Here is a 288,358-nt window from a genome sequence, read left to right on the forward strand (position 1 = left end):
GTATTAAAAGTGTGTAGCCTACCACATTTGCAACACAAGCTAAATAAAAACGTAAAGCAATTCCGACATGCACACCTAATAAAAGGAAAAGCTGGAATATGATTCCATTATTATTTCACGTGTTGCCCTTTAGGTGATGTGAGAAGTCAATAAGCCCCTTTGCAGAGATCTAATAAAAGCCGCTTTATACAAATGTGTGGTTAAGTATAATCTTGCAAACAGAAGAAAAGGTCACATATAAGAGACCAGCAGTGGTGGAAAAATTAGTGGGGCTGAAGAAACAAAAGGAGATTGATTCAGAACATGAGCAGCTTGATGAGAGTTGGAAACTGCAGACAGAGAACTCATTGTTCGTTGCAGCCTTTGGCCACTAGTCTCTGCTGTTGCATCAGGAATGAAGGGCTGCACGCCTTTGGCTTTAGACACCCCTTCTCTTGGCTTGTACCTCCAAAGCCCAAGGTCTCGCAGGTGTTGTTTGGTTCCTTTCTAACAAGCCATCCACCGTCTTCACTGACAGCTGTATTTGTGCACAGAAAATTCATTATCTCCTTGTCTCCATGCATTTCTTGTCATAAATCAAACTTTTTTTCAAATAAAGGTTGGAAGATTTTGTCTTGCATCAGTATTTAAATGTTAACTTTTTTCTTTAAATCACATTTTTCTTATCTTAGACACATACGGTGATTGCTCTAAGAGTCTGTCGTCTTATATTATCTAAAAGGCAGCGGATAAATGGGTCACAGCAGATTAGCAGCAGGGACAGACGCTGGATGTGGTACCAGCGAGAGTGAAAATGCAAAAATAAGATTTAAATAACACACAGTTGTCTTCTGCTTGGGGGTTCTTAACTGTCCTTCTTCGTCTTGTGAAACCTCCCTCTCAAATGGACTGTGTTCCTGTGTTAAACTGGAAGAATTCAAAAGATTATTGACAAATTTCACAGATTAATATTTGGAAGTTTGATCAGAGGAAGAAACTAATAGTTCAGCTCACCTTAGAGTAATGCTCCCATCACACAGATGGTGACTCAGTTTGCAGAGGTGGATTCAAGTAGCACTTAAGACATACAAACAAAGACTTGAGCCTGCATGTAAGCTCCACACCACAGCTTTGACAGGTGAAGAGCTCCGTGCACATATTTTACTGTGAAAGGATGCGCTTGATTTATTCGCCAGAGACGTTTGCGGCTCACAGGGTGTTAACTGTTCGTAACAATCTGTTCTTGTTAGCAGCAGCTTCATAATTATGACCAAATGAATGTTTTCCGGCTGCACTCTGGATTCAATGACTGGGTCATTTCAGAACAAAATAAGCTTATGAGCTCTGACATCTCACTCTTTTGCTGTTGAGCTAGCTGTATCGCTACAGACATTTCTTGTGAGATTCTCACTTGTTTACTTACTATGTTGCTCTTCACTTATGATTTTGGAATTTACAGCATACCTTCGAACATGTTTACTGAATATAATTGACAATAATGGTTTAAAAGTTATATTTAAATATGGTTTTCTAAAAGTCTCTGAAATACACTCAGATTGAAACAAAATACAAACCTATTAAAGTCATTAAGAAGTTCATGATTAAAACGTTTTAATCGCTTTCTAAAGTTTGTCTTTGCACATAAATGGGTATGTATATTTCTAATAAGACATTCCCTGCTTGGAGATTTGACGATCATAAATCTTATAAGGTTCAAAATCCTTTCAAACAGCTCAAACTACTTTTTTAAGTTTTACAAATTAAAATTTGTGCAGGATTAACTGATAATTGTTTAATGTTCATGTGGTAAAGACAGAGACAGGACATACAGGATTTAAAATCTTAATCTACAGTTATCCAATGATATGAACAGACTAAGTGTCATGTATTTGATGCAACGTGTCTATTTTTAGGACTTTTTGTATAGTCGCTTGACTTAGACTTGTCTCTCAAAGAATAAAGATGTGACTTGGACTTGGCAGGACTTATGAAAATCTCTGGTATGAAAATAAAAAACAAAAACTTTAAAAATAAAAATCAAAGCCTCATTATGTTCTATAACACATCTGACACTGTGTCAAATAAAGTTTGATCACCATCTAAACTAGGAAGACAAAATACATTTTGACTTTATAAAACTGTATATGAGCATCTCAATGCTGAAATGCCCAATGTATTGCATAATCTCATTACACTGTGCAGACAGTCTTAGCTAAAGAACATCCCAAATGCTAATTTGAAGATTTACGATACTCATTGCCATTTTGGATTCTGAAGTCTGGGTTGGTCAGAAATCCAATTCAGTCAATTCAGAGTTTTTAAATTAATTCTTCACAGAGCTTTCCATGCTTAGTGAATGCCATCAACACATTACACAATTTGAATATTTTCTAGTAGGTTTCTATGGCAGTCCTTTGAAATGTAAATCTGAAAAAAATGCTTAATCTTCTTTGGGATTTTGTACATATAATAGTCTGTTAATTTATGTTTTCGAGTACCTCTAGATCAGACATTGCTAGTTTTGATGGATAGCATATGCTATTGTTACTTCTACAAAGTTTTGTCTATCATCTTAAAATCCTGCAACTTAATTTTCACCCTGTATACAAAGACTTTGTATCATATAACAGTTTGTTTTAAACTCCTTATGAAAACATTTTGTTTTGACCTGAGAGTCAGATTCACTTATTTTTTAGTCAGAATATGTAAGAGTTAGCGAAACATCCAAAGCAAACTAAGAACACAGTCTCTACAGTAATTACTTGGTTGATGATTGGCAATACGACTAATTGTTGTAACTAGATCTCTGCTGTAGCCAATGTTACTTGTGTTATTTCTAGCTTCTTCATAAACCAGGACTGGAGATACATCTTCTTCTCTGCTATTTACATTTTTGTCCTCTTGTGACCACCCTTTTGTTTTCATTTCTACTACTGAGGAACATGATGATCTTTGCTGCTACATTTTGTATATATATAATGAACGATTATATATCATTATATATAGATCATTATTTCTATTATGTCTTTTTGTTGCTGTTTTGACTATTTTTGCTTTATACAAACCATACATGTGTGTGAATAAAAAGTTTTGATTGATTTTGTGGCATTAGCATTCTATATTGTACATAAGAAGCAAGACAGAGGAAGAGTAACGTAAGAAAAAGCTTTTGTACTTGGTGTCAAAATTAACAGGCAGTGCAAAAAAAGATAAAACATGCAGGTTGCACTAAAAAGATTGATGACAGAACTAAAGATGTTCTGATTTTGGGTGGAATGACAATCCTCACCTCTAAAGGGAGCAGAAAATTAGATTGTGAAAATTTGGTGGATGCTGAACCTTGGTGTGTGGGTTGGCTACCACAGGCCTTGTTCAGAGTTGTTTAAATCAAAGAAGCACATTACGCTAATAAAACACTAATACAAAATGATCATGAACCCAAATAACAGAACAACGCACTGAAATCCTTGCAGTCAAATCTTTTTCCTTTATGGAAATTGTATGTTGCTCTCTCAATTTTAGTTGACAGAACATTAAAAAACAATCCATGTCTCAGACATCATTGAAATAAAATTTGATGCAGAAAACCTGTCGTTTTTTACTTTTGATGCTACTATACTACTCTCTAATTACAGTCTAAATACAGAAGAATGTTTTTTTAAAGATTTTTTTTTTCATCTTTAGCAAGAATTGGGGCAGTAACTTTCATAATGATTTCATGTAACACATTTTGGGGGGAAAAAATGTGAATAATTCAGCGTTGCATCTTGCAAGTTAGGTTTTAGAGAATGGGTTTGCACAACTTGATGCTCTTTGGATTTTCCATCTGCCATGAGCTTGAAAGAAAAGACCAAACTGTGAGATGATAATCAGTACCTGCAAACATCCTTTTCACACCTCTACAGTCATATCTCGAGCAAAACACAAAAGCACCTTATTTAAAGATATGAGTCTCACCTGACATACAGAAATCTGACCCGAGAAGTTTATTTTAAAAGTTAACTTTCATTGGCTTTTGGAATGAGAATAAGGAAAAAGAAGAAGTCGTACAAGGCAAATATCACACTGCTCTGATTCACCATGTGACCAAATGCTGAGCCCAAGTTGGGCCTAATGAAGTCTTTAATTTGGTTATAGTTTATTAATGTCACAGACACTCCGCCATTAATCATATTATAACGCCCCGAGTGTGCGTGTGCTTGCAATAATGCTTTCATACCCTGCTTGTGTGCTATATGTGTCTGTGCTTGAGCATGTGCCTGTGTGCAAGGGGTCGTGCATATTCGCACACAAGTCAGTATGGGTGTGTGTGTGTGTGCGGGCATGGGCGTGGGTGTGTGAGTGTGGATGAGACACGTAACCATGAAGCACACCGCTCTGCACCAGCAATAATATCGCATACATTTTAAAGGACCGTCATTATCGCTGTGGGTTACCCCGCAGCCCCCCATCACAAACCCCACAAACCATTTTCATCCCAAACTCATTAATATGCAAACTTATTCAAATGAGATTGTAATTAAGCATCTACTGAGTGGGAACCCTTTTCATGATAATTTATGATAAACTCCTCGCCACCTTTGATTGAGATTGATTTTTGGTGCAGGCAAGCCGACCTGAATACAAAGCTACACCTGAGAGAGAATAACACTTTTAAAACAGCAAACTTATTTCATGGCTGATTGTGCCACAATCATCTTGGAGGAGTAACAAAGATCTATTTGAATAATGGATTCCCACTGTGCACAGCCTAAAAAAACAAGAAAAGAAAGACAGAATGGAAGAAAGAAAAAGAATAGGTGTATCTGTTTTTGGCATCAATAAGACAAAGTGAGTGTGTGCAATTGTCTGTTTTGTAATGGAGCCTAGCCAAGCATAACTCAGTTTAACCAGCTATTTATTAGAGGGGATTAGTCTTTTCTGGAAAATGCTCCTTAGAACAATATTGATCGTTTTGTTTTATTGTGGAAGGTCTTTTGTCTTAACAGTGATTATCAGAAGTTCGGGTTTTTACATGCGTCATCATATTGTTTACTTTATGAAAAGGCAAAGTTTTGCAGACCCAACATTCCTCTTTCCTTTAGGTTTTGCCATAAGGATGAAATCTTCACCTTTTGTCTCCTGAGGAGTGGAGCACTTGGGTGCTGGCTGCTATTTTTGCAGCCAGCACCATTCATACAGTGTCAACTAATATTAAAAATGGTTCTGGATTTTGACTGAAGTCAAGATTTCAAGTTTTTCACAGTCGCTTTCTATGTTTCCTATTGGATCGCATTGGATGCCACTAGAGTTGGTGCAGCATTAGAACAGAAAACTTTCCTGTCAGGAGTTTAATTCTCCTCTTTTGTTTGCTATCTAAAGAAAGTTAAAACTAGCAGTTTCAAATTTTTCTGTTACAGGTTGCTATAATTAGTTGGGTTTAATGACTTCCATATTAACCTTGTTGTTTAGTGCCATGAACCACCTGAATAGACTTGTAATAAACTCTTTGACAAGTACTTAAAAAGATAAAAATTGAGTTCAAATACAGTACAGACCAAAGGTTTGGACACACAGGAGTGTCCAAACTTTTGGTCTGTACTGTATGTCTTATGACAAATGAAAACTCTCCTAAAGGAGTGTGTCATAACTCAAGCATATATTCAACCAACTTTAGATCAATAATAAAGTTAAAGCATGCAAATTCATTGGAATGAGAGCTTTTCTGTGAGCCACTAACCATGCCAGATAACCCTAAACACATCATTTATAGAGTCCATTCTTACCCAAACTAACCTTTTCACATAATCAGCAGTAGAGAAGGACATTCTTGTTTATCACTTGGTATTGCTCCACACTTTCTACTTGAAGACAAGACTTTGGTAAAACTGTGTGTGACCCAAATCAGCATCCAATCCAGCATTTGGGAAGCAGTGGTTTGGATGCAGATGATAATTGCCTTGATAATTAACACTTTGCGAGTACCAGTGGGGGATGAAGAGAAGGGAGGCATTGTTGTTTGAGGAACAACATCAAAGACAAAAGGTAGTCTCCAGCAAATGATAGCTGTGTAATTGGCCTGCACTACCTGCAAACCATATGACCGTACTCTCCAAGCTAGTTAAGATCCCCAGGTGGGGAAACAGTGGGGCCGGATCTCTCCATACCCTGTAGTCTGTATGCACACACAAGCGCAACACACATACACATTCACATGCATGCTTAAATTGGGGAGAAACTTTGAGATCAACATCAGGGATTCTTTTGTATCAGAAGTTTATTGTTTATCGAGGTCTGAGCGATTTGGGGATGGAGGGTAGGTGGAACTTGGGACGAAACAAAAGAAAAGCAAAGCGTTATTTGTTTGTGAAGCTCTAGTTTGCATATGGAGCAGATCAATACCCTCTTATCTGCCAGAAGTGCTTCTTTGTTGTTGTTTTTCTCCTCAGAAAAGGTGGTGCATGTTGGACGCTTAGTGGAGGTAAAGTAGGTGAGTCTCGTTAGTGCGAATGGCTTGCAGGCCAGCAGCTCATCTCCTGAGTGAGGTGTTTGTGAAACTGGTTCAGGTGACGCAAAATATGTGAACAGGTTTCAAAACCTCCTTTTATTTGTCTGAAATGTTTTCTGTTTTCCAAAACTTAAAACAAAGTGCAATCCCACTCTGATGCCCTTTTTATTACAGCTTCATGCTGATATTCAGTCCCAAACACACAAAATCAAGTAAATCATGGAACTTTCACATCTAGAAAATGTATCTTTTTCTACACTCTTCAGGTTTGTATATGAAAGTACAGACTCTCAGTGTAAAGGCACTACCTAACCTGCAGCAACATCAATTTGATATGGTTAAAACAAAAAATGGCTGATGCTTGTGTAGCCACAGTTACCTGTAAAAAGTAATCCAACTACTGATTACTGATTAGTTCCTTAAAACGTAACTTAGTTACTTTACTGGTGACATGATTTCAGAAGTACTAAATTAGATTGCAAGTTATTTTATCAGTAATCTCCCCCATGCCATCACCATCTACCTAAAAATGAGAACAGGTCTTGAACACACTTTATTGGAAGTTCATTTTCAATAGTGAAGTCTATGTTTCTCCTGACATTTCAGGTTTAAGAATATAGTTTGAATATCTGACAAATTTACACAAATATGTTTTTTTTTATATCAGGCTAACTGGATGTCATTTATTACTGGGTCAAGAAATAAAATGTATTTACATTTTCTACCCCGTGTTGTGCTGAATAATTTCTGAATCATCAGCTAAACCCCCCCTCAGGAGCAATTAGAACATGAATCACGACACATTGTTACAATTAAAGACAAAATTAGTGTTGCTGGGTGTTTTGGTTGATTTATGACTGCTAAGGTCCCTATGGACCAATAAAGGAAAATGTTAAGTTGCATGAGGAACTCTGGCACTACAGAATTACATCCTGTTTTATGCCTACTATACTCCATCAGTAGTTCTGACTTTTAACATATGAAGCTCCTGTTTTGCTTGAAAGAAACCAACAGTGGGTATATGCATCAAACTAATGCTCTTGGAAGTTACTGATGTCATGTGTGGGTGCTTTATTGAGTGGAATGCTACAGTAAGCACACTATATGGGATATAAGACAGATCTATATAGAAAATAATTAATGAAGTCTTATGTAAAGTCAATGAAACCAATGTTTTATATCATATCAAATCAATAGTGCTCCAGGACAGCCAGGGCACATAAAATGGCCATATTATTAGGTACACTTTTCTATTACTGTATTGGGTCCCATTTGCCTTCAGAACTGCCTTACATTTTTAAGGCGTGGATTCAATTCAAGTGATTGCAGTGCACCCTATTACAGCAATTTGTCAGTGCAAATGCTGAATGCATATCCACAATTTGCTTTAAAAAAAAGTATTTGTAAATGCAGAGGATTTTGGAAAACCATGTATTCTTGTCTTTCCGTAGCATAGATATAGACCACTATTTGTATCACAACAAATCCCAGTTAAATTTTTCTAAGTTAGTGACCATGATGTAAAAAAAAATGTGAATAAATGCTGCCAGTATGTGCTTAAACATTTGAATTCACAGGGAAGAAGCTGCTAAGTGGATGCAGATTAACCGAAACGAACCGTCATAAATCCAGACATGCATGGAGTCCCTTTAGAGCGCGTCAATATTTGCATAAAAGAAAGCAAATCACAGTTAAACAGCAACATGTCTCCAATTTTCACTTTGCTGGGCCACATCAAGAAACGCAAGAACCAAATGATGTTTGGTTTGGGGTTTTACATTTCAATTTAGCCTCAGGCCTGGGAGCCGTTAAAGCCTAATCTGAATCCTGGTCAGTGCTTGCTCCCTGGAGCAGAAAGTATGGTTTTATTAGCATCAAATTGTACACAAAACACTTACACACACACATTGGAATAGACACAACCCACGCCCAATAACGGTGAAACAGCATCTCATTATTGGCCATTAGATTTGTAATACTTTCATTTGAACTGGCACTACATCTCATATTCATAAAGGGAACAAAGTCACAGCATGAAATAGTGACACAGCTGCTGATGGGAGCCAAGAGAGTCAAGGCAAGAAAAACAAATGATTCATAAAATGAAATAGCTTGAAAATGTCGTTTTTGATAAGGGTGCTAGACGTCCATAATTACTGCTAAAATGTAACGCCCACTAGTGTGCTAACAGGTATGGCTGTTGAGTGTAATTAAAAACATATACAGAATAAATGGATTCTGTTTTTATTGGGGTGAATATGTAAAATTTTAGAGTTTGCGTGACAGTTTGAGACAGAAAGAAATGGTATAAAGTGTTATAACTTGTCAATCTCTCTAGTATGTCATTCATACTGAGCATTTCCTCCGGATGGACACACCACATTAACCAGCTCATTATCAGCCTCCCACCATATGGACTCAGACCGGGTTGGGTCAGAGTCGCGACCGCCCGGATCGTCTCCCCCGTCCTAATTAGGACAATTATGCCATCTCCTTCACAAGGGCCAGTTACACCAAATGGTGTCGCGCCCTCGCTAAGATTGGTGTCAGAGATCCCAGTCTATGAGAGGTGGCGGAAGGACATGCTGCAGTGTCATTCGGCAAGAGCCGCCGAACCCGCTGAACAATTACCCTGTGTGAGAGGTGGCAGAATCAGAGCAACAAAAGAGAGATCTAAAAAGAGAAACTGGATGAGGGGAAGGTGAAAAATAGAAGGCGGTGAGGGTCAAAACCTGGATCAAAGTGACATCAAGGAGTCAATGAAGTTAACACGGTTGACTTCTGGATCTGTTTGGTGTACAGCAGTGTCCTACAGAAGAGCAAAGAGTTTATTCAGCCATTTAACACCTGCTGCTCCCAATAAAGTCAACAGCCTTTACTCTTTTTGAATCCAATTAGGCACATAGTTTACATCAAGCTATGTTTAGTTATTCAAAGACAGATGGTGTAAGTTGTATTTTGCAGCTGAGTAGAAAATATGGACCTCTTTTCGAAGGGATATCGTTAAACATTGTTGCTTTAAGATGGCAGAAATGGTTTATGTCTACATACACTTGGAATATATAGATGTGATCTCCACTTAAGATTTTTAGATTTAGACCCAATTATTGAGACCCTGAGATGCAGCAGTTTTGTTGTAAATATACTGTTTTGGTTCTTTGGATATGGCTGACATCACTTCCAACAGGAAGAAGTGGAGTTTTAAAAGTTTTTTTTTAACAAAGTTGCATGAGTTGTACTGAACTGTTCAAAGACAAAACAAATCACTAGATGGTCAAGCTAAAACCAGTACAGTGTCATGTAAATGTTTGCCTATTTGGAGATTTTTTCTGTTATTCTTTATTTTTGTCACATATAATACATCTCAAATGAGTCATATCTCCCAATATCTTCCAATAGGATGAGGGTATTTTCAATCATTTAAAAATTGTATTTTCTATTTACTTGGGTTACCTTGAAATTATATCACCAATTGTCCAAGATGTAACCATTAAAGTGTGACTAAAAAAACACAACAAAGGGAATAAATCTCTAAACATGCTGATTTGCCTGTTGCTTATGAAAACATTAGTTCCATCTAAATGTAAATCTTCCATCAATCCAGTAAATAATGGAACAAATGTCGATTAAAAGCCCAAACTGAAAACTCCCTCATGGTCAATGAATAAGGCTGAGATTTCAACCACAAGGCAAAAGATTTATTATCAAAAGTTACCCAGGTTGCTTTTTAAATGAAAAGCAACCTGAGCTAAGGCAAAAATGAAACCAGAGTAGAAATGAATTTAATTGAACTATTTGAAAATAGCTACATAATTAAAAGCATTCTGTAGTCACTGTATGCTGGCTCCGTTAATAGCAGGTATTAAGGTAAGATATTGGCTCTTTAGTGCAGTAATTAAGACACATTCATTGTAAGTGTTGCCCATTGATCTTCAGACAAAACGGTGCACATGACTCAGGGCTGATCTTCACTGAAAAGCAGTCCCAGTTCCACATAGTTTTTCCTGTACTTTTCTGATGTTCATCCAGTGATGCTTTATTTTCTTCCTTTCATAACTGAATCTGTGAGACTTAAATTAGGCCCTGAGAGTATCGGCAGTTCAACAGCCTCAAAGCAGGTGCATCCTGATGGGCATTTTTCTGTCTCCTTTCATCAGAATAAAACATTTCTGAGAGCTCAGAGTAAAGAGAGAGATGAGTGAGTTTGTGTCCATCGCTAGCTGGTTCCTGCATTACGTTCTGCTCCCCACCTGTGTCTATTACCCAGTCGAGGTATTGACCATGTTGTTCAGCAAAACGGAGATCAAACCGACTTACAACAAGGACGCCTGAGTTCCTGAAAACAAACTGGTATTGATCTGTGTGAGTAGCTTGAATAAGCAGTATACAAGAGGCTGCGTGGAAGGTCCAATCCAATGTCACAATCCTGCACTCCTGCCTGTTTCCACAAACACAAGCTGCCTGTTATTGACTAGTAGGATAATTTCTGTGAAAGGGAATTCCACTTTCTGTGTACAAAGAATATATTAACTTCTGTAAACTTAAACTTATACAGTGCTGTAAAAAGTACTTACATATGGATGTTTCCTTTTTTGTCACGCTTATGTTTCTAAACCAAATATACAGTAGTCGACCGCAGCAATTTTGTAAGTATAAAAAATCGTTTAATAAAAGAATGATTTCAGAGAAAACACATATCACTGAGTAGCCTAAAAAATAACACAGACTTTCTAAACTTGTATCTTCAGAATACAATTGGTAAATTTCAGCCACCTCAGAGTTTCTTCTGCAATGAACACTGTCAGAGTCCCCCGGCTTGATACCATTCATTTTGTATGAACAGAAAGAAAAAAACTTTTATTTTTATTTGTTTTACCTTTATATATATATATCACAATACAGGCATAGCGAAAAGAGTTGGTTTGATTTTACAGAAAACTGGTGGGCTCAGTAGATTTTTCAAAAAATAAATTTTACTTGCATAACTCCCGCCTCCTAGACCTCTACTAAAGCTATTGGTTATTGAGAAATGTCTAGTTATACGTGATTTGCTGAGCGGTGCCGTGGGAGGGACAACTTCCGGGAAGCGAATTGTTTTCATTTTCAGAATCTCTAAACGCCGTGACCTTAGTTTATGCCTCCCAAATAAGATTTCAAGACGTTTTGTTTCACCGAATTGTCGTTAGGATTGCTAAGCAATACGTAAAACTGACGCTGGTTGGGTTCTATAACCTTCGGAGGTGCAAACTTCAACAGGTAAATAGTTTTCCAGAGCTCTCTGTTTTCTAATCGACATAGTTTTGATTTTAATCTGTATCTCGAGAGTTTATTTGCCTGAACCATCATCTGACATCTGAGCTGATGGTGAATAGTAGTCGATATGATCACACTTTAAACTAATCTAATGGGGTTGTTTCATGTTGCTATTAACGGTCTCTGACCTAAACACTGACATGGAGACTGAAAATAAACGATATGGGCTTTTCTTCCTAATTTGCGTCATTGTGGGGAAATCATATGATGGACAGAAGTTTCGATTTTGTTCACCCCTATCATTAAACAGCTGGTACAAACACCTTTAGGAGCATTAACTCTCATTTTCTAAATAAATTCAGTGTCTAACATCGTTGTGGGTAAATGTTAGCCACCCACCTCCTCTTGACAATACTGCATTTCAATCACGATTAGGTCTGGTCTTTAAGTAGACCATTGATTTACCAATCCTGTTGTAGATCTGCAGTTTTTTGAATCATTGTCCTGTTGATGACACAGTTTGGCCTCAAGTTATCGGACAGAAGGCCTCACATTCGACTCTAATATACAGGAGTTTATATTTAACTCGGTGACTGCAAAATAAGTCCAAGTGATCACCTCTACAACTCCATGCTTGACATTTAGGCTTCGGAGTTCGTTCTGAATTGCTGTCAGAAAAGTCAACCAGGCTTCTTTTAATAAGTTATTACCAATTATTACCAATGATTGTAGCATAATTGATATATTTAGGATAGAATTTTTCAGAAACTACTTATATCTGTGTGACTTTATAGGGACTATTATAGCCAAAAATCTCAACTTTTGTATCAGCTGTGTGATACCAGAAATCGTCTGCTTCAATGCTACCATATTGTTTGTTCAGAGAGAAGAGGCTCTCTTCTCCATCCATTTCAAACTTGTCAGCCTTTTTTACACTTGACGGATTCAGGTGAAGTCAGATAGGCCTAATAACAACCATTCACTATCTCGCTTTAAAATCTGTCCTCAGGCATTAGATCAATTACTTACCCATTTGACAAGCAAATTCTCAGCTGAACAACAAAAACAAACTCAACTGTTCTACTGTTCTTTCTGAAGCATCACATGCTGACTCAATCACTTGCACCGCATTATTATTTAGAGCTAAACAAGCTTGAGAGTTACCTGAGTTACATTATTGTGGAGTTATTTTGACTACAAACTCTTTCTAAGCCAAACTGTGTAGTTAATAGATGTGATGTCAGGAAGGGAATAAGAAATAAATAATGTGAGAGACATGAACATTTTGACCAATAACAGCTCTACCGTAGTAAAATCATGTAACAGCACACTGACAACTCTTTACTGTTGCAAAATTAAAGTTTCAGGTGTTTATTAAAATCTATTTATTTATTGTAGATTATTAATAAGATGTTTAAATGTTTTAGATTAGCTGACATTGATGCAGATTGTGATACTTATGTATTTATTTATTTTTGTCAGTACCAACTGGGCAAGGGGTTGAGCAATTAACCACCCTGCACCCCAAATCTGGATGGCCCCCAACCCTGCCAGGCATCAAGAATATTGACACTCACTGTTTAAACCAATACTCAAAAGTTACCTGTTATACTTTGCGAGATTTTATTACATTTTACAGATATTTTTTGTCTTTTACTGTGAAGTGTCCTTGAGTAATCTGAAAGGTGCTTTTAAGTTAAGTGTATTATTAATAATATTTTTTAACTGGTTGCCTTCTGGGTAATAAATGACTTTTTGAAGCCTCCAGACTCTCAAATTAATGTGTCCCATAGCAGGTATCTGTCCTTTTGATTGCGTCTACTGCTGGACTTAGGATAAGAGTTTTGTGAGAAGCTTTTTTTTTGTCTAAGTGTTCTGTGACCAGCTTTAACATTCAGGATGCCTTCTTAAGGAAATGGAGTCTAAGATGTAGGACTTCTGAGAACTTCAATCTGAATTTGGGGTGAATTTGTAGGGATGTTGCTTATTTTTCTCAGGTCATTGATGATGTCTTTTGCCTACTTCAACACTGATCTGTGGTTTCATTTTTTAGGCAGTAGTTCTGCATTTTGATCTAGTTTTTATAAATAGATAATGTGTTTTTCAAAAGTGTATGCGACTCATCTAATTATAAAACTTTATTAGAACTCGTAGTTTTTTTTATTCTTTCCTGTCAAATAAAATCCTGCAAACTTACTTTTTGTTATGACTAAGATGTATTAAGCTTGTCTTAACTTTGAGAAATGTTGTTTGAAACTTTTTCAGCTGTAATGGCACCCCCAAAGAAGCGTGCCTTGCCCAAACCCCTCCCAGAAGACTTCATACTGACAGACACTGAGAAAAAGAAATGGAGGCTGGGGAAGATCATCGGTCAAGGAGGCTTTGGACTGATTTATCTGGGTAATAATTAAACTGTTTATTTGAAAACACTTTGTATATGCACACATAACTTCTTTCTTCAGTTTGGATGTATTTTCTAATGGTTTGTAACCATTTCTTTGCAATATTGATTAGCCTCCCAGGATATAAGCAGGCCTGTTCCATCTGACACAGACTTTGTCATAAAAGTGGTGAGTGCACAGAAAATCAGTACGATTCTTTGTTGAACTATAGCTCTCTGTGAATGCATCAAGAAATGAGTTTTTATGCAACATAGCACAGATAAACTGCAGCATATTAGTGCTCTTTTTTATTTTTATTTTTAGCCTCACAAAACACAGCCTGACTTGGTCACTTTCAGAACTCGCATAAGAAAAAAATTAAATCTTAAAAAAGAAAAAGAAAAACTGTGCCTGATTTTTATCCTTTCTTCTTTTTTTACTTGAAGGTGTGAAGAAAAACCTTAAAAAGTAGAAATGTTGGTGTTATTGTAATATTCTTACGTATATCAAAGCTGTGATGAAAAGACCCAAGGTACAAAATGGCAAAGAGGTGAAATGATAGGCATCCGGATCAAGCTAATTTATTTATTTAGTTCTGTTTTGTAATTGTCGAGGATGTATTTTTCAGGTCAAAATGTCATTCTATCTTTTATTAGTTTTTACAAACGAAAGTTATTGTCGCAGCTCTAGACTTTTATTTCAATAATCAAACAATGTCAACACGACTTCTGGAGGCAATTGGTTGTCCATTTAATCATCCCACTCACCAGACTTTATTTTTAAAGCCATGTGTCCTTTTTTCCCACTTTGCTGTCTTTCTATAACTTCTATGTTTATCACATGAAATTCCAGTGAAATGCATTCAGGTTTCTATTCGACAAAATTGAAAACAGTCAGGGGTTATGAATAATGAAAAATCAGAAACGAATAATTAATTTGTACTCATCTTACTAGAATGTTTCTTTTTTAAGATAAAATCAGTCACTTGAATTGGCCTATCTGAATAATGTAGTGTTTTAACTTTTAATGAAAAAAGGGCCAACACTGTGTTTGTGCTTGCAGGAGTATTGTGACAATGGCCCCTTGTTCTCTGAACTCAAGTTCTACCAGAGAGCAGCCAAACCAGAGAGCGGTGAGTAGCACAACCTGTCCCGCGTCCCGGCAGCCCGCCGGGGCGTGAGTGTGTTTGACTGATGAAGTGGCTGCAGACGCAGAGGTTTCTCTGCCTGGCACGCAGTAATTAATAACAAACCAAAGCAAACACGCACCCCAGTGGCAGTTGGGGCCTCCTCTCTACGCTTGTCTGAGTTCTCCAACGCCTTCGTTTGGAGAGGAGCAAAGGAGAGAAAACCACTCACTTGTAATGATGCCTGGGCCTCCACAGAGCCCCTGACCACCTGCCAGCCTGGTTGAGAGCCAGTCAGGCCAGCCGCCATCAAGCTTCTGAGCCGGGCCCACCACTTTGTCTGTGGCCTCTTTGTGTGTTAGCACCCTTCAGCCTGCTGCTTGTGTGCTCATTTCCTTAGACATGCAGGGTCAAATCCGTTGTTTGAGGAAAAATATTGTACTTTTATAGAGTTCGACATTTCTGTCAAACACTGTAAAAGACTGCATGGGTCATGACTGGTAGAAATAAGAGAAATAAGTGAATAAAAAGTTCTATTTGGCAGCTATTTCCTTTAGACTAACTCCAGGTAATTTAAGCAGGTCGCAGGGCCTCCTGCTATGATTTCAGATTTTCTATTGGCAAACTGTAAGAGTATTTTAACAGAAGTGTTCAGTTATACAAACTCATAATTACTTCTCTTTTGTTATTCTTTCAGTGCAAAAATGGAAGAAAGGAAAGAAGCTGAGCTTTCTGGGTATCCCGACGTACTGGGGATCAGGAGTGGCCGAATACAAGAACCTTCGGTAGATTAATGAGTCCTTTTGAAATCCAAACAACATCCACTAAATTAAACAACAGAATATACAGTACAGACCAAAAGTTTGGACACACAGTTGTGTCTAAACCTTTGGTCTGTACTGTATATATATCTTTTTTACAGTGCAATAAAAAGATGATTTTTAAAGAGGAAAAAACTTTCTGCAAAATGTCTGTCAAAAGAACAAATGTGTTGCGCAGTTAATTCAGAGGAAAGTTTCTAAATCTAAGCCATACTACTTTTCTTTTTACTATAAAATTAGCAACTCTAGATGTTTGGCAGCTCTTCCATGACAGTGTCTGTTGAGATCCAACACAGGCATGCATCATTCTACTTAGGGGAGGGAAGCCCCAGAGGTATTAAAACTGAGACTGAAAAATCAGGATTATTCCAAAATTGATTTCTGACTTTGATTACGTTTGTATTGCTTTTTAAAAAAATCAAATATGAACTTATTTTGACCACTTGTCAATAATTGTTTTGGAATTTGGAAAAACATTTTAGTATTGTGTGGAATAAAACAAAGATATATTCATTTTATTTAGATATGTAGGTATAAATAACAAAATAAGATATACTAAAAAAACTATTTTGTATGTAAAATTATTAAATAATAATAATAAGGGTGTAAATAGATCAGAAACACGGCTAGAGCAGCTTGAGTTTTGGTTAAACGTTTACATCCACTCATGAGCTCGATTGTCATTTAATTTTAAAATGTAATGATTTATTTGAATCATTTCAAGCCACTAGCTTTATTTGAAATAAGTTGAATAATCAATGCTGTTCCATTTTTATTACATTATTGTTGTGCAATGTTAATCAAGATGAAGCTTTTCAACGAGGAACACAATACCAGCAGCATTTTTGAAGGCTGAAAGATTGTCAAAAGCCTGTGTTTGTTTTTATTGGGTTCAAGCAGAACATATAGTTGGTATTAATAGTCAGTCTGGTTCCCCTCCCACTCAGGTACCGTTTCATGGCCATGGACCGGCTGGGTTGTGACCTTCAGAAAATCTGTGAGCACAACAGAGGTCGACTGAAGAAGAGCACCGTATTCCAGATTGGTAAAAGACTGGTGAGGGACTTATCATGATATCATGATATCCTCTTTTCTTTGGTGTTGCAGTAATTAAGCATGGGTCTTAAGTGCCACAATTTTGCTCTGTTTCCTAAGAGCAGTGCATGAAATTGATCGCAATGTAATGCTGCTGATTGTGTTTTGGTGTCTGTGTCAGGTGGATGTTCTGGAGTATATTCATGAAAACGAGTATGTCCACGCTGACATCAAAGCTTCTAACCTTATGTTGGGTTACAGAGACCAAGACCAGGTCAGTCACATAGCTGATTGGTGTTTGCTGAATAAAATCTAGGGTTAATTCATCCTGTTTTTCTTCAGGGCTCTGTTTAAACTTACCAAGCTGGAAGTGACATTTGCAACATTCAGGGCTGTTTCTTGTTGACTGCTCCAGGTTTACCTTGCAGACTATGGACTCGCCTATAGATATGCCCCTGATGGAGTCCATAAAGAATACAGGAAAAACCCAAAGAGGGCCCACAATGGAACAATTGAGTACACCAGCCTTGATGCCCACAATGGAGTTGGTAAGCCATACAATTAGTGTGAGGTGGGATGAAGACAGGAGTTGAGTGATAGACCTCTGTTCCACATTGATATCTTACCCTGTTGAAAGAGGGGTTCTGGATTAGAATTAAAATTTGTAGACACTCTGAAATATCATTTTAAACAAAAAATAAAGTAAAATCTTGTTTATTTTACAGGAGTAGTTTAATAATATTGAAGTTAAAAGTTACAATTTTCACTAATAATGCTATTGCAATAAATTATCAATTTAGTTTCTGACTTTTTACACTTTTTACCCAGATGTTTGTCAGTGTGAGGCCATATATCAAAGTTAACATCAGGCTTATTTATTTTATGGGACAATAAATGACTTGTTATTTCATGGTATCTTTACTGTAACCTGGTTTACTTACACTCTTTACTTCATCGCTCCAAATAAAATGGTCTTTTTGCCCTCTGCCTCCACCAGCTGATATAGGGAACACATTAACTGGCAAATTGCCTACATGCTCCCTTTTCTCATTGACCATTGATTTTCCCATCCATGCCCCCCACTGAATTCCCCAGCTCTGTCTCTGTTCAACAATTCCCTAATTAGCTGAAGTCATAACCTGCATCTTGTATTCATCCTCCCATTAATTAAGGGCTTTGATGTTTGGTTAGCGTGAGACCTGAGCTACTGATAACCTCTGTGCTCTCTACGTCGACCAGCTCCACTGCTCAGCAGTTCGATACTGTGGGTTTGTAACAACTCTGACCGAATAATTACCATTTTAAGGTTTCTATTAGTCATTCAGCTTTACAAAAACTCTAGTAAGGAAGATACATCAGGTGTAATACTGCACTGGGAAAGGAAAAAAGTGCCGCTTATCAGCAGTTTTACAATCTTTCCTTCTCAAATGTTCTTGCTTGTAACTTACTACAGGTGATTAGACCCTAAGTTACAATTGATGAAACATCAGGAAACCCTCCTGTAAGAACAGGAGTTTAGAGTGTAATCTCGGCTTTAGAAGCAATCTCTATTGAGTGCAGCCGACTTGTAATTCACCACAGTGGGGGATGATGGCTCGTAATTAAAAACTGTAATTTGATACACAAATTGTTAAAGCTTTCAGTTAGATGTTATTTGCACCAATTCTGACCAGCATTGTTACTCTGATGCTATGAACCAGCACTGCCATTTCTCTCAGAAACTGCATCACCAGAATACTTTTTACTAGGGAGCGATGTTGATGTTGTTTTGCAAGTCTCACTTTTCTACACACAGTCAGTCTGTGTTTTACTCATGATGATGTAACAGCGTGACACTTACATAGGTGTCGAGGTATTTCTCAATGACACTACCCGTCATTCTTCATAAACACTGGAGTCCGTATGCATTTAGTTTTTGCAGTTATTTTTAAGGTAATAGATGTTTTTAATGGAGAGATGAATTTCAGTAGCAGAGGAGAAATATGTCCTCACCACATTCATATCTTTTCAATTGGTCACCTCTTCACTGTTTTGAAACACAATAAAAAAGCCTGTTTTGTCCTTAAATCGTTCAGTGTTTAAGTTTTCTGGCTGTAAAATTATATTTGGTCTTTAAATTCCTTCTTTTGAGCCTTATAAGGAAATAAACCAATGCTCCATCTGGTTCAGTGTGTGCTTGTATTGTAGCTCTAAGAACAGTTAAAAATTGAGACTTTCAATGTACAGTGTCAGATTCTAGCTAATGAAAGCTTTATAATGTGCTTTGATATTTTCCTCTTTAAAAATATGCTAAGACACAGACAGAACATGCTCAAGAACCAGACTCATATCTGCCCCTCACCGACCCGGTGGCATTCATTCCCACAAAGATGTTGTCAGGTTGGTGATGATGAGCCTTGGCGAACACATCCTGCTAGTGGCAGACCTATGTACCCAGAGCTAAACGGTGTAATTAGTGCCATTTGGTGGGCGGACAGCGGACTGATGACCGTCTCCAAACAACAAGTCTGCAAGGCAGAGGGGTTAAGAGTGCGACACAGCATTGTGCTTAAGGGAATCTGAATAACAATAGGAGATAATTAGCAGCACGGCCAACGTTTTCTCAGCTCGCTGTCTAAAGCTGGATGGGAACACAGCCGGTTCGTTGGATGTATTTATGGATTGTTTGTGTCCAGGTTTCATAGGAAAGCTGTACATGCATACGCAGGCATGCTTCTTTTTGTTGTCCTTTGCCATTCTTCATACGAGGGCAAAGTATGTACATAAATATAGAATAGCAGACACATAAAGTGGCATAATGAGGAGCGTTATCGCGCCCAGAGCGAACGCAGAGGGCAGCAACGTTTAATGTAGCTGTTGATCTTTTTAATTGTTAATCCATTATGTTGCTCTGGGAATTGGACTCCGTTTTCCAGTGTCAGTATCGCGTGTATTTTTCATCTTTATTCTCCTCCAACAGGCTCTTGGAAGCATTAAGTCGCTCTGTAATCATTTACAACTATAGAGAGCCTCACTGTAATGCGGACATAATACATACTTTAAATTCACAAGGACAAACAGACCTGACCCTTATTATCAGCATTATTAAGATCAAGTAGAACAGATGATGACAGTATCACGTTTGGAGCTAATACATGTTGACTCTTTGTTTTTCTTTCAGAGCAGGTTTTCACAGTGCTGTAAAATAATTCCTACCTTACAGACTTCTTCTGTCTTTGCTCTTTTGTCATAGTTAAATGTTTCAAATAATTAAAAAAAATTATTACAGTCATAACAAACTGTAGTTTAAAAATTATGCTTTTTTTTAAAAGAAAAAAAGGCAGGGGGAGGCTATCTAACGGACCCTGGTCCTAAGTGAAAAAGTAATCTCCACCCACTCCCCTGTTTAATAATTAATTTACTGTGATCTACTATTCTTTTAAAAGCTGAGTTTATTTCACTGCCCACTTGAAGTTCCTTCATTCCTGATGAATGAAGGAACCAGTTATATAGAAGCTGACAGCTTGAACCAGGCTAAAAGTTTCTAAAAATCAAATGCATCATGCCCCATTGTAGAGAAATTCAACAACAGATGAGGAACAACATCATGAGCATTTATGAATACAAAGTCATTTTGAAGATGCTGGCAGTCCAGTGAACCACAATGCGAGCTGTTACCTCAAATGAAGAAAACATGGAACCTTTGGTGGTTTACCAAGATTGACTCATCCTGGAGGTCACAATTAAATGTACAACATCTAAGCTGCTGAAGTGACCTTCCTTCTTAGTCTTGGCGGACTGAGAAAAGAAGGGGCCAGTTCTTTTCTGCATGAAAGGAGCCAGTTAGGATGGTTTGAGGATCTTGAAAGGATGCCTTTCTTGGGAGGTGTGTCAGACATGCCCCATTGCAAAAAGGCTTTAGGGCAGACCAGGACTTAATTGAGATATTGTGTCTTTATATCTCATTCTAGGGATCTTTCAACCAAACTAGAGGATGTAGCTGGAATGTGGGAGGTCAGCTTAAACTGTTGCTCCAATGACTGAGTCTTGGAGACAACCATTTGAAATAACAGATATAAACATATATTCTGTCATCAACCATATTTAACCAGCATTTTTTAAAACTTTTAGCTTGTTTTATTGAATTTATGGTTTGGAGCTAACATACATGTTTGTGATTCAGGCACGTTTGTCCCGAACATGTGTCTGAAACACACTATTTCACTTGGAGTTGACAGTCATTATTCATGTTGAGGAAACAACTTGATTATGCCAAATCACAGTACTTTAATTTCACAAATACGTCAACTTAAAATCAGTTTACCGGCGTCATAATCTGATCCTCTGTGCGAGTGGCCACACTTCCTCTTTGGACCAGCCTGCTGGCTGACCGGGTGAGGATCAATGCTGGCAGCGGCTCAGGCAGGTGATTTCTCCTTTCTGTTGGAGTCAGTCGATAGGTAATTTCTCCCTAGACATGTGGCAGCCTTTACTGTATTGAGCTACTAAAACTCCCCAGGCTCAACCTTACTGGACATGGTCACCAAGTATTGACAGACCTCACACATAAGTGTAAATCCATGCAGTCATTTATATGCTCACCATAAGATGGGAAAAACACACTTATGATTAGTTGTAAGAGCTCCTAGTGCATAGGAACCTACAATGGCCTGATGTCAACAATTTATCTTGGCATTATGTTTAATTGTTTAAATCTTTGTTGTACACACCCAGTTTGGTTAGTAACTGTTGTCAGTCTCAATGTCACCATTAATTTAAAATGCAAATGCAAAGATAATTAAGTTAAGACACAAAGAGTTCAGAGTTGCCATATGCTCAGGATCTTCCTGTTGATGTGAAACTAGACTTTTTAATAAGTATCATCTGCATTTGATCATCAGTCAATCCATCAATAATTAAACTGTTGAAGTCTGGACTGGATATCCTACAGAATCTCTTTTCACCACAGGATTCTCTAAATTTAACATGCCGTTTGAGGTCCAAGAAACCTTTATTCTAGTTATGGAAAGAGAAAAAGAGCATTTTCAATGGTTTTTGGCTTTTCAACCTTACAAGGGTTCCTACTACAAATGTATGAAATTATCTTTATAATTTTCCATGTCTGGAAAAGTATGAATTTACAGACTATTGTTTTTTTTATCTTCTAAAAGAAGTCTTGAATAAATAAGTATTCCATTGGTATTAGATCAGTCATCTTTAAATTGCCACTTCTCAAACTCACTTTTTGTGAAAATATCGACTTGCATAGTTTTACAGGGCAACATGAAAGTTTTTCTCTGTTTTAAGAGGTGTTTTTCCCAGTTGACTTTACAAACAGAATAAGAAAAAAAAAAACATTTCAGTTTGTATTTAGTGGGAGATTGTTAAGTCCAGGTTTATCATAGATATTAAAATGAAACTGATTTAACATGACCCCTGCAAAAAGCAATTCAAATAAAAGAAAAAAAATTACCGTAACAGAACTCTGACTTTTTACTTCTGTCCAACATTTTCTGTAAAATCTTTGTCATCTGAGTCTTAAAGTGTAGAATTTTGAAATGAGTTAATCTTAGACATTAGAATTAGACAAGCATTAAATATGCAGTATATTAGTGGAGTACTTGTTCTTTTAAACACAGTTTGTAAACTTAATCTGTAAAGACAGGTAAAAATAAAAAATATGATAAAAAAGTAGCCAATATAAAAAAAAAAAAATTGCTGCTTTATTTCTACCCTCAAAGTTGCTAAAATCTCATCTTGCAAGTGGATTTATTGTTGCAACTCTATTAGTTAGCAACCTTTAGGTTGAAGACCTTTTCTTTTCGGTTTTATAGCGCCTTCAAGACGTGGTGACCTCCAGATCTTGGGGTTTTGTCTTCTTCACTGGTTATGTGGGTCACTACCCTGGGACAACGTCCTCAAAAACCCTACTCAGGTGCAAGAGGCCAAAATCGAGTAAGTTGTCACAAGTGCTTATTTTGGTATTTGGGTAGGTTTATGTTGTTTCCAGGATGCAGCAGCTTTATTTGTGTTAATTTTAAGTTTCTTAAGTAAAAGGTGAACAGGAAAATGGTAATAAGAACTATGTTTTTATTGTAAAAAAGCATTCCACCAGCATGATTCTGTCCCCACTATGTTTCATGGTGGGTATGATGTGTTCACATCTAAAATAAAATGTGCCTCTGTGTCACATCATATTTCTATCCATGGGAAACAAAAATCCTTGGATAACTATTTAGAACATTGTTGAATCAAATAAAAAAATATAAAAATTACAAAAATGCCTCACTTCCAATTTTCAAGAAAGATACAAACTGCTGTGCTTCTTGTATTTTTTGTTAAAGATCCTTTACACTGTTTTGTTTCCCTACTGAATGAATGTATTCAAAATGAAGGTTGGATTTTCTAAATTGTCTTTGTGAGATAATGATAAAAAAGATGGATTAACTTGGAATTCTTTTTGCACATCTTTACTGGATCAAATCCTAGAGGCTATCAGAGGTATTTTGATTTAAAACAGCTCATGGCTCCTTATGGCAGACGTTTGTGAAACTAGATATGTATATAAGTATTACATCTTACCATCCCTTTAAATTAACTCAGCTTCTGGTTCTGCGGTTTGTAATACTGATCTATTACAATGATTGCAGGCTAATATCTTGTGCTCTGCAGCAGAGCTGTGTAAATATTCATGGTCACTAATAATCCAGGGAGTGTAGTTGACCCCAGATAAGTGTTAACACTCTGTGTGACAGCTTGCTTTAGCTGGGATTTAGCTCCCCTTTCCTGCTGCCTTATTCTCATCCTGCTTTTTGCCCCTGAACTCTGTCTCTCGCGTCTTTGTGTCCTCATCTCCTCCTCATTTTATTTCCTCTCTTAGACTGATGGATAATCTGCCAGACTCGGTTCAGCAGCTGTCAGGGAGTGGAGCCAGCACAGGTAAGCCAAGGCTGCAGGGCTGCTTGAGGTTACAGGACATCATTTAGACTTCTCAGCTTAAACTGAGAATTTGGAAGTAAGACATGAAGCCAGCGGAAAGGAGGAAATTCATCTCTGTCTAATCTGGAGCTGATCTTATGGGATCTAAAGAAAAGGTCACGGTTGAGGACACTTCAGGTAGGGGGCAGGCATCGAGAGGACACATACTGCGCTGTGAAATCATGTTCAATCAACTGCATTTACCAATCAGGTAATAGAAACAACTGAATCATGATCAGTGAAAATAGGCTCAATTTTGAGTTTGGCAAATTGTAACTATGCTTTTATAGATGTAATTTTTAAATTCCATTCAAATTCAAAGATACTAATTCCAGAAAAAAAATGAAAGGCTGCCGTAACTCGTATCTTCAAAGAGCTGTGGATGGTGAGGCTGTGGGCATGAAGGATCTCCAGTACTGATGTGTCTGACTGACTTCTACCACAGTTTCATAACAGTTATGACATGCTAATAGCTCAAATTTTGGGCAGCAGAGACATAATTTAACATACAGAACACTGCTAATCCATCTCACTGTTTTTTTTTTTTTGCTCCTCTTTAGATTTCTGTCTGGCTGTGTGGATAGATAGTCAGGCAGAGAGATGTTGGGGATATGAACCTTGTCCATTATGATCAGTTGAGGAGACAGTTTGATCTTTCTCTTTCTCTCTCTGGTCTGCGTCCATGAAGTCTCCTTTTAATTGGGATTTGGCGTTGTGGTTCAGGTATTATTTGAGGTGCTCATCAGCTGCTCCCAGTTGTAAAAAACTAGACCTTGTTTGCACAGTTATGCATCATGGCTATCAGAAAATAAAAACGTAAGAGAAAACATCCTTCCAGCTGCACAGCATCTAAAACCAGAGGGAGAAACTGTCCAGACATGCAATGCCTCAACCAAAAACATGAAAGGAAAAAAAAAAGTCTCCAAAAAGAACAAACTTTTTGGAACTCATTTTAATTTTCCTTAAACATGATTTTTACCTCTGAAAATTCTCCCCTGAACCCACAACCCTCCTCGGTTCCCTGCGACCCCCTCGGCTTTCCCTTTGTACCAATTAAACGGACGGCTGTCTCATTGACATGCCTTTCAAAGTTAGTTGTATTTTATCTCCTGTTTATACGGAGAGGTCACACCTTAGTGATGGCTCGGCATGTGATGTATGGACAGAGCGGCACGCTCATCTACTGACAAAGCCAGGCTGCCCGCTGCAGATAAGAGCCAAAGGATGCATCAACCACCTGAGTGTGTGTGAGGGAGAGATACAAGTTCTACTGCAGTGTGTGTCATACACACCGCCTGGCCAGTGTGCGATCCATCGAGGCTGACAGTGTATGACACAATGCACCTCCATAGCTGTACGCTTGCCAGATGTGCTGTGTGTGCGGAGATACATGGCCCGCCTGTGTTTTATCTGCAGCGAGAGACCTTCAGGTTCATCCTATGTTTATTGCTCTCGCCTCACTTCTGAAAATGATTTCATACATAGGAAGAAACATCAGAGAATCAACATCCTGACTGCAGTGAAATTCTGTTAAATGACTTCATTGCTTTGCTCTGACTTGATCCAGAGTTATATTATTAACTAAATTATTTTTCCATTAATCTTGTTTTTGATGTTTTCTGCCATCATCAGATGAGCTAGCTGAGTTTCTGATTTACGTGAGAACTCTGGACTATGACGATAAGCCTGACTACAGGCTTCTTAAAGAGCTGTTGAACTGTCGTGCCAAAGGAGGACTTGACCTGTCTGTGCCTGAAGGTCACCAAAGGTCAGCCACCAAGGAGTCTTCTAAAAGAGAGAAGGTGAGAACAAAATGAGATGATTATCTTTATGTGAAGTGTCTCCTAAGTAGTCGTTGCGGCATTTTGATACATATCAGGATCAATACCGCAAGATTCATACATATCGCTAAACTCAAATTGTCATTACTGAAAACCATCAGAGTTTTCAGTAATGTTTCTTTTCCCACTTTTAGAGGATACAAAAATTCACCAAGAGCTTACTGATTAAATTCTCATTATGATCCCACCACGTCCAAGCCCAGGGCTTTCACCACTGTCTTTGAACATATCAGGATGCAGTTCTGTGCTAGTTTGTCTGCACCATCCTTCTCAATTCTAAATTAAAGAGTGGTGACACTTATAAACTAACCAAATATATTGACCGGCTTTTAAAAGAACATTAGGGACCAATATAGAGCTGCAAGCCTTTTATTTTTCTTCTTTCACAATCTCCTCCTTTGTGAGATGGAGAACAGGCACAAGAGGAGAGGAGCAGCAGAGTACATGTGCATTACTTATTTCACATGCAAATATTTAAGTTTCCAAAAGGCCTCACAGTTGCCGAATAAGACACTCTATTTGAAGTGAATAACAAAATGACTAGTCCGACTTTAAATGTTTTTCCACACATGTTGGAAATTATGATCCATATGTCAAAATCAAGTGGTATTTTTTTCTAGGGCAGGGTTGTTTTTCTTTTTTTTTTCAGATTTAATAGACTATTACTATTGTTGGAGAAGCTACTCTTCTAAAACATACAAGATGTCTGCTCTTGAGGAAAGAATTTGGCCACCCTGGGTCTAAGATTGTTTTTCCAATTTAAAATGAGTAACTCTGGGTTGCATTTAAAAATTGAATTCACAAGATCTGTCTCCCTTCACAGAGCTGTAAATCTGATCTCTGGTGGCAGGGCTTTTCTCCAATGGCCTGAAAGCTTCAAACTCAGTATTTTCTTTAGACATCAAGTGACTAGCAGAGTCAAGCAGGTGAACATAATCCCACCAAATGATTAGGCTGCCATTGCTACAACCTTACATCCTCCATATCCCAGTCCAAGACTCCAAAATACAACCATTACGATAACACACCAACAAGACAACAGTTTTGTTCTTGCCTAGTCACTCCCTATTTTTTTTATCAAATAATTACTTGCTGCTACATGAAATGTGTTGCTATTAAGTAGAAGTTAAGGTTTGGAGATCTGGTGAGGTCACCCTGCCTTCTGTTTAGTACACCCTTATACACACACTACAGACTTAAAGAAGGATGTGCTTAATGTTTCGCCATAATTAAATTTTTGTATTCATTCAACAACCTCACCGCTGGCCGTTGAAGGTTTTTTTTGCTGAGTCTCTTGACCTCAGAGTGCAGAAACGTGATGGCAGTGAAAGGCAGGTTTAACCTTCTGGTGACATTCCCCTCTCCACCTCTAAGAGGAGCACGTCAATGAAAGATGGTCAGACCTGATAGTGAAAGAAGACTACATCCCCCCTCCTCTGCATTCCCCAGAATCACTTCTTGACCCTGCGTGGCCCAGTGACCGCCCTCTCAACAGCCCAGTGAGAAGGAGCTGATGACACACACTTTACCTGGCAGAGGGTATCTCCAATTATGCTCCTAATTTCCTCTCCTCTCCTTGTGTCATTTCATTTCCATGCTAAAGTGCTGGCCAGTTTGATCCCTTGTTAAACACAAGTGGCCATTTACTGACGCTTTAGTGAGGAGAGGAAATGTCAGCGGAGATAAAGGCCACAGAATCGTCTGCCATTACTGTTGGATAAATATGATTCTTTTATGGGTGTTCACAGTTTGAAAGTGAAGGAGTGTTAATGAAAGCCAAGTTGAAGAAAGTTGCAAACTCCATTTGTATTAATATTTCAACTCTTCTTGAAGCAACAGAAAGGAGGAACAGCCAGAGGTTCCTGCAGAGCCAAGCTGGATGATGAGGAACTGGAAAGCCCAAAGTCCAAATCGGCGTCAGCGCGCCACTTATGGGGCCTATCCCTCTCTAGATCCAGTGAGGTAAGTTAGAAACAGACACCATAGTTTTTTGTAATCATTGATTTCATTGTGCCACAATTCAATTTATTTGTTAGGTTCTTAACAACACCCAGTGTTTATGTCAAGTTAAAAGTTCACCTGTTTCTTAACCGAAGTGGCAACTATGTTTTTCGCGTCTCCAAAATTTTATTATGTAGGAAAGTTGTTTAATTTTGAAAAATGAAAGAATTTTTTTAAAGTAAGAAAGAAGGTGAAGTTATGCAGTAAATGAAACTTAATCAAAATGGGGACAACTGCATTGAGGACAGTTGTGTCTGCATGTGGCAAAATTGACTGGCCAGTTTTAATGGTCATTGTCCATTTGGCTCAAGTACAGGTCAGATGTTCATGAACAGCATATAACTCACCTACAAATGTTTTCTACAGTTGCACAAATAATAATTACTCAATAATTACTTCAGTTTTTTGGCTTTTTGAGGGGAAACTGAACGAAAGCCATAGACACAACCGAACTCTACGTATTTATTTACACCAAAAACCAGTGATCACTTCACCAGCAGCATGTTTTTACTTCAACCTGCAGGGTGACTGGGGTACAACAGCAAGAATTAGTCTTTATTTCAGTCTTTAAGATTAAATTAGTTATTTTAACAAACAATATTTCAATCTTCTTTTTGTTCTCTTCAATTTTATATGCAGTACCTAAAACCAGTAAACCAAACCTATTCATCAAACCGTTTGCCGGCTGCTTTAACAAAGAATGAGTCGAGTGAAATGAATCTGCAGTCAGATTTTACATGTAAAATACTAAAAACCTGCTGTTTCTCCCCTTTCCTCCAAGAAAAAAGAGGTTTCTCCTCCTGGAAAATATTTACTGAGGCCGAGGCTCGCATGTATGTATGAAGAAAAAGAAAACAGTGAGGAGGAGGATGATGTGGAGAATGAGAAGGAAGAGGAGGAGGTGAAGGAGAAGAAGGATGTCAGACCCAAACGTATTCCTGCATGCTACCTGAGAGGTCCTCCCATTGGCCCAGCAGATCAGACCAAACAGGTGTGAGGCCTGAAGGCTCACCGCCAAACGGCTTTTTGAGACTTTCCTGAATCCTTTTTTAGACGACTGTTCCATGCTACATCTTTAAATGACCCTTGAACTCAGAGATACAAATTGATCCCAAAATCTATTTTTATTTTTGTTAGCTGTACAAAATATGTATACATATTCAACATTTTTTTAACAGAGAACTAACTCCAAAAGACCTGACAACAAAACAGACGAGCAGACCGGGAGCACGGCGAGACGAGAACATCAACGCAGCCTCCGTGGCGGGGCACGGTGTGACAGGGAGAGACAGATGCATGATGGGGATTACAGAGAATGTTGGGATAAAAGGCCGCATCAGAATGGAGGGCGGTACTGCCACATGTCAGAGTGCAAACCTGCCATCGTACAGAGAAACTCCTGGAAGTCCAGGTTTGTCTGTGTGGGATTCATCCTTCTGGTGGGAGCTGCTTTTTTGTTCGCTGAAGTTCAGTTCAATAGCATAAGTGACTTATTTAGCAGGTAGAAGGTCATTTTCTTTTCATGCTGCTCCTCAGGTCTTCTGGGGGGCCATTTTCACTGTAATAGGCTGAAATACAAAGATAAGCATCACATTGTTGTAATTAATGAATTATCTGTAAAATTGAAAGATGTGGAAAAAAAAAAAATTCATGCACAAATCACTAGAACTCTGACTCAGTTCTAGCTACTAAGCTGCATGTGAAGGCACTTTGAGAAGACAAAGCCAGATGATGAATGGATCCATATGAGTAGGTGCTGAATATGTATGCGGCGCTGAAGCCGGGCCTTTGTGTCAGCTGCCTGCGTCCACATACCTTACTGCAATAAGGACACTCTCCAAAAACAAGGCTGAAGCTCTGCCTGCTGGAGGGGAGCGCTCTCAGCCACTGGAGGAAAGAAAAAGACTCGTTGATCTCATCGTCACCTTGGACATGGTGACATTAGCGTGTTTCTACGTGCACAACTCTTTTATATAAATATCATTTTATATTCCTGTAGAATATAAGATGGTTTCGAGGGCTTTTCAGAGAACAAGGGCTCCTCCTGCCACCTTTCACCAGATCCTCAGATCAGAGAAGCAGAATTTGAGTAAATGCAGAGGAAATACAAGCGAGAGTTTATTCTTCTATGCTTTGAAATCGCACCACTCTACCCGAGTGATACCTCTTTACTTCTGAAGACTGAACTTCAGCATTAGGTGCCAAACTGACCAAAAGATGCTAAAAAAAACCCCAATTGCTGTGGTCCTCATCAGTTTATTAGATCTCATCTGGATTTGTTACACTGACCTTCTCTGCCTACAACTCCTGGTTATATTTAGAAACCTGGAATCATTGGTATATATTACTGGGTTGAACAATGACTATTAGCTGTTATTAGAGGTGTGCCGATCGATTGGCCACCGATCACACAAACTGATTGTTTGTATCTCAGTTCGCAGCCTGCCTGTGATTTCCTCTTTCCTTCACACTGCGAAAGCACACTGCATCAAATCCTAAGCAATGTCACGTGGAACTTCAACGCTCAGAGTGAATGGGGACGTTTACGTGTTGCAACGGAAAATTACGTCGGGGGTGAAGCATATCAAAATGCATCAACACAACAAATCTAATATGACATTTAAGACACTTGACCGGTGACTATCTAGGCTCACTGCAGAAAAAAAGACATCCAGAGCGATCAGACAGCAGGTAAAGCAGCACACAACTACCAACACTCACCCGGAAGAGCATGATGGTCAGAACACTAAAGAAATTACCAGAAAATAAGTTAAAGTCAACTGCGCCGCGCTACTGGTAGTAATATTTCTTAGACGTAGCGCTGTTCAACCTCCACCCTCAGTGAACTCTTGAACCAAACGTCTGCTTAAAGCTGCAGCATGTAACTTAGACAAACAAAAAATGATTTTACATATGTATTAAAGCTTACGCTATGTCCTAACATGAGACAGATCATCTCTGAAAGAAAAAATGAGGCTCTTTTGCCTCTTTTCTGTGTCCTGCAGAATTACTCCGCTCAGTCAGAAACAGCCAATCAGGACCAGCACTAAACAATTAGCCGTGCTCTCAGGAAGTTTTCATTTAGTAACTGCATTGTTTATTTTGATGCAACCTGCATTTAACTTTGAGTGAATGTCTGTTTTTACATTATTTGATATAGGCAGAGTTGTGACATTTATTTGACTAATAGCAATAATTTAGGGTACAGCTTTACTGTTAAATATTATTTTACTGATTGCAGGTTTTTCTGTTGTGCTTTTGACTTAACAGCTGATGTATTGTGCCTGCAAGTATTTTGCATGTTTATGTCAAAATTAGGTGAATGTATTACCAGATAGCTTTTTAATTTTGCCAAATGACGTAGTAGCCTTTATACCTGACGCAAAAAATTAACAGCCAATTCAGATGATCGGCAGCGATTGGGGATCGGCCCTCATAGGTGATTGGAATCGGCAGCAAAAAACCTGATCGGAGCATCCCTAGCTGTTATAGCTAGTGATGCCACTACTGTGGACTGAGTCATGTCCACAAAACCATACTGTTCCACTATGAGCATGAATTCATCACACAAATGGTTGTAGCATCCTCATTTTTTATCCAATTTCTACAAAGTGACTTAAATTATAGCTTAGAAAATAGCTGATGTTTTGATTATGAAATATGAACCCAGCTATAAGCCTTGATATTCTGAGTATTTTAGCAACACTTATTGAAAAATCCAACTGAATGTATCTCTATTTTTGTTTAAATACATAATAAATTGAAACTTGTGCAACCAAATATTGTTTTGAGCCATTGCATCCCAGTAAAATGCATTAAAGTTTGTGGCCATAATGGGACAAAATGCAGAAAGGTTTGGGTATGAAGATCTTTTGAAAGGTGTTCTAAATCCAGGAGTCTTGGTGACTGAGTCGATCTGTTTCCATACCTCATAGAGACAGGCCTGATGGAAGGGCTGGCCACAGCGGGGGTCATTACACACTTGATCTGGGATGGCGTCTTCAAGCCGATAGGAGTAACAGATGCCACACTCCACATTGAAGCTCTGCAAACACACACACACAAACCCAGAAACATCCAGTGGCACCTTCCAAAATGTTCTGGTCACTCATGGAGTCTCTGAGCACAAACATACTAAATCAACCTCCAAACATCACCTGCAACACCCACTCTGCACTCTGTTGCTGCTCCACTATCACACCCTCAGGGCACTCTCTCTTTGCATTTCTGCGTAATGAGAAGCTTCTGTTTTTGTTTTTTTCCCCTCTTCCCCTGGAGCCATCCATTAAGAGAGAGGATGGCAGGTTTAAAAAAAAAAAAATAAAAAAATCAACATCTGGTCAACCCAACTTTTTTGCACTCCTCTGAATGTTAATGAAGCTGAGGCATTAATCACCGTGGCGACAGCAGATAAACACAACGCCCTTTCAACCCATTCGCAGAGAAGGGAGGGAAAGGAAGGATTTTTTTTCTTTAAAAGAAAAGGAGAGATAAATGGTTTTGCGTGATTAAAGCGGTTTGATAGTGAACAGAATTCTGCCATCTTTGTTATTCTAATGATCTTATCTGTAAACAACCCAATTAAAGGAGCAGTTGTGCCCACCTCTAAAAGAAAATAAATAAATAAATAAAAAACACGGAGAGAAAAATATGGAAATGATGGAAAGAAAAAAGCAGTTGTGTACATCCGCCCGCTTAAAAGTTGAACATGCACAGCTCCTGGAGCTAATCCTGATGAGAACGGACATGTTTGAAATGGAAAAGGGTGCATCTGTGTGACATACAGATTTTTCGTGGGTGGCCGGTGACGGGAATTCGATCTCCAAAACATCCCGGAGGTTGTTCAAGACGCTGGAGTCCGGGTTCCTGCCAGCAAACCACAGACAGCTCCTTCACACACTAATTAACCACATGCAAATGAGCCTGCAAAGACACTGAGGGATGATTAGGACACTTTCACCACTGCTACACAACAAGGGGGAGAAAAAATGGAAAGGCTGCAGAGCATTGGTTTGTTCACACAGAGGGAGGGAGAACTTCCTGAGCTCTGGAGCAAATGCTGCAACCTGTGGTGAAATTAGAATTGAAATGAGGAGTAATCATCTTTTCTTTGCCTAAAACCCTGAGGGATGATCAGATTATCTCCAAGCAGCTGAACTGGTTCCCACTTCAGCAATGACATGGCTTCTGGAGCTCCACGCATCCAGCAAAGCACAGAATTGGCCCCATCTCACAGGGGCATCTCAAATGAAAATCTATAATTTATTTCAGTCAACCTCAGCAAAATAAGCAAAAATAAAGCTTGAAAAATCCTATGAGGACATTGGTTGATCAAGTCAACATTTATCTTTTTGGGTTTTTTTTTAATTCAAATTTAGATAAACTCAAATCAATAATACTTTTAAAAAAAATCTGTATTGACCTAAAATAAGTTTAAGTTTGATTAAAATTGTTATTTCAGTGCTTTGTTTGGCAGCTATGCTGAATCCAGAACACCTAAACAACCTGGGGTCCTGTTTGAGACCCACAGGATAACAAGGTGCTGTTTAGATTTTCAATTGAATGTGGGTTTATCAAAAAGATCGATAAGTTTTACAAAAACTCAAGCTTAGATGATCTTCTGTGAGTTTTTTCCATTAATTTATCAGACCTGGAAAAAAAATAAATTCAAACTACATAATTTTCAAGACTTCCTTAGAAATCTGGATATAATATATATAGGACTAAGCAATAAATCAATAAAAATACTGCAATGGGCATGTGATCAATATCAATAGCTAATATGTGAGATAGAATTCCTCTGAGTCAGAACTGCACAGCATTCTGGGACATGTAGGCAGAGGAAAGGCCTTAGCCACTTAACATCTCACAGCCAGGTAAGGAAGATTGGATCTCAATTTACTCACTCACTTTTTGGTTACCTAGCAACAATAACTTACCCTGTCATACCTAGCAATGAATAACTTACCACCTTGCCTCATAACTGCTTAAAAATAAGTAATTGCATGGAGTGAAAACTGTGGATAAAACAGGAAATGTCAGGAAAGTTTTGCAGTATTTCAGGTATTAAAAATAAAGAGCCAATCAATAATTATCAATTGACTAACATTAAACGCTAATAGTATAAGTGTGTCCAGCCCTAAGGAATATATATGTTAATATAGACAGCACACAACAACCTGGAGAACAAATGATTGTGTCGTCAAACTCACCACATGTGCATGTTGGCATTGAGTTTATTCCTCAGCGGCGTCACCACTGCAACAACAGAACAAAAGGTCGGACATGGTTCTGGACGTGAATTCTGATAACAGCTTTAAATTTAAACTGAAGTTTGTCATCACAGATTCAAAGCACCTGCAGATTCTCCAGGATTGTCTGGAAGCCCCCTGAGAAAAAAACAAAGTTAGTCTGTCTCAAAAGAGCAGCCCTTTGTCCCCCTTCCGTCTGACGGCGCCTCTACTGTCGCATGTGAACTCTCGCTGCTTCCAGCTCCGTGGGGAGCGCCGTCTCCGTTCACCACTCATCACTTTCATATTTGTTTTTCCTACATGCAAAAAAAGCAATATTTCTGGGTGACCTTCCGTATTTGAGGGTCGCCGCCCGCCTCTCGTCACGGCGGCTGAAGTGTGCGTGTGTTTAATATCTTTAGAGTTGCATTGCTAGGCAACAGGCGAGGAGTTGCACGACCTTGGGCTGACAGAAACAATGGTCGACAATTGACGTAGGCTTGAATAGAAAGCAGAGGCTCAAAGCTCGCCCCAGCCGGCTGTGGTGAGTGAGAGCGTGACATCCAGGAAGACAGGTGGAGATCAGAAAAAGAAGTTGTTTTTTTTTCTTCTTTTAAGCAGTAAAAAAAAAAAAAGAAAACAGTAGTCTACTCTCTGAAGTCATCCTTAATGGGTGATTAACAGCCATTAAAAGACATTGATTAAAATCATAAGGGTTAAAGGTAGCGTTCTTTTGTAAGATCAGTCATTTTACAAAACAACTTTCTGAAATACAGTTTAAGTGACATTAACTTGCTGACATCCATTACTTACAAAATAAATATAGTTTTATTAGAATCATAATTTTATTTTAGACAGTGTATTAATAACACTGAACACAAGGATGATTACAAATTCAAACCTCTGTCACCTGAAAAACATTTCCAGGATTAAAGGACTAAAGTTCTAACTAGATCTAGAGAAACTCATCACTGCGTTTATCTTTAGTTGCATTGATTACCGCAACAGCTGCAGCTGTTCCAGAATGCTGCAGCTTGCAACCTCATTAAAGCTAGGAAAATAAACACGTCATCCCAGTTCTAAAGTCCTTACACTAACTCCCTATAGCTCAGAGAATAGATTTTAAATATTTCTGTTAGTTTATAAATTGCTCAATTGTTTAGCAACATATGACAGATCTGCTGCTGTTGTATCAACCCTCCAGACCACTCAGGTCAAACATGGAGAAGCATCATTCAGATTCTATGCGCCACAAATCTGGAACAAACTTACAGAAAACTGTCAAAGTTTCTTTAATTCAAGGCTTAAAACCAATTTGCCTAGTCTGGATTGCAACTTTTCATTACTTCTCTTTATTCTCCCACCGTGATATAATGTTTCTTTTTTTGCATGTTCATTGCGTCATGTTTTCATCATGTGAAGAATTTTGAGCTACTTTGTGGTTGATAAGTGCTACAGAAATAAACTTGACTAATTATTTTAGCACCTCGCCTCACACAGGAAGCAAAAACCTGCAACCCAATTTTAGTGATTGAGCTTTTCGAATATTTATAACCAAGAAAAAGGTACAAAACAAAAATCACAAACAATAACCGGAGCAGATTAACATGACACTTACTGCTGCTAATTTTTATGACCGATTTTACTTTTGATGGTTTATATAGGCTGCCTCTTTCCTAAATCAAAAATATAAGTCAATTATTTATTCAATTATTTTGATGCTACAGGTTAAAATTGATATATTCAGAATTTTCATAAATATTTTCTATATACATCTAGACATTTTTTTGTTGTTTTTAAAATATAATTGCTGCAGAACCAGAAAAAAAATACTTCTGAAGACAAGAGTGTTATTAAACATGGCAGGTGTAACTAGACTCTTTTCTCTCTGAGTTTTGCTTATAAGGCACAGATTCCTCTGAAGGAAGGTGTAACGTTCGGTATGCTGCATGACCTCCAGGCAGCAGTAGTAACCTATTTATAGTTCCCTGCAAACTGAATCATAATGAGAGGATGATTCAAGCTTTAATACATTGTGTCAGTTGTTGGAGTGTAATGCAGTAGATAAACTTGAGTGCATACTGTGAATTCTTGACTTAGAAGTGAAACTGTGTCTGTGGGCTCCTACCCACCATGATCGGCTCCCAGCAGGCAGCACTCTGGCAGCATCTTCGGGTGCCGCGGATCCACCTCCACCTTGATGGAGACGTTGTTTCCTGCACACATTCACATTCAAAAATGCTTTATAGATCCCAAAGGGAAATTAAATAATAACTAGATGTGGGGCTGATGGGGACGGGTGTGTAATTCAGCTGCATGATCCCACTTAATGTGGGTTTAAAGAGTCAGCATCCTGTCCACTGACTGAAAAGTATGGAGCAAAGAAGAAGTTGCTTCTTATGACGTCACAACCAAATCAAAATCTTTCTAAGGAAGTCAGAGAAGTAAGATCCTAACTCTCTTTGATCTATTCATATTTGCAGCAAAAAAAATTCATTGCTTTTGCTTTCAGTTTCCATCAACAAAATATCTGCTGCGACGATGCAAACTTTACCTATGGCGATCCGCCTCATCGTGTCGGAACGGCTGGGTTTCTCCGGCTCTAGAACCCAGGTCTTCCTGTCGATCTCATCCAGGACATCCCAGAAGTCCGTCAGGGACTCCAGAACCAGCAGGAACTGGCTGTGGAGCTGCCCTAGAGTACTCTGCGAAGGCAGAAACAGCACATGGGTCAGCGACAAAGTGCTGCAATACTGAGAGACGTGCCATCAACTGAAACATTATCCACAACCAAACCGATCAAAGTAAACAAGAAAAACTGGACTAAATATGTACAAGTAAAGATTTAGTCAAAGTTAAACACAGAGGTGTAGGTTGGTGCAAAAAGCTTCTGCCGTGACATTTTCAGATTGAGAGGAAAGAGAGCGTTTAAAACCAATCGGTTAAAAACTGCAGCAACTCAAGCTGCAATAAACACGCTCACATAAACACGAGCTCTGAAAGCAAAGAAAGAGATGCTGATAGAGGTGCGGGAGAGCAATGCAGATGGAAGGAGAGGGAAAAAAAATTAGGGGAAAAAATGAACCAAAAATTATGGGTCATTGTGCCAGCACAGTGCACACAATTAAGCTTCGTCCAGGTGCTGAGAGCCTCAGCAATTACAGCCCAATTAATGCCAGCGCTATGATTACAGTTAGAGCCCAGGATAACTACTCGAGGCCCGGTTCAGCTGTTACTTAAATTCCTGCTCGATCAGAGAAGAACCTGAGTGAGAGCTGAAGGCTGCAGAGGATAAAAGGAGTTGAGTCGGAGCCGAGCGTTGCTCCTTGGCTGTCTCAATCAGTTCTCTTTATCTATGTATGATGTCTCTCCCTGACCTCCATTCAGCTCTGAGAGCAGAAATACTGAAGATGCAGTTACATCGCTCTGCTTTTAACCCGATTCAACTATTCATCTCCTCTCTGATGACCTCAGAAGCACAGCTTTGTGTTTTGTTTTTTGTTTTTTTTACAGAAAGTTATCTAATGTACTTAGAAACTAAAAATGAAACATAATAACTGTCAATTATTGCATTTAATTATTTTCACAAAAAAAGTACAACAAAGTGTTCATAGTATTGTCTGAATTTACTCTTTTCAGTCTAAAACTTTGTTTATGTCTTAAATCTTTCACCAGAGACAAGAAAACTTTAAAAAAATTTAAATTAAGACAAATTGAGAAATTTCATCACACCTGAATGTTTGGTTGAATGTAAATTGGTGGTTTAGATAATTTGGTGGTTCTTTTGAAAGAGAAGTAGGTCGACAACTGGACATGGAATAAAATATAGAATAACAAATTCTTTTCCATATTCGCTCTGAAGTCATCCAGACGTAATGAAATATTTAAACTCGACACTTCCAGATTTTCTAGAGTCAGACTGTCTTTGTTATCACATGTTTATACACCAACTCTATCTTCCAATATGCAGTTTCTGGTGGTTGACATATGGTAGAACCTGCAAGCACAAAGGACATGAACAACAAACACACACACACACACACACACGAGCACGCACGCAGGTTTATTTCTCTTCCACATCTTGTTCCTTACAAACGCACTGAGTGGCACAGCTTGGCCCTGTAACAGAGCAGGCAATAATTACTCATTCAAATGAACATGTCAGGGCTGCCGACAGACAGGCCCTTCCCCCTGCACACATAACACACAGAAAAAACACACACTTGGCAAAGTTAAGACCATGCACACACGCATATATGTATGCACACCCAAACACACGCACACACGCTTCATGTCGCAGAGTGGGAGAGATCCATCAACGGCCCAGCAGGCAGACAGACTCCATACGGTAGCGCTGTTCTAAGCTGCTCCTCACTGTACGCCTGCCATGTATCAGCTCTCACACACTCGCACGCACGCACACACACATTTAGCTTCTCTTTCCTCTAACCCACCAACTCTCTGCCTCTCTGACTTCTTTTAACAGCTCTTACTGACATATCTCAGCTCAGCTCTACACTCCTCACTCTGCAATCAGGTTCTTGACTTTATTACACGCCAGGAAGAACAGTGCAGTTCAGTGCTCCATTTGTGTGTGCCCGTGCGTGTGGGTGTGTGTGTAAGCGACACAGACTCGGAGGCAGTGACAGAGATGAAAGAAGAAGGACGACAAACAACAATAACGAGGGAAGCACAGGGACACAAAGAGCCCACAGCTGGTTCTACATCAAAGCACCTTTACGGCAATTATAGCGGACTAAATTTGAGGGGCTAAAAGGAAAAGTGTTAATCGAGCAGGTGGAGACCCGCTTCGTTACATTATGACTCACAATGATTCAAGGATTTCTGTGGAGCTCTTCATTTTCTCCTCCTCCTAAAGGCCTCAATGCATATAAAACTATGAGGGAGTAACGATGCATTCACCTCATCAGATTAAAAATTACACATTTTTGGATGGGAACAGCAGAAAAAAGAACATTTGTTGTTTCCATAAATAAATCTGAAAACACTTAGATCCGTTTCACACCTACATTTCATGATTAATACTCAAACCTGGGGCTTGAGATTTCCATTCAGATGTGAGAATGCGAGATATCCTTAACTGATCTGTTGAACATTTATGATGGTTAATTTGCTTTCACCATTCAGCTGCAAAGACCAAACCATGTAGAAATGGGTGTAAATTGTGTTTCTCTTAAAATTGGGCTGTTGAAAAAGCACACACCTCCAGATTGCACCCACACTCAGCTGTGCTGCTGCCTAGGAGCCCAAAGTATTTCAGAATAATTCAAGCATTTCTGTAGCAATACAGCTTACAAAACAAGACATTACATTCACAATGTTTAAGTAAAAAAAGGACAAATTCACTGCTAAATTTATAATTAAGACCAATACAGTAAAATTATTTAAAGATTTCATGGATCACAAACTAAAAAACACACATTTGTTCAGTTTTAACCCATCTAAGTATTATAAACTGTAAACTAGAGTTGACCTAATATCAGTTCAGGTTCAAACAGCTGCTCAATATACACTGAAAATATTTACCAGAAATCTTTTTCATACATGCATATGTTAGGTTTAATAAACTATCAAATATAAAAACCCTATAAAATCAGCCAATACCAGTTTTATTATGTATATTTCAGATTTTGAATAAAAAGTGGAAACCTTCAAACCAGACACTCTGCATCAGTCTCTAAGCCAGCTGTGATGTACAACAAAGTTTTTACAGTCAAGTTTTTCTGTTTTGCCTGTCACAGTTTAAAAGAGATAGACCTCCTCTACTCTGGATGAGAAACATTTGAATTTGAGGTTTTATTTACGGTTGTAGTCAGGACTGTTTGACCTGAAACCAGACAAAACCGAGATTTTGAAAATGTTGTTTCCAGGCTGGTTTCCAGTCCCATCAGCCAGTGGGATCTTGTGCTACGAGTTCATGTTCCCCTTTAGCAAAATGTTCCAACATTCTCAGATTGGCACAGTTAATTTTGACTCAGTTTTAGAGTATTAATAAGGTTTAGGAGGAATTTAGTCCACTGATTTTATTCAAAGTCAGGCTTTAAATACAAAATCTTCCAAAACTGAAGAGTGGATGAACAAACACTGGATGGACTGTTGAATAAAAGAATGATGATGCTTTTACAGATGGACGGTTGCTATGCTTAGAGAAGACAAGAAATATTTTTCCATACTCCATTTTCATTTAAATGGCCTGTTTCACTTTCCCATACAAGAATGTATCCAGACTGAAAAACAGATTTTGATCACATTCCATAATTTTCCAGACTTTAAAAAGCCAATTAAACTGTAAAAAATGTCTGGTTCTGAGATTTAAAGTTATGGTCAGGTCTACAGTATACTTCCTATATTTGCCCTCGCCTGAAGCAAAGAATGAGACTAATGAAACTTGTTCCTGCAGAGGAAGATGCGTCTGTCCGGTACAAGTCTTAAGAAAAATCTACATTTCTAAATCTAAAATTTCTTAGATTGTCAATTCCTAATAGAAAAAAACAAAACAAGTTTCAAACAAAATGGTTTTGGTGATGTAATCACACAAAGTCATAACTGATTTTAGTCTTAATGTGCACACTAGTAATACTTCTCCTGTTTAAATTCAAGACATATTAGAAAAGTCATTATTTCATTAATTAGAAATTTATTTACTCGCACAGATTCTCATCACCCTTTTTTTATTATAATGGAGTGGATTCAGTAGAACTAGCTTTGGCCTGGTTAACGTGATGGGATTCAGAAAAATGAATGTGTATTCAGAAAAAAATATCTGAATATTTTCAGATATAAAGGTGGTGCACCTTTTGGCAGCAATCTATACCTGTGGTGTCCAGGTGATGGTCAAAGGGACTGGCAGGTCAGCTGAACAGTCAGGAGCCTCCGCTGGATGCTGTGGACGCAGCAGATGGAGGTATCAGTCAGAGAAACAAGTGAAGAGTTTAAGTCAAAACATGTTAGGGAATTAGATTGGCCCAGTCAAAACTCAGATCTGATCTGATGCATAAAATTCTAATAAGGTATTGGAAAACTTTGGCAAATCCTGCTGGTTATTCTATTTGCTTAATCAGCTCTAAAGCTCAACAAACTTTCCAGATTTTAGATATGGAAACACATTGATATGTTATTGTTTTCAAATGGTTCAGTAAAATAAATGCTATTTCACCTTTTCTTTATTAACTTAGAGGAATACATCTTTCTGGCAGCCTTTATTCATTTTAAAGAACTAAGCAGAGTTATCTCAGATTTAACAAGCTGGTCAAACCAAAGTAGAATCTCACTAAGAAGCTTTGGTAAACTGTCTCAGTTCACCTTCAAAATTACGAAACTCTTTGTCCTTCCCCAGTCCTCCCTCACTCCCCAGTCATCCAAGCCTCCATGCGTCCATGCCAGTGCCGCCTCTTCCAGAGCTGTGTCTGGTGAGGAATGACCTGGCGCTGGATCTGGGGGAGGCAGCTGGAGGCCGGGAGGTGCCAGAGGGCTGAGGAGGGCCAGGTGGGCAGGTGGGCACAGTGTGGGGTCTCACAGTCCTCCCTTATCCCCGGTGGACGTCATCCCAGCTTAGGTAAGCACCACCTCACCATGACACCGTGCCCACACTTTGCAACTCTGAGCTCCTTCCACTCCTGCTGCCCAACAGATGCCTTCATTGACTTTCTGCATTAAGAAAACTTTTTAAAAACTATTGTACTTTAAGCTTTAACCTGTATTGTTATCCAAGTTAAATTTAGCTGAAATTCAAAGTAGGATGCCTAATGAATGATATGAGGACATCGAAACTCAAAACAAAGTCTAATTTTTAAAGTTTTGGAGGACTTTTAAAGTTTCTAAACAAGTCATAGAAAAAAAAAAAATCAAAGGGAGCAATACTGTTTTATCATTTAAAAAAAAAAAAGAATCAAAGGATTCTTTTAGATTCAAATTTTAAAATACTGATTAAATCAAACCAAAACAGACCTTTATGAAAAAAAACAGAGCTAAACGTGGATAATTCTTCAACTCAAAATCACAATCAGCCAGCAAATAAAACTCAACCAATATGGTATTTAAGAGCTAAATTATAGTTATCATAACTAATGTATATATATAATAATCTGGTTGCAATAGACTGCTTGGATGCAATATTTAGTAGTAAATTATGTTTCCCGTGCCATGCAGAACCAGCATGCCAATAATATATCTGGCCTGTTGGATGGGCTTTCACTGCACCTGAGGCCTACAATGGATGCAGGTCTTTAATGGCTGACAGGCAGGTAATGATACAAAACACAATATATAACATTATTTTCTAGAAATCTTCACAGAGCATACTTATGCTGCAAAACGGGCCTTATTCTGAATTTCATTGAATTTGAACAATGGTTGTTATGGTCATTCTTTCTACAAATTTCAGTGTCCGAGCGATTTGCAGTCCCTAGATATTGTTTGTTTTTATCTCTGTTGCCATTTATCGTTCCTACTGGCAACCCAAAATGGAGTCAAGCAGATGATGTAAGAGCAGTTGGGAAATCTTCTCTTACAACTTCATAAGGTGAAGCCCAGTTGACTGCAACTCACGAGACAGCGGTCACCTCAACAAGAAATATTGGGATGTTTCAATATCGTCTTATATGACGAGCTCTTGTTACACCCTTAGTGGCTGAGATACTAAAGTTTAAAAAAAAAGAAAAAAGGTCATAAATAAGTCAGAATATTCACAGTATTGCAATTACATGTTTTCTGAGTAGATCTGTGATCCTCTCCCATTCTGTCTGCATTCATTCACATTTACCTACTTTGGTTTGCATTTGTATTCCTCTTCTGATCCTCCTAAATAAAACCAACCAATTGCCTTCAGAAGTCAATATATTACTAAATAAAGTCTACTTGTGTGTAATTTCAAGGCTTATTTGGGGACAATTTGAGAACAAACAGAATCAAAAATATTAGAAACAACTATTTTGAATCAGGTTTGCATATCAAAATGCAAAGAGTATGACATAACGTTAAACATAAATATAAATGGCTGCCCACTTAAGCTGACAGACTGGACAAAGAGATGACAGGAGTGGCAACCAAGATGTAACTGTAGAAGAGCTACAGAAATACACAGCTTTGTTGATTGTTGACTGAACAAGCACTAGTCACTCATTCTACAACTCTAGCCTTTTTTGGAAAGCATGGCAAAATGGTAAAATTGTTGAACGAAAGCCAAAGAAATTCCTGGTGTATTTTGATAAAATGCTTGTAGGAGACACAACAAAAATGTGGAAGATAGTGATCTGGTCAGACACTAAAATCTGACCTTTTTTTAAATCAGCATCCAAAACTGTAACTGTGGTGGAAAAAAACTAATCCTCTCTTTTTTTTTTTTGGCCAATGACTAAAGTGCAAAAATAAACTGAAATGAGAAATGAAATGAAAGCATTGACTGACAGCAGCAGTTATGCAGATTAGTGTGAATTTATTGGTTTTCTCTGTGCACACAGGAAGGTTTCTCCATCCTGCTGAGGTTTGTGAAGAGATGCATTATCTGAGTTACATCTCAGTCACAGCAGGTTATCGTGTCTCTCCACATCCTCTCCAGTCTGACCTACATTTAGGGGCACAGATGTAAATCACAGATTCGCTATCATCTAAATGAATGTTTCCCAGTATGCAGTTTTGGAGAAGTTGGCCTGTTGTGATTTGGACTCACTGCAGGTCGCCTGATGATGAGCAATTTTTTTTGGAGTGACAGTGATCAAGTTGCTGTAAAGTTGCTGTGAGTGGCTCACCTTTGACTTGAGTTTAACAGTGAGAGTGTGCTTCCTTCCAGAGGAGTCGTCTGCCCTCAGCTTCAGTGTTTGGAAGTCCATGTCTATGAAAAGCATCCTGAGGAAGGACAGAGCTAATTAGACCTTCGCTGTTTTCAGTGCCCAGTCTTGATGTGCATTTTTAGAGGCAGAGGTCCTGAGGCTCACATGGAGACGTGGAGAAAGTGAGTCGTGAAACGTAGGTTTAACCATAAACGTAATTTAATAATAGAAAACTCAATTTCACTAAAAACAAAAAAAGCTACTCAAACTAACTGAGCTCTATGTGAAAGTAATACTCCCTTAAACCTAATAACCAGATGTGCAATCACTACTTCAATGACTCACATCCAGCTTTTCTTAGTTCATCAGTCTTTTACATCCTTCTGGAAGAATGTTGCCCCACTATTGTTTGCAGAACTGGTTTAATTCACCCACAATAATGAGGGTTTTCAAGCATTGTAAACCTGTTTAAGGTGGAACAGAAAGCAGAGCAGAATGTTATAAGTACAATGACGCCACCTTGACGGAACGCTACACATAAGACTGATTCCTAATGTGTTCTTGAGTTTGTTAAGATCAGGTAGGAAGTGTTTTTGCAGATCTTTTAGCCTACTCAGTGTTGTTGGAAAGTTTCTATTTAAGAGCTTCTTTGATTCTGCAGGTCAGGCAACAATGAGGCCTGGGTGCGGCTAATGTAACTGAACTCGGCTGTCTAGAAATGTGGTTATAGAAGTTAGTTTTTGGTCTAACAAGGGAGGTGATTATACTTGCACATAGATTTAGCTGTTTTGGATAGCTTTTTACTTTGATACAAGAAACCAATGCTGCTTTTTTGTATTTATTAGGAATAAGATTATCTGGAGGGAAAATGGGGACTTTGAATGGTTTTTTTCACATTCTGTTTTCTTTTTTGAAATTTAAACAAACCTAGAAAATAATTAAATTTCACACGCGAACAGGAAATAATTGAATAGGCCATTAGGACAGGCACTTTACTTAGAAATGAATTGTCATTATATTGCAGTGGCACTTACAGAAGTGGACTTAAACTGCCAGAAAATAATGTGTCTCTGGGTGACTTCAGATTTTGGAGTCATCCCATAAATCAGACTCTTCTTCATGTCCTAAATTAAATCTATTAACAGGACAAAATGCTGATGTGGCGCAACCATTCACCAACACCTCTGTCAGATTTACGACACCATGACCGTTTCAACGAGTGATAACCAATCAGACGTCCACCTCTGAGCTACTGAGGTCGGAAGAAAAAAAACTGATCTGAGACAAAGCATCTAAACAACCCTTGTCCAGATTTACAGTATATTACAATGGTGCTCTGTGATGAGGCTGGCAGAGTTGTATATCTAGCCAAGATTTACAGAGGGAAGTGAGAGATAAGTGATGTTCAGACACATACTTAGGGACATGATGGAACGACGGGAGACAATGTCCATTTGGGTTCAGCTCATAAAAATGATCAGGCCTCTCACATTGAAAGCCACAGAGAAGGACAACAACCTACGACAGCATCAACATTTCAAAGACAAACAGTAACATCTTCAGTAAGTCCTCCAAACAGCCACAAAGTATAAATTTATGTAACAGGCAACAAATCCACACCAGTCAAGTAGAGGAGGGCAAAATGGACTGAGAATTTTATTAAGATATTTTGTGGTACTATCATAATGATAAAAATAATGATGGAAATCTATTTATTACCGTACTTAATTTTTAGCCAACTGTATGGCTGCAACTGCATGGCACAGAAATCATAGTGTCAAACACAAAAAATGTTAAATTGGCTTCTTCAGGACCTAACTTAAGATGTTTGATTTGTATCACTAAACTGCCCACAGCAACAACTTTGAATCATATTTTTCAAAAATGGAGAAAATAATATTTTTTTTTTAGAATGTCAGTTTTGTTATTTTGTGTTTTAATAGCATTAATTCAAATTTGTTCAGACTACAACAAATCAAAATTCTTATAAGTAAAAAAAAATCATAATAAATGATGCAATAAATGCCCACCACTACTTTCAAGATCACTTAACAGATCAGAATAAAACTTTAAATGAAAACAATGTGATAATCAAATTTTTCTTTCTTAGTCCAGTGGTAGCATCATTCTGTGGCTCTGTTTCACTGTCAATATGACCAGTTCATTGAACAAAGCAAATATAAGTAGATAAATTAGGCTAGCATTAAGATTCTGAAATGACATTCCCAAAGCCGCTTTAAAAATTGGAAATGAGAGTTTAAAAACCTGGCCTTTGCCAGCAAACCAACTAATTAAAAATCAGAGCAAACTGGAGAAGAAAAGAAAATAATTATGTCAGTATTAAAGCCCCTGGATGAGTAGACGGCTGATTGCAGCTGCATCAAAAACATCCACATGTTCATTTCCATTGCTACAGGGTCTCACACCCCAGAGACCAGGGACAAGCTGCCACCCCGATGATGGAATCAGCATGATAGTCCGACCTCTTGCTGGGAAGACTGATGAGAGCTTCCCATTTGCAACTCCGCAGCAATGTGAGCTACTTCTAAACCATGCAAATTTGTGTGTGATTCTCTATTGTACTCTGTGCATGTTGACAGTGTGATTCATGAATAGTGCGATCAACACTTTCTGCATGTTTTATCACAAAACACACATGTAAAATGCAAACAGAGGGCCTTGGCATGTACAAATGGAGGGCACAAGAAGAGATATGTACTAATTTTATACTGGATTAAGACGTGGAGATTCACCAGTCTGGCTTGTGGTGTTATTGTGGTAACCGGGACACCATCATTACTTAGAAACTGTAACCTGGGAATTCCCAGAACTATTAGAAATCATGTTTGTATTACAGGATTAGGGGAGTAATTTATTAGCTGGCCTAATAATGTAGGAAAAACAAAGATGAAGGAAAAAGGCTTGTGTTAGTAGACCTAGAAGGCCCAGCAAAAAACACCAACACAGTGTGACGGAGTGATAACACCACAATCGGAAGACGTGAAGCCCTGCATGTTCTCCAACAGGTTGTGAACACGGAGCACCAGCTGTGCCCATAATGAGCCCACGAGCCATCAGGGTCAGGTTTCTGGTGGAATCAAGTGATAGCAGCTGACCTACTTGGCCCCATTTTCCATTAATTAGCACATTTTTCATCACAGGTTTGCCATTCACAGCCTAACAAGATGACCAAACTAGGAAATGCCAAATAAAGGCAAGTGGAGGGGAAGAGAAGACTCGCTTTACCTGGTCCAATCAGCAGGCAGAATTACAGCTGAAACCCCCAGTGGCTATTAGCACGGCACATACCAATTAAGACGCTAAGCAAATCTCGAGTGCTTTAGAGATTGAGGCCCGCTGTGTATAATGCTTTCTAACCGTAACACCGCACTGAAAATGATGTCAGTCCCATTTCTAGCATTAAACATACCTTCACCCCCCATCTCCTATTAAAACCTGAGAGTCTTCAATTAGAGCCATTTGCATTTTGCTAATATCATAATTGCAGTCGTGGTCATTAATAGGAAAGTGGAAAATGAGTGTGGTAGTCAAGGATTAATCCGAGCTGAGGGAGAACACATATCTTCCTGCTAACTGCCTTCTCCTGACGACGGTATTAGCTGGGCTCGTCAGCGCACGAGAGCTGAGCTTTATTAAAGGCGACCTGGATTTAACTGTAACTCAATAACTAAAAATAAGGAAGTCATTAAGAACCCCTCGTTAATGTGGGCGTGTGTTGTTGAAAGCTACAGGAGAGGGAGAAAAAACAAGAACGACTGCTCCATTTAGCCACATGAGGCAGGGAGGTTTTCATCACATCAACTTGATTCTACCTCTGGGGAATAAACAAGAAATTTGAAAAACAATGTTTGGAACTTTCCCATCCACTGTTGGTTTAGAGTCTTACTGTTGGTTTAGATTCTTAGCTGATATGAGGATCAGTTAACAGAATATGCTCCATCAGCAAGTAATTCCACTGACAAATTGCTTCCACAGTGTCCTGGGACCATGTTAGCGGGAAATGGAACCATGTTAACAAGCTGTTCATTAAGAAAAAAATTATTGTTTTGATATTAGCTGATTTCCTTTGCAAGCCAAAACAGTTATCTAAAGCAGAAATTAGGTACAAATTGATTCAGTGGAATTTCATAAGGTTGCTCTGAAATATATTTCTCTGAAGCTCCTGAAAACTAGAAAATTACATTTTAATTGTTTTATTTTACAAAGATATCCAAATGTAAATGTGTTTGGGTTAATACTTTAGTAATTTTAGAATTATTCTCTAATTATTATTCAAATTATTTTATATGATTGGTATTTGCATGGGTAAGGGGTTAGTGGGTATCGTCATGTTGTTGCTGTTCCCTACATATAAACTACTTCTGAATCAGTGCTTCTGTGTTTTTTGTGCATCTACTCTGTATTCTCAAACCCCCCAGTCAGTCATGGCAGACGGTTGTTCACACTGAGCCACGTTCTGCTAGAGGTTTCTTTCTGTTAAAGGGGAGTTTTTACTCTCCATTGTCGCTACATGCATTAGCGATTATCTACTGTCACCACAAGCTCCTTCAGGAGCAGTGAATGCTGCAAGTCAGTGACTCAATGCAATTTGCACTTTAACAAATACTTCTCATCTCAAATTATGTTTGCCCTAAATTGCTATCAAATGCTTCTGGTGAAAATAAAATGTCAGAGTATCATAATTATCCCCAATATTCCTGTTTGCAACATTTGTCTAAGTTGCTTTTCTTTTGCTTTTGTGTTTGTTTTAAATCTACCATTCAACAAAAGTGGACACTCATTTGTCTTGTAAAAAACACCTCATTTAATATCATCAGCACCTGAATAATAGAATTGTGATTGTTATATAATTTTAACTTTTTTGACTGTGTTGCCTGAACAACTTCAGCCTCCACTGAAACTGTTCAGTGGGAACATTTAATGCATCTGTTAAATGACTGTTAAAACTAAATGCTACGTTTGAGCATTTTGTTAACACTCCTTTAATAATTTTTCTATACTTACTTATCCCATCCGACAGTCTCCATCTCAGATATGAGCTGGGAGTAAAATCGAGGAGGCGGGACGGAGCGACTGTCTGGACATCGATTTAGAGCCACTTCCTGCAATAAACACGCAAAAAGAGCAAATCATACCGCTTCAAATTTATTGACCAAAATCATGTCACCACAAGCCAAACTGTGTTAGAGCCACTTTCCTCTAAACCACTTTAATCAATTGAATTCTCATAGGATCGTTTAATAACATAAAGAAACAATCTAAGGTCTACGTGTGCATCTTTTGCTTATAATTATACATATCACATGTCATCCTTGTCCTTACCAAAACGGTTTTCAACTCCAGAATGAAACCGCCAAGATCCACGGACTGCTGCAGCCTCTGTGAGAAAGACATCCTTGAATGAAGGTATAATGAAGTGACACTGTCTATTTTTGCTTTCCTTCAGCCAGCCGTTCAAATCAAACACAGTGTTTGTGATTAATGCGTGCTGCCACCCGTTTAAATAATTAATGATAGCTTAAAGGCTGTGAAAATAATGAACTTTGCAGCCCAGGGTGAAATATCAATCTCATCCAAATAACCCTGAGGGGCCCACGTAACAAATGCGGACATTTTCCAGGCAATGTTAATTAAACAGTGGGGGGAAGAAATAGAAGGGCACAAAGAAGGCAACATGACATGGCGATAAATACACAGGAAACGACAAGATATTAATCAGAGATGACAGACACAACGTTTCACTTGATACCGTGATGCCACAAGCAACTGATTATACATTTACCTGCTTCACTATGTGCTCATATTCACGCAACAGGTGCTTCAGCTGCCAACAGCAGTGCAGCCTGCAGAGACAAAAGTTAGGAGCAAATGCAGCTTCTGTGGTTAGAAAAACACTCCCTATGAAATCAAGCTGGGCTTTAATGCAATTAATAAAGCAAAGAGACGCTGTTAGTACCTGGCCCGCTTCAGTTGGAGATCCGGGGGGAGGAGTATTCTTATTCTGAAGTCTCTTTCCTAGAGAAAACATACTTTGAATGTAATGTGATGACAACACAAAGTTAATCATAAGTCTGGAGTGGAAGGAAAAAGGTTCCTGGCTTTCTTTTTTCACAAACTAAACAAAAATCTGAAATTGCAATTAGTTTAAAAAGAATTTATTTTGGGGAATCCAAGCAAAAGGCTTGAATATAGACTCCAACCGTTACAGATGAACTGTTTGTTTCAACATGGCCAAATAAAAGAGTAATGCAAACTTTAGGGGAACCTCACATCTTCCATCATATTCTGTTGCTTCCCTGTGATTTGACGAAATCAATAAAACAACTGCAACAGAAAAACCTGTCAAATTTCCTAGCATTCTGTTTACATTATTTCAGTGTCTTCTATGACGTAGATGCTTAAACAGGTTTGCTCTAACCGAGAAAATATTTTTATTTATTTTTTACGCGAGAATACCCACCTGTACGGTTATAAACCCATCATAGACTGTTTTCTTCTTGTTCAGGGGCAAAAGCAGCGGATTATCGCGTATTAAACTCTCCATTGTAGTTTATGCAACTTTCAGCTGTCGAAGAATATCAATGTCCAAGTGTTTCCACGCAAACGTCAGTAATCACACTCACGCATGATACGAGACAAACTTTCATTAACTGGGTGAACTACGACAGGCTAATTTGCTATGCTGCACGTAATGCTGTTAAAAATACAAGAAAAGCCAAACTGATAGCAAGATATCCGCTTCCCGCCACCAAAAGCAAAACAGTAAACGTCACCCAGTTGCCTTCGAGGGCCTTCGAAAAATAGCGGAATTTACACTTAGTCACAGTGTTACATTTCGAAAAAGTTGTATTGATATTAATACAACTTTTTCATATCGAAAGCTTGATCATGCCAGAGAAAGCAATGTGATGTTTCCATTTTATGTTAGTCCATGCCAAATATTTTGTTGCATTCGCGTTAATTCGTATATCTGAATTTAAGTTGAAGACGTTCTATCGTCCCTTTTCAAGGTCCAGTTCATGCCCTCGTTTCACCACTTTTTTAGTTCCTAACCTCCGTATTAAAAATAGCATGTCAGGTTTTTTTTAGAGTACTACTATTTGGAAGAATTAGGCAGGTAAGCATAGCAAATTCCTGATTTTGGATTCAATTTAAGCATATATTTTTTAAAACATTCAAAAACATGCACGATTTTTGAATTACAAAAAGCTGCTTCTGTAATGTTCCTCGATATGTCATCATGGTTATGCTAGCTTTTTCTTAGAAGACAGTCGGTCTGTATTTTTGAGGACATCGCTACAAAAACGCTAGCAGAACAAGGGTTTGCCAGTGGGGCAGGTGTCATTTAGGATTTGCAGCCAGAAGGGTTTTGGGTGTTAATCCCAGTCTGGAATCTTCCATGTTCTACATGTGTATTCTTTGGTTCTGCATTTACTCCGGCTTTCTTCCACAGTATAAAAAACATGACTGCTAAGTTAATTGGCCACTTTAAATTGTCCTTATATGACTGTGTGTGCATGGTTGTTTGTCCTATGATAGACTGACAACCTGTCTATCGTGTACCCCACGTCTTGCCCTCAGAGTGATAGAGATAGGCAGCAGCTCCCACATGACCCTGCGATGATAACCAGTACAATGGATGGATGGATGAGTTGCCAGGGATCACCAGCTTCCCAAGTAAGCACTGTGACTTCAGGCAATGCTCTATTTGACTTGGAGCTCATGTCTACAGTTTTCATGAGCAACTGTAGACATGAGCAGTTGCTACATGAGCAACTACCATTTCTAGGCTATGGCCACTAATATTGTTCTTAAAATGCTTTCAAATAGTAAAATTCTCACCATTGTAAGCATTTCAAGCCTAAGTGATTGTGGCAACCTGGGGGTGGATGGATTTTCTTTTTTTTTTTATGAAACCTAAATGTAAGATATTAAAGTTAATATGGGATACCGACAACGCCACCTGGAATAACTACAGGAAAATAGAATAGTAAGGACACAGGTAAGTTCTACTGGAAATGAGACAAGATTCAAATAGTTTTACAAAAGTTTATTAACTTCAATATTCTTCCTTTGTTTAAAAGTAATCACATGATGTTTGTGGTGAATTTATCAATGTACATTTTGTGAACTAATGTAGTAAAGATCTGACAAGAGCTTATTTTTACTGAAACGAAAACTGCGGGGAAAGAAAATGCAATTTCTGGATTTATTTTGTAGTCTCAAACACACATTCTCACATGCTGCATTCCTCCAACTGACTTTCATTACTATTCCCTGCAGCATATAAGTTCACCTGTCCCAGCTCCCCTTCACATGCTCCTACTCTTGTGGATCACAGTGTCATCAGCTGAATCTATAATCCACTCAGTCTTTTGGTTGATCTCTTGTGTCAGCATGTCCATCTCTAGAGCAAACAAGAAGGGACTCAAAGCTCACCGCAGGCTTAATTTCACCTCCACCTTCAACCCACCTGTCACTCCTACCTTTCCTCTCACTACTAACTCACCACAACTGGCTTAGAAAGCACGGTACAAGAAATTCAAAAACCCATGGATTTAGCAGCCATTTGAAAAAAAAAAAAACAGTAAAAGGAAGGAGACAAATCTGATAGCAACAAAAAAAAAATCCTTTTTCTTTCACAGTATAAAAAACTTCTGATATTTAGACATCTTATACCAGGCATAACATACTAACAGGCCAAATTTTGTTAAACTTTTTAAGTCTTGCTCATATCTTAGTACCCACAGCACATTTAAATATCATAAATAATTTCATAAGAAACACAGCTATTAAAAATACATTTAAATATGACTTTAACAAGGGTCAAAGGGACACTTTTTAGTTTTACATCCTTTTAAATTTGCTATATTGCCTGTGCTGCTTAAGTTTGATGCACTAATATTGGGATCATAGACATTGGACCTTCTAAACTCATATTCTATTTTGTGAGAAAGCTTATTGATAAACTAGTTTAACCAATATTAATCTACAAAAATATTCAGCTTCATAATCTATGGGGAAAAAACAAACCCTTTCCTCCATAGCGAGCAATCTTTTTCACACATTTAAATAAAAATATTTGTCTATATTTCTAAGAATTAACATTTATTTATTAACCAAATATAATTATATATCATCAGATATGTTTATTAGAAATAACTGTATGTTTTTATTGATTTTCTTTAGAAAAAAACAACAAAAGAAAACCCAAACAACATAGGCTTTTCAGAGGTTACTCCTCACAGAAATTGGACATTAAGCAGAAGAAAACGGCATTAAGTTTGAAATTGTTGACTGCTAATTTCAGCTAAAACCACACCAGTGGTAAATAACCTCTCTGTGATTTTACATCTTTCTACTCCAAGTAAGTGATCAACAGATCACATACACTTACATGGAGTGATCTTACTTGGAAAGAGTAAGAAATCAATAGTGATTTCACAGAACCCCTCTTCAAACAATTTGTACTATCAGCCTTGTATGAGCTGTTCATACAAGGCTGAATGGATCAGTCCGATTATACAATCTGAATGCCAAAGATTCAGATTGTATAATGCTTCTTCAATGTGTTTTGAATAGTGTGTGTGAATTGCAGTCTCAGGCTCTGGTTTACACGACAACACCAGGACTGTAAAATGCAAATGGTTTGTTGCATTTTGTCCTCTCATTTACACAGAAACCGGGTTTTGGCTGGACATAAGGCAAAGATTTGACAACAGGATCCAGAGTGAAACTTTTTAGAATGCTAATTATGTCCATATAAATACAAACCAGAAATGTTTGGAGACGATGACATCAATTGTGTCATCTTGCGCATTAAGGCCCAATTTTCATCTGCAAACTACACATCATCAATGGCGGACCTCCAGGTTCTGTCTTCACTGCGTCACCTCTTAAGATTATTTGCTTTGTCGAAGTAAAACCTGGCCTTTTTTGGAATATTTATGCCTTCAGCGAGAGACCGTATGTGACAAATGATACGTTCATCTCTATACATGGCAGTGTTCACCAAAACACGACTGTTGATCAGAAAGTTTTCAAAGCTTCCTTGCCTCTTGCTGGCCTGGAATGCACACTACATCATTTCATCTTCTCCTTGAGCGTTTCCATGCCTCTGTTGAGTAAGAGCAATTTCTTCTTTTCATTTACACAGCAGAAAACATTTTTGGAAACGTGAAACCAGGGCCTGTACTGTATGGCAGATAAAAGTGGCTCCCATTATGATCTTCTACAGCTGTAGCACATCTGCCTCAGGGTTCAACTAAATTCAGAGATTTTATTGTACATAGAGCTACTGTTGCCTTTCTATCTTATTCCATGACTGAAAAAAAAAAATATTCGATCTAGAAATGGTTTTGAGTGAAAAGAGCAGATTAAGAGTTTTTGAAATGCTCAGTCCACCCAAACAAATATGCATTCAGTCTCTTAGATCCTTTTCTGTATTTTGAACTTCATCAGGTTTCTCTCACCACATTCAGATACCGAAATGTGCTAGAAACTGCTGCCCTGTGATTGGCTGATTTTCAGCAAGTGATCTAAAGCACCTCCTGAAAGTAATTTCATAACCTGAACGCTGACGTTCAAAGCAAATGTCCTGCTCAACTTTTCCTTACATATGGCTAATTAAACTGCAGAAAATGCCTCTTCTCATGCAATGGAAATTTATTACAACAAAAAAACATTGCAGTATTGCACACTTGTCCTTCACTTTCCTTTTGAGCCGGTGTTCATTCCTGAAGCAGTGAGCGGGAGAACACAATGTGTGATTATACTCTATAGAGCTGGTGAGGGGAGTGTGTCAAGGCGTGCATGATGCCACACAATGTGCCTGGAGAGATTGATGTTTTTGTCATCCACCTGCTTCAAAGCTGTAAAGAGCCAGCTGATGCAAACAGAGAAAAAAAAACCTAGCAAGGCAGGCTCACAAACAAAAGAGGGAGAACCTCACTGCTCCTTCTTTGCACATCTGTTTTGGAGGAATATCTGATGTTTCTGACGCGCACAGGGCTCGAATGAGCACTGAATCTGGGTCTTTCGCCTGGGAGTGGGTAAGTGCCGACTGCCCTCTTTTCTTTTAGAAAATAGGTCTTTTTGTGATTATTGTTTTTTTTTTTTAAGGATTTATCTCTTTATGATGCATCGGCACAGCAGCAGCAGGGGGAATGCGGCTCCCTCACTTTTTTTTCTCTCTCCGTGGCTCGTCTTGTTCTTTCTCGCCACTGAGAGCAAAGCTGCAGCCGTGCAGATCGGCCGGCTTTAATGGCATTCCGGTTGTTAGAGAAAAAAAAAAGGGCGTCAAATTGAAGCGCGAGAAGCGAGCAGAGGGGCAGATGCTTGCAGTTGGTGAGCTCTCTGCCGTCCTCTCTCCTCGCTGCCTGCCTCTTTGTCTGACCCGTCGCTCTGCCTTCCGCCGCCTCCGGTGCCGGGCTCCGTCTGCGGGAGGAGTGATCTATGGTGCTTTGTTTATCACTGGCCATGGTCACTTCTCTGGAACGCAATTGGCTGGAACCACGCCGTGTGGGTCCTGCTCCCGTCGTCTCTTCCTCTCTCTCTCTTTTTCTCTCTCTCTCCCCCGCTCTCTCTATGAAGGAAGACACAAGCCAGGGTGCCTTGTCCGACGTGGGTTTTCTAAAAAAAATCTCGTTCTTTATTTCTTTTATTCACGCTGTTGTGTTTTTTTCTTTTTCTTTGCATGTGTCTGAGTAATAATAGGACACATTGTTCCCCTGCACTGCCGGTTGATTGACTGCCCTGACAGCAGAAGAATTTACGCATGTCTATCATCTTGTGTTTTGTTCTTTTATTTTGTTGATTTAAAAATCATATTTTAGTTTCTAAGCAAAGATATGAGGGCTTAGAGCTTTTATACTCATGCTACTTTAAAGACGTATTCTTTTACCAAGAAGAATTTTATTTTATTATCAGTTTGTAATTTTTGTGACTTTTTTCCTGCTTATTAAGCCAATTTTAGTTCTATAGTTGGACATAAGTGCTTTTCTGCATTTATGAGAAGTCTCCATTTAGGCACAAATTGGCTGAAGCTTTCCATCTTGTCCTTGTTTGGACAGATTGTGTGTTTCCGTGTGTTAGTGGGTCTCTTTATGAAGTCTTGGCCCTACAGGATTACAGGCCTCACATATAGGGTTGGCCTGCCTGCTGTATGACACGAGTTGATGGGATTACAGGATGGCGTGGTGTCTGTCCTGTCTGTCTCTATTAGTGAGGGTAGCTTCATTCTTCAGTTTACAAACAGCTTTACTTTAAGTCTCCTGCCTTAAAATTGTATTTGCACTACAACATAGTATGTGACCCTGGCTATTTTCTGAAATAGAGCAAAAAAAGCAGCTTTATTTTATATTTGAGGAGATCTTTTAGGGCTCATACCAGCTTCTGTCAGACAGTACGCCTCAAATACCTGAATCACCAAAGTATGTGTTCAGAATTTATATTTTCTGAACATAATTTGTTGACGTTTTCTTACCATTTATTTTATACTGTGTATAGTATTATTTGTATTTTATGTTTACGTAACATTTGATTTCTCATATTGGGCTTCATTCTTCTTATCTTAATCTTACTTTTGATTTGTTTATGTATGTTAATCTACTTATGTTTATGCCTCTGGGTTAATTTTATATTTATGCTCTGTGTTATATTTCCTTAATGTTGCATTTGTTTATATTGCACTTGTAGCTTTTAATTAAGGTTATATTTAATTCTTATATGTATATGTTACTTTTGTTTACATGACATTTAATTTATATGTGTTCTTTACAGTTGATTCTTACATTTAATTTTATTCTTTGTTTTGAATGTTGTCTGTGATGTAATATTAGATTTGTTTTTGTTTTTTTTGTTAGGTGTGAACTTTGACCTGTTGGTTGTTCGTAAGCTGAGAGCCCTTAAATCCAAATGAAATGACCAGATTCCTGATGATTTATGTTTTTTTTTTTTTTTTTTACATAATAATAACTCCAATGGTACCTCAGGAGAGACCATTTATGGCCCCAAATTTGAGAGGCAGGATAATTTGAGTGTATTATTTTGACTCTGCTGCCTTGTCAGGAGGAGCGGAGCCTCAAGCTTCCTGCAGGAAGATCAATACATGTAGTGAGTGTGTGTATGTTTATCTCTTCTGTTTCTTCTAACCTCCTCCTCGCATCCAGCACTTTATTTTAATCACCTCAGGAACCGTCCATGCAACACCTCTGTGTGCTCTTAGTTAAATCAGTGATGGCCAAATCTATTGATACCATGCAGGCAGTTTTCATGATCTAAGCCGGGAGGAAAACAAACGCAGAGATGCGGATGCAGCGCAAGTCTACTTGAGCTGATTAGTGTGTGAAGTGTGCTTGTTAGGCATACTGTGAAGTGTGCTCGTTATATATCCAGCCCTCACGCTTGATTACCGCCCGCACTTGACAAACCGACGGCTGCGTGCCGAGACACTGCTGGGATGAGATGTGTCCGGCGACTAATGGAAATATTAGTGGCTTCTGTTTTGAAAACATGATATTCAAAGGGAAATTAGTTGAAATTTAACTAAGCACACAAGCAGTTTTAAATACCACACTTGATACCTTCCAGTAATCTTTATGTGTTTTTAAAAAAATCTGTTTCATTTATTTCCATCTATTTTTCTTCACCCTTTTCCCACATTCTTGCATTTGGCAGTTAAAGTAGTGCCAGCTGAATATGTTTTTCCATATGCTGTATTATTGGACATGCTTCTTTGTCTTGCATTCGCTTCAACAGAAATCCCTCAGTAATTGTGTGATTGCATCTAACGCCGGATTGAAAATGCAATGTGAAAAATTTGGGGGAGGGTGAAAAAGCCTGCTGTGATTCTCCATCTGGTCTACGCAGCATTGGAATGGACCATCCTCCTTTTGCCTTTACCATGCCAGCGCTCGGAATAAAGCTTCACTTCAGAGGATCAATTCTTGTATTATTGAAGTCGGTCTCGGCAGCGCAGGCTAATATATTCCACATTGATCCCCACCAAACCTTCTACCCAAAAACCTTTATTACCATCCCTTCCAGGGAGGCTCATGTTTAAAAAGTCGTGTTGGGCAGAGAGAGAGAGCGAAAGAGAAAAAAAGATTTTACAAAGTGACTGTAGGACAAATAAGCCCATAAACTTAAGTATTCACATTTCAGTGGGAAGGAAAGAAAAGGGGAGAATAAGGAGTCGGAGTAGCCAGCAGGCGGTTTGAATATCATTAGCGGCTTTGCAGGGAAAAATTGAAATCATAAGCACACGGAAAGTAGCTGGTAATTAAAACTGTCTCGCAGAAGCAAGGTTTTTATACCTGCTCGGGGAAAGGGAATGCAAGTGTTTCTTCCAGGGACGTAGATCCTGAAGGTGCACAAATTTCTGCTGTTTGACATGAAGCAGATCATATGAGAGTGTTTTTTTTTTTTTTTAACCCTTATCATGAGTCTGCGTGTTGATTCGTTGCTTTGTTTGTGACTTGAGCTCTTTGGTCTGCAGGTGATGTTTGCTATGAATGCTCAAAATGCGAGTAATGTGTGTATTCATAAAGCCAAAAAACCCCATAAAAACAACAACACACAATCAAACACGTTTTCTGCTAAACATGTCTTGATTTATGCGGCTCGTGCACGAGCCACGCACACCTTGATTTAAAATCAAACCCTGAAGCCCGTGTGCCGGCCGCTTATTGAAGAAATTTGCGCCGGTGAAGCCAGTAGTTGAGGACATTAATGATCTGGAGCCACTGGGGTCTGGTGCTCTGCGCCCACAGGCGATCTGCTCGATCCCCAATCGATAGCTTTTTATTAAAATTGTTTGTGAGGCAACACAAATCCATATTGTTTTGCCTCGGACTAGGAGACCATGTGAAATACGCTGTAGGTATTTATATATTTTTTTCCAGATGAGAGCAGAAAATGATTGGTTGATATGCATGAAGTAAAAGAAAGGGGGGAAAAACTGCAGCGGTGGTTTGGCATTATTGGAATATCCATTTCAGCATTGATTTTCATAAGAGATGCATTTGTGATCATCTTATTTTCTCTTCCCTCAACAGCGTTGAATTACATATCATATTATCCCTGGTATTAAGGCAAAATTAATAACACAAGTAATTATAATACTTATGTCTAATGATACGCTGCAAGGGGCCCTATTGATTCAGTCGAGATGCATCGAGGGGAAATGGCTTGGAGCTTTGCCTGACGACAGGCGCTGCCAGCATGGAGCGGGAAAATAAAGATCTGCAGCAGCACGAGATGCACTCGCATCGTCACTTCAGGCTTTAAATCCAGAAGTTAGTAGAAGACAGAGGAGACTTTATAACTTTCACTGTTAATTTTTATTTTTTTTATTTTATTTTTTTATCAAACACACTCTTAAAACTTCCATATCATACTTTATTGCTGGTTCTCTCAAAAATCACAACACATGCATGGTGTCAGCTGATCACATCCTTGAACATGACAGATTTATGCAAATGACGCCTCTGGGGCAATGACAAGCTGATTTCTTTGCAATAGACTTGATCAGTTACCTGTCTTAGACACTTTAAAAAATGTACTTTAACAAAATATCAATCTAAATATTTAAATGGCATTGGTCATTTATACAATATTATAATGTGGTCAAGAGCCACAAATGTTAGATTCTAATGCTTACCCCAATGAGGAATTTTTGCATTTGTTATTTAACACAAATTAAATTAATAAATTTTCTAAAACTAATGATTTACTGACACATAAAATGTACTTGTATATTTTTTGCTGCATTACTTCATTTAATACTATTTTATTAGAAACACATTTGTTTGAAATTTCAATTTTTGTAACTTTTTTCTTGTTTCCGTTTAAAGACATATGAAAACTCTCTTCTCTAAAGCTTCCATCTTGGACTTTTTATTTTAAATAGCATGTGTCACCTGTAGTACTTAGACCTCCCATGTGAGGGCATAAAACAAGTACAGGATTCAATACAGCAGGTTTTTGTGGAAAGCATATCAAAATGCTTAGATTTATTCTATCTGCATCAGTTTTTGGCTGTTTTACAAAAGTTAACGTTAGGCATTACATTTTCTCAAATTTTGATCACATTTCTAACTTAAGCAATAAATGAAATTAAATAAGAAAAATTAATAAAGAAATTAACTGTAGTGCTCTTAAAACCTATAGCAAAAACAAAAGAGTAATGCTTTCATGTACATGAACATATTCATTGTAACCTATTGGGTGACTTTCTTTTCATTTTGTCATTACTTTCCTGTGTGATTATGCTTCTAGGTTTTCTTTGTTGCTTTTTCTTGTTAGTCTGTAAAGCTAAAGTTATTTTCTTTGTGTTTTTAGTACCATGACTAGCCTTATTAGTAATATAAAACAACAAGACATGATTTGAGCCCTGATCAAAGAATACAAAGTGAACCTGATTTGTTCTTGCAGGAAGATGCAAGAAAAAAAAATCATTCTGTTTTAAGTCACAGTCAAGACAGAGTTGGCCATTTTACCAGGGAACATGCGTCAGGATATATCTTCTGTGGCCCGGTAATGTTTCCAAATCAAATTTGCATAGTTGCAACAAAACTCGTAAAACTCCACGTTAACAGATTATAAAAAAAACCTGACTACCTGGAAAGAAATTAGAAAAGATTTAGTAAGGAGTTGTGCCCAGAACTGTTTGTACTTATTGAATTGCATTGTAAAGCCAGGTTTTTAGAAAAATACACTATTAACCTATTCATAGCAAAAATATCTATCTTAACTCTAAATGTGACTCAGATTTTAGAGATTATCCTTTAAACCGGGGATTTAGATTATAAATCCCGTTCAAAAACAGGTAAAATTTATTTTAGGTGTTTTGAACTTTTGCTTTAGATCTTGTCCCGGTGCAGCTTTATGCCTAAAACCGAGGTGAACTTTCCTTCAAGTTTACACCTTATTAGACTTAAAAAAAGAATTAATTTCCAGTATCTCTTTGCATTGCTTTGCCCATTAATCAACTGTTTGTTGCTTCATTGCACTTTGAAAGACATGCAGAGCTGTTGGCTTTGCATGTAAGGAATCATGGTGAGGTGAGAGGCCTGTGGCCTGCAGTGGCATGTTCTCACCAAAAGAGGGCAACATGGTGTCAGAATTGTCCATCCCCTCGCCCGCTTTACAGTATACCACCCTCACAGCGACTGCTGCTACCTCCCTCTGTTAGTCCAGGGCTCGATGTGTGTGTGTGACTGGGTGTGTGCGTCTGGTGTAAGTAACTGTACATTTTCTGTTACGCCGGCAACAGCTCTCGTGGCTCCGTCAATCACCAACCCCAAACTAAACAAAGATGACCACCAGGTGGAGGCCACTCAGTGGACAAAGTTCTTCACACTCAAAGTGTCATCAAACTTCAAAGGAGCAAAATTTTAAAATATAATGTTTGGGAGTGGGGGGGTGAAATTAAATAAGCCGCTTCTCGCCATTTGATCCCGTCCTGCAGACTTGGTTTGATGTTTGATGCTTTGGGCCTTCCGACAGGCGGAAAACCTCCCGCAGAGCTACGATTTTTACTTTTCTCCATCTTTTCATTCAGTCTGTAACTATTTTCTCTTTCTGTCTAGTGATAAACACGATGGCGGCTGTTTATTGAGATCATCAGGAGCAGTAATAGATCTCTCTCTGTGACACCTTTCGCCATCCCTTGTTTTTGGTCTGTGCAGCCCATTTGTTCTGTGACGTGACAGCGTTGATGGTAGGATGACAGATGTGTTACCATGCTCAAACTCAAACTCCCCCTCACCTCCTTCCCTATCCCCTTCCTCCTGCACCAAAACAGTTTGGGAGTCGAGCGCAGAGAGCACAGCTGCATTGCTCACCTCCCCTTCTGGAAGCCTTTTCTCCTGTCCTCCCCTCTGGAGGAAGGAGCAATAGGCCTCTTTGGCACACTGCTGCCTCTTTGTTCCCTGCCAGGTTGCCTGCATGGTCAGCTGTAGTATAAGCACCGTCCAGCAGAGGTCTACAAGTCCTGCTAGTCACCACGGTGTGGGGTGCATGGGGGGAGGTCACAAGGACTTTTACTTCACTAACAGTAGCAAGGTCTTATTACTAAAAATATAATTGGCTTTACATGCAGCTGCACTGTTGAGGCTAGGACTCTGGTACATATTACTTTAATACTGGCTGTAGACTTTAACTACACCAGACATGGCGCAGAAACCTGGATGTAAAATCTATTAAATTACCTTTATGTTTTAAAAAATATGGAATGTGCGGTTTAAATGTAGGAATGCTGCTGTTCTGACCAGAAGGTCAGACTGCACTCAAAGTCTGGTTCCAGGCTGTTGGGGGCCATAAACAGAATTTGATTTGGGGGCCCTCCAACTACCGTCAGTCGCCACTAAGAACAATCATCCATGTTCATAGACTACTATGATCCCACTGAGCAATAAACCACATTTTTATTTTGAGGCTGCAGATATTTCTCATTTTGTCATGAGTTAATGTAAATATGTTGTAAAGTCCTTATGTAGCCCAAATATTTCATTAATATTTAGGCCAAACCGTTTTACCCTTTTAAGCTGATTTAAGCATCTCACAAGATCAAGTACGTTTTCAAAAGAACCTTAAACAAATTCTGTTAATTATTGACAAATGGCAAGAAGCAGAAATCCAAACTAAGCTGGTTTTATCCTGTCTGTGATCACTTTGCTAGTTTAAAATACAGTACAGACCAAAAGTTTGGACACACTTTCTAACTGAATTCAATGAGAAGGTGTGTCCAAACTTTTGGTCTGTACTGTATGTCTAAACATGTATAAGTAGTTCACAGGCATCTAAACTAAACTTGGAATATGTTTGAAATGAAAGGGAAACATTTTTCAACTTATAAATTCACTGACAAACATATAAACAAGTAAAACAAGCAGAAATTGAACTGAATTTGTTTTTGAAACATTAGTGACTTTTTCTTGTAATGAATCCAAATAAAATTTTGTTTCACATTTGCCTCGGAGACATTCTGCCAGAGCTGTGTCATCTCAGTCATCTTAATTTGAAGTGACAGTTCTTACTAAAGAAATAATTAAATTCTTTCTCTTCTTAAATAGACAGAGTCCAATTTCAAGTCATATATCATGATCAAGGTGTAGATCATGATTTCTGCAGAATGTTAAATCGACTTTGTCCACACATCAATATTATTACTGGCTGCACTGTGGAAAAGTTGTTAGTTTCTTGGCAGCAAGAGAGTCCTTGGTGTGAATCGGTATTTATATAGAGTTTGTCTGCTTCTATCAGTGCATGGGTGGATTCTGTGTTCTCCAGCTGGTTTATTAAAAACCCCTTAAAGCGGTGGTATTGTATAAAACAGACTTTTGATCTTTATATCATGTTATGATGTTATTCACTCATGAAAAGCATATATACCGTGTTGCTTTGGTTCTTTTTGTGCATGTTTGAGGAATCCTTGAGTCTTCCATGGCAACCATTCAGGGCTCCCTAAACACTTGCTCTCATGTGCCGCCTATTTTCACAAAGCTTCTCCTCAAAGCTGCTGTGCCCAAGCCGTGCTTGTGCCTCACAGAGCCCCCCTGCCCCCCACAGCTCCTTCAGACTAGTGGCAGCAGCAATTAGCAAACAGCTAGTTGAACACCACATCTGCTAAGCACATCATAAGACAGACTTCTATTTTAAAATGACCCCCCAGCCCCAGGCTAAAATTTGTTAGGTATAGGATAGAAATGACCCAACAGAACAGAATGCATCTTTCTGTTAGAACTTTTTTTTATTTTATCAAAAAAGTTATAAAATCTTTTGATAAAAATTTTATAAATTATCAAAATCATTTTAGGAAAAGGGTGCACAGTGGCACAGTTGGTAGAGCTGTTGCCTTGCAGCAAGAAGGTCCTGGGTTCGATTCCCGGCCCGGGGTCTTTCTGCATGGAGTTTGCATGTTCTTCCTGTGCATGCGTGGGTTCTCTCCGGGTTCTCCGGCTTCCTCCCACAGTCCAAAAACATGACTGTCAGGTTAATTGGTCTCTCTAAATTCTCTCTAGGTGTGAGTGTGTGTGTGAATGGTTGTGTGTCTTGTATCTCTCTGTGTTGCCCTGCGACAGACTGGCGACCTGTCCAGGGTAAACCCGCCTCTTGCACAGAACGTAGCTGGAGATAGGCACCAGCAACCCTCCCGACCCCATTAGGGACAAGGGTGTTCAGAAAATGGATGGATGGATTTTAGGAAAAGCTCATATTTCTTCCCATTATTGACATAGTTTGAACCTTTTGTTTGCTGATGTAGGAAAGTAAGGTATACAAGGTATTATTTTTTAACAACAAAATATTCCACTCATAAAGGATTTTTGAATATAATATTCAAAAATCAATGATCACATAATTTGTTCTGCAAGAAATTCATATTTGAATTTCATGAGTGACACTTTCAGTGTTCTTGAAATAACTAGTGATGAATATCACTGATATTGCAGAGGTTCGGAAGCATTTCTTTCTGAAAACAGAAACAGCAACACTTTTTCACTAGTAAATAATGAGGGTCCTATATCTCACTTCAACAGTAACTAAAACTAAATCCTTCTTTGCACTCTCCCATTCCCATTCATTCTTATTGGTGCTGACTATCATTCACTGTTCTCGTTTGGAGCACACAGGACACAGAAACTGATCAGTTGTGGTGACTTAAATTTTGTGGCACTAGCTGTTTATGTATCACATGATTTAGCTCTTCTACCTGTTTCCAGGGTGATGCAGATACTTTGCTTTGGTCTAACTGTACAGTTTTGGGATTGCTGTTCTCTTCGAGATGGGATGTTGTATTGAACGAGGCACTGGTTCTGCAACTAACTTTGGATTGATGCAATTCTGCTCAATACAGAAAAAAAAAAATTTAACACTAGATCAGGTGGATTAATGTAAAAAAAAAATGTATTTGATAGAGGTTAACTGTAAGAAAGCACCTGGAACATTTGTGTAAATATCACACTCTTAAGTTGATCAACATTCAACAATTAGTCATTAATTGTTGCCCTGCAGGCATATTGCACAATAAAAAAAAAAACAAAACAACAAAAAACCCCTCTGATAACTTCACTGCAATATTTGGTGGAATAAAATCTAGTACTTTTATTTTTACATCACTGTCCGTCAAACACTTGTGTATTTTTCCTATATAGACGTAAACCAGAGGCATTTTGACCCAAAACAGACTCGTTAAAGATCGACTCCTGCTGTTATTTCTGATGTTTTGTCATACGGACATTTAGACGTGCTCAAGTCTTCATTCTGTCTGCCCATCAGGCACTACACATTGAGCTTGTATGCATATTTATTGCTGTTGCCTTTATTGTAGAGCATTTTGTTAATTGATTATCACATGCATTGGCCTTATCACCATACTGTTATTTTGTAAATGAATATTCAGGAGCGATTTCTCCCCTGCCTGCCTCTGTAGTGCGTTATTTGTGGACAAAATGTGCAAACACTGGGAACAACAAGGCGGATTACTTTTCTGCCTGACTGCCTAATTACATTTTTGTGCTCACACCTATACAGTACAGAGACGCAGCGTGTATTTATTCATACTGGAGGAATAAATTCACACAGTCTCTGCCGGCTGCGATCTCCTGCCAGGCATCTGTCTGTGAAGTGGTCCTGTCTCTGTTCTCCTCCTGCCTCCTCTACTGTGGAAGGCCAAAACCCTCATAATCAAGAATAAATGCAGAAAAACCTACATTTGTCAATACAGTAATTTCTGGGAAAAAATCATTTAAAAAGATAAGCTTACACAATTTTGCATAAATTGAATATTAGCATAAATTAATATTAATGTTTGAAAATCCTTTATTTTTGAAACATTTTGAGTTGTTTTATTGAATCAAGTACAATTTTGTCTCGTTTCTTGAAATACAAATTCTCCCTTTTCATTTTTATTATTTTAAACTTATCTAGAAATAATTACGTGCATTTATGACCAATAACAAAAAGATAAGTCAGTGAGAAGCATCAAGATCCGCCTCTCTCACATCTCCCCTCCCCGCTCCACTTTTGGGAATGCAAAATCTGGAGACAGGAATGGAAAAAGAAAGCATAGAAACAAAGGTACATGTGGAAATAAAGAGAAAAGAAACAAGAAAATGAGACGGGTAAAATAAATAAAAGGAGCAGTTAAATGAGCCCAAGACAGGAATAAAAATAATCACTAAAATAAGAAAACATATGTGTGAATCTTCTTTATCATTTAAAATAGGATCAATAAGTAAATCATATAGTTAATTGGCATGCAAAATTTGCATGCCAGAGTCTTGTAGCTCTAATTTAAAATAAAATAAAAAAAAAAAAAAATAAAATTGCATGCTTTAATATTAAAGTATATTGTTACAGTTAAAGATTAAAACATTGGTGTCAATTTTTGCCACATTCTATCAATCTAAAATTATTTAAAGTGATGATCTATGGTTTTTTTGTTGCAAAAAAATATATTACTTAGCTATTTATTAACTCTAGTATTTATTCTCAATTAGGTCCTCCGTATTCTACAGACAACTAGCTAGATGTAGAACGTTAAGAAAGGAGAGAAAGAAGTTTTAATTGTTCCCATTTCATGCATACACCCCTCCCTCCAAAAAATAAAAAAAAAATAAAATAAAAAATCCTCCACCCGGCGGCTCATCCTCTGTGTGATCAATTTGACTTGTTTACATTTATGCACTGCCGCCATGTTTGCGAGGAGACCTTGTCAGGAGGAGAAAGGGATGGAAGAGAGAAAAGAAGAAGATGGGCCAGCAGGTGGGGAGTGATGAGGGATGGAGAGACAGAAGAGGGTTGACAGACAGAGGATGGGGAGAGAGGTGATTTATCTGTGACATCCTGGTCTTCATGTATGTAGATGCCTTGTGAAGTTTGCAACGTGCTCACTTGGCTTGTAATGCACCGTGCACCCGTGACTCAGAGGAAAAAGAAAAACACCTCAACGTGCACAGTTAGTCTGCAGCAGATAATCGCGCTTGGCAGTACATGCTCCGCTTTAATTTTACCATAATGACAACGAGAGGGGGCAAAATGATACTTTAAAGAGCAGAGGGACAGTGGAGGCAAAAAAAGGAGGGTGGTGTAAAAAAGTGAAGAGAAGGGTAGAGAGAGAGAGAGAGAGAAGCTGTGAAGGTGATTAGTTGTACTGGCAGATCTTGGCGGTGGAGGAGGTTGGAACACTAATCCTTGCTTTGGTTGGAGACATTTTCGCGCAGTAGGTCCCTTCTTTCCGCCCCCTCTCAATTTTAAGCCCCGTGTCAAGCTCAAGCCCTTCTTTTCCAGCGCTCACTTGCTCTCATTTCCTCTGCCTTCTGGCAAGCCTTGCTATTTATAAGAAAAAATCATTTTTCTTCTTCTTTCCTCTCCCTCTCTCTTTCTCCTTTAATTCTTCTCTGGCGTGTTTGATTTTCTGCCCTGCTTAGAAAAGGTGCCCAGATGAGTGGCAGCCAGCCAGGGCTCGTTTCTTCTTTGCTCTCCCCGCTTCCACATGTGGCTTTTAGCAGAGGTCGTCTAAACCCCACATGCATGATTTACATAGAAAAACATGGGATAGTAGCTCTTTTTGTCAAAATATCTGATTAATAGCAATAGGAAAACAGTCAGAACAGAAGATTAGTCAAAAATTACTCCCAGTTGGCGTCAACTTGGCAAGCAAAGGCAATGCACAAAGAGCTACCCTAAATCTGCATTGATTTGATATTCTCCCTTGATGAAGCCACGTCACCAAATCAGTGTCCAGTGTTGCTGCTTCAGGACTTGGTGGGGGCGGTTTGTCCTCCCTCTGCCTTATACATGAAGCTGAATTTATCCCTGAGGCCAGACTTTTCTCACAACCACTTTTCTTCAAAACTCAACATGGCTGCCACACTCAGAAATATTTTTTGGACTTCTGGTAGTTTAATCTGTTAAACACATGGTGCTGTTTATTAAGATTTATGCCTCTTTGAAGAGGACCAGATCTTGTTGATCGAGGAAATAACCATTGACAGAAGTGGTAGAATACGTTTTGGATCAAAATTAGTTTCTTAAGTGATGATGCAAATTATTTCTAGACCCAGACTTCAATGAGAGATTTTTTTCTGAAAACTATTACATTTTACTTGACCATTTATGTTTTCAGAAATGTGCATGCAGATGCAGCTGCGTTTTTTTGAGGGGGCTGGGGGTTGGGGAGCGTTCAGACATTTTCTTGAGCATCCAGCCACTCATTTGAAATTAAGTGTTTTCCCTCAGACTACATTGTATGAGGCCATGTGCTGTTTGCATATCAAATAAGCTCAACATGCATTCTGCTGCGCTTCTCCCCTTGTGCTTGTTCTCAGTCTCGCTCAGTTGAGTAACATAGGAGGTGCTTGTCTGTAGATCTGCAAGAAAAAATGAAAATAAATAATCATTTTGAAGAGCCAATCAGTAAATTCGCTTATGAAATTCGCAAGGCCAACCTCTGTTGGCGAAACAGCTTCTACAGTGTCTGAAAGGACTTAAAATGAGTCCCACTGGTTTTCCAACTCGCAACTGAAACATGGATATGTGAGGCGTGATGTCAATTACAGATTTGAGTTCTGACATCTGTGGTTTATGAAAGACTCCAAAACACCAGCGCTAGAGAGGAATTTGACTTTTACTATTTCTTTCAAAGTACTTTGGACATAGTTGAGTTTTTATTCAAACAAATAATATATTTTATCTAAACATCTGATCAATAGTAATAGCAAGACTGTGTATATGCAGTCTGAATAGAGTGAAGGTAAGCTAAGAATGATTCCTAATAAAGGTCATGCCTTTGAGAAAAAGCAGTGTCCGAAGTATTTTCATAACCAATTGAAACAAGACACAATAGTTGGAAAATTTAGTTTAAAAAAAATAAAATCTCTTTGGAGCATTACCTGTACAAAAAAAATACCATTGTTTCCTCATAATTCATACATTGTTTGTTTTAATTATGTATTAGTTATATTTTCCTAATGAAAAAAGGATGTCATCCTTTCTCTTATCAAGAAGAAATGGACTGTTTTTCTTGTGCAAAGCAGGACAGCTGTGTGCTATACCAGATATTGCAGTTTCCTTAGCTAATAAAAGAAGTACCATTACAACTTCCTCCTCCAGAGGCCGGAAGACAAGTATAAAGACTAGATAAATCAGATTTTTCAGGAAAAGTTTATTAAAGATGTAGCGTTCTCATTTCTTTCCTGCCATTTGTTCTCACTGCAACAACAGATTTTAACTTCAGACAATTTCTGCCTGCACATTGATGCAACATTTCCATCAAAAAACAGAAGCTGACCATTTTGGTTGAATATTGACTTGCATCACAAGGGTTGCTGTGTAAATTGGCCCTCTGCCCAGACATTAAGCCATAGACTTTTTTACACGATGACACAATTTATCCAGTGCTTTATTTGATTGTTTTGACTGGATTACAATTGAAAGCATCTTATTCCACTCTCTTATTGTAAATAGCTTCCCTTCTTTCGTTTAATCTGTTCAGCTATCAAGGGAAAAGAAAATATACTGGACCCTGTTAATACAGCAGTGTGATGTAAATATATTGACACCAAGATAAATAATCATAGAACTTTTCTCACCTTTAATGTGATCTGTAGCCTGTAAAATGCAATTTGAAACATGTGCTTGCATAGGTGTCCACTTTTATGCACCTTTGTAAGCATCTCTGGAATTTATTACAGCATTCTTTGTGTTAGTCATGGCACATCTTAATAGCAATATTTGGGAACTATACAAAAATATGCACCAGATCTGTGCACACACAGCTGTCCTTAGATCACACCACAGACTGTTCATTTGGACTCTTGTGTGGGATCTTCTTCTTTTGTCAATCTGGATATGTACTTTGAGTCCTTGTCATACTAAAAAATAAGATTCTGTTATTTGATGAAACTTTGTATTTTATTCTCAACATTATAGAGACTTTTGATATGTTTTTTGTAAATATTTTGCATGGTGTGTATGTTTTTTATTATACGAAATTGCTTTTTTTGGGGAATTTTGGAATATTGATTTCACATAATAGGCAATGCTTACCAGAAACTCCTGTAGCTCCATAAATGTTGCTGTAAGCCTATTGCTGATCTAATATTTTCAGCATTTTTGCAGGGTGGTTCATTTCTTTGAAGTAAAACTGCACCATATTTTCTGTCCAGTTGTCTAATGCCTTGGAAATTCTTGTATATCCTTCTTCTGACTGGTCCGTTTTGAAAGTTCTGAAATTCTTTATTTTTTTTCATCTTGATTCTGTTTAAAAATAATAATAATAAATTATAAAACAATGCCAAAAAATTAAAAGTAGGCTTTTTATAGCCACTGTGCTTAGCTCACTCTGTTTAGCTTTAGTACTTTTGCAATGGTCTCAAATGCATGCAATAAGTAATGTTAATCAGGACTAAATACTGTATATTGTAGGTTTGGCCTGCTTTACTGCTTATGAAGAAAACTGCACTTTTCACATTTACATTTGTGCCAAACACTTCGGGGGCCTGTCAGTGCCGGAGGCCAGATATCATCCAAACTGCCATTGATTTGTTTGTCCTTTGGCTTTTTTCCATGGTTTGGGAAATGAATCATGGCTTTTTTTAATGCTGTTCGTCTTGGCATCGTCTTTTTAATCCATACAATCCTCGTTTTCCATAAATACTAGGGCCAAACTCGGCTTGGACGCACTTGTAATGCTGAGTGCTTTTGTTCTCCAAAGGATGACAGGCGCTCGAGGTGCTTCACGCAAACACACATACACACATCCTTAGCCTCTCTTTCAGAGGTAGATTAAATTTAGTGAATGCACTGAAAAGATATATGTCCGTATCTGCAGGGCTTCGAGTTCAGATTTCCCTGTGTATGCACAGCAATAATTAAGTTACACATAAATGTTTGAAAGTTGGAACTAACCCGTCAACGGTTTATTCCACAATTAAAAGTTTTATGTTATGGCTTTCAGTTGCTTTTTGTGTCATTTTTTTGTCTTTCCTCTGCAACAGAGTTTAAATAAATTTTTCTGACCTCTGAAAGGCCAAGATAACAAAGGGTCAAATTCTAATAGTCATAATAAAAACATTTTATTCCATGATAAAATATGTTCCACTGGATAACGAGAGCTTTGGGAAAACAAGTGCAGTTTTTTTTTTTTTGGTGTGTTTGTTTCACCATCCTGGGAGGAAAAAAGATGGATAAGAAGAAAAATAATTAAGGAAGATTAATGAGGCATCTGGTCAAATGGTGAAGTAAAAAATTAAACCTGAGCGACATAGAGGTGGGGTTCATGGAGTGCTGAGCACATACGTTGATCATTTGAGTTAATGCAATTTTCATAAAAAGCTCTCTCCTTGGGCAGTTCTTCTACTGTAAGTCTACATTATAGTGCATTTAATGTATATATACATTTTCTTTCATTGATTCACAGCGGACAGTGGTCAAACATAATTATAGAGTTGCACTTTATCAGCATAGGTTTAGTAGGAGATGTTCCAGGAATCGAAAATGGAGCTCTGGGGAACCAAATAAGATCTCAGACCAGTGCAGCACAAAACCAGGTCATCCCACCTTCTTTACCAAGCAAATGGTTTTATCAAGTGGGTCAAACGTAGAGAAAATTGAGTTTTTGGTGCATCAATGTCAAGACGTGCTACATTCAAAACCTTTTCTAGTGCAGTTTTAGTAAAATGCTGTGGTCATAAACCTGAATTAAAAGCATTAAAGAGATTATACATTTAAATGCCAGTTATGCTAGATTTTTGGCATGGATTAAGTATTGTGATCATTCAATAACTTCTGTGACCAGCAGAAGTCAATGTCAGGAATCTAGGTTTAATATATTCTCACACACAAAAGAAGACATAATGTTATATTCGCCAGCGCTAAACCTGCTATGAAAAAGAAACACAGCTGAATTGATTGGTATTTGGACTGTGGAGCTGGTTAAACAACAAATTTATGCAACTAATCTCCATGGATTAGAATCCATTTTTGGCTGCCCAGGCCTCAGCTGCCTACAAAGCTTTCTGAAAGAAGACCACTCATTATCTAGAAGATAATGTGTGATGACTTTACAGCTTTATGCAATGTTAGGAAGCACCCCTTAGTTTCAGATATGCCCATTGTAACTGTAGGATCCAAACTGTGGCAGGAAAGAATTTTCCACACTATTATGAAATCACAATGAAACATTGATGCAAATCTGGATGAATTCATGCCTATATGTTGCTTAGGCCAAATTCTGACCCTACATCTGAGCTTCACAGCTGAAATTGAGACTCTTTCAAACAGGTAATAATTTTCTCATCTATTATTTTACAGTTTCAGTGAGAAATTGCCAACTTAGGCCTTAGTTATATGTTCTTAGGTGAAATAAGTGGCACCTTGTGGAGTCTTCTGTTGCTCTAATCCAGGGGTGGGCACTCCTGGTCCTCGAGAGCCGGTGTCCTGCAACTTTTAGATGTATCTCTACTTCAACACACCTGAGTCAAATAATGAGGTCATTAGCAGGACTCTGGAGAACCTGACTGCACTTGGGAGGTGATTCAGCTGTTGGATTCAGGTGTGTTGGACCAGGGAGACATCTAAGAGTTGCAGGACACCGGGGCCCTCGAGGACCAGTAGTGCCCACCCCTGCTCTAATCTATCTGCTTCAAGGTTTCACACATTGTCAGTTCTGCCTTGCCTTCTTTTTGGGTTTATAACAAATCAGACCACTTTACCCATTCTCCACTGACTTCAACAAGATATTTTTGTCTACACGATGGCTGCTGACTAGATTTTTTTCTCTTTCTGACAATCCACTCTGTACCCTAGAAATGGTCTCTGCAGATTGGCCTTTTCTTTAATACTCGGACCACCTGATTTCAATGTCACTTTAATCTCCATTCTTTCCAAATTTGACATTAAAGGTAAGACAGCCAAAGGGACTTAAAGAATGAAAGGTTAAAAGTCCTGCAGAATGGTCACGAATGAAGGTTGGTAATGTAACATCTTTCTCAGATTTTTTTTTTGGACAAACAGTAATTAGCTTCTGATATTAAACAGCAAAGCAACTTTTAAGCAACTACCAGTTTTTAAATGGGTAGTGGACAAATCTTGTTATCATAATCTGTCAGATTTGACCTCATAGTGCCTCATACTGAGGCACAAAAATTATTACTTCAATTTAGTGGTGATTAATTTCTCCCACTTCACCGGTTTTATTCTTTCTCAAGGAACTTTAGAAATGCCACCACCCTCTAAATCAGGGGTGGGCACTCCTGGTCCTCGAGGGCCGGTGTCCTGCAACTTTTAGATGTATCTCTACTTCAACACACCTGAGTCAAATAATGAGGTCATTAGCAAGACTCTGGAGAACCTGACTGCACTTGGGAGGTGATTCAGCTGTTGAATTCAGGTGTGTTGGACCAGGGAGACATCTAAGAGTTGCAGGACACCGGGGCCCTCGAGGACCAGTAGTGCCCACCCCTGCTCTAAATGCATCCCATAACAGCAGAATGAGTAAAAATGTAGACTGTTCTATCATTTTCAAAAGGAAGCATTGTATTTGGAAATTTTGTTCCTGACTCTTACACCTCCTTTTCTGGCCCCCAAATGACCACATTGCTCCTTAAGTCTCCATCAGGCAATGTCAGCCGAAGCACCGTCCATCTATGGCCCGAAATGAGAGCTGGACGGTGAATGGAGTGAAACTTTTAGAGCTGTGTGTCAAAGGAGGTGAAAGAAGAAGGACGTATAGAGAGAAGGGAGAGGGGGGAGAACAGACTGGTTTAGGAAGAGTCAGTGCTTCATATTAATGGGAAGAATGAAGGGAGAGAACATCGAAGGAGGACTGTGGAGGAAACAGAGGGAGCATTTAGTTCTGATAGATATTGATAGAGATTGTAATGAATGTGGTGAGGGCATGGCACCCTAAAGCGCTGCTGTGGTAATGCAGGGTGACAGTGTATTTGTACTAATAACCCCTTAAAAGTGGTGATAAAATACTCCACTCCCCTACTGGAGCCTCTGATGGATGAGCTGGGAGTAATTAAACTCCATTAGACTGCAGGTCCACTTACCGTACATCTATGTGTGTGTGTGGCGGTGTGTGTGTGAATGTCTTAAAACACCTCTCTCTTTAGGGATCAGGCTAGTTGAGGTAGAAGGGCAAGTGCACAACCATTGTCTGTGTGTGAATGAGAACTCTGCGCTGGTGTGCAGCAAAACATATGCTTCTTTTGGAAAAACCTGCAATGTGACACATACCCCACATCACTCGGATCCATGACGCCAAGAGTACACGGGCTTCTCACTCCGGTGAATTCCCAAAGGTTGGGAGTGCACAGTAGGTGCAGTGTCAGTGTTGTTGTCATCCGACACGTCGCTGTGTTTTGCCGCTGACAGGGAGGCGCGCTCCGTTGCGCTGCCGCCGCTGTTGTTGTTGTTGTTTTGGTTTTTTTTTAATATACCATAGGAGATGTTTGACTCTACACTGAGCCAGGGGAGAAGCCTGCGGCAAGACCACCTTACCAGACTCTCTGGGAATAATGTTCCTGCCTCTAATGTCATGTTTTCACTTGGTACTCACCCACGCACAGTGCGTGCATCTGGAAAGACATACAAGTGCATCTCAAAAATTAGAATAAAATAAATAATAAATAATGATGTTGATGAATACCTAATCCCAATAAGAATATATATATATATATATATATATATATATATATATATATATATATATATATATATATCAATCTGGAGGACAGAGAAAGACAGCAATTAAAAAGGTTTATTGACATGCGTGAATTAAATTCCTTTGGCGTTCGGGCCCTGGTCGAGGACATCGAGCTGTAAATTGCATTAAGCTCGGATGAGCATTCCCGATGCTGATTAGGAATGTCATCCCCTGGAGTCGGTACACTGGTGGTGGAGGTCGGAGAAGGATGGGTGTCCAAAGAGCCAGGAGAGTGGAGGTGGAGGCGGGGCGGAGGTGGGTTGAGCGCAGCTGGAAAGCGGAAGATGCCATGGATGGAAGTTCTTATCAACTGGGGCTTGGTCGGTGATTGGCCGTGTTGTCACTTGGTCCAGCGTTGAGAGGTCCATGACCATGAGCGAGACGCGCCGATTGGATGATGCAGGTGGTGCTTGAGATTCTACAGTTTGAATTTGCGCCAAGGCTTCATCAACTAGTCATATATGAAGTTAATTTATTTCAGTAACTGAATTCACTAAGCGGAACATGTATTGTAGATTAATTACAGACTAATTACTCTCAAGCCTTTATTTCTGTTAATTATGATTTTCCTCTTACATTTAATCCAAATGACATTTAGGATTAAAATATTGCATCAAATCAACAAAAAAAAATATATATATATATAAATGAGGGCTGAATAAAAATATGGTTAATACCTGCTTTAAGATTGTTATTTCCAAATGTACTTTTAATCTAACAAACGAAACTCATCAGAAAATATATTTAATTTGTTGAATAAGATTATTTGCTTTTTGACTTGCTTTACTAAAAAATTTTTTGTGACATTCAAAGTAATTGAGATGCAAAATTAGTGTGACGTTAAACAAAAGAGTTGCAATGCAAAGCATCGAGTTGCATTAAAAATATTTAAGTTAATATAAAAAATTTAAAAAAATGCATGTGTGTCTGCAGTGCATTTAATTCAAGAGGCCCTGCATCACCATGGCCTGCACCCAGACAGGTCCTGCTGCTCACCAAGTCTCCGTATTTAATGACCCTCCTGGGATGCCTTACCTGATGGGCCAGCTCCGAGCCAGCGTGTCCAGGTGCTACAACATAAGCATTTCATTAAAAATTGAAGCCAACGTTTTGGACTAAAGCTCAGAGTAAAAGGAGAAAGCGAGGATAGACTGGATGTGTGAAAAAAAGAAAAAAAAGAAAAAAGGGCTGCACATTTCTTGGCATGACTCCAAAACTAAATGTATGTGAGCCGCCTTCTTACTGTTCTTCATGTCTGTATTGTTTCCTCCTTCCCTCGCTTCCCTTTCCTCTCTCCTCTTCCTAATCACACTGACTTTATTTGACCTTTCAGTGGCTAATTAGTTGGCTCGTGGAAAAGGATTGTGGGTAGTATGTCTCTCATGAAGATGACGATGGTGATGTCGCTGTGTGTTTTCGTATGACTCGCGGTTGTGCCTGTGATGAATTCAGTCTTTTTGGATCACTTTTCACACCACAAAAAAAAAAAAAATCTGCTTTGAATCAGATCAACTGTACCTGTGTGCCAGAAGCTAAATTTAACTAATGATAAGTTCATATTTCTTTCATTCTTGAATTTCAAGACTTAATTCTAAGATTATGCTGCCAGGACTTAGCAATAATTAAGCGAATGGGCATTATTTGTGTTATAATGGGGATAGTTGATGGTTTTAGTTGTAATGAAAAGCACACAAATTTATTTTCTTATTTCACTCAGTACAATGTAATTTGTTTGTATGTGTGCATGGTGAATTGGATGGAAAGGTTTTTTTTAAAAATATTGTTTTGGTGTGTGAATAGCCGAATATGACTCAAGTCTGTTCTTTATGTGTTGACGTGTGCCTTCACGTGCAATGTGTTCCCCATTTCATGCATAGAAGATTTAGGCTGCTCACACATATACACACACGCACTGGTGCTCGCACACACACACACACACACACACACACACATATGCACACAGTCGAGGGGAGTAGAGAAGTGGTAAATGCATGTGAAATATCCACCCACGTACGCAGACACTCTGGGAGGAAGAACCGGTAAAAGCAGGTGTGTATGTGTCGGATGCTCAGTGGGATACGGTCAGTCCATCAGTCTGCTGCCTCATTATTACAACAAACATATGTTGTTTCTGAGCAGAATAATTAGGTGAGGAAAGAAAGATTAATAACAGGTTTCTGCAAGAGCTTGTATAGCAAGTTGGTGATTGGAATCATAGAGGATGTTGTTAGAGAATATGAAATATTCTCGATGAGTACTGCTTTAGCTGTTTTAGAAATTTTAGACCTGTTAGGTTGAAATGAGTCAACAAAAGTAATGACAATATTAAATACTGAAAAAAAATAACAGAAAAGTACATCATAAAAATATTCATGTAAGAATAAATTATTATTTTTCAAATATTAATTTTCATGCTTTGAAAACCCTGTTATAAAATACATTATTGAGCCAGTTTTGTTTAGCACTAAAATTATTTAGGAAGATGTTCTCAATTTTATCTTTAATTTTTCCCCTCCCCTGCCTACTGCTGGAGACTGTTCATCAGAAAAAGCATATTTTTTTCTGATCAACAGTTATGAGGCAACTCACCTCATCCTCACATGCTGCTGTGTTCTTTATTTGTCTTGATTTCAGGGCCTGTTTTGAAATATTTCCAGTTGCAAAAATCTCTGGAAGTCGTGTGTTGAACCCTAGATTAATGGAGTCCACTTTTTTATTTTTTATTTATTTTTATTAGTAAACCTCATTGTAGCCCGGCTACCTTAGAAGTTCATTAGCTAACTTCTTCTTGGTAAACCTTTCTGTGTAATAGAATAGTAGCAACTAAATAAATGTCATTACATATGTTATACAACCAACAATAGATTTTACCATTAGTTCTTTTTTGTTTTTAGATTGTGTAACACATTTTTACATTTTAGTTTTAACTCTTGCTCTCTCTCATCCTGCGCCTGCTTCAGATGTTCAGATTTTTACCCCAACACCTCAGCTTCTTCTTTTTTTTTTCTTTTCACTTCAGACCCTCGCTCCTTTGTTGTTTTAGATGCTACAGTCCCTCATCACAAAGATTGATCACTTACCAAGCAAACGGCTTTGCATGAAGCACGTCTCACTTCAGCTGGTACAGAGCGCTCTGTTCCATCAAATCACAGTTCATCTCTCTGCAGCCAGTCAGATGCCTCAAACAACAACAACAAAAACAGAATACTTAGTTTCTTACCCCAACGCCTGAGAAATACCTGCTGCTCTCCATGCATCAATTAGGTGCTGATGTGAGGAGAAAGGACAATCTATAGTTCGGAGGATTTATTCAATTTGCATCCGTAATTGCGTGCAATTTACAAACTCATTATTTTACAATTTAGTACATTTAACAGCAGCTGGAGGGCAGATAATGGTGAGGCTATAGGGGGCCCCAGATGGGCATCCCAAACATGATGCAAAGCACAAAAATAATGATGTTCATCTGTTTGACTTTAAAAACTCAAATAGTTAGAAAAAAAAGAAGAAAAAAAAAAGAAAACTGATGCAGGAGATAAGGAAGCTTCTATTAATGCAAATTAATTGTATTTTCAAAACCTGAATAACATGTGATAAATGAGCGGCACCGTATTGATTGGTCTCAACTGAGTTTTGGTGGAAATATTCGTTTTAATTATTAATGATCAGCTTAATTTTTATGAGCGCTGTCCTATCAGCATCAGAGGCCATGATAAATCCTGAAGACATTTAAGCCATTTCAACTTTCTCAGCAGATTTCTGTGGAGCCGCTTTAGTCTGTGACACTTTGAAGGTGGCGTAGCAGTGCGACCTAACAGCCTCTGCACCTTTATTACATTCAGCAATTCAACAAGAGCCCATAAAAGAGTCGCTTTTCTTTCCTCTCTTTTTTCTTTTCTTTTTTTTTTTTTGCTGAAAAGGTGGGCGGCTTGCAGCTTTTCAGGCCCTTCTGGAGTCTGGTTTGATCTGTGGGCAACACGGCCTTGTTAAGCACTAATAAAGTCCAAGGATTTTTTTTTCCAGTGTATGATGCCGTATTTAAAATTGGATTTTTGTGTGCCACACCACACGAATTATTCTGTGATGGCCTCTCGCCTCCTCTCCTCTCATAAGTGATTGTTTACTGAGTGCTTTCCACGTTTTTTTTTGTTTTTTTTTGTTTGTTTCTCTGAGCTTGTAAGTATAAAATTTTAATTAGGAACACTGACAGGTCTGGCGCATGATCCAGAGCCTTGCATCCATCACAGGAAGAAAAAAAAGAGGGGGTTGGGGGGAGACGGAGAGGGAGAGATATTTTCTTTCTCATCTCTCTCCACTTCCACGTCCACCTCCTCCCTCCCGGATCTCCCCTCTCCTGACGGGAGCACCGGACTTGAGCAGCAGGTGCCATATTACTGTGTACAGAAAAGCAATTAGCCAGCATATTGGATGAATGAGGAGTGCATTAATATTAGCAAGTGCATTTGTCAGTGGCGTTTGATGCGAGTCCTTTTCTTTTCTTTCTGCAACATTAAGATTGTGGCGCTCATAAATTCACTGCTTAAACCGCCATCTGCTGCGCTGTCAGCCCACACCGAGGAGAGAGGAGAGGAGAGGGGAGCCATTTATTCCCCTCTGTCTCTCTCACTGGGGAAAGAGAGTGAAAGACAGATAGATAAGAAGAAAATGCATTCATTCCCTCCCTTTCTTTGCTTTTGCTGTGTTTTTTTTTCCTGTGCATGTCCCACAGGGAATGTGGAATGTGTATTAGGATTTATGGAGATGCTTGGCGCGCACCAAGCGACCGTGCTCTTAAATCTGGCTCCTTTCCTATTGTGTGGAGCGCTACCTTCTGCTTACCGACACACACGCAGACACAATGTTCCTCATTGTGCTCGACACAGAGATAAATTCCTCTGTGCATGCCAATTCAAACAAGCCTAAGGAATAAGTTGCAATGAACAGGTGGTATTGTCATCGTAACTCAGGCGAGGTGTGTGGTTGGAGGTTGGGCCTCATCCTGACCTCTGTCTGTATTTTTTATTTTTTTTTGTATCTCTTCCCTTACACATAGCTTTAGCTACACATAAATAGCCTTGTGACATTCTGGGACTTCTACCACAGTCAACAAATAAAAGTAATGTCCAAAATGGTATTCATCTTGAGCAAACATCCAACATTAAGCCACTCTTTTTGTACTAGTACACCAGCAGTGGTGTAAAGACTCTATCTTAACTCGTAAACAGTCATGCTGCTGTCAGTGCTCTAGAAATTTCCCGTTTGAGCATGCTGCAGGATGGAGGAGATACCAACGAGAATATAGTCCTCGATGTGGCCGTTGTGTGTTTAGTTCCCAACTTTGAGATCTCTGCTGCAAGTTTTCCCCACTTCTTTCTCTGCCCATTTCCTGTCTGGTAAATGTGCATAAAGGCCACTAGTGAAAAAACAAAACAAAAAACTCTCCTCATCGCTAACACCTTATTATATATCAGAAGTGTTTGATGAAAACAAACAAATAAAAACCCACTTTGTGTTAGAAAATCGGTGTTTAAAGGACAAATATATTCTAGAGCAATAAAACCTGTTTAAGGTTTAAAGTGTGAATCAGGGATAAGTAATAGTGGGCCTTTTTATTATCAGGAAATAATTTCAAAGGCACTTTTTGACAACGGTACTACCTTTGAAACCTCTCACTCCCTCAAGGAATGAAGACAGTTGTCTTTATGAAACAAAGAGACGTTTTTAATTTTATTTCTGAAAGGCCACTGAGGTCAGATCCATCTGAAAAGCTTACTTGCATATTATTATCCTCTCATAATTATTAAACTTACCCTTTATTTTTTATATATTTAGTTCTTTTATTGTTAATTTAAACCAGGAATTTGCATAATGTTGTTTGCTTTTGTCACAACTGAACCTTTCGGGTTTCACGCCACTTTCGGCATTTTGTTCCATCAGCTATGTTGGGGAGGATGCATTATCATGCATGGATGCATTATTGCATAAACCTATTATCAGGTGCATTATGTGGAATTATTTTTAGAGACGAGGGAGGAAAGGCATTGCTCTTCACTCCAACCCAGCTTTTCCAGGGCTGGCAGCAGTCCGGATTGTTTTCTCCTGGGGCAATCGTTTTCATGTCCAGGTATCTTTGTGTATGGTGTGTGCACATGGGCCTACTGGTGGGTCAGAATGGTAGTCGACATTACCACATCACCACACACACAAGTCCATTCTGTTCAATAAGAAAGGGAAGAAACATATCATAAAAGTGTCGGAGAAAGATTACTGTCACACGTTTGTCACAGATACTGTGAGCAGAAGGGGGTGGGAATGCCAGAGGTCGGATTAACTCAACTCGCGGTAAATGCTCTGTGGCCTAATCTGAAACTGGGAGGTGGTGGGTGTAGAATAGAAAAAGAAAGCCACACATTGACATCTTGGAACATGAATAAACACATGAATGCTACATACTGAATTGTTTTAAACTCATTATCCATATCAGATAAAAGGATTTCAGAGACGGCAATATCTAGTTCTGTCAGCACAAGGTTGCATTTCCCGGGCCTAGACACGACTGGCGACTCAATGCAGAGGGGAATCATACTGTCACCTGTTTTAAAGTGAGTCTGTCCACAGCTGTTGTAGCCAGTCTTCCAGATTTGGCATATTGATGCAGACACACATGTGGACAGGTGTTGAAAAACTCTACCACTGTGCTGTCTCAGGAGGTATAAGATATGCAGACACAGAATGCCACTGATGTGGTGCTGTACCCCTGGGGTCCTACAAATTAGTACCAGATGTGACCCGAAGTCATATATGATTGCTTCCTACATCATGATGCCCGGAATAGCACCTTTCTGTCTCTCCACAACACTAACTGGACTGGCCCTTTACCCTTGGTGTCGCCAAAGATGGTTTATTACTGAGTGTAATGACACCACTCATCATTAGTCCATGCCCCCTTGTTACACCATCACTCCAAATCAAGCTCTCTTTCCTCTGATATTAATAGGAGCAAATTTATGGTGCAGGGAATTGGTAGTTTACTGATGTCAATCTTCAGAAATTGGTGCAGGATAACATGGGATGATGGAAAGTGTTTCTGTAAATGTGTCTATGTGGTTGACAGGGATATGTTTGGGTATTTGGCAATCTAAACAACAAACTGTTTCACTTGCAGGAGGCATGTATACTTTTTGAGGAGTGTTTATCAGAAGCAGTTTATATGGTTCTTCAATAAATACTTAGTACAATAATAAGGCTTTCAAATGGCTATAACCTCATTTATACTCAGAAGACCATCCCCAGAAAAGTGTGTCACTAACTCAGTGACCACTTTGTAAAAGGAAACAGAGAGCACAGTTAATAGTGCATTTACAAGGTGCCCGCTGTTTCTGATGACTAATTTTACTTGGGTGCTTTGGATTTGTGAAACTCAAAATTATTTACATAAAATGTTTGCATGCATATTTGCAGAAATCACTGCCACATTGAGACCATTTGTGATGTGCATGTAGAGCTGGGGATTTATTGCAATAAACATTTTTATATTTCTTGGTCTAAAACAGTGAAGCCAACTCATCTTTGTTAATCTTTGAGTTGGCTAAGCTAACTCATCTAATTCACTTAAATCAGCTCATCTGGATGGCATCACTGACATGTGGATGCCATATTGTGTCTGTCAGGGCCGACTGGTGCCACATGGTTTTGAATCGTTAAAGTGGTACCTCTTGAAGTGTTCTGTAGTCAGCACTTTGCATGTGTGAACTTCTTGACTGCTAGAGTCCCCCATGGACTCGCACCATGTCATGTGCAAAGAATATGCAGCCAGCTTTAAACAGTTATACACAGAGGAAGGCAAACGTTTTATCAAACCCAAATCAGCCGTGCAAGAGCCTTACATCTGTGTTGAATCACAGCTGATCGACCTTCCCAATCGACCATTTTGGCCCCGTCTAAAATGCTCCATTTCCTGAGTAAGCTCCTTTCACTAGTAGTCATAACCACTCTTGTTTCTTTTTCATTTCTTCTACTTTCTTAGCAGCTTTTCTAAACACTGCCTCTGCCAGGTTTAGCTGCCTTGTCAGTGGTTCGGCTGCTCGAGTCTCAAAAACGGCCACATCTCTGGCCTTAAGAGCTGATCAGAGAGATAAGCACATTTATGTCAAGCTCGCTTGCTTATCCACAACGTAGACAAATACATAATGTGTAGGGCTCGAGTTCAGTCCAGATTTATGATTACAAAATTTCATCCAGTCTCCTGTACATCCTTTGAAAAGAGAAAGGGGGAGTAGAGTTCAGATAGACTTGCCACAGTGAGCCGTGTCCTGAAGAAAAGACAGCTTTCTCTTTTACCGCTGCTGGCCTGTCATGTTGTAATTCTCTTTTCTTTGACAATTTTATTTTATTTTTTTTGGTTTAACGCTCTTTTAGGCTGGATATTTAATGAGCTAACTCCAGTTATCTGCACAACAAAATTGCTTATAATTATGACAGTGCTCTTGCCTTTAAACCCTTGTTGATAGGAAACAAATCTGAATGTCAATAAATAATAAAAATCAGACAAAGTTCTTCTAAAACTAAATGCTGAGTCAGTGGATGATAGTGGCAGAAATAATCAGAGTGCCATTGGACTGTAAGCAGTAACTACTGGTCAGTATTTGGGTCATATTACACTATTAAAAGCAGATTTGTTGGACTTTATGTGGATATCTCACAGGTAAAACTTGTCGACAGATCACACTTTTTTGACTTATGCGTAAACAATTTATTTTGTTACTTTAGTTGACGCTGTTTGTGTTGGAAGACCATACAAACAAAGGCTCATACTGCTGGATTCACCAAGGTCATTGCAAAGAAAGGAGAAAAGGAAGAAGTGTGTCACAAGTCTTTTGATCTTTTCTAGACGTCCATGCACTCACACTTAAAAGCAGCTCATCTGCACTCCGGTGGCCTTTAAGCCCTCAGATATATAATTTTCTTCAAATGGGTCTTTTTGGACTAGTTTTTGTCTGCGTCTCTGCAACCCTCCTTCAGTCTGAGCTGCCAGCTCATTCTGTCGTGCTCCATCTCTCACAAATCACACCGCACAATCGGAGAGGGACAATTTGTCAGCTGTATGCATGAGTAAGCAACAGAATTCACCATCTATTACTTTGACTGGACAGTGGAAGGCAAGTAGAGAGGACATATGTGGGCGTGTATGTGTGTGTATGCGTGTGTGTGCCTCCCCTTAGAGAACCAGTTGCAGATCAGACGAAATGCCTCTTTGCAAAGCGGGGACATTTTGGCGGTTCATCATTTGTACATTTTCTGTGGTTTGATGTTTGAGTTGTGTGGTTTCAGGGTTTTGGATGAATAAGCCTCGGGGCAAATTTGTGTTCGGCAAAATGAAGAAAACACAGATATCAAAGTCATCCTTGAGAGACCACAAGCCACAGAGCTCCGTGTTGACTTTTGTTTTCAGCTTTAGCTATATTGAGAAATTATGTTTTCTGAGGATTAAGAGCTGAGCCTGCTGTGTAGGGTGATTTTCTAACCATTCACTTGTCCAGCAGGCTGTAATGAAATGAATCTTCGCTGCCCCGGCTGCTTGTGCACGCTGCTATTAAAAGCTTTCCACCTGTGAACCATTTGGAGACTTAGCAGTAGGCTCCATTCTGTCTCTTTAGCACATATTGGCTCAGTGTTAAGGCAATTTTTTTTTTTTTGCCAGCTTTAGTTTTGGAACTGTGTCATGTTAGCAGGCAGTCGCATATTTATCTGCTGTGCTGTGATTTTTGCAAGTACAGTTTCCAGTACTCGCCTCCGCTCATAGCAGCAGTTATTTTTGCACCATATGTGTGTGTAAAATATCTAATCTTTGTGTTTCTCCTGACTGCTAATATTGGTTTCAATGGATATAAGCTTCAGAGATAACATATCCCCATAAGCACAGGAAGGAATGAGCTGCAGGGAGACATTTCCAGCTGCTATGACACAATTTTGTTTTTTTTGTTTTTTGCGGTTTAAATCCCACTATTCTCTCCTGTGTTTTCTGTAGGCACGATTGAGGATTTTTGGATTTACTTATTAGAACAGAAGTAAAACTACAGGGAAGGAACAGGTTTTAGAGGCCTAAGAGAAACTGTGTTTTTTTATGTTTTATTGATTGAAAAGGCCTCAGACTTTTATACTCAAACAATATCTCAAGCTTTGAACATCTGAAAGAGCAGTGCTTCAACCATTGAGAAATGCAAGACATATATACCATAACTACAGACCAACCAAAACATAGCTGTCCTCTTAAACTGGGAGCATGAAATAGAAAACCTCTCAAAACCAACTATGTGAAAGCTGTCAACAGTAAAACATGGTAGTTGCACCATCATGCAGGAAAAGGGAAACTGGTCAGAGTTTCTAGATTGTGGCAGCATGTTGGATTTATTCTTTTTGTAGATTTCTGTTCATAATTCTTTGAGTTGAGGCATTGTATGTTTGGGCAATTATCCCTTCTCAATTTTAATGTTCTGCCACTTTAAGTACTTTTCCTCTTACTAAATAATTTTTTTCATCTTTATTTATTCATGGTGTCCAATTGAGTTGCAAATGTTCCCAGGTCCTGTGGCTGCAAATAAAAGCCCGGATTATTAATCCTCCCCCACTGCTTTTTTGTATGTTTGGGGAAATCCACTCTTCTGAAAACTTCATTCATTGTTTATGACTCACTGTTAGATGCTCTGACAATCATCTGATAAAACTATCAATTCAGTGGAACCCTCCTGCAGGTGTTCAACACATACCAACCCTTTACAAATCATGTAATTTCCTAATTAAATCCAGATCTGATCATTATAATGCTGCATCTGAACTATTTTATGTTGTTGAGATTAAATCCAACATGTTGGTGGTTAAAGACACATTGTTCTTGGCTTTAGCTTCCAGCTAGCTAGTTCATAAACTTACTGCATAGGTAAGAAAAAAAAAAACAGACACTTTTGCACCTATAAACAGACACACACTGACACAGAGCCCTTTCTTTACACACTCATCTGCAGCAACACACACATCTGTAGTGGGAACGGCTTGGCCACAGGCAGTTTGCACATTAAGCTAACCTTGATCAATAACCTGCTATGGACCTCGGCAAAATCCACTGTTTTCCCAACTGCTGGTTTTCGATATCACGGCTGTTTGAACGCCTTAGCCACGGGCCAGCGGCGTGTGCAAATGTGTGTGTGTACAGTATGTATTGGTGCGTGTGTGTGTGTTGGTACGTGCATGTACAGCTGCTGCATGATTTAACAAGAGCCCGTGAGCATGTGCAGATGTGTATGTGTGCACTTTCCACATCTTTGTGCATGATTTCTAGCATATTTGGACGTTGGTGTTTTCTCGCGTGTACGTGTGTGTTTGACTGAAGCCTCGGGGTCCACTGTGAACGGTGCTAACTGGCCCTCTGAACTCTTCCCTGTGAAGAGAAAGGAAAAGCCACTGGGCATGTACAGACGACAGTGTGCCATTTACCTGGGCTGCGCATGGTTTTTAAAACTGGCAAGAGGGACTTCCATGCACACACATGCACATGCACACACATATAGTTGGGAGGGATACTCTTGCCTTTTGCCTCTAACGCAAAAGCACACCTTTGCTCCCTCGCCTCAAACACAAACACACTTCAAAAGTTTTTTCTTTCATTTTTTTCCCTTTTTTTATTTTTGGAAGCGATGCAGCCAGTGCTACCCCTGCGTTTAAAGAGCCTAAGCACTCTCTTCATGTGCCCTTTTCTTGCTTCCTGCCTCTGCAAAAAGGCCCCAGTGCGGCAGCAAAACTTACTAGTTTACATCCAGCTGTACAACTGGCAAGCCAACCTTTTGGCTTTCCAAGGTGTTCATTTCACAGTGCTCTTTTTATGCAGTAAAGAGGGGCCGTGCATTCGGCCCTTGCTACTTCTTCTTCTTCTGCAGCTTGGCACTGAGATGAGTAAATGGAGGAAGAAACAAGCAGTGGTAGTTTTTGGCTGTGGAGGGCCAGATAATTGTTGAACATAAGAGAAGTTTATCAGATAACTATAGCAACGTGTCAGAGGTTTGCTGCTTTCTCCAGTAACAAGCGTTCAACTGATTTCAATAATCACTGGGCGGAGGAAGGAGACAGTCCGGCTTTTCTGATTCTGTATGTGTGGGTTCATTTGTCTTAATGCACCTGGCTGGATTTGTGTGTGTGTCTGTAAATTGGTGGTTGAATACAGCTGACCCAGATGTGTTAAGTGGGTCATGGGAACAACGCCGCCCACACAGTGGAGGTTATGTGTTGTACTGTGTGTATGTGTGCATGTAGATGGGGTTAGGACACTGGGGCAGTGCCCTGATTATGCTAAGATTAGTTTTGGGAATTCATTTCCCCTCCATCTGAGCTTTACCACCCCAACCCCCATTTCTACTCCTTTCACATCATTTAAATAATTTGTAGTTTCACTTTTTTCTATTGTATTGTTGTAATAATTCAATCTTTAAAATACCTTATTTATCACTTTTGACTGGACACATATTCATTTGGATCTACCATTTTATTGGCATCCCTAATAGAAAACCCTTAATTTTTAGATGGTGCTTTACATGGGAATAAGGGAGATTCAACCCCATAAAAAGGATTTTAATCTCCCTTTGTCATAAACATTGTACACATCTATTCATTTTGAGTGTTCATAGGTGACTACAAAAAAATTTTATGTGCATGCGCTAAAAGGTGTCGCACGTGATTCATTGGTGTCAATAATATGATGTCCATGCGATGTGGTGATTGTCAAAATGGAGATTTTGTTCATACTCCCTCAGTCTTGTTTTGTACATCTTGCTTTACAGATCTAAATATGCAGGTATTTTCTAGAACATGTTTCCTCTTTCAGTATTTTTTGCATATGAAAACACTTTTTTCCCCACAACAGGTTAAGTTTGTACAAATCTCAAATAATAAAAATAGAATTTTCACATTTCCCCAAAACATTGGCAACTTCCTTGGTGAAAGTAATCACCAGGGAAAAACCCAGACGCCATCTAAGCAAGTTTCTCTAGAGAAAGCTTTTACAAGCATGATAGAATTAAGACTAATGGAAACAGATGAAGCAACTCTTAAAGCTTCACAAGCTCAAGGTTTCTCCCCCTTTTCTTCTTCCTTCACAATAGACAAACAAATTCAGTTGTAAGACGTGAACAACGCAGAGCAGCTCGCTTAATAAAGACTCCAAAAATCTAAAGAGTAAAGTGAGCCAGTGATTGGCACCAGATATCACAGATCTTGACATTACATTCACCATGTAACATTTGCGAGTGCCTCATAACCATGACCCACAGTTTCATTTATTTTTAAAACTTGAAGAACTTTGAACTTATAATGGATAAAGTAGAAAGGATATTGAAAGGTAGACATTAAGATGAATAGGAAAACTGGATTTAATATTGCTGCTTTCAACAAAAAATACAAATGATCTACATCTTTTTGGACTCTTAATGCAGAAAGATCAAGGTTGTATTTTTAGTCTTTATTTACAACTGTTCACCTGAAAGACTTCCTGTGTTTCAAATCACTTTAAGTTGGAGAATTTGCATCTTTCTTTTCTTTCTCATCTCAATTAAACTTTGAGCTTTTCTGCTCAGCTCATAACTTAATTTTTGTTCATTATTTCAATGGTTCTTGTGAATGTGTGACTGGTAATTGTTTTTTCACTTGTTTTCGTGGGCTAAACGGTGTGGAGTTGTTTGCAATAAAATATTTAATCAGGTCCTCTTCATTATCCCTTATATTTGCTTTTTGCTTTTAGTCGACTTTGTTTTTCTTTTTTATCTTCATTCATGAAATGTTTCAATCTATTTACTTCTAATTAATTAAATTACAAAAATAAGTACATAAATTGATGGAACAAACAGGATCTATTAGGTTTAAAATGAATACAATGACTGCAAGGCAAAACAAAGTACAGAACCGCTAACCTATTTCTCTTAGCTGCCAGTAAGTCAGACAATAGAAGAAAACATAGGAATGTTTTCTTTCTTTCAAGAAGCAAAAGCAAAAAAAAACAAAACAAGAAACTCTTTTTGATCACTTTAAGCTGAGAGCTCGTCTCTCTTCACCACAACAGACCAGTGCAGCGCTCACGTCACTGAAGTCATTGCACCAATCTGCCTGTCAATCTCCTGCTCCGTTTCTCCTTCATTCATTAACAAGTAGCCAAGATACTTAACTCCTCCACCAGGAAAACGACGTCGCCCACAATCCAGAGGGGACTCTCCCCTTTTCCATCTGAAGTCCATGGTCTTACATTTGGAGATGAAAATCTTAATCCCAGCTGCTAACAAGCGATTTCTCAGTTTTGCATGCCTTATTATTGGCCTGTAAACAAACAGTGATTCACTTTTCTGAAATTAATAAAAAGTCTGAGTCTTAGGTTCACTCTGAATTTGTAAGGCTTAAATGCCAGTATTCTTGTAATTTTCTAACCTTCTTGTAAGTTCATATCTACTACCTCTACCATCTACTTGAAGCACTTTACTGTACTTCAAGTATATGACCAATTTATTTGAAGCATTTTACAGCTTTTCTGTAAAAAGTAAAAAGTTCAGAAAAAATACTGTTTCAGTAAAAATTTGGAATCTGTCAGCTGGGAAAACCCTGATTGATGGATCTCCTGTAACGGGATACTTCTTCAAAAAACACTTTACAAAAAGCAGCAGAAACACATAATCCAAACGTTATTTTCCTGTGCCATAAGCATGCCAACCAGCAAATTTAGCTTGTTCTTGTCTGATACTTCATTAAAGTTAAAATTAATCCCAGGTTTATGCTTGAAAACCTTGAGATGTTTCGCAAAGTGTGAAGGATAAAAGAAAAGCTATGGAGTTTCAATATAGGAACAGTTCTGTCTGTACATCTCCCTTTAGAACAAAACCACTGCTGAACTGAATTCAGTTTTGATACTGCTTTAGTCAATACAGCCATCATTTTTTTCACAGGCTTGTTTCCATCTATAACATTTGACCTATTTTAGAGATAATGTATGTTGTTCATGAGAAGAATATTTTGCTCACACCATCTTGCAGTAATAAAAAGCTGTGTTTCATCCAGAAAACTGACTGTGACGACCCATCTTCTTGTCTCATTTGGGTGTTTTTCTGGTCGTGTCCCCAGTGTGAGTGAAAACGGGGCCCAGAGCCACGAGTTGGGAGGAGAGATGGCAGCCAGGGTGGCACGCTGACTGGAGGAGCGCCAGCTGCTCTCAACCAGGTAGGGATCGGTGCCAGCTTCGTCTCCGTTTCACACCCTCCTCCCTGTGTCTGTCTGAGTCAGTGGCCGTCACGCTGGCTGACATTCAAAGTTTGTTACCCACAGAACAGAGTCACCGCTTTGTTTCCATTACTTTATCAGTCACCCTTCACACACAGTCTGATACAGAAACAGTGTTAGTTGACCCAGACCTGGTGGGTGAGTGTGTTATAGCTGAGTAAACTTTTTAAGAGCTATTTACAAATCCTGATTGATTGTACATGGGCTGAAATAAATTAAATTACAACACTAAAATGGGTTAGACTTCATTTAAACAGCAGTGTTAATAATAAAGATAATACCATTAATTCTACACTGAAAGAAAGTTATTGGAAGAGAACTTAATGAGTTCATATCTTTTTCTTACTCTGTTTAAGTCATCTATATTTTATTGACTCGAAAAACAAGATTAACAATTCACTTTAGTGCGGTTTTTATTTAACTTAATTGGTTTTACTGAAATCTAAAATGCTGCTTATTCTCCCAAGGACCCTAAACTTGATTGTTTACCACATCATTTACCATTTAAGATGCAACTATTATAAGCTTAATGCTATAGAACAGAGCAGTAGAAATGCCTTTAATGTGCTAAGTCGCAAAAATAAATATTTAGGAAAATGCAAATGCAAGTTAGAATTGTGGGGCATACAAGTAATGAGCATCAAGCCAGCAACAGACGAAAGACGTTCATATTTGAGAGGGAGAATGTGCATTAAAGGGAATATTTCATCATTCTTGAACGTTCTCCCTTTCAATGTTCTAAGGCCTGTACCTTACATAGTTTGTCTAAAAGCAAGTACATTAGAAAGTGTTAAAGAAAAACAGTATTAGTTAAGCACCAAGAATCCCAAACTTGGATTTAATTACATAACAATATGACCTAAGAAGAAAATCAGTCTTCAGCTTAACGTCGAGTTTGGAATTTGGATTTTTTTTGTTTGGTGAGGAATTTGGGAGAATTCTTTTCTGTTTCAGCTCAGAGATGTAGCAAACCGGCACTGTGCTGAGGGATTTGAAAGTGCTCCGCAGTGAGCCCAGTTTCTCTATAAGTGAGAGTGACGTTATCACTCTCATTATCAAACATTTTTTGTTTGATAATGTTTGAAAACATTGTTTGATAGGATAAATTCAAAAATTACTCAGGTTGAATGTAGTAAATTCTGCTGATGTTCCGACCAGTAGTATTACTCTGATGGCCACAAAAAAAACACACTTCAATTTCTCAGATGAACTGTCAACAGAAAACTTTCAATTAGGTAGCCACGCAATAAATATGCAGGTCGTTATTGCATCTTTATGCACACTTTCAGGTTTTCTAGTACAAGAAAACTTGAAAATGTTCAAAAGTAAAAAAAAAATCAAATAAAATTATATATCATTATTATTGTTCCACTATCTCCTATCAATCAATCAATCAAACTTTATTTGTATAGCACATTTCAGCAGCAAGGCATTTCAAAGTGCTTTACATCAAATCAAACACAAAAATACAATGCAACATAGAATCAACAATAAAAACACAACATAGTCAGATTCCGTCAATAAATTTGCAATTGATTACGTTTCGAATACAACTCTAAACAAGTGGGTTTTTAGTTGAGATTTAAAGGTCTCCTACAATTTTTAGGAGTTGTGTACTAAAATAATAATACTAATCCTTGGTTCTACGTAGCTTAGGTTATGTGTTTTCATACTGGTATAACTTTAAGCTTAAGAAGAGATATAGCTGTTTGTCTGTGGAAAGAAAAACAAAATGAACCAAAAAGTTAATTTTTGGCTATGAACAGCGTAATGGCACTGAAACAAAGATTTTGTAAGACTTGATAAAGATTTCACAAAGAAGATATGCAGACACTTGTTACTTATTTGCTTATGTTAATTCAGGGTATTGCTACATTATTGCCCACATGGAGTCTAACACGGTTTCGACGCTGCCAAAGGACAGTCACTGTAACTGGCTGCAAGACAGATTAAGAACATCAGGTGTTTTAATGCTCTGGCCAAACTGCCCTCGGCTAACACGCTCCAATGTTTATACGGCTCAGCGAGAGCCAAGCGATCCTCTCAACATGCAGGTCAAAAGCTATGAACTCAAGAGTGGGCAGTTGCCAGGGAACATGGAGCACACGGCCTGCCAATTGCAACAAGCCTGTGGCCAGACGGCGAGTGCAGAGAGTTCAGGAACAGCCAAGTGGTGTCCAGTGAGGGTCCCACGGCTTAGTGTTGGCCAAACAACGCCTCTGGGTGGGATGGACCAGCTTACTACTGGATATGTTTCTGACCAGCTTACTACTGGATATGTTTCTGAGTTTATAAACTGGGTAAATAGGAGTCAAAGCCTGTCTTCTGGGGTTTTTCTTTCTCTGTTTATTTGTCAGCGTTGGTCATGAGAGGGTTATGGTGTATTGCTTTCTTGTTTTTCTTATCAGTTAAGAGTTTAAATGACTACACATTTATCAATAAAAGACACAAATTGTTCACTTCCTGCTGCTGCCATTGGTCTGGAGAATACAGGTGTGTATGGGCCCAGTGCCAAGCAGGAAGGACATCAGCAATGAGTTACTGCCAGTCAATCTGAGAAGGGTTATAAGAACATTTCCAAACAATTTAAATTGCACTTGCCTTCCTTGAGTGGAAATCCTTCCAGCAGTGAATGTTTTAGCATATTTAGTCCAAGCTCAGTGGAATGACAAAAAGCTAAGAGCTGTATCTTAGACTCTATAAACCTCAGTTAGCATGTTAAATGGTAAAAGGAATGACAGGGCAGGTTGGAAAATGACAGACAGATTTGAAACAAAGGTTGTCTTTACCCTATTCTGAATATGGCAGCTTGACTTGGGTTTTCAAAGTTTTATTTAAATGAAACCCCTGGAACATGGTAGTGGTGACGATTCGGGCTTGTTCCCTAGCTGTAGGATCTGGGCAATTTGCAGACACCAACTACTCAAGTGTCAAATTTGAGGCTTTGTGAAGGTTGATCCAAACTGTATAAGTAGCATGGAAATAATCCCAAAAACAGCAACAAATCCACAAGGAAATGGTTGAAAAAAGAATATCAGGATGTTACTCAGTTAATATCCAGATCTTAAGCTGATTGAAATGTTGTGTTGGTAACTTGATTGAGCTTTGCAAAATAGAAGTCTATAAACCTTAAAGAACTAAAGCAATGAACTAAAAGCAGAACTGCAAAGAAAAGAAGACCATAGTTTCTCCATAGTGATAAATCATATGGAAAATAACTACTTCTAATCATTTCAGATAGATCACTTTTTCTTAAAAAACAAGCACATTTTAATATTATGAATTCATTTACTTGTTACTCTTCTTAGGTGATTTGAACCCAAGATAGGGAAAGCAGACAATGTTTTGTTGTAATGGTCAGGACTGGAGTTTGAGACCCCTGGTGTAGAAGAAATATCTTCAGCCAACCTCAACATACAGCACAGGTACCATCAAGCTAAATAAAACAGCATACCCTTTCTTCTCTACAGGCTAAGCCAAATTTACAGCCAAGTCCACTTACAGACCATGGGAGGATAAACACTCAATTTGGCCGAATACACGGCGATATGGCCAAAACCATCCTAAGCCTCTTCATGGCCAAAGGCATTTGCATCCCAGACCCACTCATTGGGGAATCATCTTGTTTAGCTTTCCACCTTTCTGGAACAATCCTTTGGAGACAGAAACGGGAAAGAAGGAGCGGAGGGAGGGGCCGATGTAAAGCTGGACAATCAAATATCGCAGTGTTTAACACTTCATTTTCAATCCCTGCCGATCCCATTCTCTGCCACTGTTAATTGCTGCTCTGCTACCTGCCACTAGTGATTTCTGAAATGACTTCTGAATTGAAGCATATGGACGAGGAGCCGCGGAGGGAGCCACGAACGACTTGAGGAAGGGTCCCATTAAATAAGAGCTAGCTAATTACGTTGTCCTCACTTTTTGTCCTGCTCTATCCGGGTTCTTGCTGCCATTCATATATCTTTCTGTAATGAGTAAAGCCAGGGCCTGGCACCTGCGCTCGGTAATTAAACATATAAATTCTCCCCTCACAGAAATATGTGGACTCACCAGGATTGATTTATAGTGCTCGCTAAATTACACTGTTGAGCTTATTTTCACTGGCGGTGTTCTTTCAAAGGCGGTAGAAGAGAGTGAGGTTGTTTTATCACTTCAATGGGAGACAGATTTTTTTGTTATATAGTTGTTAGATGTGCTTTTTTTCTAGTACAACTGTGAAGTTGATGATAGTAGAACCTAATAGGAGGCCTTCAGGATTGAGGAATGAGCGGTTACACCACCACAGCCAAAAACAGCAACACAAAAATCCTTTTAAAGTATATCACAGTCAGTATGGTTCCAAGCAATACACTTCTAAGACACATTTATGGTTCCTTGTGGTTAAAGCTTTTACTGTATTCATCCATTTTTCTTTTCCTCTCTTAATTCGTATGCACCCTATTTTGCTAGATTTCATGCTAAGTTCTCCACATATTGACATCATTCTGCTATCAATTTTAAGTATTTACTGAGATGAAAATGCATGTTAAGTTACAGTTTTCATACTTATATGTCTGGTTAGTGTATATCAACTTGGCACTTAATTTGAGATTTTTGCAAAAACTGAGATTTTTGCAGTCTCAACAGCCATTGTAATGCATAGATGTTTGATTGATACGAGTTCACTGTAGCTCTGGATGAAGGCTTGTAACAGTTGTTCTGAAGGTAAACCACAGCATGATGCTGCTTCCACCAGCATGTCTCACTGTGGAGATGGTTAATTGTTTTGGTATTCTTGTTGCTGTTTGCTCACCAACAGATCTCTAAGGGTCTTCTCATAACTACTGGATTCACACTGAGATTAAATTACATTAATAGAAACTATTTGCCAATGAAGTGACTTCCAAAAAAAAGGGACCGTTTCCACTGGCATGAACACATATTTTGGGAGACATAAAAGAAATACATCCCACCTCAGTAAAACAAAAATGTTTAGCATCTTGGTCTAAAACAATCATAAATTCAGCACAATTTACTGTATTTTAAAAGAACAAAGAATTGGCTGAAATTGGTCAGAATTTTAAACAATTTCATTTTTTTTATGTTTCCTTAGAACTATTGGTAATGAATATATGATGCAGACCCACCCCACAGTTAGATTTGATAAAACAAATTAAATTTTATTGATATCAGTTTTTTCCCAGATGATAAACGCAATGCATGAATTGCCTGTTCTCTAGTAGAATTGGCAGAAATTGGCTTTGGCCAGTGAAAGTTATACAAAATTTGCTGCAAAACTACAGCTGTTGCATCTGTGAAACTACAGTAACTGCAGCATTTAATTGCTGAATGAAACAAAATATAAGTGCTAAATTATGAAAGCCTCAACAACAAATACGGTTCAAAAATTACATAGTACGCAATACAAAAGTATGGCCACTTTCTGTAAATGTTTTTGTGCTCTAAGTAGATTTGCTATGTTGAATCTGTTTAACATCTCAATAACCATGTGTAACCTTCATTCCTTTTTCTGACTGATGGATGCAAAAAGACAGCTCAGTTTTAATGAGTTGAAATACTGGATGTCACAATTAATTGGATATATTTTATTTGGAATGGAATCCAGTGCTAGAAAACTGGCATCTTGTTAACCTCTATTTACTTGTCAAACCATCACCTCATTGACTTGCCCATTAATATTTTTTTAATGTGACATTTCTTTCTTTGGTTTACACATTTTTGTATGGTTTTATGTTCAATTTCTCAGTATTTTTTTTCTTTTGGCCAAAGCCTGCAGCATTCGCAGCATTCCTGACACTTTTTGTTAATAACTCATTGGAAAGTTAATGAAAACAGCACTCAGGCATATCCGAAATGATTGTGCTCTTTGTCATGCTAATAAAGTGAAAGATGTTGGTCCAATGGGTGAATGCGTGCACATTACAGGGAACTTGTGATTATATGTGCCTGTTGCACCACATTCCTTTTACCTCATTCTATCCTTGTTTTCTGTCACCTTCTTGTTCTCCCTGACAGATGTTTTAACATGAGGAAGGGGTTGTGAGACTGAATCAAATGGGTTCTTGAGCTGTTAAATGTAAAAATACACTTGCCACTTTTTAGGTGACGATTGAAGAAAGATGAGCAGATTCTAAAATTATTTAGAAATTATTCACATTTTTTGTGGCACAAAGGTGTGCAAAGATGTGTCCAAACTATGCAAAATAAGTCAAAAATGTATTGCTCAGTGCGCCAGATGCTGATTTTATTTTTCATTCTCTTTGTTTACCTGAAGGCATTTTAATATTTGAATCCACAGTTCTTCTGCTTTCATTCACATGCTACTAGTTTTGTGCAGACGAAAGTTTTCTTGCTGGCTAATATTCACTGATTCACCTGTTTCATGGATTTTTATGTGGAATGTAACTCCAAATTATTTGTGGGACATCCTCCTGAAAATTTGTCTATTTATTTATTTGTTTGTTTGTTTGTTTGTTTATTTATTTTGTGGAGTATATCTAAAATATTAGGAAATGAAGCTTGGGGAGCTGGAACGCCGAAGTGCAATGCATCTTTACACAACATTGGTTGGGGTTTGGAAGACAGCCAATCCAGGAGCGTCAATCATTTTCCTTGATGCTGATTGGCTGTACCCCAAAGAACAGAGAAAAGGAGACTATAAATGCTAGCTTCTGTGGAAGGGCAAAGATAGTTTCTACTGTGTGTATTATTGCACAGTGGGAAATATTTGATTTTTGGAGACATGAAAAAGGAAGTTATAAGCACGTTTTTAGGAATCTCACATCTTTGCTTATATTAGCTATTTAAATGTTTTATTTGTGGCCCCTTGGTCTTTGCAAAATGACAACAATAAGCGCTTGTTTATAGAAAGTTCCATTTGAATGGGAGATTAGACATGGAAGAATTGTTCCACGTTCAAAAATGCTGTGTGTTGGGGGAAACTACATCCACACATCACCCTGACTAAACAATCCCATGGTGAAACATTGTGATTGCATCATCAGCCTGTGGGAAGACATTTATTCACGTGAGAAAGGGAGATTGATGGGAAAATGGAAGCTAAACACAAGGCATTCTTGCAAAAATAACACCTAATAGAGGCAGGGAACTTACTCATTTATCCAGCTTTACAATGAAAGGGTTTAAATCCAAGCATATTCATACCTAAATATATGAATATGTTCAAGATTGTGTAAAGAGGAATGGGCAAAGGTTCAATCTCTTGTCTTGGTGGAGACAAACACAGAAAAACGTTTTGCAGTGAAAAGTTGTTCCACAATCAATTCAGAGAGCCTCAATTCAAATAAATCCTACACTTTTCAGGGTTTTATTTGCCAAGTACCGTAATGTTGAAAAGTGTTTATATGTTCCCTTCCATTCACCATTATCCTCTATTTTGTGTTGTTCTATCACAAACATTTCATATAAAATACACTGGAAATTGTGGTTGCCACATGAAAAAATACAAAAACGTTCATTTAATTTTGCAAGGCACTGTGCGCTTTCAGATTTCTGCTTAAGACATCAGCCTTCCTTTTTCATCTAGAAAGAATAAACTAAATTCTTGTAATGTTTGTTGATTTAAAATTGTAAAACAACCCCTCTGTCTTTGATGACACAGTTAAGAAGTGAGGAATTAAAGGAAAACCATGGGCGAACTGTTCTCGTATTATGAGTTTCATAAAATTATGCTCGAGTCCCTGGGAGAAACGCCTGATTTTATCCCTTTCATCCCTTTTCTTAGTCCAAACTGAGGTGCTGGGTGGAAAAAAGGGGGTAGAATATCCATAATAAAGCTGAAATTTGCATCATTATCCCGAATCATCCGAACCTTTTTAAAAGCATGAGGAGATAGTTGCTGGTGTTTTACATGAATTTTGGCTGTGAATACATTTGTCAGGTCGAGCCTCTCTCACAAATGCATCATCTTTTTTTTTTTTACTCACTCACACACTTTATGCAATGATGGAATAAAATGACACAGTGTGAGGAGCATGAACACTCCTGCAGATATTAAAAATGGAAAAAAATTCCAGATTTGCATCCGTTTTAAGTTTTGGCCATGTGACCCAAGTAAATGCACATTTTGCAAAATGTCCGTCTTACGAAAATCCAAGAGACACTTTTGTCTATTTTGGGATGTGACCTCCGTCTCACACTGCAGCAAGCTGACAGCAGTGTTGAGAAGACATAAGCATGGAGTGAAAATGATAAAAAAAAATCAACATGCTTTTCAAGTTTTGACAGAGAATGTGACTGAAGAAATCAAATGTTGGTTGCTTGCAGGCGGTTTTATTGCCTGATCCATGCTAATGCTGGTCACACGTTCCTCCAAAAATAGACAAGGAGGGAACGAATGAAACAAAAATGGTCTCAGGTGGATGTCAGAAATTTCTTTCTTTTTATGTCTTCGCAAATGTGACAAACTTCAATTATGTGTTACGACGCTGTGTCCTTGTAGTAAAACTACGTACGAGATTTCTGTCACATGTGAGGAAAACTAATCACAAGTGTGAACAGCAGAGACCGACCAAGGACTTCATTTCTTTTGTGAACATCCGTGCAGCCTCATGTTTGTGTGTGTGCACTGGGGTGTAAATGCAGACTTCCCAGCTAACTGAGGAAGAGGCGGGGGGAAGACATCTGTTTGCCTGGAGGTGGGGGCAGGCTCATCTTGCCGTATGTGTGTGTGTGTATGCGTGTGTGTTTGCGTGTGTGTGTCACAAACACACTGCAACCCAAATGGCAGCAGGATTGGCAGCATCTTCTGGAGTCCATGTTGAAACAGGTAACTGCAGGAGAAGGCGGAGGGAGGGCACAAAGACAACAACAACACTTCACTTAGGCCTAATTAGGAACTGGCATGGTCAGAATCTGTGCAATATGTTGCACATACGCCTCTGTGGTTACACAGTGGACTTTGGGTTGGTTGTTTGGCTCAGTGCTCATGAACGGTTCTTTGAATAATGCATGGTAAGCATTATTAAGCATTTTATTAATTATTTTTGAATTAATGCTCTGCAATATTTGGTTCTCAAATGTGAATTTAATGTTGATTTTCTCTAATCCACACAAATTTAAAATTATGCTTACAAGTGGAATTGTATACATCTTCCTTTGACTTTTCTTTTCATTAATAAGGTTCGTGCTTTTTATGAGAAATAGTACAAATTCTTTAAAATGATTGATTTCTGGAAATAGAGCTGCACTTAACCATAGTTCATGTATTTCAGTAATATTAGCCTTCTTTATCCCTATTCAAGCCTTTTTTGATGCGTGTTTGGGATCATTGTCCATTTGGGACATCCAAGCAAAGATTAATTCACCTAACTCAAGATCAAAATGCATAAGAACAACCCAGGAAGCAAGGCTACAATAAACTGGAATATGTTGCATCCAATATACCAGTGTTACTTTCCATAGCAAAGTGAATTTAAAATTAAATTCGACTGACGTGGTGAAATCCCCATTAAAACAGGTGTCCCAACACACATCAAAAATTGTTTTAGACTCTAGAAAGGAGACTACTATTAAGCTTCTGGAACGGCTTCAGTCTTAACAAATTAGGACATTTTTGGACAAGAGCAGATGTTTGTTGATGGCTACAAAAGTGTGTTTGTTTCCCTGCAACTTGCTAAATGATATTCAACTAAATATTAGAAGTGAATTATATAAATGTTTGAGCCAGGACATATTTCTCTGACCCTCTGTGATTAAATTCAGTAGTACAAGTAAAATCAAACTGTTAAAAAAAATCTTTGGTTCATACTTGTGCTAATGATTTTAATTAAGCAGGGCAGGATATGAAGCGATATGTTTATTATAGGTTATATTTGATTAATGACTTTTCTTTAACCAGGCTGGTTGCAGAAATGTGAACTCGGCTTTGCATATCTGCTCAAAAACATTGACTTTAATGTAATGCATGTCCTTCCCTACCTATATGATAGAATAGAAGGGACTATGGGAAAAATACTAATAGTTTTTGAAATATTTTAAATTAAATATTTTACTTATCACCTTTAAGGGGAGGGAAACAAAAGAACAACAAAGAGTACATAAAATCAATAACAGTAACTGGTCCAGGAAGAAGAACAGGTAAACAGAAACTCTAAACTGGGAGCACTTTTTATGATTAAGAGAAAAAAAAGATGACAGCAGAAGAAAAGGACACAGCCAAACATAAGCCAGCAGTACGTATCATGTTAAAACTTACTCACTTGTAAATGAGGTAAAGTTTTTTTTTATTTTTTATTATCATTTAGAAGAATAAAAATAACATTTCCTGTTCTGTAAGAATCATTTTAGAGTCATTCTAACCTAGTTTAAACTAACCAGTTTTCATCAATATTTAATTTTGACACTGGTCTGAATTATTGATATTGTCACATATTTTTGGAAGAAAGGTAGATGTTCATGTTTTTTATGCTAATCTGCTGTGTTACTGAGGACCTCTGTTTTGATTGTGAAACTGTATCATTTTTGTAAGAAAAAATATATTCAGTTTTAAAAGAATTTAGCCTATTGCTTGTTTTGAGTTTAACTTCTAGGCAATCACATTTGGTTTTTTCACAAATTTGAGTGATTCAATCAACTGTTGAAACCAATTAAATAATTAAACACTGTATATTTTCTAAGTTACTGAACAGACTAATTTAACCCTTCATGTTATATTGCTGTTTGTAGAATTTTATATTATTGCATAATTATAGTCATTTTCCTACCACTCATTTGAATCCTTATGCTGGACTAGGAAGTGAATCTATTGGCACATCAGCCGCACCAAGATTATTCACTGGCTGCCACTGGCTTTTCCCCTGTCTTGGGGCAGGATTTTCTGTAAGCACCTTTAGCACACTCAAAGTTCCTTGCCAAGTTCCAACCCCTCCAAGATCTATTCCTCAACGACCACCAACCCACCCCCTTCCTAGTGAGGAGGTCAGAGTTCCTAGTGAGAAGTTGGGGCTACCCTTGAACACTTTGACTTAGACTATCTTCCTCTCATTCTAGTCTCCCAAAGGCTCGATCCAGGGTTATAGGGGGAAGATGCAGAAAGCTGCTGGCGAGGGCAATACCAACTTCCAAAGGCATTTACACCCCTCAGTTACCTCCAAATTCTAACACTGGGGCATTTAGGATCTTTCTGTGTAGCAGGAAGTAAGAAAAGGTTCTAAAGAGTTCTTGAAGTCAACTACAAAGGGAATAAAGATTTTCCCAAACCGTTCAGGAGAGGTCATTAGTATTTCCCTGATTTTTTAAAATAATTTTTCGCTTCCAACTTGAGGCTAACAAACTTTCAAGTCAGGTCTGAGCTGAGATGTGTTCTGTAGAGGAAACCCTTTGCCTTTACCTTCTGAAGCCATTAAGGGTGTAGTCACAGAACCAAGTTGATGACTTGGTGGCTACTTTAATATGATCCACAACTGTCATTTACTGGTCCTTCATTTCATTTAATGCCTTGGAAAGTTATTCACATCTTTTAACCCTCCTGTTGTCCTAAAATAACATTTAGTGGATCTTTGGGGAGTTTTAACAAGGTGGCGGGACATTTTGACCCGAGGACAAGGCATTTTAAACATGCCTTCATATTAGGAGAAAATACAACCTGCTACATGGTTTTAAATAAATGTTTTGTAAAGACTTTTAATGACTGAACGGTAGAGGACAGGTCAATGCAGTTCGGACTGACATATTCAGGAAGTGTTTGCACCAGCAGTTGGACTCTCACTGGGGAGGCAAAGCCCATCATCATATTAGTGTAACATTAAAAATAATGCACAATGACTTTTTCTGATCCAATGAGTTGACTGTGTTGGATGCTGTGGTTGGTCAGTTATATGGGTTGTTTCTACAATGGAAGCAGAATGGTATTTTTTAAAAACACAAACTACCATATTGTTAGAGAAGCAGACAAGACCTAAGATAAGTTTGGAGGACTGGGTAGATACACAGCTCAGGTCAGTTTACATGATTTTGGATTCCACAGATCTAGCTTTGATGGAGGATGAGCAATGGCAAAAGCACAAAATCTCCTACTTGCACGATTGTTAGATGACCAGAATTAACTTAAAGAAATATATAACATTCCTTGAATTCTGTTTGCAAGAAAATACCTCCCTTTTTGCTATACCTTGTGAAAGCTTGAGGGAGCTTAAAGATGGAGGTTTATTTTTTGGACCTAGAGGCAGAGTGGCCATCAGGAGTTGTTGGGACCATTGTGGAAGGGTGAGCCTGAGCAGACTAAGAGCTTGAAACACTAAGTTCTTGCTCAACTCTCAGGCTGGGGTCTCCTTCCAGGAAAAATAATGTGTTCTAGGGAGCAAACTACTCCAAGATATTGATGTCGGACTAAATGAACTTCTTCCTCATTGATTTACACGGGTGGTGGGAACATAAAATGGAAATGATAAACCTGGCTTTCTTGACTAACAACTTACCAACATCCTTTCCTTTGGTTTTTCTCCTTTCACATCCTTTGCTCTTTTATGTAAACTGCACCAAAATTGCTTCATTGATGTTTTCTAGAGGGCAGTAAAGCATTTGAAAGCATATTGGCTTGTTTTGTCTCATCAAGATGAAGGATACTGTGCTTTCATGATCAATACAGCAGCAGAGAATTACTGTTCAAGATGCTGTTTGTGAGGCCGGCAGTGCAGTCACACAAATCTGATATCTGGACCTATCATCTCATCAAGCCTTGGTTTGGTCCAGTGGTGGTGTCTAAGGAAACATATGTATAGAAAGCTATAGTGTCAACCATGTCTGATGATTAAATATAATTTTATTTCAGTGCATCTCTCACTGTGAAAAATGTGACTTACACTAGAGGATACCAATAAGAAAAGAAGCATGAGTTTGTTCATTTCTAATCTAAACAACCATAGTGGGTAAAGAGTCTGTTGTAGTGCAATAAAACATAGCATAGCCCATCTTCATTACCAGTTTCAATTTATTAATCTCAGCTCATTTGTCCATGTTAATGTCAATGTGGACTTAAAATGCAGCAGTGAAAATCAAACAGAAATATGGGGGTGGGGGAGCTTTTAGTTGCTAAAGTAGGAAATGTTTTTGTTATTAATTATTGACCATTTGCATAGATCATAACATACAGTATGTAAAGATATTTAAACAACTGCTGCCCTGGATCTCCAGTGCATAGTTGTATATTGGCATGAGGATTTCCAAGGGCGATATGATTTTTTTTAAAAATGTACAGTCATCAATCCATGTCAACTTTTTGTCTTCAAACAGCTGTCAAAATGCTGTCGGTTTTGACAGCATTTAAGAGCAGTAACCTCGTGCTCCAAAAGCAGTACAGGTGCTCTCCAAGTAGAGTGTTTAGACAAGTGTACCTGTCCAAACATGAACCTTTGTCCAAATGCAGAGGTTCTTTCATCAAGCTATTGAGAGAAATGAGTCTGTTATGGATCAGAAGGAGAAACTTCACTGTAAATGTTTGAGAAATTATGTCATCATTTTGATCTGTGCAGCCCTGCACATTATTGCGCTGGACAAAGAAAATATACATTTATACAATACCAAATTCCTATAATGTGTTAGAAAGTCTGGTTTATGGAAGCAAAGCATTGTCTTGATATTGAGCAAGCATCTTCTTGGCAGTCTAGAGCCTGTTAAATAAGTTTAGTTTAATTTGTCTTGTCAATCAGCATAGTAAAAATATGTAAACATCTCATCACATGTATCATTATTTTTACTCTCTCTCTCACAGTAAAGGTATATTAGGTATGTCATGCATAAAGAACTCATCCTTATGTCCAGGGCTCCTAATAATAGCTTACCCTGTTGCAGCAATTAGATGGTGCTTCCCAAGACAGGCTTGACATTGAGAAGAAATATTGTATAGCTTTTATATGGGAAGCTCTTGTAATAACCCTAGTGCCTTCGATTACGCCCAGTGATGTTCAGACAGGATGCTGATGAAGGTGAACTGTCACTCTACAGAACCACGGCATCTTTAAGAGGAAATAGAAACAATCTGTAAGCTAAAACAAAAGCAATCAACAGCAATATGATTGACAGGACCCCTGGGTGCCGGGTCCCCATGGGACCAGGTCTGCCTGTCAACCCATCATACTGATGCAGAGTCATTGCTTATTGTCCTAAACAGACATAATTACACTCAACCTAACATTATTAGCCAAGCAAATCATGTAAATATGATGACACCAGGGAAATTTTGTCACTTAGGCATAGTTGTAGAACCTCAGTCAGAGTTGGAGTTGCAATATGTTCCATGAAGGTTAGCTGATCACACTTCAGTATAGTAAAATGAGGCATAAACGCTGAAAGAGTTTAGGCTTAGCTTAGCCTTTTATTATTGCCTTTATGCTTCTTTTCAGCTATATAAAAAAATTTATTCTTTTAGGAATTACTCAGAAAGCACAGTTTGAGAGCCTTTTGTATTTTTATCTTGCTCATCAAACCTTTAATCTTAGACGATATTGATGTTCAATGCACAATATCTCACTGGAATGTTGTCCAAAGTTAGAAGGTGGAAAGTGGAAGAAACAGAGATGTAACTGTGATTACTGAAATACACGGTGCAGCAAATTATAATGGGAGTACCAGCTTTAAGTATGAGTCTTTGTACATGTGTGTTTGTGGGCATCTGTCCTCATTGGCTCAGCATACCTGGGCACACCAGGGAGCATGAGGAATTCGCTTGGCTTAACTAGAAGATCTACCTGTCGGTGTGCTTCCTTCCGGGCTGAAGTGGCTAGTTAGCATACATGCTTCCATGCATGTGTATTTACCCTGCTTGGGGTGTCTGTACATGTGTGTGTCCCTGCATGTGTGTATGTGTGTGTTAAGGCCTCATCTCAAGTCTCACCGGAGACTTGTTGTCTAAGATTAATGAAGGTCACCGGAATCCTCCAAAGTATTCCAATAATTAAGGCTTTGTTTATCAAAAACAAGTTATATTAAGAGCAAAAAGATTCATGGTAATTATTCATAATCTTAACAATTCAAGTGTAGCCACCTCATTTGTGCCTTTAATTCTTCTTGTTAATGTTTTGCATAAATCTGCATAATTGCTTGAGATGCCTGTTGTATTTTTGACAGCTACTCAGTTCGTGTGCACTAAAGGGTATCAAATGTGCCGCGCACTGCATGCTAAAAAAGTGCTTGTGTGGCTGGAGCACCCAGAGTATATTTCAGCCATCAAGCCCCGCCACGCAGGGCTGTAATGCATGCAGAGAATGGGGTGTTTTTGATCAAATGAAGAAACTAAATGCTTCTACCTTTGGTAGTTCGATTGAAAGCTTTCATAAATGAGACAACGACAACAAAATCACACTGGAGAAGAAGAGCATCCTAAAATGAACCCAAGCTTTGAACAGCTGGACCTAGGGTGCTGGGGTGAGTTTGGCTATAAAATAAAGGACACCCTTTTTAACAAGTTAATGCATTTTTCCCCCTGTATTAACAGAGGTAGGCGATATGCATTGGTCAAAATATTGAATGATTACAACATCAGCTGCCTCTTGATGAAACTTGTTTTGAGCTATTTCCTATGGATCCAAAACAACTGTCATGTTACTGTTGTCTCATTCTGCTGCATTTTCACTTAACAGAAGAAACTATGACCAAAACAAAACCTTCTAATTGAAAAATGATATATCAGTATGTTCTTCAAATGTTGTTCTTGGTTCTTTTGTAACCTCCTGGCTGAGCTGCTGATTATTGTCTTGGGATGATTTGGTCTGCTGACAACTTCTGGGAAAGTTTGCTATTGTTTCGTGTATTCCCAGATTTAGGATTGTGACTCTGTGTGGATTGCTGGAAACCTGAAACCTCATAAATAGCTTTGTAATCCAAATGATTGTGATATGCACATGACACTTTGCTTTGTGAAATCTTTTAGCCTACTTCATGTTGTCTGACCACTTCTGTTTAGGTAATGTTATGGGTGTGACAAGTGGAATTGAACTCAACTGTGCAGAAAATTTGCTTTATCACAGTTAATTTGTATTTTAAGCAAGAATTACTTTTAAAATTAAAACAAGAGAAGTTGGTTTGGATAGCTCTGCCCCCATAATTATTTAAAAATGGCATGCTTTATTTGCGCTAGTTATCTTTGTCTAAAATTCAATTTTTTTTGATGATATAAAACATAAATGTCACTAAAAAACACAAATAGATGTAAACCAAAGAGGAGCAGACACTTCTTTTTCTGTAAAGTGAAGCTGTCCGATTAGTACTTCGATATAAGTGATTTAATTTAGCCTCCCACCCTTTCTTATTTGCTGTTACTTAGAATGCGGCAGGCATGGACATTAATGCATGCATGATTGAGTTACTGTGGGTGATGATTTTAATAAACTGACACAATGAGGAGGCAACAGGTCAACACTGTTTGGATTCATCCTGCGCAAAGGTAGAAAAGATCTGGTGATGATGCTGAAAAAAAACTAGGCCACACTTTACACCATGTTTAAAATAACAACCTGTAGCCTGTTTGTCATCCACTTCTTTCCTGATGTTTTTGCACAAACTTTGCATATATACATGAGTAGACAACTTCAACTCTCTCTCTGTGTAGTGTGTATTGGCCACTGTGTCCCGCTCTTCTTTGTAAATCGCCCTTCTGCCCCAGCTTAGAGAAACATATGGCTCTGATGTTAATTGAAATGTCTAATAAACTAAAGTTAAGAAATGGAAAAGGATGTAGGAGGAGAAACAAGAGACAAAGAGAGGGCAAGAAAGGAAAGAAGTTTAAAAAAAACATGCTGAAAGCTTCCAACTTTCTTTAATTATGTTTACCCAACAGGCTTTGCTTTCTCATTTAAATAGCAAAAACATCTGGCCACGGTGCGCCACTAGCATGGCAGCGGTAGTCAAGCAAATCTTGTGGAAAATAATGAAATTAGATCCCTAGTGCTGTGACAGTGGAAGGGCAGAAGACATCCGCTCCATGTTAATAAAATTCCCATGAATGAGTGAATACAATTAGGAAATTGTCAGTGGTGGCGGTGAACTTTTGTAATTCACTGATGTTTGCATTATTCGATTAAGGCAGCAATTTGGACTTGTTTATTTGCGTCTGTTGTGGCTTTTATTAATTGTGACCTAGCAGTGATTGGCCTGCGATTAAAGCAGTCACATATGATGTGGCTGGGAGTGAGGGATGGATTGCTGAGTTGGCTGATGAACGGTAAGCTTTTGATTTTTCATTGTATTGTTTTTTTTCTTTAATGCCTGTGAATGTGTATCTGGGAAATAGGAGCAGTTTTGAATAGGTTTGTGCGTGGTATATGCATGATGCATCATCTTTGAACACAGGCAATGGAGATAATGTCTCTGTTTGATCTTAAAATTTGTAAGAAAATAAATCTAATTTCGCCCTTTACTTTGCAATGTAGTGATCCAGCATGTTATTTTGTAAGTGGGAGGCTGTAGCCACCCCCTTGCAGTGGATGACAGATGTAGCAAATAAAAATTTCCCTCTGAAAATTAAAGAAGCTTAAAAGAACATTGTTTCTGTTGTAGAGGAGGTAAGAAAATGGCGTAACATTGATGAGAAGCAACTGAAAACTCCCTTGAGATATTGCTTGCACAATGCAGATAAATACATGATTTATTATTTTTTCCCTATTTTCTGTTTTTCAGTCAAGCCAGCAATGGTATATCAGCACATCTAGCTTCTACATAAAGGTAGGTTCAATAGATAACTAAGCCTTTAAAATTGCCCATCCCCAGTCTCTTGGGTTTAAAAATGAAAAAAGATACTAATTTCCATGTAGAGTTTTGTTCTTTGTGACATCAATCAGGAAAAAATTACTAACATTGTTTGATGTTATAGGGAAAGGGGGAAAATAATGCCTAAATCAGTTAATGAAATAGAGAAAAGACGGCTCCAATCAAGTCAGTTTCAGCTCAATATCAATGACGTATTAAAATATATCGTAAATAGAAAATTTGTGCTTGTTTGTTGTGACTCTCTTTGTAAAAAATTATGATGGGGGGGGGCAACCCAAATGCAACTGTTTAGGTGCACTTGATCTTCAGTTACTTGAGTGAAGTCCTTACAGCAGTGTTTACTTTTTACAGTTTATCTATACAGACTGCAGTTCACTGGCGTAATTCACTTCAAATACTCTTGGTCTTTATCATCCCACTCCTGGGGTCTGCTTTCCCTTTGTGAGTGTCTTTTGTAAATTTGAAGTAGCATCCCTCTACCCTTCTTCCGCTGTGCTTTCAGAAGAGGAGACTGTGTTTACTTTAGAGCTTCAGACAGGCAAAGGAAAGGATTACATTCGTGGAAATGAGTTGTCTTTTCAGGAGGTAATAACGGCTTTGGGCCTGAGAGCTCGACAAACACAACGCGGGCAGAGCGGATAGGATGAAACATGGGAGATCTGGAGAAGAGAATGTGGTGTGTGTGTGTCTGCTGTGGATGTGTGAGCTCTTAAAGGATGGGTCACAGTTTTACACGCACATTATTTGGCTGGACATCTGTCCAAATGAGAGAATGGTATTGGATTCTGTTGGTATGTCTGGGTGGTGGTGCTCCCACCACAAGACTCCTTCAGTCTTTAAAGCTTCAGTCCACTTGGAAGTAATCATTTCCATCCCTGTTGCTTGATTAGGTTCATCCTGTCAACACAACTGTACAAGATTTTCTGACAGCCATATTTTTGCCTTTCGTCTTGGCTGCCCTCAGAACTGCCTTTGCTGCATTTTATGCTGACTTAAAATGTCTTGAAGTTTGGAAATCTTCATTCTTGCCTGCCAAGCCAAACAGAGCTTTTTAGTTTCCCCCTCATATGAACAACGGTGACCTATTGACTGCGCAGTGGTTTGCCAATCACTTTGGGCGCTTCAAGACAACACAGGCCTTCTTCTTTTGCCTTAAATCAAATGTACACCCATGCAGAGATTTTTTCTGAGCCATTGATGTTTGGACAAATGCTAAAATGCATTCATGAATTATTTTTTACATTCATTCGAAACAATTTCCGATTGCATTGTCCAAGTCTGCAGCAGAGGTAAAAATTTCATGATATGTAAGACTGATGTTACTTCCAAGCTAGACGGTTTCTGGTTGGCAGGGGTTTTCTCAATACTGCCATCTACTTGTAAACTAAATACATACTCATCACTCATCTACATCAGTACTGAATTTCATCAACATTATGTGTGTTGTAATTTTAACAGAATTTTACATGAAAAAACTTTAAAATTCATCACTCTCCCGCTCCACTCTCATGATAGCATTAAAGTAATAAACAATGGAGCTCTGTTTGAGAAATAGAAACAAAACTGATGGGTTATGCCTACCATTAGGGGTCTCTGGTTGATCAGTTTTACAGGCTTTCTATGTGCTGCACTTGATGTTTAATGATAGAAACATATGTAGGTGTCCTGATGTGGCTTGAATGTGTATTCCAGGCAGCATGGAGGTGAGGGGCAAAGGGGTTTAGTTAAGTAAGAACCACATACTAGCAAAGACATTTTGCCATGTGCAGCGATGAAGCCATGAAATCACCAGGCTTCTTGCTATTAATGGCACCCGAGGTATGAAAAGCCAGGGGACTTATAGTTTCTGCACATTTCATTGAGAATATCATTAGTCTGAGATGGGAGATTTCCTGGAGGTGAGATGTTGAGGTAAAGGCCTGCGTTTGTGTGTGTTCATTATGTGGGTGAGTCTCTAAGCATTTACATCTGTGAGGAGAAGAGAACTGCGTACAAGTATCTATTTGTGAATTTTTGTGTGTTTGTATGCTTGCACATAAATACGTGTGCATCTGTGTGTGTGTTTGTGTGTGTGTGTCAAAAGACAGATGGGTAATGGCCCCTGTGCAGAGAGCGGGGCCCTGTGTAACGTGCAGCTCTGATTGCAGACCTGATTACCTGCCATATGCTAGCTGAAGGGTTGAGGGCCGGACCAAATGAGAACAGTATGCAAACGTTAAAGCAGCGTTTTTATAGCGCAGTCATTATACCCCCGCTCTGGCAAATGAAAATGAGCATGGCAGGGAGGGAAAATAATGAAGTAATAAAAAAACGGACGGGTCACGGTGCATGGCCGCCACCTCCCAGCTATAATCCCAAGGAAGGGTCCCCTGCTATGATGTCAGTAAAGCGCTGCTTTGAGCACAAGGTTGGCTGTCTTCCACTGGAAAGTTTCCAAAGTGGGAAGTTGGCACATAAAGTTCAATCTGGGTCTTTACTGAAGTCAGAAAATCAGAGTAAAACACGTGTATTTATGTGTGGAAGTTTATCTCCCCGAGTGTGACGTGATTATGTTCCTATTAGCCTTTTTGTTCTTTATTATTCATGTTACATACAGGTCTAACTGACCTTGGAAGACAATCATTGACTCTCCTTTGAAAACACTTATTATTCCAGTATCCTGTAAACATTGGATCTCAACAGACACCTTTGTCTCTGCTATTTAAGGTTGTCAAGTCCTTGTCAGAAAGTTTGACATTTTCAACCTATAAATCTTAACAGATCCTAAAAAGAGATGTTTAAAGCCAGACTTGTTCAGCCTGTTTGATCGACCACAACCAGGTCTCAACCACATTTAGACATCAATAGCTCTGCCCAGATGGCAGCCGGTTGGAAGCCTGGTGAGGGTAAGAGTGTCAACAAACCAGTTGGGTTCTCAGTTCAGTTGTTTCTCTACAGCAACACATCACATAACTTCACATTAGGGCTCAGTACCTCTGTCTATCTCCTGCTACATCCCTCAATCACTCATGGGCAAGACACAAGTAAAGTTACTTTATGGAAGCAATCCACATATTTCTGGTTGAGAACTTTGACCTTGGAATTAAAGGAGCTGACTCTCATCCTAACTGTGTCACAGTGCGCCAAACTGCTCATGTCCACCAAACATCATTAGTTGAAGAAGCCAACGAAACCACATAATATGCTAAAGCAACGATGAGACTGAGGTCCCTTATCACCTTGATATCTTGTTCATGAGCATCATGAACAAGATATCATGATGTTTAAGTTGTTATAATTAACAACAAAATAATTCATTCATAATTTGGATCATCTTTCCTCAACAAAATATTTTAGCTTTTTTCTCTTAAGTTTTAAAATTTCATATTATTATTCTACTCTATTTAGGGCAAACACAATATATTTCTATTCTTATATACTAATCTGGTTGTAAATTAACACTCAAATGAAATTCTGTGCAGTTCCACTCAGCGTGCTGTATATGTCAATCGCGTGCCGTGTTGGGAAAAGAAAACTGATTCCCATGTAAACCCTTGGGACTCCCACCTTCCCGCAAACCTGTTAGAAGTGTGTCTTAGGAATGACTTTTGTGGCCAGGGGCTTCCCATCACTTTTCCGATTTCCCTCCATCAGGAGAAAAAGGGGGACTTGTGCATAATCCTAAAGCCCATTGTGGCCTAGTTAGTGGGAAGGGAACATGCCTTTCCGACTGGTCGTGCCTTTGTATGTGGGTCAGCTTCATTCAAATTCTCTTTCATTCCAGTTCTTCTTCCGACACTGTGGCCCATCATTAGCTGTAATATAGGTCACCCCAGGCTTTGTGAGGATCCAGCCCCATTTGCATTCTTGATTCAGAAGTCGCAGTCATGGGGTGACTGTAGGTAGGAAGGTGGGAAGCTAAGGGGGTAAAGATAGCATCAGAGGTAAAGGCAAAGCTTTTATCACTTTTGATGAAAGGATGGGGTCAGCCTGGATACATACTTTAAAGGATCTGGTTGTTTTCCCAGTGGAGAGAAGATAAAACGCCTATAGTTTCTGGATGAAATGTTGCATGATTCCACTTCTCTTCCTATTGGAATAAAAATAGATGAGAAAAACAAGGATGCTGTTGAAACAACAGTCTAAACATAAGTTTAAACTGGTTGTTTTAAAAACATCTGTTTAAAGGAAGTCAACCTCTTTTAGAGTGTGGCCTTTGACATCTTCACAAGAAAAAAAAAATGGGGCATTCAATGGGTCCTTGTAGCAATGACCCACAGGCAAAATGAAGCTTGTATCAGTATTCATCAGAAACACATTAATATCTGATGTCAGGAAGTGTCAAATGTGACTTTTAACAACTGCTACAATGAAAATATTAAAGAGAAATTTTTATGTAATGTCAGGGGCATAATAATTATCTCTAAGTGCCATAATACCTGTCCATCTATTGTCAGTTTTATTCAAATCTCACTTTGCCTTTTATATGCAGCTTTCTTTTCATTTTGCATGAAGAAACTGCATTTTCAGAGGTCATTAACAGAAATCCAGTGTCAGAATCAGCAATTCAGCAATTAATAAGTTAATTCAAATCAGTTGGTTTTCTTCTGATCAGCTTGTACTATCCTTGATCATACTGATTTGTGGCTGTATTTGGACAAGGATTAAAAAAAAACAAAAAAAAAAAACATTGAACTTTCTGTTTTTTATAACTTAAGCCTCTACTTTTCTATGTTCTATGGTCAATGTTGGTCACACAGCTAAAATCAAAGGACTGTCAAACAAATGGGCTGTTCTGTCCTTGTATGACCAAAGTAAAAACTTAAAATTGGCAAAAAGTGAGTTGGACTCTGACAGATTTTATATTTAATAGCGGAAAGAAGGATGTTTGGCGTACGAATGTCTGGATTTTGTATCTAGTTTTGGCAAATTGTGTGATTCTGATGGCATCTATGTATTATAATCTTCAGCTTGTACTACAGGAGAGTGGACAATGGGAATCTCTGGGTCACTGGGTCTGATGTAAGTCATTGTCTCTAATGCAGGGGGCCTTTTCTAATGCAGTAATATGAGGGCTGCTCCAATCTGTAGCAGGGGTGAAGGAGCTCAGGCAAAAAAGCAAAGCTCTTTATTTATCACCACTTTGACTTATCAACTCTCACCTATTAGAGTTGGATCGTTACCAAATAAATTCCCGAAAACAAGCAGCTGAAATTTGCTTCCTCTGTAAGATGGCTTGACTCACGCTTGGTGATTATTCTCCACATCAAAAGGAGGTTGTCAAGGCAGAAGGACTAATTTTCCCAACTGGCCTTGCAACGCCTTAGGATTCCCCAAAAGGATCTGAAGATTGTTGTTTCTGAGGAGAAGGTTAACCCTGCAACCTGATCTACGAAAAGATGATGGATGGCTAGATGAATGGATGATTGATTGATTGAAGACACAACACCTTTCAGTTGTTCTCTTGTTTTTCCACACTGCAAGGAAACGATCACATTGTGAGCTTCTGTTGAGAATAGACTTGTTCACATCAGAAAACACATGGCATAGATCCACACAGACGATCGTGTGGCAAAAAAAGTACGGAAGTTGTGACTTCAATTCAGTAGCCTGAAGTCTGCAGTAACTGTAGTGTTTAGTATGCAGAGGAAAGAGAACATATTGACATTTTTTTCTCCTTGGCAAATTACATAGTTCCACCTTAATTGTTATCGGAGATGCTATCGTGAAACGGATGCAGCCCTCGCTTCTGAACCTACAAAGGCCTGACAGTGGGGTGAAGGGGGCAAAGGAGGGGAGCTATGCAAAATACGACCTATGTATAATTAATGTTTTCCCTTCTTCTCCCCCTTGCAAATGACCCCTCTATCCTCTTCGGGATGGACAGCTGGTGCCACAGTGTCTCTTTTGACCTCTAAGGGCTGCAGTGTTAACCTCAGATACCAGAGGTGAGGAGAGAAAGGGCAGACTGTTAAGAGAATGCATATGTACAACCTGTCTGTTTGAAATTAGCTCAAGCACTAGCGGAACAAGTCAGAGTCGGTCCGGGAGGCGGGGCTAATGACATAATTGCCAAATAATAAAGCTCATGATAATTTAATTTTACAACAAAGACATGCCCGCAGCAGCGGAGCTTACAAGTTTCACCACCACAGAGAGCGACTATGTCATTCTGCAATCTATCTGACATGAAGTATAACAAACCAAGAGAACAACAGAAACATCAAGCTACTGGTCACTAATGGTGAACCAACACAAATTCAAATCAGTTCAGAACCACGGATAGTGATCGGATTATTTTGACTCTTTATCAATTTCAACTCAGAGCCTGAAGCCTGGTTGACTCCTTGAACCGAGCACACAGCAGCGCGCGTTGAAGCGGTTATGCAGAGGCACGCGCCGCATGCGCAGTGTGTCGCAGCACCTCGTGCACCTCTGGATGTTTGTAACTCGGCGCTGATCGCGCGCGCGTTCACACAAACTGGGCAATCTGAAAAATGCTCTGCCAGGTGGCTCCGATGTAAACCTTAACTATAAACGTCGCACTGCTGTCTTGGCTCAAAAACACGCTCAACCCAAAATGTTGAAAGCGACTAAAACTCAGCCTTCAGTCCCTGACATCACCGCTGTACCACCGACAGAGAGAATAGGGGATGTAAGCTAGGCGGCTGGGCTGATACAATTTACAATCAGTCTATAGTTAACTCACACTTTGTGAATAATGTCAGAGAACAACCTGTAACTGGTCCGGCTCCTTCGCTGGGCTGGTTGTTTTGGCGGGTCTGAATCGCTGCCAACAAAAATGTCCGGTTCATCTCCAAGACGAGGAACAAAATATGCGTCCAGGTTTTGGCTTGTCCTTGTGCTCTTATTTACATCCTTTCCACTTTGCAGCTCCATGGAGCTCCACTCATGTTAACTTAGTCCGTAAAAATGCTCTCTATAGTTTGCCATCTGTTGCCAAGAGACTGATGATGACGTTGGTAGACGGCTGGTGACAAGCTTTACCCACAATACACTTGGAGACAATATGGACGATCCACTTGTAATTTTGTGTGTCATAAAGTTAAACGTTAGAATGAAAATAAAGCCAGTCATGTATGACAACATTTTATTCAATATTTTACACCCACTATGTCACTAAAATTAGTCGGTCTTGTAAAGTTTTTAGTAACCATGAGGCAACAATGACTGGGGCAGCCTGCTATATAATCCACTGGGGCACCTTACTGTATTATTACTTATGCACCTGCTTCCCATCAGGCGTGATAAAGGCTTGGATCCATGAAGTCATATTCTGCCTCCCATCCTCTAGGCCCGCCTCTCAGGTCCCCTGAAGCTCCGCCCCCGAGCCCAAGTTAAACATATAATAGAACTTTAAACTACCTAACATGGTGGACTCTAGTTTTCTTTCCTTCTTAGTGAGAATTTTCTTACTTATAAAGAACCTAGAGTACACAAAGCACACTCACACTGGGATGACTTTTGCACTCCCTCATCATTTCTCTCTCTGGCTTCCCTGTCTCCCCATTAATTGATCCAAACAAGGCTAAGATTATCTCTGCTTCTGTGCAAGGAAAAAATGCTGGAGTCACTGCCATCTCTTTCAAGATAGCAGAAGACGAGACAGACAGAACTTTGGCTGAAACTCCTCTGTCGCCTTAATTCCTGACGGGAAGCATGTTAATATCGCTTCACCCCACCCTACCCTAAACCCTTTCCCTCTTATCTCCATCCGAAGCCTCTTTTGATGTCCCAACTCTAATCAACTTGTCCGGGGCCGAGGGATGTGCGCCTGACACGGGACAATCGGCGGAATCTAAATCGTTACATCTCCTCTGACATTATGGTGGCATTTTTGTCGTGGCAGAGGTAAGAAGAGTAAGAATCGGTTCAGTAGGGACCGCAGTTCTTTCCATCAGTGTGTGGAGGGAGGCGGGGGTTGGCGAGGTGGGTGGCATATTCATATTAGTGTGGAATTAGGCGCCTTTTTAGATGTGCAGGAAATCCAGTGTTGGCGAGGAGAGCGCTGGGGTCCACACGTGTCCTTATCGGGGGATGGCGGAGGCCCTATTCATACCAACTGCTATCAGCATAATTCTTTTTGACATTTCAGATAAGCATCTTAACGGAAAGCTCCCAACGAGGCAGTCGGGGGAGTTGTCAAATAATGCATAAATCCTACATGTTTACTAGTAAAATATCAGCCTTTTAAATATGTGTCAGGATATTGGCTTTTATCGGGCAATCTGCGAACCCTCATCGCATCCGCTTCCCATGTCTTGGCTATTGACAGGGGTTAGGAGTGCATGCGTGTGTTTCCACCGAATGACATCTGCTCATGCAATTAATGCATCAAAAGATTGCACACCAGCATATGTTAGTTCTGTTTGCTTCTAACTAGTTTATATTTTTACTGAAATATTACCTGAAGAGGCTGATTAATTTGCAAATATGTGACTGTATCAATGTTCTTTGTTTAGTTGTATTCTTTAACAGACGTTGTCCTGTTTGTACCAGGTTTTAGCTGCGAGTAAATTCAATTAAATTCCCTGGGCATTATTGATCCACCTCTTTATCGGCTATTTTTTACTCAACCTGAGACATGATCCAAATGACTCAAACTAAAGTTGTATTCAGTTTGGTTAAGTATCCACAGGGCCATTATATGGCAAAATGTTCAATATTTTTTCATTAATTTCAAATATAGGTGCCTTAACATACAGTGCCTGATAGAGGTATTTATACCTATTGATCTGTAGATCATATAAACTATGCAGACTGTAAAGTGCATTTTGTTTTCCAAATCAATCATGGCTTGCATTTGTATTCAGCCGCTCCGTCTTAAAGCCAGAATTTGTGGCCTTTATGGGTATTTCACCTGTTTCTTTGATTAATGCTCTCCATGCTGTCAGTGTAGGTGGACAGGTATGTTTTGGTCGGTTTGCAGTTGTGCCATAGTCTTTCAGATGATGGACTCAGCAGTGCTCTGTGAGAAGTTTGAAGCTTAACATATTATTTTATAGGTTTTCCACAACTTTAAGCCATGTTTCATTTCCCTTCACGTCCAGTAATACACTACTTTGGGCTGGTCTATTTAAAGCCTTACTAAAATAGAACAAATTTTGGTTAAATGATGTGGCAAAATATGGAAAGTTATAAGGAGTTTGGGTACATTTGCAAGGTGCTCTATATGACATATTGTAATACAGTTAATCAAGGCTAATTTGAAGGCAGAAATGAAACTTTTTCTTACATCATCTACATTCTAATATAAAGGAGTCTCTAGGGACCTATATATAATTGTTTTTATTTCTTAGCACCTTGATTGACATATGGCTACACTTGGCTTCCTAGACTGATGGACATGGCATATAGTACATTTTGTAAATGATTTTCTCTAAACAAAAAATCTACACAGAAAAAAAAAAACATAAAAAAGATGATAAAAATGTATAAAATAAGTGTTTACTTTAAATACTAACCTTTCCATTAGAATAAAAAAGGTTTTGTACAATGTGATGTTATACAATGTTGTTTTAGACAAAGGCGTTTATTCTGCTTAGCGTTAAAAAGAAGGGAAAAGATGAGTGACTGAACAAGAATGTCACTAATAGTACAGAAATAATCAACAGAAGACAGCTGCCATACATGCATGCTCATATGTTAGAGGGCTGTGGCCAGTCAGCCACATAATAGAACAATCACTCTGTCACTCATCCTCTGTTATTCCTGTGACTGCTACTCCATTTTAAAATTACACACACACACACGCAAAATCTTATTTTCTTTTGTGCTTTTTCTTTTCCTGTCATCTTTGTCTCTTCTGTCCCACTCTTTCTTGTGTTCCTCTTTCAAATCTGTCCACGGTCAGCGTTCTGCTTTATTCCTTCCTCACGATGCATTGTAGGTTTTTGGCACGTGACCATTTTAAAGTGTCTTTGTCACTTCTGAGCTCATTTTTGTCTTGTGGACACCTGGTTTCGACAGAATGCAGTGATACATCAGAATAAATCGCCAAACAGTGATGAAAGCAGTCAGTTATTTCTGCAGCTTAATTTGAGCATGAGTAGCTTTGGGACTATGATGCTTTAAGATATTGTCAAGTGTCAGGTGAAAGTTTAGAAGAAGAAAAATAAATTCACTTAAAATGACAAAGACAAAATCAATTAAGTCCACCAGGCAGATATATTGTAAATGTCTGTGTTCATTGTCTGTTATCCGTTTCATAATGTTACATAAAGCATGTGATGGTTGTTATGTTATTGTAAGTTAGGGCTGTTATGACTTGGACAAAAATGATAGGCCAGTGCCATAGTTCACTTTAATTGGTGTTTATTGTGCTCATCTTAGGTGAAAACAAGTTGAAGAAGATGTTAGTATTTTCAATGGATGTCCAGTCAGATTAAAAAATCGACATAAAAATGTCTGTCATTTATCCTCACAGGCCCCACCAAACAAGAAATTAAATATGTGTGCACGTCAACACGACTCCGTCCTCATGACAGCTCCTCACTCATTTTATATGTATATAACACAAAGCTGTAAAACATAACTACTAGTGCACTGTTTTATCTGCAGTTTAGTCCAATGGCCATTTTTTAGGTTTATGTGTAAACCTGAAATTTTTTAACAAGTATACTGGACCCCGTAGTGTTTCTGGACTGCATTTCCTGTCCTATCACTGCTTTAATAAAAGCCAGAGCCTAACATGGCAATATTTTACTAATTTTATTAATAAAACTCAGCTGTCGGTCTGTTACATGGTTAGGCTTGTTGTCCTGGTAGGAGAACTTCCACCTCATCCTCTAACAGACTTTCTTCCTGAATTACCCTCCATTTAATTCCATCTATCTTCTAAACAGCTCTGTGGCATCTTTAGCATCTTCCACGTTTTTTTGCTTTTCTTTACTTAGATGGTGGCAAATTTAAAAGGGGCTTCTTGTGACTTTCTCTGAACATTTACAATCTTTTATATTACTCTTGCATAATGGACAAATAATTGAGTCTTCTGCCTGAGCTGTGGTTCTATACTCACGTGTTACCATTAACTTCTTACCTACTTCTCTATTACTGCTCTCCTTGCCTGGCCAGTCAAACTCTGAACCTTTTGTGGTTGTGGTGGAAGCACATCAGTTAGGGGTGTGCTTTTGTTTTTTTAGCAAAATTGTGTTACCTTTTGTTGATATCTCTTAAAATCCAAATAAACACATTAAAGTTTGAAATGTTACAAAATTTGAGCGTGTTAAAGCGGCAAGAATACTTATAAAGTCACAGTAGAAATCACATATAAGGTGTTTTAATCCATGGATATTGAAACATTACTTTGCTTATTACTTGAAGCTTAAAATCCCTTTACATTTTTAAAGGCGTTAAAGTCAAAGAGGAATTTCTTGTCTAATTATTTAGACATTCAATTGCTGAAGAAAACTTGTTTTGTTTAGTTTTTAGCTGTATGTAAGCATTCCTTCTCAGTCTGGTGGCATATTTTCAATCATTATTAAAATGTCGGTAGTTCAAGGCTCGCAGGATTTAACCTCTGCTACTTTTGGTGTGTGATAAAAGACGAAGCCACTATCAATCTTTATTGTCTGGCCCGTCCTGTAATTGCATTCAATAGTCCACTGATTCTCTTGTCTGGACTAATGTCGGGGAGCAGAGGGGAGCCACATGCTCTACCTACAGCAAAAACACACGGATGCAGATAGACACTCAGGTGTGCAAATGCACAGGTCAAGTTTTTATTGCGGAAAGCAATTGGGGAAGGTTTTGAAGAGTGATAAATGCACAAACAATATGCAGAGTAACACAGGCAGCGGGGAACACTCGGCCCCTCCTTGATAAATTGTTGACAGTGTATATTGTGAGCAGCTGTGCGACCAATGAAGAGGATTCATCGTCTGGTCAGATTGTTTATTTGATATCGTTAGAGTATGTGTGTGTGTTAGACGGTGATGTCACCATCAGGGTAGGGCACATATTAAAATTCAAATTTAAGCAACCCTAAGGAAGGAGGGAGAAGAGATAGAAGGAGGAGTGGGAGAGCTGGAGGAGTGCCAAAGTCTTGATTGGATCTGAGTGAATAGTAAGGAGGCTGACGGAAAGGGAAGAGGGTGGAGGAACCTGGAGAGACAGCCGGCATGAACAGGGAAAAAAAAAAAAGAAGTGTGGGTGTGTTGTTTTAATATCCTCCTGTAGCACTTCAAGCACATCCTAATGAAATCCAACGGCGGCCTTTTCCATTGTAATTTTCCATCCCCCGTTGGAGTTTACCGGATTATGAAGTGCATTTGTGAGCTTCTTTTTTGTTTTGTTTTTTTGTAGGTATGTATGTGTGTGTGAGAGTATGAGCTGTTTGATTACATATCACCCATCTTCACTGGGAAACCTGCCGTGCATTTTGCAGAGCCTCACACTGTGGACGGCCTCGATAAGACTGACATGCCAGGCAGGTAATAGATTTGGGCTCATCGTCATATCCTTGTGGAGCTCACAAAACCTGCAACCCTGTGGATCAAGCCAGAAGAGAAGCAGCCATTTGATATTGGTTATTCCATCACTTCTCCCAAAACCTTCTTCATATACAAGATATTTTTAGGGACATCCTGCTCATAGTTTGTTTTTGATTGACCAGGTTCAGGGTTACAAGGACGCCTCTTTGTTGTTTTACAGGAAGCTTAGCCTCAGCGGTTTCAATGTAATGTAATTAGCATGTTGCTAATTAGCATCTAAACTGTTATGTACCCGATAAAATACACAGACCAAATATTTTCCTGTGAATAAAAGAAATGGAAGTTGAAGGGATGCTAAACCCAAGGCTGAATTCAGAGTCACAGAAAACAAACAAAAACTCAGCTGTGACCTGGAGCAGGATAATGGGGAAAGTAGGCACTTTGTGATTTAACACTTCAAATTAACCTTCTTTTTGCAATGTTTTAGTTTTGTTTTTGTCACACTATGAATTTTAAAGACAAAAACATTTATAAAATAAAGTATTACAAATGCTGAGGAAAAATCAAGTTTTTGTAACAAAAAAAAAACAAAACATAAGGAGCATTTAGATATATATATTTGAAGTATTACAATAAAAATGTCTAATTGTAATAGAAAAAGAATGGTGCTGCAACATTTGATAGTACAGTATTCCTTATTTTTTACTTATTTGTTGTGGAGTATAAATATAAATAATTTAAGGAAAACTAAGTTTTTTTGAGAATTAATTACATATCTACGTGAGCTGGAGATGATGACAATGGACTATAATTTTTTTATCATTTTGGAGTAATATCGGTATATTTCATACTGATATATTATATCGGTATGAAACCGATACCTCCATTATATTTATTACAAATATTAGAAAAAATGTAAATTTATTTAGAAGATTAAAATATTTAGTCTACAAAGCCCACAACAAGCACTATTAATATTTTTATTTAGTTATTTTGATATAGTAAATGCTATCAGAATATTAATAATAAATATGTTCATTTATTTATTACTCTATTTAATTATGTTTGCTTATTTTTATAAAAACTACTGAAATTGTAAGAATTTAGGAAACATCTTGGTGTGAATATTTCATCATTATGTTGCAGTTATTGAGGTCTTTATGATTTACATATGCTTCTGGTAATAGCCCTCATTCTCTTTTATCTTGATCCAACCCAATATTCCCAGGCCAGCTGGCTAACACTGTTGTAGAACCCAGTTGAATTGTTTGTAACACTGGCTTTGTCCCCAACCAACAGTCATAAAAATCATGCTGAATTCTCCTCAGCATGACAAGCAAACAGTCTTGGCACAGATCTGCGTGCTTCACCGTAGGACTGTGACCATCCACTTCTATGTCCGCTCTTTATATTGATGTCTGTGTTCACGGATTCTTTATGCAAGCTTTTTTGTGCGTGCATACATTTGCATGATACACGCATACATTCAGTGTCAGTGGAGCTTGCAGCTTACACACTGCATACAGTAATACATTGCTGAATATCAAAGGAAATTACCCTTCACCTCGGTGCATGGATCTTAGCGAGTTCCTTAACCAGAGGAATGGGCTTTGAACCAAGCAGATTCCCCCAGGGCCTGTATCCCAGCCCCTCCCCGGAACGCCACGCCGGATAAGGCCCGTAATTCCCACTTTTAGGTTTCCATTAATCTGATCCTGACACAGGGGAGACGGGCTGCTTTGCATATCGCCTCCCCAAGATGGAGGGCTATTTACATGATCGCCTCCAGATTGAATATGATCAGTAGCCCTCCTCCTCCTTCGCCGTCCTCTGGAACTGGGATGGTGGGGGGAAGAAAAAGAAAATGTAGATTTTTTTTTTTTTTTCAGCTGGTATTTGCAGCATTATCATGGATGAAATATTATTCACTCAGGTATATTCACCATATCGTTTCAATATGTCTCAAGTAAGACTTGATGGATACATGTTGCGGATATTACGAGTTCCCTTGACGAACAGCATTTTTTTCTTTTCGTTTTTTTTTTTTTTTATGAATGTGACAGCAGAGATGGAAAGATCGACCCATTTATCATTGCTCACAGATAGCGCTAATGTGAGGAGAACTATACCGGCACCCCCGCCTGCCACCCACCTCACCCCTTCCCCAACAAATGTGAGGAACACCAGTGAACAGTCCTCCATTAGAAACCACGAAGGCAAACCCCCATGTAAATGTATCTGTAATGAACGGCGCGTACAGGAGGTGCATTATTCTCTTTCTGCTACATTTATTCCTGAATATCAAATGAATATGATAAATGTGGTGCGAGGGGGTGGCTTTTGAGGGGACAAAAAAGGGGGGGCAAAGTAAGCTGAGGATATGAGATGAGTGATATTGTTATTACACTGTAGACGATGAGCAGCAGAAGTTGAGACGGTGCAAGGCTCTCCTGCTCTTTCCCTTTGCGAACACTTCACTTGCTTATATGTCTGTTACCATCCGTCCTTTCAGCTACTTTTAATTCACTTTATTTATTTATTTTTGCTTTTGTTTCTATTCAGCAGGTCTGCATATCGTGAGCCAAAATGCAGAGAGACAACAACAACAGGAAGGGGGAACAAAAGCAAGAGAGCAAACACTGTGTTCACACTGTGTTTAAAGCTGTGGTGAGCAATTCTAACCAGATGCACATAATCCTGGAAATCTATATGAAGCTCAACTTATTTTAACTTATTTTTTTTCATTATAATCTCATTTCACCTATTTGATTTTTTATAATTTTTTTTCCAAGCAGGTGAAATACTTCAATTAGCATACGGTCTCTCTGCTGATCGCTCCTTATAAACAGTGCAACAATACGTCTTGACTCACTTTGTCTCAGGCTGTTTCCGGAGCTCAAGAAGGCCTCCCAGCTACCCAGCCCCCCCTTCCCTAAGTGCATTTCATGCTTTTAATTGACACCGCCGCATGTTAATTTGAAGCATGTCACGGATGTGTCACACCCGTAAACCGCCAGTGTCCGACCTCATGTAATGTCGAATTACACTCCTGCTGCTCATCGGCGTGACAATAGATAAGCTTCTCCTAGGCAACAGCAAACGGTTCAAAGAGTCATGTGTAACTGAGGTACTTTCTTATTTTTGTCTGCAGCTCGCATCCCCCCTCCCCCCGCTCCCACTCCTCACCCGCATAGCTGTCAAGGTTTTACTCAAACAATTCACTTTTTAAGTAGCCACAATTGAAACAACAGTGATGTGACACTGTACAGCTGGAGTTTTTCAATCCAAAATATAAGAAGCAAAAGTTAAAATGGTGCATGTTTACACAAAAATGGGAAATGAGTACCTAGAAAGAAAAATAGGTACACTTATGCACAAATTATTCACATACCTTGGCAAAAAAATGCCCTCTGCAATTTAAAGATTTAATCCAAAAGTTTGCTGCTATAGAAAATGTCACAATCATCTCTTTAAAAGAAATAAAACATTGTATTAATTAAATAAAACTATTATTTTTAATAGCATCCCAAAGTTATTTATACCCTCATCAATAATCAATACAGAATTCCTAATTGGCACAACAGAAATCAAACACTATAACTGCTAGTGTTGTGCCCTACCCTAATCCAACAAATAGCTCCACTGGAATTTTTAAAACTGATTGTTGTTAATCTAGGTCTCCTTGCCATCACCCTAATCTCCATCTGCCCTCATAGATTCTCTTTCAGAATCTCATGTTTTATAAAACAGAGGACAATTTTCAAATCCTGCAACTTTTTAATACATCTCTTCTTGATTCATTATGGATTGTCTTTTAACTGTTAACAACACTGCAGGTGAGAAATATCCATAACTGCAATAGTATATGAATTGTTGATATCAATATAAAAGGAGTGGAGAATGATAATTACTTGCACATCTGAATACCTTTCTCATTTTTACAGTGTGAACTTCCTTTTAATGGTGCTAATGGAGCACGGCATGATATAGAAGGAAAATGTGTGACATTTATGTTGAACTGTGCAACCTATAGTTCAGCGGTTTGCAACAGTTATCAGCAAGCTAGAGACAACTTGTTACAGCCTTTTATTAGCTCTCAAAAAGGAATCATAGTTTACTACTTTCACAAAGCCAATTGAAACAAAAATGTAAACTACACCTGAAGCCAGGTGCAACCGACATCTAGCACAATGTCCTCTTGCTTTCCGACAGTCAACCAGAAATTTGTAAGACACAACCAAAGACTATGAATCTCACAAAGACTCTGCCAAGACCTATAGAGGGGAGGGTGTTCAAAAGTTAAAAGGGGCATATAAAAAGATTTTACAACAATATAACGTACAATATACCAGGTTCAGCAATCTTTTTTTGTCATGAATCTAATGTGAAAATGCATGCTAATTTATATCAGTGCCATCAATGGAAAGCAAAAGTAGCCATTGTACCTGATGGTGTACATAGATAGTTCTCGCAAGATTGGACCAAAATAAGAAAGGCACCGCTTTAAGCATTACAACCTTGATTCCTCTTAACTTACTTATTGTCATTAAGGCTAAAAGACAAAACCTTTGTCTTGTCTGATAAATTACAATGTTAACAACAACAGAAATCTCAAAAGCCTCTTATTTTTCTTGATTTTAAGCCTTTTAAAATATTTGTTTGTCATTGGTTCACAGTATATTGAACATACGCTTTTTAACAAAATTACCAGCTTTTTTTTTGCTTTAGAACCCCCAAGGAGCAAGATAAGCAGACATGTTATCATATAAATATGAACGACAGAAGAAGCAAAAAAGGGGAATTTTTAGTATTCCCTAAATTATTGTAAAGAGAACCAAGTATCTTTAATCTCAACTTATGAGCTATCTGTTGTCACAGTTTTAGGCATTACACTATCAAGAAGAACTGCTGATGGATGCATTGTTTACTCTATTTACTTAGGATATTGTTTAGTTTTATAAATGCCCAAATTCAGGCATGTTTCCTAAATAATAGCAATCTAAAACCTAATATTTAGATAAAAATTGCTTTGAAACATTCTTGGACTTGTACTCTTTCCTATTTTACACATACACACACAGTAATGTATCTGATTCCCGCCCACACACACATACACACAGTTTGCTTTTAGCCCCCAGGCATAGCATTTGAGAGTTTCATTTACTTGATTAAATCATATTTGCATATGGAAATTGTTTGAAAATTATATTAATTTGTTATATTCAAAAGAGAATTACTTTCTTATATTAAAGCTAAAGCAGACAGAGGCTGACAGGTGATGGTAGTAAACTTTGCTCAGAGGGCCCTGTCAGGAAAATCTTGTGCACGCACACGCCCGCACAGGCACACACATTAAAGCTGTCATTTATTTTTTAAAGACATAAATCCTAAAGCAATACCACCATCAGAGGTGAGTTTGAGTCCAAATCTTCATCCAACCCCCACATTATAATAAAGGGTCATGACTCTGTCGTCTTTGTCCAGGTGTGTGTGACTGATGGCGAACTGCAAGCTGTCACCATAAGACCAATCTTCTCCTGAGCCAACTTAACTTATCAGGAACTCCAACCAAGAAAACTGGGAAAAAAACAGGCTAATTAATTAAGAACAGTATTAGAAGTAATGGGATATTATAATATAAATTGCTACATTCTGGAACCAATTTAATCCAATTACTGGAACCCCTCATGAATATAATACCTCCAGAATCACTCCGTCAGAGTCCGAAGGGAGATGTGTCTGACTAGTAAGGCTGAAAGAAAAGAAAAAAAAATCTGCTCCCTTTTAACAGCGAACACCAACAATTATTTAAATGCTTGAGAGGAACTGTTAATTTGAGTAATAAACCCAGTGATGATTTTTTTTTCTAATTGACATCCCGACCATTTTACAACCTGAGTAGGTTTTTGTTTGAGCGCGGCCGTGTTTGAAAAAGATGAATGACGTTAAAGGCTGATTGGTGCCGTTTCTCTTAATGGCCCTTATCCAATTTAAAAAATGTCTAAAAAGAGACAAAAGGCTCACAGTTCAACTCCTGGTAAAGTGAAGTGTGATTTAGAGGAATTGATAAATTGACAGGACTCTCAAAGGCACAGAATATTTGATTTTCTTTCCCTTTTTTTGCGAAAATAATTAAATTAAATTTAACTTTTTATCGATACAAAAGTATGCAAATGTAAATCAATAACTTAAAATTTTCTAAATGAAGTTATATCCTATATATTCATTGACAAACAGATTTTTGTTTGTTGACCTAGGTTAGAAAAACCATTCATTTGAATTCTTATAACATTCCTTACACTGGCTCAAACTACATATTTAAAAGCATATGAGTGACTTGGCAGTTAAAGTTTTATTATGTTCTAAATATTGTCTTCGCAATGCAATCAAATTTTTTAACTCAGCTATTTAGAGTATTTTTTTTATGCAAAATGATAAAGACAAATGTTGCATTTTTTGAAACTGACATGAAAGAAGAATATTGAATGCTAGCTGATTAAAATAAAAAATCAAGAAGCGAGAAGCTGCCAGAGCTGCGGTTCTTCTTTCACCCCATGATGTCTAAATATCATAAAAAATTTCATGATGTCTGTAGATCCCAGCTGTTTACGTACAAATTGGAGCACAGCTGGTTAGTGCAGAAAGTTAGAAAGGTATTAGTGAAAAACTGTTGTGAACCATGAATTCAAAAATAATCATAACACATTTTTTTATGTTTATATTATTTTTTTCCCCTTGTAGCAGGTAAAACTTGTAAATTCTGCTCGACAAAAGTGTTTACTATACCTTGTGAAGTTTTAGGTCACATTTGGATTTAGTTGAAACTGCATTAATTTTGTGTTCATCTTCAGGGGCTTTCTGATTTGTTTCATTTTCTTTCAGTTTAAATGTCCTATCTTAAAAACTCTCATGCAGTTGTTTAATTATTAGCAATATTGAAACTAATCAGATTTGGGGTGGAAGCAAACTTTACAAATAAGACAAAAATTATTTCAACAAAAAAGGGGAAAAAAAAAAACTTGTCCATGTTTTTAATCAGCAACAAATATGCTTTACAATACATATTTGATTACATCAGCTTTCCATTTTTTTTCAAATCGAGAGGGAGGATCTTGTTAAAGCGAAGCATATGAACTTTAGTATGAAATATTGAGAAAGATATGAAAGAAGAGCCTTGTATTCCCCGGTGGACCCTTCAGACAATCAGGCCATTGAATTGAGCCGACAGATCTGAGGGGCTTCTTGTTGTTGAGAAAATACTCGGCTCACCACTAAAGCTATTATCACATACATACAAAAAACAATGAAATTTGAGTCCGTTCAGTTTCATTGACTCACTCAAGAGCAATTTAACAGGTTGTGTGGGTGGTCACACAGAAATATTCCACTTTATTCCCATCAACAAACAACAGACAACACAATAACACAATGTAATTGCACTGGTAGATGAAGATGAGAAACAGCACCAGTGGTCCGGTGGTGCTATCATATACTCAGACATGGTAAATCTCCATGTAATTGCTGCTTAGAGCCCTTTAACAGCATTCTGCCATTTATTTCAAATTGTTAGTTCAACACTGTAGATGTAGTTGGCCCTTTAAAACAACTTTTATTTTTTATTTAAGTAGATTTAGTGAAGAGAACAAGGTCATTGCCTGAAATAATTCATTCTTTTATTAAATGGACTGCCTGTTTGTCCTTACTCCTGACATTTGTGCAGCTATAGTGACTTTTATCAAATGACATTGATAATGACGGCAGCCCCAGAAATCTTACAAGTTAAAATTTACATTTCTTAACCACTGGTTTCCTTTTCTGTTAATGAGAATATAATAGAAAAATAAAGGTACATTTGTAAAAGGAGTAGGGAATGCTAATAGTAAACCCATGCACAATTTGCATAGGTTGGTTTTTATTTTAGTTCTGAAACAATCAACCACAAAATAACGTTTTTTCTCTTGGAAAAACATATAGAAATTTTATTTTATTTTTTAAGGGCATCTGAATAAAACTGAACATAAACACACCTACAATGCATGCCATACAATCTTTCTTACAAATAACTTGATTGAAATACCTTAATTCTATAAGAGATTCCATCATTTCTGTAGAATATACTAAACCTTAAGAAAGGCAGAATTTTCAAAAAGTAACTGAGCTTTACATGTTTTATCACAACAAATTTCCAAATTTGATGGCTGAAAAACTAATGGAAAGTTATGTAGAATTCAAGCTGAGGGTTGTCACCGACTCTGACTTCAAAATCCAATATGGCTCCCTAACATATAAAACCTTAGGACAGTCCGAGTAAAAACAGTTAATTTGTACTTATTGTAACTTGTATCTCATTAAATTCATGGTTTACTTCAGTGGTGTCCAAAGTCAGTTCTCAAAGGTTGTCTACCACTTTATCACTATTAATCTGTTCACATTTACCTATGGAAATAATTATTCTGAAAATTTCTTCTGAATACCACTAAAGGATAAAAACCTCCAGGGTTACAGTATCAGACTATTTTAGTGCTTTGTGACTGTAACGGTCATATTCACAGAGGTGGACCTGTATTGGAACCTGATTATCATTTGCTACATTATCAAGCACATAGCGTTTACCACATTACTATAATGACAAGCTTTTTGCCACCGTGTGTGCATGGTGAAGGTGTGCTTGTTTAGTGATTACTCATGTTCAGTCATAAGCTGAATCTAAATGTTGCTTCAATGACAAAAGCATTGGTGACTGTGTACAAATGTTATGTGTTAAAGGAAGATTTATGTGTGTGTGGGAGTGGATTTGGCCTCCTCACCTTTGTGATTGTGATGTTATTAAAAGGTGTTTTTTCGTGTGTCAGATGGCTGAGACACAGAGGAAGCTGAAATGCAAAGCACCTAATCTGCCCATTATACACATCATGTGTCAAAATATAGAAAGCTTAGTCGCGTTGCCATCCCAATCCATGACATTCTGCTGCTTTATGGTATCGGAATTTTATATGAAATATGATTATAAGCAGCACAGCATGAAATTACAGTGAGGTGTTAGCCAAATGCTACTGAAAGGACCATTTGTTTATCATTCAGTTCATTAATGCCAGAGAACATTTTAAAAATACCTGGTCAACATTTAGAGCCATATAAAATTAATCTTTTGTAGGAATTAAGAATAAAAGTCAGGTGCAACTAATAAAATGTAGCTGAGTAACTAATCACCAGCAAGTGTGACTGTCTCTGTGAAAGCAGGAGTTTTAGCAGTTTGCTGCTTAAAACTATAACGAGAAGGAAAGACATCAGCATATAGAAAAAACATCTGTTGCTGCCCATCAATCAGGGAAGGGTTATAGGCCATCTGCAAACTATTTTACAACTATCACAAATTTTCACATTGATAGGGAAATGGATTAAGATTTGTGAACTCCTCTGTTTTTAGAAGATAAGGAGCTTCAACGAGCAGACCACATTTGTCCAGTTGAAAACCTTGGCTATCATGTCAACAACTTCACAATAATGTCCTAAAGATACTAAAAAATTGAGATTCCCAAATCTGACACTCACCTCTCTTTGACTACATCAGGAGATCCTTTCCATATTTAAATAGACTGGTGACCATGGGAAATCTTGGTGGAGGCTAAATAGCACCAGTAAATAATTAACTTTGTGCTGAGAGTACTGACACTTCCTTTGATTAAACAAGGTTCTGAAAACTCTTACCAGTATCCCTGGAATACTATGTTCCTGCAACAACCCTCCGACAAAATCTTTACTTCATCTGCTGAATTCATTTTGGTTTATTGATATACGTAGATGAACCCTTCTGGGTTCATCTATTTAACCCCCATCAGGGGGTTCAGACCTGAATTTTTTTTTCTGTTTCACAATTCAAAATATTATCTTCCAACTTTACATACCTTCAGTCTGTGCAATACGTATTGTTCCCTCCCCAATCCATCTATAATCCATCCTTTTATTTTCACAGTTTATTTTTAGCTCCACCAGTGACGCATATTTGCATATTCACCTAATCACATTATTTTTTTTGTATTTTCCTAGTACTACAGGAGTCAGCAACGATATGTCTCTGCAAAATTCACTGTAGTGTCGTTGTGTAATGACAATAAAGAACATCTAAATCTATATTCACATAATACCTAATCTTGGCTTCAACTTTTAGTTTGTTGCAAACAAAATATGTTTTGTGTGTATATTTTGAACAGAAAACACTTTCTGGAGGCCAAATGGATCATCAGATCATCAGATTATGGCAGCAAATCCCCACATGTAGAGAGGACAGAAGACTCTAATGGTATGTACTTAGTCTTTGATGATTTTTAGGGAAAAATGTATATATTTATTTCTCCATTAATACATATAAGCCGTATGCCCCAAAGGAAGTCATTATGATTTACTTTACTACAATCATAAAAATGAAATGCATATGAATGTTAGGAATGCGGTAAAATAGTTGCTTTTTTATTTCAAATTGCAACTGATTAGAAATTAACAAGATTGCATCAACAACACTTGTCTTTTAATTGAGAGAGATTTTACCATAATCTTAGTCTCTGGATGGCTGGGAATGACTGCATGTGATTTAACTGCTGCAGACACTGACCCAGAGGGTTGTCTATTAGCAGTTGTCAGCAGTAATGACCAATCCCTTTAGCATTTTAGAGCCGATGCCATTCTTAGTGTTCTTCCCTTTAACTTGTTATTTATAGACCATGTCAGGCCTGTAATAAACATAAAGCATAAAACTGAAGCTAATGCGCTACTAATTAAATCTGGATATAGACAAGCTTATGAATTAAATAATTTAGAGCGCTCTACAAGTGTTGATGGAGATTACTGGCTCAGGAAGAGTTAACTCCATGTGGTATTCTGCAAGGTGAACATGTGAAACAATGCAGGAAACTTGGAGCACATTTACCCACACTCTGTTTCTTTGCATTTGAAAAACTGATTGAATAAACTTCATTCAGTTAAGTTTTCAACCATAAGAACAACACTTCCATGCTCTGATGAATGCCTTGGATAAAACTGGTCTCGAATTCTCCGATTTTCCTGTAAAACTTTTTCCCTGTAAGTCTGTAAATTGCTATCACATTAATGAAGTGCAGTATTCTAAGATTGTTTAATTTACAAGTAATATACAATGAAATGGAGAAGGAATGTAAAGGTAGCTGGTCAGGATAAAGTAGCTCAATTGATCTTGATCTATACAACCTTCTTCAAACTTATCACTATCCCTGGAAAAGACCTTTGAAAAACTTTAAAATCAATTGATTTTGCAATACAATATTTTCACAGTGGCTATATTCTAACAATGAAAATCAACCTTTAATTTGTGTATATCAATTCAGTGGGATATACACTATGCTACAAATTAAGAAACAGCCCTGCTGGTAACATGTCTTTGGTCAACAACACATCACTTATTCTTCTCCTAATCCATATAATATCGTTGAAACATAAAGAGGGATGTTTGGCCATTCCTCTTATCACAGTCTCTAAATTTTCCACAGTCCTAAGCTCTGTGCTGTGCTCTTTTATCTTTGACTCACCTTACAGACTTCCTGTATGTTGGATGCAGTTCTGGATACTGAGATGGCAAAGAACACAGGTTGACTTTGTGTCCAAACCAATTCTTTGTTGATCTGGCAATATGTTTTTATCATTTTCCTGCTGATAAAAAAACACACTGAAGTCCACTCCAACAAGTTTCTCTGGACCTTCAGAGCATCTCATAACCTCTACCATTCTTAACATTGGGCATAAGATTTTACACACTGTTAAAATCTGTTTGTTAGAGAAATGCTCAATATTAGTCACGTCCAAGCAAGTTCCAATTAAAATATTATTATGTTTATCAAACTCTACTGGCTTGGAAGAAAGATGAGCTTGGCAGAATGTAAAGGGAGGTTACAAAACCTCCCTTTACATTCTGCTTACAAACTCTGATGGTAAGATAAAAATGTTACTTTCCTGCTTTATTTGAAACCAGTTATGAACCTTGTTGCAACTGATGGAAGGAGATTTATGAGCACATACCTGCTGAACTGTTATGTTGTCTTTTCTATCTCATTTTAATAGCAGCTAAGAAGAAAAACTTGGATCCCAGAAATTTTTATGAACATAAAAATGTAAGGTTTTCTGTATTCTGTAGGAAATAGAAGGGGTGCCAATAGGCGTAGCACTAGAATGTGCGCTTTTCTGAAATGCAATCTGGAACAGGTGCCACAAGATGTCACTGAATCAAACAGACTGAATAGGTAGCACAGATTCAGATAAGCCTTTATGTGTCAAAGACTCCAGTGATTTAAAATAAGTGTTCAGAAAACAGGGAAATTCAAAGTTTACAGCTTTGGAAATTATGGAAGGAATTGTTGGAGGTCTCTCTTTACATATTACAGTTATGTATTTATGTGTGTTCAGATGTTGGTGAGAGATATGCGTTTTTCCATCATTCTCTGCAAAAACCTGCTTATCTGAGCTGCTCTGCATGAGGTGTTGCATTCGATCTTTGCGTACGCTTGTGCAGGCATGCGTACGATTGTGTGTCCACGCGTGTGTGAGGAAAGCGCATGTAAATCTCCTGCTACCCCCATCTTATTGCTTTCTTGAGCTTCTCAGGGAGAAATCCCCTTGATTCAGCCCAGTCCCTGAGGCTAGAGCCCATACACAGCAGATGTTCCACTGAAAAGGCCATGAATGTTTAATCATTTGTGTTATTGATGCCGCCTTTTTGTTTGTTGGAAAGTGTGAGTGACTGTTATGGTCTTATGTGTCTATTTTTACATGTTATGTATCCATCTGTGCATGTAAAGCAGGAACAGACATACTTTTAATGTGTTTTTTTTCTTTCTTTTTTGAGGATGGGATCTCTTTACTTTATATTCCCAGGAATGAATGTACAAAGACATCTATTAAAAATGTTATTCATAAGATTATGGAAAGCTGTGAGTCAAATATCACATTAGTGGTCTCTCATAAAACATTTCAACCTCTCTTTTTCTCTTTTGTCAAACTGAAAGTTAAATCCTACATTTGGACAAACAGACAGGGCCGCAGCTCTAAACTGTGATTTGTTAGACTTAAAGCTGCTGTTTTAGTGTTTGAGCTGACAGCCAGATTTGATCATAATTAGACAGCATGCCGAGGGCTTTGATTGGCACGGTAATTGGATTGTCATTGGGGCTGAAAAGCTATTATCTTTGGATCATGCCCCATGAAATTTGTTGGAAAAACTTCTGTGGCCATCATTAAGTCAGCCATCTTGGGGGCCTTCACAAATGAGCTTTTTTTAATGGCAGAGAAAAAGCAACAAGAAGAAAAGGGGAGAGGGCGGAAAAAAAGAAAAGAAAAAGTACCTGTGCACCGCTGGGACCCTTAGATCCTTTGAATCGCAGCAAAGACAATCTGAGCTCCATTGATTAATGTTATTAGCATAGCAGGTAGCGCTAAGTCAAAAAGTGGCGTGCTGGGTTATTGCCCATCTCTCTTGCCCACTCGCTAGTAACAGGATTAGGAGGGTTGGGGGGGCGACAAGTGAAGGAATGTAATAATGAAAGTGGAGTGAGCTTGGAAGAAGTGAGTGGGAGCGGTGCAATGAGAGGCAAAAAGAGAAACTGCAGGGTGGCTTACATTTGCAATTGTTTGTGTGAAGCATCAGCTACTATCCACATCTTAGAGAAATAACCAGCAATATGATGTTTTAAGAATCACAATCATGAAGGTGAGATCATTTCAAAACTATTTGGGTTTAAATTTGACATCTTTGAAAAACAGTGGACTGAACTGCAGTATGTCACAAACAGAACATGGATAATCAAGAAATGGTCATTTGTCTTGCTTGAAGTTTACTGACTTAATGTTCTTCTTTTCAGTTTATCTAGTCACAGTTTGGGGACAGAAGATTAGGAAATGTGTATCCACAAAACAACATTCGTACCTAAATTTATCTTTTTATTTTAAGTTAAAAAAAAATTATTTTGACAACTTTAGCACAAAAGAAAATATTGCTTACTTGGTATAAGAGAAACTTGGATGTCTTTGCAAAGAGGATCTGGTTATACCTTGTGGTAAAAATAAATCCTGCAGTTTTTATAGTTATCATGTGATGTCATATATCATATGTCATGAGAAATACACACGTTTATATACTTTTCAGAAGATGGGGAGAAAATATCAGCAACTTAGCTCTAGGTAATCAAGAATAAAAACTCTAAGAGGAATTTTTTCTTACCTTGTCATAGCAATTTTCAGAGGTACAAAAAGTTGTACAATGTCTACAGACTTTTCACAGAAATACTGACGTTATATGATTCTGATGCAATATTGGGTAGTCGATTATAGGAAGCATATTGTTAATCAGAAATTTTGGAGCTTATGTAACTCCTTGTTTGTGTTTTTGAAGTGTGCTACCTTATGATACTGGTTCACACATTCGGTACTTATCGGCTTGTATTGCATTTTTGTGTGCTGCGTTCATGCAAGATAGTAAATATCGCTTTACATCATATCTGAAAAGTGTAACGCAGCAAAAAAATGTTTTGTCTTCCTGATGGCAGATCTCCCCATTTCCTCTTTTTTTATTGTGTCTGTGGGTGAAAGTTTCCATGCAGGCACTGTTGATCAGAGCCTATCAAGTAGCATCTGATTTGCATTCAGTGGACGCATCATTATTCACAACATTTGATGTCCACAAAAACACATTAGACCTCTGTTTTGATGCCGAATGGCGTTGGTCGCGACCGCCCAGACATCATTTGTGCGCCCAAATAGTCAGATGTAAATTGATATGTAAGAAAATGCCCCATTAACTTTTTCATTAATGGTTATAATGCATTCTGAGTGACATCCGCGGGGCGGTGTGCCTCTTTGAGCATGGCCACACACACATGTGCCGCACACAAAACAACACAGTAACAAACAGTGAAAAAGCACAACCAAAATAAAACATGCAGCCAAACACATAAATGTGCAGACATAATTTATGCTGAAAAGCTCACTCATACTGAGGGGGAATGAACAAGAAGTACAGAATACAGCTGTCAGCAAACCTTATGTACAAGTGCACCTCATGATAACTGAAACTCAGAAAATTTGGGTACATGGAAAGATTTAAAAAGTACTTTTAGTACATAAAAAATTATGTTATAAATTATCCAATCACAGGAAAGATAGTTGATATGACAGTCACTGATACCCTTCATGGCGACAGTAAGCCACAAAAAGTGATTTTTTTGAAGGTGGCTGTTTATTTAATGGAAAGTTGAGTGCAATTATTATTATTATTATTATTATTATTATTATTATTATTATTATTATTATTATTATTATTATTATTATTATTATTATTATTATTATTATTATTATTATTATTATTATTATTATTATTATTATTTTAACTTTTTTAATTGAAATAAAATAAGTACATTGAATTGGATATCTCAGTACATTGTCCATTGTACAATATTTAATTTCTGTAAAATCTTGGTCAATTAGGGATTTTAGGAAAAAAAAGTTGTGGCTTTAAAAATATGTAAGAAGGTCAACCTAAAGCTTTCATGATAAGTTCACAAATTTAACTATGTTAATAATAAAGCCATCGTTGAAAGAAAGACATAATCAGCCATGTTTAAAGTTTGGCACTAACAATGCTGAGGATAAAGTAAAAATGGAAGAAAGTGTTCTGGCCATATAAGCCACGTGTGAATGAAATATAGAAATGCATAACTTTAAACATGCAAGCCCGGATTCTTTTCTGAGGAAGTCGGTCAGAGCTGATGAGAAGATGGCTGGAGTTACACAGAAGGCAATCCTGAGAAAACCTGTTAGAAAACCTGCAAAAAAAAAACCCCATTGAAGACAAGGTTGATCTTCCAGCAGAACAACAACCCACAAACACACAGCTATGAAAGAATGATTTAGATCAAAACAAATTCATGATTTTGAAATGCCCAGTCAAAGTTCAAACCAAAACGAACTTGAAAATGTGGCAAGCTTAAAAAATTATGTTCACAGACACCATTCCTCCTACCGATTCAGTTTTTGTTCATCAATATTTAGCCAGATACGGAAGTCCACAGTTCTAACAAAAAGAAAACAATTATTTAATTGAGCTGCATGTCAAAGCTTCCTGAATCAGATAAATGTTGATATTATTTTTTCATAAGTTCTTGGTTAGTTTAGGGAAAAATATAGAAATAAAACAAAAGAAAATGCATTCACTGTAAATTACCACTTCTCTTCTTTTCCACCTGGGACCGGATTTTTCTTTTTTAGTTATTTTACCATTTGCACACACGCTCACAATGCATCCACACAAACACACAGATTCTCCTACCAGAGCCGATATGTCCGTTGTTCGGTGAGCACTCTAAGCACTTATCCCTGAGTGTTTGCCGGCTCCTGAAGGTAAAGAATTACAGGTAACCATTTTGTACAAATGATCTGCATTCACACAGACACACATGCAGGTCGCTAGTCTGCAAAACCTTCGCAACATTCAAGGGATGAAGGTAACTGTGAGATTTCAGTTTTCTCTGCTGCGTGTGTTTGTGATCACATTGAAGCATGGAGGCTGTAGATAACTTCACACAATAAGTAAGTTGGCCACAGAGCAGAAGACAGGAAAACACGGTGCCGATACGGGAGAGGAGCTGGCTTCACAGCTGATTTCTGATCGCTTTACATGTTAGATGCTCTGCCATGCCTCATTAGAAAAATGGCTTATCTGAAAGGGGAGAGACCTTTGATCTTTTTATGTTGCTCATTCTAACTTGATTAGTTAAAAAAAAAAAAAACGCTTGAAATTAAGAGAAATATTCTGTGATTTTAGCAACTACTTAGTACACATGTAAATTTTTTTATTCTTATTTGGCTATAATTGTCATTTATGCCATATATTTACTATTTTACTTCTGCTGTCGAATGCTACTATTTCCTCTGAAATTTCATACCAGTCATGTTTCATTTCCATAGTGACAGATGGTGGTGGCAGTATCATGACATGGGAATCCTTACCTTCATCAGGTAATCTGGAGAGAGTTGATGCCCCCTTAAATATCATAACCCAAAATAAATCCCTTTGTATTGTGCTCACAAGCCATCATTTTAATGACCATATACTGTATTATTCATGCAAATTTACAGGAATTTAAGTAACTTTAAGGAGTATTTAATTTGATTCTGCTTTTGCATATATATATATATATTTCTCTCTTTCTCTGTTAGATCCACTTTTGTCGCTTGTCATGAGAACTCTGAGTGACTGACATAATTCTGGCACAAAATTGTCAGAATGAGATGCCGTTTTTTTATATCAGAACCTTTTCAGCTGGCTTCATTCCAGAGCCGCTTGTTTATTCCTGAGCTAATCATATGTTGTCCAACTGAAAAACCTTGGAATAAGAGAATTTCAAAGGATGTTAAGAAACATTAATGAGTTTTTTTCCTAAAAAAAAATTAAAAAAACCTAATTTAACTAAAAGGAGCCCAAAGATAGATTAGCTATGTATTAATTAGTAGTTCTGGGGGTTATACATTTGTCTGCTTTATTTCTTTTCAAAAGTTAACGTTTTCTGTTGTACAGCCGCAACTCTTATCTTAATTAATTCCAAGTTTTATGATAAAACTGTTGAATCTTTTAGAGGTGATTTGTAAATTAAAATGTAAAAAGTTTTCAAACTGAACCTGAAAAACTCCAATCAGTGGTGACCACTGGCCAGCTGTTGCAGATACAGACACAAGTCAGAGTTGTTTTCTTCATATTATTTCAATAAACTGGTGGTTCTGATATTCTCTTCAATTGCTCACTTATTCCCCCGAATTCCATTTCCTGTATAAGTTACTGCTGAGTACCGAAGACATTAACAGAAAAGTGCAACAGATAATGTGGACATTTAAAGCGTAAGCTGAGATATGAGAGATGTATTAATGGTGGGGAAATTATTGTGCTTTCAATTATGGCCCAATGCCTTCCAGAGATGTTTGTGCGATTTGGCTGTGGCTGTCACGGTTGGGGCCTCTCTTCCAGTGACTGATGAGCACCCTAATCTGCTAATGCTAAGCTCACCAAACGAGGTGGAGGTGGGTTCGAGCGGCTGGTTTATCTGACGAGGCGAACGGTTCGACTCGCCGCTCCCTAACGATGGCCAATAAAATTAAAGAGCCGGTGCGTGGCCGGGTGGCAGAGGAAGACGAGGGAGGAAATTAGAGACAGATAAACAAATAGAATCATAAAAAGGCAGGGTGCTGCTGAAGTGGTAATTCAGTGGGAGTTCATTAGGGGAGAGATGGGGGAATGAGGAGAGCAGGGCTAAACTGTGGATGACATTACCTCTAATGTGGCTCCCCTGCAGAGTTTCTGATAGGGTGGCCGTTCTTGGTGAAAATAGGCTTTTTAGCATGACGCTATGCTCGCAAAAACAAACTCCGGCTAAATAGGATTTTTTTTTTCCTAAGCATTGTACTATTTTAGTTCGGAAACCGTCTCTAAATGGGTTTTCAAATGTGCTCAGGCTCACAGCCAAGTCGAAGCACCACGGACAAATGAGTTTTATACTGCAGTAAATTTCTATAGTGTTACAATGTTTTGGAGCAGGAACCCTAAAGCTGCTATTTCCTGACAAAAAAAAACCCCCACACCATCAGTTACATTGGATCAATTTTAAGTTAGGCTATCTTACATGAGACAGCAATTGTTTTGGATTGAGTGCAGTACCTACATGTCATCACCTAATAATATTATTAATATAATCACTTATCTTTTATGTAACGTCTGGTATCATAATTACAGGCTTTTTTTCTTTACTTTTTTGAACATTTTGACCCAAAACTCCAAACTTCATCATATTTTACATGGCTTTTATGTAAAGGGCATAATTGTAAAGTGGAAGGAACATTAGTACAGATCAAAGCTTACTTAGATGTTAAAATGGTCCAGTTAATGTCTAAACATAAATTTAAGGAAAAGTTTGTCAAAGAAATGCATCAAAAGACTTGCAGCTGTAATTGAATAAGGATTTAGTTTTCAGAAGTATTGTCTTACTGGAGTTGAACACAAAGGCACACCACACGTTTCAGACTTTCATTCTTAAAGATATGAAAAAAATAATTTAATTCTTCCTCCATTTATGTGCTACTTTGCTTACGTTCGTCACAGAAAACACTGATGTATGTTGTTGAAATGTGTCAAAATGGGAAATTGTACTTAGGGCACGAATACTTTCGCAAGTGCCATACCATACAAACTTTATTTATGAAGCACTTTATACACCAACTGGACCAAAGTGCTATACACAATCATGAAATACGATGCAATTAAAAAATAGAAAAGATCAAATATAAAATACATATTAATATACAGACACGATAAAACAAAGTGAAAGCTGAGGGAAGGGGAGGGTGTGTAAGAATGTAACAGCTCAGACAGATGGGGAGGGGCGAGGCCATTAAGAGCTTTAAAAACAGATAAAATTATTTTAAAATGAATCCTAAAATGTACTGGCAACCAGTGTAAGGAAGCTAAAATAAGGAAAATATGGTCAAATTTTTGTGTACCTGTTAAAAGACATGCAGCAGCATTTTGTACCCTCTGAAGCTGGAAAATATAGCTTCAGAAGTATTGGCAAGTGGGATTTTAATCACCCAGTTAAGCCAAGTTATTGTTTCTCGTTATTGGAGTTGTTGCTATCTTAGAACACAGAACAGATTTGATTTGTATCTTGCTTGAATCTGATGACTCCACCCCTTTAATTACACGACTGACAAGTGAACTACTGTAAATAACACTGACCATCTAATTACATTGCAATGTTCTGGTAGGAAACTTCAGTCCCTGGCATTCACATGGATGTTACATTGACATGAACCGCCCACCTAAACACTGTTGCAGATCATACTCTCTTCCATGGCAACAACATTCCCATATGGCAGGCGGATCCTTACAGGTTTCAAAATGCATCGTGCCATACAAGGAAAATATGCATGAGACAGTTAGTTTGATGGATAATTAAGAAAAAAAAACTAGGTTTTTAATAGTGGCATGACAAGTATAGTCAATGATTTTGCAAATGCTATTATGAGGGGTTGCGCGCGTTGTAGGGACCGAAACCGATGCTGTTGTTTCTTACTCATTCTGCTGCATGTTGGCGCGCAAGACGTAACCGACAGCATCTGGTTTAGGATTTTCAAAATAAAAGCTCCTCCAGACTCAATACATATAACGGACATATTTAATTATTTCTTGTGCGGCCCGGTACCAATTGGTCCACGGACCGGTACCGGTCCGCGGCCCGGTGGTTGGGGATCACTGTTATAAAGTATCCCATTATCTCTCATTTTTCACATAGTCAACATGTTCAAATCCTGTATCAAACATTATTACATTTTCTACCCCACTTAACTTACATGAAATGACAACAAAAGACAAGAAATGGCAATAAGTATGCCAGACCTTTATGTGGTGCTCCAGTGCTACTCCTGAAATGCATAGAGAAAAGAGGGGATGCAGCGTTTGTATGAAGCTTGTGTAACCCTGCTATATTTCTGTTATTTGCTTTTCTGTATTCTTTTACTTTATGGGTAGTGTCTCTTTAAGAGAACTGAACGACATTACTTTACGGCAGCATTCCGACTGCAGTTGCTAGGGGAATTCCCGGGCTTTGGAGTTTCAGAGCTGCTGCAGAGCAGAGACATGCTAGTCTCTGCCTGGCTTCTGCATATCGTCTGACTTTTTTGCCTATATGATGTTTTCATGTTAGTGCATTGTTATGAGAGGAACGTTGGGAGGGTGTTGGTGTGCCTGCAGAGGAGGAAGGAGAGGCTGCTGAGTTTTTCGTGCTTGTGGACACCGGCTGCCATCATCATTCTGGGCACCTATCCCAGTCAAGACAGCCAGACACACACGTACAAATATAGAGCTCTATATGAACTTTTTTTTTTTTGCTGGCCAGCTTCTTTTGTTTTTTTTTTCTCTACCAGGGACCCTGTTACACTCATGTTTGGAGTGGATGTTCATTTATTTATTTATTCATTTATTTTTGTTTGTTTTCAGGTAGACTCTATGATCGAGTTGAGATGAAGTTGGATGTTCTTTCAGTCCAGTAATTTGTAATAAACAAAACTGGTTGATAGTAAACTGCTATCTGAACCAGACTAAATTCTATTCTTTGCTTACACTTGCTCAGGAGGTTATGGCATTAATGTTTTCAAAAGGTTACTCACTGGTTATCTTCACAGAAATGCAAGGGTGGGATTTTGAATTTATTGTTTCTCTGGAATCTGTTTCTGTAAAAGCACATTAAAGGAGGTTTCCATGTGGACATCAAATATAAAAAAATGCTATATTTACTTAACATCCTTTCCACATCGACAGTGTTTCAATAATGTCCACATCAGGGGTGTCCAAAATGCGGGCCAGGGACTATATCCAGGCCGTGGACTGGTTTTATGGGGACTGTTAATTTTATTCAAGAAGGTTGTAGATTTGGTTTACCCAGGACAGGTGGTTGATACAGACCTTTATTTCTAACCATTGGAAATTTATTACTGAAAAATGTAGATATTCTCACAATAGAAAATGCTGGATACAACACAAAGTATTCATCTTTTAATAACACTGATTGTCACTATCTTTTTTTATTGTTATAGATAGCAGGGTCACACCCATACCTGACTAAAAACATCTAGCATTTCAAAATAAATCCTCACCCAAATTCTGTTCTTATTCATTTTATTTCAATCAAATCCAAGAAATTTTTCTAAAAGCTTATTTTTGTTGTTTAATTAAAATATTGTATGCTCAGTTTGTTTAGAAGGTAAATATATATATGTACTTCTAGTTTCTTTAAAAAAAATTTATTGGCAACCTTGGTACATTTGACTTGACTATTTTGATTCAAAAAACAAAAAGTTTGGAAACCCAGTCCAAATGATATGATAGAATGATAAACCTTTTTCTTGACAGCAGTCACATCAGTTCTGCTGGGATTTTAAGATTTACTAATTCATACTACTAATTAAATGCCTGCTATTTGTTTGGCTCTAACAAGACAAACTGGTAATGATGTGAGTTTTCAGTTTTCACCTCTTATGTTCCTAATTCTACTCATTTATTTATTTTTAAAATTTTGTACTAAATCACTACATTTACTAAAAATATTAGTTTACTCTCAGATTGGAAGAGAATGCTACCAGTACAAAAACTTCTAATGTGCTTTGTGCAGGTTATTTGTAAACCAGCCTTGATAACAGGGTGAATCAAGGCTTTTCTTTGTCACTGAAGAATAACAAAATGATCAAGTTTCCCTTGCTGTTTTGTCTGAGCACTGCACAACGATGAACTCAGCTGTAATTTTTGGATCCACAATCATGTCAAACTGTTACCAAACTCGAAATGAAAGAACATCTCAAACGAATACATAAAACATGAACCATTCTGCACATAAAGAAAATTAAACAGCTCCTACTTGCATAGTGAAAGTCCTCCAAGTTCCATTCCCTGGCTTATCAATAGTTCCCAATGGGATTACGAGTGAAAGACTGCTTCTTAGCAACACAAGTATTATCTGTCCCTGTTATCAACTGTCTACCTCTGGATGTCTTTGTGAGACGTCACTTTGTCTGTAAACAAATTTGTTTTGCTCTTAGCGTTCTGCTGGATTTGTTGTCTGGTAGCGCGTATTTAGCAGATGAAACGTGTTGTTGTGACATCCATGATGGAATACATATGTCGCCGCGGGCCGTCCTTCCTCCCCCTCCTGCCGTGGATCCAGAATCAACTGATTGTATATGGCTCAGTGTTTTGTGTCTGTGTAGCTCCATTTCTGTACACTTAATATTTTTAAAACTGGCATCTCATCTCTTCCTTGCTTCTTTCTTCCTCTTCTTCTGCTCTTCTTGACTGTAAACCAGAGCCTGTAAAGCAGACGTAATTGCTCAGACAGAGCCGGCATTTAGAGCAGCGCTGATGTAAATGCTGCTCCGTGGCAGCGGCTGGCTTAATGAACAGCAGGGCTCGCAGCCCTCTGGCAGCACTTAAACTTTAAAAACATCTATTACTGAATGTTGAGGGGGGAAAAAACTAAGTGGCCAGTGCTGACCCCTTTCTCATCCTTTTTTCTTTATTTATATCTCAGAAGATGGGTGTGAGGGGTTGGAAGATGGAGCTTTTGCCAGAGCTTTTTCAATTTCAGTGTTTGTCACATTATGTTGTGATACTGTTGTCTAAACCTCAATCTTCTGATTTACTGAATCCACTGTAATTATTGGCACACTGCAAAGATGTGTCAAAAGATCTCAAAGTGATTTGAGATAGCATAATGCCACACTGGACGATTTTAGAAAAACACGGCTTTTAATTTGGGCACATTTTACTTTGGGAGGGGAAAAAAAATCTAATCCTTGCATAATTATATTTTACATCAGTAGTACCATATTTACCAGCACCAATACTTAAATACTCTGTAGAACCCCTGTTTATCAAAAGGACAGCACTTAATATTGTTCTATAAAATTTCTCTAGATTGGACCACACCGAGAAAAGGATCTTTGACTTTTCCTCTTTGTTTGAAACACTCAGAGTCCTGACCTCTCTTCTCTCCAGTTCACCCCAAAGATTATCTACAGGATTTATGTCTGAACTGGCAAAGCAAGATGGTTAATTCTGTCTTTTTTTTTTAATTCATAGATTCTGCTCAAACTGTTATTTAAAACGTTCTGGGATTTTTAGATTTCGTGGCGCTAGTGAACTTTATTCATTGCATTTAGACAGGAAATGGCCAGTGAGATGTGACACATTCTGTTTATTTTTCTGATATCAGACTATCATCTTCACTCCACCCGTGTTTGCTGCCTTCTTCACATCTATGCTACACTGCCCGTTGCTTTTTATGGTTCCTTTAGTACCTCCAGTTCTTGCAGTTTTGCTTTTGCACCAATCTGTTTGCTCTTCCTAGACTGGTTCAGGACAAGACATCAGTAACCTGATGAGTGTTTCTGAACAACTTTCTGGGTACAAATCAAATGGTAGTTCATATTCTTCCTGACAATCTGAAAAACGTACAAAAAAATTGTGTCACTGAAATGCTTCTTATTGTTTATAAAATAAATTTCCACCGATAAAAAGCAGAACACACAGATCCAGTGTTTATCTTGGGCTGGATGAAAAAGCAACCTATAAGTGCAGATGAAGTCAGAGTTGGCTTAATGCTAACCTCTGTCTCTTTTGCTCTGTCTGTGTCTCTGTGGGAATACGGATTTAAAAGGCCATTATACTCCATCACCTTCAGCACGCGCAGTGCCACTGCAGTCATCGCGATGTCAAGTGTCTTATTTCTGTATTACACCAAGAGAGATAAATGCTTACCGTTTGTGTGCGTCTGTGTGTGTATGTACAAAAATACATTTTACAAGAGGTTAGCTGTGAGTGTGAGTGGGCCTTGCTCTGTTCTGGACGTACTTATCTCTCCTGCTGTGTAATGGATCCTGCTGGATATTTGCATAGCATATGTGGAGGTGATGTCATTTGGTCCTCTGGGTTGCATTTCAATGATAGTTGACTTTTGGGAAAATGGACACACTCTGGAAAATATGCATCACTTTATATCTCTGTGCAAACTTTTATCTCCTATCATCAACTGGAATGGAACTGATCTTTAGCATCTTCCAAAAGTGTATCATTATTTATTCATAAAAAATAAAAACTTGTTTATTTTTCCTTCTGCCTATAAATGTTTTGTGTTGGTCTATCACATAAAATCCTGTGACAAAAAGCTCTGAGATGACCCAATGTGAAAAGGTTCAAAGGAAAACTTTTTCCACAACACTATAAATGCTAATTCTTATGAACTAGTAGATCAAATAAGGTGCATATTTGTAATAAACATATGCAGTGGATTTGAATTTCCAAGCTCATATTCTGATGGTGCTGCATCTGAAAAATAGGCAAAAATACAACATATTTTCAGGTTTGGCTAGCCTTACTAGTTAATGTAAGGGAATTTTTTTCAACTATAGTTGGTAAATGTAGACAACACATGAATGTGTTTGCTTCAGACTGTTTTCAGTTAGGAATAAATATAGAACTCTATAAATTTGGGTTTCTAGAACTAGAAGGCAGGAGGAGGATAAAAGTGGGACTGAGTCAGAATGATGAAAGATGCTCTCGTGTAGAGAGTGTCAAGAGCAGCAAAAATGAATCACAAATAGGATTTAGTAGTTTATGGATGACAGTAGTGTACAATACAGAACACCAAGCTTTGAATTCAGAATTAATATTTAGATTGGGGTTTTTTTGAGTAAGAATTAGGTTTATAGGGTTTTTCTTAAAGGTGTACACACCTCTCCTAAACTTATATTCTTATGAAGGTAAAATAATGAGTCTAATGAATAACTTTTTCCATCCTTAAAATGACACATATCTTTTACAATTTAAAAAAAGCAATCTGTTAGAGGGGAAATTTGTAAGCACTAAAGCATTAATATCTTGGTCACAATAGTGTGCTAATCTGTAAACTTATGGATTTTGCAAGCATCGTCTGATTCAAATTCATCATTCAGTCTTTAATAACACTACATACTTTATATCATGCCAAAGGGAAAATAACCATATGAAACAACAGTAACAAACTAGAGAGTTCTCTAAATCTGACGACAAGACAAAAATAAGAACATCTCAGGAACCCTGAGAAACCAACAGCAAAACAGAAGAAAGTCTTGGAATGCTTGTGTTTCCAGCTAAAACATCAGAAATCTCCATTGACCTTGTAAGAGAGTGTGTTACGGTCTGATGAAGCCAGACTTCTTGGAGATAATATTGTTTGTTGGACACAAATCCCAATTACAATCACAAAAGACCAAAGAGAAACATATTGATGGAAGTATCATGGCCTGGTTAATTTGTTTCATATCAGAATAGTTTTACTGCAAGGTATGAATGCACTAAAGATTTGATTTTTCTGCGTCTCAGTCAGATTTTGAATGGCCTAGCAAGAAAAAAAAAAGAAGAGGGCTGTCAGAGAGATTTAGACAACTTTTTGCAATGCACCTTTTAGGAAAAGCAAATGAAAGTTACTTTGACAAAATATTACTTTGAGGATGTGAAGTTGTGAAATACATTTTGACATGATGAAATCTAGATTTTTAACTGGTAAGTACAAACTTTTGTTAGACCATTGTATATTCAATCTTCTTTGAAAAAACATTTTTCATGCTTTAAACAAATGGGACATAGTAAGCAAATATATAAAAACTTAGATAGAAAATGAATAATTAATCTACTATAGTTTAATTCTATTTGAATATGGGATTGCCAGTCTTTTTAAAAAGGCCAGGTTAATGAGCCTTTATCTCTATCAAATATCAAGAAGGAAAAGCTTGGTCTTTTATGTTAATTTATGCTGATTGTAAGATTGTCTCCTTCAGTGTTTTTAGACTCCACTGACATCAGCATTGTTCAAATGTCAGCAAGGTGGAGAAACTTTCACGAACATGTTAAATAGTTCAGCCGGCACAAAGGTCACATCCAATCACATTCACGCTGTTTACAACACTTCTCTCTCTTCTTTTTCACCGTCTCCTCCCAAGGGTGCTTAGCTTCCTCCCTGAGCTTCAGCAACCCTCCCTTCACTAATAGCCCTTGTCTTAAAGCCAAAGTTGGGTATTTTTCAGGTTAAATTTGGGGTGGCGTCGGTAGGCGGTGATATTAATCTCGCCTGTGACGTTCCAGTGGTGTTTATGAAGAATGCTCAACATTATTTGCATCCTCGCTTGTCGAGTGTTTTGTCAGAAGTAGGCAAGTTTTGCTTGCCTGGTAGATTTGTGTTCTCCCCGGGGAGCCGTGGCCCAGTAAGAGGCAGCAGTTGCTCGACATAATTAGATCGGGAAGGTCCTTGTAAACTCATTAATATCTCAACCGAGCTGAAATGGTTCACTCGACCGAGGATCTTTGGCTAAGCAAATGGAGAAGTTTTCTGGACAAAAGAGGATCGGAACTAAAAGTGGCAAGATGAATTGAGTTCAGGTGTTGGGGCTCTAGGTTATATATGTTCAGTGCAGAGCAGGCAATTTAAGTGGTGAGGACTTTAAGGAAGCAAGAAATTCTGTAAATGTTAAAATTTCTTTTGGATTTTTGGTTCCTGACGGTCCAGACAAGAATCCAAAATCAGCAGTTTGTGTGAACTGTTCTCACAATCATTGGGTTTTACTGTTTTAATGTAAAACAAAATGGTCTTTTATTTGATCAACGAATGATGAATAAATTGGCATACCATATTTTCCGGATTATAGAGCTCACCATAAGCCGCACCTACAATTTTTTTTTTTTTTGTAAAAAACTGGAAACGTACATATATAAGCCGCACCAGTCTATAAGCCGCTGGTATCTCTGCTGCTCTCGGTTTTCTGCAGCAGAGGTCAGTGTTCTAATAAATCTGCTAGATTTATTAAGGCGCAGCCCTCCGTCTGCAATGCTGAACAATGATTTCGTTCACGCTGAACTTACGTGCAGTGGCTCTATTTTCTTCCTGTACTGCCGGCTCGATAGCCCTCAAATTAAAAGGTGCATCATATGAGTTTGAAGAAATTTCTCCGTCGTGCCTTGTGCTAGCGTGCTTGTTCTAAATGAAGACTAGCACTTTATTCTTTGAATTCCAATTTTGACTTCCAGTGATTCGCTTCCTGCTAAAGAGGCCCCCCTGGTGGTTGAAGAAAAAGCCACAGAAAAGCTGCACCGGGCTATAAGCCGGAGGAAAAAAGTAGCAGCTTATAGTCTGAAAAATACGGTATATGGCCAGATATACTGTAGCTACCAATGCATCAGCTAAGGTCCAGTAGCAAAGGTGCAGCAGTTTGCTGTAATTTAAATGACTAAATTAATCTTTAGTTTTAAAAATATATAATGAAAAGCTCCCTCTGAGGTGCTTTTTGCTGTTTTGGAAAAAATACTTTGTTTTCATTGTTGTACAAGTTTATCTTTACCATTAGGTTTATGTGCACAGAGAGATGCTCTGTTACTTATATTTTGCTGGGTACTGATTCCAGCCATATATATCCATGCTTCCTTCCTTCTGTTGACTGTTGACATGAAACATATGAATCCAGTGTTGAATATGTGTTTTAGACACAAAGTTTAACAACTGTCTTTTTTATTTTTTTCTCTAAACTCCAGGATGATGCATTTGAAAACATTTACTACATTTAACTGTCACAAATAGCTCTTTTGGACTAATCTGCACACTGGAAGTTGACAACGGGCTCTGAGCAGCAGCAAGTGATGAGTCAAGTGTCAGAAAATATCTGTGCAAACTGTAATAGCATTTGGGTAATGAAAGCAGAGATTATCTTGATGCAGGTGTGGTTAGGCTTAAGAATTGCTTGTATGTGCACATATATGAAGCTGTAAAGAAAGAGCTAAATTTGTCTACGTATGATATGTTCAAATGCTAAAGACACAACATTTACAAAAACAGCTGCAAACCTCTTTTCTTTATGTAGGGGTTATATCTGAAATGCTGCATCCTCACAATTAATGTGCTTGCAGTGTTTGAATGAATTGGTCTTCAATAAAAGTCAAACAAGGTGCCAGGTGTCCTCGAATGTTGTATGAAGTTAGGTCCCATATGTGCACTGAGAATGAGCATTTTCTGACCTCTTCAGTGAGTGGACATCACCAGGCAGATTAAATTTATTTAATGCACTGGGAGCTGGTGGACTCTCTATCTCACGCTTGGTAATCAACCAGCTTTTTCCGCCAGCTTTTTTCTCACTCACTTTTTTAAATTAATACCCATTGTTTTTGCTAAGCCGAGGATGTTCCAGAGGCAGCCTCATGGCGTTGTCTCTCCCTCTCTTTGCGTGTGTGTGTGTGTATGTGAGTGGACTGGGCATTAGAGTCATGAAGAGAGGGTTTCAGTGGATTACCACGGCCCCAAAGTGCTGTGCCCTTTCATTAACCTTGCCTCTTAGTCGTCTCATTTAATGCAAAACAAATTTCTAATCTGCGCTCTGCTAAACAGTTCTGCAACTCGTTCTGCTGCTGGGAGCGCTTCTGTGTGTCTGTTACTGTTACTCTTATTGCCTTAGGTTCCCCTCTGCCAAGCCCCCTAATTACTCCCCGAAACAGGCGGCCAGGCTCCTCATATGTGCTATCATCATTTTAAATTTATTTTGATTGATTTGTGTCAGCTTTAACTATGCTTTGGGCCGGGGTCGATAAATAAAGATCAATACTTTAATGTTTTCCTCTGAACCTTTATTAAAAAATAGATTGGCTATAAAGAGGGCTGAATTACAAGGAGGAGTGCCTACTTCCAATGAATGTCAACTGGAATCTAATTGAACAACATTGAGCGGGTGGAGATTAGTCAGGGGAACGTGAGCTGTAGGAGGCCCAGGGTGTTACAGATGGAGAAGGGGCCTGGAATCAGGAGCTGATGCTAGGAAGTGGAAAAAAGGACAAAAGTTTGTTTGGCAGGGAATCAACATTTAAAATCAATGTCAGACCTTGCCAGTACACCATTTGGAGAATATGCCTTTGCATGTGTTTCTGTTATAGTTATCTAATTATAAAGCTTCAACGTCTTCCTTTTAAAAATGCTCTAGGCTAACACCAAGATGGTTTGTTGAGTTTCATTGTTCTCCAGATGCCTCCATGGGTTTTTCCGGGTACTCGTGCTGCTCTGTTAAGTGTAAGTCAATGTTAAGTGTAACTTTGTCTGTCCTGTGTGTTTCTGTGTTCATGCACCGCCTCTTGTCCATTGACAGTTGGATATAAGCATCAACCCCCTTTGAACAAGATTGACCAGGTAGAAATGAAAGCAGGTAGATCACAAGAGAAACTGTTTATGAAAGAATAAACATAATGTTCTTTGAATGATGGGAATTGTGAGGTTTGGCAAGGTGAGTCTAAAGGTTGGTCTTGTTGTAGGAGCAGGGTGGAGGAGAACTTTAGTTCTCAGGGACCAGTCCTGTGCAGGTTTTAAATCTTGTGTACACCAGCTGCAAATAATGGACCTGTATATAAACTGATGACATTTTAATTGTGCATATGCTCTTCAAGACTAAGCTAAAATGGAATAGAATAAGGATTCTATTATCTATCCATTTGTCTAAAATTGTTATTGATTCCTCTATCCACTTATCTAATTCTTCATTCCATATAGTCAGATTTTTGCAGATTCAACTGCAAAATAAATAAAAGTTGCATTATTGATAAGGACTTGGGCAAAATAAACCCAATCATTACCTTCTACTTTCCTTTTAACAGTTAGAGTGATTGTGAACTGTTCTACAGGTGTGAATTGTTAAATATGATCCAACCAAACTCAATTCTGGGTGGCTAGCCATGAGTTTCTCTACCTGGAGATGACTAATATTTATTAAAAGCATATTTTAAACCTTCCTTCCCAAACATCTGGAGTCTCAAAGTTCACTTAACAGTTAGCAGGAAAGTAGATCCAGCATGTAATCCAATTTAATTAGTTCTAACTAGTATAGGATACAAATGTTGAATTGGCACCAACCCAACGTACAAATCTAAAGTTGTAATTCCTTCATGGAGGATTTTAAGTCATAATGCAGGACAGGGAAGCGATGTGAGGAGGAATTGGATTAAAATGGAATTGTTATTTGTGTCTCTGTAATTGTGAGGGAAAAAAGGAGAGAACACTCTATCCTGCGGTGCATCAAATGTCTTTCCAATTCAAAGTGTGATTAACCTTTTGTACAGGGCACAGATTATGGCCTAAATGTGATCTGCTTACAGATGCACTTCTGTGTGCAGCTGAGATCACTACACAGTTGGCATGACTACAGTTATCCCTTTGCCAATATTAGAAAAATAGTAACTGACTATGCTTTTTACATAATGAAATGGGTTTCATTCTTGTACTTTCAAATAATTTTTTACTGAGTAATAACTGAGTTCCTATCAGATATTTGGAAAAAACTATCAGGATCAAGGGATCAACAAAGATTTTTGGCCTACAAAGGGATTCTAACTTGTTTAAAAGTTTGTACCATGGCAAATTTCATTAATATAAAAACATATCTATGCATGTTTTAATGGTCAGAATCGAATGGACTTATTTTTACTTGTTTCTCAGAAAAGGGTCCGTTTCTGCTATGAGCCCAAAATTTGAACTGAACTTGTTTTATTTGATAAAAAAACAAACTTATTGGTACAATTTTTGTTAACTTTCTGTCTTTTTGAGCTAATTATTGTCACAGGAAATATTGTCGTTTCTATCAACTGGAGGATTTATCTTTTTTTATGACAATGTATTTATTTATTCACTTATTTATATACTCAGACAAATGAATGAGTTTACAAAAAGCATTCTGTCATACATTTACAGTAATTTGGAACCTTTCAAGATGGATTCCCTGCTGAGAGGAAATTTTCTGTCACTGACAGTGCCTCACCTGTAACACAATAAAAACATTCAAATCTTGGGGAATAACATATTTAAAGTGCTTAAGGAAAGGTCAGACATTTTAAAGTTTATCCAGTGTTTTCTTCATTTTATTTCTTTTTTTACTGAAAGCAGTCGGCAGAATAAAAAATCTGATACTTGACAAACAAAGGAAAAACTTGACAACATTAAAGTGATTGAATAACAAACTGTTAAACAGGAGGAAGCAATGTTGTAGTTGTAGGTGTATCTGAACAAATTAGAATATTGGTAAAATTAAACGTAATTATGTTTAAATAAACAAGTGAAACACACATGTAACATAGATTAATTTAGTTTTAGGCTTTTGTAATTGTGGCCATTGAAAAAAACGTTTTCTCGGAAAATGAGAAAATAAAGCTTACTGTTAAAATAACTTTAACACCTCCGCAGGGCCACAGGCTGATCACCTCCATGGTCCGCTTCATTGATGCAGTAATTTATGCAAAAAAAGCGCCAACTAAATATCGAGTGCATTCACTATGCAGTACATGAACATACATTTAAGAAGACATTTCTTTGTTAAAAATATGTTTTTGCTCTCATTTAATAGTAATTCATAACATTCATGTTACGAAAAACACTTAAGGCTTTTATCAGCTATATTTCATAATCATCAAAATAAAAAACTTGAAAATATCACTCTTTGTAATAAATGTTTAAGTTTCCCTTTTTCATTTTTATTTTTGAACATATAAAAGTAATAGTTTTAACCAATTGGTTCTAAAACTTGTTTTGTCTCAGGCTGAAGTACATCGACATGTTGCGTGTGTCTCCATGATACTGCTGGTTCCTGATCTGGTTCTAATCAGGTATGTGACTTTTTCTATTCAAGTTTTCTTCCATGTTTGACTGGTCAGTTACTGAAATACAGAAAACATATTCAGTGTGCAAACTTTTACACATGGATATTTGCAGCAGATATGCATACAGAAGCATAAACAGGCTCAGTGGACAGAGACAGTTATGTGGTTCCAGCTGGTGAAAGTGTAAGAGGGCATGTGTGGTCAGCCATAGTGCATTTTGTTGTAATGGTGTCCCAGTTGTTTCGTCAGAAATCAATGGGAACCATGCTTGGCGAGCATGGGGAGGTCAAGGCTTCGTCTGCTTAAATATTTCATTCTAGGAGCACGTCAGGAGCTTTTAAAGATCACCGCACTGCCCTCTTTTCTTCTGCCATGCGTGTGCTGTGCAGACACAAAACCACACATTCATCTTTTTTTAGGGGTTACAGTAAAAGCATTGCTTCATAAGTTGTGAATGCAATACACAAACATGCAGACACATGGACACGTTTTCATGCATGGACAGCACTGCATGTCCATCCAGGCTCGGGTCAGAACTGGGTTAAAATCAATTCATATCAATTATTAAGAGCCTGGGTATCCAAGTAGTCTCAGCCAATGTGTTTCCTCTTCTGCCTTCCCTTGAGGAACTGGCTGACCTCTGAAATCCTGAAAATCACATGGGGGAGATTTTTCTCTTTTTTTGTGTGTAAATTACGAGGCTGTCGAGTAACTAACTTATTTTTGTTCTTTATTTCAAAATACTGTAAAAGTCACCTGAGCTCAGAACATTTATAAATATGGCAAAGTCCTTTGAGCAAACACTGTGGGAAGAATTACTGAAGTCACTGTCATCTTCAAGAAACCAATTTGTGAAAGTTTAATGCTTTGTCATATGGTGTGTGACAAAGCATGATATGGTGTGGTGTGTGATACTTCTAGAAGTATCCATTGGATACAGCAACAATACTTTAAGCATTTAAGCAATATTCACTCTGTACTGAGGGTCCCAAAGTGACCTGAGACAATATTTGCTACATCATTACACCACTTGCACCCTGAACTATGGATGCAATACAGGATGGATCCCTGCTTTTATATAATTTAATGTAATTTCTGACCGTACCATAAGAATGTCGCAGTTGTTATGTGTCCTGTCCTGTCAAACCAATCTTCCCATTCTTCTTTGACCTCTGACATCAACAAGACTTTTTACTGTCACAACTGTTCCTCATTAATATTTTTTCTCTTTTTCAGACTGTTTTCAGTCAACGAGAGATGATTGTGCTTGAAAATCCCAGCAGATTAGCAGTTTCTGAAAAACCATGGCAAAATCAAACTCATAAACATCTGGTGTTTTAAATTCAGCAAAACATTTTCAGCACATTTACATGGCCTTAGTTATTGTCATGTGATTGGCTGACTTGAATTTGTGTTACTGTATTTAGAAAAACATTTTGGCTCTTTGTCTTCAAGTAGGTTGGCAAAGACAATAAAAGACACAAGAGCATGTTTGAAAGGTAACAAATGACTGGAGATTTAGTAAAGGTCTGTTGGGTTAGACCTGTATATAAAACTGACCACCTTGGACTTTGCCATGTCACATACTGTATAAGTGAATATTGATTAAGCCAGTGTTTCTCTTTATTTACAATGAAAAATTCAATGGAGGTGTTTAGTGTCTTATCATATTCAAACCAAAATAGATATGCTTTATTTATTTGATCCATGCTTTTTTTCAGAATTTAATAAAGTATCTTTTAGTATGCTTCATCAAGTGCAGTTCGACATGTTATCTGAATTGCATCATGACTGAAGCTTGAAGTTCAGCAACAATCACCAGTCATGTCCTTACCTCCAGCAGAGGACATGTCAGGGTGGGGCCAGAGTGACCCAGATGGGCCGATCTCAAATCAATGTTTGCTACTCCTAAGCGTGCACTAGAGGACAGACAGACAGACGCACTAACATACTCAGATACGATGGCTATGCCTTGGTCGATGGGCCCCTGGGCTGGTCTGAAAAGGCGTCACATCTGAGAAGCATGTCGTTCCAGCCTGATGAGCAATCTGCCTCATCAAAAGACCTTTATCCCAATCAATAAGGCTTTCGGCAAGGGAGCTCCTCGCCGCCCGTCCGCAGTTCCCACCTCTGGATCTCTGTCTGTGCAGCTCAGCAGGGGACATATTGGTGTATGTGTACACTGTGCATGTCAGATGGGAGGGTTTCTTTCGAGCCTGTACACTAATAAGCCTGGATGCTATTTTTTTCAGACTTGATGTTTGTGCATATGTATGTCACAGGTGCCACTTTGAGTTCAAGTCTGCATGAGTCTGACAGCTGGAGTGTTTCTTATGTGTTTGCCGTGGAAGTCCATATTGAATCAAAAGCATGTCATTGTTTTTGTGTGTTTTTTGCTGACAGATGCAAGAATGGGAAATAATAAAAAAATATATCATACACCAGAAGTGTGCCAACTCTGGTGAGCTCAGGCTTCTTCTCACAATTCTCTAAACACTTGCTGTTTTTTATATATGTATATATATACATATATATATATTTGTGTTTTGCTCTTTGTTCTCCGTCTACAACATGTCTTCAATTAACCATGGCGACGCATTTGGTTAAATAAATGCACTAATAATCTCTGTGATATCGACATATTGATGTTAAGGAATGATGTTTGTCATGTTTAACAAAGGAATTTTTGACTTAAGACTTTGAGAGGAAGTCATAGCAGTCATCTCATCTTGGTAGAAAGCTCTGGCAAGGCTTGTTGAGTCCAAATAGGGAGTTTGTACTAATAAATTGTTTCTACTTTAAAATAAAGGCTAAAAATCTCAAACTTCTATTTGTGTTTAAAAAAAATCTAATTATCAAACATTTGGGTTTTTTTTCAACTCATCATAGAACACATAACAAGAAGTGGATTTTAATACAATAGTCTGATATAGATAAAGGTTTTTTACTTTAAACTGTTAGTGTACTGTTAAAGACTTGTAACATAATAAAAATAATAGACTTTATAACAACAAATAGTTTTCTTCTCGTCAAGAAGGAAACCTTTTCATTCTTCTCAGTCTGGTATACTTAAAACCCCAAGTGCCCAGAAAAACATCCAAAGCTTTTTGCGTCATTCTCCTGAATGGTACCTCTGTGCAACAGGACTATTTGGAATCCTTTGCAACCTCTCAGCAAACTATGGCATTCATAAAAGATTCAAACGTGAAAAACTAGCAGAGTTTTTAACTTTATTTCAAATGAAACAGATTGAGATCCACTCATATTGTCTCATTGCTGCAATAGTAGCACTTTGACCAACTCTGCAGCTGCTTGACCAGCATGACAAAACACTTGGCTTTAATCCCTCAAATTGTTGAGGCTTCTAAATCTGTTGTAAATTTTGAAAACATCAAATTGTTGATAAAAGTTGTACTAACAAGCCTCTAAAGTGACACAAAATTCAAACTGATAATGGACTGTTTTCACATTTTGACTTGTTAATATTGTATTAAACTATACCACTGTTAATATAAAAACAGTTTACGTTTGTACTATTTATGGTTTGAGTACATGAATAATTTCTCTTGAAGAAACTGCCGTACTCTGAGTGTATTCAGCCTGACAGACATTACAGGAGAGCTAAGCTTTCATCTCTTATCTTGCTCATCCCACAGCTCCCACAGGACACTGGCTAATTAGCCTAATAAAAACACTAGCCATTTTCCTAAGGTAAATTGAATTGACTTGTCAATGGTGTACATCAATACACATAAGGAGCTTTAGTTTGTGGGAAGAGTGTTAAAGCTGGCTGGCTGTGAGTACAAAGTGAGACATAGGCTTTAACAAAGTTTTTGTGTCAACATTTCTGCCCCTTAAACAGATATTAATATCAGAGTATTGAAAAATGTGCTGTTTTAAAAAAACACTCCCGATTGTTATATCTATAATATTGACCATATCATTTATATAAAATTCATAAGTCATTACTTTGCCTAGACTAACTAATAAAATCAAGTAACCACAGAAAGAGAAGTCTGGCAACACAAAGAAAACTAGAAAATATCAAAAGCCACCCCATCTGAAGACTTTAAGCAATGCCTAAGTTCGTTTTTTTTGTTTTTGTTTGTTTGTTTGTTTGTTTGTTTGTTTTTTTTGTTTTAGACTAAAGTGAAAACATTGGTTCCAGAATTACAGAGCAGAATAAAACACCATTATGAATGAGTTGATTTTGAGGGACAGCTAAGGTTAGCAGTGTCCACCACGGTGGTATTTGTGTACTGGTAAATACCCTTTCAAATAAAAAATAAAAACATTTTAAAAGCTTTAATCCAACTTAAACTAAAGAGTATGCCTTAGGCCGAAAGTGATACAAAAGCTTTCATTAATTCCAAAACCGAAAGATCTTATGAAAGTAGATTAAAAAATGTTTATTTAAATTAATAGCGCCTTAACTAAATCAAAATCTACAAACTGTAGATTATGTTTACTCGTGTAATATTTGTCAAAAAACATCTGACCTGTAAACAGGCAAGCACTTTTAGTTTTGCTTTTTCTAGAGCAGTGTGATACATCTGACTTTAGAAAAAAAAATTGTTGCCAGCCTCAGAGGAAGATGTAACCTTTGTTTTTACAGAGGAATGGTAAAATTGTGCTTGGCCGTTTTGATGTTTGCATTTCACTAAGTGATCTCTATGAAACAGTCTCTCCTCTTTTATTGCAGCCTCCCTGCCTCACCCTGTTAATGTTAATGGTGCCAGCTGATGTTTTAATAAATTAAGCTTGATTATGAAGATTGTCGCCCCTTTGATTCTAATGGGGTCTTAAACAAGCTCTGCCGTGATGGCATAATCATAAAACGAAATCATGGAACGTGCATATGTGGGATGTTAGCGCATCACTGCTTCTGACTGTCTGTTAGGATGTGGACTGGAGAGAGCGTGGAAGGACACACAGATACTGTATCTTCTGTGGAAGAGTGTCAGTCTCACCGTGCATGTGTGTGCGTGTGTTTGTAGGTGTGTGTGGGTCGGGGGGGTTCAGACTGTTCTTCTCCCTCAGCCATTAAGCTCCTTCCTCTGGGCTCTCCCTGTGGTGGTTGTAATGACTTGCAATCAGCTCTGAGTGTATCTTCATTGAATTGCCGTATCTTTCCAGCCTCACTAAGAACAGCGGGTTATTACTGATCTGGGGAGTCTCTTGACACCAACCCTACTAAGTAGTTAGTTCGGTTATTAAGTGTACTTAATTTATTGTCCTCTATTATTTCTGTTAGTGTGCTGCTTTAAAGAAAGAAATTGAGATATGACAAGGGAATGCAATCTTCATGGGAAATCACAATACATTAAACTTCTGAGGACAAAGGATTTTTTTAAACATACGATATAGATAATCAAAATGTAGAATGTCAGCCTTTTCTGGTGTGCTTTCTGAGAAATCAGAAAATATAGTAAAAGACAAAGCTTTCCCTGATATTTTAGACACCAAGTAATTAAACAAATAGTAATATATACACAAGCAATTTAGAAAAGACAAGAGTTGCATGAGAAAAGAAATCCATCCATCCATCTTCTTCCGCTTATCCGAGGTCGGTAGCAGCTTCAGAAGGGAAATATTTTGAATAGCTTCAGTTTGAAATACAAGTCTATTTGTTATTACCTTCAACTGGAGAAGCAAAATAAAATGAATGTGATGTTCCATACAATGAGGCCAACAGCTGGTGGCAAGTTTGACCAATATACATGGTCAAATGGTAAACACATCATGAAATAATGCAAAAACTAAGAGGTAGTTATTTTATTTATTTAAAATTGAAATTAAAATTTTAAGGGGGGGAAAAAAAAGTGGTCAAGCAATAATAAAACCCCAAAAATATTTTAAGCGTAAAATTAAATTTTAAATAAATGTTTGCATATTTAGAGTGAAAAATGTGAGTACATACAGTGTCGCTGAGTGACACTGTATGTATTGAAAGTGTAATACACATACTGCAACATGGATTATAGGTATTATATGAATTTATCAAAAAATAAAAAAGTGCATGTGTCCACTTATTAAGGAATTTATTTTCTCACTGATGGCCACACTTTACCTAAATCTAATTTTCAAAACCAGCTTTAATAAATGTTTTCAGCTGCCTTCAGCTCAGGGTGATTGGCAGTCCTTTGGTTTGTCTCCGTTAACCTCTCGACCTTTTTTTCCTCTGTGGTTTATGACTGTACCAAAGGAGTTTCAAGCAATTTGTCAACAATACATTAAATATTCATACCAAGGGCAACAGCACATGTGTTGCGCAGGGAAAAAATAGAACTTGTTTGCAGGGAAATGCTGTCCCTCTAAATATAAAGTGTCAAAATTGATGCCAATTTATTTTACTTTGTATGTTACATACATTTTGTTGTTTAAATGCAGGATCCCCATCTATTTACTAATAACAAGCTAAGTAGGCATTTATCGTAAATTAATTATATCTACTTACAAGGAATTATAGGTCCCACTTTATTGTGACATGGCAGCAAGAAGTCTGATTATGTTATAATCAGTATTATTTTATTCCCTTGGAGCCCAGCTTCTGGGGCACAGAGAAAATTATAAAGTGTGCTTCACAGAAAAAACCCAAAAAACTTTAATATTTATTTATGGTCCTATTTCAGTGAATATGCTGCAGACTTTGTCCATAAACTGCTTTGTTTTCCTTGTGAAGTTTGCTTTATTAAACCTGTCTGTGTCTTTGTTTCTGAGATCTTTTACTCGTAAACTGATGGAGTAATACCAACTTTAGTCACTTGGATGTTGTTGAGCAGTGCAGTGGTTGATATTTGCAAATGATGAGACAGACTTTAAAAAGGAAAATAATATGGAATTCCAGTAATTTGTTGTTTTGATGTCCATTAAAACATTTGTTAAGAATGAAGCTAATTTATATATTTGGATTTTTTTAAAGCTTTCAGTTAATTTAATTAGATATATTTAAATTTGTATTTATCCTCTTAATGGTCCTTATACAAGATCAAAATGCATAGATAAAAGGTTCAGGAGAAAACCAGACATCCCTCTCTCTATAGATGTTACCAAACCAAAATGTATGTCTAGTTCCTCTATTTGATTTTTTGGTTTGTTTTTTGTTTTCTACACCAGGGTCTCTTGCCATTGATATGCCTGACAAAACTCAAAAAGGAGCCACATCATGATTACATGCCCAAACCACCACTTTGACTTCTTTTAGCTCCTGGCAGTCTGACAGAAGCGAGGCTGCTGGGCCCTCCGGCCAATGCCAGGAATGAGTCAGACAAAGAAGAGATTTTAACCGGCAACAAACCAGTTACAAGACAAACTCCTGCCTCTTGATTCACCGTCGCTCATCCTTATGAGGAAGTGCTCTCCATTTGTGTGGAGAAGCATTTGGGCTGGGTGACATGCAAACACAAGTGGTAGGTGACGGTAGAGACCTGGGAATGATAAATTGGTGATGTAGTGTTTTGGTTGACCTTTCTGTTTTTTTGGTTGTATTAGTGGACCAAGATGCTTTATCACAATTTAAAGTCTGTTTCTGTCTTTGTTGATTTTTTTTTTTTTTAAATAGACAAGATTATTTTTTTTTTCTCCAAGTTTTAAAGAGAAAAATTTCTCTGGCTAGAATTATATAAAATAGTAATCTTTTTTATCTTTTTTTTTTTCTCCATTTGCTACTGTTATAATTACCATACAATTATTTATTTTTGGTGAGTTTTTTTTGTAACATTTTTTACATACATTAAAATAAAAGATCAAGTTCCCACCCATCCGTTAACCTCACAAAATCAGCATATCACAGAACAACAGCTACACTGTCAAGGCAACATGAGATAAATAGACTTTGGTGAGTATTTTGATTAGATTAATAGATATTAAGGTGTCAAAAGAAGCCGAGTCAAAAATTGCTAAAACATGTCTTTAGTTGTTGCCTCTTGGTAATTTAATGTGGCTTTACATGGAAAACATGGTGTGGAGGCAGACAGTTTCATCTGCATCCTGTCTGCATCTCCAGGCTGTGTTTCCCCCTCTCTCCATCAGTCAGTGCATGTGTCCCGATGAGTCTCTTTATAGAAGTGTTTGAACGTCTGGATGTGTATTTCTGCCACCTCCCTCCCTCTCCACTCCTCCCTCTCCTCCCGACTCCCTTTCCATCTCTCTCTGATATACATAGCAATGACCCCTGTCTCAGCCACGCTGGCACCATGCTGTGAATACCATCTAAGCAGAAAAACAAGTGGAGATTGTTATGCAAATGGCTATGTGGTGGGCCATGTGCGGGAGAGAAAAACTGGCTATGTTTGTGTCCTTATATGTGTGCTGGGGAGGCGGCGGGGAGAGAGCAATGAAGATGCAGAAACAGGGAAAAAAAAGGAAAAGAGAGGAGGAAAAGAAAAACATCAAAAGACAAGACAAACAGGCAGAAGGCAGGACTTATTAGAGATGCGGTAAACAGACAGGATGGCACGATAAGATGATCTTTTGAGCATATTTAAAGAAATAAAATCTGCCATGGTCAGGTGCTCCGTACCTGCAGGATGTATTTACCATGTGAGCTACAGTCACTGATCAGCCAAAGGAAACCGACTGTCTGCATGCTAATAAGTCTTCCTTTGTGTAGAGGGGGGATATTTTTGCATCATATAACCAATGTATGTCGGTCTTGATGCCTTCTTGGAAATACTGACTTTCTTCTCCTTTTACTGTTGACATCTAATTTACACCCATGCATCTAAGCATACACACTCAACTACATGCTCAGCATAAACAGACTGTAGGTAATTCATGTATATGGCAGGTCAGTTTGCTGTTTAATTGTTATTGCTCTGGTGTTGCTTCACTAAGAAAAATGAAAAAGCTTTACAAACAAATACATATTTATATTTTGTGTAGTAAAACAAGAAGATAAAAACATCCACACCCAAAGTTTTAACCCCATATGTGATATGATAATAGTTAGATAAGAGAAATTTAGATAAACAAGTTTTCTGAAAATAATAAACTTTGTAACATCTGCAGCAATGGAAGTACTTGGTTTAGGATTAAAATATTTGCCATGAATGCATCAATTAATCCAATTAAAACTCACATACACACAGACAAAACACATCTATCTCTGAAATAACTTCAAACTGCCAAAGTTTAATAATATCCCTTCTTCAGATTTTAATTTTGACTATTAATTGACAGTTGTATATAACATATAAATAAAGAAATAAAAATGTCATGGAAACTGCATAAATTTGAAATTATGTGACAGAACTATTTGCCACAATTACTATTATTAAGCTATCTTTGTAATTAATTATTTATTGCAAATTGAGCCAATGAACTGAACTCGTAAAACAATATACTTTTCTACAATGTACAGTTTAAGTTAGTGCAACTCATTTTATTGATCTGGGCTAAAGGTTAGTTTGGTTATTGTTTAGTACAAAAACAATTTTTGTCTTCTTGAAGTAATATGTATCCCAAAAGATCTTAAAAGTTGAAAAAAATGCCGTCAATAAACCTTTACAGTGTGGTAATTTTTAGAATAAATAGTTGTTTTTTATATTATTGTCTGTTTATCGACAATGGAGAGCTGGTCTATTCCCAATAATGTTTCAAATGACTTCAGGTTACAGAACCATTACTTCAGGAACTAACTTCTTTAAGCTGGGGAAAAGCATAATAAAAACACAGTACCTAAGAAAAGATAATGCACAAATAAAAATAAATTCCCTTTGCTCATAGTCAACAATTTACTAGTTTGTGGGACTTGTGTTATTTCTAAATTTACATTCATGTTTTGTCATAGCATTTCTTCAATATGTTATTTATAAATAATACATTTATACTTCATGCTTTCTGTAGCATACAAGGAGTTTGTGGACTGTTAGCCAGTTCTTTGGTTCATTCTGGCGTTTGTTGACCAGGTCCAATTTGGTTTCTTTTGGTAGTTTAACTTATCAGCATTTCAGCGCCTTACTTTTGTTCATTTCCATTTGCCAGTGTACTTACTTTTTACATTTATTGAAGTCTGTAGCATTGCACTTTTCCAAATTCCTGATCAGACAAATTTCCCCCACACTTTCAGAGTTTTTACCTCACACGCATAAACAAGCTTTCTTACTTAGTTTCTCTTTCTCCTTCTCTTTTTACTCTGTCAGTAGCAGACATGCTTGATCATTATCCAGCAACGCCATCAATTATTAGGTCTGGTTTATGAAACCCCAGTGCAATTTGCTACCAAACACTCCAGATGTATCGCTGTTCATAGTGGACACTTATCCAGCTCTGTGTTTTTTTTCTTCTTCTTCTTTTTGTTTTGAGGGGTTGCTTTGTCTTGACTGAAACTTGCATCAGTTTACATCAGCGACAGACACAGCAGCAGGCTGGACCTCCCCAAGCCCTGCAGATACCTCACCTCCACAGCTATGAAAGCTGGATCAATGTACACATCGTCACCTGTCACAAAGGCTTTTAACAATTCCTGAAACTAAATCGGAGAACTTATTTGGAACTCATTGTTGCACAGCATGGATGTTAAGGCTGCTCTGTGGAATGGTTAGCCTGAGATGAGGCAACAGTGGCACAAATATCAGTTACAACAAGTAATATGAATGATAATTTGCAATATCACAATATTATTGCAAATTGATACTCTCATGTTTGATACACTCATGTTTGTTTCCTATAAATCAGGGGTCTCAAACTCCAGGCCTCGAGGGCCGCAGTCCTGCAACTTTTAGATGTGCCTCTGCTGCAGCACACCTGAATAGAATAATTAAGGCTCTGGAGAACTGATCTACACAAGGTGGAGGTAATTAAGCCATTTCATTCCAGTGTTTTGTACCTGTGGCACATCTAAAACCTGCAGGACTGCGGCCCTCGAGGCCTGGAGTTTGAGACCCCTGCTATAAATACTTCAAAATGTGCCCTCTTTGCAGAGCATTTTTACAAAAACCAGCACTCAATAAACTATTTGGAGAAATCTCAACCGCAAAAGTTAAAAAATATACTGGCATGTACATTTTAATTACCTTTCATTCTCTACATCTCTAGACGGTTTGTAAAATGAGCTATCGTAAATGAAATAACAAAACATACAACTTTCCTGATGGCAACACATTCCTGAATACCTCTCCATTTTCTGAGGAATGTGACTGATGTTAGTTTGAATCTCTACTTCCTGTTTAGTATAACTATGCGCAACATCAACATCCAACAAAACTACCATTTATGTAGTCTGATAGATTTGATCCAGACCAGTAGCATGCCTAATTTGGATTTTCTTTTTTGCAACATTTTGAAAGTTCTCAAATTCGCATTACAATTGGATGGAAACATAGTGTATGACATTTTGTCTTTCAGTGGATAAGAAAAAGATTGAACATCACAGCCAAGATGAGATGTGTAATTCGTTTGGTCCTTCCATTCACTTTTCTGTATATATTTCAAAAGTCAGTCTAAAAACTTTCAAAAGCTCTCCATTTCCAAAACTTGAAAAAGTTGGGATGTTGACCTGAAAATGTGTGAGAATCCTGCAGATCGAGGAAATAAAACTCTACTGAAAGGTTGTTAGGCTGTGTTTCAGTACAAACTCTGAAAATCAAATAAAACTCTTATTCTCAGAAAATGAATCATTTTATGAGTTTTGACTGTGATCATAAGTTATTAGTGGCACTAACTAGCCTTGTACAACACTACTGTTATTCTTGTAAAGAGCTGACGTACAATAAAATAAAACTGGATCCACTGCATGTTAGAATCATATAATTCCATATTGCATTTTTATTAGGAATTTTAAAAATTATGGTCAATAACAAAGAAAACAAAAAATTGTGAAATTGTGATTTGTCCACCAAACAATGAAATGAATATTGTGCCTTGTGTGGATCTTAGGGGGAAGAAGTGCTACTCCAGTTTCAACCTTTTTTGAACTTTCGTCATAATTATGTCAATATTCTCCCAAACGCAAACACTTCCAGTCCTGACAGAAAGTAATACATTGAAAGACCATTAAAAATCCCCCGCCTCATGCTCACTCCGTTCATTGACACACATCCCATGCATATGCACACAGCAGTCACCCCCGTCACCCACCCCCATCCTGTCCCCACCCTCCACTCAATAAAACTTTTGGCATGCCTGAGGTGTTGTAATTGGCAGCCGGCTTGCCATACCGATAGACTCCTCTCAGTCCTACGGGTCAAGAGTAATTTACTGAGCTGCTAAACGCCACCAGTTTTTTTTTCCTCTCTTTCTACCCAGTCCAATCCCTCCTCCCCTGTCTCCCCCAGCATCCATATTGGAATTCCCATCCAGGCTGTATTACAAGCTGAGATGATGGCTTAATCCCTTGTTAATTAGGGACAACATCTCCAGCAGCTGAGGCTAAAGCGAAGAGCATCGAAGGCTCCTGAGATGCGAGGGCTCTAGCCGAGCTTGTGGCCTAGTCGGAGAGTCTGGCTCATTCTCAAAGAGCTGGCTGTGGATGGCGGGGGAGAGATGAGGGCTTGGATCTCTCGCTGGATGAGGATTAAAAGGGCCTGCTGCCTAATCCCCCATTGATGGCCCTTCTCGGCTAATGGAACTTGGACAACTGGGCAACCGGATGCTGCTGTTGGCTCAGCTCTCACCTAAACCACTTCCTCTTCAGCTGGGTCAGAGTGTCACTGTGGCTGTGCTACTTGTTTATCAGAGAATTTGTTTCGGTTGGCCTCAATTGTTAATTTAGATTATACAAACTAGACAAAATGTCTTATTTCTTAGGATATGTTGACCGATTTACAGTGAGGTCTTCCTGGTCACAATGTGTTAATGGATATGTGTATCATTATCCTCTTTTCTTGACATCTATAGCTCGAACAAGTACATCTCAAAGAATGAGAGCCCCATAGAAAAATGTAGTTTCCTTATCAATTCAATTTTAAAAGTAAAACTTGTGTATGTCTGAGATTCTGTACACACAGAGTAAATTTTGAGTATTAGAGTTGAAGAATTGCCCCCACGCCAGGCCGTACCCTTAAATGGAAAATTGTTAGTCGGCCCTCACAAATTCTAAGGGCAGGAAAACAATCCAAAACTCTAAAGGAATTTTAACATGCTTGGAGATAAATAATTAGACAGTATTCACATTAATAAATATACCTTCATATATTTATAACAGAGTGCTGTTATAATGGTCTCAGTTCATGAGTACAGCTCACTAAAGAAGTGTTTTTTCTTAGTCGTGGGAAAGAATATAAATGTGCAAAAGTAGAGCTAAAAAAGGACTGAAAAGTGCATTTTCTTACATTTGCTTTTTTGGTGGCAACAAAAGCTCATTTTTTATTTCCCTGGTTAAATGTACTGTTAGTACAACACATCATAAATACAGCGAGTATTCTCTACGTTCCTCCTACTTAGAAACACAGACTCTCTGGGAGCTCCAAACTCTTGGTAATTATCCTGCACCACACCACCTGCTGTTTCTCTACCTGTGTGTCCACTTACACTAGAAAGAGGTATATTACAGAGATAAGACAGAGGGACAAAGAGGAAATTTAAAAAAAAAAATTAAAGAAAGATGTGAGATAGATCTGCGGACAGTTAAAATCTTTGAAAATTATCAACTCTATGCTTGAACAATGTACAAAAAAGAACCAATCAATGGTCCATTGAATGGCCTCAAAAAAGTAACAAGTCTGTGTTTTCTACTTGAGAAAGTACAGGACTGCCTAGAGATATGTTTACAGAAATACAGATCTGAAGTCTGCAGATATTAGAAGCACATTCCATTTCACATACTGCCATACAACAGAAATTCAAGAACTATTACTGCTAAAATACTAGAAAATATAGATTTATTACAAGTCACTCATGCTTATCCATAACATTTATTCATTTATCTTTAAACTAATGCATAGGCTTCAGCAAGAATATAGAATGGATGTCTGGTAAAGTTTCTTTTCAAATATTTATTGGGCAGACTACTGTAGCTTTTTCTTGTTTTGTTCTTCCAAATCTTGCACTGGTATAATAAGCTAACAAAAACTTCCCTAGACTAGTTAGTCTGTACAAAATGCTGCTGCCAGACTTCTGATTAATATTCCGAATTTTCTTATGTGACGACGCTACTAATGCAAATGCAACGACATTCAGAAATCACAGTACAAAATAAACAGCATCTCTCTGCAATTACAATATAATTGTTTGCAAAAAATGTCCATGAGGTAAAGTGAAGAAAATGACTTTATAAGTATTAGACCATGTTGATTCTTTCAAAAATTGATGGACAGTGTATTCCTGGCAGTATGTGCTTCCTGCGCAAGGCAACTCTGGTCCGGCGTTCACCGCTCATTATTATGCGCCTCGTCAGCAGGCAAGCATCAGCCTTGGTTGCACTAACCGTTGTCACTCCACAATCAAATTAGCCCTGCTGATGAGGCCTGAGCTCTGTGACCTCCACAAGCCCAGTCGCTTCCCTGCCTCACAAAAGACAAAGAAGATCTAAGAGCTGAATTCTTCAGGGATGGCAGGAGTTCACATACTGATTTTTGATTAGGTTGTCTCGTCCTTTTATTTATATATATGGAAGTAATTGAGACAGGGTGTTGACTGCAATATGTGAAACCAATGCCCCCACCAGCTGTGAGCTCAGTGTTGATGATTATCTAAAACAAAAGTCTTTTTGTACTCTTTATTTTTTTTTTTAGATAAGATTACTTCTGCTAGGTCCCAGCAACTAGCATATGTGTGACACTCAGACATTGACAGTCAGCTCAGCATTCCCAAATCCCTCCAGACATGGCTTCCCTCCGCCTCCCTCCTTTTTCTCACGTCACCTTTCGTGGACGTTTGTCTGATTCAATGTGATGAGAGATGTGAAAGCAGATACCTGCTGCTACTTCCTTTTTGTCCCACTGTGTGTGAATGCAAAAAGAAAAAGTATATATGGTTTTACATTTGCATCCTTTAATGGTCATTACTTTCCAACTAAGGTTGAGCAGGTATGAGAACTGTCACACTATAGTGACAGTTTTATGTGTAGTAAACCTTTTCTTTTCTTACAAAAGTTACATACTGCAGCCTTAAAGTGGTTTAGTTTTTATGCTATCACTTATTTTATGTTAAATACTTTTGCTTGATTGTCATTACTTTGTAAAAATAAGTTTTCGCTTTGGCATTAATGTGTTTTGTAAATTTTGCTGTTAAAAAAGCCACATTTTGTTGATCATGACTGATTTGTAAAAGCAATAAAGAGTAAAACATCCAAGGGTCAACAATTTTTATAGTCACTGTGTGTCAACAAGCTGTTTTGGACAAAGAAAGTGTATCTACCTCCTCACACTTCAGCCAATAAAACAGACAGGCATGATGACATTTCTTTATTGCAATACATGCTTGTTGTAATGAAATGGTAATAAACATTGTTTTATTCATCTAATCGCAACTGCAAAAAGTTTCTACGATTCCCACTCAGTAGTACAAACATAATAAATGAATGTTTCCTAATTCTGAGATATGCTTAACAAGATCGTTGTCAACCATTCCATTATAATTTCTTGTTTTGTTTAAGCTGACATTTATTTAGCAACATAAAATATTGCTTAGCACTACATGTTAAGATTACGTTAACGTTAGATAAGTAATTAGCATTGCATAATTAAAAACAAATAGGCTTTTGGGCACTCTGTGAAATCTTCTTCTATGTGCATGTCCATGAGAAGAAGATGCATTATCAATGGGAACTAGTGGGAAAAAATCCAAAACTTTACAATAGTAAGTGAAATAATACATGTGATTTGTTATTGACCATGATTTTTAAAATGTATTAGTCAAGTGAAATAACACAATTTGCTTGTAATGGCCACTCCTGCTTTTCATCAGGAAACCTACATCATACTTTGAGCAAATATATGAAACAAGCCTTTCTATTGCAGGAGTGTTCCAGCTTTGCCCAGCTGACCTACAGATTTAATATGGATCAGTGAGAGCTCACTGAAAGCGGAGCGTGGAGGAACACGGTAAAGAAATTGCAATCAGATCACACAATTACACTCTGGCTGACTGCAGATCAGGTGGCAGCTGAATGGTCTCAGTGAAGGTTGAAAATAAGAGAGAGGGCTTCAACAGGAAGTTCATGTCCTGTAATTTTCAAACATGTTAAAAGTGATATCTTGACAGTTTGAATGTTTTTTTTTTTTTTTTCCCTTTCAGACCACACTGCGGAGGAGGAATGGTCGACACTTACCCCTGTTAGCACTTAAAGAGAAAATCATCTTCTTACAGTTGTTAGGATTCTGACCTTTGGCTCTGTAATTTAACAAGTGTTTAACAGAGAAATGGAAAAGCAAAGGAAATTCAGTGTCAGGGAACATTATTTTGATAATCCTGCATCCCCGTTTGTTAATTTATCCCTGAGAACGAGTTTATTTTGACCATCAAACATTCGAGGTATCAGACAATGTTTTTAAGGAATTTCTTGAAATATAAAATTTACAGTCAATGGTTAGAAATACAAATGAAATTCACTTTTAACACTGTATCTCTTTAAAGGATTGAATTCTAATAAAAACTCTAAGTCTAATAACTTAAAGATAATGTCTGTGGAGAATCCCATTCTTTATTTGTGATTAGTATGGGTGGAATTGCTAGATTTAATAAGAAAATACCAACATGCACAAGCTCACAACATTAGAATGTATTAAACACACTGATCTCTGAGGGAAACTTAGCTGGATTTCATTTTTGCTGTTTATTTAAAGCTTTAAAATATAAGATATAAGTGTTACTTTTGCAGCAGGAAAAGGTTAATCTATATTAACTTCTGGACAAATTGTTCCCACTTCTTTTTTATATATATTATTTCCTTCTAACTCTTCTTCCAGTTTTTTTAAAGTCTGTTTGGCTGTGAACACAACAGTTTGACCTCAGTCACATGAAATAAGTCTAGATTTTGCTATAATTGTTTTTTTCTTGGGATTTGGTTTTCTTTTGTTCCTGTGTGGAAACAAAAGTTATCAAGACTTTCAGGCATGCTCTTCTTTCTCAATATGTGCCTAAATTGACTTTGTCTTTCTGTCATGTTGTAGTTTCTATGACTTTAGTGGCTCAGTCTTCCACTGTTCTCCTCCTTTGCTTCTATGTTCACTTTATCTTTCTTTTTCTCACCAGCAGCAGACTTAAATACTGATAGACCTGACTCTGGGTTTGATTAAGTCCCCGCTCTGCAGAATCAGACAGCAGACATAAATATCTGGGGGCATCTGAGAGAGAGACGAGTCAGTTAAAGAGGACTGAGTGTAGATCAGGTTTCTAGCCCTGATGAAAATCAATGCGACTTGACCAGTTGCAAAGTGACTCAACATGTCAGCTCTAAAGAGAGCAGCCATTATATCATTAGAGCTAATTTCATCTTGCTCTACTTATGCCTTCATTGTTATTCAGTCATTTAGTGAAGATGCGCATGTAGATGATTCACAACTGTCCATTGTCATAATTTTCACAGGGCTTGACAAACCAGTATTGGAGCCATTGAATTGATGCAGTGAGCCCATTTTCCTCGTAGCTCTTGGTATTCCAATTTGCATTGAATCAAACGTTCAAAGACTGAAATTTTGTTCAAATTCAGAAAGACAACAGGTTATTGTATTTCCATTTTTTTATTTGGAAATCTCAAGGTCTCATCTTTGCTTTTGTGCATATCATGTGGTTCTTCTGTTGACATTTTAAGTGACCTTAAGCGTAAACTTGAGTGGTTTGCAGCAAAGTCTGATGTCCAAGGGTGAGAATTGGTTTATCTACGCCTGAAGCGATGGGAGCTGACCGGAAGAATGATCCAGGGGTCTGTCTCCTCCAGTTGGACTTGTTCAAGTGGTTGCCTGAGTCTGATGTGCTGAAAGCATGCAACATGTATTCAAATGCAAGTTGAGTACTTAAATATGAATCACTGTGATATTTATCAAATGATCAATTATTAATTTATATAGTCAGCTTTTCTTTATTCCCTCTTTTTAATGACTAACAATTTAAACATGTAAATTTCCAGGGTGGTTTATCATAATGAAACATCACCGTTGTTTGTCATCTTCACATGGGTAATACATTTTAATTTATGCATTAAACATATGCTCAAGGATTTGACATTGACATTTCCAATCTAAAAAAACACATTGCATCCTAATGTAATCTAAAGTTACAAACACATCTAAAGGGATTCAGGACAACTTTACTCAACAACAGTATGTCATCAGTTAAAGTAATTGTTGAGTCAGGTTTGGCTATGGAGAACTCTAAATAATTGCATAAGGCAATTATTCATTAAACAAGTAATTTAGATCAAAATTACAAAGTCAGGATTCCACTTGATTATAAAAAAATAAAATCTCAAAATAGTTCAGTCTCAGTTATTTTTTGTAAATTAAAATAATAGATGATTGTTTGGACATTTTGTGTCCCCGATGGTTCAAAGAGAGCAAGTGTTGTTTTAGTCCTTTGTTATATGGTCCCCATGACATCACAGTTTCCTTCCTGAAGCTCCTCCTCTTACTGCTGATGGGACCAAAGTGGGATAAGTCAATGAAATCAAATAGTTCTACCAACCTCCTGCAGTGTCGGTCCTTCATGGCTGGAGGGACAACACCATGCACTTGTTCTGGCAGAATTTTAACTGCTACAACTTTATTTGAGATCAGGGTCTCCTGAAAAAACAATGAATAAAGTCAAATTTAGTTGTTCATTCTACTTGTCCAATAAAGTATTGAGTGTGATTTTTGCTGAGCCATATGGCAAGGAAATAAGGTAAAATGTCAAATTTCTTATTAAAAGGTGTGTTTTGTTTTAGATTAGGAAAGAAGGAAAGTACCAGGAGCTGGCAGAGCAGTGCAAAAGGTCTGATCGGAAAACTAGGTTTGTACCAGTCAAGGTAAGATTTCAGGTATTTGTGCACTAATGTGGAAGCGCTTCATTAAACGGAGAATGGTGGAAGCAGCCAAGAAGAGGGTCGTAAATTCAGTTACTGATACCACACACAATGTTTGAAGCAAGAGATGAGGGGTTAGTTGTCAGCTGCAGCTGGGTTGAAATCTAGAAAATGATGATTTCCCCCTGGATCGTCTGGACGAAAGTGTCTCATTCGATAAGGACCCGAAAGAACTCCAGATCCCAGGACACGTCACAGATGCATTCCAGAAGATAATTTATTCTATCTGCTCAGGAATGAGATAAAAATAGAAATAGTTAGAAAAAAAAAACTATTTCTTTTCATTAGTTATTCATGCGACAAACGCTACCTAAAATATGCTCATGAAAACATTCATCTTCTACATCAACCTGTTTTCCTAAAAACATGTTGAATAATCAGGCAACAGGGGAGATAATTTTCACAGTTTTATGTTGTTGAGTAATTTTAGGATCTCATCTCTCTGGCACTGTGACTTATAATACCTTCCTATCTTCAAGCAATGCTCAAATATCTCCACTAGAGGCTCCCTGTTGAGTCAACTACACACACATTCGCTCGTATTACAGCCACACACACGCAGACACACGCCTACATTCCCTCATGCTGTTCCCTTCAAATAGACCTGCAGAGCGGAGAGCAGGGTGGATTGCTATTTGGCGTTGCAGGGCATTAGCCGCTGATGTCTTAACACTTGTAAATGAACCTTCCTCCCCTCCTAATCTGTCACTTTAATGCACTATAGATTTTATTTCAGCCTCTGTAGTATCACATTCTCAATAATAATCATCAAGCCGACACTGTTGTCCCCCTCCTGCAGAAATTAAATCTCGCCACCGAGTGCACAACTAATAAAAGATGTTGCTGGAGGAAATAAAAAAATAAATATGATGAATCATAAGCAGCGGGGATTTGTATTCAGATGCAAAAGACAATTACATAAAGAGTTTGAATTTATCAGCCTCTTCTCCTCTCAGAGGCTCAATAATGGACAACCACTGGCAGGCGTTTGGTGTTGCATGCTAAGAAACACACATAAACAAGCATTAATGGACATGTGCGCACACACAGAGCAAACACATTCAGGCATTAGGAAATCCCCAGCATCACACACTCATAACTGCACTTGCAACTTGAAATGTCTCTATTAGGCTAACAGGAAGTGAACATAATCTGTGTTTCAAGTAGCCTGGACAACATCAACTGCATCATAAAGAATAAGGGATTGGTGTTGTCAAAATTGAGGTACTAAGGAGAAAAAACTAATGTTATATAGTCAAAAATAAAGAAAAAAAAATTGGTTCAGTTGGAAAAAAATGTTGAACCCAAGAGATCAGCTTCAGAGGTAGGCAGAGAGGTGCCTGCCCACCACAACAAAGTTGTCTTATGACATTTTTCCACTATTTTATTATCTATTTAGTCTATGGTTATTTTTCTTTTTTTATTCAGAGAAAAGGGTAAAATTAGACATTAGTAAAGTTTTGTTCACGCTCATGTTTTTGATCATAAAAATTATTTTTAAATCTGAATTAAATAGCCATATAAATTGGGTTGTTTGGATCACTTCCCTGCTACCTAAACCAAGTGTGTTTGTGCCTAAAAGGTTTGTTCGTATTTTTTGCAGTAAGATCCTGTGACGTTATTATCTGTAATAGTTTCCATTCCTGCTGTAGGAATATGTCAAACTGTATCAGTGTCATCTTGTTGAAAATGTTAGGAAGTCCTACATGTGGGGGAGCTAATAGTCAAACTGTAAAGTTTAATATTAGTGGAGTAGAAAACTATCTTATACTGTTTCAACGGTCATGTTTGGTGGCATTCTGTTAAACTGAACGACATCCAGGGTTTCTGTATTAACCCCTTTTGAGGCGAATTGTAAACTTGATATAAACAGCTTTGAAATATTGAGCCTTCAGCCCAAGATCAGGTGTCTATTAAGTATGGAAAAACAAATCTACCCAATCCTGACTTGTTACATGGGGACACATCATAACTCACATGTTATAGAAAAGGCGTGTTATTTTTCCACACTTGAAGCCAAATAAAACAAATGGGGTTTTTTTGGTTTTTTTTTTTTTTTACTGTGGTCTGGTTTTCCTTCTACGACTTTTTTTTATTTTTTTTTACATCTGCTACTTTCAGAGAAAAAGATCCACATCCTCTTTGACATCTGTGATGTTGGGGTCAGATCAACCCACATGATTTATATAAAAATGCAATCAGTTACAAAGCATTAATCTATGCCTAATTTCTTTATATAATCTATTGATTGTGATCTTTTACAGCAGCCTTTATTAGTCTCTGCACTTTTTGAAGGTTTTAAAACAATTTATTGGAAGTACTAAGTAAATAATGTAACACTCAATCATCACTTTACTGATGTACTGAAAAGCAAATCTGGAAGTTTTAAGGCAGGGGTGTCAAAGTCAAATGGACGGAGGGCCAAATAAAAAATTTAGCTACCAGCTGAGGGCCGGACTGATCAAATGTTCATTGAAATTTTTTTAAATGACGCATATAGTCTAGTGAACCTAATTGAACCTACTGAAAACCTAACAAATATATTCCAATATGATCAGATAAATAAAGCAATATTTTCTTATGGCTCTGTCAGTAATCTTTAATTTTCAACAGACACAACTGAAATATTTTTAAAATATAATTGGATTGAAATACAATAAAATAAAGTGCAAAACTCTATTAATCAAAAACAACACTTTCATCAAGGAGAAGTAACATGCAGTGAAAACAAATATTAAACTTTAACTTTTAAACTTGAACTGAGTAAAAACTCTAAATATAAACTCTAAACCTTGTTTGAAACCCCCGGTTCTCAGTGTCCACCTTCCTTTTTGCCATTTTTGATGGGTATCTGAAAGTTAATTTTACAGTTATGCTGATGACTGCTGTGCTAATAACCCTTCTAGACCGGACGTGGCCGACATCTAAATTTGCAGTACCTTATTTCCGCCACACGTAGCGCTAAGTGGAAAAAATTCCAACGGTTTCTGAAAGGGAGACGTTGCACTTTCCAGCAAGTATCGGGTTAATACGGTAACTTCGCAACTGCAGCTGCAGAGAGTGTAATTAATCCGGGGGGCACTCGTTTAATAGACGGTATATTTCGGCAATAACTTGGTGGATATTGAAAGTTCCGGTTGTTATGGATACATGGGTAAGTACATCATCTCACAGAACATTTAAAGAACTACTTACAGTTCAAATAAGGAAGATATTTTTTTTCAGACGGGGTGCCGGCTTGCTGCGGTCTGCGGGCCGGTTCTAATAATAAATCAAGATCATCCCAGGGGCCGTAAAAAATCTTCTCGCGGGCCGGATGTGGCCCGCGGGCCTTGACTCTGACATATGTGTTTTAAGGTATTTATTTGGTATCAGGTTGAGAAAAGGTGCTTCTAAATTTTGTGAAAAGTAAATAGCCTCTTGCACAGAGTCAAAAAGAATTATTATTGTTTGAGGCTTCAGTAACAAGTTGTTTGGTGCAGAAGAAAATGTGGGATTTTCTAGTTTAGCAAATAAAACCTTTCATCTTGTGAGTAAAGTTTTGACTTACAAACCCAAATTTTGAAGGAACAGGAAAAAAAAAATTGACAAAATGCACATTTTAATTTCAAAGTCCTCTTTGAAAATGAGCATTGATATGCAATTTGATTTGCCTTGTTCTTACAGCTTTCACGTTTAACTGTAGAAAAAGGAGCAAAATACCTCCACAGCTCGCTTGCAGCCCAGAACATTCCAGTCTCACTTAGCAGAGTAAAGCTGCCGGACAACCTTCTCCCAGGATAGCTCCCACCTAACCTTTTGTCATCCATCTCTTCTCCTCCCCTGTTCCTTCTCCCCTCTCCTCATGGCCTCTGTCACCCCTCTTTTCCTATGTGCTGACTGGCTAGTTGACAGTTAGAGCCGGTCAAGGACGCCCCGATATACACCCACACACACCTCCCATGGGTTTAAAGGGTACAGGATGGAGCTGAAAGCCCCACGCCCCAGCAGCTCCCTGATTTGCCCCCCGTAAAAAGCCAGTGAAGTGTGCGTTCCTCTGCTGGGAGAGCAGGCTGCAGGCCTGAAGGTTTGGCCCTGAACTGGCGCTCCCCCTGCGGTGAGACCAGGCCAGAAGCAGCCTGCCAGTTGGTTGACTTGACCTCCTCAAACTGATGTGGCACAGGCTGGCAGAGCGGCCACTGATGCTGCACAGTTTGGGGGGAAATAAACGATCTCTGCCCTTTTCTCAATGAGCCCATCTTGATTCTCATGACATGTTTTTTTTCTTTTTTTTCTTATTTTTCCAACATTTTCTTTACATAGTTTCTAAAAAGCGGCAAATACAAATCTGAAGAGTTCATTTGTTTTTATAAGTACCTAGTGATTCATGTTGAAATGATAATACCAATAACATAGTTTAAACTTTCCACTTGAAAATAACAATGAGAAGGTCAAATTCTGAGGTGCTTATAGAGTTTTGCAAATTCACAATTTCCAACTTATGTACTAAGTTCATGTTTGTCAAAAGAGTCATGTATATACAGCAAAGTTTTCGTGAACCTCACAGGAATGGAAAGGTTCAAATAAACTATTAAACCTCCCATAATCAGAAGTTTTGTCCTCCACTATAGAGGAAATTTGCCACAACGGTGAAGATTCACAGACAGTGTAGTGTAAAGCTTAAAAAGGTTAGCATCCTTGATTAATTGTAATAAAAAATTATTTTTATTTTGACTTCATATTCATAAAATATAGATTTTTTGTGCTATATTAAGGTTACACATATCAAACTGGGTAAAAATAAAGTTATTTAAAAATATAAGTCAGAGGATGGATACAATCAAAACCCCTCTATGGCACTGAATTGTCCCTGGAGTTCAGTTAAATCCATCAAGAAATAGAAGAAAAATGATGCATGTGTAAATCTCCCTGTACACCAGGCTGTCCTCACAAACCGAGTGACCATCCTAGTGAGAGACGCCACTGAGACACATCCAACTACACTGAAGGCGTCACCAGTTTAGCAGCTGAGATGAGAAAGATGACATACAACAACTGTTGCCCAGTCAAAGATTTGTAGGGGAGCGGCAATGAGAAATATATTGTTTAAGAAAACTCAGATAACAGGTTGACTACCGTACTTACCAAAAGGCATTTAATATGTCCTCATTTTAAAATGGATATAATGGATATTTTTGCTTATTTTAATTGTACGCAGTTCTTTAAATGTCCTGTGAGTCCCGATATTGACTGGAAAGCGCGACGTCTCCCCTTTCAGAAACCGTTGGAGTTTTTCAGATAGCGCAAAGAGTCGAGGAATTACGGCATTGCAAATTTGGCTGGATCGCCAGCGCTCCATTTAGGACTTAGAAGTTCAAGATGCTATAACATCAAATACTGCAGAAGACCATAAACAGACCATCCATGGTAGAAGTGTCATGCTGTGGGGATGCTTATTGCCAGTAAGCCCTGGAAGTCTTGCAAATCAATGCAGCAAAATATAAGAATAAAAATACAGAGTTTCCCTTTCTTGTGTCACGTTGGTAAATCATTTCCACAACTCTGGGTCTCCTTGAGAGCTGTTATCCATAATTACAGAAAACACAGAAAAGTTTGGTCAAACAATTTTATTTTATTTCATTCAAAGTTAGTTTGGATGAAAAGCTAAATCAGTATCTTAGGGGGGGGGGTGTTATCACTTCTGACTGATTACCTTTGAGCAGTAAGATCTTCCCAGTCCTCTCTGTTGGGTTCAGCTGTAGGATACTAATAAGAAAATTTCAACAGAATCCAATTTTAACAGATGAACTTTATTTTTTGAATCAATTGTGGAAAAAACTGTGGGGACGATTTATCATCGTCTCTTTTCCACTTGACAAAAGAGATGTGCGGACACCATTTAGATCCACCTTAACACCCAACTTCTCTGTTTATGAGCACAGAGTTGTGATGAGTTTTGTAAGCTTGGTGGAGTGACTGATATGACATTTCCTTTGGCCCATCCTACAGCCATCTTCTAAATATCTCAGAGGTTAAAACACTGTGCGGCCCTGTCGGGGCTCATTTCCTATTACCCCAAAAAGGAATGTGGCTTCCTACTGTTAGCCACTGATGGCTCATCATATTTTTTTTTCTTTAGGATGGTCTGTCAGAGACAGCATCAAAGGTCTGGGAGTCTAGTTAGAATGGGCTGCATCCTGGGAACACATTAGCGAGTGCTTCTGTTTGTGATCTTTCTCTCTTTCATCACTTTGAAATTTTCTCCTTTCACTCCGGCGACCTCTCTGCCTCCCACTCCTACCATTCACTGACCCATTTCAGGATGTGGAGGGGTGTGGCATTAATATGTCTCACTGCATCCATTCCCTCACATCTTTTCTATTTTTTAAATAATTAGGTAATAAACATTTCACATTTTTTCTTTAAAATGTGGGAAAAAAATCTGAAAACCTTTTTCTAGTTCATATCTAAGGACTGCCAAATAACAACAAATCAATGAAGACGTCAAAACAACTTGCATTTGAAAAGCAAAGCTTCAAGGTCCGAGGAGTTACATGTAATTGTAAAGACTTCAAATTATCTTTAGCCAGAGCAGCAGTTTAATTTCCTTTGATTATAGCTGATGTATCTCAAAAACACATTTCAAGAGATTTTCAAAGAGCTTGTATTAATCCAGCAATCATTCAAATATCCTATACAGGTAACTCAATGTAATTGAAGCTTTGCTTTCTAAAAAGTGTCTCTCAAATCCTACCAAACTCCTTTTAATCTAATACAACCTTCTGACATAAATCATCTACAGCTTTGTTAGACGTGAAATCAAACGGTTTTGAGACTGATTAAAAGTGAACACAGCTAAAGAACAAATAAAAAAAATCCCCGAAACAACAAAGCAAAGTATAGTCTGTAATTACATCGCCTGTCTCTGTCTCTTTCGCATTCTGCTGCCTTTTTTCTGTCCATCTCAAGCTGCTTGTGACAGCTAACTTTCTGAGTGGCTTTTGGAGGCTAAATTGGCCTGGTTCACGCAGGAAACTCTGTGTGTTTGGTGTCAGATAATGTGCGCTGAGGAGTCAGAGGAGAGTGTGATTAAAGCCAAGCCACTGATAATTATGTCAGACTCCACAGTTATCCTAAACCTCCTTGGTTAGTTGAAAGATTTCTCTCTGATGAGAAAAACATGAGGAGGAAGAAAGAGACAGGAAAAAAAATGTGAAGGGTCTTCCCATTACTGTTGTGGCCTCTTCTGCCCCTGCCAATTTGGAGAAAGTAACTACGGACTTCCTTCTTTAGTGGGTATGTTCTGGGGGGGGTGGCATGAGGTTAAAATGCTCAGCTAAACTTTGTTGCCTCTGAGGGTTGGCTAGAATAATGTTCAATATTTTGCGCACTATCAACCTGTGATTTGTTACTCTTCAAGTATACTAAGCATCTAAAGGCATTTTTAAAAAATCAAAAGCATGCTAATTTGTGTAGAAGGAGCTACTCCAAATGCTCCATCCATTCATCCATTATCTTTCGCTCATTCAGGTCACGGCAAAGAGGCTCAGACTTCCCTCTCCACAGCCACTTGGGCCAGCTGCTCACAAGCCGATCCCAGCCTGAAATATTTGTGAATTTCAAAACTTATAGATGTTCTGGCAAAAGACCTTTGAATTGTGGGTGTTTCTCTCACTAGTGCTCTGGTCTGGCAGATTCACTTAAAATGTTTGCAGTTGTGTTGTACTCTTGAAGATGTTCTTGACATGGTGTTTAGTAACAAAGTACAACTATAACTGACTTCCTTTAAATCTCAAATTTAAACCAACCTGTTTAGGATTATATTTGAAATGTAATCAATTACAAATTTAATGATGGAACTTGACTTAATGTTGTGTTTTGATTGTTGATTCTATGTTGCATTGTGTTTCTGTGTTTGATTTGATGTAAAGCACTTTGAAATGCCTTGCTGCTGAAATGTGCTATACAAATAAAATTTTATTGATTGACCGATTGATTGATTGATTGATATAAACATTTCCATGGATTATCTCCTATTTGCCTTTATTGATCTTTATGATTCTGTTTTTTCACTAATGTCCTCTAAAAAACCTCTGAGGTCTTCAAAGAACATATCGAGATTAAACTGCACACAGGTGGACTTTGTTGTAGGTCATTTTTTACCACAGATATTTTGATAATTCTTTGAAATGATTGGGTGACAATTAGTTGCATTGGATTTTATTTGGAGTTATTAGGGTAAAAGGGGCCGAACATATGTGCACAACAAATTTTTAAACCTTCATTTTTAAGACCTACTAGAAACATTTATTTTTCCAACACAATAATTTTTGTTGTTTTACCAAAAAATCCTAATTACATTGTGACATTGCATTATAGATTTTGTAATGACAATGGCACATTTTGTAACATTACAAAGTGTGTGAAAGTTAAAGTGCTCAACTATTTCATCCTAAATACATCAGACTCATTTAACACGTTTTTAACAAGTTTATAAAAAAAATATAGGACAGACTTTTAAAGTGCTCTAAAAAAACACACATCCAGAAACATTACATGTTATTTATATATAAGTTTTCTACTTACCCCATATCGCCATGGCTGCTCTGAATAAGTGTTCCCACCATTACAGTAAGCCTGAAGAGCATGATTGCAGAACTTGGCAGGAGATGAAATCCCATGCAGAGGTTAAGTCTCTGTGTAGTGCTAAGTGGCACAGCATATATTAACATGAAATTCATCCAATTAGATCTAATGGAACCGTCCGGCGTAATAGCATATTCAGTCAGTTTATGGCCATGAGCAGACCTTTAATATGTTAGTCTACTTATTTGAAATTTGTTCATCCCTGTGGGTATCTTTTATGGCACAGACGCTAAATTTTCTAATGTTTTCTTTGAAATCAAGACAGTACAATCCCTGGCATCATCTTAGCTTGTGGTCAGCTGACTGAAAGAAGTTCTGCAACAGGAGAATGACAAGTCATAAATTTGATGACTAGTGTCCCAGCTTCTCCCTGCTCACTAAAAGCTAAGACAGTGTACTCAAAGTCCTACTATCCCGTTCCTTGCCAAACCAAGCAGCCAGGGATAGTCCCTATCCACTCTTTAAGCGGTGATCTTTCTATAAGTTTTATGAAGCCAGCTGAAAATCCTTCTCCATAACCTCCCAACAAATAAGTTTCTGCAATCACATGAGCCAAAGTCGTCTTCTTTCTCTTCAACCTAAAATGTTTTGCAGCTTTCAAAATGTTCTTTTTCTCAGAGCTTTCCAGCACTAAATCACATAGGTCTCTCCATCATCTCTGTCCAGTCTCTCTATGTCTGTTGAAGAAACTCATTCCCCTTGTATGACTCTGCCACCACCATGTATGATTTGATTAAAGTCTGTTAAGAGTGATGTGCAGCATAAATTATTTTGCTCCACTTAGTGTTTTGCATGCAAGTCAAAAATTTCCTCTCATCTGACCAGAGGAGATACTCCCTCATGTTCACTGCGTCTCTTACACGGTTAGCGACAGGCTTTAAACAGGCCTTTTTACAGCTTCCTCCTGGCATTCCTCCATAAGGGCCTGATTGGTGGAGCACATGATAATAATTGTTCTGTCAACAGCTTCCCCCTTCTGAGCTGTGGATCTCTGCAGCTCCTGCTGAGTCTCTGATTAATGCACTCCTTGCCATCATTTTGGGTGGATGGCCATGGATTGTAGGTGTGTCAAACTTTTTTCTATTTTCAGATAATGGACTGAAAAGTTCCCCAAGAAGACAGGCTTAATAAGGCGTAGAAACACTAATTTATACCTTGTTTCAAATTCTGTCCAACTTTCTCCCTGACTTGCCTGTTGTCTTTATGGCGTTTGTTCTCAAGTATAACTCAAGCCTGGTAAAAATCAGCCCTCTGTTCAACGCTGATTGTTTGGACTCTTGGTTACTGAGAAACAACAGCTTGAGACTCTGTTGAAGTTTTAAAATGTACTCAATCGCTAACTTTTGACTGTGACATATGTGATGAAGTTTACAGGAAATTGCCTGCAGTGTAAACAACCATCCTTCACTGCAAAGAGAGAAGTTCCTAGCCAAGCAAGATGGCTGTAATGTTAATTCAATACTTGGATACATAGACTGAGCAGCTTCTTTCACTTCCTCTGCTTGAAGTACAGGCAGACTACAATTGTAAAACGACGCAAACATTGACGTCATCATTCATAAATTCTCCTGTTTATCTATTGGCCCGTTTGAAATTCTACCAGAAAAATCATTGGGTGAAAACTCAGATAGAGAACTGAAGGGAGATCTGAGTCAAATTGAATTGCATAGGAAGGCTAGCACCCTAAAAATTCACAAAAGTGATGGATTTATACTGCACTTATCTTAGAGAAAGTTGCTCTTTGTTTTAGTAGTTTTATGATTACATATGCCATGGCTTTTATTATTAGAAAACCAAGGCCACACTTTTCAGGTTTTTATTTCTAAAATGTTTCTAATCCCAATGCCATTTTCATTTGTTTGATATTACATTAAAGTTTGTTGTTAATTTTACAAGAAATGTAAAAAAAAAAAACAGGGGAGGTGGGGAGGGGGTGTAAATATTTCTTTCAAGCCCTGCAGGTTTGGTCAATGCACAAAAAAGGACATAATTTTGTCACTCAGTCAGTGGCACCGACAACAAGAAAACAGAGAAAGTTTACAAGCTCAACGCAAAAAAAAAAAGAAAAAAAAAAGAAAATCCATAGATTATGTAAGCCAGTGTTCTTCTTCTGTCCGACACCGCTCCCCATCAGCAGCAGCGCCAGTGAGTGTGGCGGTCTTCAAATCGGAGCGTAGACTGTTGTTAAACACTGATTACAGTTGTTGAAGCCCTCCACTCGTACCCCCTCCAACCTCCTGGTTTTATTGCCTTCGTTGCGTGTGTCAAGATCTGTTGTGAGAGTGCCACTTAATGAAGTCGTACCTGAATTTATTTGTGGGAGCCGCCACATAGAGCAGGAGAGGAGGCACCAATTAATAGAACGAAAGAGGAGCCGGTGATTTATAATTAACAAGCATGTGGGTTATAGTAAACATAACACTCAGTGTAATAGCCCTGGAGAGGGGATAGGAAGAGGAGAAAGAAGCAAGGAGGAGGAAAAAAACGAGCATTGATATGTCCCTTGGTGGATGAGCGGAGTCCTTGTGGCTGACAGGAGCTGTCTAAAGTCACTAAATGAATAATCATCTGTGAATAAGGCTGGAGACAAACGCTTAACGAGAATGATGCGTACCTTGCTGACATGGCGGCTGAGAGAAGCAGTGAGAATGGCAACAGCAACCAAACATGCTCGCCTCCGAGTTGAATGGCATGCAACATTATAATAGCGATGAAGCTGCTTTAGTCAACCGGCCGTGGCGAGCCTGCTCTGTAAGGTTGACTGGTTGTTTGTCAGAATTTCTAAAAGGGCAATGAATCCCCACTCATTTACAATGGCTCGTCGCTGGTGCATGACGGGAACAAAAAAGGAAATTGTGGAAAACAAATGTAACACTGACAGCGCTGACAGTTGAAGGGGAGTGTCTTTTTGTAAGGATTTATAAAACATCTTAACGGCAAACTTTTCACTGTTTGCAGGGCGTTCAGCTGACTCGATCATCTAAACTTTAACGGCAAAAACCTGTCTCCCAACCCTTATCACATGTCACTTTACAGTGTATATTTAAACAGTAAGCCATGAGAGGCTTCACTACAGTGGGTTTTAGAACAGTGGAGAGGCAGATGAGAAGCTTTGCAGTTTCACTGTAAAGCTAAGCGTCAAGTGGCTGATTGCTTTCATGAAACATTGAGACAAAGAAGGCAATGGTTCAACAAGTCCTGCATTTTCTGACGGCAACATTAAAAAAACTCCCCATAAAACTCGTACTTTCTGCCAAATTAGATAACTTCAACAACACCTCAACAAAGTTAATTGTAATTTCCTAGTCATTTTTCAGGCATCGCAGCAGGTTTTATTGAAGCAGGTAAGTTGTATGATGTACATTTTAATGAATCTGCGAAACATCCTCTATCTTAGTGTTTATTGTGCTGGTGGATCTAATAAATCAGAACATTATCAAAAAGTAACTTTATTTATTATAAAGTTTACTATATTTTAAATGTTTATTTTTACATTTAGGGTTAGGGTTAGGGTTAACCCTCACTCAGCTTTTTATTAATATACTTGGACACAAGACTCCAAACAGCAAGTGTATTGAGCAATATTTCTTCGTGAAAAACCCCCTGTAGGCGATGTTAGAGGGTGTCAATTCAGCAAACCCCCTCATGATTCTGGGGTCCATGACTTAATTTTCTGAATTAAAATCTTTTTTGCGTGTCTGTGTCACAGTTAGTACAACAGTTGCCTTGCAGCAGGAAAGTCATGGGTTTGAATCCTGATCTCAGGATTCAAACTGCATAAAGATTTAAGTTCTCCTTGAGCTTGCCTGGTTCTCTCTGGGAACTCTGGCTTCACTGTGCAGTCCAAAAACATGACTGGTAGGTTAACTAGTCTCTCTAGATTTGTCCTGTGTGTCTCTGTGTTGTCCTGCAATGAACTGGCAACCTTTCCAGGGTGCGCCCTACCTATTGCCCAATGACTGCTGGCGATAGGCACCAGCCCCCTGTGATCCTGCAGGAATAAACAGGTACAGTCAATGGATGGATGGATGTAAAATGGATTAAGAGATGCGCCCATGTTGCTGTAATGTGAAGAATATGGTCAACAGCAATAAAAATGCAGGGTAGTGTTTAAATAATGTTCAAATGGCCCATATGTCAAAAAATGCAAATATCCCTCACAATTACATCAACACTTGACACTTTGATAGAAGGGGGGGATGGTTCAATGCTTTCATGTTATGCCAAATTCTGACCACATGTGAATTTCACTGCTTAAATTGAGTCTTTTTCGACAAGGGTCTTTTTTCCACTCTGTTACTGTCCAATTTTAACAAGCCTTTGAAAATTGTAACTTCCTAGCTGACAATAGATATGATGTATTTATCGTATTTTTTGGACTATGAGCCGCTACGTTTTTGCAGTGCTTTGAGCCTTGCGGCTTGTAGCCCGGTGCGCCTTTTCTGTGGATTTTTCTTCAACCACCAGGGGGCTCTTTAGCAGGAAGTGAATCAATGAAAGTGCTAATTTTCATTTACAACATGCACATGCTATCAGCAAGCATGACGGCATCAACTGCTTTTAAGTTGAGGGCTATCAATCTGGCAGTACAGGAGGGAAATAGAACCGCTGCACGCAAGCTCGGCGTGAACGAATCCATGGTTCGACGTTGGAGATTTAAGGTTGCATCCTTGTGGAAAACCGAGAGCGGCGGAAATACCACCGGCTTATAACCCAGTGCGGTTTATATATGCACGCTTCCAGTTTGTTTTTTCAAAAATTTTGTAGGTGCAGCCTGTAGTGTGGTGCGCTCTATAGTCCAGAAAATACGGTAGTTCTTTTTTAATAAACATTTCCATTGTTGTGACTTTTCGCTTTGATTTAAGAAAGATGTTTTACCTTTTGTTGATTAAATTTTAGATCACTTTCAATAGTGCAGTTAATTGAACCACACACCTTCCTCTTTTTATTCTATTTTTAAATGTTTTACAATAAAGTACTATTTTATTTAATTCATTTTAACTCCAAGACAAACTATTGTTTCACTTGTGTTGTGTGTGACAATGTGACATATGCAATGCTGTTTTTGTAGGAGTTGAGAATGTAGACACACATGGTTCCATTGGGGTGTGATAAAGAGTGTAATTTTGCATACTTCTCAAGATGGCCAATCACGCAGTGCATTTAGGTACACTCTGTGCCAAGGGAATACTGAGATTCATCTGTCAGTATAATAATCACTGAAGTGATAATGGTCTCAGCAGCTACACCAACAGAGAACATTAAGGTGTCTGTGTTATTGTGACATTTTCCCTTTTCAGTTCTAAACACACAAGTACAGAGGACGACAAACCTTCTATTTGCAGGATTTAAAGAATGTAATGTAGTCAGCATAGCCATCCAAAGTGAGCGATGCTGTAGCTATTCAGGCCACTTCCAGAGTGCAGAATAGGATCCTTCCCCTTTTACCTGCTGGTCTCACTTCCCTCTCACTCCTCCCGAGGGGGCTCGTTTATTTACATTAGTGCAAAGCAGAAAGGCATCAGAGGAAGTCTTAAAGTTGAGCCACAATGACCAATTTAAGCCGCCACTCAAAAGCCTTCTTTTTCCTTTTGGCTAAGAGGATTTGTGTCTGGTCCATGTGCATCAGGCCACTCTTTCTCCCTCAGACTTTCTCTCTGGGACAAAGTCACCCCTGACTCATTCTGAGTGAAAGTAGAGTCTTGCCAAAGAGCTGCCTGGCTAATGACAGATTTAGACACACACACACACACACACGCAAAAAAAAAAAAAATATATATATATATGTATACCTGAGACAGGTGGACCTAAATGGCCGACTGCATTTACACCAGTGGTTCAGCACTTATGTATTCACGCACACACAACTCCACTGCAGCTTCTTATCCCCAAACTGGCCACCACTCAAAATAAGTCTTATTCTCTGGGGTTTACTTTTTTTTTTTTTTTTTTGACTTGGCCTGGCTAAGCACTTAAGATGGCAAGAATATAATCTATCTTCCCTAATTTTTGCCATCTTTCTTTTTCTAATGCAGAAGGCTGTATGGGTGCATCTGTCCCTAGGCATGCAAGAGGGCCAAATTTCTGATTAAGTTAAACACCAAATTTCAAGTAATTTAGGTCAAAGCAGTTTTTCAGAAGCCAAGAAAGAAAAGTTCAAACTTTTTTATTTTATTTTTTTTTTTACATACACCACAATATAAATAGATCCAATATCACAAAGGACTGATTGGATGCCTTATTTTGGTGGTGTCTAGTGTACTTCAAGTGCCATGCATGTGATTTCTATTTAGCACTAATATTTTTGCACTTCCCTTAATAACTAAACTTCACCTATATTTTCAATGTGCAAATTGCATTTAGTCAATTTATCTCTACAAATATTTTAAATAAATTATAATAATATTTCTTTCAAATTTAGGACTTCTAAAATGAAATTAAAATAGTTTTTTTTACAATATTTCTCAACTCTTATTGAGGACAACACAATAACGTTCCCTGGGTACTACTGCAGTTTTTTCTAAGAGAACGTAGGAAAGAATTTGAGGTCAAATGTTCACTGATGTCCTGTGCTCGGCTCTCCAACATGCTCTTGCACACACCCTCAAACACGCACACACGCCGACGCATACACACACAAGAGCAGACAGGTCAAGCATACAACTCTAGAGTTGGTTACATAAACCAGATGGCTGTGGCTGGCATGAAGAAGCTGACATCTCAAAGTTGTGTGTGTGTACCTACAGTATCCTTTAGTACAACCCACTAGGGACTTTGTTTGTTGTCTGTGCACCACAGGGGAAATGCTGTCAGCTTTACAAGTGTATTGATTCACACTACACACCACACACAGAAACAAAAGGGCCGGAGAAACAAGGGCTGTCCAAGAGTGTGATGGTCTGTGGAGTTCCCTTTTTTTCTTTTTGAAGAGTTTTCTCAGAAACTCAAATGAGAGCTTTTAAAAGTTTCGCATGTAAATCAGAGCATGAAATTGAGCAGCAATGTCCAAGGCTCACCTCATAGGTCATACAGAATTCATTAAAAAAAAAAAATTATTTCAAATTGCTTTTTGCTCTGGAGAGTGATCTGAGAGTGCAATAAAATATGTAGATTCTTGCCTCTTCCTTAAGCATACGATATGTTCAATATAATAAAATTAGTGACATTATCATGGTTTACCGTGTCAACATGGAAGGGTGTCATGAGCCGCATCATGAGTTTTATATGATGAATTGTATTGTTAGCCTGATTTACAAGGCATTACTATCAGTATCCAACAAAAAAGAAAATTGTACCCAAAATTAAATATTTATTTAAAAACAGACTCAACATAAATCAAAAATGTGTGTTTTATGCACACATTTGGTTTCAAATGCATATCCTCTGCTGCCAGTAGATTTGCTAATTAACAACAAATACTGTACATTTGCCATGAGTACAAATAAGAAGTTCAGGAAGAATTTCAAAACCATCAGCAGAACATATAACATCTTTATCAGAAGTCTCTTCATCTCATTCTTTTTAACACAGTTTCTCCTCCCACTGAGATGTGCCTAAAAAACCTCCAAAGAAGGGCTGCCCAGGATGCATTCTGACCAGATACCCAAATCACCTCAATGACTTCTTTTCCTGGAGAGGAGCAATGGCTCCATTCTTAGCTGCCCATAGATGATGAAGCTCCTCACCAGCTTCCTACAGCGGAAGATAAGAATTTCTTGTTACGAGCATTTTATTCTTTCACTCACAATCCATATTTTATGACCATAAGTGAGGGTTGAAACATACCTTTTGGTCAACTTCGGCACCAATCTGTCTATCCATCTCCTGCTCCAACTTGCCTCCATTTGTGAAGAAAACACGTAGAGACTCCTCCATTTGATGCGGAGAAGGATTCTGGCAGGAAGGGAACAATTCATATTTTTCCAGTTGAGAACCATGGCCTCATATTGGAAGCAGTGGGCTCTCCAGCCACTTCACACTCAGCTGTCAACTACTCCAATGCGTGCCAAACATTACAAGACAAAGAAGCCAACAGAACTACATCACATAAGCCAAACTTTAGAGCAGTTTTACTTGGGAAAATACCAGCCCATTAAGCTAATAATATGAACATGGTGTCTACATTATAAAATTATTTTGGAGTTCAAATTTAATGTACTGTCAGGCAGTATATACAGGCATGACTGCTTGTTTGAACACAATTAAATTATTACCCAACAGCTTCCCTGGTTGGTGGTGGGAACTCTGCGTATGTGTGTGTTTGTATGTAGGCCTGAACTAAAGACCTGACGGTTGATGGAATTATTCACCATTGCAGCATAGCTTCCAGGCATGAGTGCGTGAGCACGTGCAGCCATGAATGTCAAAGATCTTTTATCCAGACTCACTGCTCCCAGTGTCACCCACAATCCGTGCACACATACATATCCTGACTGATAAACACCAGCAAAAACGAATGTCAGGATGTCACATTGAGTGACAGCAGCGAGCATGACAATCCCTTCTGACAGGCTTAGCTGGTATCACCGCACAGCAAGTGGCGTTTGAGCACATGTCCACAGACAAACAGACCAATGCAGAAATGAAGCATTAAACTACAGTATAGAACATTAATCTTTACAAAAAAATGTTATATCTTACTCGGATTTCAGTACTTTAATTTACTGCTAATGAATGTAGAGACCGGGAGAGAAACAACACTTATTTAGTTTTAATGGTTAATTCTGATAATTTTTTTTCACATTATAAGTGCTTCACTACAAGGTACCTGGACTTCTTTTCTTTCTTTATGACTTTTTACCTCCCACACAAAAGGCTTTTTTGATTCTAAGCATGGCTAGAAGTAAAAGGCTTCTGAAATGTAGTCAGAACAATCACACAACAGGGTCATTAAGGTCACTAATGGGGCAATTTGGACAAGTGTTTCTCTTTGGGGTTTTTTTGCTCGACAATTCAAACATGCCCATAAACATGCTATGTGAGATGGTTTGTTCACATGTTCCAAAGTGTGAATTGCTGAAAAAACACATGGGGAGTAAATGCTGCAGAGTAGGTGTTAGAAAAATAAAATCTGGGACCACCTGATCTCTATAGTGTTATTTTTCATGTTTAACATAGATGGCTTCCCTCACTTCTCTTTCAAACTACATTTTTTTCCATTTCTTCAAATGAGTGCCCTTTTCCATTACATGTGAATGAAATGCTGATTCTTGACTCAATGATTTGCTTTTCTGTGTTGTGCCATCCATTTATGTGACTGTTTAGTTTCTTCAGCGTAGAGATTTGAGCATTCCTCACTGTGCTGGATTGCATAAACCACACCAGTGGGTTTCAGTTTAGTTGTTTTTTCCTTAGGATGAATAAATCTCTCTCTGTGAGGGTGGTTAGGTTTAAAATGAACCAGAATATCATGGAAAATAGCCTCCTTAGTTTCTTGGATACTTTAGCCACATGTGCAATGACAATGTTGATGGAATAATTATAGCACAATGTGAGCAGTGTCAATAACTTTTGCCTCTAATATAGATAATATTTAAACATACCTACAAATATAATTTGCCACCTCAAGTTGTTCAGGGACTCCTCCAAGCAGGACATGTTTGAATAACTTTCCAGAAGGCCCTATGATCATGTACCCAAAACATCTAAAATGACTTATTTTGATGAAGAGAAGCAGTGGCTCTACTATGAGCCTCGCCCCAGATGACGGCGCCCCTCATCCTCACCCCTCAGACTGAAACCAGGCACCTGACAAAGCAAGCTCATTCCAACATGAACACTTCTTTTGGTTATGAGCCCATGATAGAAGGTGCTTTTTAGATAAACTGTGTCTTCCCTGTGAAATATCAGAGAGAACATCTCTCTTGAGCTCATCAGAAATATACTTGAACTCCTCCATTCAAGGCAAATACTGATTCTGATCTGAAGGAGAAAAACAATCGACCTTTTTCCCCGTTGAGAACCGTGGCCACAAAGTTAAAGGAACTCATTCCTACACTTCCCACTGGACACATGGTTGCAAATAGTCCAATAGAAGCTAAAAGTCCACTACTGGGCTTCTGTTTCAGGAGGTCTCTGTGTCTCATGGCTCCAAGTGACTCCACTGTTGCCCACATGGTCACTGAGTCTCCCTACCAGGGGCAACTTGAAGAAGAAAAGAGCTCAGTCCCTTTGTCAGGTGGTGCATACCAGAGGCTAAGCTGTGCATGCAACTGAGTTAACGATCTAGTTGATACACACCAGCTCCTGCTTTTCTTGTTATAGAGAAAACAGACATCCATATTACAAAGACTACATTATAATGATGAAATTAGCACATCCAGACCCCTGCCCTTTCCAGCCACCTGGACCAGATTTACGGATTTCCTAAACTTTGCTTTTCATAGGTATTGGGGCTTAAACCTGACTAAGCCTCATGAGTCAAGGCTTGACCGCCTGGAACTGATGAACTCCACACCAAGTTTGTTTCCAGGAAAGTGAGTCACACTAATGTGGACTAAATATACCTGAGGATCAACAAGATACTTAAAACATATTGGCTGTGAAAAAGTGTGACATTTACAAATGGGTATTAGTAGTAGTAGTAGTAGTAGTAGTCATTTGTTTTTATTTGTTTTTATTTTTTTTCATTTATTTATTTATTTTACATCTGTTCAATGTTTATTAAAGTGGTTTTTTTTCAGTTTTATTTGATTGCCTCTTTAAGGTGGTGTAGATTTTAAGGACATGAATAATTGTCTTGCTGTACCTGGGCTAGTAGCTGGAATTTTTTCTGAAGCACATTATCTTATAATGCAAGAGATTCTTAAAATCCCTATCTATCCAGTCCACCCAAAATTACCACCATAACTTAATATGAGAAATTATCATCATAGCCAAGAATTTCCATGTCCTGGAAGTAGGAAATACTGAGAGGTAATGCATGATTAATTTGGGAGAAAATTTGATTAATATTCATTATGAAACATTTTTTTCTTCTGAAGCATGTTCCTGTTCTAGAACTAAAAACAAGTGCAAATTGCAAGTAGACTGTTCCATCTGCTGTGGAAATTATATTTCCTGCTCAAATCAAAGACAATGCTGCAGACGGTTCATTTTAATGACACTACTGCTTAAGAAAGAAGCGGTATTAAGTACTAATAAAACACTTATGAACTCAGCATCATGGTCAGTTCTGTAAATCCAGTGAAAGGGTTCTGATTTTGAACAATAGCTCAAGTTGGACAGCTGCTGTGTAGTGAAACTTTGTCAAACCTTGTGTGCCTTTTGACACTCTGTACAGCATACCAAATGCAGTGAGCCCAGCTGACGTCAGGATGCAAAACAAATAGGTTACTATCATTTTATTAATAGAAAGCCTGTTATTTCAGCTATTGTTCAGCATTGCCGAGTTCTTGTACCTCTTACAGTTATGCCTTTGATCCTGTATTCTTTAGGACCTTGAATATCAGAAAGGAATAAAATCATTTTTAACTGCCGCAGATGGTTGAAGTGATGCCACTTTCAATAGCTTTAGATTTTACAGCGAAGTGGATTCAATGTGTGTGTAGAAAAGAGCACTGACGTGTATGGTGCACTGCTCTACCACTCAATCTTTTTCAGATTTCTCAGAGCAACACATTAACCCTCGATTTAATGAAAATCAACAACATATGAGAAACAAAGTCATTGGTATCTATCTGAATGAAGAACTAGTTCTGAGGCATTGGGAGTCCAGCAAACCACAGTAAGAGCCAACATACACAAACTTAGAAAACAGTGAACAGTGTTGAACAAGCAGTTACCAAAGTTACTCCACAAATTCATCACTGACTCATCCAGGAGATGCTCTGAAAATTCAAAATTTTCCATAAAGCAACGACAAATAAGAATCTGATTATGGCATAACCTTTTACTAGTATTTCCCTCCTTGTATTTGAATGCATCACATCACCATGCGTCCTATTTTCCTCACTCTATTTAACGTTATGCTGCAGTGTGTGTTCAGTTTAAACATCTGTACAAAATCAAACTGATGCATGCCCATTCCTCCTACCTACACAATAAAGCATTTTGTGATTAGAAGGAGCACTGTGATTATTTTTCCTCCCCAAATTGCCTAGCTTCTCTGCAAATTCACCTCACTGCCTCTCTATCCCCATCATTTAGGGAGCACTAATGTGTTAAACGCGAAGAAAAAGACAGGATGTCTTGCCATTTTCTGCTTCCCCACTGTTTCCCACATTGCTGTAGTGGCTAAATTAGATGAAGCCAAACACAGGGATTGTCTGTCTGAGGCCAGATGTGATATTTGTTTTCCACAGTGCGGCGTCAGGTAGAAGGGAAGAAAAAAATAAATGGAAAATCCAAACAGCTCCCTCATTGGGTTGGGGACTGATTTTGATTTGCTGATGGAGGCCAGTTAATCATTTGATCCTGTTAGAACAAGTGAAGTGTTTGTGTGTTTGTGTGCGGTTCTGCCGGGAGAGTTAACAACCGCTGTAAACAGGCCAGAGCTTTGTGTCTTGATTTGTGTGCAGGCCATGCTGTGTGTGTGTATTTGTCCTCACTCAGGCTTTTTTCCCCCTCCTATAAAAGCAATTTGCCCCATGCTCAGGCTAGGCAATGAGCAGATGCTACCATTGTAAATGATGATGCGAGAGGCCATAATAAAGAGTTGATAAACACAGAATTACTGCTGGGCTGTGGGCCATGAGGAGGGGAGGAGGGGAGGATGGGAGGAAAGGAGAAGAGAGGAGAGGAGCGAAAAAGACAGAAAGTATGAAGAAAGAACTGCTGCACACACAGACACATATGTCAGACTTCCTTTAAGCTCATATCTGTAAACTAGGCCCATTCTAGGTTATGATAACATAAAATATATCCTATTTCAAGTGTTGCTTTGTGTATTTTTGCTAAGTGCTGATTTGATCAAAGATAACCAGACGTCATGCTAAAAAATGCTTAAAGTTGGCTCAAATTAAATATGTAAAATCCCTTTGCTGTTAAATGTTACTAAAATGAGGACATTTTATTTAGCTTTTATGACTTGTTATGTTGGCTTTTTGTGACACAAAGAGTCCGACCTATAGTAAACAGCAGTTCAAACTTTGTTAGGAGATTGTGAAGTTGACCCCACATGTTTTATCTGATGTTTAAAATTAATTCAGCTGAATGGTCCGACAATGAAAGTCGTACAACATGATTTGTAGAAACTTTACGTTTGCGGTGAGAATGCCACAACTGACTTTGTGATGAAATTAAAGCAATTGTTAGTTGCTAATGATGCTAAAGGGCTTTTTGATGGTTTGTAAGGAATCAGCAGTTATTCAAGATGAAAATCTAAAATATTTCTAGTATTTGAACCTACCCCCGATAATTCTACTGCAGATAACCTTTTTCTATTTTTGTTTAATCTTTGGTTAATTAAAAAAATGATGTGATTTTAGATATGAATCTAAAATCCTGAAACAAAATGCTCATAGTGCAATGAAACTCATTGAGCTGCAACATATATCAGGAGAAAAAGAAGCCTACTCAACAATGTGTATGTTATGGTTGACTGTATTGTGTTTAGTTTGAAACCTTTTTGGCCATGTTACACAGCTCTGTTGAGCAAAGAGGAGATGGATGGAAAGGCAGACAAAAGGTGGAAGTACAGATGGCATAAAACAAAAGCAAAGAGAAAAAGAAAACAATGGTTCCAGCAATTTACGAGGTTGGACAGAGAACATCCCACTGCAAATGAGAAAATGGATGCCTTTCATCAGCTCACGTTCTGAAGGAGAAGAAAGTGATGAGACACGCAGTATATTACATATAAAGTGTTTGTTTGCAACAAGCCTTTTGATATAGCAAAACATATTATGGGGTTGGGAGTGTTTACATCTGTGCTGCACCAAACTCTTCTGGATTTATCAATGCTGTTGCAGATTAAGGGAAAATGTCCCTGAAACTATGGTATTTGTTCTAAGTTTTGCACGTTCTAGCTGTCTAATTTCTGTTCTGGATTAACAGACCCCTTTGTGCAAAGTATATGCACATGTAAACATACCAGTCCAGTCCATTTCAACGTTGTCCTCACAAAGTGCATAAGTAATCAAAGAGGAAAAAAATCTTCATCAACTGGCTGATTTATCTCCTCAGCGTGACACAAAGGTCTACAGAAGCCAAGTAACGAGGCATTTATTTAAATATGGTGGCTTTGGACAGGAATGCATCAAAAAGTTGCAGGACATTGGTTCTGGAAGTCTCCTGTTTGTCTTTGCATGTTTTTGGTTACCTAGTGTTGCCCTCAGAAAAAAACTCCCATTTATCTTGCATGGAGCAACTTTGCTCTGACAATAACGTGCTTGAGCTTTAAACATCTTTTGGCAATAACACCCAGGAAAATTAGTAAATGAAATCTGTCCATCAGAATTCTTGATCACTTCAATATATGGTGGGCAGTGTTCAAAGAAATTACAGACTCCGCAAGTCTGTTAAGGAGAGTTACAGGGATTTCAACAAACTATACAAAAGCAACCCGTATCAGAAGTTAAGTCTCCTCACAGTCTTCATATACTGCTTATTCAAAAATACTGCAATCTGGACATCCAACTCTCATGTAAAAATTAACCAAATGGCTTTGTCAGTGTAGGTAAGGTTCAATCCTGCAGGTTATTGATTAATGTTAGTGTCCAAAATTGTGATGGTTTAATTTTAAAAATAGTTGATTTATACTTTATTAGGAGCATTCCAATTATAAGCAAAAATCATTTTAGCAAGTACTTAATGTCTTTGATTTGGTGGATCTATAGGTCAGTGCAGATGTGAAGTGCACCACAAGGGGGCAGTGTAGTGTGAAGGCAGTAGTTCCGCCAGGCGGTTCAACTTCTTGTGAACCGTGTTGTAGCTTCCGCTCGCACTATGAAGCGAAGCTGCATCAAACAATAACAAGCTGCTTCACATCTCATCATTTCTCCTGTTAATAGAGATAATATTGCATAAAACGAATACAAAATCAGATATAGCAGGACTGTATATGATTTCAGTGCTTTATAGCCAACTTATGTGTGATTTTATTAATGTTAAACGAGGTTGATAGAACGGTTAGGCTGTTCACCTTACGAAACAGAAACGAGGCTGTTAATGGCGGCGCTCCACCCACACTATGATACCAGTAGCGTGGAGTCCCGGACTCTGTTGTAACGTTCAGATATCTTTGGTTTTATAGGAAAATGGTTCTAGTAGTACTATTAGTTTTGTTTGTATATTTAATATGGTTTATTATTGCTTTGGGAAAATATATAAAGGATTGCTTAGCAATTGCTAAGCTGAAGCAATTGCAAGTAACTAAATAAAGCACTATTTGCTGGTAATATGTGTTTATTAAAGCTAAAAAACATGCATATAGAAATAGATTATTTCTTAAAATGATAACTATAAAGAGAATAGAAAGTTATTCTACATATAAACAGGATTGTGTTGTGCAACATGCAAATGGACAGAAATGTGAATTGAAATGTATTTTTGAATACAAATTTGAAATGAAAAACTGCTTCAAACCAGAACATGCTTTAGCCCATCTCATAATTTCTCCTGTTTATTCAGGAGCATTCTTCTGCTGCTGGTCTCCCTCCAATCAAATTGCAAATAAACGTGTTATTTGAGCCAATCACCTAACCTCCAATAAAGCAGTTCAGAAGGAAGACACTGTGCTGTGGCTGACCACAAAAGACAGCACAGATGTGCTGAGAGAGCATTTAACCTATAGATGACATATTTAGCACATGCTGCACATTAACACACAGAGGCAGGAAGGAGTATGGACACACAGCTATGAACAAACATGAGCAAGCTGCCATGCAAAGCTTGTGTTGCTGCTTTGTTCACCAGATGCCTAGACAAGAAACCATGCACACGCACTGTTCCTTCCTGCAATGAATCTGTGCAACAATGTGTGAGAATGCTGCAGATTTCTAAAAATGAGTTCTAAATTTGGACTTATCTGTTTAAGGGTCTCAAGAAGAGGTCCTGTAGCGAGCCATTTAATGAAAGATCAGACCATTCTGAGTGGGCAAACAAACGTGCAGGCATGGACGCATGTGTCATAAACTACCCCCTTCCAATAATCCCTCTCACTTCTAATGGTGGCCATTTGCCATTCATTAGGATCAAAATGTTGTTTTCTGCCAGGACAAATTGCAAAGCTATTCCATTCACAGCTTGAGGAAAGTCTGAGACTCTGCTGGGTTTCTTTGGCTTGTTTAAGTGCCCAAACACGGCTGGCTAATGTGGCTAACAAGCCCTGAATTGTGTAGTGTAGTAAAACGGCAGGGAGAAGAAAACTGTAGGGAAGCAAGCAGGAGATTTGTGTTTTTTTTGTTTTGTTTTTTTTTTAATGTTTCCTGTGTAAATATTTCAGTGAGGCAATTCACGATCTTTTAAGAGCTGTGTTTTTAGAGTTAATATGCTTTTATTCTGCCCTTTAAGAGTCATATTCAGGGTTCATCCAGAAACAAAGATACTCATCACTTAACACAATCTGTGAAGAAACCAACACATTTTAAAGTATTCAAAATCTTTAAGCATATGTAAGCATAGGATACAATATTAACGCTGGGCAATGTCTTGTTTACCATATAGTTCTGTTTTCTCACGTTTGCCGTCCTTTTTATAATATTGGCAATATTTAATTGTAAGCTTTAGATGGACTTTGGCTGCAAAGAGCTGGCTTGACCAAAATCGGTGGAACTCTCTAGCATGAATAAAATCTGGAAACCATCAGTGATTCACCAGTCTTATCCCATTAGCATTTTACCTTAATCAGCATGGTTTTAAGTGCCACGTTAATCTTGAGCTTATGTGTATAAAATGACATGGAACAAGCAAACAACTATGATGGTTGCAAAAATGTTACTGCACATGTTTATTTGGGATTTTATCAAATCTACACAAAGCCTAAATTATACATGCAGTTTTATATTTTGTGAATTAAGTTACTGAATAAATAATTTCTACATTGTAAAGGTGAGTGGATTTATTTTCCGGTCTACCCAGGGTGTGGGCTAAAAGTTAATCAAATGTTTGCCCGAGTAACATAAAAACACAAATAGCTAATAGCTGCAGAGCAATTTGCATGGTAAACAACATAAAAAGTGTTTACCACACAACAAAAATACAGAGTTGCTTTACATTATTTCTAGCATTTAAAAAAAAATAGGGACACACATTCAATTTACAGCTGAACTGCTTCCCAGAACCGATAACATCTAAGGCAACAAGTGTAGTTTGTCTTTGTGGGTGTGATATTACAACATTATCAGCATTTCTGTGGTTTGTATGTCGTGCAGGTGGATGAGGAGGAGGTAATTAACACTGACATCTCCTGAGCCAGGTCTAATCAGTGCTCTCTTCTCCTCATGCTATATTCATCTCCACTCTTTATCCCTCCTATCATAGTGATTATCACTTCATAACTGTCTTTATTTACCTCATCTTGCCTAGCCACCTATTCTCTGAAATGATATGAGTAGAAAGAGATAATAGGAACACTGAAGCCATTGATGTTTCAACTCCTGATTTCTTGCTTTCAAGTACAGTTTTTCATTCCCTACCGAGAAGATAAAACAGGACTGGTCAATCACTCAAAAAGTTTCTATAAATGAAGCATTTATGTAGCAGGAAAAAGTATGTATTTTACTACTTGAAGTATATATTTTGGTCAATATTTGCTTTAGAGATAGTCCGTTACTGTACAGTAGGGCTGAAACAGTATATGCATTCAAACCATGAAAGTACAGATGTCACTTTTGGGTTCATGCTGGTGGAATGAAAAAATACCACCACTGTGATTTAGGCGAGGATGCACATGTTTTTGTATTACTTAAACTAGTATTTAAAACAGAAGACTTTTACATATATCACAAAGCATCAGAGACCGTTGCAAGGTTTTAAATTTTATTCAGCGTTGCACTTGGTGTTTACCATTTTATAGCCTGTTTTCTGGTATTGGAGCATTTGAATGTAGAAGTTCTGCCCTGTTTTGTTTTTATGTTTAAAAGTAAAAACCCAAACTGTTCCGTCTTTATAAATTTTAATTAAAAACAACCAAAAAAATGTTCAAGTAATAATACTAGTATTTAGTAGTATTTAGTTCAACCCAGATCTGTTTTTAGGTTGAATTGGTCAGCACTGTTTTACACTTATTATAAACGCAGTACAAACTGATGAATGAGCGGTCATAGAAACAAATACATAAATCATGTGCACAACCTCAACAACATTTTGGCATAACTAAGATTATAAAATAACTTTAGGTATTCACAGTTTGATTCTGTTACAACATGCAGTCTGATACTTTTTGCCAAACATTAAATTCAAATGTGAGCTTTGGCCACCTACCGTACTTGCTGTGAATTGGGAGCTCTGCATTGGTTTTGAGTGTAATGTGACCACTTGAATTCTGCTGTGAGTTGCATGTAAACGTTTCTGGACTCAACTTTTGCAAACCCTGGAGAATATACTGTTGTTGAATGTTTGAAATATGCACTAAGAGTATTGGGAGACCTATAAGTTGACTACTATCTCCTTTACTTTTCAGCTTTAGTTTCTATGAATTAATGACTCCATGTTTTGCTTTCTCTTTGTTGTTTTTTTTTTTTTCAACTGTGTATGGTCATAAATATTAAAAGTATTCAGAGTTTTTCCAAAGAGTGTGCAAGTGAGAATTACTCATTGACCAGAAGAAGGCAGGGTTGTAGCATATTTGATCTCTTACACCCTTGTTGCACCCTGATGCCCTTTCTGCACACACCGAAATAGATGATAATCAAATCCGCAAGTCTTCTAAATGTATATGTATGTTTGCAAAAATAATGGCAAAGATGAAAGTAAAAGTAAACAAAGTGCCATGTTTGTGGATGCAGTTCTGCTAGAGATAGCCAGACACAACTTTCTCGAGGAAAGCTATCATGTTATCATCTTAGAGGTGATGTTTTCTCACAGGCACAAGTCTGCTTTTTAACAGACCTCAGAAACACTCACGGACATGTAATAAGGCCCCAGACACTGACAAGCAAGCATCCAGGTTCAAATCTTTTTACTGGCATTGGGCCCACGTTGTTTATTCTTTGAATGGAAAGCCAAGTGGAAATAGGTATAGAGGTTACAAAGGGAAACTGAAAGAAAAAAGGTGTAAAGGCAGAACAGTGCAAGAGATTTTTTATGTGTTAGTTTACGCATTTTTAGGGGAAAAAAATAATCAGAATCAAAGAAATATTTGTTGAGACTAAACCAAAGGTTGAAAAAAGGAGACAAAAAGGGTCAAATGTATTTTTAGTGGTGTAGAAGATGAGATAACCTGAACAGAAGAAAACAGAATAAAAGAGGAGTAAAACCTAAGATTACATCTAACAATTAGAGATATGTTTCAACCTTTCCCAAACTCCGTTGCTTCCTTTAGACATTGTTATAAGTGCTTGCACTAAATATTTCTATTCATTTTTAGCTATGCTTGTAAAATGTATATGCTTTCGTATTCTATCCTACCCCTTGTCCTGTTTGGTGAGCACTATTCCCACTGTGTGTGAAAATCTGCAAAATGGGGAGATAATCGGCACAGTAATCTATTATGATTGCTCTGGCGACCCCTATGCAGTATAGAAATGGTTTTTTAGCAGTCATTCAAGATATTCCGCTTTTGTGCCAGAGATCCTGCGTTGGCTTCTTAGTTCAGTCATTATTAAGATAGTTTAAAGAATTCATTGCCATATTTTGTTAAATGAACTGCCCCGTTTTTTACTCTATTTGATCATATTTATTGTGAGTTAGGGGAATGCAGCATTGTTTTATCACATAAAAAGCTGATTGAAATTCAGTTGAATTCAACATACTTGTTTCTTGCTGTATACTGTCCAACTGAAGAGATCACACTGAGATGAAGCAAGCTTGATGCAGTGAGTTTGATCGAATCAACTACGAGGTGAAGGAGGGACTGTAAGGAGTCGGGGAGCAGAAACGGGTATGTCCCCACAATTTTCAAAAATGGAGAAGTGCTTCACTCGCTCCATTGTTCAGACACTTATTTCAAGGGGATCTGCACTTCTTCTAAAATTAATATTGCCAATATAAAGATAAAAAAAAAAAAATTACATTCACTTGCTTGCACTGAGAAACCGAAGTCATTAGTGCTGCTTTATAAACTGTCTAAAGTCAAATGGTGACGGTGTATTTAGTTCTGAAATGATGTCATATTTTTCCAGGTAACTCATCCATCTTGACCAAGCAAGATTAAATTTGAACTACTCAAAGCCATCCTCAATTTATTTTCAATCTCCTTGAAGCCTTTAACTTCCCTCTGTTTGAAACCCTCAGTCATTTGATCATGACACGAGACAGAGACTATCCTACCTTAATATAAGGAATTCTTTCGAGTGATTGAGTATTCAAAGCATAAAACAAAGTCATAAGACCAGATATAATATTTATTTGATATGGAAATGCTTGCAGATATGCATTGCAAGGTATAAATTATTCATGTTGTTTTTTGAATTTTTTTGTGTGTGTGTCTACAATATACATATTATGTATTCTCTTCTTCCGACAGAACCGTCTTTTGAAATAAGAAAAGAAGAGGTTAAAAAAAGACGGGTCAGTTGTCGTTTCCCGTCGACTACAAAGGATGAAAGAAGAAAAAACTTCATCATGAGTACGAGTGACAGCAAGTATGAAACACACACACCTTCGTTTTTTCTGTTTCTCTTTAGAAAAAACAAGGAAACAGTCTGCATGGACAACACACACATACACACACCATGATTGAAAAAAAACTGAGCTGTTAACTACCAGTTATCAGTTTGATTCACTTTAACACGTACTCTTTAATAAAAAGAACAAGAACTGCACCCCTACCATGCTCCCACGAAACTGCGAGCACAGAAATGTATCAATATTCATGGTTATGTAAAATTTATACAGATTTATTATAGACAGTAACTTATATCAAGCCTTTATATCTGTTAAATTTGACGTTTATGGCATACACGTAAGGATAAACCCAAAGCTCAGTTATTCAAAAATTCTAATATTATAAAGATTTTAACACATAATACTCTCACAATAATAGGAAAATCTGTACAGTTGACATTGTTACTCCCAAGAAGTTGTTTAAGTTACAAAATACATTTACAAAAGAAGCTGACTGTGTGTGGTATTAAAAAAACAGTAATATAAAATGGAAAGTTGAGTGAAAGGAAAAAAAATCCTAGAAATGAGGCATGCAGGCATAGGGAAGCCGGTCCTCGAGGGAATGACTTCCTTATGCCTGCATACTTTAGTTCTCTTCCTGTTTTAACGCACCTGGATCCAATGATGGCTCATTAGAAGGCCTACGAAGAACATTGACATGCTAAAAAGGTTGTTATTACCACCAGGGAGAGAACTAAAACATGCAGGGTGCCGGCCCTCAAGGACCAACTTCGGGCACCCCTGGCGAAGAACAAACCTTGCAGCCACGCTTTTTACACTCAAAAGATTCACTCTGAAACCTCGTTTTTAAAAGTGCCAGTGTCAGAGACTTTGATCACTTGAGATGAGAAGCTGAATTGTAATATAATTGTTATGGTTTCACTGAAAACGGGGCATTAGTATCAGTGTTTCAGCAGCTGACATTAAGTTTGTTAGAACTACCAGTTAAAACTTTAGGGCTAGTGCACTTTCATTCGCAGTTTAAACCAGATACTCACATACACTGTATAAAAAGAGAAAAAAAATACTTTTTGCATGGTTGTCAGTCTCATCTGTCTCTGTGTTGCCCTGCGATGAACTGGCAACCTGTCCAGAGTGTTCCATGCCTCTCCCCCATTGATCGCTGGTGATAGACAGCAGCCCCCTGGAAACTTACAAGAAAAAGTGTCCAAGATAATGGATGGATGTATGAAAATCTAAATATTTCTTGTTCTAATTCATTTAGGATTACCGAAATGTCCGTAGTAACTATGTTTCAAAATAATTATTGTGAAAATGCTAGAGAGAAAAGGTTTGTTAATTTCTTTCAAGTCAGAGGTTTACCCAAAGTCTGAGTGCTTTGCCTTTAAACAATTTGGTTAAATGGAGACACACATGTGGATGTATTTTAGCCTAAACACAAATCCTCTCTGTGTGATATCATGGAAAAATCAACAGAAATTAGCCACGATTTTACAAAGAGAGTGATGGACCTCCACAAATCTGGTACACACTTTAGATTCAATTTTTGAATTTCTGAAGATGCAACATTCATATATACAAGCAATTACATGCAAGTATTAACAAGTTGGGAATGTGCAGCCATCATGATGTTCAGGAGGGAGGTGGACTCTATTTCCCATAAATTTATGTGTTTTGGTGCTAACTGAAGTTGTAAATCCCAGAACAAAAGAAAAGACCTACGGAGGATCCATGTCTAAAGCTGGTAAGAAAGTGTCATTACCCACAGTGAAGAGAGTTTCAATCATGCTAATCAACAAACAGAAGGATATGTTGTGAACAATGACATAGATTTTCTGGAATGTTTTGGAATTGTAGTATATCTGTAGTTTTTATATATGTTCAGTCTATGTTGGCCACGCTTCCAAATAATGAATTATTATTCGTAGCGGTCTTGTTCAGCTTGGCACTTCTCTCTTCATATTGAAGGATGGTTGTGTAGAGCACGCAGTTTGGAACAAGATTCATAGCGTCGAACTGGATTACATACATCACAGCCAAACGGTACCAGTTGGGTAAAGTTTAAAACTTCAACAGATTCCAGGCATTTAAAAAGCACTTATACCAAATAAAATGTAGGTGAACTTATGAATTATTTTTCCTTTTGTCAGAAGTATAAATAAAACAGAAAATGGAAGAATTAGTGGCAGTGCTTGCCAGGTTTCAAATAACCATTGCAGAGGATTGGTGAAACCACTGGATTTTTTCTTTTCAGGAGCTGGTAAATAAATTGGGCTTTATTTACCGGAGCTTGCCTCAGTATCTGTCCATGTCTCTTTTTGTGTGCATCTGTCAGTATATATTAGTCAGTTTTGCCCACACTTCGGTGTTTTCGCTGCATTGTAAATTGTCAGAAAAAGCAGCAGTTTTCTGCATAAATGCATCATGTTGTATCGTGCTGTGGTTTACTAGCCGAGGTTAGAGTGGGGTTACGTGTGTGGGGGGTTGTTTTGACTGGCCGGCGTCTTTTGTTCTTCTCTTTTTAAAATGTATTCACAGTATTTATTTATTGTTTGTGTTACACTTCAGATGCTCGGCTGCCGTGCTGGTGTTATCATGTCCCACTGGGAAATGTTTTCACCATCAGTCACTGTGCGTGGTAAATCTCCCTGTGTGTGTACTTGTATCTAGGTGCTTGTTTGTGTGCTTTTCTCTGTGCGTGCCAAAATGTGTGTGTGTGTACCAACAGCACAGTAATCTGTAGGCGGGACGTCATTCTTAATGCAGCCTGTGTCATCAGTTCCCGTGACAACAAGGGGAATGATGTGGCCGATACATATGAAACAGGGTTTCATGCATAAACATGCAGACTGCAGGAAAAGGAGGGCGAGGGCAGCAGGAGAGCCAGGTTATAAGGAAGATGTGCGCATGTGTGCGTGTCCACATGCTTCCTTTCCTGGACCTCTCTAGTCCTGTTTATTATTTATGAGACCTCCCTCAGAGCACTGTCACCAGCCCCTCCCCCTGACACATAAGTTTGTATGTGTATGTGTGTGATGGATGGTGACGGCGACTTCGGATGATAGATCAAGATTAAGATCAAACACGGCTCAACGTCACACTCCGTCAAGTTTGGATTTATTTATTTATCTTTTTTTTTTTTTTGCATTTATTTTTGATGCACAAGCAAATTCTCACATTTTAAAAATCGTACCAATTTTTATCCAATTCGTGATGAATATAAATTGCTCCGCCATCGTAAAGGAATAATAAGATATTTCTTTATCAGCACAAACACTACAATAAAATCTGTTTACTTGGGTTTGGAAGTACAGAATCTGTATCTGGGAATAATTTGTGAACCGTGTTATCAGAGGTGACAGAAGTGTATTTGGAAAAAATTGTGATTGAAAAGTGGCAAAGAAAAAAAAACAACTTACAAATACATTGCATACATTTGCCAGGTATAATAAACTCAAACAGGACTTAGAATTAAAAGCTGGAACTGGCCCTACGCCTCCAAGAAATTTACAGGTAGAATAAAAACTGTGTATTTATTCACAGAGAACACACACAAAAACAGAGCAGAGAGCAGGGGTCATGAGTTCAGCTATGGCCTCCCCTCTTCACACGCAACACTCCAAAGGGAGATGTTTTCAATTCACTCATTATAGAAGGGTCGCTCCAGGTCAAGTTCAATGCCAGAGAAAAAAGAGCGACTACACTGAGGGAAGTGCCACCCACTCATGGGCAGAAACATTCATGCACACCCTTGACTGTGCAGCAAACATTGCATGAACTGAACTGCAGTCGCCATCGCTGGAGATTTTGGGTAAATACAGCTAAATTAGTTATGCAGTGGATAAGGATCGATGGAGGGAATTAGAAGACCAAAGTTGGTGATCTCATGAACATGTTTCACCATCTCCATTTTCAGTATACACTGGTACATTTTTCCATTTATTGTCATTCGTGAGTAATTGTCTTTACCTGGTCTTTTCTTCTCTCTTTTTCTATGCTCTCAAAAATTAAGGAATAAAAAGAAAGTGCAATTCTTGCAATATTTAATGACATAAAAGTGGAATTGCAGCAGATATGGGAAGACTGAAACTGGTATAATTAATCTACAATCTTTCAGCCTCCCTGCACAACAATGAAGAATCTACAAACTATTGTACAATTTTAAAATGTTTTATCTTGCTAACTTTACAATTATAGTCAAAAATTATATAACAGTATCACTGATAATTAATAATCATTATACAATTTTCAGTCCGTGGCTATAGGGGGTATATATGCAATCCTCCTTATTAGACAAGTATTTGTTATGTAAAAACAATTTTAATCATTTTAATATTTTTTCAGCCTTTAACTGAACACCAAAACACATTTGTTTGACAGTAAAATAAAAATCTGAAATGAAAAAAGTTCTAAAATTTGAGTTTCATAAGTCTTCACACCCTTAAATTAATTCTAAATTACGTTTTGATTCAGTTAATGCTTTCCATTTTCTTCGATAGAACTCGTAACAGCATCCAACGTTTTGAAATAGCATTTTTTTTGCCACTGTGCTTTGCACAAGAGCTTCAAATCTGTCAGATTGTGGAGATATTGCTTGTCCACAGCTCTTTTCAAATGGCTCTGATTCTGAATCTCATTATAGTTTTAAAAAATTCTCTAAAGCGTCATTCTGGTAATTGACAAATAGAGCTATTTTTGGTCATCAGTTCGGAGGCAGTGAGATTATACAAAATGTTTCATGTGTCTTCTTACATAGTGTATGTGAATACCTGGTTTCATGTGCATAATACTGTCAGTTTTATTTATACGTATCTCCTGACTGATACCTTTGTACAATAAGATCATGTTTACAAGATGTAAACATGATAATGACAGTAAACAAGACAGTTACAAGATGTAAATGAGCAGGTTGAGTCCAGGTGAGCCAAAATGTACTTTACTCGTCCTGTCTGTTTTTCCAACATGGTTAATGCTTAATTTTTCTGCAAACGGTTGTACTATCTTAGAGGAAGAAAGAGAAAGTGGAAAAAACAGGAGCAATTAAAATGTCTTTACTTTTAGCTTAATTATGAGCAAACCAATGAATCTCTTTGTCAGAGTGACTCTTTCTCTTGCTCGCCCCTTCTGCATAAAACAATAAAACCTCAGTTAAAATTTAATTTTCTCTTTTTTCAGATTAGATCCTGCTTTCTTTTTTGTCTTGTTTGAGTTGAGAAGTTAAATCTAATCAAAGACGAACAACGCTCCTCTGCACCCCCCACACCCTACTTCCAAGCACCCTCTGCTTTCAGATATTCCCTCACTCTGTAGCCATGGAAATGGGACTTTGGGGATGAAAGAAAATCATAATTTTGTGCCGGGATTAATTTTGAGACATGAGCGATGCCGAATGAAATCCCTGTCAAAACCTATGCTGATTCTTTTCATCGCTTGCAGATCCCTGAGAAATCTGTTCCCTGTTGCATTTATGATTTGACAGTCCAGTCGTTTTGGACTTACTTCCCCCCTGATACCTCTGACATGTTGACATTAAGTGGTTGCTGAGACAGGCAGCACCTATATTTCAATCACCATTAGGCGGAGGATATTTGGTGTTGGTTTGAATGGAAAGAAGGGCAGATGACAAACGCATTCACACAAGGCGAATGGCTATAATTACATTAAAGGTGAGCAGCAGCCATTTTCTGGGAGTGCACAGAGGTAAATATAGTCCACAACTGACCCTTGGATTGTCAAAAATGCAGACCAGATTGTTTACTTGTGTCCTTGTCAACTGTCCTCTGTCCATATTAGTCCTTTCAATCAGAAAAAGTTTTTTATTTCCTCATCACTTTTTACTTTGGCATAGTTGGGAAACCCCACTGCAAGAGTTCCTTCCACATTGGCCCCAACATCTGCATGGCAGAAACACAAGTATATGGTGGATTTTAGGAAATTTTGGACATGTAGCAATTTCAATTGTGAACGTGTTGGACAGTTTTAAGACACTCTCGGATCTGATTGGTAAGGGTCAGCAAATTATACAGATTTCAGAGTTGTAGCTGGACTGGCTCGACATTGTTCCCACCTCCAAACTCTGGCTTCTGAGATAAATCCAACGGAGCAACACTTCAGCAGCAGAACCTTTTGAGTTTGAGTCCCTGAGCCTAATTTCTCCTTTCCACTTAAAATTTTTTTGTTTTAAAAATCTAGAAGTGAAGATCTGTATGTACACTATTCTTCACTCAAAATAAAAGGGTGCTTGTATTTTATGTAACACAAAGCTTTTTAAACAATACAGCTTTTATGCAATCTCCCATGATTTACATTTTCAATTTTTCTGAAAATCTTTGGTATGCTTGCTTCCTCTATCTCAGACTAAATTCACCATGAGGCCAAGTAGCTCACTGACTATGAATTAATATATGATTGGCTTTTTAAAATGTTTTCCACAGCTGTAAGGATAAAGATACTCATCCTTACAATATTGTGTTAGAAAATATTTAAAAAAAAAGGTAAATCTTGAAGCAGTACATTGTTCATACATGTTCATTTGATTGTAACTTGTTTGCCTGAAATCCTTCACCTCGTACATTTCATTGGGAACTTTTCTAATACAATATGAGTTTAATGTGGAGCGCTTGGATAGAAAACTGCACTTTATGCTTATGTTGTGCCTATATGTTATAGGGAAGCATCTCCCTGATTGTTTTACTTGATATAAAAAGAGTTGTAGTGATGCATGTAGTCTCCCTTGAACACTTTAAATATTGTGATGATTCATCACTTGGTCATTTTTGATGTGAGCATAGGATAGAAGTTTGTCAATGTGAATTTCAATTATTCGTCAACGCAAGTCGCAAAAGGAGCTTTAATGGTGCAAGATTTTAGGTTCTATACGTTTTGTACATTACATTTGATCAGCAATTTTTCTTTATTACTTTAAAGGGTCGTGAATGTCAGCAACAATATTCCATTGGGTATGTATCATTTTAGCAGCCTAAACATTATTGCAATCGCAAGATAAAAAAAAACACCCAAAATGTTAAGCTACTTAATTGGCAAGACATGGCAAGAAAAAGTATTCTGTCCTTGTTATTGCATAAATTCAGACTTTGTGTTTTTGACTTTATTGCATTTGCACAGAATCTTGAATATCACAAGTTCACAAAAATCTACATAAATGGAAATATACACAACAAAACATTTCAGTTGACGTTTCAAAGCTGAATCTACACCAGTTTTGACAAATGAGACTCAGTATGAGGTTGGTAAAATTGTTTTTCTATGTACTAGTTGAAAAGACAATGACAAATATATGCAGTCAAAAATTCAACAAATTGTTTTCTTTCTAAATGTCACAATTTCACTGAAATCTTTATATATGCTCCTAAAGATAATGATAGTTGCTTTTATCCTCAGTATATATCATTGTATTATATTTAAAATCAATAATTTATTTCCAAAAAAGACCAGTCTCAGCTCTTACTTTTTTAAAGCATTATTGTTTTATTTAGCTTAACCAAATGCTTTTGAAGCATTTAATTGCTGAAAAAGCAAATGCTGTATAAACAGGTGAAGATGAGTCTATTCTCCTTAGTTCAGATTTAAGTATTGCATACACACATATACCATTATGCACATACCAATACAAAAAAAAAGACCCAAAAATCAGACCTGCATCAGCTGGGACTTTATGAATCTCATATCTTCTGTATATAGCCGCACATTGCACGGCTTAGTGCCTATCCACCTGAAATCCAACCAAACAAAGAAATATATTCCCCCAGCAGAACGCTCTCTTAGTAGAGGCTTTGCAGCCACCCGCTGAGCTCAGTTTAAGCAAGCAACCAGTGTAGGTGCTTGCATTCAGTTTGAGGAAAGAGATCAAACAACTAGTTGAGGAAGTTATCTCTGTTAGAGCATTATGTGGTGTATTAGTGAAGAAACTGAATGCTGAATCCTTTCAGATTTTTCCCCATCTTTCTCCTGGGTTTCTGTATCCTGTCCAGCTGTGCGTTATAGCCCAAAGACATGTTTTTTAGTAAGGATATAATTTTTTTTTGTGGAGAAGGAGAAGGAAAAGTTGTACATCTGTGGGGAGTCAGAAAGGTTCAGCTGTTGGGGAGGGGGGATGAGAATAAAGAATGACAAGTTAAGAAAGAGCTATAAGGTCACAGATCCCTGTAAGATGTGGATTATATGCAAGGTGCAAGCCCAGGTTTTTCTCAGATCTTCCTGCTGACATGGAACCTTCATGTATGCACTTTCTTCCAAAACCAAAAACTAAACTTTTACCTGAAAGAGGCTACCACAACTCAAGTTTGCAAATTTCACAAAAAAACATTCAGAGGTTTTTTTTTTCTTCCCTTTTCCTCAAAAAATATTTATATCAATAATATTTTCACCTTTAGACATATAACATCCAGAAACTGTCGTGAAATCGAAGGACAATAAGCTTAGCCTCGTGAATCAATATGGAGAACAACTTTTCACTACATTTGCAGCTGTAAGTCATTTCAGATTATGTCTTTCAGAATCAGTTTCCTTCTATGTGCTGGAGATTATGACTCGAGCATGACCTGAACCAAAATGTGGGTGAGTCGGGCCAGAATTATTGGCTTGATGGTCGGGTTTGGCCTTCTGTGGCATGTTTAATAAGACTGCAATACATACATTATAAAGAAACCCATGGCAGAATGCACAATATAAAGTTGCGATGATCTACTTATCATAGTGTGGATAAAGGGATACATAGTTTAATCTGTAAGTAGGGTGCAGAAGTTAATCAGACTGTAGAAAGTCCAGCATACTGCATGTGCACGCCCTGCTCAGCTGGAATAGCGGCGGAGACAGGATCCCATCAGTGCGAACAGTTCACCTGTCCCTGCTGAAGAAAAGCATCCTCATATATTAATGCCGCAACCAGCAGGTTTCACCTTGACAATAATGTATTCAGAAAGACCTGAAGTGTTATTTTTCCATTACAGACCAAAATTACAAAGGTTTAAACTTTTGTCTGCGCAAACTGAGGCATCTTCCTTTTCTTACGTGTATCTGTTATATCTCTTTTGGCAAACTATGCACTAAAATTCCTTAGTCTTTCTTTCAAAAACAGCTTTCTTTCCCCAATGTGCCATAAAAAACAAACTAATAGTTGACCTGGCAATTTTCTCTCTTCCAGAATTAGCATACAGATTTTGACTGCTTCTTTGATAAATGTTCCCCTTATCAGAGGTGTCAACTTTGGTATGTTTGACTTACTCGTTCCATTTTCAGAAGATGTTTTGTAGTTTGTGAGAAGCTCCAACTTTGGAATTTCTTTTTGTAGCCTAACAACGCTTTAAACCTTTCAAAATGTTGTCCTGACCTGTCTGCTGTGTACCTTGGTCTTTGTTGCTGTTTTTTTCCCCACAAATGTTCTCTAAGAAATCCCAGATCCTACACAGAATAACTATTTTTTTAATGACATTAAATTTCAATTAAACAAACAATTTACTAATGAGGTTATTTAGATAATTGGTTAGACTGGTATTTACTTGTGGGTTTCAGTATAAAGGTGGGTGAAAACAAATGCACACCAAAGGTTCCCATCACCTAACATTTGAGTAAAATGTGTTGAACTTTGTGATGGTGATGTGAGAACCTCAGAATTGGAGGTTTTACCTTGCATGACAGTGTAGTCCTCCTCTGATGCATTTAAAATTTGAGATCAACAGCGGGAAAGCAACTGCTCTCTAGTTTATGTCCCTCATGCTGACACCAACACTGCATACAGATGACAGATACTCCATGTTTTCTGCAATACCCAAGTTTCCAACCGGACTTTTTTGTTCTGCGACTGCACCCTGTCCATTGGTATACAGTTGGTAGGGTGAAAGGGGGCTGTCCCTTTGAAATGATAAGTAGTCTTTCTCCACGCAGGGACTGTCATTGAAGTCTTTGTTTGCCCGTCAGTGGCTCTGAGGTGTCTGAACTTGAGGGTCGGCGCAGAATAGAAATGACCATGTAACCTCGTTCTAGGTCACCTAATGAAGGAAGATGTATTCATATATTTTCCTGGTTGGATTAGTTCAGCATCATGCTTGCCTTTGAAGCCCAAGGTTGCAGAATCATATTTGAAGTAGGTTTTCAATCATCCCTTGGCACTGAAGTATCTTTTGTGCTTAAAATCTGGGCACCACAGGGCCGAAGTTCTGTTCGGTTTCTGGTTATCTGAATTTAGTCCTGGACTTTAGAGTCAAAGTTATCACAAAAAGAGGAAAAAATAACTTTCAGAGGAATCTGCATATTTGTGAATAGTTGAGATCATGCAGAATAAACCACAAATGACAAAAAGTAAAATCTGAGACAGAACCATTCTTAAATTCTTCTCTCCTTTGTTGTCCATCTCTTGGGCTATTGAGGTTCGCCCAAACCTGTTGTGGCAAAGTTACCTTACGCAGCCCCCCTTCCATCCCTGCCCTCCATCATCACCTGTATTAAACACTCTCACACAGCCCATCCCTGCTGACATACCACCCCCTGCTACCTTACCACATTCTGGACCCATTTCCCTACATTTCTGAGACTCATTTCAGCTGGACCTCCTGGTCAGATTCTCAGCAGGGACCCCTCGAGTCCATCAGAGAAATAATTCACACTCTGCCTCATTTGAGTTATTTACTCTATTACCACCCTGGCCGGCCCATTCCCCACCGCTACCCACTGAGACCTGGAACTCAGGCTGGATACCTGGGCTTCCAGCAGGACACTCAATGCCCTCCATCGGTCCCCCTCTACCACATTATGACGGGCGGTGCCACCTCAATCTGCAGCTGGCGCAGTATGTGGCCGGTTAGGAACAAGATGAGTGTGGAGATTGCTCAGCTAGCTTGAAGTAGAGAGGTGTGGAAAAGTACATTCGCCTGTGTTCATGTGTATGGATGTGCGTGTGTTTTTTTCAGGCACATCCTCTCCCCGTTGGTAGTCTTCTGTAAGTCATTATCACACCCAAAGCCTGTGCTTCTCTCAGATGACTTGATAGATTTACATGACTCCGTCTGGGGACCTGTGAAAGAGGCTGGGTCCAGCAGAAAGATGAGAGAGAGGACCGCATCATCATCCCAGCCAAAATAAGAAGAGGGACAGCACAGTCACACCTTAATAAAAGATGTCCCTTTTTTGGAGGGGGTGGATAGCACACCTCATACTTCACACAATAGGCGCAAGTCTCCATCTTTCCATTGTAGAATTGAAATAGCCTTTCCCATCAAAGATCCCCTTGAGCTCATTTGCCAGGGACTGAAATGAATGATTTTACCCATCTTCCTCATTTCATTTTAATCTCAAATCATGTCACTTTCCTTTCACTTATTGCTATCTGGTAATATTCTGGTTATCACAAATTTACCTGCCTGTAATACATTGTCCTGAGTGACTAACAGAAACCTGGAGAGGACCACATACCCCATTGTAAAGGTCATTTGTAATGCTAATATAGTCCTGTTGCATATGAGCCAGGGAGTTCATCTTTTCATAGCACTGGGATAATAAATAATTTGCAGCCTGTGATCCTACATAGCATGCCATATGTTCATTTACCGGAACACAGGACACAATTCTTAGAAATCAGTTTACATATAAATGGCAATATACTTTGTTAATGTATCACATTAATTAATGTTGTTTTTTGGGGGTTGTTTTTAGGGGACAAAGCTATCTAAACCAATCTCATCCTATGTGAAAATTTAAATACGCAATATAAAATTGGTTGATATTGAACCAACCAAGACCTGCAAGATTAAGAAATCACTGGAATAGAACAGATCTCACAATCTGAAGTAGGTCAAAATATCTTAAAAAGTAGCACTTCTAAAGAAAAGACAAGAAATCATTTTTACCTAATTAAAAAAAAAATAACAATGCTTTCAAATTGGTTCAGCATTTTCAACTGTTTTACCTTCCAGTTTGAACATTTTTGTCCTGCTATTACTCTGCTATCTGCTGGAGTTTGGCAAAGGAGTAGAAGTATGTTTTCTCTGTTGTTAATGAGTGACGCGAGACTGCAAAGCTCTAAACTATCTCAATGTTCCAACCCTCAGCTGTAGTCATGATACTTGACCAAAATAATGTAGTCTTAGACATAAACAGCTAAAGTGAGTCACTCTGGTTGATGACTTGGCTCATCCTTAGAGACAAGGTGAGAAACTCATTCATCAGTTGGAGCTCAGAGCACAGCGACAGAAAAAGGTGAGCTCCCTGGTGCTTCTCTTTGGAAGTTTTCCTGGCAGTCCAAATTGCAGGAGATCCCAAAAAAGTCTCAGCACATAATGAAGGATCTACATTTTCCTTCTGGCAATGGAAAACAATGCACAGCATCTCAGGTATGAAGAGAAATAGCATCAGAAAAGTATCTGGTGCAAAAAAACAGGACTTTACGTTAGGTGAAATGACAAAGAGACTGTTTACTGAATGGAGAATTAGTAGGTCGATGATCAGATGAGTAACAGCTGTGAGGGCTTCAGGAAACAGACCCCTGGTATCCAGAGAACCTCTGGCTAGAGAGCAAACAAGCATGTTGGTGATGGACGTTAAATTGTCTGTGCTATTCAAATGTCTTGGCAAGAAAAACAAAAAACAGAACAAAACAGAGGAGATTTAGAAGAACTCACAATCTAGAGTAGTTTACAAAGAGTTTACTGAAAGGGAATATGGACATACAAAGTGTAAACATTTCAGGCTGTTACTTTTCCTAGTCAGTTAGTGTAGATGGACAGTTTTAGGTCAAGCTACCATCATGGGAGTAGTTTCAGCTTCAATTTTTAGATTTTGGGGTGTATTGTCTTGATTACATTTAAAATAGCAACAACCTAACAAAGTAGAGAAAACTGTTAATGTGTAGTTGCAATGAGGGACTTCACTGTACCAATATTAGCTCTATAATTATTACCTGCCAGAAGGTCCAAGCTCAAATCTGGAGCTCCTGGGAGCCTTTCTGAACAGTTTTTACCTTTTCTCCCTGGACTTCTTAAAATGTCTTTGGGCCTGAGTTTGTGTGCCTGACGATGATGTTAGTCTGATGTGCCTTTGTGTTGCCCTATAACAGACTGCTCATCTGTTCAGGGTTAACCCGCTTCTCACTTAGCCTCTAGTCCTCAAACCACTCTGCATGGAGTAAGACAGTTTTTTAAAGTTAATATGTATGTTTTTGCCAATTCTTTAAGTTCTTTTTTTTCCGATCTGTTTTGGATGAGCCACAATTAACTCTTTTGTTAGTACATTAGCACATCTTTGTGCGTGTGTTATCTAAGGTTGTGTCAGAATAGCTCCAAAGTGTTATATTTGGTGATTGGCCTCTTATCTCACCAACTGTCCTCGGTGGCATTACGGCAGCAGGTGTTGATGCTACATCCATTCAGAGTGTCGCTCACACCTTTTAAAAAGTGAGGATACACTCTGCTGTTTTACATATGTTGGGGTTTTGGGAACGTCCATGGACTCCGGTCCATCTGGGCAGGATTTTGCTATTGGGTGAAAATAAAAATACAAATTACAGCAAAAAATAATTTGTGGAAATGTGACTGTGGGGATTTTGACAAAATTCTGTAAATATTCTTAAAAGTCCAAAAATTTGAAGAATTGTTGGTTTTATTATAGATTCATCTTTCTGATATTTTTCATGTTTTAATTTAATAATATCCCTGTTCTTAAAACTCTAGTTCCTTTGATCTGTACATTTTGAACTAGTCTAAATTTTTATACTTGTGTACATTTGAGTTAAATTTAGGTTCCTACTGTGCCTCACTTTCACATCCCAGATGTGTAACGCACCCTTCCAAACCGGCCACCCCGCTCGCTTCTTCTGTTTTACTCTTTGAATACATTAAACCTCTCCCAACTGAAACTCATATGAGACCATCTCTCATCATTGCCTTCATTATCCATTCTTTCCACTTCTTCCTTTTTATTTTTTTTCGTCTTGCAGCTCCTTGGCTTCCCCTCCCTCTGTTCATCTGTCGACTCTGTCTGGCACCTCAAGCGCCACTAAGCTTTCAACCAGTGTCAAAATGTACGGAGACGGAACAGTGACTCTGCTGTGTTTAGGTGCTGGCATTTATACACGCACACACACACGCACACGCATGCACACACACTGTGGAAGCAAATGAGCTCAAATACATCCAAATATAAAGACACACTTCTTTAGGCACACATTATGCTTACGCAAGGATAACAGAAAACAGAGCAGAAAAACATCAGTCACATGTGTTTACATTATATAATGAAGACAGATGTGACACAGATCAATTAGGTATCAGCAATAGATTTAGACACACACACACGTGGACAATGATACAAAGTGTTATTGAGTTAGACAAGTGAAAGCCTTCCAAAGTTGGCGTGTGTGTGTGTGGGGGTGCGTGTGTGTGTGCAATAATCCATTGGTTCTGTTCTGTGCTGATTCTGGGCGCTAAGCCCTGCCACAATTATTCAAATCCAGGCTTTTAGTTGCAGCACACCTCTCTCCATGGGCCTGTGAGCCGGTAATCTTGCCTTTGGCCCTGCATTTCAAATGGCCTTAACTCCCATAAGGAATGCATATGAAGAGGAGCCACTAGTGGCTTAATCCGCCCTGTTTAAGTTGCTGAAACGTACACCTGTCACGCCGTCTCGCGCCGGAGCTTGTGGCTACTGATAGTGAGGCTGTAATTCCAAAGGCATGTAGCTTTTCAGGTCTTTAAAAAAGTATTTTATGAGGCTTTTCTGCAGGTTGGTGGCAGGTGTGGAAGAACAGACTGTCTCCGTTCTCATGTCCTCCTTCACGCCTCCCCCTCAAGAAGATTTTTTTCTCCATTTGTAACTATCGGTCTCTTCTGTGCTAAGTTGTTTTCTGCTAAATTTGTTGTGGTTCCTGCTTCTGCATTTAGTTCAAAGTAATCAGATTATACTGTTTGGATAGTTAACAGATAATGTTTAAAAATTGCTGTGAATCAATTGCAGAAATAAATAGAGTCACAAATCATTTTCAGATGGCATTTTCAGATGATTTGTGACTCTAGATCTTGGTGTTGAGCAAAAAGCACAAAAAATTTAAAGATATTTGTTTCTGCATAGTGTCTTACTGAAACTTTGATTATTGGGAGTTATATTCTGTTTCCTACCCAAACATCTTTCAGTGTCCTAATAAAGTAAGTCTATAATTCCATTTCATGACCCAAACAAACAAATGCAGGGTCATCTACTTATTTCTATAACTTCTGCAAAATATGTGTAAACTGTTTGAAAATGATTGTTCATTATGTGGCATCCATTTCCACTTATCCATGCAGAGTCAGAGTAATAATAAATGTCTTATTAAATATTAATTTCAAAACCATTGTTCGGGGTGACAATAAATGAGAAAAGTAGTATAGGTTCTGTTAAAGAAGTACATGTTAATAATTTATCAATGAAAACAAAAATTTAAGAAAATAAAAGAGCATTTTATGAGAAGACTGCCACAGGATTTACAATAACAAAAGATTGAAATGATATAAATGAAATTTATATAATATTTTTTTCTCCTTCTCTGACATTGAACCAGTGAAGATATGTGAACAAAGATAGGATGTTTTAAATGTCTCCACTGATAGCTGTTAATTCCTTTTAAATTAGTTGATAACTGTGCCAGATCTTAACAAAGGATGATCCTTCAATGTGGCTCAATGATTTGTCTTCAGACATCTCTCTGAGGAGACATCCAAATTTTTGAAATCACACTGACTATACTCTGACTGCTCATTTTTAAAGGGTGGCAATGAACACCCAGCGTTTAAACAAAGTCAGAATTTGGAACACAAGTAGAAGAACAAACACTACCAGGATTTTTGTTTTTAAGGATATAGTGTGGGAAGATACAATCTTTGTAGAATTAATTTCACATGAACAAATACTCAAAAACTTTATCTGTGCCCTGGTGAGAAATCCCTTTAGTCTTACTGCTGTCAAGTCTGTGAGGGAGCTAGTGCCTGTCTCCAGTGGTTATTGGAAGAGAGGAACACCCTGCACAGGTCATCAGAGGGCAACACAGAGTCACACCGCACAGACAACTGCACACACTCTCATATAAGGAAGATTTAGAGACCAATTAATCTAAAAGTCGTGTGTTTAGACTAAAAGCACGGTGGGAGGAAACCAGAATATCCAAAGACCCACTTATACAAAAAGGCTGGGATTTGAACCTACAACCTTCTTGCTGCAGAGCGAAAGTGCTGCAAAGTCATGTTAAAAAAAAAAAGCCAAAATTCAAGATTGGTTCAAGCTACAAAGAAAACAAAGACAAATTGTATGTTGCCTATTTGATTAATTTCCAATGTTGCCATCAGAGACAACACAGTATTTGTACAATATGATGTCAAAAACTATGCAAAAGCTGATTATAAGTTCTTATAATTCTTGAATTATGAGAACTTATAGGTTTCATTCACCATCACTTCCACTTATATACACACATAGAGACACACATTCAGAAAGCCACTCTGAGTGTTTGTTGTAGGGACAGTGATCAGCAAAGGACAGCTGCACAGCAGCCTCAGGTAAGACAGAAACTCCCAGCTCCTCACATGAGAGACCAACATGTACTCGACATCTGTCGACACAAACTCACAAAACACAGCGCACATACATGCTTTGAACTTCTCTTTTTCTTGGCTTAACAACAAGCTTTTGTTCGAGCTGGCCACAATATGCTTTAGATAGACAACTTTGCAACTTGGTACAAATCTCCCAAACTCTCACAAGCTCTGATCAGAGCATTTGGTGCCCAGAGGAAGGGGGGGGGTGCTCATACAAGCTGAGGGCAAGCACACAAACTCTCACACACACGCATTTAGCCTTCCAGCAGGATTCAGCTGCCATGTGTGAGGCCCAGCAGCTGCTGCCTGCCGGGTTGTATGCGTCTGGACTATTACCCAGAAGAGGGACACTGCCAGCGGGCTTCTGCTCTACCAGTGGCCCAGGCCTGAAAGAAGGCCTCCTGAGGTGCAGTCCCACTGGCCTGAGTGTCTATGTATTTGTGTTTAAAATGCTGTATGTGTTGGCAGCAACATATTGGCCATCTGGTTATCTGGACCCTCTAGGATCACACATTGCAATACAGTATCATTACAGCTGCCACAGCTATTTACAGGCCCACACACTCTCAGGGACATTGGCACAGACTTGGTATGACCACAGCAACCACCCATACAGGGAGAAGCCATTCACACAAAGGCTGTAAAGTGCCTAGCTAAAGTATTTTAAATGTAATAAAAAAAATTAACATGACAATAACCATATACTTTATTGCAATTTTATGTGACAGATCAACAAAACACAAACATTTGGAAAATGTGCAAACGTGGCAGGACAAAGCCAGCAAGAAGTCCAGGTCAAAGTTTGTCACAAGGGGTCACACTGGAAAACATAATCATGTAAAATACGATTCTGTGTTTATATGTGACCTAAATGCAACTTTTTGGTTTACTTGCAAACATCTATGTGTAGCAGAAAACTTAGATCAAATATCTGCTTGAATCCACCACTAGTAAAATATGGTGATGGCAGCGCCATGGTGTGAGGCTGCTGGTGTTTGTATGGTATATTCATTCAACAGGGCTAAATACAAATACATTCCACACAGTCCAGACTTATAACATTTTTATTCAAATCCTTTCCCATCACTTTCAAAATATTGTCCTGCTTTCTATTATACGGAGTTCCAGTAAAAGTGATAGATGTGACTTGAATGTGAAAAATTTGGGAAAGTTTCAGGGATATGAATACTTTGGCATAGCAAATGGTGTCAAAAATGAATCACTAAAAAGTCAAAACTTGTCAGAAACAGTTGGAAAAGTTTCTTATTTACCGCATAATTATAAAAAAACACACTCTATTTCTACTGTCTCACATTCTGTTTCTTCATTGTCCTTACTCTTATGTAATTTATAAAAAGCAAATTGCAGCTTGTGCTGGTCTGCAATCCGTTGCCTCCTAATGTTCTCTGCCACTTGCTCGGTGTTCAGAATCAGGGTCTAAATGTGATGGCGTGGGCCGCATCGGGCAGATCGAGAGGAGTGCAGCAAGTGACTCATCGGGCTTGGGGGAAAAAAAGTGGACACAGAAAAAAAAATAATTGCAAGAAAGAGGCTTTTATGGGAGGCAAATGTAGTTAATAGGCAGTCAGCAGTGATTTCTTAAGCAGGGTTCTGCAAACCTTTTGTTTCACTTCCTGTGGTTTTCCTTTTCTTTGTCACCTAAAGTACTGCTTTGGAGTTTGCTTTCAAGAAGCATGACAACTAATATAGCATTATGTATACTGTTAGAGTTAGCTTGGCAGTAGACTGCAACTCAACTTACCTACCTACTGTAAATGTTGGCTGATGAGTTCCTACTGAGATTTCAAAAATATTTATACAGATTAGATATAAGGGACAAATACATGTTAGACTATTTTATTGGGATTCAGTGTGACAAACCAGCAAAAATCAGTGTAGAGTTGTGAAGGGAAAGAAACTGGAAGCACAATTTCCAAACTTATTACTGAGTAAAAATCTGAAAAGTGTGGCATTTAAATGGGTACTGAATGTTAAAGATTTTGATTCTTCTGGAATGTGAACTTATGCTTCAATAACAAGACTTTTGCTGCCTCTGATAGGTTTTTTTTTTTTCTTTTTTCTGGGGCTGCTTGTATTTTGTTTCTGCCCTGCAGCAGAAAATAACCTTCACAGTATTATCATATGCATCCCAAACTTTGAGTCTGAGGAAGATTTTCAGGCTTTTCTTGGGTAAGTAGGAGAAAACTTTCAAGTAACGGTAAGAACAACTTATTGACTTGATCTTATCTGATCCCTGGGATGAAGTAGTGAAATAAAAAAAAAATAAATAAAAAACATACATTCACCAGGACTGGATAGAAGACTATTCTCAGCTAATAGCAAGAGCATTTTGAGTGCTACCTTTTTGTTAAGTTTAATTGGTCTGCACATGCTTGCAAGACTTAGATTTTCATGCATAGCTTTATACTTATGTTGGACTAATCAAGAATCCAAACCTGACTTCAGAACCAGTTTTCTTGCTTGTACACTTCATATCTGTGTTTGCATAGGAATGTGTTGTCAGGAAGTACCATCCTCTGCGGTGGATTACGTTGTAAAATCCTGACTCAGAACAAAAAGTGTTCAGACAAATGACCTCCAGGAGAACCCAACAAGATAATCCGGCCAGGGATACCTGCTTTAGGAGAGAACAGAGGAACAACAAAGACAGTTAATTGCAACATTAATAGGATAACTGTACATGGCCATGATTTGAGACAAAAGAGTAAGGAGGTTTTCCAGGAACGTTAGGGATATTCAACATCAGCTTAAGCAAATGACAGCTTGATTAAAGTCCCAGTTTTGAGTCATAGTAGAAAGGTGTTTTTACTATTGGTGCCAATCAAAAAATACTTGCAGATTAAATATTAGCATTGACAAATACAACCGTAAGAAGTCAGTTATGCCCTTGTTGTGCCTGTCTCAGTCATGCATTGAATTAGTTTCTTAAAGTAAGACGCTCATAGTTTTTGCTGGGAATAAATAGATAATGTACTAATCCAAGGCACAGACAGAAACACACTTCCAAAATCAGGTAATAAAGTGGGTCATTTATCTTGATAGTTTTGGTGAGAGTGATCTGTCTCCTATGAAATTAAGAGTGTAATTAAGCTATCACATAATCATTGAACATTTTTGCAGCTCAATATTTTCCTTTCCCAGAGATAGATGTCCATTTGATTGGAGGAGGTTGCATGTGGACATATTGGAGGGACAATAGCCTTAGCAAAGGACAAAATTAAGCATTCAATACTTCTTTGACCTCCAGATTAAGGTGAAGAAGTATACAAAGGTGCAATGCTAAGGGTATGCTATTTTCTGGTAACAATATTTTAATGTTTTTGTCTTGGTCTGGAACTGTGCAATAACTTATGACTCTGTATACTCAAGACCCTGGATGTGTGCCAGACATAGAAAACTAGAAGTAAACGAGAGAGTTTGTCAAAACTAATGGATTGTTAAAGGTAAATGGTAGCAGGGACAAATGAAATCCCTCATAATGTATATAATAAATAGCTTGAGTTAAGCAAAATTACAGGGCTTAGAGTAAACAAAGTTTCTATAAAGGCCACAAAGATCCTCCTCAGACACAACACAGTTCCTTTGAGGCCATGGTTCTTAAACTGTAGCACAAGTTCTTCTGGTTGCACTCAGGCTGCCTACTCAGAAGAAAGTTTGGAATAACTTATTTACAAGGCAAATACAAACAGCTTAACTCTGCGGCTGTGGACCATAGTGAGCCAGGAACAAGGGCTGATGGCTACTCTTCTCTGTGATCGATTTACCTCTTCAGTCAGAACTTAAATATGGAAACTACATCAACTTAACATTGTGTTTCCAAGTACAAAAATAAGCTGTTGAAATACTGTTTTTTTGTTGTTTTTACTTTGAGCTTAATTTTTTTCATAAACAAGGTACCATATTAAATATGAAGGTTTGTGAAAATTTCAGAAATCCCACCTGGCTCTGACTGTGTGGGCCCTTAGCTGCAGTACACAGATGGGTTTTAATTCGTAATCTTTTGAAGACTTGAATTAACTGATTTGCTTGTGCACCTTTTTCCATCAACCTTTTCCCCTCACCCAATTTTCTTTTTCCAACCTTGGACACATCAGTCTGTGAACAGTTAGCTTCTTTTCCAATCACTTTATGTGATTTACCCTTAATGAGTGGGCAGTTTTCTTCCCAATATCTATGAAGACGTAATGCAACATATTTATGCATGAAAAAATATTTTTCTCTTATATCCTTACTTTATTTTTATTATTCTGAGAAGCTTAATTACCTGTAATTCATAACCCACTCCAAATTAACAGAAATAAACTCTACTCTGTACTCTGTATGTAGTTACTCTAGATATGAGTTTTACTTCTGAATTAAATCACTGGGGAAAAAAAAAGCTTTTATATTATAATTCATTGATGTACAACTGTATGCTACCTGTAGTTCTGAGTCAGCCTCTGGAAGCAGAAAAGGCTCAGATAAATGTACTAAAATCAAATTAGCAGACAGTTTGGTTACATGAGTGTTTTTGTTTGAAAAAACCCCATCATCTTCTGTTTGTCACAATTGGAAAGCCAGTGGGATTTGTGCATTTATTCCTCCCCCACAGCCACCTCACACATACACACACAGCCCCACATTTCTATGTCCATACTATTATCCATTTTTCACGTCCAATTGCTCTGTTATGGTAATCGTTGAAGGCTCGCCATGGGCTGATTACTCACAGCTGACTTCAGAAGATTCTTGCTCCAGTCTCCTGCCGTTCTCCTGCTGGCTCTTAATGCACTATTAACCCATTCCTGCTTATTAATTCCTTCCCAGTCATTGCGAGGCGTCCACTCCATGATATCTGTCATCATTCCATGCCTATTAACTCCTCGGCCAATAGTTATTCCCAGTGTGCTGCCACATTTCTGCGCTTTTGCAATGCACCCCTCCTCTACCCCCAGCCCAAATTGTCTTCCTACAGTCTGTTTAACAGGAGCCCTGATGAAGTAAGAATTCAAGACACTGACAGTATGAGGACAAGCTCCAGAATTTGTACTGTACAAGTACTATTGTAGTTTTTAATTTCTGTCAGTATTGGTGTGGGCTTTAACTAGATTTTTAAATGGAATCATAGTGCTATTACACTTTTTAAAAAGAGTAAGCACATCATGCATTGCCTGGTCAAAGTTTTTTTTGAAAAAGTGCCTTCATTTCACTATGTAAATATGTATGAACCTCTTATTTGATAATTACAGTGTGGCCGATTGTCTTTCAGCTGGCAACAAGTTATGTAACCCCAACTGATGCTACATCAGTTGGAGTTACACAGACCAACATCATTTCCACTTTGTCTTGTGGAAATGATGTTGGTCTGTTTGACTTAAACGTGATGGTCTGCATGGATCAAGCAGAGAAAACATCTGAGGACTGAGGAGATGGCAGAAACTACTAAAACTAGTTTAAAGCATTGACATACGTCATCTGAACTGCTGAAATCGGTTCTCAATAACATAGGCACCTGATGAGGATTGTGTCATTTGTTTGGCGCGTAGTTCATAACTCATGGATGGAAATTGTTGCTATTCACGAGAATACTGGCGACAGAAAAGTGTGGCGCTTACTTTGTGACTGTTTTATAAAATCAAAACTGAGGATGCAGGGAGGGAAGGGGACCACGCTGGTAGTGGTGTGACGTATACTGATGCGGCAGGGGTGTCCCCCAGTTGGTCTGTGCAGTTGTATGAAAGGTGAATCTGAACGGTTCGCAACCACATGACTATACGTCGACTATTCGGCTTTGGATGAAACATGTTGGGGCCTTTCAGTCTGTCTAACCCTTTATTAAAAACTGGAATGAAAATAGGGAACCACATAAAGATTGGAGTATGTGGAAATGGAAGCAGGTCATGTGGTCTGAGTCCAGATTTACCCTGGTCTAAAATTGTGGGAGCATCAGGGTAAAAAGAGAGGAAAATGAAGTGATGCACCCATCATGGCTAGTGTTACTCTAAAAGGAGCAGTGCAATGATTTGGAGTTGCTGCAGTTGGTCAGGTCAAAGTTCAGCAACATAATGTGCCCAGAGAACAAGGTCAAATATACTGAATGAGCACGTTCTTCCATCAATGTTTTTTCTTCCTTGATGGCATGGGCATATTCCAAGATGACAATGTCAGAATTCATCTGGCTAAAATTATAAAAGAGTAGTTCAGGGAATATGAGACACCATTTTCACACATGGATCGGCCTCCCCTGAGTCCAGACCTTAACCCCACTAACAATCAAAATAAGACTTTGGTGAAAGATTAATACCACACTGGATGAAAATAAATCTTGTGACATTACAGAAGCTTATCAAAACAATGCCACAGCACATGCATGCCAAAATCAAAGCTAAATAAAATATTACAGGATGACCCTTTTTTTTTTTGCCAGGTTTTGCATATTACTTGATTGATCTAGTCTAGAAGATTTTGGTATGTCCAAAATGTCATTTTTAGGTCTTAATATTTTGGTAAATACATCATCTGTAACCTAAGTCTTTAGAAGTTATGGTTATGGTCAGGTTCTGTGCTTTTCTTTCCTTACTTTCCTACAGCTGTCATAAGTCTGTCTGTTAAAGCTTTTTTTCTGGACAGAGATTTTCTCTCAGTACTTTATGTTTCCCACTATAAATCCTTATGGAAGGTTCTTGGACAAAATGCAGGAATATTCCGCACAGTGGATCTTGGCAGCTGACACTGGAACCACCGCTTGTGTCAGGGGTTGTGGTTTTGGACTGTCTAGAGATATATGTAGGAATGCTGGAATCACTCAAAGCCCTTCAGCTCTCAATGCTCAACCACACACTGTCTCAGGTTTCCTTCAGACCACATTAAAGTCCAGCAGTAGCACTAAGTGTGGTCTTTCTGATGGAACTTCGGCTGTTTTTTTGTACAAGCTGGTCACCCAGAACTTTGCAGCCGTCAATCACTTGGAAGCGTTGTTTGCTCAACTTTCTTTTTTTTTCCCACGCACATGTTGGTCCCAAAGCAAACTTGACCACAAGTGGCTTCAAAGTGCCAAAGCAATGAAAAGAGAAATTATAAAGACAGCTGTTACTGCAAATGATCTAAGACAAAAACTGCACAGTGCCTTAATGGTTGTGTTGATATAATAAAATGATGCAGTTTATACAATCCAATTGTGGCTTCAACCAAAAATCTTGATAAATCCAACAAAGCTTTCATTGAAATGGTTACGACCAGATGAAATTTGGTCAAGTTTGGGTTGACCAAATTAAATCTCGTGGAAATCAGTTTAAAAGATGTGGTACTGTCTGTCAAGCAACCTGTTTACAGCTAAAAAAGCTAGACATTTTACTGATGACTCTCTGTGAACAAAGCATGCATATGCACTTTTTATTTCCATTTTCTTTGTCAAATATTGTTAGGACTCAGCCCAAAGGACTGAGCTACACACAAGGATCAAGGAGACTGGTATGAAACTATTAATCACAGAATGCATTGCATTAACTCACATTCAGATTATAGGGGAGGCAAGTATTTCAGCAAGGGATACTCTGAAGTAGGAACACCCTGCCCTCTTGGTCTGTCGCCTTTATAGGCTGCATCGGATGGGCCTAGAACACCTAAACGATTTATGGTTATGGACTGAGTCTGTGATTTTCTTTCCTTATTTTCCTATGATTGTCATAAGTCTGCCTGTTTTTTTTTTAGGTGTTTCTAGGGGGAGTGAGGCATCTTTTAAGTAATTTACTTGCAAGATTACTTAAAAGATTTTTTGAGTAACTGCTCCCAACACCAATAGCAGTTAAAAGTATTTTTGATAACTTACCTTTCAGCTCCTTAAGAGTGTAAATGCCTCCATACTATACAGCCAAACCTTTCCTGCCTGCCATCCACTCTGTTATCCCATTTCCTTCTCTTTCTCTTTTGTAACTTCCCATCTCATTCAGCTCTTACCCCAGTGATTTGGCATTCACACCAATTTGCCACTCACAATTCTGCTAATAACTCCGGCCTTTTATTACGGCAGCAATTCACAGCTCTGCTCTGAAAGTCGTAGCCTAGCTTTTCTCTTGTTACCATGCTAGCCTCCTTTGATTTCCAGTTGCATTTATCAACCTTCAATTACAGACCTGGTCTGGAAATAGTCAAGCATGACTGCAGTGGCATTGGAGTTATTGCAATTACACTCAGGTAATTGAGCCGCCACGGGTGAAGATGTTAAACACTGTGTCTATAGTGGAGTCTGTGTTGCCACTGGCTCATTCTATTTCACTCCTTCTCTTCCTCCATAAATGCTTGAAATGTTCTACCCCCTCTAATAAACCGGTTAGAGATAATAGCAGAAGACTCCATTTTCAACTGGACTGACTGAATCACTGAAGTGTTCAGAGAAGTTATTTTGGCTCGTAATTAGCTCTGATTTTATACACAAAAGTTTGCTCAGCTCTGAAATATCTGCTGATAGGACATTCTTCTGTAAAGCAAAATAATATTGAAATGTGTTTCTGAAGATCTGATCAATATTTCTCAGTTATCTTATAGATGATGTGAAGCTATTTCAAAGTGTTTTCCTAAGCTCAAATAAAAGTCACTGAAACCTTTTTGCATTTGCATACTGCATTCAAGCTAAAAAAACTGCAGTTTCAGTTTTATGTCTGTTGGAGTCTCTTTGTTTCACAGAGGGTGTGTACCTGCAGTTGTAAAAGTGTTTTAACTTGATTTTTATCATTTGAGCTTTATTGACAATTTCCCTAGAAATACTTTATGCTTAGGCTGATGCTTTATTGATTTGGATTTGTTCCGTTCTGCATGTTTTCAGACTTTTCAGTGTGTGGAAAAAGAACCTCTGTTGCTCATTGTGTCCATGGAGCTCAGCTCTTCCCCCTATGAGTACGGGATGGTACTTTCTGCCTCACCATGTACTAGTATGCATTTATGGCTAATAAGAGAGACTAAATATGCCACACATTAAATATTTCAGGCAGACTGTAGAACATCAGCATGTGTAATGTGTGTAATCAAACATAAATATTGGTGAAGTAAACAGAGATAACAATGGGAATTCCCAAACTGCCTGCATCAGTCCGTGTGTGATATGGCGCCCCCAGAGGCACAGCTCATCACTGCCTCACATCTCCTTCCTTCCATATATTTGAATAAGCAATTTCTAAATTCAGTTATTGTGACTTTTTAAATTTTGAAATCAAACAGAAGACAAATTCATAGAACAGACAAGTGGGTAAATTACTTTTTCTTATCTCTGTTAGTGATTTTCTTGTCATGACTACCTCCTTTGACTGCAAGTCACTGCAGCAAATATATTTTTGCATTTACTCAATATGTTTGTCTGGTTTTAATTTAAAACATTTAAGTGTGACCCAAAATCAAAACCAGCAGATATACACGAGGAAGGAATTTGGATTTTACAGCACTGAAGAAGATATCATAAATGCTCTAAAACAAACAAAACATTTTCCTGCATCCTTTCTGTGTCCTTAAGTGACTCTGCATGTGTTCAGCATCCTTTCACCCTTGCTTGTGTGTGACATAAAGTTGCTTAACGTAGAACTTTCACTGTGGGGCTATCACTGCTGTGGAGTTCTGCTATCAGCTGGCACTCCTATCTTTCCTCTCTCTCTCTCTCTCCGCTGCGCTGTTTTTCACTCCCTGTGTGAACCCAGCTTTTTTATTTCGAGCATCTGTATAGCTGCCTCTTTGCCTTTCTCTCCTCTCTCTTGTGTCCCTCTGTCGTTCAGTCTGTCTGTATCCGCTGACCCTGTCCTCATTACCGTCACAACACTGCAGCAGCCGGTTGCCTGAGTCACAGCCACACCGCTGTCGATGCCTCTCTCGTCCCACTCCTATCCACTTAAAGCTGCGTAGAGGGAGTGCTGGGGAAGAGAGAGAGAGAGAAAAAGATGAGGAAGAGGTAAAGAGGCAAGGAGGGGAGATTCATAGAACGCACATGGCTCCTTAGGCTGCTGGTTTAATATATTTAATGTATTTTCTGAAGCATTGCATCTGAAAAAGAATAACAAACTGTGATAAACTTTAAGCTGGTTGACTCGTTTGGGAGTAATTCGCAAAGGATTTCCTCATAACCGCTTTGTGAATGTACTGACTGGGCAGACAGAGAGACAAGCAAGTAACACCTACATACGCAGACTACAAAGCCATCCCACAAAAACAAATCTGTTCCCATGGCAACCATTCACTGACTGACAGGCTAGTTCCAGAGCAAAAAAAAACAAAAAACTGCACAGCACAGATTTTCTCTGCACACGATTAGAAGTATTTCTGAAATAAATAATAACATAGGCACATGTTAATAATGTCACTGAAGAAATATAACATTTATCTGCAGATGTCAATTCTTAGCAATATCTATATAAATAAAGTTTTTAATATAAACTTTATTTCCTGCTTGACAAGACAGTTGTGCGCACACCACTCAGATCCCTGTGACTGTTGGGAATTATTTTCAGGTGGGCTTTGTGCACAAGTGGTGCTTAACTGATTGTTTCTGGCAGCAGACAGTGCAGGTGGGACTGAGTCAAAATAAACTGCCCATGGTGAAGGCAGCGAAGGAGCATGTCACCCAATCCTGCTCATGGCCCAGAGGGAGAGGGGAAAAAATCGTTCTTCCATTTTTGGCAGTCATGTATGGCTGTGTGGTGCAACAGGACATTCACTGGGCGCTGTGATGTTGCAAAACCACTTGAATTTTCAGTGTCAGAACTCAATGAGTGGCTAAGAAAAAAATTATGCAATTTTCATCACGCAACTATGTCAACAGGAGGCAATTTTGATACTTTGGATGTATTCTGTGAGAGTTGTTACTCTATGTAAGCTACTTTTGATGTTCAGGACAACACTCTGAAATCTATGGGCCTCTTTAGCAATGAGCTTTTCTCTCTAACCCTCCTTTCAGAGAGTGATAATGACTTTGTGTTGGGCAATTGGCAAATCATCAGCATATAAAGGCCAGTGTCCTGCATGTTTTAATTTTCCCTGGTTAAATACATCAGAATCAGTTCATTGCCACACCTCTGCAGAACTTGATAAAATGTTTTTTATTGATCTTGTGTTATATTCAAAGTTTCTAAAATATTCAGTTTTGGGTTTAAACTAAAAGCCACAATCTTTAATGAGAACACAAGTGATTCCTTATTAATCTCTATAAGAATTTCACTTTTTTAATCGAATTATTGAAATAAATATTTTTGACTATATTTTAATTCATTGTAATGTGCCTGTAGTGTTGGATAATTAACTACAACACTGAGAAATTATTTCTTTTCAGAGGTAGTATCATGGAAAATAACATAAGAGAGATGTAACAATTGTTTGAAATAATCTCAGCAGATGTTTGGAATACATACAGTACACAGTGATGGTGAGGGATTCATATGCAGTATTGAAACAAGCCTTGGGAGGATCAAATTGTTTGATATTTTCATCAAACATTAAAGTCTTTACTGGTACATCCTCCCATGATGCTGCAGGGAACAACTTCCAGACTTCTTCAGGGTGCTAAAGACTCACAACCAATTTCAGAACCACCTTCAAAATGTGTTCCAGCTTGAGGCAAACACAAAAAACAAGGTAGATAAAAAAGATAGGGAGCAGGCGAGAAATCCAATGTAGGAAGGTGGCGAAGGAGGAGGAGATAGTAAGTGCAGGTGCTTGTTGTGTGTCAGCAAGTGTCAGAGGGAGGAAAGGGTTGCAGGTTGAATTTAGCCAATCCTCTGTGCTGCACTCTCATCTGAATTAAACTGTGCAAAACAGGCCCCAGGGCTTGGTTGCTAAGCAGAGAGATGGGCTTGCCGATATCCACCGAGACCTCAGCGGCGAAAGCCTCTCTGATGACCTGAACCAGACAGCCCATAATAATGAGCTGTGCCATGGCAACAATAGAGACCCCAAATAACGGGGTGCAGTGCTTGTTTGCTGTAAAGAGGGGGAATTATGCATGTTCTGCCAGATAATTTGATTGTTCTGCTGTTCTGCTGTTGCGACGCAGAGTGACCACACAAAGGTTCCATCCATATGGAGCGTATTTTCTCAGTGGGTTTTGCTTTAACAAATTTTTGTCAAGAAAATATTCAGTGAAATTCTTCAATGAGGCAACACCAGGTAAACTGTGGCATGCCAAGTTTGGTTTCTCTTCCTCTTTGTTTGTCTCTCTGGTTGAGGATGGGCAAATTTCTGGCTATTGTTTAATTTGTAGCCATAGAGACATGTTGGCAAACTTGGTAACCGTGGCAGCAGGGATCCTGTTTGTTTCCCAGAGAGCACTCAAGGTCCGCTCGTAAGGGCATTTTCTTGAGGTCTTGTTTTTATTTTCCTCCTCCCTCTTCTCCAAGGGGGTACGGGGGTTGGTGCAGCTGGTTCAGGAATTGCTAGTGACCTTTCAGATTTTAGAGAGTGGAGAAGGCTAAACAAGCCAAAGTCTGTTACTCTGTCAACAAACACTTAAAGGTCTCAGGAGAAGTTGGGGGGCCTCTGGGGGCCGAGGAATGCTATTCATCTGGAGTGTAAGGCGAGCACGGCCAAGGATGCTTCAGTAGGGCACGTAAACAAGGACAAATGCCTAGCCGTTCTCGTAATAATCTGGTAGCGATATGCACACGCTGGCTGGGGCACTACGCGTGACTGCATGTTAAAGGTTAAGTGAAACATATGAATAATTATGTGCTGTCTCACTGATTCCCTTGTTTGGAGGTCTGGAAACAGTCACCAATATTAGCAGTGGCATTGCAGATGTAGATACATTTGAAGATGCAATGGCAAAGGCATGGTTATCTTTGTGCTATGTGTGTGTGTGTGAGAGAGAGATGAGATGACTGACAGGGTTGCTGTGACATTTTTGGTGCCATTATAATTGTTTTTTTGTTTTTTTTCCCCAACTGATTAATATAGATTTGGACATCGCTACCTTAGGGCAACTAAAATGTCATGACTGAAATGTGGTGTTTTTTTGCACTGTGACCATTTCCTTTCTGTTTCCCTTTTTGTTTTCTTGGAAAATGTTTCCTTTCACTGGAGATGGAATAATGGATATGTAAAATTTCATTTATCTCTCATCCCTGTGGTTCCAGGTCAAACATGCAGTGCATTATAAAGTATTGTTATTAATTAGCTGTAGCATATTTTGCCACATTAAGACCAAAGACTTCCTTCCCTTTGCCTGATTTGAAATTTGTGTGAAGACCAACGAAAAGTAGTGCTTAATTTAAAAGGTAAAGTATTCCTTTTTTCAATCAAACTATGCCTCCCATCATAATTATAGTATTCAAGATGACCTAACCTGTCAAGACCAAGAATTTAAGAGAGGTGGGACCAAACCTAAGCTAATTTGAAATCTGTTTCAATACCATCACTGTCAATATAACAATGCTGTTATGCTTTACATGTTCAAAGAAAATCAGAATTTTCAAAAATGTCCAAGGTAAAGTTGTATTACAATATAACCAGGAAATTTGCACTAAATTGTATTTGTACTGAAATTAAATTACACTCACGTCTTCATAAAAGTTAAGGTGTTAAAGGTGTGTCCAAGAGTATTAGGGGATAACTAAAGTTGGCTGGATACATATGTACAACACAATAACAATTTCTTTGTGAAAATTATTTAAAACTATTTACAATTTTCTTTACACGTAACAATTGCCTTTCCGCTTTCAAGGGACTTCGTGTGCATGATTTATTTTGCAAAGCAGCATAAGAAAGGAGACATTTTTCTGATCCTTAAAGAAGCCTATTAGGTTCCCTGGAAAGCAACCTCATAACACACTGCTATTAATATGACACAGCAAGTTCCCAAGAGTAAAATTTAAGCAGTTTAAGTAAAAATGTGTTGACCCTTGCCTTACCATCAGGCTACTTCTCCACACACCAGGGTCATCTTGCATTTACAGAGCACTGACTCTTCCAACATTTAAAGCCCACATTTATAGAAATGTTAATTAACCAGCATACTAAGAACAAATACCATCAGCAGATGAAGAAAAGCACATTTTAAATGACAGTGTTAGTCGTGGCCCGATGTGGCCAATGCAATTAGCTGCTGCCAGCCAAGGCGACTGTGGCGATTTTTCTTGCTTAACTCATTAGAGGGGTCTCCGGCAGTGTGCTCACTCATGTCAAGTCTGCATAATTACTTTAAAACAAGGGGGGGAAGAAATCAAAGTAGCCACTGTCTGGTATTGTTCACTGCCCCCTCATCTTGGAATTTAATTAGGCGTTCCTTTTAATAAAAGCCCATTTGGGATGAAACGCCAACGATAATAGTATTCCGATCCCCTAAAGGCTGTCACGTCTTCATCCGCTGCTCAGATGGACACTGAGCAGCAGATGACATTATGTCTTATTTTATGAAAAAATATCAAAGCACTTTTGTGAGATGGGGGAAGAATTATGAATAAACACTAAAGAAGTTATGATTTGCAAAGACTAAAAACTATAAGTAATTAATAAAGATCTAAAAAGTTGTGTTTTTTTAATTGTATTTGAATAATTCAATATCAGCCTTTTTAGGGAATAGCATAAAACTTTACTTTTTACCTTGATTAGCACAATCTACTACTATTGTTTGTTGAGATGTGTAATGGTGTGTGATTTCAGGACAATACTGGAGCAGGGTCTTCACTGAGTTATTTAGTGTCTGCCAATGAGCTTGGGGGCATTTCAGAAGGTCCAGCCTCACATTCAGTCTCACACCAACAAAACTTCAGCCACATAAGGTCTTACCAACTAAATCAGACCCTTCCACTCAGGTGCACAGCCACAATTTCATATTTAATTGGTCACAGGTGATTTGCCCTTTTTCCGGAATTGGTGATGGCTGTTGGATGCGTCTGTATACATGGACAGGCCCTCAAGGAAACAAGTTCAGTCCTAAGTCCCCTATCTGATGAATTCATAATATAGATGTGGAAAAGTAAAGTGACACCTCTTTAACTCCCCCCATAAGCTTTTGTTAGAGTCCAGCAACCCTGCAACAATGAGACAATAGATGGATAGATGGCTGGACTGTTATTTGATTAAAATAAAATCTGACTTTATTTGATTTTAAATATATATTTTTAATTTTAAAAAGTATAGAAAACCAAGCTATTTGTAATTTTTAAATGTTTTTGAACTCTAGTCATATTCAATAACTAAAATATGATAATATACTGATGAGGATTTAAAGTACATTTTGACGATAACTTTTAAGAAGGGATCAACATTTTCTCATTGATTTAATAAAATATTCCAGGCTTCTAGGAAATGAAATGTCAGGTTTTCATTGTGAAGAATCATCATAATTACTGAAAATATAAGCTTAAAACATTGGTCTATTTGTAATTAATCTATATAATGCTTAAATATACAAATGTATATGAAATAGATATTTTCTTAGCTTATTCAGGGCACAACGTAAGGAGCTTCATGTATATAACAGGTTATATGATGAAATATCTTTAACATGATTATCAAAAACTGATATTGAATAGATGAGTAAATGAGTACATGAGTTGATCTGGTTTAAGCTGATACATTTCTCTGCCTTTTCGTTTTGGGTTTTGCACCGGATCACTTAAATCTGCATATCTATTTTCACCGTCAGCACTTTCAATAACTCTTTAAAACCCATTCCAGTTATAAATATAGTTCCTGGGCCAGAAGGATGACGCACCAGAGTAACAAATCAAGGGTATTTTCGTTGCTCAGCATTCCAAATGATAGAAATGACATTTACATGGCCCTCATTATTTGTTTTTCTGCATGATTTCTCACAATTCAGACCAGAAATGGGCAACTGCCTTATTTCCCCTCAAAGATACAATTTGACTTGCTTCATCAGTCAAATGACCATCTACTGACCTGACAGCATGTCATTAAAACATAACTTCAACAATTTATTTGTTTGTTTTGCTGGAAAACCTCAGGGTAGGACATTTTCCAATCCTGGTAAGTATGGTACACATTTTTCATATTGATACTATGAAAATAGAAATTCTTTTCTAGTTTATTTTTTTTTTTCTAACTTCTTATCCAGATTTGGAAATTAGTGAAAGCCAATTCCAAATCCATTCCAACCCAAATTTATAATCTTCTTAGTTTTTTCATGGCCCAATTCCACCATAAATTATTACTCCTGCATTGACCAGGCATTAGTCTCTTGGGAACTGAAGACAAAAATGTACCTGACCTCGCTTTTGGTCTCAATGAAACCCACATAGGGTATGCAAGTTAATGCACATTTAACACATACCACAATCCCACAAAAGCAAAAAATTTGGAAGGGTGCCTAGTTTATGTCTAATTTCCACAATTGGTATTCTGGATACCTGCAGTTATATTTGTTGTGTGGGTTAATTTTGAATGTGCTGGAGAACAAAGACATAAAAACCTGTAGAGCCAGCAAAAACACAGGGAAGATGCACATAACGTTTAAACAATGGCTTACAATAACATTGTGATATTGTATACTTTAGATATCTAACACACATCCTTTACAGTTTTTATATGTGTGCAAAGGAAAACTGCAGTTAACATTCTGAAATATTTTAGGTAGAAGACCATGATTACACTTCAGTTATGTTGGTTTGTTAGAAGATGCTTGCTTTTGCTTTTTATATGGTCCAAGAGCCACCTATTCTCCTTCTGTACTTGATTTCACCTGGACTGTCTTTGTAAATAACTTGTTTGTTTCAATATATTTCTCCGTTGAATTCTGATGACACATTTTTGCCCATAAATTCACTTTTTGCAAAGGGATTGATTTCTTCTTGGAAATGAAGGTGACAGCAAAGATATGTAAACACTTAAAATTCAACAAGGACCGACAGAAACACAATATAAGAGCCCTTGATCAAACATTCACCTCAAAGGGAACGCCAAACTTTCAGTGATTAGTTGTTCTCACTTGTATCTCATAACAACAGAAGGAAAAAAAAGTTTAATTTCAAAGCACACTGTAAAATGTATTCTTTATAGAGCAGTCAAAAATTTCAATTAACATTGGGTTTTGGTATTTCTGAAGTTTCTGTCACATTGAAGACTAAAATAATATCTATATCAAGGAAAAAATAACAAAGTGATCCTTGTCATTCCTAGCTGCACCTTAACTTCAGGACTTTGAAGTATTTACACAGAGCATTCCATCTGTCCTGATGAAGCTTTTATGGGTGTTTTTGTTTCCCTTGGTTCTTTTCAATGAAAACATCAAGGACATGTTAGCCGCTAAACAAACAACTTTCAAGATTGTCTTTGAGTGGTTTTACGTAGACAAAAGTAAAGAACTTCTCAGTACATTTAAGCTGGCTTTGTGTTAGAAGTGGTATAAAACATCTGATGAGGTGAGTGATGGACTGATAGGCTGTCCAGGTCATAAAATACCTTTCGTCTCACGACAGCTGGACGAGATGAAAAAGAATCACCCACTCATCTATCCATCCACCCCTCTGTCAATCTCTACCAGTTGTTCATCATTCTGTCCATCCGTCCATCTGTCTAACCAAGCACCAATATATCCATTAATTTACCAATTTCACCCTCTATCCATTTATCCACATACTAAACTGTCTGTCCATCCATCCGTCCATCCGTCCATCCACTGACAGATACCCGTTGAGCTGCAAGTTGAAAGGATTTGGATTCCATACTCAATAAAACTACAAATAAAAGAAAGATGTTGAGTCATGATTAAATGACATTAAATGGCATAAATTCCCTATGGTACAAGTTTTACAGCATTGTGAGGAAGATGAGCTTGCGAAGCCAAAAGCATTTCATGGAAATGTGCTCAGAATTAGTGACAGGGAGAGAAAGAGGGGAAGCGCAGGGAGGAGGAGTGCAAGAAAGCAGAGGCCGAGTGAGAAGCTAATTAAAAAGATAAGTGACCAGCAGTTGTGGCCTGTCAGGGTGCAGAGCCACAGCTGAAGTTAACCCGCTTTATGCTGGATGGCAGCAGCTGACAGTCCCAACTGAAGCTTTGTATGGCCTCACCTGTGATGGAGGGGCTCTCTGTTCGCAGGTGAAGGGCTACACAGGCTGAGCTGGCACTTATACACTCTATTAGACACACACACACACCCACACACCCACACACACAACTATTTGGCCTTCTCTTTCCCACTGTCTTGGTGCTTTTCTCTGATTCTTATTCTCTCCTTCCCCGGCCTCCTGTGACAGATCCAGGCGGTGGGTGGTGGCGGTGGCACATTGTTTCCTCCTCTGTCTCTCTCTCTCTCTCTGTCGCTCGCCTCTCTTTTCCTCTCTCCAACATGCACAGATACACACCTACACTCCAACGTGGGGTTATAATTAATACTTCTCCCATATCCATATTTCATACTGTTTGCTTAGAAAGAGCCACGGCTCTGGAGTGTTGTGAGGGAGAGGGAGGGATGCTAAAAAAGATTCAGAAAAGATTAATTAAAGGTGGAAGAGGGGAAGAAAAGGGATGTGTCCGGGGAAAGCAGCAAGCTCTGCACAATGCGGTGCACTTCATTTGAATAACGGGGCAGTGTGTTTTTCTACTGTTTATATGTGTGTGTGTCATGGCGACACCACTCTACCTGAAATGAAGGATAACAACCGCACAGGATTAGAAAACGTGCCATCTATCCTCCAAGTCTCCCCCTTCTTTTTCCCTCCCCATCCTCCCCCACTTTCTCCACATTATTTGTATTCAAGGTTTTTCAAAATGACATTGCAATCTGATGATGCACCAGCCCATTATACTGTCTAGCAGGACAAATACCCCACCGTTTTTCTGTGTAGAACTAACACAATTTTTCCATGTCAAAGTCTGCGTGTGCGTGCACATGTGTGAATGAGATAGAGGGTATGGGGTAGGAGCACTGGTAATATTCTGACCGTCCAGGGTGGAGGCAGGGCCCGGGAATATTGTCATTAATCCTGGAGGAGGGCCACAGCGCACTCGGATTATTAGAGAAATAAATTTGCATGCTGCATATGAGCCAGGTGAAAAGCACCGAAGGCGCAAATTATATTTCCCTGACAGGCCGAGAGCGAGAATGGAGGCTGCCACCATCTTGCTCCAGTCCACACAGACTAACGCAGAAATCCACAGAGGTACAAAGCTTTGAAAATAAATATTCACACCCCAGATTTTTTGCTTATATTTTGCAACTTACAACCACAAGCTTAATTGTGTGTTTGCATGGTTGTATGCGATGGATCAACACAATGTCCCTAATTGTGAGAGATAAAGATAATGATTTCTTACAATCAAAATCTCAAATATAATGTTTAGGTAAGACTAACCTCATTTTCTCTAATACATCTAAATAAAAAGTTGAGCAAATTGTCTTCAGAGGTCACTGAATTAGAAAATAGAGTCCACCTGTTTGTACCTCAATTTCAGTACAAATTCAATTGTCCAGTTGAGAAGCAGCCAAGAGGCCCATTGTAACTTTGGAGGTGCTGCAGAGATTCAAGATAAATATTAGTTGTGCACTTCAGACATCTTTCTTCGATGGAGGAGGAGCAAGAAGAAAAGTAATGTTGAACAAAGCTGCAGTTCTGCAGTTTACCAAAAGCCATGCAGGTGTTAACAATAAATATGTGGATGAAGGTACTCTGATCAGACTAGACCAATATTGACAATCCTGGAAGAAGCCCTGTTAGACGCACTAAAACACTTTAAGCTGAGGTGGAGATTCAAATGAATTATATTGTCAGAGAACAGTATGATCGTTTACATCAGAGCATTGTTTTGCGTTTGAAGGGCCCTATTAAAGTCGGGGCTTGAAAATTTGCAGTGAGACGTAAAAACTGATTTTCACAGAAGCTCTCCAGCCAATCTCCAGCTTGTGTTGTTCTGCACAAAAGTCTCTTCAGTCTCTAGTGGTACAAAGCTGGTAAGGCAAGCCAGTTTTATGTGTGTAGCACATTGTCAGCAGGAAGAAATTATTAGAAGGAAAACAAAGCAACAAACAAAGGAAGATTGTTAGACACATACCTTAAAAGTGTGGCAGCTGTAAATGCAGTCAAATGTGGTTCTGCAAACAATTGACCTGGACTCATTTTATTTCCACATCAGAATTGCAGTATTCACTCTGCTGTGTTGCTCTAACATGCAAATACCCAATAAAGTACATCAGGGTTTGTGTTTACAACACAACCAAATGCGGGGAAAAATCGTCAAGGGGTAATGCCACTACAAGGCACTGTGCTTTAGATTCAGTCCCTCAAAAGAATGAACATTTCTATATTTCTGTACGTGAAAGAAGAATGAGCAGGACTATTCTTTGTTTCTTGCTTATCTTCCTGTACAGAGGAATTTACAAAGAGGCACAAGTAGTACTTAGTTTGTGTGTAGGTATGGACAAACCCCTGAGGAATGAAAGCTATGTGAGGACGTTTTCAACATTTTCATCCAAGCATGTGTGTAAACCACCTTGTTTTTTAGATGCGTGTGTATGTATTTCGATGGGTCCTGTGGCTCTGGGCTGTCCTCTAACCCTGCCTGTAATGGTCCATGCAGGCTCGGCTTAATGGGGTAGACACTGGTGTCAACTTCATTACTTTGCATCTATCGCCAAGACGAAAAGTCTCTCCTCGCTCGCACTTTGACCACGCTTCGTTAGTGTCTCCTGCCCCCTTTGCCTTTCTCAAACCTCTAAAAGGAAATGTGAAACACTTTCAGAAGTACACTGATGAGATAATTTAGCTTCAAGCTGATTCAGTTGTGTTTACTTCAAATGAGGCTATGTGGAGATGTGTCAAATAAGGGATAAAAATCCAACTATGGCTTATACATAGCACACAATCTGCAAATTGCAGAACTTCATGATTTGTGTCTATAAATTGGTAGATAGTCCTGAAATGAGGGCTGTAAATGTACACGACAGTCATAGTTTGTTGCAGTCTTGATTTTTGGGTCATAGTTTCATACACTTATGGTTCAAAAGGCAAAATAAACATATGCTGAATGCCAAGTCCCTTTTCATCTATTTTAAACAGACCTTAGAAAAACAAATCAGTCTCATTAATTAAAAGGCTTGAAACTAGCAGGCTATCCATTACAAGGTAGGATTTGTCTGCTAACTTCACTATGTTTGATTTAACTATTCTAAATTACAAACATAAATTTACTGTTAATCTCAACTGACCAACTATAAGTCTGATTACCACTGATTGTACCAAAAAATGAGAATCAGAATGTTATTTCTGATCAGTGAACTCACCATCCCCAGGACCTAGCAGGTTGCTGACCGCAATTCTTTATCGCATGGAAGATGTTCTTACGCGAAGAGTTAATACATGTATAACCTCTAGTTGTACTGTAATAAATATAAGAATCTGGCCTTCAATTCAAATCAAACAACAGTTATTATAGGAAAGCGACATTCCAGGTCCAAGATCATGTTATGATGGACGATTCAGTTTAAATAGACTGGCAAACCAAGCCAGCTCCTTACAGCAAAGGCCTGATTAAAGCAGCATTAAAAAAGATTAAAGAAGTACTTCTGTAGAGATGTTTCCCTAGACCATGCAGATGAAGATGCATGGTTCTATATGTCCACTGCAGTGTTTCTGTCAGTCATCTTTCATCTCTTGGCCTGTGCCTATAGGCAGAGAGCGAGCAGCAGGCGGTGTCATTCTGTTCTAAAGTCCCTAGTTAGGCATGCATATATTCCTATTATAGTCAGTGCTCCCGGAACAAGACAACAGAGAGCAAACAGAATGACCTTGAAATATTTATCCCCAGCTTCGCTTTGGAGAATTAAGTTTGGTGTCAGGGGCAACTCGCAGCTATCCAGTTTCACTTTGTGTGGAAGGGTATGTGCCTGCGTACACAAAACCCACACACACACACACATCGTGTCCTCCTTTAGCCGGCTGTGTAGAGTGAGACAAACGGCTCATGTACCATCTTGCAGTGTTGAATATTGAAAGCGGTCAGGGAGGCAAGGCTTTGATTGGGACAATAAAGGCTGATGAGCAGGATCTTAGAGCATGGGAGAGGAGAACATGCATGCGTGTGTGTGTGTGTGTGTGTCACAGTGCAAGAGAAAAAGCCAAAACCATGAAGTGGATGCCAAGAGCTGCTAGGCCCAAAATACTGTTACTTTGTTTTAGTGTGTGCGTGTGTGTGTGTGTGTGTGTGTGTAGAAGGGAAAAGGATGCTTAAGAACGGTGCAAATGACCCAATCTGAGTGAATGTGGGTCAGACACGAGACTTGCTAAAGTTGTAGGTTTTAATTTCATGACCCATGATGCCTCTTTTTGCCTCCTGGTTATGACTTCCAGTCAATAGAGACTGATTACAGACTGGTATCAAAAGGTATTTGTGTAGTTTTTTCAACAAATTATTTGACAGATGCATCCCTAGCAAAGGGGACTAATTGGTGAAACAGTTGTGATGGCACAAACAAGACATTTGAGCTGTCATAAAATTGGTGGGGTTAATTTGAAGGCAAACCAGAGAGACAGAAAACCTGAGATTTGTGTTATAATTACCCGTTGAACCATAAAACACTAATTATGAAAGGTCAAAGATAAGTCAGACAGTGAAGCTGTAAACTGACTTTCCGATTATACCTGACACTTTTTGTTGCAATTGTAAGCTGAGGTATGTTTGTTCTTCAATAAAATATGTAATAATAAACTCACAGTTTACTGAATTAATACAAGGATTTTTACTCATAGGCAACTAAACTTAACACAACAATAATTTCTGATTGGTTGACTGGTTGTTTTTTGTGACAGAGCTTCTTGGTTATAAGTCTTGTATCACTGGAATATGTACTTATTGATGCTTAAATCTTTGCGAGGAAAATGCAACTGAGTTGAACATTATCTTACTTTTTACACTGTTCTTTTACGCTTTTGCTAGATTCATATGCATACTCCTTTTTGCTGGTGAATGATGATCCACTTAATGCAGCCTGAGTTGTCTGGACAGAAGTGCAACCTGCAAATAGTGTGAACAAATCCACTAAAAACGAGCTACTAAAATATTGTCACTGCTTATTTTGTATTGTCCAGCTTTAAAAAGTCCAACAGATAAGAAATAAGTCAAAAGAATCTTGAGTTCATGAACTCATCAGACCAAAATATTACTATCCAAAACTGCAAGAATGCCACTCGCAGATCAGCAATGAGTGTGTGAATGAAACCACAAGGAGTTAAAAAGCATCTGTCTCCTTCCTCAGGATTCACCATCAGGGTCCACCATCTGAAAATGGAGACAGTACAGCACAACTGTAAACCAACCAAGACTGGCTAACCTAAACTGACAGCTTGGCCAATGACATCACAAATCACAGAAGAAGCCAGGAGCCTCAAGGTATGTCTGGAGGTGCTGCAGATGACAGAGTAACTGTTCACAGCACTTTTTAACATTTCAAGAGGTATGGATACTTTTTCAAAGTATGGTATATGTACTGACAGAACATGTTGGGAATTAAGCTCTTAATCATGCACAAATTTAGTGTTGGCACTATTCAACCCCAGATGATGAAGAATCACCAACAACTTCTTGATATATATTTAGAAGTTTCGCTAATGATCCATCACAGAATATCTGAAGGGACATCTGTACAGAAGATGCATGATGGGATGCTTTGCCAAAAGCCTCTTTGTTGTACATATGTAATTGTCATGTTCAGTGGGAATTTTTTATTGAAACAATAACAAAGCACATGTCCACAAATTAGCTTCACTTTCTCCCATTCAACTTCTCATTGTCTGCAATGCCTGTGAGGGCTTAGAATAATGGATGATTGGAGAGGAGAAAGGAATCAGTGGGAAGTGTGTGTGTGTGTGTGTGTGTGTGTGTATGCATGCAGCCTTTGGCAATGTGGTAAAGAAAAGCCTCCCGGATTGTTTGAGCCCAGTGGAAGGAAGCCTGCCAGTTTCTCCACCACCGGGAGTCTCTGACCTGCGCTTGTGTTTGTTTGTGTGTGTGTGTTTTTATTATGATTTTGAAACTTTCATATGGTTCTGCATGCGTCCAATCTCTGTACATTTATATAGAGCATGTGAAGGCGCATACTTGTTTCCGTCCAGATTAGTCATTGGCCACGTGTACCTGTGTGTTGTGGGTATAGGTGAGTGTGTACATGTGTGGGAAGCAAGCAGATGAAGAGAAGACTCGCCTCATATTCAACATGATCTGAAGCCTCACCTATGTCAATATGTTTAGTGTACAACCCAGCTCCGTTTCTCATTATGCATTCTCATCTACTGCTCGATGTTGCGAATCTTACATCTCAATTAGCCTCTGTGTTCTGGACATAATCCAGCATTATTTGTGGCAAGCAACGGGATATTAAAGCAACTAAAAATGGCATCAAAAGCAAACATGAAGAGCAAATAATAGTTTTCCTCATAAATATGAATGCTATAACATTATTTTGTTGCATGTTTTTATCTTTCTATTCTTCATGTGTGGTAAAATTAGACATAAGTGTGACTATTAAAAGGTTATTTGGCTGTTATAATGCCTACTTGCAGCTTTTTGGGAGGTTATTGTCCTGTTGATGACACATTTTGGGCCATGCTTCAGCTGTTGAACAGATGGCCTCACATCTGACTCTTGAGTACAGACACATTCACAGTTTACTCATTGACTGCAAGGTGTCCAGGTTGTCTAGTTGAAAGACAAGGCCAAACCATCAACCTTACAACTCTTTGCTTGCCAGTTGGCATGAGATCTTCACACATCAGACCTTATTTCAATAGTCTATGTTGTTTTTGGCAAATGTTAGTCTGGCATTTATGATTTTCCAGTTTGGGCAGAGTGAATGTACTTGAGTTTATTTAAGGACAAAAGAAAAAAATTTGATGATTAAATCTGAGATTTAAGAAAAAATTAGGGGTGAATAAAATTTCATTCTGCAAAATGATGGACTGACCTTACATTATGGGCAGCAACAGTTGCTGCCGTTATTTCATTGCAGATGTATTTCCACCATAGCATTTAGTTAATGCACACCTGTAAGTTCTGGATCAGAAAGGTCCCAAATGTCATGTCTTAACAGAAATGATGAAATCGGTGATTTTGAAGAAGAGCAAGCTGGTACTCTTCATTTGTAATCCCATGGAGGCTGCAACAATGGGCTTTTCTTAGTTCTTAAAAAATATTCTTCACCCAAAATTCAAATACTTTTTATTACATTGCTGAAAGTTACTAATATGGCTGCAGCCTTCAAAAATCTGTTTCTTAGAATAAACCAACCCTGTTGAAAACAGTGGCAACTTTTAGGAAAGAGTGAATATCTTATTCACAAAAACAAAATTAGCTACAGGCAATTTCAAACTCCTGCCGCTCTGATCATTAAAACAAGAATACACCGTGGCTATTCCTCTCCAGTTAGCAAATTTACTACTTTGTGATTTAGTTAAACTGACTCTTTATACATTTACCTCCTCTTTGAGTTGGTATTGTTAAGATGTTTCGATCCACCAGCGAAAGAGTCGGATCAAAGCCTTACTGAAGGGCACCTTGACAGTAACTGCTCAAGGAGGAAGCAGCTTTACTTTGACATACTTCAGGTTTTAAAATGCTGCCAGTGCCTTGTCAGCATAATCTTGGATCCTGGCCCAGAGAGTTCTCCTTAATCTTACATTACCATATCTGCTATAGAGGGCCATATGAACCTGTGAAATGGGAGCAGAATCCCAGATACATACACAAGTGAATACACACACATTTTATCCGTTTACTGGAACCTTTGTTTTTGAGTGGGCTTTTATTGTGTCTGTCATGATGTAAATTTCCCTCCAAAGTGTACCGCTACTATAATACCCTTTATGAAACTTTCTCTGTGACTTCTTACTGAAGAGTAACAGATCAAAAATAAAGTCTTTGACAAAGCAAACAACCGTAATCATTTTTTTTTTTACAACCAGTGCCTAAATGCCCTATATTTATAAAGGTAAAATCAGAGGCATATTCAATAACTTTTTGCAGCTCTTCACAGTTATTCTGAGCAGCTGCAGCTTGTTCCATTTCTATAGAGATGGTTCATTCATCATCAGATGGATGTCTGTTCATGTAAAACTTGTGGGTCACCATTTTCTTGTACGAATATTGCTTTTTCTGATGGTATTGTAATAAAGCTGCAAGATGAAAAAAAAAGAATCAAGGTATCTGCAGGATAAAGCTGATTTTGCTAAAATACATCCTCATGAGGCACAGTTTTTTTTTAGCTCGTTGGACATGGTGGCCACCTTACTGAGTAAGAAATTCCTGGCAAAGCTTGAAGAATCATACTTGGTTATATTTTATTGAATTTGAAACTGAAATTAATTAATTGATTACTTTGCATCCAGAAATGTGAATTTCCTGTTGCCGTATAGCACTTATTTTGCCTACACCTATGGAGCAATTTAATAACCCACTATCTCTAAAATAATTTATATTTTTTTTATTTAATACATCAAAACTACATTCCACAGAAAAACAAACAAATCTGGGAGTCTATTAAGTCTGAACTGCATATTGTATTGAATTCCTTTGATTGTTTTACTATTGGTAGTCCAATCAATCTGTTTTGTGAGTTATTCTGTTGTAATAATATTTTCTTTGTGTACATTTCATGTATATGTAGGCTTCTAATTACATACTATTATAAATCCCAGGGGGCTCAAATTGCTCATTTGGCAATTTGAGCCATAATGTGTTAAAGATTCCTTTGGAAAGATACTTCCAGGAGTCATTTTTATGCTGAGAAAGTTAAGCTCTTTTCTATGCATCCATCCATTCATTTTCTGTTCACCCTTGACCCTAATGGGGTCGGGAGGGTTGCTGGTTCCTCTCCAGCTACGTCCCGGGCGAGAGGCGTGGTACACCTTGTACAGGTCGCCAGTCTGCCACAGGGCAACACAGAGACATACAGGACACACAACCATTCACACACACACTCACACCTAGGGAGAATTTAGAGAGACCAATTAACCTGACAGTCATGTTTTTGGACTGTCTGAGGAAGCCGGAGAACCCGGAGAGAACCCACCATGCACAGGGAGAACATGCAAACTCCATGCAGAAAGACCCCGGGCCGGGAATCGAATCCAGGACCTTCTTGCTGTAAAGCAACAACTCTATCAACTGCGCCACTGTGCAGATAAGCTCTTTTCTATTGGTCAGTTAATCAGTCATTTTGTTCAGACTTCTATCCCTACTTGAATGGTCCAATTTTCAAATCAGTATTTAATTTGCAGAGCAGTGAGAGCAGCCCAGGTGTAAGAACATTAACAATGGCTCTTTTCTATTCCTGAATCCCAGCAAGTCACAGTGACACTGAGCTTTTTATACGGGGTAACAGCACCCTGGAAAACAAACAGCTTCATGGAATTGAGCCATTTTGTGTTTCTGCTTTTGTATTACAGTGTCTTTTGTCAAAAATAGCCTGAAGAAATGGTCTTATCTGGGAAGAACAGGTCTGTTTCTTTTCTGTTTTGTTTTCTTATTAAATGGTTCAATTTTGGAGGGAACTCTTCCAAAAAGAGCTGTTAATCTGAAGCTACAGTTCTGGTCAGAAGTTTACACAGACTCATCATAGACATGAATGTCATATCAATTTAGGGGTTTTAAGGATTAATTTGAGCTGTTCTTTTCCAATGTTGAATGATTATACAACATACACCTGCAAGTATTTAAAAAAACAAGGATCGTGTCACCTATGACATATTTCTCACTTGCAGAACAGAAAGTAATTCATGAAATCAAGTAAATCTGTAACTTGAGAGAATCTAATGCATGAAGGAGAGATAAGAAGCCTATTTGGAAAATGTAAGGTTTTTTTGGGATCCAAACAGATTGTGTTCAGTCCCATCTATGACTTTCTATAGTTTCATAGATTGAATCTATCCAATTCATAGTTTCTAAAGAGAACTTTGTAAATCCAAAGTTTTTTCTTAGCTTTTTAATTTTTCAAATCATATCAAACAGGAAAAACACAATTAAACTCATGCTTCTTGTAAAAGTGTGCCACTTATTAAATCATAAAGTTTAAAAGTAACTTTGTTCATGTTTTGTTTTTAATTGTTGTACAAGTTTTTCACATAAAACCTTCATCTGTAATAATGATTGAAGCTATTGAGTTATTTTCAGAAAGCAGACACACAGATTTTACATTTAAGGTATTAAAAGTGTAGTCAATGATGTGAAGTAAATTTAAGGAAATTGAAAAATAATAATTTTTATTCCTTATTTTTTTCCATTTTCATCCAGTACTGGTGCCTTGAGTAGTCATTTGGCGTCACGTCGGCACGCCCTAGAAAGTCTGCCAGTCAAACTTTTTCACCAATGATATAAGAATATATGAGGGAATTGAAAAATGTATCCCTGATAGCCATTAAAAGTAATTAATGCAAATGTTTAGCCTATGAAAGTGTTGTTTCATAGGGTTAAGTGTTGTTCACTGACCTGTCACAGTAGGTCCATCTTGCCTTCTCCAACAACGCCAGACGGCTGACAGTAGCCTTCTCTTTTTTTCTCATTTTCACTTGTTGTGATAAAGAGCATATGTGAGTTCTTCATTGCAAAATTACCCCCCAAAGCTATTCTAACAACCTACCCTATGTGGGCGTACATTTCAAGATCGCTCTGAATCAAAGGTGATGCTGGCAGGGAGAGAAGTTGACCGGGAGAGGGGAGAGCTGTTTTACGTGTTAACCTTTGTTGAAAGGCAAAGCTGGAAGAGCCCGAGTACGTGGCAGCAGACACACTGGGACATGCAAGTAGCCTGTGGCCACAGCAGGGTTCAGCAGTCCGCGTGCTTTTCCAATGTGCAAGCCTGCCAGCAGATATGATTAAACAGGCTTTGATGAAATAAATACAGCTATTGATTTGGAATGGGTGCGTGACTTTCCGGCCCCCAAAATCTACCAAAAGCAGATGTGTGGAAGCTGGTAGGAACTTTTCTTCTGAACCCATGTCCATCACCAACAATGAAGGGATTTACTTGCATCGTAATCTTTGACAGCATTTCAGCAGAAATAGGTTCCACATGGAAGAAGATGTGCTAATACACAGTTAGCTCACCAGTCTTTGCTGGTCCTCTTCATGTCTGTAAGATCTGAAAAACTGGCTGGTAGATAAACGAGTTTTGTGGAAGACCTTGTTTATGATGCTAATATGCTCTCTCTGACACCCCCCTACACCCCTGAGTTTAAACTGTAAGACATCAATAGCCAACCTGTAAATGACAGGCACAAAGGGAGTGAGTTTAGCTGTGTGGCTGGTTCTTAAAAAGGTCACACACACACACACCCGCCCCCAAACCACAAACACACACAAAGGACAAGAATGAAAACCTTCATGCAATTTTGTGCAACTAACTCTGCTACTGAGGTGCCTTAGGTTTTGCTTACTTGAATATTTTTGTTACCAAGTGATGAAATGAGTTGGGGGAGCCTCTCAAAAAAAACCCCAAAAAGACACAAGAGTACATTCTCACACCAAACAGAAACTTAAAACTTGCTTCACTAATACTTTTTTTTTTCTTTCAAAACAAAATTTTAAGAAAATGTTACATGTAACATGTGAGGCTTAAATAAAAAAGTTGTGCTCTCTTGTAGATGAGCAGTCAAGTTTCAGTAAAAATCTTATTTTGCCAAACAAAAAGAATCTATCCAAGCTTCTTTCAATCCAGTTTTAAATGGTTAGATGAGTTGCTGCATGTATTAAAGGATGCAGCAACTCATGTTGCGACAAGTGTGAGAGAAACACTAGTCACTTTTTTGAAGTATGAGAAGGTAGATAAGCTGGTAGTAAAACAATTATTGATTTGCAAATGAAAGTATACACAAGTACCAAAGCCTATGATTATACATTACACACCAGACAGTGAATATAAAATGCAATGGTTGGTAAGAGATTTATGCCCAGTATAAATCTCTGTATTCAGTGATCAATAGTGTCCAGTTATGCACATACTCCTCAAGAGCTGGCAGATTTGTTTGCCCTCTTGAGGCCAAGAAGAATGTTTGTTCTGACCAGAACATCATAAGTTCACCCTCAGATGGTTGATGATGCAGTTCTTAACCATGGGTGTAGCAGTGATGATTAGCCACACCTCCTTTGTTATCAGACACATTACAGATTATTACTAAAATTACATGGAACATGTATTTTATATTATGAGTATGTCCTTTTGCAGAATTGCGGTTTTTCTCATTTGATTCCATCCCATCAAGCACGTTGGAAGTACAATATGATCAGTGCCAATGCAGACAACTGCGCAAAAATATTTCATAAAATGCGAGATGAACTGATGTCACATAATCTCTTTCTGTAAAGATTGATCTGATTGGTCATAGTTTATAACTTTAACTAGTGTAGACAACCTCACTGACTTCTTATATATTTATTTTATTTTATCCCCCTTCCCCCACAATCATCCCTTCATCTCCATCTCACCAGGCATATGCTTGATGAAAGAAAAACAGAAACAAGAAAGTGAGAAAAAGAGGGCGACAGATTGGATTTCCATTCCACGTTGGATCACTGGAACGGAGTCTAAAACCACAGAGCGTACTGGCACTGGACAAAAAGGCTGGATTCAATAAATATGTGGACTAAGCGCTCCTATTCAGACCCCACAGTATTGAATTCCTTATTTAGGTCATTTACACTGGGCAAAATTGATACAGTATGAAGCTCAAATCTCTGTCTTTGCCCTTCTAAATAAAAAAAGAGATTAGAGCAAAGCCAGTGTGTGGGAGTGCAGGAACGGCTGCAAAGGATGAAGAAGCCATAAAAGAGGGAGTGGAGACTGTAAATGTTTGTGTATTCTGGCGAAATAAATGACAGGGTGAAGAGAAAAAACAAGAAATTAGAGAGCAGGAATGGAAAGCTTAAACAAATTGAATGAAAGGCCTGGACAAAGTGATCAAGGGACACAGCAACTGCGTTTGCCGATGCACGTGCAAGAAAACCACTGGCATTTTGACATTTTATTAGAGCCTCAATGAGATCTGCAGAAGACAATGCTCCTTTGCCTCCTCGTTTAGCCTGATCTTAATTGGCCATTAGATTGAAAAATAGCTGATACCTCCTCTCCGCTCCTCTTCTTTTCTCGTGAGCAGCTTTGCAGCTGATTAGACCTTTGATTTACCAATAAACACAAAGAAACAGATTAGCTTTAGAGCTCAAGCACTATCAGACAACCTTAACTGTGTCAAAAATAGAAAAATCCTCACTGAAGCCTCAATCCTGAGTAAATGAAGTCAGATTTTTGCTGGAACAGTTTTCATTTAAGCTAAGATGAGGTTAGAAGCTCACTGCCACACAGCAATAACACACTTTTTTCAAATCTTTGCTTGTGTCTTTTTGCATGTTGTTAGCATGTGTTCCCTCTGCCGGGGTTTTCTATGGGTACTCGAGGTTAACAGACCAAAATTGTGCATGTTACATTTATTCATCAATCTAAATGTGATGAGCCAGGGAAAAAGTACAAACAGAAAAACATAAAGCTCTGAGAAAACAGTGATTTTCATTTTTCTTTTTTGCTTTATGATGTTATTAAGAAATCACTCTATACGTTAAAATTTTAAAATGATAAACTTTGTGTTTGATTTCAGCTTGTTTACAAAGAAAATGTTCCGGGTGGCGAAATGCACACCTGATTAACATACCGTCTGGTTGGTTATTCATATTGCTGTTCTTGTTGGTTTCTGCCAGTAAGATGGACATCTGATAGGAACACATGGCGACTTAAACCTGCAGGTACTTCATGCTATTTAATGAGGACACCTGTTTGGGTTTCTGTTACTGAACAAAGATGGACCAAGCTGAATACGTTGCTATGGCAGTGCTTCTCAAGCAAAGCTTACGCAAATCTCACTTCAGATTGTGAATCAGAACAAGCTGGAGCAGAATAATGAGACGATAACAACGACATTACTTTGGAAAACATTCCATGTTTCCAGCTGAAGTGAACTGAAGATGAGGACAATGAAGAATGGTTTGGACTCGTAGGGAAAGGGCTAGAACACAACATGGGAGACACTGAAGTCTGCAGGAATGCTCGTCAGTTTCTCATTATAGGGTGAGTTTTACAACGTTTATTAGTTTTGATCTGATATAGGAACAAATCTTTTTAAACTATGATGTCTGTTTGCTCACCAACCTTGTTTGTAGAGTGCCAACATTCAAATGTTCATATCTTGTTTTTATTTCTATGGTGCACACATACAAATGTGAATGTATGTGGATACATGTACATGCACATGTATCCACATACACTTCAGTGACTGCTGAGATACCCTCCAGCCCCCTGCAGTAGTGAACAAGTTAAAGAAGGTTTAAGCAACAGGACCTCTCTAATTTGATAAAAACTTTTCACTTTTTTTGTTACATTATCATTAGCCTGACAAAATCAAAGACTGAAACTCCATTTCCTCATGCCAAATCATTCCAAACTCATATTGACCTTCTGTTTTTGTAGCTCTTATCTTCCAAAGCTGCAGATGACTGCACTCCATGCCTTCTCTTTTTTTGGTTTTCTGTTTGTTTGCTTTCTTGTTTGTTTTTTTTATGGTTTTTTTTTCCTCTACAAATCTCACACTGGGCTCTTATGATAAATAAGACTTTACCCACAATAAGTGGAACTCAATCAGCGCTTGTGTTGGCTGAGAGTGGGAAAGACAAGGATAATTACTCACTAAATAGGCAATCACCGAGGTGGCGCCCACACAATCACGCCAGTGTGTGTATTTTGGGGAACTTCCATGAAGCGACTGGCCAAAAGTCTTGAAAAACGAAGAACTGTGCAGTGAAGTACAAGGAGCCACTATTATAGTATCGTAACTTACAGTTGCAAGTAGAGTTGGGGGTTAAGGTTAGTAATGTGTTGGGCCTGTTTTATTAAGATACTTGCAGCCTGATTTCAAACGGCAGAACAGATGGGACTGTCTTTAGATATTGCTGATTATGTTGGGCTCAAAAAATATACCAAAATACTCTTATGTGTATATAAGAAAGTATACACAAATATGAATCTATCAACAGTTGTTTTCATTGAAGTTAATAACAGCACAGGAGCTGAACATGTATGCTGGATTCTGTTTTATTATTGAGCAATTATTATTTGGAATCTGACCGGCAACAATTAGTTCCTTTACATTGTTCAGCATTACGTTTAATCAGCTTTGGCAAAAACCTATAAATTATTAAATGGCTATATATTTTATTAAAAATGGAAATGCTACCGGCTGTGTGATGACCAACGGTCATCACTAATGTCTTGTAGAATTAAGGTCTGATATTTAAATGTAGGTGGTTACTGTACTCCTAATTGTCTTTAGATACAAATGTATGTCTGTGTGCCCTTGCATTTGCTACATTGTAAGTATCATTTTTCTAACACTTTATTGTGGGGACCAGAAAAATTCAAACAGAACTGCGACATTGTTGGTTAATTTTATTGTTCTATTTTTATTTACTTTTATTGTATTTTTACTGTTAGTCTTGTTTTTAGTTTGAGTTCAGTCATTCTTTTATATTTTTATTACTACCTTAGTGAGTTTGTTAGATAAAGCAACTAAATGTAATGTTGAATTATGTTGTAAATTGGCTATAATAGAGAGAAGTTGTCCTTAATCTTTTATTATAAAATCTAAGTCTTATCAGGCAGGTATATACCTGAGACTAAAATATTTGGCTTTTTTTTTTCTTTTTTTTTGAAGATCAAGCTGTGCCCCAACTTTGAGAAATTTGATCCATGTTACTATTAAAAAAGGTTTACAGGAATTTTACTATTGGAAAAAAATGACCAAAATAAATATCTGTGTTACATTTTAATTTGAGTTTTTAATTTATTTATTTCAATTTATTTCACTTGCCCATGAAGTTCCATGTATGTGCAAAATCTTTGTGTTTGCATTTGAGCTGGGTATTGATATTATTGAGGTGTTACTTCCTGAGAAAGAAAGGCCAGACCCTGGAATGATTTAATCAATACTGGAATGTTCTCCGTAATGAAGTGTGTCAGCTTCTTAACAGGACTAAAACCTTCATCAAGTCAATGAGAAGGACAGAGGTAAACCTGAGGCCCACCTCAATAATCACGCTGGCTTATTGACTGGACCAGAGACGAGGCGAATGCCAAATACTGGCCTGGTCTGTCACATAATCAGACAAAAACATTCAGGTAAAGATCTGTTAGTACATCTCAGCAAGGATTTTCATTTTTTGGAGAACATTTTGTGTTGACGAGGACATATTTCGTAAAGTCAGCTGACTGTTGAAAACCGTTTTAGTAGTGCTGCAATTCAAATTCTACCTTCAAACAAGAAAAGAGCTTTAACCTAACCAACTAAACTGACAACTAGACAAGAAGAGAATTAATCAGTAAGGCAGCCAAGGCCCACAGTTCAGGTGGGAGAATTTTTGACTAGACAAATTTTAGTTGTGTAATCCATAACCTTGGTCTTAATGGAAGAGAGGCAAGCTAAAAGTAAAGGTTTAAGGTTGCCAGAGTTACCGTGAGGACACACAAGACATGTTGAAGAAGTGCTGTAGTCAGATGATGCCAAAGCTAAACTTTTTGGCCTTCATGCAAACACGTGTGGAATAATGCCAACAATGCACATGATCCTGAATACATCATCCCCATGTGTAGGCACAGTGGTGGCAGTTCAATAATGTTGGATGGTTCTCCTTAGAAGGAATAGGGAAACTGGTCAGAGCTTATTGGAAGACGAATAAGTACAAACAAAATCATAAACACAAATTCTGAAGGTTTTATTAAAGTTGGGCGACCTTGGGTGTTGGCTTTTTTTTCTCCAAGCAACCACTGTAAATGCTGATCAGCTGCAACCCTTCAACATGAGTGCCAGAGATGGGAGTGTTATGTGACAGCACTGTATATTCACATAAATAAACATACAGTGGAGATTGTGAACAGTGAATAATAACACCAACTGATCTGCATATGAAAACAGTGTGATACATAAGCTCTCACTTTCTCAGTATGCGGCATAAATGCGTCCATATACAAACACTCACGCACACACACAGAAAACCTGTTCACCACTTCTTCTGTCATCACTCTTTTTTTCCACCATCCTCCCTCTCTCCTCTCTGTGTCGTTCATTGATCTCTTTCTCATTGGACTCATCACTCTGCATTCTCTGCAGACAAAGAGCAACCACAGGATGACAATCACATTAAAGCATACAATCTATTTATGGCTTTGCCTCATATTTCAACTCCATTATTTCTCTCTCTCCCTCTCTCTCTCTCACTCTACATTTCCACACATAAATTCTAACTCTCTTTTTTTTGGTGGTAGTCTGTGATGATATAAATGCAGGGGTTTTAGTGGTAATGAGTTTTTAATGAAAAATGAATTATTTACTGTGGCTGTAGGACAGAAGACAGAAAAGAAAGAAGAGCAGGTGATATCAAAGCCTTGAATGTAATGCAATCATGGAGTTTATTGGAGTTTGCTTTGGATACACTGACTAGGCAGATTAAAGCAGATTACTTTGTATATTTGATGAACAAAGACATTTTTAATTAGTTTGCTTGGACCTTCAGAGAAGTAAGGAGAAATGTATGAAGGTGATATGACCAATGTATGTCTTTTTGAAACAGTGATATGTTTTACTGTACACGCGTAGAAAAATGAAGGTTTTAAATCCCACATATATAGCTGGAGCTTAATCCAGTAAATATACCTCCTGCTTTTTGAAAATGAATTTTAATTTAATATAGTTTCCATACGTTCTGTCCAAAGAAAGGTTTTTCTTTTTCAAAGGCGGTTGGGTGTATCATGTATTTTCCGGGCATATAGGGCTATTTTATAGCACAGTCAGTCAAGTAACTGTTACCCTCAGTTGTTATAAAAATTCTGTAAACCTCAAACATGACTTAAAATAACTTTGACTTTTCAGTTTGATGCCTTGAAATTGGCCTCTGTCTCTGAGTAGCTCCTGCTATTTACAACACTTTGCTTCCAATACGTCATCATAACAATACCATTTAAAACTGTTCTTAAAAGTAGTTTGTATGATGATCTCATCATTTCCACCAGGTCCTTTTCTCCAGCAGGTTGGGTGGAGCTGAGTGTGGCAAGGGAGGGGCGCTTCTTGATCAGATAAATTAAAACCTCCTACAAATATCCTAATAATCACCTGTTCAATTAATAACATTGTTTGGAACAATACTAAATGTTTGTAAATGATCTATACAACACTGAGTAGCATTGATATCTGCTTAGCATTTCTGCAAATAGGAATTACGCTTTTTCACACAGGATTTATAAACAAGTGGTGATTTTAAAAGTGTTTATAAGCAAAGCGTACTGCAGAAACAAGAGACTAAGCCTAGTTTAAGCATAAGTATATGTTATTTAAAGTTAAATCATTTTATCTTGATTTTACATTTTTATTTCAAAACCAAATTTTAATTATGACACACTTCATACATTGTCTGTTTCCATATGCCTCTCTCTAGCTCCTGTTATTTAAGACTCTACTTTCACAACAGAAAGAAACCAAGTTCTCTCTCTTGTGTAACTTTGGAGAAGTTTGGTGCAAAGACTTCAATGGCCCAGTCCATGTAACAGCTACAATAGATCATCGTTACAATCACTTTAAAGTACATTAGTCCAGTCCACTGATTTATGCCATGTTTTAGTGCATGGAATGAAAGCTCAAAACTTGATACACTTGTTCAAACCAACACTTTAGGTAGAACAACGAGCATAAAGAGAGAAAAACAGAAAGATCTACTGTGCTGACTCTGCAAAAACAGTTGTACATTTCTAGGTACAATTTCACTGTGTCATAAAGATGCAGGAATATCTCTTTCAACTCTGACTTTAGTTACAGATGAGCTCAACATTCGTGAGAAGAAAATGCTGAACGACAAATCCCCAGTGATGGCAAGCAAATCCTGCAACTCTTATGCAAGAGGCAAGAAAAAAAAATATGCAAACAGTAAGTAACAATAAACATGTTCAACTCAAATTTTACTTTACTGTAAGTAGAGTCTACATTACGAGAAGATCAGACCCTCAAAATGTTGTCATTATGATTCGTGATGCATTTCTAAATGCTATCTCAGACTGTTTCCCTATTTTTGTTTCAATTTTCATTCCTGCATGGTTAACTGTCCATCTGTCTGTTTGTCTGTCTGTCTTATTTGTGTTGCTGACAATGTTTTAGGAATTCAGTGCCTGGATGCAAATGGGTTTTATACAATGGACATCAGTTCCATAGAGAAATGTCATGTGATGATTTTAATAGTAAGAGCAGAGTGACAGAATTGATCTTCATTACTCAGTGAGCACATGACATTTCAACCAAAGCCTTGAGCATCTAGCCCACCCATCTCCTGTCTCCTCTCAGCCCTTTTCCCCCGATCTGATCTTTTTCTCTTCTTTTCTTCATTCCTCGTTTGACCCATGAACACTTACTTGGCTCCGCCTTTTCTGTGTGCATTCAGCTCTTGCTGCACTTTATCTCAGTGTCATCTCAAACTTTAATTGCCACCTCTCTCCGCCAGACTTTATTTTGATTATATTTTTCTCCTCTATCTCTCAACCTATCACACTTTCAGACGCACACTCCCTTCATTCTGCTTTTTCAACTTTGTTTTCTGACTCAGTCACTTACTCACAGACAGTGGCGCGTGCACAAACACACACGCACAAACAACCCCCCCAAGCCACTGGTCCCATGGGTCAACCCATATTAGCTTACTTGTTAATACTTGGACAGCTCAGGATCAATACTTAATCAACAAGTAATGGGATTCCTCAGTCATCCCATATGATCTTTCAATAAAGACTTGAATCTCTTCTCATCCAGACCTAACCACACCTCCCCCACCCCTTCTACGTGGGCATAACCGTGTACGAGGGAGGGTGAGAACGTGAGAGTGAGAGATCCGTCTTATTCTCACCAAGCAGGTGGAGAAGGTGCTGGAGGCAAACTGTGCACTGCAAGAGTCTGTAGATCAAATTAGACTTGTGGGTTTGCGGATGAGCAGTATGCTACTTTTGTTTTACTTATTAAAATGTCACACTCATCATAAGTAATTCTAATTTTTGATTGCATGCTATGCTGTACTAATTAGGATTGGCTGTTTTACAATCTTTGAAAAAGTAGTTTAACCTTTGTGTTTTTATTGTAAAAAGTTATTTTTTCCCCCCCACAGCCAATTGAACTGCCATTCCCTCATTGCGCTGAAAGGATTAATGTTTGACCTCAACATGGATCACAATGTGGCACGTGGTTGTCCTTCAGTCAGATGATTGTTGTTTTATTTCCTAAATTCCCCCTAAAGAAGATTCAGAAATGTATCTAAAATCTTGACCACTTGCGGGAATAAAACAATACTAGCAGAAATGCTCAATATTAGTTGCCCATAATACAATCAGATGACCTACTTTGTTTGAGACTGTAAAACATTTTCCTCTTCTTCCTTGAATCGCACATTCAATGATCTGTATTTACTAATTTCTGTGTTCAGTCATTTTTTTCTATTCGGCTGTCTCCAATGCAAGAGTTTCAAGCCAGCTGATTTTGTTTATTTTCCATCAGAGCATTTTGTTTATGTGTTTGTTTCTCTTCCACATTTTCAAGTTCTGCTTTACGTAAGCCATTAACTTTATAGGAATGTCTTGTCTTGTCATCACAGGGAGATGGTAAGAAACATAATTTTGATTCCTTAATATCAAAATTGAACTGACTTGAATTTGACTTTATTTTGAGACCCCCATCTGGATGCCATTCTACCATGACAGGATACCTTTCTGGTGCCAGTCTTAGCTTTGTAAAATACGTAGCAAGAATCACAGTCAAATCAGAATAGCGTGGAACAAATGATAGAAGAAAAGAAACAGACTAGGATGGCTTTTGCTCCTGTGTGTGGGCAAAGTGATGCATGATTTTATGAACATGTATTGCGTGATTCAATAAATAAAAAACAACGAATATTACAGACTTCCTTTGACTTACAAGTGACTTTGATTCTGGTCCAAAGTCTAACAGCTCTAGAGTTATCCCAACCATGAGGCTGTGGAACAACAGCTTGTTGCTAACTGGCTACTTTTGCAGTTGTTAGTCCTTCTCCTGAAGTTATGAAGTGTTGATATAAAGGTTAAAAATGATGGAGGTTTATATATTCTACTTCTTTGCTCTCTTACCACGCACACATGTGGATTGGGACCACAAAAGTTCATTATAGCAGCTTCTACAAGATTTGAAATGACTTTACCTTCTAAATAAAAAAAACATTCCGAAACAATTTGAGATCAATTCTATGTCAGACTGTTTTCACTCCTCAGGTTTCAGGAAATTAAACTCAGGGGCAAAATATTCTGGGGTCGCACAATATAAACATACCTTTAGCTGTTTAGGCCTTTCACAGTGCTAACTCTCTGTGGGGTAACATGTGTCAGCAGCCTGTTGCCTTTAGAACTGAACACAATTTACAGAAGGAGTATATATATATATATATATATCTATATATATATATATATATATATATATAGATATATATATATATATATATATATATATATATATATATATATATATATATATATATATATATATATATATATATATATATATATATAGATATATACATATGTGTGCGCGTGTGTGTGTGTGTCAAAGAAAATCCTGTACTAAAATTGTTATCATAGTAAGTTGCACAACATATGTTGCTTGTAAATGTCTGGGAGGGTGATGTAAAAACGTAAATGCACCACAGGAAAAAAAAAAAAAAAACCTCTGCTGCTGCATTAGGCTGAGCAGCCTTCAACATGAGCGCAGTGAGATAAATCCCTGCAGAGGCTCATGCTAAACATCTTGAACCTGGCTACAGCCAGCACAGTTACTGTAAACAGGCTTTGTGTCACTATTGTCATATCACAGCGTCATTAATATACATGAGATACCAAGGCCTCTAAGAAGCTTCACAGAGTGCAAAAGCTGGCAGATTCTTTTTTTTCCTCTCTGTTGCTGTTTTTTCTTCTTTCTCAATCACTTTGTCCCTTCTTTCCTTACCATATATTCTCTCTCTTCTCTCCATTTTCTGCCATGTTTCTTGCTTTCTAATTTTAACATGGTGTTTCTTTTTATCTTGTTGCTAGGTCTTTAAAGGCACTTGGAACTCATGATGCCAGTGTTCTTGCACCTTGTTTCCATTGAATAATTTATATAATTTCATGGCCCCCCTTGTAGGTCCATAGGACGACGGTGCAGTTAGGGTTAGGAACAGAGTTTGCACGTGAAAGGAAGTGTTTAAATCAATGTTGGTGACAGGTAAAATAAACAATAGCTACTTAGTCGACCACAGTGAGAGCCAGACTTCTCTGACTGTGTTATCTGATTAACTCAGTATCATCCTTAATTCAGGCGTGACGGCATTTGCTGCTCTGAGTTTCTGATTTTCAAGGAAAATGGTACATCACATTTTTGTTGCACTAGTATGACGTAACAATAGACATTTGCGATAAACTCTGACCAACTACCAGTAGAAAAGCTTTTCTGAATACACCGGACCATATAAGATCGTACCGGACCACAGAGACCTGTGCCATACTGTTCAGTGGAAACGATAAATTAGAGACTCACAACTACATACTTGACCTTGATATACTTGGAGTTAACGGATACCTTCTACATCATTTAAACACCTATTGTGTTACTTCTTTAGCTTTCTTCTATACATGGAATTCATACAAAATAAGACAAAAATTTGTATGAAAATACAACATTTTCATACAAAATTTTGCATTTTGTATTTTGAAGGCTAAAAAGGCTTCAGGCTGAAAGCTTTTCAGTATTGCTCATGATGAGAATTTTTTTGTTTTAGTTTGCGTTGCAGGACAATTTAATGCAGGACACAGTTTGTCTAAACATATGGAAATTCATAAAACGAAAGACACTAACTTGGTGAACATTTTAATTTTTCAGTTTTTACAAAAAAATCTTATTCATTTAACTTTTTCTTACTTTTTGTTAAAGTTGTCAATAGTTGCACATAACATCCTTTATTTTCTTTTTTTGCAAGGAACTTGGATGTATTTTCTCTGCATGAGTTTGTGTGTGTGTTAACCATGACTTGTATGCTTCAGTGTCATTCATAGTGCTAAATCATGTAAAAATTGCATACTTTAACATTTCTACTGGGGCTGTCTGTTTTCTTTTTCCGAATCTGTCAAGCATAGTGATTTATACTGGATCTGTTTCCTCTGTCTTATCTCTCCTTCTTCGCTTTTTCTGAGTCTTGCTGCTTTCTTTCTGCCTGTTGACACTGCGGTTGTCTTTACTTCCGACAGCATGTGCCTGTAAATATGCAGCGAGGAAGCGTGTGCAGGCATACGGAAACAGTGGTCATATGCAGGAGCAGTGCGGGAGACTTGCTGTTTGGCCAGTGGTTCGTTGTGCCCAGTTGTGTGTTTCTCAACACCTATGGAGTTCAGTTGGTGTAAATGTGTGACAACTCAGTGAGTTGTCACACATTGCTCTTCACACTCTCATGATCTTCTTACTTTTGGGGGTTTACAGTGACAAGCTGCAAGAATAGAAGTCACTATAAAACATTTAAAATCAGCTTACTGACATTGATGTTTTAGAAATACACATCGAATGCATACAAATACATAATTTATTCTTTTTGGAAACAATAAGGTGATGCATTGTATTTTTCATGTCAGGCAAAAATTGCTTTATGCTTACATTTTAGGAGGTATGTGTGCAAATACAAACCATTTAGTACTATTAATGAACAAATGTTATTTGCATGTAGAGTAAATTAAAGCGTTAATACTATTATTTTAAAAAAAAGGATTTCATGCCTTGATGTTCTGTTCAGTGAAGGATCAAGTTTAAAATATTGCTAGTTGTTTTAAATAAAAGCTTTTAGCAGCATGTAGCAAACTTTTTTTCAATTTTACAGCCTTCACTTTTTACCTCTTAGATCCAACAAGAAAGGTGAAAGACTCTTTAGAGGTTACCCTAATGTCTGAAACACCATAGAGGTCGATTCAATTGTTGGATCAAATAAAATGAACCACCAAAACTGACTTGCAGTCTCAATCTATTATCCAGTTTCATTCCTTCTCTGCGTCCTCTACAGGATACACTGTGTTGGTAATCACATCCAAATGCTGAGCCGTCACTATTTTTGACAGACTGCAGTTGGTTATATAGATCCATAAATGCACTCATAGTTACATATAATCGTTGGAACCACTTAATTGATCTTCCTCATTTCATCTCCATCATTGTCTCCATCCATCTATTTCTTCCCTCTGCTGCTACTCTAAGTATAAGCTGCTTATGCTGACGTTGCAATGACAGCAGCACTATTACAGTATTTCTGTATGCATTATTGATTTGGTTGTTAAATGTATGCACCTGTGGGAAGTTCACATGAGGACATCACACTGCTAAAGATGTCAAAATGTTACTTATGTTTAATTTTTTTTTGTTTCTATTTTAATATTTAAACTAACTGGTAAAGTTTTACTGTAAGTGAGACAAAAATCAATAGGCTGTAGACTTTCTAATTAATTAGTTTTTAATTAATTCTTCCAGAATTGGAGATTTGAATGGCAGACTGTAGACAGGAAAGCAAAGCACACATTATTTTAATTTAATGCTGCAGTATTGTTGGGTTGCACAAAAAGTGGAATGTCACTGTTTTCTGATAAAAACGACCACAGGCCTTATGGAAAAAAAAGATGTCTCTATAGGGCATGTCTTTCAAAAATTTCCAAAACAAAATTATATTTCACACCCTGTTGGATCTTATTTTGTTAGTGGAATTCTACAGATTCAATAGTATAACTTTCCTGATGGATAGACTTTGTCTGTCTTTGATCCTTGCCATACCTTCTGGGAGATGTCCTAAATGTCACAAAGCACGTTGGGCCACTGTGAGGAAGAAAGGGACAGTTTTTTGGCTGATCTTGATTGATATGGTCATTGCAGAATTCAGGAACAGTATCACAATTAAATGTCTTCTTTATCTCACACGACCATAGTTTGACAGATGACATAGAGGAGTGGAATCTGTGGTCAAAGTTTGCACATTTCAGATATAAAAAACTTCCGTACCTGTTAAGACAATTCATACATTAGCAACTTTAAAATTAAAGAAACCTGTACATTTTTATTGTGACTGAGCAAGAAGATCACTCAGTACCTTATTCTTGATTGATGGGTGGATGTTACACTAGCTTTTAGAAGTAATATTAGGAAAATAACCAATGTGCAGACAAATAAATATCTTTGTTTTAAGACTCAAAAAACAGAACCAAGAATGACCTTAGACTCAAAAATAGAAGCAAAACTCAAATCAAATCAAGAATGGCTGAAAATATCCAAATAACTTAAACGAGATGAAACAATAGAAAAGGAAGTCAGTAAAATTAAATGGCGAAATGCAACCCTTAATCATTTATTCTCTCCTACAGCACTAAACATTTAATAGCTTGCAAACAGATTTTTCTATTTGAGCAGCTCATTAATGTAGATAATTGCCAACTGTTTGAACTTGCTTTGGCCTGAAATGGATCTTTCAGGCAGTCTGTTTGCAGTGGTTATCAGTTCATGATGCCCCGGCCTGAACCCAGTGCTCCCCTCTCAATCTGTCTGTATCATTGTTCTGTATCAGTGCCGTGTGCTTCCCTGTGTGAGTGTCAACCATCTGTTATAATCAGCCATAAATATTGCAGCCACCCCAGCACTTTAAACAGCTTATATACCCCATGGATGTTGACATGCATGGGAGAAGTCATGTGTGAACTCTGTGTGCGCTTACAGTTGGCCCATTGATTTATAATTAACGCCGGGGTTACTGCTCCAGCACACGCACAGCTGGCCCGCTCTCTGGGGTCACAGCAGTGTGTGATTGCCAAAGCATTTGTGCAGAAAGTTATTTCAGTGTCCGAGAAAGATGCATTGTGCTCAAGCGCGTGTTCAAGTGTATGCAAATGAGGGTGAATGCTTGTGTAGGTAGGTCAAGAGCATAAACCATATGTTTTTATAAATAGAGTATCTTATAGTGTTAGTGCAAATTACATGCATTTGTGACGTTACCATGGTAACTTGTTTAAAGATATCTACAGACAGCAGACCCTTCAGACACATTAAATTAACTGATTTCAGGACCGCTGTGAATAAAAAGCTGGCAACACCATTAGCTTGCATTCTTACAATTCGATGTCTCACGGAACAAAACACTACAAAATGCACGGACATTGACGTGTGAATGAGTTATTGAAACTGTGAGTGTGTTATGATCACAACACAGGTTAAAAACAAGTAAAAGTGTTGTCAGGTGTTGATTTTTGATATAATATTTATCAAGAAATATTCACAATGATAAAGAAAATCTGGTGTGTTTTATGTCAAATTAGTATTAGGATTGAGGCCCTGCCGTCTCATTTTTTAATCCCTAACTGGGTTCTGGGTAATGTCAGAATTCACCAGATTGAATTTAATTTGGATTAAAGAAGAATAAATTATGTATAATAAAAGCATAACCGAATAATAATTTAACATATTTCAATTTGAAATCCTTTATAGTGGGATTACAAAACAAGGAAAAGATGATCAGCATACCTTTGTTCGAGTGTTTGTTTTGTGTGTTGTAAGGATAAATGACCTAAAACGCCAATGTAATTTAAGTAGTGGTGGGAGTCGATTAAAATTTTTAATCAAGTTAATTGCAGAGTCTGTAATTAATTAATTGTATTTTAATTGAAAACCATATGTTGTCAAAATGAGCAACATTTTCAATTCAAAATCCCTTTCTGCTTCTATTTTTCAACAAATAGGTATATGTACAATAACTAAATGCAATAATAACAACACAATGGAGACCAAGAAGATTTCTAAATAAGTCCAACACAAAGTTGAATTTGAAGTTGACAGAAGTACAAAAAAAAAAATTCTGAATCTGATTATTCCCTGGAGCACAACAAAATCCATTATCATGAAATGGAAAAAAAACATATTAACACAAAAAATGTGCCAAGAGTGTGCCGCTCACCAAAAGTCTCTGACTGGACAATCAGGGAGCCGGCACAGAGACCAAAGCTACCCCTGAAGGAGCTGCAGCGTTCCCAAGCAGAGCCTGGAGGATCTGCTCATACAACTACAATACGCCACACACACCATAGAGCTGGGCTTTATGAAAGAGAGGCCAGAAAAAAAAGCTTTTACTTGCAGGTATTAAGAGGAAGTCTCATTTTGAGTTTTGTCATCAAGTTGTGAGGTAGCAAAACACAAAAAAATGCCAGTTTTCAAGGCACTGTGCATTCTAAAGTGAGCTAAAATGTCTTTACATCATTAGAACCACCAGAGAAGAAGAAACTTGATTTATTTCCAACGGTTCACTTCTGGAGAGCCTGTTCATTTAGTTACTTGAGGAAAGTGCAACCTCTTAACAATGAAAATACAAAACAAATCTGCCAGGGCCAAGCTGGATTAAAAACATTGCTTTGTTCACCAGAGCTAAAACAGACTTCAGCAGCACGACTCAAAGCAGCCTTTGAATATGATTTTGTGAGGTCTTGGCACCAGAAACAGTTTGTCCATCTTTATATGTAAGTCAAAGTCAATCCAATTCGGTCCAATAAAACCAAGTAAACAGATTAGAAGAAAGGTTAACTAACATTATTTAGATACGATGTTTAAATTCTAATTAGTCTCCACTGGATATCAATTAAACTGCAATATATGCCTGTGTTCAAGGGGTCAGAGGTTAGATCAGGAAAGCCAAGCATTGTTGACCCTGAATGTCAAGATGAAAAAAAAAAAAACACTTAATTTCACAATCTTTGTAGGTGGATTTTAAAGATGTTTCTGCATTGGATTATGGTTGATAGAAATTAGAAATTGTTTTAACTGGCAGGCTGAGCGAGTTGAGTATTAAACAGGGATGCAGTGAAGATGTAACACTGAAGCTGATGCAGAGTTCAGGCAGAAAAATCAGTTAACAGGTCATTTCTAGTTCACAAATTAGATCTTTTTAAAAGAGGGACCAGAAAAAGCCATTGTTGAAAAAACAATTTTTTAATTTCTGTTTTCAGTTTCCCAAAAGTCTTAACATGCGACAGTAAATGTCCCAAAAGAACATGATGTGGTCAGACGAAACAAAAACTGACCTTTTGAGTACATAGGTGAAGCATCCTGTACATCAGGAAAAATATATATCTAATAAAATTATACCCACCATGAAATATGATAAAAAATATGGTGTAGGTGTGTTTTTGAGATGATTTTTCTTCAGCATGGTTAGACTTGGCAGGAGTATTAATAGAATCACACAATGGAGAGAAAATCGCAGAAAACCTAAAGACAGACCTGCAATGAATGTCTTGGACTTGTCTCTGTTCATGTTTTGAAAAGGACCAGTCGAAGTGTAAACCTAAACCCATTTAGCATCTATACAAAAACTGGAAAACTGATGTTCACACAAACCCTTGTTCTAATATGGCAAAGACGAACAGGCAGACATTTCACTGTACAAAGGTGCAAAACTGATAGATGAACACTTCAAAAACTTCCTACAGAACTGTTTGCTTATTAAATGTTTGAACTCAGACTGAATCTGAATACCCATGCATGCCACACTATTCAGAATTTTTTGAAGGAAGAGTTTTAAAGCATGTTTGACTTTCTCCACTTCATAATTATGCATGAGTTAGTTCTAATCTGTCACATAAGGTTACAATAAATGACTCTAAGGTTTGTTATTCAAAGATGACAGAATGTGACTTAATTCATGCAGAATGAATGACTCAGTGACACCAGACTAACATTGTGATACTCAACGCAGCTCAACTTAATACACACACATCATCCTAGGTATGACCACTTAATCCATTTGAGACCTACCTCTCTTTACACTACAGTGGTCTGCCCTCCCTTCTGGCCATTGTTGCTTCATCTGCCCCACTTCTTTCCTCTTTTAATAGGCCTAGCACTTTTCTACTTCATTTTTTATTATTTTTTTTTAAATTCACCTCCTCTGCTCTCTGTGACCTCTCATCTCACCATCTGATCTAATCTGTGCCTTCTTATAAGGTCATCTCTCCACTGCTATATTTTCTCAGGGAGCTAGTGTAGTGAGAGGGCCCTTTCTCTTTGATTCGTCTCTATGTTGGAAGGTGGATGGCCTGGGTGTTTAAGATGACACACTGGATTAAGTGGCTGCATTCACTCTGGATGTTGGGGTCATCCACAGGGGGTTCCAAGGGCCAAGCCGAGGATTGTTGCACGCTGATCTGTCATGGGGTGCTGAAACACATTTCAAAGCCCTTTTGATCCATCTCAGCAGTTTCCACAGGCAGCACAACCCTGCACATCACATAAGCCTGTACACGTGTACTCATCGTAACCTTAAACAGGGTCAACTGGAGTTTTGAAAAACAGTCTCCGGATACTATCAACTATTAACCTTTTTCACAAAGTAAGTACTTTCCTTAAAAGGAAAAAATTGGACTCAAATGGACTCAAAAATTAAATATTTACTTTGTCATGCAAGTAAAACATAAAAATCTATTTGTTATAATACAAAGACTGAGCAAACTTGTATTTGTGTCAGCAACAAATTCATTTTCAAAATTTGGAATAATAAAAAAAAACTTAATTCTTTATGGTCACAGTCTGTGACATTAAGGAAAAAGTTTAATGACCAAGTTCTTCCAATAAAAAAACTATCAAGAATCAATGGCAGAAAAAATAAGGTGTTTGGCATTGACAGAAAAAATGTGATAAAAAAGTGTGTTTTCTTTCCAAAATGACACCAATTAGGTGAAAACACACTTTTCAACTGTATAAGAATAAAAAGCAAGAAACACTTTTATAAAAAATCAAAAACGGACACAAAGGAAAGTGTTTTAGTTGCAATCACAGCTACTGGTGTATTGAAATATCTTCATGTATGTTAAAACTGACATGTAAATTTACATGTTCATATCTGAAGGCACATGTGAACATTGAAGATGGTCAGTTTCTATAAGTTGGCTGGATGTTGGTTAGAGTTAGGATTGTCTGTGTGTGTATGTGTGTGCATGTTAGGGCGTGTAGGCTTGTTGCTTAAAAAGGCCCTGACATACTTAAAAGTGCATTACATGTGTCAGGCTAATCCACAGTGATAGCTAAAGTGCTCTTTGTTGACCACAGGAGACTGTGTGTGTTTGTTTGTACGATTATGTTTTTGGTCAGGCAGCATGAAAAAAACAACACAAGAGATGGCCACCATGCACATTATTCTTCATAAATTTTGCAACGGGCCACAAGGCTCCTGTCATCCTATGATGGGAAGAGAGAGGGAGCAATACAAAGGGAGCACAAGTTCACAAGACAACTGAACAAGAGAGTAACAAACATGAAAAAAACTGAAACAAAAGATTAAACATAGAAGTATAAAAAAATATGTGAATAAGTTCGAAACAGAGAGACATGAGAGAAACATGGCTACCTCTAACAGATTGCTGTGCCAATACAGTCACAGTGATTAGCTTAACTTTTTATTTTGTTCTTTTTTCTGAATACAGTAATGCTATCAAAATGTAATATGACTTTAAAAGTGACACTCATGCATTCATTATGCAAACAAAAGATGTTTTCCATACTTTTTGTGTTGCTCTAGTAGGTAGCTTTTAGAAAACTATCTTGTTTTACATGTTTGTTAAAACTGTCACTATGTGGGGTTTTGTGGTGGCACATGGGTAGAGCAAAACACACATAAGGAGGTCATCGCAGGTTCGATTCCCAGCCTGATGACCTTTGCCACATGTCTTCCCTGTCTTTCATTACCTACTATCCTGACTAGCTACTCTCAAATAAAGGCCACTAGAGCCAAAATTAAACTTCAACAAAAACTGTTGCTATGTTATGATAGAATATAAGACAACTAATCTGTGACAAAATAATTCTCTATCTCCTCCAAATGGTCCTTCAGCCATTCATAGAACTAAAAACATTCCCGGTCAAAAGCAACCAATCAGACCCAGGAGGAGTGTCTTACCAGTGTCAGTCATGCTCATGTATGCACAACTCATCCCCCACTCAGGGCTTACCGTTGTTCAAGCTGAAGATTGCTGGCTAGCAGGGGGGAGGTACCTGTAAGGTGTGCTAGTAAAATGTTCAGGTTAAGAACTCCCTACTGCATCTTTAAGTGTTTGTTGTGACTTACAAAACAAAGCCTGTGTAAAAAAGTCACAGTAACCTGAAAGTATTTATTTTTAGTTGCAAATTTGTCCATTTCTAAGGCTACATTGTGACTGAAATATATTTTTATTTACCAAAATGTCTTAAATACCCTGAGAGATATATACCTTGTAAATAAAAACATTGCATACTTATGGTAGAGTTTCAATTCATAAATGTTCATTTCATGACTTGAAATCAATAAAAATCTAGCATGTGTATATATTTGATGGATTTGTAAATGCTTGTGCTGGGAATAAAGAGAGGATGTGAATTATGAGAATTTCTGCGCTCAGGAAAGCTGTGTGTGTTTGGAGAGACTGGGCTGTGGAGGTTAGCCAGGGCTGCAGCAGTGCTGAAGACCTATTTTAATTCTTAACTAGATGTCCATGATTTATTAATCTGAGTTTGAAATAACAATTACCATGTCAGAAGGGATCAGGCCAAAGATTTAATTGCATTCAAAAACAGACTTAATGTGGAGCTTGCCCGAACCAACACACACGCATAGCATCACCGACTGGCGAAAGGAAACGCCTCTTTTTGTATTTGTGACCATGCAGTGCACAGTTTTATGGAAATATGAGCATGAATCTCAACACTGATTTTGCATCATTTGCATTTTCTCTGGCAGGAAATCTATAGGGAAAATGTTGTCATTGCTTTGTTTGGTTTACTTTACTTGTAATCCTGACTTCAAGTGCACTTGATTGTCACTAAACCTTTGAATAAAATGAACTTTTATTGCCTAATCCGGCTAAATAATTATGGTCAATTTTCATGTGACTTCAGCAATTTTCAATTTTTCAGTAAACTATTTAAACAATTATGAAATATTTTTTCCAAGCATGGTTAGACTGCATTTCCATCTCTGTGTAAAAGGGTTGGTGATTTATCAATGTTAACATGGACCAGAAGTGGTCTTTGCTGAAATTAGTTGTTTTTTTTTTACTCAATGATAATCTAAAATGAGAAAATATGTCATTTGGGCAATTTAGTTAATGTTCCTCCTTCTAAAGATTACCCCTTACATTAAGTAGCACTTAAACAACAGTTTTCATGTACAGCCTTATGGCATGGTTACTAATAGGAAGTGTAATGAGGCTGACCCACGGGCCTTGCCTAATTTGAAGAGCCTGTTAAATGACTTGATGGTTTTTTAAAGGTAGTGTTTAAGAGCAGTGCAAAGTTTGGAGAAAGTTAGTAAGAGTTGTGTGAAAACTGGAAGTAAGAGCTGCTTTTTCAAATGTCGGAGAAGCAGCTGGAGAGATTTTCATTTCCTTACTTATGCATGTATCATAGGTTTGTATTATCCATACTCAAAGAGGCTGCAGAGAGAAATGTATCTACTTAAATAGTAAGTACTCTCCTTGCTGTTCCACAACTAACACACACACACCCACCCCCTCACACAAATGCACCCAGAGACATTCAAATATCCAGTTTCCTTTCCTCTCAGCTCTCTTTTTGTGTCTGTCCCCTGTCTGTACTTCTGAAGGAATTCTCCATCCATCTAATTCCCCTCCTGGTTCTTTTATATTGAGGCTGGACCCCGCTCGTATTCCATGTCAAAGGCTTTTTCTTTTATTGAACATCAAATCCTCTGTGTCTCGCCTGGCGTTCTCTTCTCTCTGCTCGGCACCATGCATATTCAGGAGCCGGCAGGCGCACTGTAAGGCCGGCTAGGCCTTCCAAAATCCACGATTGTGGGCATTAGCGTCTATATTTGGGTGTTAAGTCGACCACACTGTAGCCAAGAATGAAAGTACTGAATGGAAACACAATGTTAGAAGCGTACTTTCTCTTTTGTGCTGATACTCTCTGCTTAATTCTCCCTTGGTCTGTGTCGTAGGCATTCTCCCTCAGCTCAGGAGGCTTCACTTGGTGTCCAAAAGTTTCAACAAAGCTTTAGATGTCTTGCTGTTAGGAGCCAACACGCTGTGGCACTTTGCATACTGATTTGAGTTTTATTGCTGACTTCAAGACAAAAAAGAGAGAAAAGACCTGACTGCTGTGAATTAGGCTATAATATGCTTGGCTCACTTTATTAACAATAAAAGTCCCAGCAGAGATAATACAAGCATAAAAAACGGAAACAATTGTGGAAACAATTACTTTCAGCACTTGGCAAAATTGCACTTCCTGCATTTTCTTTATTTACTTTTCTCACTTTGTTTGAGGAGCTAGGACTCAATATTTTTGCATAAATATACTTCAAGAATTTGGAAACAATTTTTATTTTGTAATTTTTTAAAACTTGATTTATTGGCAAGTTTTGCCATTATAAATTTAGAATCAGTTGTGTCATTGCTTTAGGGAAAGAAGTACTTTCCTTGTGTGACAGAATTTATGAATACCGTTATTATACCCCCAAAAACATTATTTAGAAAAAATGGCAACCTGGATTTCTGAAAATATGGTAAAGTATTGTTTTGTCTCCTTGTTCTGCAGTCAAAGGGTTAGCATTCCCATTTTATGTTATGTGTGGAATTGTAACTCCCATTTCCAAAATTTCCAAGACACATCAATACATTTTACCTCATATCTTTAAGGCCCTCTTAAAATTGTATTAATATGTCACTAAGATCCGGATTTAATCCATGGCTCTTTTAAAAGTTGTTTATTTGCTGTGAATTTGAGAGAACTAATTTTGTGTGGAAGTTACCATGAAGCCCCTGACATTTGCACTTAAAGAATTCTTCGCTTCAGTTTACATGTCCTTGAGATTCTTTCCTACCTTTTCAATCTCAATATTGCAACAGCACTTTTACTATAGACGTAGTGCAATAGAGGACAAGGTATTGGATTTAAAGCACTAACTATAAAACTTATATGGTTTAGAGAAGTAAAAGCTATTTTTGAATAAATTTAGTCATTTCATGCGATTCATAATGCTATGTGGAACATGTTAAAAGAATAATTGTTTGGTTTAAAGGTATACTTCAGCCATTTTTGATGAAATGAAGCTAAGGGTTCTCTATTGCAGTATGTGATACCTGAAGAATGTGATACCTGAAGTATGTTGTATATGAAGTGTGTTTATTACACAGAAGAATAAATATTCTTGTTGAATGTGAAAGGAAACTCAACGTCTGTGTCTCGTCTTTCTTATGCCACAGCATCACACATTGAGAGAAGAAAATTTCCACATTACCCTCGGTTACAGGGCAGCATTAGCACCAAAATACATTAAAGACCTGTTGTTGTTGTTGTTGTTGTTGTTGTTATATCAACCCAGAACCAGAACCAAACATGGAGAAGCAACATTCATCTTCTATTCCACAAATCTGGAACAAGCTTCCAGAAAACTGCAAAACAGGAACACAGAGTTCCTTTACATCAAGACTAAAAGCCCACCTGTTTGGAAATGCTTTCAATTGGTAGAAAGTTGATCAACATATTTGTTGTGTATTTGCTTGATGGCATTTGGCAGAATGCAACAGCTTTTTTCATAATTGCTTACTATCAGGTTTTTATGACATAAAACACTTTGAACTGCCTTGTTGCTGAAATGTGCTATACAAATAAACTTCTCAGTCTGATCTTCTGTCCTAGTGGAGGTGTTGAAGCCACTGCACTGTCAGCCCCCTGTGTGTAACTGCAGAGAGAGCACATCTTATTTTTCTCTCAGAAATAAATTAAAGCTAATTTCAGTAGCCACAGCCAAAACTTCAATTTTTAACAAGAACGTCCTCTGATGTAGAATTTAATGGTGTGCAAGTGAGAGATGTACAAGCTGCTTCCAAAATCATGAAAAGATCAATTTGATCACATTACCCCGGCGTGGAGTGAGTGTGGACAATTGGTCGTGAAGTGTCCTCTGGTTATGAAGTGGTCTCTGGACATCTCAGACTTTGGCACAGCGACTAGGCACTGCACTGCTCAGCACAGCTTGCCATAGTTGACCACCAGCCCAGGCAGATGGCCAGCAACCAAACAGCCCTATTAGCATTTGGTCTGGATTAAACCAAATGCCCAGTGGAGATCTATCTGTGGAATAGCCATTTAACATGCTGCAGGGAAAAAAAAACAGCAGGAGCTGGAGTTGTGAGTAAAGCTGGACATGAGACATGAAACATGTTGGACCACATTTCTTGCTCCAAGCAGACTCCTTTGGAGTTTCCCTCTGAATTACTCAGACTTTTTTAATTTGTATTGTAAGGACTTTTGATACTGCTTATGTTTGGGGAAAAAATAAAATTTCTCATTAGCAAATAGTTACTCTGGTTTATAAATACTACAAGTGTGGAACAAAATGTGATTTGCATTTATCTGAAAAGTATCTTATTCATCCCCTTAAAAATATATTTATTGTGAGTCAGTGCAACAGGTTTCCAAAAATAGATTATTTTACCAAATGGCTTTGCATACTGAAATTGATTCCATTATGCTGTAACTGGTACAAAATTCAAATTCATAAGCTGAATTTGATTCTGTCTATAGTATTGAATTTTATTAATTCACATATATTTTGGTTATTAATTGAACTTGCTTGAGCCTCGATTTTAAGCAGATTGCAAGATTTTTTTAAGCTATGTGTAAATTCGCATGAATTTTCACAAGAATGAAACGTCTATTTTGAAATCAATGCAAACTGCTATTTTTACATGAAAGTAAAGCAGAAGCTAGTCAAGGAAAAAGTGGGAAAAGGCTGCACTGATAGTGAAAGTCAGTGACCTGTCATGTTACAGAGATCTCCTTGTATCTTCCTCTTACTTCCTCTTTCACATACACACACAAGGGCATCATGCATGTTAATCTGAACTGATTGCATGTCCACTTATATAAATTATGGACTGTGCTGGATGCATTATTTACTCAGCAGAATTAAAAGGCATGCTAGGTTGCTGCATGCCATCACAATATCACGATGCACACATACAAACTCAAAGGAATGTAGCGTTTCTCCTGTGCACATTTCTGATTTCTTTCTTTCTTTTCTTTTCCTTTTCTTCTGTTCCCTCCCTTCATTTCCAGTCTTATTCTTCTTTGTTGTGTGTTTTTTGTACCCCTCCGCTCATTCTCATTTTTTTATTCTTGGTTCCTCAGTTTCTTGAACCTTGCTGTTTCTCATACCTGACCAATGTAATTGTTTTAATGTCTATTTTTCCAGTCTTTTTTGGACAAAATTTCTACTACTTTTAAACCCTAGATGCTGTGGCTCTTAAAAATGTTAAGCCACATCAGTGATGTCTTTTTTTTTTTACCTGGTAAGGATACTACTAATGATCTTTGGGTTATACATTTCTCTAGTCTTTACACTGGAAATCAAGTTGAAGGCAAAGACTTTTACTTTAGTCTCATTTGTTCAAACCAACTTTCTTCCTAGCTTCCACTGAATTATTCAGATGTTTGATAACATTATGATCAGAGTATAGATGTTCTCTAGTGGGATTACAAGATTTCCTTTCATTATGCTGAAATGTGTAACCAATAGTGTTCTTCAAGAAGACTGTGGTCCAATCTACCTTCAGACTTTTAACAATCTGCTTCTATACAGAAATATGCATTAGTTTTCTGATCTTTTGTGAAATTTTGAAATTCACAAAGTCTCCCACAGTTGAAGGGTGGGCAAGTTCTTTAATTGGACAATGTTAAGTTAATTTTTCAGTCTGGACTCTTCAACTTCCTCTAAACTTTCTTATCTTGACCTTGTTGTCCAGGTTGCCTACAGCGCTGAAAATAAACTATGAAAGTTAGCATAAGTGTGTGTTTTGCCCTGAAAATAGATCTTGTTCTGCCCTTGTTTCATTCAATATGCAGAACACCGAGTCTGTCCTCAGAGAGATGGAGAACTGTGCATCTTTTATGTTGTGGAGTTGGATAGCTGTATTCTGAAAAACATTTTTGTTTTTGTGCCCTTTTCAGGAGATTTTGTTCTTTTGTTAACAGGTAAAAAATTATTTAACTACTACCAAAAACTTTAATGGTTTTCAAAAGTTGACAAAAAAGTACTTACAAAAATGTTTTAAAAAATTAGGTATGTGCACTAACACAGCAAAATTGATGCCCTGGTCAATTAGACAATTTTGACCAAATGGAAACCAACAGAAGTCAAAAAACTAAGGCTAAGAGTAACACAGCCTCACCAAAACTGAACAATACTAGACTGGAAGAATGTTGACTGCTCTGATTTCAGTTGCAATATTCAGATGAAAGGGACACACACACAAAAAAAGTATTATGCCTCCTTCCTGCCTCGACTCATTAGGTCTAGCTGGTGGTGGTAGTGCAATGGTGTGGGGACATTTTCTTGATATGATTGATCTTGATAATGTCCATCCACCTATTGATGACCATGGAGTACCTTTTTTCTGATCCCTGCATCCAGCAGGATAATGTACTATGTCAAAATGATAGTAACATACCGTTGGCTATCATCATGACTCAAAATCTGACGTGTTTCCAACACCTCATTAAATCTATTTAAGAAATAAATAAGACAGCAAGTGAAGACGTAGTTTTGGGTTCTAATGGTATCATTGTATGTTCTGTGGAAATAAAGACCATAGTACCAAATGTATAAAGGTAAATAATGGTTAAACTGGCTACATGAAGTGCTCAGAATAGATATCAATGTGAGGACATAATTAACCAAGACTCAGTCGACATTAATTGAGTCTTAATTCTGCCCTCGTAGGCTTTGACGGCCATTTTGCTGAAGGTCTTTCTGCATAAAGTTATCCTTGCTTTCTGGAGATGTAGGAATTATGCTTGATACATGAGCTAATATTTTCTAATATTTTCACACATCAGCTGTGTTATTCAAAACATACGCCCTCTCCTGCAAATTGCACACCAAAAATTCCGCTGTTAAATGAGTCTTTCTCAGAAACCAGAAAACATTCAGCTTTTAATCAGATGGAACCATTTCTTCAAAGATCAGGCTGGAAAAATGACAAAGATCCACATATTAAACAAAAAGATAAGCAATATCACTTTGTGCAAGTGTCACAAGAGCTTTTTCACAAGGCCCATGACACACGTCTACCTTTAATACCTCTATGGAACTCATTACCCAGGACACCTCTGGGAAATTCATTTTTACATATCTACACCATCTCAATTATGCCTCTTAATTGATATCTTTATTTGTGTAAGTGGCAGCTTTGTACATCACCAGCAGAGAGACAAAGAAACGTTTGCAAAGGAATCACAGCTCTCATAGGCTGTTTTACTATCCTTTCTCCATTTCCTCAATATTTTTCACATCACCTCAGGAATGTCACAACACATCCAGTGAAATTATAATGAAGAGTGACCTGGGCATGTTGTCAGAGAGGGAACGAGCTGAGTAGATTTCATGTGATTAGTAAGTGGATTTTTACTGTTTAAAGGTTGAAAACATTTAACACCAAGTATGTTTGCAGCAACAGAAAGTTAGATTCTTTAAAGATGAAACAAATTATTCTGGGTGTTATCTGGTTGGCAACACAGATTGTGTGACCATTGATTATAAGGAGGTGTCCAGTAGCAGGAGCAGCATAGTGCTGTGACAAAGTTGGTGCCTTGTTACAGATTTCTTTAGGTTTTGCCTTCTTCAATAATTAAAAGGATCAAACAAATATCTGAAAACAGTTATGAACAAACACAAAATTCAGTTCTCAAATTGTAATTTCAATTAACAAGAGAAACTCAAATATCCAAACCAACCTGATCCTTTCTGGAAACCGACTACACCCTAAATTTAATAACTAGTTGTGCCACCCTTTGTAGCAACAACTTCAATCATTTGCTTTGCAATAACTGGCCATGATCTTTGCTGTTTGGTACAATCTCCTTGACAGAAGTATTTTAGTTCAACCATTTCTGAGAACGTTCCAGCATGAATGGTCCATTTATGATCAAACTTTCAATTTAACTTCAGTTCAGACTTTGAATTGGCAATTTCAAAAGCTTCAGTGGTGGACTTGGTGCACTTTAGATGATTGTCCTGCTGCAAAATCTAAATGTGATTGTGGTTAAGATAAAAAATATTCTGAATTCTGTTTTAGAGAACAGAACTAATGGTTCCATCGATTTGGCAAAAGTCCTCAGGTGTCACGTATCGTCACACTGTGTTTTACTATGATGTTCTTTTTCCTAAAATGCTTTTAGTTTTATTTATGATGTATTGGGAGACACACATTCTAAAATGTTCCTTATTTGTCCTCACCAGAAGGAGGGACTGGCCTGAGGCAGGACTCAATCAATCACAAACTCACATTATGAAAAAAAAAAAAAAAACCTAGGCAACCTGTGGTATGGTTTCCGTCTCTTATGAACACCCCTAGTTCATAAGAACTAGGGGTGTTCATAAGCTAGATGCTTTAGCGTCTCCACTTGGAAAACCGAATGAATAATTTTTGGATCTAAAGAGGAACAAGATGTCATTGCTATTATAGCAAGAAACTACTGAACTGGCCTGAAGTCAAGGTGTGGTGATGAACCCAGACCTCACACTCAGGAAACACAAAAGAAAATTACTAAGTCAGCCTTCTGTCACCTGAAGAACATTTCCAGGATTAAAGAACGAATGTCCCAACAAGATGTAGAGAAACTCATCAATCCATTTATCCATTTATCCATTTAGTTGAATTGATTGCAGCAACACAGGTCTGCCTAAAAGGTCAATCAGACAGCTGATCCAAAATGCTGCTGTTTTCATATTTGCTACAAACTTTGAACAAACTTCCAGAAAACTTCAAAACTGTTGAAATACAGAGTTGCTTTAAATCAAGGTAAGAACCCATTTAGATGGATTTGAGTTTGATTAAGAATAGATGGAACATCGACTAAGTCTTTTTTGAATTGCAGCATTTAATTAATTCTCTTTATTTAGATGCTGCAGTGTAATTATCTATGTTTCTTTAATGTGTCTTGATTTTATCAGATGTAGCACTTTGAATGCAGCTCATTCTTGAAATGTGCTGTACAAATAAGCTTGACTTGATTTGGAGCAGTGAGTCACTGCCAACATGAAGAAAACCATTCAGTTTTTCCAACTGATTGGAATTTAAAATGTTGTTAAGCTCTGTTACTGGATTAAATAAACAGCTTAGTACAGCACACCACAGGGTTTGGTCATTTTGTGTTGATCCAGTACCAAAACCTCCCATACAATATGAAGTAGCTAAGGCCTACTCTGCACTCTTTTCCTCTCAGCTTGCGGTTTCATCCAGTCTGATTGATTCTTTATTGACCTAATGTGTCTTGTAGTGCTATCACTCCGCATCCTCCCCTCCCTTCAGCCACTGCCTCAAACCTCCTTCTCCAAGTGGAAGGTGAAAAAGAGATTGCGCTCAAAATTGATTTCTTCACGCTCCTTTCATTTCTGTACTCAGGTTGGCCCCTCCTCTCTTCTTGGACAACCAGCCTCTCTTTTCAAGTTGCAGTAGCAGACACTTCAGTGAGGCGATAAAAAGGAGTAATTCTCCAATTTATGAAGAAAAATTGAATTCCACATTTGACCTACCAATAAAAGCAAAAAAGGTTCAGGTTAAAGTACAAAAAACATGGAGTGCCTTAATGATTTGTCATTTTAGTAATTTCATTGTTATGAAATGACTAAACACAAGGAGCGCAATAGTTATGGCCCATGGCCTGGACACGTCTGTACAGAGTCTCTTAAAGAATTGACTTCTGTGCAGTTCACACATTATGTATCTTCAAATTCTTGGATCAATTTAGTTTTAGAATTCTCTAAAGGCTCTTCATATTTGCTGTTTTTGTAAATCTTTTGACAATGGCTTTTCCTTACACTCAACTTTCCATTGTTATGCTTGTAAACAGCAATACAGTATGTGAACAGCTTTAACAATGACTACTTGTGACTTCTCATCCTTTTATTGCTCTTACATAATATCAGTAATGAACAAAATTTTGTTTTTATAGTCAGTGTTTATGGTCAAAATGATCAGAAATTAAATGAATACTGCACATATAATGAACCTGTATGAGCTTCACTTCTGCTTAAAACTGCACAGTTGTAGAACGGTATTGACAAAAGTGCTGCCTGACTGCTCTCCCAATCTAGTCTGAATGACAAAAACTGAGATTCTGACACTGTAATAATTAAAAACAAAGACTAATCAACAATTGTTCACATCATCAAGCCAATTATAGCTCAGCACATTTCAAATATGGAAATGTGGAGAGCATAATTACACAAACAAGGACTCTCACACACTTACACCCACTTTCGACACATGATAATAAGTCGACCCCCTGGAAAGCAACCCCCAACATCCTGCCCCTTTGGACAACACATGAGAAACTAAATGTCTCAAATGGAGAAATAAACAAAAGAAACAAAAATACATGAGATGAAAGAAGAGGCAAGACAATAAAGGCGAAGCATCCCGGGTGGATTGTTCTATCCCTCCTCATTGCTCTGATTTTTTTTTCATCCCATTATTTTATTTGTTTGTTGCCTGGCCATTCATTACATTTTCTCTTTTTTGTTGTTGTTGTTTCTCTTTGTGATGTTGCACGTTCCTAAATGGTTTCGGCTCTTGCTTTGATCTCATTTAGAAAGTGAAAGAAGCCAAAGCTTTGGAAGTTATTTTGATTAGACTTTTATTAACTTCTGTCTGCATTTTCTAACACCGTCTCTGAAGAATTCATTGAAAAGCCTTGGCTGAAAGAACTCATATTGCCACATGGATGTGCGCCGAAATCCAAATCCAACTAAAGCAATTGCTTTCTAAAACTTAGTTTAAACTTTTAACTTTCATCAGATTGGGTAAATTTTTGCCGCAAAGATTGTTTTCTATTTATAGTTTATTTTGGAGCACGTGTTAAACTGTACTTATTTATTGATTTAATTTAGCTTAACATGCACATGTGTATATGTATATGTTTTTAAAAAAGCCTCTGATTGTGTTACTTTACCTGCTACAATCTTAAACCATTATGCCATATTATTTGTGTTAAAAACCTAAGGTTTTGCTCCAGAGATTCTTCTTTTTCATGACAGTTCCTGAATTAACCGAAAGTTGTGGATCGATGAATCTGGGTCACAAAACACAAAAATACAAGATATTGCCTTTACCAAAATAAGACAAGATTTTAATAACACCATCCATTTTATGCTTTTTGTAGTTTTCAGCTGTATTGTTACTAACTCTGGTCTTCAACAAATCAAGTAAAAGGTTTCATAGCAAATCATTAAGTGCTTATATCTATATATACATATATAATATTTTAGAGCTACTTATTAGGAGCACCTTATTGTAACTAGCTAATGTGAATATGATAAGATCAATTAGTGCCCTGTGATAATGACAACTGTGGGACCATTGTAGTTTTGATGGCCCTTGTGTTTGGTCTGTTAATGCATGTCCTACAGAGATAATTAGGAAAGAGGGCTTTCAGACAGAGCCGAGCAGAATGGGAGGGAAAGCATTAAACCAGGATCTTTCAGGCGATTAACATCTTGGCTGCTTCTTGCATGCCACCAACTTCAAGTGGAGGTTTGAATAAGCATAAATTGATTCTGCATCTTGTCACAACCGTCATGCTCAGCAATAATTTCTTGATGTCTTGATACTTTTCATGTTTACAGATTCTTTATAATATAAACTCAAGCATCCGGTAGGTATCTTTAGTCTTGCTTTGCTGTGTAATACTTTTGAAAAGTTAAACATGTTATCAAAAGATTGTTACAAATATGGTAAAAGGAAAGTAAAAAATACCTGAAATATGATCAAGATCTTTTGATACTATACTTGTGATAAATATAATAAGAAAGGGAAAATGTTCAACATTTCCTTTTTAAGATTATTTTAGTCTCTAGAATCCATTATAAAATAGTGCAAGGACATGCACAGGACAGGGAGACTCAAGACCAGAAACTGAATCCAAGACAACTGCGTTGAGGAGTACAGCCTCCGCTCCTGGTGGCATGTACTCAAATATCTGAGAAAATTTCACATCCCATGACTTAATGTCATGCACAAATATGCAGATGCTCTGTCTGCACTGATGAAAATTAGGTCTCCAGAGTATGTCGAATGCATAAAGTGTTTGAGATGGCAGAAAAGTTGACCTTACTCAGATTATTCATGTAATAACTTGACCACTTGGAGTCCTGCAAAAAGAAGAAAAGACCTGATGAGAGTACTGAAAAACTAACTTAAGTAATCATGCTGTAGAGTAGTTTATTACAAATACAACACATTCCAATATGCAGATTATGCGGCATCGAAAAAGGTATATCATAAACATGCACACATCATATTTACGATGTCTTTGACCCCCCTAAAAATTATCTTTTAAGATATACCTGCTTATGCAGCAAATTCAGAGAATTCATCAGCTTTAAGTGTCTTTTCTGTCCTGTAAAAGTGAAGGAAAGAAAATTTCCAGGATCTTTTCAGTAGTCATCAACTCAATGAAAAAAAAGAGATTGAAAGATTGTAGTATGATAAAAGCAACACACATTAAAGATGTGACGGAATTTAAATTCTTATTATAAATCCCCTCAAAGTCTTCTCATATGGACCTATGTGAAGTGTTTTAATATGCCAGCTTATATGGCAAGAAAGGAAACTGTGCAACACCAACTTTTAACCCTTTGAGAGCCCTCATAGCTGTTCGGACCAAACTAATTCTTACAAAACAATAAGTGTTTCTGGATCACTCTTTACCTTTTTGAGACTATCTTCATCGGCAGCAATGCCACTGCACAGAAAATATGCAGCTTCAGCAACTTCTGCAGTCTTAATGAATGTCTCAAAGCATCCCCAGATTGTTCTCAGCTGTCCCCAGTAGGTGGTGGAGAGAGGGAGGGACTGGGGATCTCCATGGGGCATGAGGAAGGGAGAGTAGATGCTAAAAAGAAAGATAATAGAGGAGGGGGTGGGTAGGTAGAGGCTTGATTGACAACCACAGACTGCAATTAGTGTGTTCTCTCATAGCATCTGTGCTCTAGTGCTGCATGTGTGTTTATTTTGGGTGGTATTTGGTACAAGCAATGATCTGGATCCACGGTCCGCCGGTTCTGATCCGACACACAGGGACGAGTAGCTCAGGGTGTGAGGCGCCTCTGCCAGATGGCATATATACACAAGCCTGTCTCTCATGTACAGATGCATGCACACATATATCTGACCGCACCAGAGGTCTGATGGAATGATTTTCAGTCTGTCAACCTGCCAGAATTTACATCCATTTCATGCTGGAAAACCAGTGTAATGTTAATTATTCTTTGTTTGTTCAAGTACAGTAAAATCCTTTCTTTTTTCAATAACTTAGCCCAAATCAAATTTCATTGACATACTTGCTGCTGACTGTGGAACCATCCTCCTCTGAATTATTCTTTTATTTTATTTGTGTAGTTGCATCGTTCTTTGAAGTAAACACAAATAAGTGTGATCAGTATGTGAAACTGTTTTATTTTCAGTTTCGTAAATGTTTTCGTAAATTTCCCTAAATATTCTTCATAGTGTTCAAATGGTAATTTCTAACAATGTCCGTTTGCAGACAATAAAACGTTTTCTTTAAGTGTCTGTCTTATAGAACATAATATGCACTGGCTCAAGAAACTACATTTTCTACATCCTGATGGATATGCACTTATTTATAGTGAGACAGTTTTAAGTTCTCTTTTATCAGAATGTATTTATGACTTATTTATCTCTACACGACCCAAACCAGTGTTATCAGTGGGCATGTCAGAAAAGGGTTAAAAGGAAAAATCATGGAAATGTGCTGTTCCCTTGCGCTTCCTTTTAACCTAGAATCACAGCCCAGCACAGATCATACATATGTACAGGGTGTCTTAATCCCTGGCGCATGCAGCAGGTCCAGCACTAAGTGAACACACCCCTTGATATTATTCTCATCAAGGTTCAATCAATTTTCTCTTCTTTTGCCTGCAGCAGTATATCAAAAGGGTTCTTCATCTTCTCTGTCTCTATTCCTGTCCGTATCACACTGCTCTCCTTTACGCTGAGACGGGGGACTTAAAGTATGAAAGGTTGGGGAGGACAGTTAATGCAGAAGATTCTTAGGTCCTCATTGAGAGTTTGCCTTTGTGGGAATGCAAAAAAGCAGCAGAAATAATAGTTTAATATACGAGATATATGAGAGTTTTGTTGCATGGGCTCGTCATAGGTTGACAGGCTGCTGCTGGTGCTCCTAACAGAGGTAGGCCAAGCTTCCTTGGATGAAATGTAGACGAGAGGTCACTTAGGCTACACTTCACAGAATGAGATTATTCCCCTCTGCCCTGACACAGTCAACGTGTGTTGGTCATGGGAGGTGATGGTAAAATATTTTGCCATCCAGGTCAGAAGATGACCCTCTCCTGACCTGCCGGTGAAAGCAGGTGTTATCTGGGACTCTTCCCATGATAAATGACCACTAAGTGCAAGGAGCTTCAACCCTGCACTGGCTTGTCAACTGGGGTCCCAAATCATTGCAGACATGCACATCCATTTATGTTCACATTTTCAGTATTTCAGTAAGCTACACATCTGATAGTTGAAACTAAATTAAAATTTGGGTTATTTCTATCTTATATTAAATTGTATCTTTATTATTAAACACTAAAAGCTACATACTCACATTGGAATGGTTGACTGTGTCCCAATGTGTTTGTTTTCACCTTCATCTTGTAGTTGATTTATTTTTAGTTTTCCAGGTCCAAAACTATATTTAAGATAAAAAAAGCAATCTATAAGGATTCAGTAACTATAATATGCACTCTCAAAACTGATGCTTTAAAAACATCATTACCAGTAATACATCCCAACAATGAGACACAATATATATCCTGTTATGAACTGCTTTTACATCAGTCACACACAACACACAGACACGTGCGACTACTGCTTGACAGGATCAACAAATCTGCTGCGTCCACCAGTAAAAACAGCTTTCAGCCCCAATACCAGGGCGATGCCAGCGATCAAAGATGGCACAACAAATCAGCAGCTAACCAAGAGATTTGATTTGGCGTAAGAATAGGGGGCAAAGTCTTTGATTGAAAAAAAACCAAAACAACAAACAAAAAACAGGAACGTTCATTAATATATATGAGGATTATTAATCTTGATAACTTTTTTATTTGACAAAATGTAGAATTTGTTACTTGTTTTAGATATTATTAATATACATTAATATTAATATTCATGAAAACAATGACTCCAGGTTGTGTGGCGTAGTGTACACAAAAAATACACGATCAATAGTTGGTGTAGTTGAAAAAGTTGTTAAATTATGAATCTTCTTAAACAGTGTTAATAATTTACAAAGTAAGAAATAAAAACCTAGATGAGTTATTTTTGTACAATCATTATTTGTCCAGCTGTATGGGTCATCCTGGGTTCAGAATTAGTCTCAAAATCAAACAGTAAATGGATTCTAAAATGTTATTGGAAAAATCCCTTCAATGTCATTGTGCATGGTTACAAAATTAGTTTTGCTTTCAGTAATTAAATATTTGAACCATCAACAAAATCACCTCCAAACATCTCTTCTTTTTCATTGATTTTGTGATTGCGTACATATCGGATTTACAGGCAGCCACTGTATACATACTGTGCTTACAGCTTATGCAGTCATCTGTGGGCGTATGGACGGAGAAACCTGCTCCGTTAACACGTCTCCACATCCCGATCTGTTAGGACCCAGATGGGAATATCAGTGTGACGGTGTTTGTGAGAGAGCCCATATAGGCTGTCTAACCTTCAACACCTCTGCGTTCCTGTTTTTCCCATAGTACTGTTCCGACAACTACTCCACCCAAAAACCAATATCGAGCACAATAATACCTACACCGGTCCCTCTGCGTGTGGTGTTGCTGAGGTTACCCACTCAAAAGGTCTCAAACAGAGTCTTAGAGATGGAGATGGGGAGAGGTGGATGGAAAGAAGAAAGAGCAGGATGATGTGATGGGAAGTCCCAGGGTGATTATGTTGTGTCCAACCGGCGACTCCTGATGTGACTTCATTTAGATTTACATTGGTTCCTAAATTAGAATAATCACCTCTAAAGCACTCCGGGCTTTACCTCATTTCTTTCACAATGCTTTTTCCTCTTTGTTTTTTTTTTTTTTTATATATATCTGTTTTGTAGTTTCTCTCCTTTGATTTACATTGGAAATTCATGTACATTGTCTTTTGTGACTCTTCACATAAACACTTTGTCTTGCTTTTTCTCTTTAATGAGCAATATATAAAATCAAGAAATCCACTTACCGGTACAACATTTACTTTTTAAAAAGAGTAGATTTTATACTTTCAGAGGTTTATACACTATTCATATAATGTACATAGTTAGATAGTACAGGTTTATTCTGTTTTTGCTTTTAGTAACAAGCAAAATACTTTTGGAGTTCTGACAAAATTAGCATCTGATCTAACTTAAGGAAAGGTCTCTAAAGACTGAATCCTTGTCAATAGTCAGCCATCTAGTAATTCATATTAATGCTGTTGTAATCAGGAAGCTAGAGTGTAATTTGAATCCACATATCAGAAACAGGATTTAAAACTAAATCAGAAAATAGTACAATGAGACATAGGTTCAAATGCACTCAGATAAACTTTTTTCTGCACATAATATCACCTTTAACTGTGCATTGTAAAATAAAATGGTAGAGGTGAGTCATGGCCCCATCCACACTTTCAGAGAATTCTTACAAGTAAGTAAGCTGGGGTCAAAGTGTGACTGGACCTAACAGAAAATCTGATTAAACATTAATCAGAACAGTAGACGTCAACCATAATGGAGATTTGATCACTTTGGAAGAATAAGTATAACAAAAATGGTCATAGAAAAAATAATTGTTTAAAATTTAGTGATGCTATATAAGCAGTTTACATACCATTTAGCTCCTTTTTTACAATTGTATAAAAGTTCCAAGTTCACCTGAAATCACTATGCACCACCAGTGTGGTGTAAAAATACGACTAAAGTCCATTAATGTATTTTTTGGACTTGCAAAGGAATGCAAGTCCAATTGCCATCCATTTATGCCTAATTCTGCAAACGTGCACTAAAGAGTGCTAACATTTATGTCTAGCTCATGCTACATTAAAAATAACCATTTCTACTTAACAGTCAAATTGACTGCAAAAACATTTTATTCATACAAGTCAGAATAATACCAGACAGTAACTGATTAAGCTAAACAAGGCAATAAGCTCAATTTCATACTAAATCAAAACTGTTTTCATAGAAAATATAAACGTGGTTGCAAGCCTGAAGAACAGAAATGTTTGTTTTGGTAAATATACACACACATACAAAGGAGTGGACATCCTTTTTTCTGCTGCTATTCCTCTCTTACACACAAACAGAAAAAATTCTCTATGGTGCTACTAGACCTAATAATGCTGGAGTGTTGTGGCAACTGGGCTTCAAGCTACAAATTGACTGCTAGCTGCGGGTGGAATCATCTTGCTGCTTACTAGGGTTACTTCACTACTGTCCATTCAAACAGTGGAGACTGTTAGACAGATATATGGCCACTTAATTGGCCCATGATGGCAGTGTGGTGGAGTGGTGATCGCCAGCGGAGAGCTCAACACAAGGATGATTAGGCGTGTGTATGCGTGTGTGTGTGCGGGATAAGAAGCCAAGCTCGGGGTCTCTCTTTGTATATGTGTGTTTGTATGTATGTGAGCGTGTGTAAAGAGACTGCTCAGCCCAGCAGGACAGCACCAGGCCTGGACTTATTAGTCACTAGTCTCAAGCTGTCAACCCACACAAAAGGCTTCAGACGATTAAAAAAATGAACAGCCGCAAACAAATTGTGCACACCACTAGTCCTCTTCTGTGTGTCAGGTGTGTGTGGAGGAAAACAAGTGTGGTTTGATAGAGGCCTATTTTCCTTCCGAGTCCACTCAAACTCTAAGTGGGGAAATCAATGCAAATAAGGGAAACAAGGAGGGCAGGAGGAGTGAAAAAATTAGAAATGAGGGCTGTAAAAATGAAAAGGAAAAAAAAAAAAAAACTCTAGGATTTAAGAGACCAACAAGAGAGAAAGGAGAGATAGGGGGTGGGAAGGCCCATTAAGGTGGGAAATTGAAGCTTTTTGCTTTTAAGCATTCTGCTTGTGCCCATATTTCCCTGAAGGTGCTGCAATATTCACCAGGCCCCAAGTTATCCAGATGAGACGGGCAGGAATTAAAATGCCATATGTTCAGGATGGCACCTCGGCGCAAATCAAACGCTCCTGTAATTTCTCTCAATACAAAAGGGGCTTCTACCATTAGGTTTTCTCCGCTTTACTGGTTTGTTTATTTCCATCTTTTTTTGTCATTTTGATGCGGTAATTTATTCTAGTTTAAAGCCGGCTTCTGCTGTTCAATAGGCTCACTGTAGGTCCTTGCATGTTAAGAAGCAGGTTCTGGGCTTACTTTAGTTAAATGACTTTTTTTGCCTATTCTTTTTTTGAACATGTCTTATTCTACATATAACGTGTATTTTAACATATATTTAAGCCATTTTATAGGACACTGGGAAAAAAATTGGAGACTACTAAAGCCTGTAATTATATATTTTCGTTGTCTTTGGGCCCGATCTACAAACATTCCTAATTAGGAGAACTAAATCACGTGAGAATGAGAAATCTGCTTTACAGTAGATTGCATTAGGTTCTTGGTGTATGAGGTTGAAGAAGAGTGAGTGAGTTGAATTCATGAATTCCATTTATTAAGACCAAAGTACAGTTAATCCATTTGTTCATGCTATCCTTATGGGCTGACAGAGCAAAATGGCCTCAAACAACAGTTTGCAATTCCCTTTGTTAGCTAGGCGTCCCTAGTGTTTCATTTCCCTTAGGCTTAGCTTTGCACGCATGCTCTATGTTAATGCATGTATGTGTATACGAGCATGCAAATAGCTAAAAGCGATGGAAAGAAACGCAGAAGTATTTATTCTCAACAAAATATATTGTATAGAATATATACAGACATACATATGTGTATGTGTAAAAGTTACATGCTTTAAGGCAGGGGTGTCAAAGTCAAATGGACGGAGGGCCAAATAAAAAATTTAGCCACAAGCCGAGGGCCGGACTGATCGAATGTTCATTGAGATTTTTTTAAATGACGCATTTGGTCTAGTGCAGCGGACCGGCTTGGGGGTGCGTGAGGAGGGCGGGCGTGCGTAGAGGATCGCGTCTTTTTCAGACGGGGTGCCGGCTTGCTGCGGGCCGGTTCTAATAATAAATCAAGATCATCCCAGGGGCCGTAGAAAATCTTCTCGCGGGCCGGATGTGGCCCGCGGGCCTTGACTCTGACATTTAAGGGGATCCAAATACAAAAATTTTATTGCAAATGGAAATCAACTATTCAGTGATATGTGAAACCTTGATAGCCTTAATCTATTTTATGTCCTCACATCAAATAAATAAATGAATAATAAATAAATAAAATTTGTATTTTTTTTTCTTTTCTTTTGGCTTTATTTGCCTTTTTAGTGATAGCAATCAACACTCTTGGTAGGGTTATTTTAACCTTCCACTTATCCAGTATCATTTCACCAAGTTAACAGGAAGGAAGGAAGCCAAAGCATTCCTCTCCCCAGCAGTTTTTTTGGGCATCCCAAGGCATTACGTAGACAGAAAGGATATGTAGCAGGTTTTGGATCCCTCCTGGGACTCCATCTATAGGAATGTAGCTAAAGGGAGGTAGTCGAGAGGCATTCTGATCAGAAGCCTGAACTAAATCCTTTCGATGTAGCAGAGCTCAATTCCAAGCTATCTTGGATGTACAACCTTCCTTAAGTTACGCATTACTATAAACAAAGGTCAACTCACCCACTTGTATGTGACATGATTTCTTTGTCCTTCTGCTCCATCCTACTCTCAGTTATGAACAAGACTCTAAAATAGTAGAATAATGGTGTCCTAGAAACTTTCACCAAAACAATTTTCATGATTAGCTCAAGGTATAATGTCAAGAAAATGCCCAAGGGAAACTGGGCACCAATGGAGGGGCAAGTACTCATGAGGGGCCAAAGTGACATGAAGCAAAAGCTAACTGGGTGTTTCAGGTTTTCTTTGACAAAACCTTTTAGTTTACCATAAGAAAAACATATCCCTTATCTCCTTTCCTTGTCACCATGCTTATGTTGACCACCATCTGTTTAAATAATTGTTCTCTCCATTGCTATCTTGTTTATGCGTCATTCCTCTCCACCCAATCGCCTTACTCACACCAATAATTGTGTGTTCTCAACCTCCGCTACCTTCAGCTAATTTAATGACAGACTGAAATAGAGTGACTCCCACCCCAGCTCTGAAACCACCACCCCCTGCCTTCTCTACAGACGTCGTGCTGAGCAGCAATCAGGAGTCTGAATAGACTCTTTTCCTCAGCAGACACACAACTGATTCCAAAGCTAATAGTCATTGTTTGAAGTAACACTGTTGCCCTGGCATTTGCTTAACCTTTTGTATTATGCACAAGACAGAGTCAATGCACAGTCCCTTCTTAATTAATATCTTTCTATGCTCCTATTCCTCCCCCATGCCCCTGTCTTTTATTCCTCCCTGTGCTAACAGAAGAAAAAAAATGAGATGCCAAGTGTCACCTGTACATTTTCTGAGCTGCATGTATATTAAATAACCCTGATTTCTCTTTTTTTTTTTTTAATCAGTCCAAAAATATATATTTTTGCAAATTGCTTAAATAATCTTTAATCACAATCATCATGTATATATAAAAATGCTTAGTTCTTTTTATTGTTGACATGTTAAGAATGAAATTATTAACAGATGTTTACTGCTATTGATTTTTAAAATACAATTCTAGGAAAGTATTCACAAGAGAAATTGATTAACCCAACTGATATATTTTTAGTCTGTAGGAGAAGGGATACCTGGAGAGAACCCAACATGTTCACAGGTAGAAAGAACATGTATGCAAAATTCATCTAGAAAGACTCCAGGCGGACAGTGGAACCCGGAAATCTATTCCTGTAAGGCAACAATGTGAACAACTTTGACATACCTTATCAAGTTAATTTTGAAGTCAATTTAGAAAAAATAAAAGGGTGAGACAGTCTCCATCTTCTAGGACTTTATATTGAAATTTGCTGGATATGATCCCTCTGGACCTAAGAGGTCCTTCATTTGACTCCTCTGTTCTATCCAGTCTGTCTTCCTTCTCCGTGGTTCTCGCCGTTTCTCTGGGGGTCCGATGAAGTGGTCAGCAGTTGACAGGGCTTGCCGTGGCTGACAGAGTACGCACAAAGCCAGTGGGTGTGAGAAACACTGTGTGCCCATTTGTTGCACGTTGACTTAGGGTCCGTCAGCCCTGTGCTGCAGAGCATGGCAGGAACAAAGCCATGGGGACCCCAGATCAATGACATCTCTTTCAGCCAAACTCTTCTCTCACCTGCCTCACTGCAGTTTCCCTCTTTAAGACTTCCTCCTACTCCTTGTTGCCTTTTGGTTGGCGTTTTTATATTACAAAGCAGTATCGAATGAATCCATTTTAATATAAAAGATTTCTAATATCAGATGAAGTTAATAGTAAGATTCTCCGACCCGCTGCCATTGTTGACCTGTTTAAGTTGGGTGCAATTACGAGTTAAAGATTCTTAGGCAGCTAAAATAAAGCACAACATACCAAATGTGTCCAGCTACATAGTGCTACTTTAAAGCAAAATTAAGTAACTTTATTACCTTCAGTTGTTATAAAAATGCTGCATTCATAAAATATAACTTTGACTTTGCAATTTGATGCCTTTAAATTGGCCTCTGTCTCTGTCAGTAATTACACCAAAGTATAATAATAAAAAAACTCACAAGGGAAATTCAAATTAATACATTTTTGTTTAAATTTTTAAAAAAGAGAACATTTTGTGTGAGATAGATAATTTAAATCACCAAATTGCAAAAATAAAGAGACTATTAATCACTAAGAATTCATAACCATTCAAAGTAACACAAACTGATTTCTGTATTCTAATACTATTTACTACTTCAATCAGTACCTTCTTTGACTTACATAAAACCCAGAAAACAACCAAAAAACGTATTTCCAGGAACTGAAAAGAACATACGCAGCAAATGAATGATTAAAATGTGTT

The 288,358-nt window shown here is 38.0% G+C and overlaps 2 protein-coding genes and 1 long non-coding RNA gene across 5 annotated transcripts; 2 read left to right on the top strand and 1 right to left on the bottom strand.

Annotated features, from left to right (window-relative positions):
* The first annotated feature begins 11,505 nt into the window (after positions 1–11,505).
* Positions 11,506–29,472, top strand: LOC122842524 (serine/threonine-protein kinase VRK1-like). Of its 2 annotated transcripts, none has more exons than XM_044136483.1 (14): positions 11,506–11,722; positions 13,985–14,119; positions 14,234–14,289; positions 15,163–15,232; positions 15,924–16,011; positions 16,995–17,103; positions 17,264–17,356; positions 17,498–17,630; positions 22,896–23,016; positions 23,942–24,000; positions 25,672–25,841; positions 27,714–27,842; positions 28,663–28,872; positions 29,060–29,472. In XM_044136483.1, exons 2-14 carry the CDS (start codon positions 13,990–13,992, stop codon positions 29,384–29,386), a joined length of 1,695 nt encoding a protein of 564 aa, XP_043992418.1. In that variant the 5' UTR covers positions 11,506–11,722; positions 13,985–13,989; the 3' UTR covers positions 29,387–29,472. The 2 variants fall into 2 exon arrangements, with proteins under 2 accessions (XP_043992418.1, XP_043992419.1); XM_044136484.1 differs by having other exon boundaries at positions 11,567–11,722; positions 27,720–27,842.
* fancl (FA complementation group L) lies at positions 29,284–50,683 on the bottom strand. Of its 2 annotated transcripts, XM_044136486.1 has the most exons (14): positions 50,381–50,683; positions 49,877–49,935; positions 49,703–49,763; positions 49,243–49,299; positions 48,925–49,022; positions 43,879–43,975; positions 40,947–41,015; positions 36,666–36,816; positions 36,244–36,327; positions 34,094–34,139; positions 32,666–32,747; positions 31,810–31,926; positions 29,697–29,768; positions 29,284–29,449 (listed from the first exon to the last, which is right to left on the bottom strand). In XM_044136486.1, the coding sequence occupies exons 1-14, from the start codon at positions 50,462–50,464 to the stop codon at positions 29,414–29,416; spliced, it is 1,113 nt and encodes a 370-aa protein (XP_043992421.1). In that variant the 5' UTR covers positions 50,465–50,683; the 3' UTR covers positions 29,284–29,413. The 2 variants fall into 2 exon arrangements, with proteins under 2 accessions (XP_043992421.1, XP_043992420.1); XM_044136485.1 differs by lacking the exon at positions 29,284–29,449 and having other exon boundaries at positions 29,544–29,768.
* A 6,210-nt stretch (positions 50,684–56,893) lies between these two features.
* Positions 56,894–168,999, top strand: LOC122842613. The gene is made up of 7 exons (XR_006372588.1): positions 56,894–57,033; positions 89,783–89,878; positions 122,656–122,760; positions 130,305–130,393; positions 152,289–152,356; positions 168,250–168,333; positions 168,527–168,999. It is a non-coding gene; the product is annotated as an uncharacterized LOC122842613 (long non-coding RNA).
* Positions 169,000–288,358: the final 119,359 nt, after the last annotated feature.

Source organism: Gambusia affinis, linkage group LG13 (assembly GCF_019740435.1).
Source record: "Gambusia affinis linkage group LG13, SWU_Gaff_1.0, whole genome shotgun sequence".
Lineage (NCBI taxonomy): Eukaryota > Metazoa > Chordata > Actinopteri > Cyprinodontiformes > Poeciliidae > Gambusia > Gambusia affinis.

What these genes read in the sequence shown, in the direction of transcription:
- LOC122842524 (XM_044136483.1), top strand. Translation starts at nt 13,990, where the DNA reads ATGGCACCCCCAAAGAAGCGTGCCTTGCCCAAACCCCTCCCAGAAGAC. An exon ending in CTTTGGACTGATTTATCTGG is followed by an intron (nt 14,120 to 14,233) that starts GTAATAATTAAA and finishes AATATTGATTAG; the next exon opens with CCTCCCAGGATATAAGCAGG. An exon ending in CCCTCTCTAGATCCAGTGAG is followed by an intron (nt 27,843 to 28,662) that starts GTAAGTTAGAAA and finishes CTTTCCTCCAAG; the next exon opens with AAAAAAGAGGTTTCTCCTCC.
- fancl (XM_044136485.1), bottom strand. Translation starts at nt 50,464, where the DNA reads ATGGAGAGTTTAATACGCGATAATCCGCTGCTTTTGCCCCTGAACAAG. An exon ending in CCATCACCTGGACACCACAG is followed by an intron (nt 36,817 to 40,946) that starts GTATAGATTGCT and finishes CTGCCTTCGCAG; the next exon opens with AGTACTCTAGGGCAGCTCCA. An exon ending in CGGCCACCCACGAAAAATCT is followed by an intron (nt 31,927 to 32,665) that starts GTATGTCACACA and finishes GTGTGTTTGCAG; the next exon opens with AGCTTCAATGTGGAGTGTGG.